The following is a 288,358-nucleotide window of genomic DNA, read 5'->3' as shown; positions in this document are numbered from 1 at the left end:
AGATGAAACCTCAAAGAATGATAAACACTGGTCTCCAAATCAAAATGCTCTCTTGGAAGAATTCAAAAAGGATCTTAAAAGAGAGTTAGAAGAAAATACGTATAGGATAGAAAGTTTTGCAGGACAGTTTGGAAAAAGAAATACAGAAATTTTCTGAAGAAAAACACTCCTTAAAATAGGTTTTGGAAAATGGAAAAAAAAAAGAAAAAGAAAACAACTCCTTAAAAACCAGAACTGATGAAATGAAAAAAAGGGAACAATTCTCTAAAAAATTAGAACTTGTGAAATGGAAAAAAATCCAATGGCCAAACAAATCATTTAGAGCTTCAGTTGGTCAAATTCAAAAGAAAGATAAAAAAGGTACCTGAAGAAAGAAAATCTCTAAAAATTAGAATTAAACAAATGAAAGTGAAGGATTCAATAAAATATTAAGAATGCAACAACCCACCCACCCCCCAAAAAAGTGAAAAAATAGAACATGTAAAATGTCTCATTAGAAAAACAACTGATCTGAAAAATAGATCCAGGTAAGTAAATCTAAAAAATTATTGGACTATCTGAAAACCATGATTAAAAAAAAGAGAGACCAGAAATTACTTTGGGTAACCTGGTTTGAAGATAGAAAGGGCAGTTATGTGTTTTCTCTTTACTAACTTGTCTTTTTTAACAATCTGCTAGTTATAGCTCTGCTCTTTCTCTGGATAAGAATGGCATTTTTCATATCATTCTGTTTAATCATCTTATACATAGCATTGTAGCTAAAACAAAACAAAAGCTGAAAATCATTTTGGTTGTCAACTTCCCTCTCAAATTTAATTCAATTTTGAGTTTTATCAGTTCTTCCACTATTTGAGGTTAATGAGACATATACTTTCATGCTTCTGTGTTCATATTCTTTTAAAAAAATTCTTGTTTTTATGCTTTGATGCTTGTCTTTAAAATCTAAGTGACTAATGAATTACTTGGCCTTCCATCCTCTTCCATCCTTCTTGTCTCTCCTAAATGGAATTGCCTCTATATTGTATAAAAAACTAAATTCTATGGGGTCCTATCCCTCTCAAGAAGATTTCCTCTTTAGAAATTTGTTTTCATGGTATCATTTTTATCTTCTTTGTGAAACTTTTGTGATATTATCTCACATAATTGTTGGATGTCAGATTTTTTCATATTTCTCCTAATTTTTAAATTCCCATCATTTATATCCTAGCAACAGTTCTTTGCTCTTGATAAAAGAAACATCCAAGACAAAATTTTCTATTATTGGTTGTTTTCCCTCTTTGAATAATGAAATTATAATTTAGGCATTTTGAGAAATTATTAACTTCTCTGATTTTGACTTGAGTACAGAGGTCAATATAAAGTCCCCAATAACTAGTAGGATGACTTCTATGACAGATTTGTGCTCTTTCTTCCCAGCTCTCTACTTACTTTTTTATTTTTGAACCAGTGGTTGATATTGTATTTTTAGGACTAAGGTCGATTCTTAGTTCTGATTCAATTGGTCTTTATCCAATTTTTTTTCTTTCCATCATGTTTTTCTACTCTGGTTATTATTTTCCCTTGATGACATTTTTTTTTTAATACTCAAAGCTACCTAATTCTTCACTATATGTATACTTTTACTTTTTACATAGTATTGCTTTTTGCAATCCATACTCAAAGTAAAAGTCTTATTGAAGTAGTTTTAAATATTAAGAAGCTTCAACCAAGTGAGATAATCCAGGAAACAAAATACATATTGGCTTTATTACTAGTTGTTAGAATACATAAATCTATACATACAAACAATAGATGGATAGAGGTAAATACTTATATGTTTATATGTTCATTATATATACATATACATATATATGTATATGTATATATAATGAACATATTATTACATGTTTTTGTTTTGTTTTATTTATAGGTCACTCTTGTACTCCATGACAGAGTTTTTGGTGATGTTTAGGATATGTTTCTTAAAACATCCTTGGGGTCAGGAAATAATGTATTTTTTCTCACATTACAAATGAAGGAATTACATGATTATTGTTACATATCTTGTTTGTACATAATTGTGTTTATATTAAACTTTATCATGCTCAATTATTTATATGATGAATCCACCTTTATAATTCATTAATTTCTTGAAAGTAGGAATTTATATTTCTATGGTGTCTGACAGATAATAAATGCTTAATAAATGTTTTGTGTCTGTAGTGTTTGAAATTTGTCCCTATTATGCCCAGCACATTTATTTATTTATTTTTACTTCTCTTCACCTAATGATACACCTTTCTGAACTTACTGTTTATCTTAATTATCAATCTTACTGGAATCACAATGCCCTGTTTTTGAGGAGCTCTGGTATTCTACACTGACCTTTGATTTTTTAGGGAATGGGAGCTATTCTTTATTTTAAAAAGCTATAATATAACAAGACCAAAAACCATATTCGTTCTGAAGGTCTGTGTGGAATCAACAAATATTTATGTGTGTGTGTATGTGTATACGTATATATATATATATATATATATATATATATATATATATATATTTTTTTTTTTTTTTTCTTTGCTGAGGCAATTGGGGTTGTGACTTGTCCAAGGTCACACAGCTAGGAAGTGTTAAGTGTCTGAGGTCAGATTTGAACTCAGGTCCTTCTGTCTTCAGCGTTGGTACCTATCCACTGTGTTACCTAGCTGCCCCAATCAACAAAACTATTAGCAAAAACATATTTATGTCCTTCTGTTTGATTAGTATGACATATGGCATGAAATCTAAAATGACCCTTCTATTTCTGACATTGATGATGACTAGGTAAGATGAAGTAACAGAAAAATGTGATTTGACAGAAGCAAAATACAAAAATTTAAAAAATCAATTTTTGTCTTTTTTCTATCTTTTTCTTGTTTAACATCTTCTCCCTCATTCTCTTTCTCATACTGTCTATATCTATCCATTATCTATCCATGCATATGTTAATATAAAAATGGTTTGAAGCCATCCAGATACTGTGCTTGGCAACATCTAGCTCAAATATGTAATCTACATGATATATTTTTTAAAACCTGAATTTCTTGATCAATTAAACATTTTAGAATTGCTTTGAGGCAGTTAGCAGATTTTGACTTTATCTTTCAGGAAATAAATATAAAAAAAGGAAAGAGCCCATCTCTGCCCTAAAATTATTTTTTGAAGTAAGCCTAATCTTAAACAATTTAGCATTTGAATGATTGCTTTACTAGTATAATATTTGGATAGAACACTTGGACTTAGGGTCAGGAAGATTTACCTTCATGATTTCAAATCTGATCTCAGATACTAATTTTGTGACCCTGAACATGTTACTTAACCCTTATTGCCTCAATTCCTTACCTGTAAAGTGACCTGCAGAAGAAAATTGTATGCCATTCCAAATGTGGCCACAAAGAATTGGACATAACTGAAAAATGACTGAACTGAACATATCAGAAGTGAACTAGATCTTACTATCAACATTTTTCTTATGAAGGCTTCAGAAAAAAGGTTAACACCTATAAACATCTTTCTATTAACCTTGTGAAGTTATGATTCTTCCTATTTAATAGGGAAGGTAGTGCATCTTAGAAACAGTCAAGGTGAAACAGCTGATATGTGTAAGATGTTGGACTCAAACCACTGATGTTAAAACTTCAAATATTGTTTTCTTTCCACTTTATAACACTATGTTTCTAAAGTTACATTATGTAATAACAAAATAAATTATATTTTCTTTCTGGTGCTAAGTTTCAAAAAAAAAATCTTACTGAACCATGGGCCATTATTTTTAAAGTACAAAGAAACTTCCATATTTTTATTTATTTTTGAAAGTATTTTTCTAGGTAAAATAGGCAAAAATGGTTAGTGATTTCCAGACTGAATTTTTTGGTCCTTACTTTTAGTCTTTCAATCACTGCATTTCCTATTCCTTCCCTCACTTATACTTAAAGTTCTTATCACATTTTAATCTCTAATTTATCAGATGAAAATCTATGCTAGAGCACTGTTCTTCTTGCCTCTCTCCAAATTTCAAGGCTGAGAAACTAGTGACAATTGAATAGAGTTGTAACTAGGAATTCAAGTGTCTGGAAGAAAATCAATTGGAAAGAGGAGTAGAGATGATAATCCTCTGCATAATTGTATTAAAAACAAGAGGTAGACTGTTCTAGAGAGAATTGGGGATGAATTTCTGTAGCACCACTGTTAATTAACGATTCTCCAACCAAATGAGATAATCCAGGAAACAAAATACATATTGGCTTTATTACTAGTTGTTAGAATACATAAATCTGTACATATAAACAATAGATGGATAGAGGGATAGAGGTAAATACTTATATGTTCAGAGATCTGAGGAGATCAAAAAGAGAATGCACATCCAAATCTGGCATTGTGACTTGATTCTGGAAATGATAGTACAGGGTTAGATGAGAGAATTGGAGGAAAAGCTTACAATTACTTCAAACTAAATATACTTTGGAAAGGTACACTCAGAAAAAAAAAACCTCAGTTATGCCATATTAGTTTTAACATTAGTAATTATTAGAACTTAGAATGAGAAATGTTCAAGCAATAAATTTTTATGAAGAGCCTACTATAAACCAGGTACTATGCTTAGTTCTGGTGATACAAAAGAGGCTTAAAAATCCTAAAATCAGGGAGTTTATAATCCTAATGTAATGCACAATCTAAATGTATTGATGACATTGATTTCTTTGTTTTTAGTTTTTAGTTTTACATATTAAAAAAAAGAACAGTAGTGAATGGAAATTTTTTATCACGTTTTACTTTTCTTGGATAGTGAACATTTTTGCTTTATTATTTAAGGTTTGAAGGGCCTTTAAAGGTCATTACAATCCAACCCTTTAATTTACAAGTGAAAAAACAGGAGCTGAGAGGCTTGGCATGACTTCTTCAAAGTCACAGTTTCAGTCAATGTTATATTAACATTGTAACCTAAATTCTAAGTTCAGAACTAGTGCCCTTTCCTCCCCTGAAATATATTGCCTTCTCCCCCTCCCCTATACACTCCAATTCTACCCATGAGTGTCTTAGTGTAATACTCTTACCTCCATGCCTAAGCAGTCTCTGAAATAATAGTTAGTGATTTAAATTGCATCTGGAGGAAGCTGTCACTAGCCAAAAATGATGCCTTGATAACACTATGGATTTAATTATAGCTTATTTCAAAAGTGGATTTTAATTAGTTCTTATACACAGAGAAACCCATTATTAGCCAATATTATGATTTCAGAAATTGTATTTTCATTTGTTTTTGAACAATAACAAATAGTCTCAACTTACAGCATTTTTATATTAAAAATTCACTGTGAAATATCTTTTAGATAAACAAATGGAAAAATATTATCTTTAGTATTAATACATTATACATAATTCAATCTATATCTTCCAGGTACACAAACTAATGCTACTCCAAATATCAAGCATTATTGCTTTTAGTCTTCTATCATTGTATTCCTTTTGTCCTTGGTGGCTGGTAATGCATGACAAAATGTTTGGTTGGAAAGACCAGAGCAATAGACATTAAGGAAAATTATATTATATAAAATAAAATGAGAGAACTAATATAACCTAAAATCTGTCCAACAATCTATTCTAGAACATGCCATTTATATTATTAATTTAACAATGTGGTGACAAAACTGTCTCAAAAAGAGCAATGTTACAGAGTACTAAAAAAGAAATAAAAACATTCAAAACCAAATATTTCTTATTGCTGATAACAGAGCAATTAATAACAAGTGGGCCTCTCACCTTGATTTGAAACTGCTCATAATTAACCTCTCATTTTGATATGATAGTTACTAATTGTTGTGATTGTAGTTGTAGTTGTACGGAATAATTGAAAGGGAGCAAGTGCTTGCACATGATTTTTTTGTGTCAATAGTCATTGTTGAGTGAAAGGAAACCAGAGTAACATTTGGAATGTTCATGAACTGAGCAGAACAGTGACTATAGTGGGTTTGAGCATGGGTCACTCTTGACAGCACTTTTCATATGATTATTATTTCAAGGAAATGATATTGTCTAGGTTCACCTTCAAAATCTTCAATACTCTTTCTAATTTACCATTTTCGTCAAATACTGAAACTTCAGAAAGGGTGGTGGAACTGATGGAAAAATATTCTTTGGGAGAACTGAGATTTGTTTATATGAGTCCTTACTGTAATTCATTCAAAGTTCAGAGAAACAAGGAAGATTATACTAAAAGGTTAGAAATTAGAAAGAGATTTAGGGAGACAGTCATAGTCATTGCTGGGTAAAGCCTGAGATAAAGTTTTGGACCTGGACTTAGGAAAATACAAATACAAATTGGCTTCAGACACCATGTTATATGACCCTAGGCAAGTCACTTATAATCTGTCAGTACAATTCTTTATCTGTAAAAAGGTGATAATAATAAAACACTGTCCAGGGTTTTATTATCCCACACCTGATATAAAGTTGAATTGTTTTGAGGATCAAAATAACAAAAAGGTTTGTAAAGTGCTTTGCAAATCTTCAAGTGCTATTCAGGATGTTCCAAAATTATTAGTTTTAAATCTGGATATTTTAAAATAGTACTGACAATGAAGGAAGTGGGAGGGGAATAGATATAAGAAAGGGGAAGATATAAGAAGAGAAACCAGAAGTAGTTGGAGAAATGGGGAGGGGCTTGTGGGAAGTAGTGATCAGAAGCAAAATGCTGGGGAGGAGGGAAGAGGGAAAGGAAAGTGTAAAAGTATAACTTATGGTAAATAAGATGTCAGGAAATATAGAAATACAGAAAACAGAGAATGAAAATTATAGACCAATTTTCCTAATGAATGTTATTTTTACTGTAAATGTAAATGGGATGAATTCTCCCATAAAATAGAAGAAGATTGCAGACTAGTTTAAAAATTTTGTTGCTTACTAAAAAAACATATTTAAAGCAGAGTGGTGATACATATAGAGTGAAGGTAAAAGGCTGAAACAGAATCTATTAGACTTCAGGTGAAGTAAAAATAAAAAGCTGGAGTAGTGATCCTGATATCAGATCAAATAAAAGCAAACATAAATAAAATTAAAAGAAATATGTAAGAAAAGTGTATCTTGCTGAAGGGTATCATAGAGAAGGAAGCAATATCAGTACTAAACATATATGAACCAAGTGGTATAGCATCCAGATTCCTAGAGGAGAAGTTAAGAGAAATTCAAGAAGAAATTGATAGCAAAACTATAATAATGGGGATCTCAACCTTACTCTCTCCGAACTAAATAAATTGAACCACAGAATAAAAAAGAAAAAAAAAAGTTAAGGAGGTAAACAAAACATCAGAAAAGTTAGGTATGCAAAGAAGTAGACATCATTATTGATCACAAAATAGAAAAATTTGATTATATCAAATTGAAAACATTTTATACAAACAAAACTAATTCAGACAACATTAGAAGGGAAACAATAAACTGGGAAAACATTTTTATAGTCAAAGATTCTCGAGGCCTCATTTCCAAAATATATAGAGAATTGATTCTAATTTATAAGGAATCAAGCCATTCTCTGATTGATAAATAGTCAAAGGATATGAACAGACAATTCTCAGATGAAGAAATTGAAACTATTTCTGGACATATGAAAAGATGCTTCAAGTCATTATTAATCAGAGAAAGGCAAATTAAGACAATTCTGAGATACCACTACACACCTCTCAGATTGCCTAGGATGACAGGAAAAGATAATGGTGAATGTTGGAGAGGATGTGGGAAAACTGGGACACTGATATGTTGTTGGTGGAATTGTGAATACATCAACTCATTCTGAGGAACAATTTGGAAATATGCTCAAAAAGTTATCAAACTGTGCATACCCTTTGATCCAGCATTGTTTCTACTGGGCTTATATCCCAAAGAGATATTAAAGAATGTAAAGGGACCATATGTGCGAAAATGTTTGTGGCAGCCCTCTTTGTAGTGGCTAGAAACTGGAAACTGAGTGGATGCCCAACAATTGGAGAATGACTGAATAAATTGTGGTATATGAATGTTATGGAATATTATTGTTCTGTAAGAAATGACCAGCAGGAGGATTTCAGAAAGGCCTGGAGAGACTCAAATGAACTGATGCTGAGTGAAATGAACAGGACCAGGAAACCATTATATACTTCAACAACAATATCATATGATAATCAATTCTGATGAATATGGCTCTCTTTAACAATGAGATGAACCAAATCAGTTCCATTTGTTCAGTAATGAATGGAACCAGCTATACCCAGTGAAAGAATTCTGGGAAATGAGTGTGAACTACTACATAGCATTTCCAATCCCTCTGTTTTTGTCAGCTTACATTTTTGATTTCCTTCTCAGGTTAATTGTACATTATTTAGAGTCAGATTCTTTTTGTGAAGCAAAATAACTGTATGGATATGTATACATATATTGTTTTTCACATATACTTTAACATATTTCACATGTATTGGTCTACCTGCCCTCTGGGGTAGGGGATGGGAGGAAGGAGGGGAAAAGTTGGAACAGAAGGTTTTGCAAGGATCAATGCTGAAAAATTACCCTTACATATATCTTGTAAATAAAAAGGTATAATAAAAAAGTTAGGTATGATAGATCTTTTGAGAAAATTAAATTGAGACAGAAAACAGTTTACTTTTTTCCCAGTGGTTCCTGCAACTTATAAAAAAAATATTCATATATTAGTTCACAATAACCTCAAAATCAAATGCAGAAAAGCAGAAAGAATAAATGTATTTTTTCAGATCATGAAGTAATCAAAATTTCATGTAATAAAAGGCCAAGGGAAAATAGACTAAAAATTAATTGGAAACTAAATAATCTAATCCTAAAGAATTCATAGGTGAAACAACAAATCATAGACACAAAAAAACTTCATCCAAGAGAATGACAATAATGAGACAACATGTCAGAATCTGTGGGATGTAGCCAAAGCGGTTATTAGGAGAAATTTTATATCTTTAGATGCTTACTTACATAAAACAGAAAAAGAGAAAATCAATGAATTGGGCTTACAACTAAAAAAGCTAGAAAAAAGACAATATAAACCCTTAATTAAATACCAACTTTGAAATTCTGAAAATAAAAGGTAAGATTCATAAAATTGAAAATGAGAAAACTATTGAATCAATAAAACTGAGTTGGTTATATGAAAAAAAAACATAAAACTTTAGTTAATTTGATTAGAGAAAGGAAAGAAGAATCAAATTCATAGTCTCAAAAATGAAAAGGGAGAACTTTCTACCAATGAAAAGGAAATTGAGCAATAATTAGGAGTTATTGTGTGCAAGTATATGTCAATAAATTTGATAATCTAAGTAAATGGAGGACTATCTAAATTTTCCCATTTTAGAAAAAGAAATAGAACAAGCAATTAATCAATGCTGTATGAAAAAATCTCCAGAATCAGATGGATTTATATGTGAATTCTACCAAATGCTTAAATAATAATTAATTCCAATATTATATAAACTATTTGAAAGAATAGGGAAGCAAGGAGTCCACCAATTTTCTTTCATGACCCACATATGGTATTGATTGCTAAAACAGGTAAGGTAAAAACAGAAAATGAAAATTATAGACCAATTTCCCTAATGAATATTGATGCAAAAATCTAAATACAGTATTAGCAATGAGTTACAGAAAATCATCTACAGGATAATACACTCTGACTAAGTAGGAGTTACACCAGGAATTCGAGACTGGTTCAATATTAGGAAAAGCATTAGCATAATTCACTACATCAATAACCAAACTAACTAAAATCATATGATTATCTCAATTGATGCAGAAAAAAACATTTGATAAAATCTAACACCCATTCCTATTAAAACACTAGAGAGTATAGGAATAAATGAAATTTTACTTAAAATAATCAGTAGCATCTATTTAAAACCATCAGCAAGCATCATATATAATAGGCACAAATGAAAAACATTCCCAATAAGATGAAACAAAATTGCCCACGGTCACCATTACTATTCAATATTGTATTAGAAATGTTATTTTTGGCAATAAGAGAAGAAAAGGTGATTAAAGGTATGAGAGTATTTAATGTGGAAACCAAATTAGCATTCTTTGCAGATAATAGGATGGTATTCTAAGAGAACCATAGAAAATCAACTAAAAGCTACTAGAAACAATTCAGAACTTTAGCAAAGTTGCAAGATACAAAATAGATCCCCAAAAATCATCAGCATTTTTATATATTATCAACAAAGTCTAGCAGAAAGAAATACAAGAGAATTTCCTTTCAAAATAACTACCCAGAGTACAAAATATTTGGGGATCTATGTGCCAAGAGAAAGTCAGGAATTCTATGAATACAACTTCAAAACATTTTACAGAAATAAAGTCAGATCTAATAAGTTGGAAAAATATCACATGCTCATGGGTAGGTTGAGCAAATATAATAAATATGACAATACTTAACTAAATTAATCTACTTATTTAGTCCCATAGAATTGGGTAAGAATTGATTCAAATTTATAAGTTTCAAGCAATTCTCCAATTAATAAATGGTCAAAGGATATGAACAGACAATTAAATTAAAACCATTTGTAGTCATATGAAAAGATGCTCTAAATCACTATTGATCAGAGAAATGCAAATTAAAACAACTCTGATGTACCATTACACACCTCCTAGACTAGCTGGGATGAGAGGAAAAGATAATGATAAGTGTTGGAAGAAATGTAGGAAAACTGGTAAACTTTGTTGTTATAATTGTGAATGGATCCTGTCATTCTAAAGAATAATTTGTAATTTTACCCCCAAACTCATCAAACTGTGTATACCCTTGATCCAGCACTATTTCTACTGGGCTTATATGCTAAAGATATCTTAAAGGAAAGAAAGGGATTCACATGTGTGAAAATATTTTTGGCAGCCCTTTTTGTAGTGGCAAGAAACTGGGTGAATGCCCCTCCGTTGGAGAATGGCCAAATAAATTATGGTATATGAATGTTATTGTTCTTTAAGAAATAATCAGAAAGATGATTTCAGAGAGGCCTGGAGAGACCTACATGAACTGATGCTAAGTGAAATGAGCAGAACTAAGAGATCATTGTTCACAACAACAACAATATTACACGACAATCAATTCTGATGGATCTGACTCTTTCCAACAATGAGATGATTGAGTCTAGTTCCAATAATCTTGTGATGAAGAGAGCCATCTACACCCAGAGAGAGGACTATTGGAACTGAGTGTGGATCACAACATAACATTCTTATTCTTTTGTTGTTGTTCACTTGCATTTTGTTTTCTTACTCATTTTCTTTCCTTTTTGATCTGATTTTCCTATTCAGCAAGATAATTGTATAAATATATTTACACATATTTCATTTAACATATATAACATATATTGGATTGTTTGCCATCTAGGGGAGAGGATAGTGGGAGGGAGGGGAAAATTTGTAACACAAGACTAGCAAAGGCCAATGTTGAAAAATTATCCATCCATATGTTTTAAAAATAAAAATCTTTAATAAAAAAAGAAAAAAAGGATTAAGGTTTTTAAGGAGAAAGCATCATATAGACTGTGAAGAGATTTCATTCTTCTAGGTAGAAAGTATATCATCTAACTATTACTTTCAAGATAAATTAATTAGTTTTAACCAAATTTTTCTCTTTTCTTGCTAAGGTTTTATTCTTCTATCTAATATAGTCTACAAAAATGAATGCATCTTTGCCAACGAACCATTTGTCTTTTTAAAATAATATCACATATGTTTAGTTCTCTATCTTAGTTTATTTTATAAATGACATTTTAATATCAATAAGGCTTGTGCTGATAAGATTATATATTTGTCTTTTTTAAGTGAAGCTAAATAAATGACTTTTTGATAGAATGTTTTAGTTATCATATATTTTAAATCTATTCTTTCTATTGACTCCTTCCCTATTTCCTACAACCAGGTTGATGTCACCTCTTTCCTCAGAAAATCCTCACATTATCATTCCATATCAACTAATTATATCCTCTATTTCACCTACTGTCTGGCACTAAATTATTTGAAAATATCATAATTATATTTCCTCCTTGTTTACTTCTCTTATTCTCTTCTGAAATCCTCAAAAATGTGGCTTCTAATATCACTACTCCTTCAAAATTTACTCACTGTCTTTTCCTTTCACTCTGTTCATAACCTTCTTCTGTTCAATGATCTCTTTTCTCTATGATTTCAGGACACTGCTTCCCTGCTCTTGGTTTATTTATCTGACCAATTTCTCCCAATTTTCTTGGCAAAATCCATATCCAAGTCATGCCATCTAACTATAGCTGTCTTACAAGTATGCCAAGTATTCTTACTGACATGACATTCAGTGATCTCATCAGCTTCAAAAGATTTAATTACCTTCTTTTTGTTGATGATTCTCAAGCTTAATGATTTTGCCCTAGATAGAAAGATAGATAAAAAGAAAGATAAACACATTGAACAGCAAGTCCAGGAGATACTTAAATTCCATATCTATAAAGCAGAACTATCATTTATTTTATTTATTTATTATTTTATTTTCCCTCAGTTACATATAAAAACAATTGTTAATATACAAAACTCACTTTCAGTTCCATATTTGCTCCCTCTGCACCTCATTGAGAAGATAAGAAATTCTGTATAAGTTATACATCTGAACTCAGACACCATCTGTTTTCTTTCAGTAGAGGTAGCCCTTCAGAGTTGTCTTGTATTTTTATTGCTGAGTTCATTGTATTGTTGAGATTAGCTATGCCATAAACTGTTGGGCATTATTTGTAACTTTCACTTCGCATCAGCTGATGAAAGTCTTTTCAGTTTATTTTTTTCTTAGAGCACTGCTCATCAATTCTCATAGCACAATAGGATTTCGTTGAAATTTCTTATTAAAATTCATCCAGCCCTTGCCCAATTGATGGATGAACTAGATAAGATATAAGATAATAAGGTTCTTTTTTTTTAAAACTGGCAAACATTCCTCTCTACTGCAGAGAGCACAGCTCCATTGGGTTAGCCACATTGTTTGAATATAAAATGTTCTCTTGCCAAAACGATTATTAGAGAACTTAAACAAGGTAAGCAATACAAGAACATTCTCAAGGTCTCTCTTTAGAACTTTAGAATTCATTATATGACATGTCAGATATTGGTGCAGGACCACCTAGCAAGGCATGCTTTCATTTGAGAAGGTACTGTGCACTATGAGAAAAGCAGAATTGAATTAGCTCAAAAGAAATGCAAGATGAACAAAGTCAGAAAAGTCGCCCCAAATGTTCATAGATACTATTTGTGTTTGACCTGTGTGAGAGCATTCCAACCTTATATTGTTCTGATCAACCAAGGTCAGACATACTGTAACCCAGATTCTCTTCAAAAATGAAGGGCAACAATTAGACAGGGAATTCCCTGAATTTTCAATTTTTTTGTCCCAAAAAGAGCGGCTACAACTTTTAGTACATAGTAGTCCTTTTTCTTTTTTTTTAAATCTCTTACAAGATACAAACCTAATAGTGATATTGCTAGGTTAAGGGTATGTATGATTTTACTCCCCTTTTGACATAATTCTAAATTTGTCTACACAGCCACTACTCCTGTTAAAGGCCTCATTTCTAAAATATATAAAAAACTGAGTCAAATTTGTAAGAATAAAAGCTATTCCCAATTCATAAATGATTAAAGGATATCTACAGACAATTTTTGGATTAAGAAATTAAAGCATTCATTTTCCATGGGATGTGGCATTTGTCCCTTGCTCTGGATATGTTCTTCTGGGACTGAGGAAAACAGAGATGGGCCTAAGTAGGAGATTCTAGCTAAGGAAACAGTCTCTTTGATATGGTGCCATCCCACAACAATGTAAATACTGGGAAACCCAGTAGTAAAGTGATGTGCTCCAAGCTTTCTAACACAGATGATGGCTACATTGATCTTCAGTTTAAGAAGAGCCCTCCCAAAATCCCTTACAAGCCAATAACACTTATCATAGTGCTATTTATGATTGGCAACTTTCTTGTTGTTATAGGTGCTCTGCTATTAGCCGGATATATCAGCAAAGGCGAGGGGGCCCAGACTGAGCCATTCTTGTTTTGATATTTGGGATTCTGACCTTCCTGCCAGAATTCTACCACTTGCACATTGCCTACCATGCTTCCAAAGGCTACAGGGGCTATTCTTATGATGACATTCTGGATTTTGATGACTAGAGTCTACTTTGTTCTGAAAAAATTGATTCCTGCTGGAAATGAGCTTAGCGTTGAAGAGCTGAACCCATGGAAATTTAATTATCTGTGGGTCAGAGAATTCTATAGTTCTATAGTTATTATAACCAGGTCACTGGTAGGCTCTCTAGGATCATCACAAAGATGCAACTGAGCTTACAATTAGAGAAATGTGACATATTTTTCTTTACCTCCTGCTCTGAGCTAAGGTTTTTGAAGAGGCAGCATTTATGCAAACACATAGACAGACACACACACACACACACACACACACACACACAAAACTTGAAGCAGTTGTGGAAATAGCAATAGAATTATCACTCTAGTAATCATTTTTGTAAGATATAACCTTTTTATTCTGAACTTCATAACCAGGTTGATTTTGTGCTGATGAATTTTTCTACTACAGCTGCTTTCAGAGACCATCAGTAGAGTTATAGAGAAATAATTATATCATCTGAATATATATGTGTATATATCAATATGTGAATATATACATATATGTGTATATGTTTGCATACACACACATACAAAATGTATACAGTAGTAGGAATTTGGTGAGGAAGTGGCCAAATAATGGTCTGATTGAATTTCCTAACTTTTAGCTGAATATTTTTATGTTTTAGCTTTTATTTTTGGAAATAGTTTAATATTACCTATATGATTTGTATCAAATAGAATATGAAGTATGTCCTAGCTTCATTTTGTTAAGATATATTATTTGAAGAACGCCAAATAACTCAAACCATTAACCTGTTTCTTCAACTGTTTTCCAGTAGAACATTTGTTGGTAGAACTAAGTGTAATCAAATTGGCAAAAATTCATAATGATTCTAACTTGCTTTTTGAAGTGACACAAAAATTAGGAATGCTGGAAGTCTCAGAATAGATTATGCAGTTTTTCATCTTACTGATACTTAATCAGGCCTTATCTGTTTCATAGATTTGATAACTACACTACGGGTAACTTTGTCCTATGAAAATCAGGATGCTACATGCTTTTCTCATTTTTTTTAAGGGCTGATTTCTTACCTGCTGTCAAGACTGCTTATTTCCTATGAAAAATAAGAATTGATTGTTGATATATTTAGTTGTGTTTTTTGAAAATTGCTTTATTAGAAAAAAACAAAAGAAATTAAAGTAATCTATAATCATATGAAAAAACAACTCTGAGGTGCTACCTCAAACCTCTCAGATTGGCCAAGATGACAGTAAATGACAATAATAAATGTTAGAGGACATATGGCAAAACTGAGACACTAATTCATTGTTGGTAGAATTGTGAAATGATTCAACCATTCTGGAGAGCAATTTGAAACTATTCCCAAAAGACTATCAAACTGTGTATACCTTTTGATCCATCAGTGCCATTACAGGGTCTGTATCCCAAAGACTTTGTAAAAGATAGAAAAGGACTCACATAAGTAACAATATTTGTAGAAGCTCTTTCTGTGTTGCCCAAGAATTGGAAAATGAGTAGATGACCAATAGTTGAGGAATGGATGAATACATTATCATATTTGAAAGTAATGGAATATTATTGTTCTATATAAAATGATGAATAATTTTAGAAAACCCCAAAAAGCTTTACATGAGCTAATGCTGTATAAAACAAGAAGAACCAGGAAAACAATAGCAACACAGATTTGGTTCTTCTCTTTGGTTCAATGATCCAACGCAATCCCAATAAACTTTGAATGGACAATACTATCTAAATCCAGAGAGAGAATTATTGAGACTGAATGCAAATCAACATGTGCTATGTTTGCTTTTTTCTTTTTCTTCTATTTTTTTTCCTCTCTTTGTTTTTCCACTTTCATTCTGATTTTTCTGTCCCCACATGATTCATAAGGAAATATGTAAAAACATGTACCACACACACACACACACACAATTTTTGTACATGTAACTGGAAAAAATAAAAATTAAAAAATGGATTGTTATTGACATGAAAAAGAAGAGAAATTTTAATTTAAAGAAGTATATAATTTCAAAATAAAAACCGCCACTAGTTTACCATATATGAATTTTTCACTGAGAAAATAAAAATAACTTTGGGACATTAAAAAAAATTCTAGAATGGTAGAATTCATTCACAATCCCACCATCAGTGTATTAGTGTCTCATTTCCCCCCACATTTCTTATAACATTTGTGAAATAGGTATGAGATAATACTTCAGCATTGTTTTAATTTACATTTTTCCAAAATTAAAGCATTTTTAAAAATGTGGCTATAAATGGCTTTGATTACTTCATTTGAAAACTCTTCATACCTTTTTATCATTTATTAGTGAATTTGACGAAGATTTCTATATGTTTGAGAAATGATTCCTTTACCAGACAAATTAACATTTTTTTCAGTCCCATAATCCAGTGTTCATAACTATTCCATGAACAAGACACTTCATACCTTGGCTTTGAACATTTTCTTTGACTACTCTTCATTGACTCCCTTCTCTTTTCTGCCTACTTGCCAATCATTTATAGAAAACCTGATTTCTTATTCTCCCTTCAATTCCAGTGCCTTCCTATGTTTCTTATGTTCTTTGCCTCCCTATACATACCTTGTTTGTATATATTTGTTTCCTTTATTGCCTACATTAGAATGTAAATTCTGAGGACAGAGATTAGTTCTTCAGTAATTAGCACAGCGCATAACACATATCAAACATTTAATAAATATTTTTTGACCAACTAACAGAAATTCAACAGGAATTACTATATTGGTAATTTTAAAGTGTTGTTATTTTTCCTAAAGCGTTGCCTAATATATTAAGTCTGCAAGATTTTCTTAGTATATATTCCTAGCAAAATCTTAAATCATGCTACAACTAGTATTTTGTTCATGAACACCAATTTTAATCTTATAAATTTGGGATGTCTTTTAGCTAATGTGCAATATACATATATCCAGTTAGTCGCTGGATTTATAAAGAGCCTAGGGTCCATTTGTTATTTTGAATTCATTTGTCAGTAGAGACAATGTGACATGTTATAATCAGACTCCTTTGCCAGATAATAAACTAATGATATATCTGAAGTATCATATTGTTAATGCTAATGAAATAATATCTTAATCTATCCATTGGTGCATATAGGAAGTCTTTCCAGGTTTTTAAGAACTGCCATAATTCATATTCTATTAGCTCAGATATTAAGAGAACAGGGTCACCAGGGTGAAGCTTTGGAGCAGGAGGGAATAAAATAAAATCTCAGGAAAGAAGCATATTCTCATTTTTATGCCAACAAAAATAAATAAATCTGTTTAATATATATTGAATGATTGTGCTAATTTCAAAGTATATTTCAAATATCATTAGATTTATAAACTATGTAGATATGATTTTATTTTTTCCCAAAAAGAATATGCTCAGTAATTATTGGTGACCTTTCAATTTTACTTCCCAGCTAAACGGAAACCATGGCAACCTGTGGATAAGTAATTACATTTTTTCTATGTTAAAAAGGAATGTGGATTTTCTTGAAAATTCCTTCTTTGGAATATAAATCACTTTCTTATCAATATACAATGAATAATTAGCAATATTTTTCTGCATCATGCAAATGATCCTAGAAATATACTAATTTTTAAATAAATTACATATTTAATTTACAAAAAAACCCAATTTTGATATATATTTGGTGACATGTTACTTATGTTTGATCATTTCTTGTTTACATTTTGCAAAAGTAGCATGGTGCCTGAGAGTCAAGATTTGTGTTTGCTTTTGCTTAATAGTTTCTGAACAATAAAGACGTTTTTTCTCTCAGATTGTTTCTCTATTCAGCAGTGGAAAGAAACAGAGTAGAATAGGTATGGATTATATATATCAATCCAGGCGGAAGCTTGTCATTTTTGTTCAAACATAAAAATTGTTTTATTTTCTGAGGTGTCAATGAAATATATTTAGAAAAAATTAGTGATATTTACATTAAAATAAAAACAATAAAAGTAACTATTCTTCCTTCCTCTATTCTATTTTTCTTTCATTCATCCTACCTACTATTTTAAGTCATAGGATCATTGGATGATAGATTTAAAGCCACAAGGAAACTTAGAGAACATCTAACCTCTCTATGATTTCTAACCTCTCCTTTTCAGACAAAACTGGGACCAAAGAATTAAACAAACTTGTCTAAATACATGTAGTTAGTAAGTAATAAGAGTTAGATTGAGATCTGCTTTCTTTGACCCCAAATCCATTTTACTTTCCAATGCAAATAACAATAGACTAATATTCTTAAAGAATAATTCTGATAATGTCCCTTACTTTTAATTTTCAAATAGGATAATTGACTTCTATTTGCCTGAGAAGTTCAAAATAAAGCCTAAATATCTGTTCTCAATTTGCAAATTTTGTATAGTTTGGCATCAACCTACCTTTCTCACTTTATTTCCTACTACTCCACTTCACAGAGCCTGAGCAATTGCATTGGAAAGCTTCAATATGTTGTTATTTCTTTTTTTCCCTCCTTTATTAAAGCTTTTTATTTTTCCAAAACATATGTGTGAACAGTTATTCAATAGTAGCCTGGCAAAACCTTATCTTTAATTTTCGCCCTTTCCCTCACTCCCTAGGTGGCAAGTAGTACAATATATGTTAAACATAGTACAACTCTATGTTAATACAATATGTGTTAAATACAATTATCTTACCACACAATCGCATATTTATTATTATTATTATATTTATACATATACATGCAATAAAATATATTCAATAATGGCCTAAGGAAAGATAGACTAAAAATCAATTGGAAATTTAAAAATACAATTCTAAAAAATGAGTGGGTCAAACAACAAGTTACAAAAAAATCCATAATTTCATCCAAGAGAATGACAATAATGATACAACATATCAAAATCTATGGGAAGCTGCCAAAGCAGTTCTTAGGGGAAATTTTATATCTCTCAATAGTTAAATGAATAAAATAGAGAAAGAGAAGTTCAATGAATCCAGCATTCAACTAAATAGCTAGAAAAAGAAAGAATTAAAAACCCCAATTTAAATACCAAATTAGAAATTCTGATACTCAAAGGAGAGATTAATGAAATTAAAATTAAGGAAACCGTTGAATTGATTATTAAAACTACCATTTGGTTTTATGAAAAAAAAAGATAAACTTTTGGTTAATTTAATTAGCTATATCAGAAGCTTTATCAGCTATATATAGCTATATAGCTAATTAAAGCTTCTGAACTGGCATAATGTAGCAAATGCTGCTGTATTTTGGCTACAAGCTTCCCAGTCAGTAGGTTCCCCCAAAGTCTCTGTTGCACCATGTAGCACTGCACCTGTACTGGCATGCCAACAAACCCCTCCCCCATTGCCCAATTAAGTCAGATCTTTGCTAAAGTTTTTACAAAATATCTTCTGCTGGAAATCTGTTACACTCCAACAATTTGGAGTTTTCTCACTCCAAAACCCATTCAGAGGCTTGATTTAATGTTGATCTGAAGGAAGCTAGGAAGAGCTTAGACAAAGACCTGGCTACCTTCTGCCATCTTGGCTTCCTGTGCAGCTTTTTTAAGAGATCTGTCTAGTGTCCTGTAACTTTATTTTTCATGTCCTACAAGTTGCTATTATTTATATAGAAGTTTACTACTTTCCTAGCCTATGGTCTTGTCTTTGACTGACCCAAGGCACTGTGGGGACAGGGTATTACTGTTCTACTGTGGCTGTTAGTTTGGTGTACTAGTGCTATTTCACACCATAGGACTGCTAGCTTGGACTGAAACACTGATCTAAGTATAGGAAATACAACAGACCCTTGCGTCAGTACTGGATAAAAGACCTCTTTCTTTTTCTTCTGGCCATTGTTCAATTCTTTTACATTCTGTGAGATGAGAGTTTAGGAAGCAGCTGCTGCCACTACTGATTCAATGGCTTCCAAGGCCTGCTCAACTTTGTTAGATCCTGGGCTGTGCTGGTATATCCTGTAATATATTATGTTATACTCTCACCCAATTCCTGTCAACCTTCTAAATTGTCTTTGATATCTGTGAACTGAAAGATCTGGAAACCCCCACTGCTGCCACTGATACATTCACCCTAAGTCTGCTCCTGGTTTGTGGAATGTGGTCATGCTGGTACATCCTGTGATGGACAGTGCTCTACTCTCAACCTAGTGTGACCAATTCTTCCTGCTAGCCTTCTACATTATCTTGGGCTGGAAAATTTATTCCAATTTTTGTGGAATCTGGCTGCTTTAGAATTTGTTTAGAGTCATTATTTAAGGGTATGTGGAGGAGTTTAGGAATTCATTTGAATTGTGATCTGCTCTTTTCAATCAATTGTTGCATAACTTTTTCCCATTTGGACTATTCTGCTTTTTAATGTATTCTTTTGTCTCATGCCATTTGATCTATTATGGTTTTTTAAGTGTGATTTTCTTCAGTATTTTGCCTCCTTTTTCAAGCTATTGAGTTTTTTGAAAAAAAAAAAAAAGATTTTCTCACCTCATTGTTATTTTTCTCTTTATGCATTCTTTTCCATATAACTCTCTCAATTTGATTTTTACTGTCTTTTCTGAATTCCTCACTGGTATGGGGGCAATTCATGTTTTTCCTGGAGCTCCTGAATATAGGAGTTTTGTATTTGTTTTCTTCTTCTGTATTTGCGTTTAATCTTTCCTTTTGGTATATTAACTTTTTATAAGGATTCTTTTCTGCTGTTTGTTTATTTTGCAGTCTATTTCTAGTTTGTTAATTCATGTTAAATTTGGGCTCTGCTTCCAGAGTGGATGGGAAAAATGTATCATGTTTCAGGTTTTTCTGTGCAACTTTTTGCAGAGGTAATTCTGGATATCTATAGGATTTTAGTTCTTCCAAGGAGTTATGATCTAGGAGTGTGTTTCCTCCTTTCCTTTACTGTGCTGTTGTCTGATTGATCACAAGCACTTTTTTCCTCCAAGGAATTGTGAGTAATGTCATTATTCTCTTGAGATCATAAGCTCTAGTCTATTAGGAGTGCAACTTGACCTCACAATGAGACCCAGGATTTTAGTCCTGATCTAATTATGGACAATGAAACAGAATCCTGTTCCAAGTGCTAGCCAAGGGTTGCCTATAAATTTCTTTCTAACCAACTGTCCAACTCCCTTAATTTTTGTGCATTTATAGTTTCAGAAACTGCCACTGCTTCTATTGATGCAATTGTTCCCAAGATTTTTTCCTTGTTTTGGATGCTTCCTATTCACTGGTGCACCCTGTATTAGGCTTTCCCCTTTCTGTAACAGACCTTTGCTGCTGAATTTCCAAATTGCCTTGGGCTGGAAAGTTGTTTCACTTTGTCATTTTGTGAATTCTCCTCCTTTAGAATTTGAAGTATTATTTAAAGTTACTTAGCGGGTCTTGGCAAAGAATTCAGGCAAGTTGCTACTTTTTCTTTGCCTTTGACTCATGCCTCACTGATTAATCTTTCATTGTAAGATTTGAGACAAAGCTGTTCCCTATCAAATATTGCTAAATTCATAGTGTTATCAGTACTGAGCTCAAGAGAACTCAGGCTTTTTAAATTCACTTATTTTACAAACTAACCACATTCCAGTATAGTTAAATGAATTGTTCATTATCACACAAGTTCTAAAATACAAAAGTCATATCTGGACCAAAAGTCTTTCTGAAGTTGATAAGATTGGGAGATTAATATTGTAATTAGTGAAAGAAGATGAATAGTTAAGGGAATTATTATAGAATTTCTTAGGTAAATAATTTATGCAACCACACTAGAAACTTAAATGTGTAATTCCAATTGCTATTTTATAGAACACATGAACTACCCTTGTTATAAATTTCAAGATGGCTTCTTAAATGACAAATCCTCTGTTTTATTCACAAGCATCTATTTTGATTATATGTTTCAGAGGTATTTTTAGATGTCTAACTTTCAATATACACTTATACAGACAATTTATCAGCAAGTTGTGATCCATTTAAAGATTGAGATTAAGAGATCTCATTTCACTTTGCCACTCCACACCTCCTTATAGCTGACATTCCTTCTATATAGCTAGAATTATTTTTAAAAGTGTTAACTTCAAAGCCCCATCTGAACATGAGGTTGAATGTTGAGCATAGATTTCTGATTTTTGTATAATATGATCTTGTGTAGTACAAAATACAGGTGCAAATATTATGCTTCTCTGTGTATGTTTCTCTGTGTTTGTCTCCATGTCTCTGTCTCTATTTGTCTCCTTTGCTATTTTTTCTTCCCTATTATTCCCCTATTAATTTTCTTACAATTTACTATTGTATTAATAATTTTCTTACAATGAATTGACACCTTCCAAAAAGGAAAATTTTGGGGGTATTACCTAAGTGTTCAATTTAATTCATTATTATTGCCATTTATGCAATAACTAAACCACTTTAAAAGTATGTTATTATTATCACTATAAAGTATGTAAAGATCTATTTTTAATCATTATATTTGGATTCCTCTTTAGATGTTGAAATTTTTGTGGATTACTTTGCATGAAATATTCTATATTGGGCACATCGAATCTCATATGACAAAAAGGAACTCCAGAAAATATGCTAAGTTTATAAGAAGACTAACAAACTTAAAATAAAGCAAAACAAAACAGCATTCCCATGACTAAAGAACAAGCTATGCTGTCCATCAGATGAACATGTGAATATAGTTGTTCAAGTATGAAACAGAATACTAAAACAAGCATTTCTTAGAAAAAATAAATATATATGCAGTTTCACAATGTTTTATTAATGAAACTCAGGCATCAGAGAGTCTTGAAAAAAAATCTCCTTTTCAGTGATCACTCAGTAATAATTCCTTCAAGCAAAACATTTCCACAGTACACAATCTATGTGAAGAAAAAATATTCAAGACTTCTGAAGGGAAGAAGTTGAACTGTAAGGCTTTCCCTATAAGGTTGTTTTAAATTAAGCTACTAAGTAATCTTCATTGTATGGTACTTTTCACTTTTCCTGTGAATCCGTAATACATATAAAATAAATAAAACAAAACTTGTTAAAACAATTGACATAATACATCATAGTTACTTTTAAGCCTTGTGAATTCTTCCCAGCACTAAAAACATTACCCTGTCTTTGACAGATTTGTCTCTTCACTGTTTTGTCTTTCCTTTCTCCTTCCTCTCTTCTTATCTCATCTCTATAAGAAACGTCAAAACTTTTGAAAAAAAGAAGAAAATAGCAATTGCTACTGAAATCATTATTTCTAGCACAAGATCATTTGACTGAATGATAAACAGTCTCCTGAAGTAATTTATGCTCATTTCATCAAAGCATGGTAGAATTCAAAGACATCAAAATCTATAAAAAGGTAAACATGAATATCAAAATGGAAAAAAAATCATCAGTAAAACACCTGACGTTATCATTATGACAATGACTATCAGGGTATTTGCAGACAGATGTAATTGTGATTGAACTTTTTGGTCATCCAGATGTTTGTGAATCTAGCCTTTCTTCCCTCTTTAGGAAACTCACACATTTTCTGACAAAAAATGCTGTTAAAAAGTTGCTTCTTTTTTATTCAGTAAGTGAATTCATTTAAAGGAAGATTTGTAGATAATATCTTGAGAGGCCTGTTGTCCCCTTAAATACTGAATATTGTGTAATGGCCTTTTTGGAAAATGCTTCATTATTTTTATTATTAGCATCTATCATTAAGAGAATAATAAGACTCAAAGAAGACCATTAACTAACTGATGAGAATCCCTAATAGTAAAGGTAAAAGGCTGGAGCAAAATCTGTTATGTCTCAGCTATTGTAAAATAGCTCCTTACCCCTTCTCTCAGTGAATTCTTCCTTCTTACTGCTTAGTTTTTTAAAAGATATTTTCCATGATCATGAAATAAGTAAATGTTCCCTCTGTGTATAGGTACTTATAATAGCTGTAAGAAAGAAAAAAAATTCTTAGGAGTTGCTAGTATTATTTTCCCATGTAAAATGTAAAGAGTTTAACCCTTTAAAAAACCTTATAATTTCTCTTTCCTGCTAATTCAGTCACCTCTCAAGGCCTATGTTTGGCTTCTTAGGGGATACCCTGGATTGAACTGCATTTCACTTTCAGTTCAGTGGGGTTGAATAAACCAAAGACTGCACATATATTGAGGAAACTCATATCAGGGAAAAATAAAAACCACTTTCTTAAACCCACAGAATCACTGAAATGCTCTGGTAACATCACTCCTTTTTAGCCACTGACTTGATATTTGCTGTTGCTGTTTTCAAAACTTTTTCTTTTCTTTTCTTTTTTTTTTTAATTTAATAGCTTTTTATTTGCAGGTTATATGTATGGATAACTTTACAGCATTAACAATTGTCAAACCTCTTGTTCCAATTTTTCACCTCTTACCCCCCACCCCCTCCCCCAGATGGCAGGATGACCAATAGATGTTAAATATATTTAAATATAAATTACATACACAATAAGTATACATGACCAAACCGTTATTTTGCTATACAAAAAGAATCAGACTCTGAAATATTGTACAATTAGCTTGTGAAGGAAATCAAAAATGCAGGTGGGCATAAATATGGGGATTGGGAATTCAATGTAATGGATTTTAGTCCTCTCCCAGAGTTCTTTCTCTGGGCGTAGCGTTTCAGTTCATTACTGCTCCATTGGAAATGATTTGGTTGATCTCGTTGCTGAGGATGGCCAGGTCCATCAGAACTAGTCATCATATAGTATTGTTGTTGAAGTATATAATGATCTCCTGGTCCTGCTCGTTTCACTCAGCATCAGTTCGTGTAAGTCTCTCCAGGCCTTTCTGAAATCATCCTGTTGGTCATTTCTTACAGAACAATAATATTCCATAATATTCATATACCACAATTTATTCAGCCATTCTCCAACTGATGGGCATCCACTCAGTTTCCAGTTTCTAGCCACTACAAAGAGGGCTGCCACAAACATTCATGCAATATAGGTCCCTTTCCCTTCTTTATGATCTCTTTGGGATATAATCCCAGTAGTAACACTGCTGGATCAAAGGGTATGCACAGTTTGATAACTTTTTGAGCATAGTTCCAAACTACTCTCCAGAATGGTTGGATTCGTTCACCACTCCACCAACAATGCATCAATGTCCCAGTTTTCCCACATCCCCTCCAACAATCATTATTATTTTTTCCTGTCATCTTAGCCAATCTGACAGGTATCTTAGAGTTGTCTTAATTTGCATTTCTCTGATTAATAATGACTTGGAGCATCTTTTCATATGACTAGAAATAGTTTCAATTTCTTCATTTGAGAATTGTCTGTTCATATCCTTTGATCATTTTTCAATTGGAGAATGGCTTGATTTTTTATAAATTAGAGTTAATTCTCTATATATTTTGGAAATGAGGCCTTTATCAGAACCTTTGACTGTAAAAATATTTTCCCAGTATATTGCTTCCCTTCTAATCTTGTCTGCATTAGTTTTGTCAAAACTTTTTCAAAAGCTATCAAACTGAACATTCCCTTTGATTCAGCACTGTTACTACTGGGCTTATATCCCAAAGAGGTCTTAAAGGAGTGAAAGGGACCCACATATGCAAAAATATTTGTGGCAGCCCTTTTACTAGTGACAAGGAACTGGAAACAGTGGATGACCTTTCATTGCAGAATAGCTGAATAAATTATGGAATATGTATATTATGGAATATTATTGACAAAAAAGCACTAATTTTTGTTAAAAACACAAGAGAATATTTGAATAAATAGATTTTTTCTGAAAATCATAAGCTGTATCTATGTAAAACTATCATCAAGCACTATATGTAATACAGGAAAACTAGATTCCTTCCCAATAAAACCAAGAGGGAAGCAAGGATACCCTTATCACTAATATTATTCCACATAGTAATAGAAATGTTTCTTAGCTTTAGCAATAATAAGAAAAAAAAATGTAACAGAATTAGAGTTGGAATTAAGAAATAATGTGAGCAGTTTTGTAGACAATCTGATGTACACTTAGAGAATCCTAGGGAATTAAGTAAAAAAAAAAAACTACTTAAACAATTGACAAATTTAGGAAAGTTCACAATATAAAATAAAACCACATAAATCATCAGCAAACATATTACTAATAAAACAAAGCAGCAAGTGATAGAGAAATTTCATTTGAAATAACTATAGGCAATATTAATATATGAGAGTCCAACCTGCCAAGATAGACCCAGAAACTATGTGAGGTAGGTAAAAGTAGGTAATATATTTTAAGAAGTGACTATTTTACCTAAATAAATATACTTGTTCAGTGTCATCTGAATCAAACTGCAAACAATTATTTTATAGTGCTAGAAAAATAACAAAACTCATCTGGAAGAACAAAAGGTGAAGAATACCATGAGTTGTAATTTTTAATATGCAAAGAAAGGTCTAGTTGTACAGATATAAAACTGTTTTTCTTATAATGATAGATTTTCATTTTTCAAAATACTTAAAAAGATAGTTTTCAACATTCAACCTTGCAAAACCTTGTTTAAAATTTTTCTCCTTTACCATCTCCCCTCTTCTCTATACCATAAATAATCCAATATAGGCTAAATATGTGCAATTCTTCTAAATATATTTCCACATTTATTATGCTGCACAAAAAATAGATCAAAAGGTGAAAAAATGAGAAAAATAACAAGCAAACAAACAGCAACAACAAAAGAGATGCTATTTTTGGTATACATTCAGTTTTTATATATAGCTCTCTGGATGCAGAAGACTCTATCATAAGTTTATTGAAATTGCCATGAACGACCTCATTGTTGAAAAAAGTGAAGTTCTTTAGAATTGATCACCACGACAATATTCCCTAAACAAATCTATTTACTTAGTGCTATATCAATCAGACTCCCAAGAAACTATTTTAATAACCTAGAAATATAACAACAAAATTCATATGGTAGAACAAAAGATCGAGAATTTCAAGGGAATTATGAAAAAAAATCAAATGAAGGTGGCCTGGCTGTACCTGATCTAAAACTATATTACAAAGCAGCCGTCACCAAAACCATTTGGTATTGGTTAAGAAATAGATTAGTTGATCAGTGGAATAGGTTAGGTTCACAGGACAAATAGTTAATAACTATAGCAATCTTGTGTTTGACAAAACCAAAGATCCCAACTTTTGGGATAAGAATTCATTATTTGACAAAAACTGCTGGGAAAACTGGAAATTAGTATGACACAAATTAGGCATGAACCCACACTTAACACCGTACACCAAGGTAAGATAAAAATGGGTCCATAATTTAGGCATAAAGAACGAGATTATAAATAAATTAGAGGAACATAGGATAGTTTATCTTTGAGACTTGTGGAGGAGGAAGGAATTTGTGACCAAAGACAAAGTAGAGAACATTATTGATCACAAAATATAAAATTTTGATTACATCAAATTAAAAAGCTTTTGTACAAACAAAACTAATGCAAACAAGATTAGATGGGAAGCAACAAACTGGGAAAATATTTTTTACAGTTAAAGTTTCTGATAAAGGCCTCATTTCCAAAATATATAGAGAATTAACTCTAATTTATAAGAAATCAAGCCATTCTCCAATTGATAAATGGTCAAAGGATATGAACAATTTTCAGCTGATGAAATTGAAACTATTTCCACTCATATGAAACAGTGTTCCAAATCACTATTGATCAGAGAAATGCAAATTAAGACAACTCCAAGATACCACTACACACCTGTCAGATTGGCTAAGATGACAGGAAGCAATAATGATGAATGTTGGAGGGGACGCGGGAAAACTGAGACACTGATGCATTGTTGGTGGAGTTGTGAACGAATACAACCATTCTGGAGAGCAATCTGGAATTATGCCCCAAAAGTTATCAAACTGTGCATTCCCTTTGATCCAGCAGTGTTTCTACTGGGCTTATATCCCAAAGACATCATAAAGAAGGGAAAAGGGCCTGCATGTGCCAAAATGTTTTTGGTGGCCCTTTTTGTCGTGCCTAGAAACTGGAAAATGAATAGATGCCCATCAATTGGAGAATGGTTGGGTAAATTGTGGTATATGAATGTTATGGAATATTATTGTTCTGTAAGAAATGACCAGCAGGATTCTTTTTGTACAGCAAAATAATGTTTTGGTCATGTATACTTATTGTATATCTAAGTTATATTTTAATATATTTAACATCTACTGGTCATCCTGCCATCTAGAGGAGGGGGTGAGGGGGGTAAGAGGTGAAAAATTGGAACAAGAGGTTTGGCAATTGTTAATCCTGTAAAGTTACCCATGTATAAATCCTGTAAATAAAAGGCTATTAAATTAAAAAAAAAAAACAATATTATATGATGATCAATTCTGATGGACGTGGCCATATCCAGCAATGAGATGAACCAAATCAGTTCCAATTGAGCAGTAATGAACTGAACCAGCTACACCCAGTGAAAGAACTCTGAGAGATGACTATGAACCATTACGTAGAATTCCCAATCCCTCTATTTTTGTCTGCCTGCATTTTTGATTTCTTTCACAGGCTAATTATGCTCTGTTTCAGAGTCCAATGTATACTTATTTTGTATTTACTTTGTACTTTAATATATTTAACATGTGTTGTTATCCTGCCATCTGGGGGAGGGGTGGAGGGAAGGAGGGGAAAAGTTGGTACAAAAGATTTGGCAATTGTCAATGCTGTAAAATTACCCATGCATATAACTTGTAAATAAAAAGCTATTTTAAAAAAGAAAAAAAAATGACCAGCAGGATGAATACAGAGAGACTTGGAAAGACTTAGATGAACTGATGCAAAGTGAAATGAGCAGAACCAGATCATTATATACTTCAACAACAATACTATATGAGGATGTATTCTGATCGAAGTGGATATCTTCAACAAAGAGAAGATATAATATAGTTCCAATTCATCAATGATGGATAAAATCAGCTACACCTAGAGAAGGAACACTGGGAAATTAGTGTGAACTGTTTGCATTTTTGTTTTTCTTCCCAGGTTATTTTTACCTTCTGAATCCAATTCTTCCTGTGCAACAAGAGAACTGTTAGGTTCTGCAAACATAAATTGTATCTAGGATGTACTAAAACATATTTAACATGTATAAGACTGCCTGCTATCTAGGGGAGGGTGGTTGAGGGAGGTAAGGGAAAAGTCGGAACAGAAGTGAGTGCAAAGGATAATGTTGTAAAAAATTATTGAGGCCTCGGTTCTGTCAATAAAAAGTTATTAAAAAAAGAATTGATCATCACATAATCTTGTTGCTGTGTACAATTTTCTCTTGGTTCTACTCACTTTACTTGGCATAAATTCATGTAAATCTTTCAAAGTTTTCTGAATTATGTTAATTTATGTCTAAATCATGAACTCATTTTGATCTTATATTTATACCAGGTGTTAGGTGTTGGTCAATGTCTAGTTTCTGCCATATTTTTTTTCCTAGTTTTCCTAGCAATTTATTTCAAACAATGAGTTTTTAACCTAGCTTATCCATCACAAGATGACTATTCTCAATGACTATGTCTTGTGAATCTAACCAATTCCATTGTTCTCTATTTCTTACTCAGTATCAAAATTGTTATGATGATCTCCATTTTATACTATAATTTTAGGTCTGTTATACTACTTCCTTTGCATTTTTCATCAATTCCCTTAACATTCTTGAACTTTTGTTCCTCCAGATAAATATTATTATTATTTTTCTATCTCTTTAATTTCTTGGAAATTTGAATAGTATGGCACTGAAAAAGGTGATTAATTTGGGCAGAGTTTTCATTTCTATTATATTAGCTCAGACCACCCTATGAGTACTTGATGTTCTTACAGAAGTTCAGATCTAACTATTTGTGTAAAATGTGTTTTGTAATTATGTTCATATAGTTCCTTTGTCTTAGCAGGTAGACAGTCAAATTTTGTATATTATCTACAATTATTTTAAATAGTATTTATCTTTGTATCTCTTGCTGCTGGACTTTGTTGGTAACATGCAGAAATGATGATGATATATGTGGGTTTATTTTATAACCCGCAACTTGGCTAAATATATTTCTAGTAGAGTTTTTGTTTATTCTCTGGGATTCCCAATTGTACTATCATATAAATTGCATAATTTTGTTTTCTTGTTACCTACTCTAATTCTTTCCATTTCTTTTTCTTCTTTTATTCTTAAAGATAACATTTCTGGTCCAACATTGAATAGTAGTGATGATAATGAGCAGCCTTGTTTCCCCCTGATCTTATTGGGAATTCTTCTAATTCATTCCTATTACATATGATGCTTGCTGATGATATTAATTATATGTTAGTGATCATTTTAAGGAAAATTCCAGTTATTCCTATATTCTCTAGTGTTTTAAATAGGAATGAATGCTGTATTTAGTCAAATATTTTTCTGCATCAATTGAGATAATAATAAAATTTCTGTTAGTTTGATTTATAATACAGTCAATTATGCTGATAGTTTTCCTGATATTGAACTAGACTTGGATTGCTGAGTATAAATCCTTCCTCATCATGTGTAATGTCTTTGCTCATGTTTTAAGATTTTTGCATCAATATTCCTTTGGGAAGTTTTTTTCTTCTTTTCTTTTTTTTTCTGATTTGGCACTTCCTGATTTAGATATTAGCACTAAAGGCAATTTCTAGCACCTATATTTTAGGATTTTTACAAGGTGCTAAGTAAGTGGAATTGAGGACACAGTGGTTAAATCTAGTTTAGCATTGATTTAATCCTACAACAAATATTGGTTTCCTAGTGATATAATGATTGGTGTATACTCAGTGTGGAACATATAAGGAGGAGCTATCAGGGCCAGAAAGGACAGGCACACCAGAAGCTCTCAGAGGCTGAGACAGATTCATTCCATCATTCATCTTTGTAGTGACTAGAGGCTGAAGCACAAACCCTTGAAAATCGGAAAGATTCAGAAGCCAGAGAAGGCAGTTGGGCAGAACTAAGAAAGGCAGAGAAATGGTTGCAGGCTGTCCTGTGGATAATACTGAAACCAAGATTCGGAAGGCCTCCAGAAAACTAGTTGAGCCCCAAGTGAAGGAGACAAGACATGGAAGGTGATAATAAAGGAGATAATTAATGGACTTTAATACCTGGCTGCATTTGGGGTTATTACTCTGAACAGAAAGAAAGGCTGACTCCAGAAGTCCCCCAAGAAACCTGCACCCAGAGAATATTACATTTTAGAGAAGATTATTACACCTCTACTTCCCCCTTTTTTCTATTAGTTTATAGATTATTGGAATTAATTTTTTTCTTGAAATGTTTGGAATAACTCATTTATAAATACATCTGACCTTGGAAATTTTTTCTTAGGGGATGGCTCTTCAATTTCTTTTTTTTTTTTCTAAAATGTGCTTATTTAAATAAATTATTTATTTTATCTCTGTTAATATAACAAGCTATCCATCTCCAGACAGAGAGTTAATAAACTCACAAAACAAATAGAAACTATTTATTTCTAGTACATGAATTATGTGGGAATTTGTTTTACTTGACTCTCCTTCTGCCTCTGTACTTGTAACAGGTTGTGTTTTTCTTTATTTATCAACTGATAAGAAGTGTTGGAGAGAATTAGGATTGAAAATTAAGTGAAATAGAATTTTCAAAGTGAATGTTAGTGAGAGAAAAAGAACAGCATACTGGTGCATTTCTATGTGATACCAAGAATGCAAATGAAATCAGTGATAACTAATTTTTGGTTGCTTTTACACAGATGATTAGCATTGTATAACATTCTGTACTCATATTTGAAGACTCATTCATAATTTATGAAAAGGAAATGGACTGTTTAATCTCCTGAAATTTCTAACTATTTTTTTGTAAATTGTCTCAGGGTAGTACATGATGGATTTAAATTCCTAGGAAATAAATTGCTTTCAAAGTGAGTTGCTTAGCTATAAAAAGAGCAATATTTTAATCATCACTGGGTTCACTATTATTGTTCTTATAAATAGAAATAAAAGAGAGTACAAACCATCTCTTTTGAATCAAAGAGCAAAATATATTAAACTTTTCATTAAATTACAATAGTCATTCAAATTCATACTACCACTTGGTAAATATTGAATTATCATTGGGTTAGACAAGAAAAAAATTCATAAATTAGAAATATTGTAGAAAAGAAAATATTTATCATTTCTAAGACACATTTTTTTGATAATTAATAGTCCAGTTCTGACTTTCTGAAACAAGTCAGTGGATTTCATTCTACACTGAGAAATAACAATTAACTTTTCTTTGCTAACTTACTTATTTTACATCTGTGCAATACCTCTCTTCCTTACTCCACCCCTATCATTATCCCCTGGATTACTTTATCAGATTAGTATTTTGGCATTATTACTTTATTGATTTATTTGAGTTAGAATAATTTCTAGAAAGGTGAAGACTTAGTCATGGCTTACATATTTCTCTTCTGTTGCAAGAGGCAATGTTCATTAACCTAAATTGCATCAATAATTAAATATTACATACTTCAATTAAATTCATTAGCCCAGAATAACTTTGTTTAATAAAAGTTTCAAATTCATTGGTACTATATTTTCAAGTTTCCAAGATGAAATGTGTTCACATATATAACTTTACAGGATTAGAGAACATCTACAGTTGGAAGGGACATCAGAGACAATTGATTGAAAACCTTCATATTACTGTTGAGTTAACAGACCCCAAGGGTACTTAGTAACTTACTACAAGAATAGTTTAATTCTAATTTGCTGTATTTTAATAGTTTTATAGAATTTTATATATTTATTATGAAAAATTCACAAGCATATATATTTCAAATTAATTTGGACTAGTCCTTTATTTATTCTATTGTCATATATTTCATTTGGTTCTCCCATTTTGCTTTTAAGAATATTTAGTGTGGGGGCGGAGCCAAGATGGCAGAGAAGGCACATTCGACTTTCTAAGCTCCTCTCTTACCCTCACTATCAATATTATATTCAGCCTCAAAAATAGCACTTGACTGCTACAACTCATAAAATTAGAAGTACAACAACTCACCAGCTGAAGATAATCTGGAATCTCACCAGAAAAGGTTTGTCTTTGGGTTGGGGACAAGATCAGCACAGGCAGGGAGAGAACTAGAAGCTCTAAGTGGAGCCCCAAATTGGAAGTAAGAGCACAGATTGCAGCACAAGCTTACAGCCCCAACCGGCAGTATGGGGTTTTTCCTTGGGGCAGATGCCAACCTTCATGGCAGGGGGCCCAGCCCAGGGCAGCCTCTAATCTGCACAGTGAGGGGCTTGGCTTGGGGCAATAGAGCTTTCACAGGGTGATTTGCTTCTGGGCAGAGCCTTCGGAGCAGAAACTTCCGGTCTGAGCCCTGCTATTTGCTGTTCACCTGCTAATAATCACAGCCCCATAAGGGGCTCTGTGCTGGGGCAGTGAAACTTTCACCTGCATAGTCTCTAGCCTTAGGGCAGTTGCTAAACCCAGCTAAGCTGAGCATTTTTTTCCATGAAAGAAGATGGACATTTAATGAAACAGAAGAATTCCATTTGTTTCTAAGGAAAAAAAACAGACTTAAACAAAAATTTGATCTTCAACAATAGGACTCAAGAGAAGTAGAAAAAGGTAAAAGGAACTCTTGAGAACTGTATTTCTGTTGTGGATATACATAAAAACCACATGTATAATTTGATTTTACTGATTTAACATAAAAAAGGGAAGTGGAAATGGAAAGGGGATAGTGTAAGAAAAAGGGAAAAGAGGAGATAAAAAGAGGGAAACTATATGCGACAATGAGGCAAGGTAAACCTATCATATGTGAGGGAAGTTAGAGAGGGGGAGGAACATTGTGTGAATCTGACTCTCATCAGAGTTGGCTCAAAGAGGAAATAATTGACATATTTGTTTTACAGAGAATCTTCTCTCACCTCATTAAAAAGTGGGAGAGGAAAAGGGAAAAGGAAAAAGCATAATAAGGGAAGGGTCCAAGAAAGGGGAAGGGATTCAAAGGAAGGAGGGAGGGATACTAAAGAGGGAGAGCTGTGTCACACAAGTGGGACCAATAAGTTTAACACTAGGGAAAGGGGGAAAGGAGGGGAAGAAAAAGAAATGCATAATCTGGGGATATTAGGATGGCAGGAAATACAGAATTATAATTTTAACATAAATGTGAATGGCATGAACTCTCCCATAAAGAGGAGGCGGATAGCAGACTACATCAAAAGTCAGAACCCTACAATATGTTGTTTATAGGAAACACATTTAAAACAGGTAGATATATACAGAGTAAAGGTAAAAGGCTGGAGCAGAATCTATTATGCTTCAGGTGAAGTCAAAAAAGCAGGGGTAGCTATCCTTATCTCAGATCAAGCAAAAGCAAAAATTGATCTAATCAAGAGATAAGGAAGGAAACTATCTTGCTAAAGGGTACTATAGACAATGAAGCAAAATAAGCATTAAACATATATGCACCAAGTGGTATAGCATCTAACTTCCTAAAGGAGAAGTTAAAAGAGTTGCAAGAAGAAATAGACAGCAAAACTATACTAGCAGGAGATCTCAATCTTGCACTCTCAGATTTAGATAAATCAAATCACAAAACAAATAAAAAAAAATTAAAGGGGTAAATAGAATATTAGAAAAATTAGGTATGATAGATCTGTGGAGAAAACTGAATGGAGACAGAAAGGAATACACTCTCTTCTCAGCAGTTCATGGAACCTATTCAAAAATTGACCGTATATTAGGACATAAAGACCCCAAAATTAAATGCAGGAAGGCAGAAATAGTAAATGCTTTCTTTTCAGATCACAATTTGCAATAAAAACTACATTCAACAAAAAAGTTACGTGTAAATAGACCAAAAAGTAATTGGAAACTAAATAATCTCATCTTAAAAAATGATTGGGCGAAACAGCAAATTATAGACACAATTAATAATTTTACTCAAGATAATGACAATGGTGAGACATCATACCAAAATTTGTAGGATGCAGCCAAAGCGGTAATAAGGGGAAATTTTATATCCTTAGAGGCTTACTTGAATTAAATAGAGAACGAGAAGATCAATGAATTGGGTTTGCAACTTAAAAAGCTAGAAAAAGACCAAATTAAAAACCCCCAATCAATTACTAAACTTGACAGTCTAAAATTAAAAGGAGAAATAATAATATTGAAAGTAAAAAAAAAAAAAAAAACTATTGAACTAATAAATAAAACAGAGTTGGTTTTATGAAAAAAACCAATAAAATCAATAAACCTTTGGTAAATCTGATTAGAAAAAGGAGAAAGGAAAATCAAATTAGTAGTCTTAAAAATGAAAAGGGAGAACTTTCCACCAATGAAGAGGATATTAAAGAAATAATAAGGGGTTACTTTGCCCAACTTTATGCCAATAAATTTGATAATCTAAGTGAAACGGATGACTACTTCCAAAAATATAGGCTTCCCAGATTATCAGAGGAGAAAGTAAATTGCTTAAATACTCCCATTTCAGAAAAATAAATAGAACAAGCTATTAATCAACTCCCTAAAAAAATCCCCAGGACCAAATGGATTTACATGTGAATTCTACCAAACATTCAAAGAACAATTAGTCCCAATGCTTTGTAAACTATTTGAAAAAATAGGGAATGAAGTAGTCCTACCAAATTCCTTTTATGACACAGACATAGTACTGATACTTAAACCAGATAGTTTGAAAACAGAGAAAGAAAATTATAGACCAATCTCCTTAATGAATATTGATGCTAAAATCTATAATAAGATAATAGCAAAAAGACTACAGAAAATCATCCCCAGGATAATACACCACAATCAAGTAGGATTTACACCAGGAATGCAGTGCGAGCTCAATATTAGGAAAACTATCAATATAATTGGCCATATTAATAACCAAATTAACAAAAACCATATGATCATCTCAATAGATGCAGAAAAAGCATTTGATAAAATCCAACATCCATTCCTATTAAAAACACTTGAGAGTATAGGAATAAATTGACTTTTCCTTAAAATAATCACTAGCATCTATTTAAAACCAGCAGAAAGGATCATATGTAATGGGGACAAACTGCAACCATCCCTAATAAGATCAGGAGTGAAACAAGGTTGCCCACAATAACCATTAGTATTTAACATTGTATTAGAAATGTTAGCTTTGGCAATAAGAGTTGAGAAAGAGATTAAAGGAATAAGAATGAACAATCAGGAAACCAAATTTTCACTCTTTGCTGATGATATGATGGTATACTTAGAGAACCCCAGAGATTCTACTAAAAAGTTATTAGAAAATACCTTTTTAGAAATTGGGGAAAAAAAAACTCACAAAATAAAACACTTTTTCATAAAAAATACAACCAATTAAAAAGAAATCCAAAAGGAAAATTATAATAAAAAATCCCAAATCCTTTAAGGGGAAAATCAGAAACTTTATAAAAAACTACAAACATTTTAAAAAAAAGTCGATCTAAAATTGAAAAAAATGAAATGCCTTGGTAACAATAAAATAAATAAGACAATACTAAACAACTTTAATTGTTAAAATGAATCCCAAAAAAATTTTTTAAAAGAAAAAAACCAAAAATTATATGGAAAACAAAAGCCCAAAATTTTTAAAAGGGAAATGAAAAAATCAAATGAAAGGTGGGCTAGCTTACCCAATCTAAAAATTATTATAAAGGCAGTTACTAAAAAATTAAAATATTAAGAAAAGATATTATCAATGGAAAAGGTTAAAGGACAAAAAGAAAAAAATTATGTTTACAAACCCAAAGACCCATTTTGGGATAAAAGTTTTTTACAAAAAGGGGAAAAAAAAAAAAACCAACCCAAAACAATCAGCAAGATAAGGGAAAAAATGTGTTTACTAAACATAAAAGAATTTAAAAAATTGAGAATACCAATTTTAAGATCTGTAAAGGGAAAATTTAATCAAAGAAGCAGAGATCTTAGACAAAAAAGAACAATTTCAATATGAAATGAAAGTTTTTTTAAAAAAAGAAAAACAAAAAAAAAACAACCAAAAAAAAAAAAAAAAACAAATGCGCAAATTGGGGAAAAAAACCAAAATAAAGTAAAAGTTTGTTGGAATTTAAAAAAGGGGACCAATTATGGTTTTTGGAAAATTGGGTTTTAAAAAATTAAACATTTTCCAAAAACCCGTTTTTCTTTGAAAAGGAAAAAGAATTTTAAAAACTTTATTTGGGGTTCCAAAAAGTTAATCCAAAGGGGAAAACTGTTGCAAAAACCCTTTGATCCAGAATTGTTACTACTGGGCTTATATTCCAAAGAGATCATAAAGAAAGGAAAGGGACCTGTATGTGCACAACTGTTTGTGGCAACCCTCTTTGCAGTGCCCAGAAATTGGAAACTGAGTAGATGCCCATCAATTGGAGAATGGCTGAATAAATGGTAATATATGAATAATATGGAATATTATTGTTCAGTAAGAAATGACTAACAGGATGGTTTCAGAAAGGCCTGGAGAGACTTACATGAACTGATGTTGAGTGAAACGAGCAGGGCCAGGAGATCATTATATACTTTAACAACAATACTATATGATTCTGATGGACCTGGCCATCTTCAGCAATGGGATGAACCAAATAAGTTCCAATGGAGCAGTAATGAACTGAACCAGCTATGCCCAGTGAAAGAACTCTGGGAGATGACTAAGAACCATTACATTGAATCCCCAATCCCTATATTTTTGACTGCCTGCATTTTGGATTTCCTTCACAGGCTAATTGTACAATATTTCAGAGTCCAATTCTTTTTGTACAGCAAAATAACAGCTTCGTCATATATACTTATGGTGTATCTAATTTATACTTTAATATATTTAACATTTACTGGTCATCCTGCCACCTAGGGGAGGAGGTGGGGGAAAGGAGGGGAAAAATTGGAACAAAAGTTTTGGCAATTGTCAATGCTGTAAAATTACCCATATATATAACTTGTAAATAAAAAAGGTATTATTAAAATAAAAAAAAATAAATAAGAAGCTCACAGAAGATTCCCAGCTACATGGAAGCTGCAGTGCTCTAACTCTTCGAACCAGCTTCTTGCACCAATCTCCCTTGCTGTGTTCTGAGCTTGGCAGACTGTACTCCTGCCTTTTTGAAACAGACCTGTTTTGAAGTTCTTTTAAGATATCTTCTTCTGGAAATGCATTGTACTTCAAATATCTGTGGCTTCTTTGACTCTGAAACAAGTTTAGAGGCTTAATCTGCTTTTGGTTTGAGATAAGGTGAGAAGCAGTCATAGAAAATCCTGTCTGCTCTCGTTCATCTTGCCTCCACCCCCACTAATAGAGTATTGGTGAAGTTGTGAACTTATCCATTCATTCTGGAGAACTATTTGGAGTAATATCCATAACCCAATAAAGCTATGCATACTCTTTGATCCTGCAATAATACTACGAGTTCTTCATCCCAAATAGATTTTTTAAAAAGGAAAACCACCCAATTGTAAAAAAAATACTTCAACAAATTTTTTATTGAAGCAAAAAATTGAAAATTGAGAAAATGCTCAACAATTTATGAAAGATTGAATACATTATTTTATATGTTTGCAATGAACTAGTATTGAATTCAAAGACATGATAAGCAGGATGACTTCTGAAAGACCTGGGAAATGTACATGATCTGATTTAAAATGAAGTAACCCGAAGCAGAACTTTACATGTAGTAAAAGCAATATTGTATTATGATCAATTGTGGAAGACTTTGCTGCTTTTACTAATACAATATTCCAAGACAACTCCAAAGAATTCATTATGACAATGGTATCCATCTCCAGAAGAAGAACCTATGGAACTTAAATGCACTTTAAAACATACTACTTTTCACTTCTTTGTGGGTGTGCACACATGTGTGTGTATGTGTATGTGTGAGTATTTGTGTGTGTGTTTTTGTTTGGGTTTTCTTTCATATCATGAACCAATATGAAAAATGTTTTTAATGATAATATATTTATAAGATACATGTAATTGTTTTCTATATCAGGCATGGAAAAGGTGAGGAATGAAGAGAATTCGAAAGTTAAAGTGTTTTATAAGATGTTATCAGTTATTTCAATGTATAATTGGGAACAATAAAATATTATTAAAAATAATTGGATGCTATATGTGTTTAGTACTGATATAGTTGCATTATTTATAACTTCTTTTAGGAAAACAATTTCCCTTTTATCTATTTTAATTAGACCAATTTTTACTTTTTCTTTGTCTGAGATCATGATTAACCCTTGATGTGTGTGTGTGTGTGTGTATGTGTGTTTGTGTGGTTTTACTTCATCTGATGCTAAAAATTCTGCTCCATCTTTTTACTTTTGCTCTGTGTGTATATATTTGTTCAAGCGGGTTTCTTGTAAGCAACATATAGTTGGATTCTGGCTTTTAATCCACTTTATTAACTACTTTTGTTTTCTGGATGAATTCATCTTGTTCATATTCACAACCATGATTGCTGACTTTATGTTTTTTCCATCCTGCTTTCCTTGCTTATTTATCCTCCTCTTCCTCCTTTCATCTTGTCCATCTCAAACATGTTTTACTTCCAAATAATGTCTCCCCCAATTTTCCTTCCATTCCATTAATCCTGCACCTTCTTTTATTCCCTTTCTCTTCTACTACTATATAGAGAAAGAGATTCCTACACCCAACTGAGCAGGTGTCTTTGAGCCAATTCTAATAAGAGTAATGTTTATGTAATTGACTGCCTCTAATGAAAAAGCTTTTATGACTCTTCTAGTTGAGATAATTTACCGTTTTCTCTTTCTACCTTCACCTTTTCCACAATGCACACCTTTTTCTAATCCCATGATTTTATTTTTTGGATATCATCCCATCATAATAAACTTACACTCATGTTCTCTATGTACACTACTTTTAACTGCAGTAATAATGATAAAGTTCTGAGGAGTTATAATTATCATTTTGTTTTGTAGGAATGTAAATTTATTTAGCTTTACTGAATTCTTTTTCATTTTTCTTTCCTGTTTACTTTTTTATTCTTTTCTTGAGTCTTGCATTTGGTAGTCAAATTTTCTACTTAATTCTCTTTTCTTATTTTCATCAAAATGCTTCAAAGTACTGTTTTTCATTAATCTATTATTTTCCAGAAGGATATTTATAAGATATATGTATATATTTTTTGTATTTTATACCACAGACATATCAAGGCATGTGTCTATATGTACTTATACATACAAACATGTATATCCATACCCACATATTCACCCATATGTGTGTATATATGTGTATGTATGCACACACACACAGAAAGATTGTGAGGGAGACAGAAAATCTATATCATCCAAACTTAATATATGAATATTTTATTTTATTTCTGTATAAATGCATGTGTTTATGTATGTTTGTGTATGACACTTATAGTTATAAATCCTAAGGAAGTTAGTGAGTCAAAAAATCTTCCTATATATAAAATATAGTTATAGCAGAATTCTCTATAGTAGTAAAGAGTAAGAAAAAAAATAGATGCCCTTCTTTTGGATAATAGTTAAGGAAAATGTGGTACATTAAATTTTTGCAAGATTACTACGCTAGGGGCAACTAGGTGGCACAATAGATAGAGTACACGTTCTGAAGTCAGGAGGACCTAAGTTCAAAATTGCCCTCAGACACTTAACACTTCCTTGCTGTGTGACCCTGGGCAAGTTACTTAACCCCAATTGCCTCAAAAATAAAAGATTACTGCACTATAAGATTTAAAGTAAAGTAAAAAGAATGAGATAATAATAAACATTACAACTTTAATAATGTAATGGGAGGGAGGTAAGCTAAAATAAAATTTTGCCTCTAGTAACAAAAATAAACTTTGCTTTCAGAGATCTTTCCAGCATCTGACATCTTTCAAAATTTAATAGTCCAACCAAACTGACTTTCATCTTATTCTCTATACAAAACAGTCCAAGTTCTATTATAATGCATTTTCATAGAGTTTTTCAGTTCCAGGCATGAGTTCACTCCTGCTGCCTTCACATTTGTCTTATAGGATTCCTGATTTTCTTTAAAATTTTATTCGAGTCTACATTTCATATGTGGATTTTCCTGATTCACCTAGCTTCTAGGACTCTCTTCCACCAAATTATCTTGCATTTATTTTATGTACTTTTATTTATGCATATATTATTTCTCCTGATAAAATATAAAATCATTGGAGGCTTTCCTTGTAACTTAATGCCTAGTACATTAAAATGCTTTAATATCTAATTACATATTAATTGTTTATTAAAGTGGTTTCATTCTTTCCCATACTATGAAGATTAGAAGTGTTAATTCTGTACTCATTTGATTTTGTTGATGGAAAATTTCTGGGATGATTTGATTATTTTAATGAATTAACAATGAATCCTTAGTCAGGTCTGCAATTGATCAATTTACCGTGGTGACATTTGATTCTGCTGGTAACAATTTGTCTTTGAAATATCTTCTAAGGATTCCTTCCTCAAACTAGAGAGACAGGAGGTTGGCAAGGCATTACCTTATTTTTCCCCCCTAAAATTGGGTAATAATGAAGAATTTTTGTTACTTTTAATATTTAGAAAAATTATATAGAATAATAAAATGCAAGTTTTGCTAGATGTTTGCTGCTTTATACCTACACATGATCTTTCTAATTGGTAATGTTTAATGTTCATTTTTTCACAATATAGCGAATTCTACTTGTTAATTATTTTATTTTGAAAAAGGTAGAAAGAATTAAATTTTAAGACAAACGTCTTTATCTTTCTAGAACATCTAACATCCAATGAACTAGTTACCATTTAATTTAAAGAGCATATTTATTGAACAAACTATTTGTCCAAACACTCATTTCCAAAGTAAACTAACGATTTTCAACATAAGTAATTATCATCAATAAAAATTTTCTAATCCAACAGGCAAAACCTACAGATTAATATATGAAAGAAAACATTCATATAATTTTATCCATTCTGCATTGCATAGAACCAAAGAGAATAGATTCAGAATGATGAAAATGCATTTCAAAATGTGTGTGTGTGTGTGTGTGTGTGTGTGTGTGTGTGTGTTTGTGTGTATGTAATATATGTGTGTATTCCTTTTAGGGTTATGTTTAACCATCTGGACTTCCTCAGGACAAATGAATTTGATGAAATGCTGCAATTAAAAATCTGCATTCTTTAAAAAAGATTCTCAGGAATTTTAGTTAAACTTTTTTTTTAATGAGGTTCTATTGAAAATGGGTTTTTAATTAGATAATTACATAAAACTGTATATGTTGAAGTAAAAATAATGAGTCCACAATAATAATCTAGGGGAGGTATTGTTCATCTGAGGCACATTTGAGACTATTTTAAGTTGAAGAATAAACTTAGAAAATTTTCCCATTAATTGTTATACATATATAGATATGGTATGTATGCACATATATTTACAGAGTTTAAATATATTAATAGAAGAAAATATTTTGTACAAATGCTGAAGTTTCCTATTTTATAACCAAAATATTACAGAGTCTTCTGTATAGCAACAATCACATTACTTACAATACCATACTGGAGGCAAAGTGTCTACTGCCTAGGTGACGATTTTATTTTATAATGAGCCAGCTGAAAAGTGGCATGGGGATTCCAGAGCTCTGGCCTTTCTTTGGGGAAAGTTTAATTTTGCTTGGAGAGATTGTTAGTTACTAGTTGGGATCAAAGGTTGAACTGCTTCTCTGTACTGAATGCCAGAGGAGATTTATCAGTTTGAATTAGTCTCTAGAGTCTTCAGGGGGATTTTGAGGACTTGGCTATTACTTTGTTATTAGCAACATTTCCCAAATGCCAAGTGGAGAAGACTCCAGTGGATAATGTCTCAAGGGGGACAATATACCAAGAAGTTTCAAATTCAAAGGTGAATATGCCCTTAGGGAGGATACTATCAGCAAATCTATAGTTGGGGAGAAACTGAAGAAAAGAGTGCAAGAGGAAGGAAACTTATAATTTTTCAAAATAATTCTAGAAAGAAAAAAAAGTTTCTCAGTGCTTTTTACGGTATTGCATTCCAAGTAATATTGTAAAAAAAAAACCCCACAATTTTGGATATATTGATTGTTATAATGATTGCACTAATTATTACTAAGTAATGAGAAAAGAGTAAAGAAAAAAAGAACTTAAATATAAAGTCCACTCTTGTATCACCCACTACTATGGTCAAGACCAATGTCTCACATGATATTTCAAAATAAATTTAAAATTGATAAATAATTGAGACATAAAGCATGATATCACAGGGAAATTAGGAGAGCATGGAAAAATGTACATCTCATATCCTCAGACAAATAAGAAGTTTATGAATAAAGTACAGATATAGGGAATTACAGAAAGTAAAATAGATCATTTTGATTGCATGAAATTAAATAATTTTTATTTTGCACAAAGGAAATTAATGTAGCTAAGATTTTAAGGAAAACAGAAAATTTGGAATTTTTTGCAAGAATTTCTCTGATAAATTCATCATTTTTCAACTATATAGGGAACTGAGATAATTTTATAAAAATAAGAACAGTTTCCCAGTTGATAAGTGCCTATGCACAGGCAATTTTCAGAAAAAAAAATAATGAAAGCCATCAATAGTCAAATAAAAACATTGTTCTTAATCACTAGTAAACTGTTATTGCTGCAGCTGTTTAATCATTTCAGTAATGTATAACTCTTCATGACATGATTTGGGTTTTTTTTTTCCTGGCAAAGGTTATACAATGGTATAGTGGTTTGACATTTTCTTCTCTAGTGTATTTCATAGATGTGGAAACTGAAACAAAAAGGGATATGTGTTTTGCGCAGAATGATACAACCAGTAGGAGTCTGAGGCTTGATTTTAATTCAGAAAATTTATTCTTCTTGACTAAATTCCTAGGATACTCTCCATTAAGCTACCTAGCTGCTTCTGATTGTTAAAGAAATGCTAAAAGCAACTTTTAGCTTATGAAATGTTAAAGCAACTTGGTGACACAATTTCATATCTATCAAATTGACAAATATTACAGGGAAGCAAAAGACAAATGCTAAAAGGGATTTCAAAAAATTGGAACATCAATGCACTTTTGTTGGAGCTGTGAAATATTCCAAAGCATCTGGAGGGCAATTTTCTACATCCCCAAAATACTACTACTTGCTTTGCATCCTAATGATACTAGAAAAAAAATATAGCAGTTCTTTTTTTTGGTTGCTGGCAGAGAATTAAAATTTGAGATGACTATCAATTGGGGAATGGCTGAACAAGTTGTGGTATATGATTATGATGCAATATAAGTGTACCAAAAAAAGTGAACAAGGTGTATTCAGAACAATAAATAACATCAAAACAAAAATGGGAAAAAAGTTAGATCAGATTGATCTAACACACAGTTTTCGCAGTTAATGATCATTATAACGTTGTTTCTGTGCATACTGTTCTTCTGGTTTTGTTCACTTCACTTTGTACAAGTTCATAATAATCTTTTCATTTTTGTTTTGATGTTATTACTCTGACCAATAGAATGATCCAAGATAATTCCAAAGTAATCATGATGAAAAATGCTATGCCTCTTTAGAGAGAAAAAGGATGAACTCTGCTCATAGATGGAAGCATACTTATTTGACTTTCTTTTTTTTGTCCCTTTTAAATATCATAATATTTAAATATGTTTTGTGGGACCTCACTTGTTAACAAAAAAAAAATCTTTCAAATTCATTACTTTGGAAGAACTCACCCTAAATAAAATAAAGCTATCTATAATCAGAATTTTAAAGGGCTCTTAATCACTACTGATTAGAGAAATACAAATTCAAATAATTCTGAAGTACTACCTCAGATCTATATATACAAAAATAAAAAAAAAAAGGAAAACTATAAATGTTGGTTATGTGCTAAAACACTAATGCATTGCTTGTGGAGTTGTGAACTAATTCAATTTGTGGGGCAATTTAGAACTATACCAAAAGGGCTATAAAACAGTGCATTCCTTTTGATCCAAACATACCACAACCAAATCAATATCCCAAAGAAATTACAAAAAGTAAAACAATATTCGTATAAAAATATTTGTAGCAACTCTTTTTGTGATGGCAAGGAATTGGAAAATGAAAAATCCAAAATTCTACTTAAATTAAATTCATTTGCATGTCATTGCATCATGTCCCTGATCTTATGATCTTTTAGAGTGAAGGACAAACTCTGTGAATGGTACTAGGACTGCCCCAGTGGGGACATAACTGAAATTGGTCACTTGGGTAACACAGCTTTTCTTTGTTCTCTTTGTCCTTCCTTCCCTTCTTCCCTTTCTTTATCCATCTCTTCCTTCTTCCCTTCCTTCTTCCCTTCCTCCATCCCTCTTTTCTTCTTTCTTTCCTCCCTCCCTCCTTTTCTTCCTTTCATTCCCCTTTCCTCCCTTCCTTTCTCTCTTTTTTCCTCCCTCTCCCTGTCCCTGTCATTCCCTCTCTCCCTCCCTTCCTCTCTCTCTCTCTCTCTCTCTCTCTCTCTCTCTCTCTCTCTCTTTCTCTCTCTATCCCTCCCTCCCCTTCTCTTTTCCCCCTTTATCCACATAGGTTATAATACCCTTGTTTAAACATGCTTTGCAATAAAGATAAATTTTAACCTCCGAAACCTCACAAAATATCTTGAACTTTAGGGACTAAATTTCTTTTTTATGAACCACACCTTAAAACTAAATCACTCTAGCATTCATTTATTTGCCACCAAGAAGTCCAAAACCAAGTCCAACTTGTTTTTTTAGATTCTGATTAACTCAGCGTGAATGTACATAGAAAACAGCTCTGTTTTGTTTTGTTTTTTTTTTTTACTAGATGAGGGTCTTTTACTCCCAGAAAGAGTCCATTCTCTGCCTCATTGCCCTCCTAACTAGTGGCCTCCATCAAATTAAGTCATGTTAAAGACTAGAAAGAACAATGTTCCCCATACCATCTTCAATGTTCCTGATCTTTATCTTTTGCTGGTCCCTGATGCCTCTTCAAGAGAATGACATTAGTAACTTCTTATATTCCTGCCTCACTTAAATCCAACTCGCTTGAAAGTCAAGATCTCACCTTCCTCTTCCAGAATGTAGGACAAATCACAATGTGTTAATGCTCACTATATTTCTTTTACTTTAGAAATATCACCACTAAATAAAATTTTTAAAAAAGAAATATCACCACTATAATGCAAGTCCAGATTCTTTCTCTTGTACTATAGCAATAATTTCCCATAATCTAATTTACCCCTCCTAAACTCATGCTAAAAAAAAAAAAAAACTGAGAAAGCAATTATCCCTTTTAATCTGTTTAAAAGATTTTAATTATTAATCTATTTAAAAAAATTCAAAGAGCTTCTATTGTCTTATGGGATTTTTTTTATCTATTCATTGAAGGTCCTCCACACTACAGTCCTAAAAATTATGGACTTATCTCTTATTCTTTTTCACTTAAACCTTAAAGTGTCATATAAACATGAATTATACACTTGTTCTTGAACTCCCTACACTCTTTCCAACTTAACTACCTCTAAGACCAAGGCAAGTCATTTTTTCTTCCTGATTAGTTTTCTTATCAGTGAAATAAGGGATGGTGGAAAAATAGTTGACTTGAGATCACATTGACTTGTATCACAAGATTTATGATACATTCCCCTAATTCCTGGAGACACCATTGCTATTTGTATTCATTCTGAGCCAGTCTGAGCCCAAATAATGATCATGTGGGGTTTGGTTTGGGAACTGTTGTTGATGATTCAAGGTGAGCCATAGTGATTTATATATTAGGTTACTAGTTCCCTTAGGTGAGAAATTTTGTCATGTTTATCTTTTTTTAATCCTCTTCATTTCTTTACTTACCATAGTATGTATGTATATATATATATATAGAGAGAGAGAGAGAGAGAGAGAGAGAGAGAGAGAGAAAGAGAGAGAGAGAGAGAGAGAGAGAGAGAGAGAGAGAGAGAGAGAGAAGTAAATATTTATTGGACTGAATTGAAGGAATTCAATTAAACTGAACAATGTGTCCTTGAATATCTGTTTATCAATTAAAACTTTATATATATCAATAAACCAATAGGAATACAATGCTTAATATTTATTTTTGGCGTGGGAGATTTGATCTCAAAAGACCTTTTGAATTCTATGATTCTATTTACAAAGCATCAGAATAATTTATGATTCTATTCTTACTGCACATGTCAGATTTAAATAGTGTTAATATATTTATCATTTTGGTGCAATATTCACTATAGAATATTTCTAGCTAGGTTTTATTACATTTATTTGGTTGAAAATTTCAATGCCATTGATGTGAATGTTTTGACATTTTATAAATCCTGCCTGAATCTGAGTACAACTGTCTCCACTATTTCTTCAATTATTATTTTTTTTTCCTGGCATCTCAGAATAAACCACTTTTCTGTCTGACTCTCCCAGGATTATTTTTATAAAACTAACCATGTACTCAATTAACCCACATCATTGGTCCCAGGACAGACTTTAATTGTTGTTGTTGTTGTTGTTAAACCAGCAGGAGCAAACCACTACCCTTCAAAAGATATCTCTCAGACAAAGTCTTTCATTCTCAAGAGATTAGATATTTCTTGGAATTGTCTCTGATGAACCAAGGTTAATTAATCTCAGGATGCTGTTAAAACAAAAGACATTGAAAAACTAACCCCATCTCAGGAATCATACACAGAGCAAGGCACGAAGAGCTTGGCAGTCTGCCTAAGAATCACAATAATTACCAGTCGACAAACTATCTATTTACAACAATTGAGACTTGGAGTGGGTGGTTCTCAGCAGACGTACAACCATCAAAGGCAAATATAATTAATACTGAATTATATATATATATATATATTATATATATATTACTTAATAGTATTTGACTTTTTCCAATTACATGCAAATAAAGTCTTCAACAATCATTATTGTAAGATTTTGAACTCCAAGTTTCTCTGTTTCTCTATTGCTTCCTTTCCCCCTCCCCAAGACAGCAAGCAATCTAATATATGAAAATATACAATTATGTTAAACATATTTCTTTTACTCATGTTGTGAAAAAAGAATCAAAACAAAATGTAAAAAGAGAAAAAAAACAAAAACAAAATTGTGAAATGGAATGCATGGAGTCTGACCCCATAGATTTTTCTTCAGAAGTGGTCAACATTTTTCATCTCAAGATTCTTGGAATTGTCTTGGATCATTATATTGTTGATAAGAGCTAAATCTATCAAAGGTGATCATCACATAATCTTGCTGTTACTGTGTAAAATGTTCTTCTGATTTGACTCATTTCATTCCATATCAGGTTTTTCTGATATGCATCTGCTCATCATTTGAAATAGAACAATACTATGCCATTACATTTATATACCACAAGTTGTTCAGCCATTGCCTAACTGATAAGCATCCCTTCATTTTCCAGTTCCTTGCCACCACAAAATAACTGGTATAAATATTTTTATACAGAAAGTCCTTTCACTTTTTTATGATTTCTCTGGGATATTGATTTAGTAGTGGTATGTTTGGATCAAAAGGAATGCATTGTTTTATAGCCCTTTTTGGCATAGTTCTATATTGCTCTACAAATTGAATCAGTTCACAACTCCACAAACAATGCACTACTGTTCCAATTTTACCACATACCCAACATTTATAGTTTTCCTTTATTTTCATATAAACCTGAGGTATTTGAATTTCTATTTCTATAATCAGTAGTGATTAAGAGCATTTTAAAAATATGACTATAGGAATTTTTATTTTTAAAATTAATTTCTTCATTTGAAAACTGCCTATTTATATATCCTTTGACAATTAATTGGGGAACAACATATATCCTTATAAATTTGATCCAACTCTCTATATATTTGAGAAATTAAATGTTTATCAGAAACATTAATTTAAAAACTGATTTCTCACTTTTCCAATTTCTTTTAGTATTGGTTGCATGAATTTGTGCATTTTTGCAATAATGTGATCAAAGTTATTTATTTTGCATTTCCTAATATTATGCTAATAATTTTCCTAATATTGAATCAACCCTGCATTCCTGCTTTAAATCCCATGAGGTAATAATGTATCATACAATTATTTATTATTTATTTTAATTTATTATTATTTGAATTCTTATTATATATTACGATTTAGTGTCTATTTATTATAATAAATAATCCTTCATTTTAAGGAAAATCTTTAAATAAATGTAAAATGATTTAAATTCAGGAAATACAAAACATTTTTTAAAAGGACTTGATATTCACCTTAATCTGTTTCTTAGAATTAAAAAGGAATAGTGACACCATTCAAGACTTTCTACTATAGAAAAGTCTCATCAATTTAATTCCAATTCAACTCTAAATTTAATCTCATACAATAAACCAAGTCAATTGAGTTGGCAACTTGACAGCACGCATTTCCCATGTTCATTTTCCTTCTGAGACAAATATCTGAAAATATTTCAACCTAGAGGGGCAAAAAGAAGTTTTACGTACTCAAACTGGTTGCCTGTTTTTTTTTTTTTTTAATTTCCAAATCATGAGTGAAAGCAATTCAGATCAATCAGGAATTTAAATATTATTTGAAATAATGTATAGTTAAAATGACTTAAAATGACTCATATATAGTTATCTTCATAAGTTCAAGTTATCACATCGTGTCTATTTGTTCAAAAAATATTCTATGGAACCCATGAACAACCAAAGGAATATATAGGATTTAAAGGAGGATAATGAGATTCCATTTCTTTTTTTTATTATTATTCTCTAATTTTAAGATATAATATGCTTCATTTGGTGCAGGTATGTATGGTAGTGGATAGAATACTATGTCTGGAGTCGGAAAGATGTATTCAAATCCAGTCTCAGACATTTTATGTCTGTATGGCCTTAGGCAAATCACCTAGTATAGGTGGAAGTAGGAGAGGAAAGGGAAAAAAAAGGGCAAGGGGAAGCCTGATAGAAGGGAAAACAGAAGGGAAAAGGGGTAAGAAATGAGATTGATAGAAGATAGGCCAGATGGAGACAGGTGAGAGTCAGAAGCAAAATCCTAATACAGACAGAAGTGGTGAAAGGTGAGAGAAAAGTATAATTGGAGAACAATAGGATTGTAAGGAAATACAGAATTAGTAATCATAGCTATGAATGTGAATGGGATGAAATCTCCCATAAAATGCAATTGGATAGCAGAATGAATTAAAAACATGAGTCCTATATACTATTTACAAGAACCACATTTGAAGCAAAGAAATATACAGAGAATAAAGGTAAGCGATGGGAGCAGAATATATTATGCTTCAACTAATAAAAAAGTAATCAGGGATAGTAATCTGGATCTCAAACGAAGTAAATATAAAAATAGATCCAATTAGAAGAGATAAGGAAGGAAATAACATTTTGCTAAAGTGTACCATAGAATACAAAGTGACATTAATACCAATCATCATATGTGCACCACTTAATATAGCATACAAATGCTTAGAGGAAAAGTTAAGGGGAATTACAGTAAGAAATACATAGCAAAAGCATCCTAGTGAGAGATCTCAACCTCTTTTTCTCAAACTATAACACAAAATAAACAATAAAGAGGCAAATAGAATTTTAGAAAAGTTAAGTAGGATAGGCCTCAGTAGGAACCTTAATGGGGATAGTAAGGAATATCTCTTTTTTTAGCAGGTTAGGACACCTATACTTCTCAGCAATGTAATGTTGCAAGGTAATCCAAATATACTTGGGATGAGAAATGGCATCTGTATCCAAAGAAGAGAACTATGGAGACTGAACGTGTATTAGAAGTATAATATTTTAAATTTTTTTATTTGTTTGCTTTTTATTTCTCATTGTTTCACTTTCTTTTGTTTTTTATTTTACAACATGATGAATATTTAAGTACATTTGAAAAATTGTACATTTATAATCTATATCAAATTGCTTGTTATCTTGGGGAAAGGGGAGTTAAGAAAGAGAAGAAGGGAATAATGATTTGAAATTCAAAATTTCATAAAAATGGATGTTGAAAACTCTCTAAATGAAAAAACAAAAAATACTATTGAGGAAGAAACATAAGCATTTTTTGATATTTTGAAGACGAACTTTAAAAAATTTTATATTTAAACTTTGATTGTTAAACTAAATAAAATCTTCCAGATGTTGCATGGTCTGAAGGGATTTTGAAGTTCAAGTCCTGTCTTTGATATATACTAACTGTATGATCCTTAGCAGGTGGCTTAACTTCTCCATTGCTTATCTAATTTCCTAGCCAAAAGAGAAAGAAAAAGGAAAGAATGAAGGAAAGAAGGAAGGAATGAAGGAAGGAGGGAGAGAGGAAAGGAAGGAAATAAGTCTTTATCAAACACAAATTATATGCCAAACACTCTACAAATATTATATCATTTCATTTTCACAAAAAGCCTTGGAGGTAGGTGCTATCATTAGCCCCATTTTACATTAAATATATAAAGATAGACTGAGGTTAATTGGTTTGATCATGGCTAGTAAACATTTGAAACTGGATTTAAAATTATGTTTTTTGACTCCTGGTCTATCACTCTATCTAGGCTTTATCCAATATTCTTCAAATAACAGCTGTTAATCAGCATTGGTAAATGGGGTTTTCTAACAGTAGTCTCTACACTCCTGAGATCTCATGATACCTTCAATGCAAAGCCAAACAACAGAAAAATAAGTGATAAAACAACGTTAACTATAGTGCTTCCTGGACACAGGGAAATATACATATAATTTTGTAGTTCTGCCAGGAAAAAAAAAAAGAATGTTCATATTTGGCATAATCTATGGGAAGTAGACAGCTCATTATGAGTACACAGTGAGATTTTGCAACCATAAAAGCTCATATTTGTGGGTGCTTTATGGATATTATTATAGCAAAAGAGAGGCTATACCTTTCTTACCATTTTGTGCTCTATGATTCAGTATCACTACCCTCCTTGATATCTCTAGTACATGATTTCTTATCTACACATTCTGGGCATTTATACTAGCTGTCATCCTAAGCTTGTGATAAATGTAAAGAAATAGGCATTAAATAGAGTCAGAATAGAGTAATCAATGAAGAACTAGCTGAAAAGTCAGGAAAATGGGGTTTGAAATATAGCTTCAGACAATTTTTATAACATCCTGAACAAATTACTTGGCATCAGTTTTTTTTTAATCCATTAAATGAGAGGATTACATTTGATTTACCCTAACATCCTTCTGAAATTTAAACTTCTGGTATTACAAATACAAAAGAAGCATATTGTATATTGTGATTCAAGGTAGACCTGGAACTGGATAGACATGTGTTCAAATACAGTATTAGACTTTTACAAGCTCTGATTCTTTAAGCAAGGCTATTGACCATAAGTATCTCATCTAATAATTACTTTAGCATTTATCCTATCGATTTCTGCAAGGAAACAACCTGAATATTAGGATACACACACATATGTGACAGAGAGGAAGAAAGAGAGAGAGAGAGAGAGAGAGAGAGAGAGAGAGAGAAGGAAGGATGAAGAAGGGAGGGAAGAAGAAAAGGGAGGGGGGGATGGAAAGATAAAGAGAGACAGAAATACACCTAGAGAAAAACGTCTCTGAAACTGTTCAAAGTTTAAGTGATGAGTCTATGCTGTATGAGCATATATACCATTTAAAATATATCATGTGAGTGGATGAAATATTTTACATTTTTTTTAAAATTCACCTCTGTTCAGGAAGGCCATAATATCAAATGTGAGAAAGTTAAATATATATATATATATATATATATATATATATATATATATATATATATATATATATATATTTATTTATTTATATACATGAAATATTATAAAACAATGACAAATATATAAAATAAAGCCACAATATATTGAATGAAATTAATGGCAAATAGTGGAATTTTCACATTGTAGTACAGATATATAAGATTAGATCCTATTTATATAACAGGAAAAATCAAACACTATCTACTAAGTCATAGTAATGTTGTAGGACAGGTTGTGGACTTCTTATTATAATTTTAATTAACAGAGAAAGAAAATGAGACTCAGAAATTGAAAGTGAGTATTCCCAGAGACATATAAAAAGCTTTAGAATTGGGACCTGGATAGAAGTATTTATTCCCCAAATCCAGAAACATAATATGATGCATGTCTTTAAATATTAAGTAAACATTTTACACATGCTCTTGCATCAATATGAATTCAAAATCACAACACTTTAATTTTTGGTTAAGAAGTCTAGAGAAAAATGGCTGGTGAGATGTCTTTGCATGTAATACTGAGAGAATTTGACAAAGTTATTCCAGGACTTCATAAATTTTTATTAGTTATGTCATAATTTTATGTATTATCAGTAAGGTCTTGTCTTTTTCTGAACATAAAAGAAGTCGTCTGTAAAGGATATATGATTTGTCATACAATTGGCAAATTTCAAGTTCTTTTATGATATTAAGTACCTGTGAAAGACACTCTCCCCATACTCCTATTCTTATTTTCTTTTGGATTGGAGATCATAATAAGTATTGAAATCATATAGCATGTCAACTATTGCTCTCCACGTTATTTCTTTTCTTTTCTAACATATGATGTTCACATCATATTGTTTCTTTGAGCAATAAAGAAAACAGAAGAATAAAAGACTGATAGCAAATGAAGTTCACAAACTTGTTAGTGCTAGAATAGAATTAAAATAACTGCTTCCCAATTCTATCATCCTTCACAAGGCCTTTCTCTGAGTCTAAAATATAATATTGCTTACGGCCATCTAAGAGGAAAAAACAACAATAATACTGTATTAAAGAGTATATTAATAAACATTCATCTCTGTAATTCAAGGAATATGAAATAGCATTTCCCTTTATGATTTAATTAATGCAAAGCCATATGATGTTCCCCCTTTCCCAGTTAAAAGGATAAAACTGTCCACTTAACTCTGCAGAGGAATTGATATTAATGAGTCACTATCTACTTTGACACTTTTAGGGAAAAGGTGTTAGAAAAGTACAATCCAGCTTATGCCTATTGCTTGGAATTTCCATTTGCAATCAACTCTAAAGTCTCATAATTAAGTGGAGAAACAGAGATAAAAGGACAGAAGACAAAAAAATGAAATATTTGAAAACTTGCTAGAGAGTGCTTTCATCATGGGAAATACATTATTGCATTTTAGAGATTTGATTTTTTTCCTTCACTCTCATCTTTTTAAATAAAGTTAGTTAGATAACATGATAAGATGTTATTATCTAAATATACATGCGTGTGTGTATGTGTGTGTGTGTATGTGTGTGTGTGATTGCCTGTAAGAGACTCAAGCAGACAGAAAGTCAGAGAAAAATAGACAAATAAAGATAAAAAGAAAGAGATAGAGAGATAAAGACAGAGGACAAAAAAGAAAAAAAAGACTACCATGTCTCCCAAATGTCATTGGAATTAAAATAAAATTTTAAAAAATTGCCTTTTGCAAAGCAACCAACACTAAGTTCAGGTATCTGGAAAGTTGCAAAATGCTTTTAATGCTTTTAGGGTCTAAAAAATACTTTCTTCATAAAATACATATATTTAGTATACATGTGCTAATTAAAATACACATATAACCTTACCGAGGATGTGTCTCCACACACAAATATTCAAATGGATCCATGATTTATTTGCATAGATATTCTTTCCAATTGTGAATATTGTCATCCTTGCCTAACTGAATGATATAACTCTTGCTCATGTTCTTATATAAAATTTTCACAAGGAGTTGAGCAAGTGGACAAATTTATTTAATAAGTTAAATAAGATTTTACAAGTTCTTTTAACATCTCAAACATAATAATGAATCATATAGATTGCCAATCAATTATATTTCACTCTCACTAAGCAACCATACATTAACTAACCATTTATTTCTCCTCCATAAATTTTAATTTTTCCACCTACACACATTTAGAATAAGCTCTTTTAATGAAATTTGATCCTCAAATTCTTTTGATTCTGCAATATTTTTGATTACTAATCAATTAATACAACATCACTACAAAGATTCTAGCATTATAAAAATGATATTTTGTTTCAGGGAGATGCATCTGATTGATACTCATATCTGTAATCTCAATCAATGATATGGGATTTTCTCACATGACTAGACTGCAGTTGTTGTGCATTTTAATGGAGTTGTCAAGTCCTGTTTGGACTTTCTCTTATTTTCAAGTCTTCTGTTTATGGGTTCTACTTTTTTTGGTTGAGTCTATGCTAAAAGTTCTTAAAGGTTTCAAGATCCTTGAAGAGTCCAGGGTAAGAATGCTCTGTTCTTTCTGTTTCATTGAAGAACTTATTCAGAATGCTGTGCGCCTCTCCTTTTCCTCTATCGGTAGTATAAAATATCTAGGAATCTATCTGCCAAGGGAAAATCAGAAACTTTATGAGCAAAACTACAAAACACTTTCCACACAAATCAAGTCAGATCTATCCAATTGGAAAAATATTAAATGCTCTTGGATAGGGTGAGCAAATACAATAAAGATGACAATACTACCTAAACTAATTTATTTATTTAGCGCTATACCAATCAGATTCCCAAAAAAAATATTTTAGTTACCTAGAAAAAATAACAACAAAGTTCATGCAGAAAAAGAAAAGGTCAAGCATTTCAAGGGAATTAATTGAAAAAAAAATGAAAGTGGCCTAGCTGTACCAAATCTAAAATTATATTATAAAGCAATGGTTACCAAAACCATCTGGTACATAGTGACATTTTGCTCATTATTAAGTTGGTTTTCAATAATGTTAATCTAGTCTTTATTGTCTAAAATTGTCATAGACCACTAACTAATAGCTTGTTGGCTTTCTATTTGCAACCCAATATGGGAAAACATAGAATACATATACATGACCTTAGTCTGAATATTTTCTCTGTAATATTTTTCTTCTTGTTGTTCTTCTTGTTGTTCTTGTTCTTGTTCTTCTTCTTCTTCTTCTTTTTTTTTTTTTTTTTTTGATGTTGCCCAGCTAGTGAACTTTCTCAAGTAAATTCCCAGGAAAAAAAAAACACTTCCAAACAATGGCTTTTTCATTTATACATAAATTACATATGATACATGTATGACTTTATAAAAGCATACACACCCATGCACATATGTCTCTGTTTATTTGTTACTGGATATATGCATAATGCTTCTGCTTATAAAAATGTTATACACACATAGATTATATATATATATATATATATATATACATATATATATATATATAAATATATATACACACACACACATGTACAGAGAGAGAGAGAAGAGAGAGACAGAGACAGAGAGAGAAAGAGATAGAGAGAGAGTGTGTGTGTAACAGTGAGAATTCTATTTATGGAGCAGATGGTAAAGCATTTTGCCTTCCCCTAGATCTACCTTCTTTAATTATGGTTTGGTAGCTGCAGTCACGGACTAAAAACAATGTCAAATAAATCTTTTCAGGAAGATGGATCAATTTGACTTTACTTTATTTACCTGGGTAAGGGTGGGGTTGAGGGGATGAGACTAATGTGTGCTGTAAGTAATTACCCAAACCTAATACTTAGTTAGGCTTAGCTCTTAACTCATATAACCATGATTTCTGTACTGGAAAGTATAAAAAGAACTTTAAGTAATCAAAAAAGTTTATAATACTAACAGGGAATGTGGGAAAAAGGAGTAGAATAAAATAATCTCCATGAAGGTAGTATGGTCCTCAATATTTGAATATTTGCTTTCACTTCAACTAGCATCAATATTTTGACTCATTTTTCAACATTAAATTAAGAAAGGCAAAACACAAATATTAATAAATATTATGTTATAAGAAATTGGATAGTGATAAAAATCTTAAATTAATACTGAGAAAGGTCACAGGAAAATAAAATATTAGAAGGGACCTTAATCAATTTCATTGTCATTGTTCTTCAAACTTTTTATTGATAATATGCTTTATTTAACTAAAAGAAATTAGTACTCCCCCCAAAATCTATGTATTTATGAATTATATAGATAAATTTTATACTAAACAAATATATGTTTTATAAAACTTGAAAATATAATTTTTAAAAAGAAGAAAGAAATGTGAAGTAACATATGATCATGAAGATAGTATTGAGACACTTAAGGTTATCCAATAGGGCAATAGTCATGGGTAAATCTGCTTTTTAGCAAAAATATGTTGGCAGTTTTATTTTCAATGAAAGACAAGAAAAGAGTATTAACAGTGCAATATCAATGTAAAATCCAAATAAGAACTGTGAAAAGTGTGAAACATAGGGGATGTCTATGTGTTTATAATCACACACACACGCAAAAAATGTTGCTTAAAATTTCTCTTACTTTGCTCATATGTAATGTAAGAATAATTTTGGTTTGTGCTATTTTACAGGGATAGTAAAAGTAATTTTTCATTAAACCTTAAAACCTTCTATAAATTAATTATTGTTCAGGAAAAATTATATCCATTCATGGAAAGGATACATCTTTCAAGTTTTTTTTTTTCTGTAAAGAAGATATTATAATGGTAGATATTATATAAAGAAGATTTTTGTAAAGAAAATATTATAATGGTAGTTATTTCCTCCACTGATGGAGACTGAAGATTATTCTTCACTTCTTAATCAGGGTGAAACTTGACTGAAAAATGGTCATTTATTTGCAAAGTTCCTCATTACTCTACCATTGTCTCAATTTTCCATAGAAAATCCACACACTGGCCTAGAGGTCACTGTATCTTTCAATTTTTGAGAATTATTTGAATATATTTCCTTAATTTTTATTTCTTATTACTACTATATCATAATGTTATTATGATATTTTTATGATATTATTGAAGTTAAAATGATAAAATTTTGTGAGTGAGCTATGTGAACTAATAGAATGCTTTGTGAAATTTTACAAATACAATTGCTCAAACACACTCTTATTATTTTACTTTGGATTGAATTCATGGTCCATATGTAATGACTCTAAGGTGACTTAAGGTGGGGTAGTGAAAAGAGTGTCAAGATGGAGGCAGATGACATGGGCTTAAATTCTGCATATTAGACGTAGACATAGATGTATATAATTTTAGACAAATGATTTACCCTCTCTATAACTGTTTTTGCATATGTAAAATAATAAGATTGCATTGCATAATGTCTACAGTAACTTTTAAAACCAAATTCGATATAAGCATTGTCTAAATAGTCCAGACCCATTGTTCAAACACACAAAAAATAAGTTTTTGTTTTCTTTTCATTGATCTTCATCCAATTTGCTGGATTTATTCATGTCAGCCAGCATGCCTTCTCCATATATGAAGAATAATTTTCCATTCTCTTACTCTTTTAACTGTGCTTTCTTTTTTCCTTTCTTATAACTATATTTTAATGATCTGTATCAAAAAAATTTAACCAAAGAATCAGAGATTAAGAATATTGAAGTTAAAAAGGAAACTGAGCTCATCTGATGGATTTTCCCAAAAAACTTAATCTATTTCCATCCACTCCAGTATTGAATACTTTCTATTTCATTATATTCTTTACTCTCATTTTTTTTTCCTTAGGATTCTTTTTCTTTTTTCTTTATCTATTTCTTTGATTTTCTTTTTCTTAATCTCCTTTTTCCTAGATTCTCACACGTATCTTCCCCCTTAATTCCAGAACATTCCCCAAATTTGTCCTGGTCTTTGCTTTTTTTTTTTTTGCTGTGACATAAGCTAAGTATGCTTATTGAAATAAGATTATGTATTTTAAAACTATGTTAATGCCTTTGAAAGTTGACATATCTTTAAAAGTTGCTTTGAGGAGCATATATTTAAAAATATTCTTGCTTTCAAACAGAATGATGACTGTATTTTTATTGATAAAAATGAAAGGGAGTCATTTCACACATGTGCAAATCTTCCTGTCCTCACTGATTTTCTTTTTTTTTTGGTAAAAATATTTGAGTGACTTGTCAATTCATTTTCCAGTTCATTTAACAAATGAGGAAACTGAGACAAACAGAATTAAATAACTCCAAGGTGAAAGAGCCAGCAAGTGTCTGAGGCAAGATTGTACTCAGGTATATTTGACACTAGATTAGCAGCTCTATTCACTGCACAACGTAGTTGTACTGAATTAATGCTTCAGAAAATTAAATCTGCAATAGAGAGTCTCTGTATGTGTCATTTCTTTGTGGTCACATTTTTATCAATATTTTCTAAATTTAATATTTGTTAATGTTTCCACCAATTGTACATTTTTACTGAATGCATGTGATAATACAAACCTGGTAAGTCATGCTTTCTGGGATTCTGAGAATAGTGTATCTCTTGAGATTAATAATACTGGGCAGAATTGGGGAAAGCTAATTCTGTAATTCAGTGCTTGACCCACCAATAAATAAACTCTTATGCTGAATATTAGCAAACTTAAAATATGTGAATTATATGTGTATATAGTATCAACAATGACCACATCACTTAGGCTGGTAGCACACCTCTAAATGCACTCTCATGGAGAAATATAAAAGGAGCATGGCTTTTGGCAGTGGAAATATAACTAGTCTTATAAAATTGATATTTTATTTAAATATTATAAAAAGAAAAAAGGAAAATCAGTTGACTTATCAATTAAAAAGTATTTGTTAAGCATCACTGTCCACCAAGCAAAAAAAAAAAAAAAAAAAAAGAAAAAAAAAAGTATAGCTCACTGAGAATAAGGAAAAAGCAAAAATATTCTCTGACCTCAAAGAATTTATACTTAAGATCATGATGATGTTGTTATAAAGTTAATTTCCTAATTCTGAACCAGATATCCATTATCTAGCAACCTCTCAAGAAAATCTCCTTCTTTAATTATTTCAGAGCCTGGTCCAGAGTCTTTCTACTTCAGTCCTTATCCTTATATGATAGGATGTCACATATATGAATGCTCCCTCAAATATCTTAAGTAGTCAGTTCTACTTATTCCCATTCTTATAATTACAAGGGTTTCCTAAATAAGTGAGGATAAAGACAATCTCTGCATGTTGAAAACTGTATACTAATCAGATTAATCACTCATAAGAGGTTAAGGAGAGAAAATCAGGAAGACAGTCCATAATCAAGCATACCGATATTTAGTACAACAGCTCATAGATAACAGTTTTTAATTGATAATAACTGGTTCATACTACTGAATGTATGAGAGTATGTGAGAGGTGTGTGTTGATACCTCAGAGTTGGCTTAACTTGCAATTCTCTGATCAATATGCTTTAGAGCGCCTTTTCATATGATTATAAATGGTTTCAATTTCTTCATCTGAAAATTGTCTGTTTATAACTTTTGAGCATTTATCAACTGAAAAATGGCCTGAATTCTTTTTAAAAAATTTTTGTATGACTTTAATTCTTATAAATTTGATTCAATTCTCTAAATATTTTAGGCATGAGGCCTTTATCAGAACCCTTGAATAAAACATGTTTTCCCAGTTTATTGATTCCCTCATCTTGTCTACATCTGTTATATTTGTGAAATATAACATATATATAACATAAATATATATATGACAGATATAAGTATATTTAACTTAATATAATCAAATGATCCATTTTGTATACAATAATGTACTGCACTTCTTCTTTGATCACAAATTACTTTTTTTCCCCCACACATCTGAAAGATAAACCATACTTTGTTCTTCTGATTTGCTTATGATATCATTCTTTATGTCTAAGTCATGAACCCATTTCGACCTTATCTTGGTATGCTGGGGTCCTCAAACTAGGGTCTGTGGGTCAGATGCGGCAGCTGAGGCCTTTTATCCCCCTCACCCAGGGCTATGAAGTTTCTTTATTTAAAGGCCCACAAAACAAAGTTTTTGTTTTTACTATAGTCTGGCCCTCCAACAGTCTGAGGGACAGTGAACTGGCCCCCTATTTAAAAAGTTTGAGGACCCCTGGATGTAAGGTGTGGGTCAGTGCCTAAGTTCTACCATATTGATTTCCAATTTTCCCAGCAATTTTTGTCAAATAGTGATTTTTATCCCAGAAACTGGGGTCTTTGGGTTTGTTAAGCAGTAGATTACTATAGTCATTGAATATTTTGTCTTGTGAACTTAACCTATTCCACTGATTGAATCCTTTGTTGTGTAGCCAGTACCATATATATGATTTTGATGACTGTTGAATTTTAATATACTTTTACTTCTGGTATAGCTAAGCTGTGTTCATTTGCATTTTTTTCATTAATTCCCTTGAAATTCTTGACCTTTTGTTCTTCCAGATGAAGTTTGTTATTATTTTTTCCAGATCTGTAAAATAATTTCTTGGGAGTTTGATTAGTAGGATTATTGATTAGTATGATACTGAATAAGTAGATTAATTTAGGTAGTATTGTTCTTTTTACTATATTTGCTCAATTTATCCATGAGCACTTGATATTTTTCCAATGGATTAAATCTGACTTTATATGTGTGGAAATCATTTTGCATTTGTGTTCGATAGTTCCCAATTTTGCTGTAGCAGGTAGACTCCCCAATACTTTATTTTATTTACAGGTATTTTAAATAAAATTCCTCTTTGTATCTTTGCTATTAGACTATGTTGGTAACATATAAAAATGCTGATTACTTATGTGGATTTATTTTATGTCCTGCAATTTTTGTGAAGTTGTGAATTGTTTCTAGTAGTTATTTGATTCTCTAGAATGTTCTAAATCTACCATCATATCATCTGTAAAGAGTGATAATTTTGTTTCCTTATTACCTACTCTAATTTCTTTAATTTCTCTTTCTTCTCTTATTCCTAAAGCTAATATTTCTAATACAATATTGAATAGGAATCATGATAGTTGGTAACCTTCAATCTTATTGGACGTGGTTCTAGTTTTTCCCTATTCCATATAATGCTTGCTGATGGTTTTAAATAGGTGCTACTGATAATTTTAAGAAAAACTCCACTTATTCCTATACTCCTCAGTATTTTTAATAGGAATGAGTGTTGCCTTTTGAAAAATGCTTTTTCTGCATTTGTTGAAATAATCATATGATTTCTGTTAATTTGGGCATTGATATAACCAATTATGCTAATAGTTTTCCTAATATTGAATCATCTTTGCTTTCCTGGTATAAATTCTACTTGGTCATGATGCATTATTTTGGGGATAACTTGTTGTAATCTTTTTGCTAATATTATGGTTTAAGATTTTACCATCAATATTCACTACAGACATTGGGCTAAATTTTTCCCTTTGTTTTTTCTCTGTTGCTATGTAGGTTAGGTATGAGCATCATATCTGTGTCATAGAAGGCATTTGGCAGAACTCCTTTCCCTATTTTTCCAAATAGTTTGCACCATATTTGAATTAATTTTTTAAAAATGTTTGGTACAATTCACATATAAATCCACCTGGCCCTGGAGATTTTTTCTTAGAGAATTTATTAATACCTTGTTCTTTTTCTTTTTATAAAATGGGACTATTTAAGTCTTCTAGTTCCTCTGTTAATCTGGGCAATCAATATTTTTGGAAGTATTCATCCATTTCATTTAAATTTTCAGATTTATTGGCATATAGTTGGATAAAATAACTACTAATTATTGCTCTTATTTCCTCTTTATTGGTAGAAAGTTTACTCTTCTAATTTGATACAATTTCATTTTTTTCTTTCTTTTTTTCTAATGAAAATAGGTGAAGGTTTAACTATTTTGTTGTGTTTTATAAAAAAACAACTCAGGTTTTTTTATTAGGTCAATAGTTTTCTTACTTTCAGTTTTATTAATCTTCCCTTTTATTTTCAGAATTTCATTGGTATTTAATTGTGGGTTTTTTCATTTCTTCTTTTCCTAATTTTTTAGTTGCTTGTCCAACTCATTGATCTTCTCTTTCTCTATTTTATGCAAGTAATCATTTAGGGATATAAAGTTTTCCTTTAGAACTGGTTTGGCTGCATCCCATAAATTTTGGTGTATTGTCTCATTATTTTCATACTCTTGGATGAAATTTTTGATTCTGCCAATGATTTCTTGTTTTCCCCACTCATTCTTTAGGATTAGATGATTTCATTTCCAAATAATGTTTGTCTATTTTTTCCTGGTCCTTTATTACATGTAAATTTTTAATTGCATCATGATCTGAAAAAAATGCATTTCTATTTCTGTCTTTCTATGTTTGATTTTGAAGGTTTTTTGACCAAATACATGGACACTTTGGATTAGTTCCATGTACAACCAAGAAAAAATACACTCCTTTTTGCCTCCTTTAAATGTCCCCAAAGGTCTACCATAGCTAACTTTTCTAAAATGCTATTTATCTCCTTAACTTTTTTCTTATTTATTTTTTGATTCAATTTACTTAGTTCTGAGGGAGCAAGGTTGAAATTCCCAACTAGTATAGTTTTGTTGTCAAATTCTTCCTAAATATCTCTTGGATTTGGATGCTTTTCTTGGAATTTGGATGCTTCTCTTGGAATTTGGATGCTATAGTACTTGGTGCATATATGTTTATTATTGATGTTGCTTCATTATTTCTGGTATCCTTTTTCAAAATGTAGTTTCCTTCCTTATCTCTTTTAATTAGATCTATTTTTTTTTCTTTTACTTCATCTGAGATCAGGCTTGATACCCTTGCTTTTTTTCTTCTGCTGAAACATAATAGATTATGCTTCAGACTTCTATATTTACTCTGCATGTATCATCCTGTTTAAATGTATTTATTGTAAACCACATATTGTAGGATTCTGGATTTTAAATCAGTTAGCCACTTCTATTTTACAGGAACATTCATCTCTTTCACTTTTACAGTTAAAATTACTATTTCCCACCATCTCATTTTTCCTAAACTATATTTTTTCCTTTCCTTTTCCCCTTTCCCTCCTCCTCATTATTTTGCTTCTGAAGCAGCATTTTCCTTTTTTTATAAGTTAATGTATTATTTATTTTTTAAATAACTTTTTATTGCCAGAACCCATGCCAGAGTAAATTTTTTTACAACATTATCCCTTGCACTCACTTCTGTTCGATTTTTCCCGTCCCTCCCTTTACCCCCTCCCCCAGATGGCAAGCAGTCCTATACATGTTAAAGAGGTTATAGTATATCTTAGATACCATATAAGTGTGCAGAACCAAACAGTTCTCTCGTTGCTCAGGGAGAATTGGATTCAGAAGGTATAAATAACCCGGGAGGAAAAACAAACATGCAAGCAGTTTACATTCATTCTCCTAGTGTTCTTTCTTTGGGTGTAGCTGCTTCTGTCCATCCTTGCTCAATTGAAACTGAGTCAAAGACATCCACTTCCATCAGAATACATCCTCATACAATATCATTGTTGAAGTTTATAATGATTTTCTGGTTCTGCTCATTCCACTCAGCATCAGTTCATGTAAGTCTCGCCAATCCTCTCTGTATTCATCCTGCTGGTCATTTCTTACAGAACAATAATATTCCATAACATTCATATACCACAATTTACTCAACCATTCTCCAACTGATGGGCATCCATTCATTTTCCAGCTTTTAGCCACCACAAACCAGGCTGCCACAAACGTTTTGGCACATACAGGTCCCTTTCCCTTCCTTAGTATCTCTTTGGGGTATAAAATAAGCCCAATAGAAACACTGCTGGATCAAAGGGTATGCACAGTTTGATAACTTTATGGGCATAGTTTCAAATTGCTCTCCAGAATGGCTGGATGTGTTCACAATTCCACCAACAATGTATCAGTATCCCTGTTTTCCCCCACATCCCCTCCAACATTCTGCTGAACCAAATTTTCCTAAAACAGCCCTCCTCTTTTACAAACCACCCCCTTTTCTTTTACATTTCTCCTTTTACTTCTGTTCTCTCATCTTTAGTCTCTCCCTTACTTTCACCTTTCCTCTCATATTTCCCTATAGGGTGATAAAAGATTCTCTGTGAATCTAAATATGTCTGTTATTCTCTCTTTGAATCAAATCTGATGAGAGTAAGATTCACAGAATATTTATCTCCTTCTCTCCTTTCTCTCAATTGTAATAGATCTTTTTTGCCTCTTCATGAGATGTAATTTACCCCTAATTTACCCCATTTAACCTCTGTTTTACTCTTCTTCCACTGCAATCTGCTATTCACCTCTACTTTCATTTTTATGTCATCATAATAAAATTAAACTATACCTGCATCCTCTAAGTATACCGATAACAGAGATACAGTTCTCAAGAGTTAAACATATCATCTTCCCCTATAGGGATGTAAACTTTTTAACTTTTAATTGAAACAATTACTTTTTCTTTCCTTTTTACCTTCTTATGCTTCTCTTGATTTCTATGTTTGAAGATCATATTTTCTCTTCTTTTCATCTGAAATAAATGAAATTAATGTTTTTGGTTGAATGTACATATTTTTCCCTGAAAGAAGAGCTCTATTAATTCTCTTAGTTATACAGAAATGAATTAGGCTAAGGTCCTTAAAATGATAGAACATTAATGGTGGAAAAAGATATTGCACAACTAATCACAATATAAAGTCAACTATGCAAAAGAAAAAAGGGAGGGAGGAAGAAAAAGGAGAAAAACAGAGAAAAAGGACATAACGGCTTAAACAAAGAGTCAGTGTTAGAGTATTAAAGGGGAAAATGCTTATAAGCATTTACCCTATGATGAATTTAGGTAGATCATATACTTATTAGTTGACTATAACTTATCTATTCACTTGGCATAATGAAAAATATGATTGTGGCCCAAACTTGTAAATCATGTATATTCAATGTCTATGTATGAATGTGTGTGGCTATTTCCAATTCTTTTTGAGTTGTTGCCTTCTTCATATTCTAAAAGTACTATGACATTTATTTGATATATTAACATTTATTTAAATTAATTTTAATTCATTTCAGTTTATTAGATTTTGATGATATAGTTTCAGATAACTCAATACATTCTGTGTTTCAGAAAATCAAATTTAATATTTGACTGTGTAGACAAAGCTGTGGAGATCCAAGGAAGACTGGAAAATTCTTATGATTAATTTTTTTCACCCATGGCTGAGAAAATACTGGTTTCTAGTTCTTATATGTATGGTCTAAATTCTTTCCAAAACATTTTGAACACATGTATTTTCTTCCAACTTGTGAATACTAGCTAAATATATTTGCTTCTTGGTTGCCAGTTTACAGCCAACAAAGAACTAGTTCCATCTGTTTTGGGCATGTGTAGCATTATGGATATCATTCAGTGACAGCTTAATTCTGCATGTTGATTATTTTAGACCTGTGCTTTATAGCAATGGAGATTCACTCTTCCATTTACCGTTATATGCCTGATAGGAAGGATAATTACTGATGGAGTCATACTAATCTATTCTCTACTTAATGAGCTGAATGAATATTAAAACTAAAAATTGAAAGGAATCCAGCATATTCCTAATTCCTTTTAACTTTACTATAATTCTACAGATTTCACTAGTCTTTGATGCTTTTTGTTTTATGAACTTTTGCGGGTGGAATTGTTGAAACTAATAACATCTGAGTCTAGATGACCTGAGATGCCAAAATCAACTTTGTTTGACTCAGCAAGGAAAATGGTGTCATTATTAAATGATCAGAAGACAATTGGGGATTTGAATTTCAGTGACTGGTTTAAGATGCACACACACACAGAAAACAATGTGCTCAGCTGCAGCTGCAGTATCTTTTGATAAATAAGTTTTCCAAAAGAAGAGAAAATTCATTTAGAAAAGCCACAGATTCATCTTGTCAGAGATTAAAATATTATATTTCCATGTTTGTAGGGAGAACTTTTTTTTGCTCAAAATGTTTTTGTAATAAAAATGGGAAAAGAGAACTTAGTATAGATATCTCTCTTAAAAATTAGTCAGTGATAAACAAAAATTGTATTGAGTGCCTTCTATGCTGCTGAGTTTTGAAAGTTGCAAAGTACAAAAAAGTGATCTAGTATATATAAAGCAATATGAAATTCCCCTTTTCTGCTATAATTAATTTGGGTTTTGTGTCATTGAATAACAGTGACTTTTTAAATTTGTTGCTAAAGAATATTTATCATATTAAAGTCTAAACTGATTATTTGGTTATTAATAATATTGAATATATATTTCTTCTGTGCTATGGAATTTCATGAGAACATTACAATGTTTGAATTGACGTTACAATGAATTACTGTGCTAAAAACTGAGGAGACATAAGAGATAATCTAGTTAGTAAGTAGGAAAACATATATGGTGAGGTATACTAAGGTGGAGGTGGGAAGTAATAAGGTATGCTGGAACTATATGATGCAAAGATAAGGATAAAGTTTCTTAATTTTTTCAGGAGTGTCAGTTAGAGAGACCTATATATGTGTACTGATGTATAAATGCATATAGGCATATACATATATGTTCACATACACACATGACTGTGTATGTGCACATTCATTTATATACACATGCATACATACATACAGGGGTTTGTGTGTGTGTGTGTGTGTGTGTGTGTGTGTGTGTGTATGTATGTATGTACGGATGTGTATCAAAGGCTTTCTTGGGGTCTCTGCATGTTTCAAAGGAATAGAGAAGAAACATTTCTGGCCTTGACTCCAACTCTCTTATACAAACGAGGATTTAATTTCTGTCAGGAAGAGAGAAGAAACAATGAGAAGTTTGAGCCAGAAGCCACTCCTCAGAGAGATTGAGTAATAGGTAGAGAGAAATGGGAGAGTTGAAGACAAGGGAGAGGGAAAAGTAGAGAAAGGAGGATTATATTTGTGTGTGTGTGTGTGTGTGTGTGTGTGTGTGTTTGTGACAAAGAGATTATGGAGAGAGAATGAAATAGAAAGACAGACACACAGAGAGATATTACCAATGGGAAATTCCTTTTAAGTCTCTAGCATAGTAATCTGAGTATAGGGACATGATGGAGCCTCTTAGCTCCTCTCACGTTAGTTTCTTCCAAGATAATTTTCAAAATTGACTCATGTTTTAAGCCTAGAAAAATTAGAAATTAGAAGCAAGGTGGGTAAGGATTTCAAGAAGAGCTCAGTCTTAGAGGAGTGGTTGTGATGAGCTCAAGAGGAGAACTACAGTAGTTTTTTAAAAAATAAGAGAATCAACTGCACCTTAGTGCTCCAAAATAAGAAAGGACTTAGAAATCAGATATTTTGTCAGTCTGTCACAGCATAGGCTAAAATCTCTGTAAAATGGGAGAATCAGAAAACTCACTCATATCAGCATTCCATTGCTCTTCCTGAGAAAGAACTGCAGCTGTTTAAGATCAGGAGTCACACTACTATAGATCTTAGTTCCTACCCAGTTGATGCCAGAGGTAAACTTTCTATGGTTTATTTGAGTGCATAATAAAATTATCCATCTCTTGATTAGTAAATTTCCTCTTTCACTTTTCAGAACATCTGTGATTCAGAATTCTAATCTGCTAATACTGCTTTATGCTTTCTTCCTTTTCCTGACTCTCTGGAACCTGTCCTGTTAAACAGTGTAAAACATCTGTCCATCATGGCTCTTTTCAACAGCAAGGTAATTCAGGCCAGTTCCAATGATCTTGAGATAGAGCATCTGCACTCAAAAAGAGCACTGTGGGGACTGAGTGTGGATCACAACATAATATTTTCACCTTTTATTGTTGTTTGCTTGCATTTTGTTTTCTTTCTCATTTTTTTCTTTTTTTAATCTGATTTTTCTTGTGCACCATGATAATTGTTGAAATATGTATAGAAGAATTGCATATGTTTAACATATTGTATTCCTTTCCTTCTAGGGGAAGGGGTGAAGGATCAGAAGGAAAAGAAATTGGGAACACAAGATTTTGCAAAGGCGAATGTTGAAAATTATCTGTGCCTATGCTTTGAAAATGAAAAGGTTTAATTTTTATAAATCAATTAAAAAAAAAAACTAGGAAAAAAGGTTATCCTCCCAAGAAAGTGTTTCCTATGCATATGTCATATTAGAGGTATGGGACAATTAATAATAAAAAATCTTTTTATTAAAAAAAAAATCTGTCTATGTTTGACACCTGTCCATAGTAAAAATGATAATGATTATAGTGATGACAAAGAATAATATAATATGAAATATTTATAGAATATTTTAAGTTTTTATTTTATATTTTATAGGTGTTTTCATATTTAAACATCTCACCAAGCCTGAAAGTTGGATGTAATTATTATCTCCTTCCCTCATTATATTGTTTTCAAACTATCCATCAGGTTAGAATTCTTCCTCTTGTGTTATCTTTCATCTTTTTGCAGTCATTGGAGTCACTTGACTCTTTTCAAATGTTAATGCATCTTTAGTCATCTCTGATTGGAGGCATCTGGGTGTCTCAGTGGATAGTGGACTTTGCTTATAGTCAGGAGGACCTGAGTTCATCTCTGGTTTCAGACAGTAATTCTGTCTCTGAGCAAGTCACTTAAGCCATTTGCTTTAATTCACTGGAGAAGGAAATGGCAAATCACTCCAGTATTTTTGCCAAGAAAATCCTGTGGGCAGTATTACCATGGTATGTTCCAAAGAGTCAGACATAACTGAATAAAGTATCTCTAATGATATTTTACCCAATTTTGCCCTTCAACCCCCAAAATGCTAATATAGGAGAAGGAATGAGAACTATTCCTTGTTCTACATTGCCTCTGTAAGGTATCAATTATCCCTCCAATACACAGCAACCTCACTTCTTTTGAGAGTCACTATATCCACTAAATGATGTGCTCAGATTTTATTACAACTCTGAGGTACCACTACAGACCTCTCAGATTGGCTAAAATGTCAGGGAAAGATAATGATGAATGTTGGAAGGGATGTGGGAAAACTGGGACACTAATACATCATTGGTGGAGTTGGGAACTTAAGAGCAATGTGGAACTATGCCCAAAGGGCTATCAAAATATATTAATATTATTAATATTTATTAAATAAAATATATTTTATTATTATATTAAAATTATTATTTTATTATTATTATTGCCTTTCTCAGGCAAGTTTAATTTTTTTTTCAATCTTCTCTAGAGCAAATCCTGTTCTTTTACTTTTGGACACTATAGTGGTCTCACAAGTTGAGAACATTTTAAATTTTCATGATCTGTCCCTTTGCTCCATCAAAGTTACACATAGAAATGGTTAATCAATTAAAGGTCATTAACCAGGAGGAGGCACTAAAAGCTGAGATCTGGAAATGTAGATAGATGAAATTCTTTAAACTGAATCATCAAAAAACTCAGTGATTTTTAAAAGGTTGAGAGAGCAGGTAATTGCTTTGGATTCAATGTGATGCTTAACATGTTATGCTCCATAATTTTTAACTCTGATTTTCTCTCACCAAATATAACATTTTCCCCCTTGCATCTCTTAATATACATCCTCATAATACAATTTTTAACTTAATAAGTAATTTCAGTTGTTCTACTCTTCTTTAACATCTTGGACCCTCACTACTTCCTTCAGCTCTACTTATTCCCTACTTATAAAATTTTAAGATGTTCTTTCATCAAGGATACTCTTTATTTTGGAAAACTAATTGATTTTGAATTAGCCCTTTACTTTTGTAAAATTGATAGCTTTAGATTGATGATGCCTTTATCCAAAGTGACAACTTTCTAATGCTAAAAATTTAGTAACTGTGTTAGAATGTCAAAGAAGACAGGCTGCCAAGTGCAGGCACAGAGCAGGGAGCCAGGGTATTGCAATATCTATGCACGGGGGTAATTTCTGGGAGAAGCTTAGGATATTCTGTCCTGAATCCAAGCCAGTGGATCAGAAGATTAGCTATGAGAAATCCAAACCAAATATGACAGACAAATAGTGAGCCTGTGAACCCCAGAAAAATGAAGGATCTAGTCATGCCTGCCCGTACCAGAAGTCAGTGACCAGCAATGGCCCCAGGGCAAACTAAAGCATATGTCACTTTTTGACCTAATAACAGACCTCAACTTTTAAAAAATGAGCATTAAAAAAAACTTTCACTATAAAAAGCATTTATGGAGAAAGAGGAGACCTTAAACCCTAAAGATTCTAAAGGAAAATCAAAAACAAAAAATGAAAAAAAAACTGAAAAAATGTAAAATACCTCATTGGAAAAACAAGTGACTTGCAAAATAGACCTAGGAGAAACAATCTAAAGTTCATTTACTGAAAACTATGATGAACAAAAGAGCATAGATAATATCTTTCAGGAAATCAGCAAGGAAAACTGCTCTGATTAATAGGACTAGAAAATAAAATAGCCATTGAACAAATTCACTGATCACCTTTTGAAAGACTTCAAGGAAACTTCAAGGAACTAATATAGCTAAATGTCAGAATTATCAAATCAAGGATAAAATATTGCAAGCAGCCAGAAGGAAACAATTAAAATATCAAAGTGTCACAATCATAATTACCCAGGAATTAAGAGCTTCCACTTTGAAAGATCAAAGGGCATGGCATTTGATATTCTGAAAGGCAAGGAACTTGGATTGAAACCAAGAATTAACTATCCAGCAAAACTGAGCATTACTTATCTTTCAATATTATTAATTTCTCCTTTAAATTTTAGAATTTCAAATTTATTAATTTATTGGGGGTTTTTAATTTGGTCTTTTTTTTAGCTTTTTTAAGTTGAGCATTGCTTTTCAAGGAAAAAGATGGATATTCAATGAGACAAATGAATTTCATTTATTTCTGATAAATAAAACAGAGAAATTAATAGTATAAAGAGCTAAATTTAAAAATTCTCTAGGGTTACCTGTGGCTCCCCCTTTTTTGTTTTTGGAGGAGCATCTTGATGTCTCTGTTTCTTCTCTTTACTATTGCCTGACCTTGAGAATTAAAAGGTATGCTAGTGGAGTGTAAAATTTGATACTGTGCACAAAAGTGTGCAAAATGTTTAGAAATATATGCAGGTTTATTATATGTTTTTATTGCTTATAGCACACACATAATTACAAAATCTTATATAAGGAATTTAGTGACCACCCAGGCAGTCTATTTTGCTGCTGGCATATCAAAAGTAAATCCTGAAAAGTTGTCTACTACAACTTGGATGAAAGACAGAATACCAAAAGGTTTATAATGGGTCACATCCATTTGCCAAATTTCATTGGGTCTCAAACCACAAGAATTTTTCCCTGGAGGGAGCATAGGAGCATGGAAAGGAAAGCAAGCTGTACAGTCTTTTACTATGCTCCTAGCTTCCTCTTTGTATCCAAAATTGCAAATGTAAAGCTTGAGCAGCCTGATGATGTTTAGGATGAGATTCTTGAGCTGCCTGAAATAAAGTATTGCTTGACGTGGTTAGAAGGCTATGTGCCTTTTAATTTCCATTAAAAAAATAGGACCTGGAAGTCCACTATGAGAGTAGATGTGCAAGATATAAATTTTTCCTTGAGCTTTCTCACTTGCTCTTGAAGTTCCTTAAAGAGCTGATATATATATATATATATATATATATATATATATATATATATATATATATATATGTGTGTGTGTGTGTATTTATATATGTATACACACACACTATATATATATATATATGTATATATATATATATATATATATATATTTGCATATACATATATTAGAAGCTACAAATTTTATTTCGGCTATGGCAATTCTTTGTACCACATCTGCTGAATGGGCTGAAGTAGATATTATATTTACATATTTATTTACATACTATTTACATATATACATTTATTTACATATATTCATTATATTTATAATAAGTAAGAGCCAGCATGATTGTATACAATTCTTTCTGCTGAGTGGACTGAAAAGAAGTTCTGACTACTCTCTTTCATTCCCTGTGGGAAAATTGTTTATTCATATGTCCTATAAGGCTCAGCCAAATTGACACTCGGAACTGAAAAGGCAAATCTTTTCCTATATCCTTATCCAGAGAAATAGAATAGAAAGAATCTTATTGTCTATAACCCAAAGAGGCCATTCTCTAGGCAACTGAGTAGGAGATGGAATTCCAGGCTGAAGAGTTCCCATGGTTTCCATCTGTTCATTTACTTTTCTTAAATCAGTCAACATCCTCCATTTTTCAGACTTCTTTTTTACAACAGATACAGGGAAATTCCAAGGACTTAGAGAAGGTTGTAAGTGTCCTTGGTCAAGTTGCTCTTGTACTATATCTAATAAGGCCTGGAGTTTTTCACTTGTCAAAGACCAATGTTCTACCCACACTGATGTATCATATTTCCATTGAATAGGAACAAGTGAGAGTATAGGTAGGTCTTTAAAAGCAGCCCTGCCTAAAAAGCTGAAGTACTCATTTGTCATCCTAACTGTTGTAAGATGGGGATTTTTTCTACAAAAGGAGTAAAAACTCCTGTTTCATTTTCAAATATCCATCTCAAATCTCAGCTGCTATTGATCCTCTTATGCCACTTGGCCAGTGACTGGGCCAACTGGACCCTCTAATGACTGTACTATCTGCATCAGTGTCCACCAACCTTTTCAATGTTATGCCCTTTACATAGATAGTGAGTATAGGACTATCAGCTGTAACAGCTGCAGTCCAGAAAATTCTCTGAATTCTGTTGTTGGGAGGCAAAATCTAGATAAATACTACCAAATTGCCTATTAGGAATGTGTATCAGTAAACCTTATGTAACTACTTCTCCTGGGTGATGTCACACTTTGTCTAACTATATTAGTGACTATGATATTAGCTACACATTCCCCAGCTTCCCAAATCAGTGTATGGATGGACACTGTTTTGTAAGCACTCTCAGGAGGTGAAATGATCAAGCCTACTATGTGTGGAGGCAAGGGATATATAGACCAAACAGGGATAGATTTCACCTCTCCAGGGGATATCTCAATAGTCCCAGCTGCCTACAAATCTATTCTCCCCAATGTAATCTTTTCCCTCCATTAGGTTGCTTCTCGGCTTATTGATTATGTTGGAGTACTGAGTTTCTAAAGACTCTCTAAACCACAAAAAGGTATTTGTGCCCACTGTGGCACAGCATTTCTTATAATCTCTTCTAAAGGAGCATCCTTGTGTAGTCCTAGTATAATTCTTCTACAAACCTCATTAGCATTTTCTGTAGCAAGTTGTTTTATCATAATTTCTGTTGCTGCATTTTCACCAATAGTTTGTATGTTACCTGTCTGCAGATATCCCACAATATCAGCAAAGGGTTCATTTGGACCTTGTACTATTTTAAGGTTTGCTTCCCCTTTATCTTGTGTTCCTAGGAGGGTGCCCCATGCTTTGATAGCAACAGAAGCAATTTGTTCATATGCAGTCAAATGGTAATTATTTTGTGCTAATGGGTCTGCATAAGGACCTACACCTCTTAGTTGGTCAGAGGTGACTGGTATATTAATTCCAGGTTGCCTATTTGGGGCTTGTATTCTACAGAGTTCACTATACTCAGAAAAGCCACAACAAGTTTTTTTCCAGGTTATAAACATGGCTTTGCTATAGACTTACCATCACTAGGAGTTAAAATTTCATAAGCTAAATTTACTAATACCATCTGAACATAAGATGATATAAACCATAAAGAGCACAAATCTTTTTCAGATCTTTGATAATTTCCAGATTAAATGTATCTTCTTCTGGCTTGACCTAGGGAGTTAAACTCTTCAATCCCAGGGTATACTTCTATTTTCAAATCAGATGTATCCTGTTCTTTCTCTTTAACTAATGCCTTTTTAATAGTGTCATAGGGAGTGGAAGAAACTGCTGCATGGATGGTGCTGATGGTTTCACTGTCCCTCCCACTCCTCCTCCTCCTGCACATGAAGGAGGAATATGGTAGGAGGGTCAAGAGATGGGGAATGCCCTAAGGGAACCTGCTTGGGTGTAGACAGAGGTGAAACTGAGCTGTGAAAGTGAGAAGCATTACAATTTTTTAAGGTCATCAGCACTGTACTTAACACCTTTCTTGTCCAACTCTCCATGCCTTTCAGTTGCTGTGTTAATAACATCTCCCTCCTGCTCTTTCTCCTCATACTTCCTTGTCTGGCTGTATACATTAAAATCTTTCCTTGTTTTACAACTTGTGGGATTCTTTAAAGCCACTTGTATTATATTGTATACAAGGAATGTTTCCTCAGGAATTGAATCAGGACCTGTAGATTCATTATCTTCAATTAGTTACTCTCCCACTATTTTCCACATATATAGTTCTAATTTTTCTTCATTAGAGAGCCAAGGAGACATACACTATAATTTATTTAAGAGTGCAGTGATATGCTTCCAATTTACCAACAAACCATGCTTCCTTATTAGCCTAACTATGCATGCTACACACTCCTCTCAGGGGGGCTCTTTTCTTAGTATTTGTCCCATTTTAGCTGAAAAACAAAAGTGAGTAGTTTAGCTCTTATCAAAGTTTTCCTGCTTGTCTGTTTTTGTGCTCACCCTATTTCCAGGTCACAGGGACTTCTCCACTGAACTTATGATTGCAGCAGTCAAACTGCTGAGTGTAGGTCCTTACATTCAGAGCCTCACATCTAATGCCCCATGTTTGGATGCCAAAATGTAATATCTGGACTAGCTTTCTGAAGGATCTCTGGACAAGCCTTAGTATTAGCAGAATCACCATGACTGTGGTCAGGGATAGAATCTGGAGTTTGGAGTCAGAGCTGGAGCTCACACCCACCCAGGTCTGCTTATTGTAAATCTTCTCAGCCCTTAAATACCTTAGTACAATTACATCACTACAGCACACTGGGCATGTGCCAATTGTAGAACCATTACATCACACTAAATACTAAGTATATGTGAACTAGAGAACCATTATCTCATCAATCATACCGAGTAAACACCCTACTTCAAGTATACTTTTCTCAGTGTACCCCAACATCTAATGTCCTCTACACTCAACCAACCCTAAAGTTGTTAAGTATTCCAATATGTGTTAAACATGTTAAAATATATATTAAATTTGATAAATGTTTATATAGCAATACAATTATTGTGCTGCACAAGAAAAATCAGACCAAAAAAGGAAAACAAAATGAGAAAAAACAAAATGCAAGTAAACATCAATCAAAAGTGTGAAAATGTTATGTTGTGGTCCATTCTCAGTTCCCATAGTCTTCTCTGTGGGTGTTGATGACTCTTCATTACAAGATCATCAGAACTGGTGCCAAACAACTCATTGTTAAAAAAAGAGTTATATCCATCAGAATTGGTCTTCATATAATCTTGTTGTTTTTACTCAAAGGGTATGCGTAGTTTGATAACTTTTTGTGTATAATTCCAAATTGCTCATTTTCTTTCCTTTCTTCTGTCTCACCTCCCCAGTATTTTTCTTATATTTTAAGTATTCTTTTGATCACCATCTCACTCAAATTGTCCTTCTCCTTTAGAGCCTCTTTTCCTTTCTTACATCTTTCCCCTACTATTTCTTTTTTCCCTTCTATTACCCTTCCCCTCCCATTTACCTATAAGGTGAGACAAGATTTTCTGTGAAAACAAATATTCTGATAATCTCTTTTTCAACCAAAACTGATGAGAGTAAAATCCACACAATGCTCATTCTTCTCCATTTTCCCCTCAATTATAATAGGTCTCCTTTGCCCCTTTGTAAGATGTCATTTCACTTATTTTACTTTTTTTTTTTTTACTTATTTTACTTTTATTTTCTTCTTGTTACACTACTATCACTTTTTGAATTCTAGTGTCTTTTTCTTATTATCATAATAAAATAAAATTATTCCCACATTATGTAAGTGTACACATAATAGAAGCATAGTTCTCAAGAAGTCTTTCGTTTTTAACCTTTTTATGCTTTTCTTGAATTCTGTGTTTGGAGATCAAATTTTTTGTTCATTTCTGGTATTTTCATTAGAAAGAGGAGAAATTCATCTGTTTTGTTGAATATCAATCTTCTTCCCTGAGAGATAATGCTCATTTTAAGTGGATGGCTTATTCTTGGCTGTAATCCAAGTTCCTTTGACTTTCAGAATATCAGATTCCAGGCCCTTAGATATTTTAAGTTGGAAGCTGCTAGGTCCTGAGTAATCCTGATTGTTTCTCCTTAGTATTTACATTGTTTCTTTTTGGCTGCTTGCTATGTCTTTTCCTTGGTGCAATAGTACTGAAATTTACCCATGATATTCCTTGGAGTTTTAATTTTGGGGTCTCTTTCAGGAGATGATCAGTGAATTATTTTTAATGGCTTTTTTTACTTTTTGATTCAAAAACATCAGAGTTGTTTTCCTTTATGATTTCCTGTAAGATAATGTCTAGGTTCTTTTATTCATCACGGCTTTCAGGAAGTCCCATAATACTTAGACTGTCTTTTCTAGATTTATTTTCCAGATCAGTTGTTTTTACTTGGAGATATTTCATATTTTTTTTCATTTTTGGTTTTGTTTGATTGTTGTAATATTATTGCGTTATCCGCTTCTTTGTTTCATTCTAATTTTTAGTATATCATTTTCTTCAGTCACCTTTTTTTAAACTCCTTTCATATTTGGCCAATTGAATTGTTTTCTTCAATGCTTTTTTCCATTTCACAAATTCTGTTTTTCAGTGAATTGTTATTATTTTCATATCTATTTTGTAGAGTTATATTCCCCATCCATTCTTTCAAAGATCTCATTTCCTTTTCTCATTTCTCTTCTAATTCTCTTTTAATATTCTTTCTGAAATCTTCCAGGAAAGTCTTGTAAAATGGGAACCAGTTCATGTCTCCCTTTTGGGCTTCATCTGGAGTTGATTTCTCTTTAGGAACCTTAGGATCTGAGGATCTGAGGTCTGTTCTCTCTTGCTCTCTATAAGAGTTATATATGGTAAGAATTCTTTTTTTTTTTTTTTTTTTTTGGCCCAATTTTTAAGGCTCAGTTTCTCTTCTTAATACAAAGGAGCAATAGCTATTTTAGTTTGCCCTTGGGTAGTTCTGCTGAATAACTTCCAGTGCTGGGTAATTGTGGATAGGTACCTCATTCTTCTATGGCTCAGTCATTTACAATTTGCCTTTTGTATCAAATCTGCTAGATTGCAGATTTACAATCAGGACTGAGTAGCCTTTGATGCTCACAGAAGATTCCCAGATGTGTGGGAGCTGTAATGCTCTGACTCTCTGTCCCAGATCCTTGCCCTACGCTCCCTGTGTCTGGGTTCAGTAGACTGTCCCCCTGCCTGTTTGAAACAGACCTGTTCTGAAGTTCTTCCAAGGTATAGTCTTCTCTAAGTGTATTGCTCTCAAAATATTTGTGAATTCTATAACTCCAAAAATAGTTTAGAGGTTTAAACTACTGTTGGTTTGAGAGAAGGTCAGAGGAGGTCACAAAAAAGCATATCTGCTCTTTACCATCACTCTCCAAGAAAATCAAATAGTCTCTAAGAAAGTACCTAAGAAAGATACGATTCACAAGAGTTAAACATATCAACTTTCCATATAGGGATGTAAACTTTTTTTAAATATATATATATTTTGGGAGATAGCTAGGTGGCACAGTGGATAGAGCACCAGCCTTGAAGACAGAAAGACCTCAGTTCACATCTGGTATCAGACACTGAACACTTCCTAGCTGTATGAACCTGGACAAGTCACTTAACCCCAATCACCTTAGGAAAAAAAAAATTTTTTTTCTTCCTTTTTTCCTTTTTTTAATATTTCTCTTGAGGTCTGTATTTGAAGATCAAATTTTCTGTTCAGCTTCAGTCTTTTCATGAAAAATAAATGAAATTCACCTATTTTATTAAATGTCCATGTTTTCCTTTGAAAGATAATACTTGAAGGGGGAGGAGCCAAGATGGCAGAGAAGGCACAAGCAACTTTCTAAGCTCCTCTCATTCCCTCACAAACAATTATTAAATTTAGCTTCAAAAATAGTGCTTGACTGGTAAAATATATGAAGATTAGAAGTTCAACAATTTTCCAGCTGAAGATAATCTGGAAAATCTTCAGAAAAATTTTGTCCTCAGCGGTCAGAGCAGATCAGTGCAAGCAGGGATAGAACCAAAAGTTTAGGTCCTGAGCAAACCAGGAGAGAGGGTGGCCTTTGTGGTTAGAAAAGTTATACAGAGATAAAGTTAGCCCTTGAGGACTTCTGGCCAAGATGGCGGAGAGGACACACACATCTACTTAAGCTCCGCATTTTCTCTCAGAATTTATTTCATAACAAGCCTTGGAATCAGTGCTTGACTGAAAAAAAAAAAAAACCCACAGATAATTACCAAGAGAAGACATCCTTGAAATTCACCAGAAAAGGTCTGTTTTTGCTCCAGGGAGGGATGGTTTTAGAGCTGGTGCAGGCTGAGCACAGGCAGCAGCAGTGAGAGCACAGCAGGCAGTTCACAGCTGAGCAAACCAGAGCGGGATGGGAGGTGATCTAAGCTGTCTCTGCAGGGAGAGGTTTACTACAATATTGGATACTTTGCTCTGGCAGCAAGCCAGTAAAGAAGCAGAGAAGCTAAAAACACAGGGGGTAAAGACAATAACCCCAAAAAGCTAGAGTCTCTGGGGACCTGGCCACACCCACCCACAGTGTCTCAGTACTCTCTCAGAGTCTCAGAGTGCAGGCGCAGTACAGCCAATGCTGTCCTGCTAGTGCCTTGCTGTTGCCCCCTGCAGTCTGTAGAGGAAGCTCGGTAATACCATCTAGCCCCACTCCCCCAAAAAACCCAGCAGACCATTTGTTTTTCTTGTTAATTTGTTTTCTTTAATTCTTCTTTGACAAAATGAGCAAAACATTTAAACAGACCCTAACCATTAATCGCTTCTATATGAATAGAGAGCAGAGTTTAAACCTTGAAGAGACTAAAAACAGACTGTCTCCCATTGAATACCCAAAGCAGATATGATCTGGTCCTCAACACAGATGACTCTCATAGAAGAAATTAAAAAGGCTCTCACAAAAGAGCTAGAAGAAAAATGGGAAAAAGAAAGGGGAGTTTGGCAAAGAGTTTGAAAAAGTTATCCCACTCATTTAGATAGAGTGGATAAAGAAATCAAATCCTCGAAAAACAGAATTAGTGAATTGGAAAAAGAAAATAGCTCCCTAAAAAGTAAAACAGGCGAAATGGAAAAAAAATTCCATAGAACAAAGCAACTCACTTAAAAACTCAATTGGACAATTAGAAAAATATATAAAAAAAGTGAGTGAAGAAAATACTTTATTGAAAATCAGAATTGAACAAATGGAGTTGAATGACTCAAGGAAACACCAAGAATCAGTCAAGCAAAACCAAAAAAAAAATGAAACAATGGGAAAAATGTGTCAAATATCTTCTTGGGAAAACAACAGACCTGGAAAATAGATCTAGGAGAGACAATCTGAGAATTATTGGACTCCCTGAAAAACATGATGAAAAAAAGAGCCTAGACACTATTTTCCAGGAAATTATTAAAGAGAACTTCCCAGAAGTTATAGAAACAGAGGGTAAAATAAAAATTGAAAGAATTCATCAATCACCTAGTGAAAGGGACCCTTGGTAAAAATACCAAGAAATATAGTGGCCAAAGTCCAGAACTATCAGACAAAGGAAAAAATACTGCAAGTGGGTAGAAAAAATCAATTCAAATATAGAGGAGCCACAATAAGGATTACTGAAGCCCTAACAGCATCCACATTAAAGGATCAAAGGGCCTAGAATATGATATTCTGAAAGGCTAAGGAACTTGATATGCAACCAAAAATAACTTACCCAGTCAAAATGATCATCTTTTTCCAGGGAGGAAGATGGACCTTCAACAAAATAAGCGAATTTCACCTATTTTTGATGAAAAAACTGGAATCAAACAAAAAGTTTGATCTACAAATATAGAACTCAAGAGAAACCTAAAAAAGGTAAAAAGATATCTTGGGAACTATATTTCTGCTATAAAGCTATATAAAAAATGCATGTATACCTTGTTCTAGAAACTAGAGGTGGAAAGGAAATTGTACCCAGAAAAGGGTTAAATGGGGGTACTAAGTCTCACAAAGAGGCAAAGGAAACCTATTGTATCTGAGAGAAAGAATGGAGAGGATGAACATAGTGTTCACCTTACTGCCATCAGAATTGGCTTAAAGAGAAAAACTTTAGACATATTTGATTTATGGTGAAACTTCTCCCACCTCATTGAAAAGTGAGAAGGGAAAAGTGAAAAGGGAAGGAATAAACTAAGTGGAAGGGAATAGAGAAATTGTGAGGAAAAGGAGTAAGATGGGGCAGGAACTCTAAGGTGGGGGGAGGGATACTAAAAAGGTGAGAAGCAAGTGGTGCTCACAAGTTTAATACTGGGGATGGTGGTAAGGGGGAATGAAGGAAGAAAAATATAAACAGGGGTTAACAAGATGGCAAGTAACATAGAATTAGTAATTTTAACCATAAATGTGAATGGGGTAAACTTCCCCATAAAGAGGAAGCGGTTAGCAGAATGGATTAAAAGCCAGAATCCTACAATATGTTGTTTACAGGAAACACACCTGAAGCAGGGAGATACATACAGAGTAAAGGTAAAATGTTGGAGCAGAATTTACTATGCTTCAGTGAAGTCAAAAAAGCAGGGGTAGCCATCCTGATCTCAGATCAAGCAAAAGCAAAAATTGATCTAATTAAAAGAGATAAGGAAGGGCTTGATATCTTGCTAAAGGTAGCATAGATAATGAAGCAATATCAATATTAAACATATATGCACCAAGTGGTATAGAATTTAAATTCTTAAAAGAGAAATTAAGAGAGCTGCAAGAAGAAATAGACAGCAAAACTATAATAGTGGGAGATCTTAACCTTGCACTCTCACAATTAGATAAATCAAACCACAAAATAAATAAGAAAGAAGTCAAAGAGGTAAATAGAATACTAGAAAAATTAGATATGATAGATCTTTGGGGATAACTAAATGGAAACAGAAAGAGTACACGTTCTCAGCAGTTCATGGAACCTATACAAAAATAGACCATATATTAGGACATAAAAACCTCAAACTCAAATGCAGTAAGGCAGAAATAGTAAATGCATCCTTCTCAGACCACAATGCAATGAAAATTACATTCAATAAAAAGCCAGGGGAAAACAGACCAAAAAAATCAGAAACTAAATAATCTCATACTAAAGAACGATTGGGTGAAACAGCAAATCATAAACATAATTAATAGCTTCACCCAAGAAAATGACAATAATGAGACATCATAACAAAATGTGTGGGATGCATCCAAAGTGGTAATAAGAGGAAATTTCATATCTCTAGAGGCCTACTTGCATGAAATAGAGAAAGAGGTCAATGAATTGGCCTTGCAACTACAAATGCAAGAGCAGTGTTACTAATGGTATTATATACCAAAGACATCGTAAGGAAAGGAAAGAGACCTGTATGTGCAAGAATGATTGTGGAAGCCCTCTTTGTAGTGGTCAGAAACTGGAAACTGAGTGGATGCCCATCAATTGGAGAATGGCTGAATAAATTGTGGTATATGAATATTATGGAATATTATTGTTCTGTAAGAAATGAGCAGCAGGATGATTTCAAAAAGGCCTGGAAAGACTCACATTAACTTAGTCTGAGTGAAATGAGCAGGACCATTATATACTTCAACAACAATATTATATGAGATCAATTCTGATGGATGTAGCCCTCTTCAACAATGAGATGAACCAAATCAGTTCCAATAGAGCCATAATAAATTGAACCAGCTATACTCAGCAAAAGAACTCTGGGAAATGAGTATGAACTACTTCATAGAATTCCCAATCCCTCTATTTTTGTCTGCCTGCATTTTTTATTTCCTTCACAGGTTAATTGTATACTATTTCAAAGTCTGGTTCTTTTTGTACAGCAAAATATCTATATGGACATGTATACATATATTGTATTTAACTTATACTTTAACATATTTAACATATAATATCTGGGAGAGTGGGAGGGGGGAAGAAGGGGAAAAATTGGAACAAAAGGTTTTGCAATTGTCAAAGCTGGAAAATTACCCATGCATAAATCTTGTAAATAAAAAAGTATAATAAAATAAGTAAATAAATAAATAAAATTAAAAAAGGTTACATGATGATCAATCCTGATATGGCTCTATTTTCATCAGATTAAAGTGATTCAGACCATTTCCAATAGTCTTATGATGAAGAAAGCTGTCTGCACACACAGAAAGAATAATGGGAAATGAATATGGAACACACTATGCTATTTTCTTTCTTTTTGTTGTTGTTTACTTGCATTTTATTTTCTTTGTCATTTTTTTTTTCTTTTTTGATCAGATTTTCTTCTGCCTCATGATATTTGTGGATATATGTATAGAATAATTGCACATGGTTAGAATATATTTGTTTTCTTGCCGACTGATGGAGGGGGCAGTAAGAGGGAGGGAAGTTAGAACCAGGGTTTTATAGGCGTGATGTCAAAAGTTATCCATACATATATTTTGAAAATAAAAAGCAACAAATTATTTTAAAAGAAGAAAAAAATTAAAATAGAGTAGGCAATGAGAAAAACCAATTATTACTCTTTGCTGATGATATAGTGATATACTTAGAGAATTCTAGAGAATCAAATAAAACTGCTAGAAACAATTGAGAATTTTAGCAAAGTTAAAAGATACAAAATTAATCCACTTAAATCATCAGCATTTTTATACATTACCAACAAAGTCAAGCAAAAACAGATACAAAGAGAAATTTCATTTAAAATAACTGTAAATAATATGAAATATTTGGGAGTCTATCTGCCAAGACAAAGTCAGGAAACATATGATCACAATTATAAAAAGCTTTCTATACAAATAAAGTCAGATCTAAACAACTGGAAAAAATTTCACGGGCTCATGGGTAGGCTGAGAAACTATATTAAAAATTATAATAATACTTAAATTAATCTAGTTATTCAGTGTCATACCAATCAAAATCCTAAGAAATAATTACAGGGCTAGAAAAATAATAGCAAAGCTCATCTAGAAGAACAAAAGGTCCAAAATTTTCAGGGACTTAATGAAAAATGCAAATGAAGGTGGCCTGGCTATATCAGACCTAAAATTTATTATAAAGCAGCAGTCATCAAAACCATTTAGCATTGGCTAAGAAATATAATAGTTGATCAGTCTAATATGTTAGTTTCACAAGACATAATTGTCAATGAGTACAGCAACTTAGCTTTTGATAAACTTAAAGACCCTAGCTTCTGGCATAATAATTTACTGTTCCACAATAATTGTTGGGAAAATTTGAAATTACTATGGCAGTACTTCATAGATAACATTCTAAACTAACATAAGCAACCTATTACTTGATATTACTAAGATAAGACTGAAATGCATTCCTGATTTGGATATAAATAGTCATATTATAAAAAATTAGAAGAACAAAAGATAATCTATTTCTCATATCTGTGGAAAAGAAATAAATTGGTAGGCAAAATGAACTGTAGTACATTATTAAATGCAAAATGGATATTAATTATTATACTAAGTTAAAATTTGTATAAAAACACAATTCAGTGCAGGCAAGATTAGAAAGGAAAAAAAATAAACTGGGAAAAATTTTTTGCATTCAAGAGTTTTGATAAAGGGTTCTCCTTTCTAAAATATATATAGAGAATTGACTCAAATTATAATCATTCCAGCCATTTTATAGCAGATAAATGATCAAAGGATATGAATAGACAGTTTTCAGATAAGGAACTTGAAACAATTTCTAATCATATAAAAATGTGCTCTAAATCACTATTGATAACAGAAATGCAAATTAGGGCAACTCTGAGGTACAATTACACACATCTCAGATTGATTAATATTTCAGGAAAACATAACTGAATATTGGAAAGGATATTGGAAAACTTAGACACTAATCCATTGTTGGTGGAGTTGTGAAGTGATTCAACCATTATGAGGAGTACTTTGGAACTATGCCCAAAGGACTTTCAAAATGTGTAAACCATTTGATCTAGGGAGCCTACATTCCAAAGAAATCATAAAAGAGGAAAGGGACACACATATGCAAAAATGTTTGTGGCAGCCCTTTTATAATGGCAAGAAACTGGAAATTGAGTACATGTCCATTAATTGGAGAATAACTGAACAAGTTATAGTATATGGATATTATAAAACATTACTGTTCAATAGAAACGATTTCAGAGAGGCCTGGAATAAATTACATGAATTGATGCTAAGTGAAGTGAGCAAAACTAGGAGATTATTGTACATGGCAACTGCAAAATTATATGATAATTTTGATTGATGTGGCTGTTTTCAACAATGAGATGATTCAGACCAGTTCCAATGATCTTGTGATGAAGAGAGCCATCTGCATTCAGAGAGAGGCCTGTGGGGACTGATCACAGTGTGGGGGCCTGTGGATCACAACATAGCATTTTCACTATTTTTATTGCTGTTTGCTTGCATTTTGTTTTATTTCTTTTTTCTTCTTTTTTTGATGTGATTATTCTTGTGTAGCATGATAAATGTGGAAATATGCATAGAAGAATTGTTCACATTTAATATATACTGAATTACTTGCCATCTAGAAAAGGGATAGTGGGGAAAGGAAGAAAGAAATATATAATACAAGGTTTTGCAAAGGTGGATTTTGAGAATTATCTATCTAAATAAAAAGTTCAATAGAAAAGAATACTTAAAGAGATAAAATATGTAAAATTTATCTGTTCTGGCACTTACAAAATATAAAGAACGACTAAATTACTGATGGTATCAATATTGTATTGAGACCTCATTAACCATAAAAGGATGTATTTTTTTCAAAATTTAATTATATCTACTCATCTTATTTATAAAAGTCTATTTAACTGATTAGTCAGATCATGATGAATAATGAATAATATGGTTTAGTCATTAGGTTAACAAGCGTTTATTAACTCCTCTCTATGTGTCAGGCACTACAATAAGCTTTCCTGATAGAAATAAAGGAAAATAAGACAAAATAAGGTACTGCAGTAGAATGTATTATTTTGGATTCTTTTGTAATATCCAAATATAGTTATAGGTTACTAGCCAAGTAGAAGATGAACATGAGGGCATTAGGATTTGTGGCCTCCATGAAGTAGAGATCCTGATGGATCCAAGATGGAAGAGAATAGACAGGTCTTTTTCTAAGCTTTTTCTGGCATCACTCAGATTAAAAACAGTTCAAGCCTTTGAATAATATTTGGAGTGATAGAACTCACAAATATTTGGAGTGTAACAAATTCCCAGCAGAAGATATTGTGGTAAAACTTCAGAAAATGTCTGTTTCAATTGGGTGTGGAGGAGATGGCTCAGCAGGTGCAGTGCAGTGATTCAGGGTGGTATGGTATTGAAGCTGGTGAATCTACCGAGAGGCTCTGAGTCAAAACACAGCAGTGTTGGCTACTCTCATTGAATAATTTATTCTTGAGGATGTCATAATATTTATTATTATTATACTCATTATTGTTGTTGCTTTACCTTTGAAATATGCATTTTTCCATTTTCATTTCTTTATGTTTATGTTTAGATCAGTTCTGCTATTTCTTTACTTCCTTATATTTTCAGAATTAGTATACAATTATTTTGATTATTTTTTTAAAGTGCACTTGGTTAATTCAGTTAATTATATATTCTGATGCTACTTACTTGTATAAAAAGTGGGCTTGAGTGTTAGAAATCTTTACTGAGCCTTCACACATTAAGACAGCATTTATTTTCCTCAATAGCATCAGCTTTAAAAAAAAAAAAAAAAAGAGTGAGGAATGTTTCTTTTCTTCCTTATTTAAGCAGAGATTGTTTTGCTCTCCTCTACCTATGAGTCAATTAAATCCAAAGCAACTGACATAAGGCTGCAGTGAGCAATGCTCCAAGTGATTCCTCCAACTCTCCACTGCATTTTGTGTCTTTCACAAAGGTAGATATTAGGTTGTTAATGATGCATGAAAATGAATCCCAGCAGTTTGTGCGTAAGACATTCAGAATATTTTTAGGGAACAAATAATTAGGGTCTTAGAAATGTGTGCTTATTTCACATAGCAATCTGGTTCCTTATCTTCTCCTCCTCCTTCCTGTTTTGAAGGCAATAAGCTGTTACGTGAGCCATCTGCAGTTTCACAGACAGGTGCAGGGTCACTGTTGCCATTCTGAACATAGAATTTTGAGCAAGCTGAAAATTTTGCTAGGCAATTTGAAAAAAAAAATTGAAACCAACAGCCTGGAATGCCAAATGAAATTAATATTTAGCGAAAAGTGTTATAATTGCTTTATGGGTCCAGCAAATTTATAGGTCTACGTGTTTGTTAATCTATTTTTAAAAAGACTTTTTATGAGAACATTTGAAACTGCAATCTTAAAAATAAAACATTTTTCTTGTCTTTATCTTTATAATTCTAATAAATCATCTTTAGCACTGGCAATGTTTTAAATCAATGTTGTTTTATTTTTTACATGTAATCATTTCTAAATCAGCTTCTTATGTAATATCAATAATTATTCATGATTGTCTAAGGGTTATTTTGTTGGTAGATGATAATGTAATCTTGGAAATAAACTTGTGTCTTCTGTCTAAAATAAAACAAAATGAGCTTAAAAGAAACCACGCCAAACGATTAACGGAATTTGAGTTTACAGTCTTCTATTTACAATAAAATCATAGAATCCTCAGAGAATGTCTGATTTATTAATGTTCCTTATGTATAAATTGCTCTTTTTCTTCACTTTATTCCTCCCTCAGACTCTGACTCAAATTATTGCTTTGCCCAGCATAGTTACAAAATTCTCTGTCTTCCTCATTATTATGCTAGTGTGTCCCTTTTCATCCAATTTTTCACTATATTTAATCTAGCCAATGGTCCTATTGTTGCCAACAGTAAATCACAGATACTACATATAAAATCTAATCAACAAACCCTATTTTTGCATAAAAGACACATTCTCTTTTGATATTCCCATAAGATCTAGGGATACTTTTACTCAGAATGTACTATAGTCTGGTCTTAATAAAAGTGACCTTGGGTTTGTAAATGAAGATGAGATAGGCAGGGTTAGGCTGTTTGATGGCATCAGTTACTAGTCAGTTATATAACCAAGAAAAAAGTATAAGGGTTCAAGCCCTGTGATAGTTGCTTATGTAATTTCTCATTAATATATTTGAAAATTTAAACTAGACATTGATACTGGAGAGATTATTCTGGATTAGATGGACACATGTCCAACATTAAGAGAAATTTAATAATTGATGGCATGGTAAAATGGAAGCTATGGTACAATGAAAAAAGTTTTTCTGAATGTTAGGGCTGACAAGGGTGGGCATGAAGGAACAGTGAGGATTTTGACTGAATTTCAATAAAATTAAGCCCTAGGTGGTGCAGTGAGTAGAGCACCAGCCTTGAAGTCAGGAAGGCTTGAGTTTAAATCTGGCCCCAGAAACTTAACACTTAATGCTTTTTATCTGTGTTACTCTGGGCAAGTCACTTCATCCCAATTGCCTCAGCAAAATATATTTATATCTATCTATCTAGATTTGAGTATGGTTTGAATTTTGCTTTTTTTTTTTTTTTTTGCACTAAGTATTTCTTAAAGTTATCCTTGCAACTATGATTTCCATTAATACTTTTATATTACTAATTGTAATACTATTGTATTACTAATAATTTTGTGGTAGAAACAATGCTAATTTTATAGCATTAATATTTTGTTACAATTGTTTATGCTATGTAAATTCATTAAATGCCAATGCCTTTAGCCTATTATGTCAATTCTTAATGTTTCACACTTCAGTCAGGGATCATTAGCTATAATTTTAAGAGTGCAAAGACACCCAGTATTTTTAACCTAGAACAATGGAGAAAGACAAATTATTATATATATATATGTGTATGTGTGTGTGTTTATATATGTTCTACATATATGTGTGTGTGTGTACATGCAACATTAGTAGCTATCTTTAATTCCTCTAGTGATTCACATAGAAATTAATCAGGATAAATACAAGCTACAGGCTATAAAAAAACCCAAAATTAAATCTTTCCTTGCCTTTTCTACCAAATAAGGAGATAGAAGAAAGAAAGAAAGACAAGACATAAGATGAAATTAGATGGAAGAGTATTTGAAATATGGATATCTAGGATGTGATCTTCATGAAAAGTACATATATAGATGAGCTCTAATCATAGGGGCTGCCAAATCAATTTAAATGATGAGAAAAATTCCCTCAGGGAATATGGCAGGTATCTGGGTATTGAAAAAAAAAGTCATATTAAATTTTAAAGGAGAGAACTTATGTATTATCATTTCTTTGCCTACTCACTTTTCCAAAACAATAAGCTTATTGGAAATGAATACAAATGAGAGAAATAAAAAACTACTTAAAATTTGTTGTTGGAATATTTTTCACTTTATGTATTTTCTAAGTATATGTGTACCATTACTAGGTTAGCAAAACTCAAAGGGATTTAACATGGAATAATTAGATCTTAAAATTCAAATAAACATAAAGATCAATTTCCCTTACATGTTAATTGATATCAGGTGAAAGGTTCGCATAGCAGTTGGAATACATTTCTTCACATAGAAAAGATTGACTCTGTTAACCTTTATAATTTTAAATACAATTAGACTTTGGCCAATCATTCTAGTCAGGCTTAGTCTAGTCTTGATGTTCTGTGTTAGCAGACAGTCTATTAATTATACATCACTTATAAAACACCTACACGTGTTTAGAAACTAGAATGACAAAGATAATCTAGGATTTTCATCTTTAAATAGTTGCATCCTATCTAAAATTTAAAGCATAAACAATAGTATTCTTCTGTATGTGTTCCTGGTTTAAATCTTTTTTGAACCATGAATATTTAGAACCAAAATTAAGTTTTGTAATTAATTTATCTTATACTTTGTCCACTAAAGTAGGATATTAGTGTAAGTTCTGATAAAAAACTAAAGTGCATGGCAAATACATATGTAAAGCCTCAATCTATCCTTGGCAGCATTTCCTTTTTAGCTTAATCATCGTTATGGAAAAATTGAACTTTCCAGAAAAATATGTACTAGTTAGAAATTATGAAAACTAACTCCTAAAATAAATAAACTTGGTAAAATTATAGGTCTTATTACTTGAATATAACCTTATTTCTAAGAAGAGCTTAGATATAGCTTTTCATGATTTGTCATCATCCTAACTCAACCCAAATATAACATGTGAAGTACATAAAGCTGTGCCCACTTTACAGATTAGGAAAGTCACATAGAATATACAACTCTGCCAAGAATCGATTATAACAAGATGGTATAGCATTGAATAGGAGCTTATAGTATCATATACATACTCACACACACAGTATTATTATTATTATGTTTTTATCCTCATTCTGTCTGCCTACATATTGATCTCAATTTCATTGGGGTTTAGGCTTAAATCTGTCTAGAATTTTGAAAGCTGTTCATGATGTCAGTTGAATTCTCCAGTATTTTAGAGGACATTAGATACTATGGTTAAACATCAAATAGGATTTAGGAATAAGAGGGGAAAAAAAAGATCAATGAGATGGATTATGGAGCTCAAAAGTCAAAAGGTGAATCAGTGTTTGAAATGGAAACAGAGTCAAAACAAGAATTATAAAAATTTAATCAAGAAACTACTGGGAGAAGAAATGTGGGAATCAGAAAGCAAAGGGATATTACAATAGAGGTAAAGTGTTGAATATGAAATGATGTGTCTTATTTGTGAAACAGCCAGAGTCCAGCATATATTGAATTGATGAGCATATATTTTGGTGGATATGTATCCACTAAAATATATGCTCATCAATTTTTTGTTGGTCAGTCGAGTGTGTGTGTGTGTGTGTGTATTATATGTATGTGTATATAAAATTTAGATATAACAGACCTTTGGAGAAAACTGAATAGGAAAAGAAAGGAATATATCTTTTCTCAATAGTAAAGAACATCTACATAACAATAGACCATGGCATAGGTCATAAAAACTTCAAAATGAAATGTAAAAAATCAGAAATACTAAATTTATTTTTCTTATATAAACATTAAATAAAATTACATTTTAAAAATTAGTGGTAAAATAGATTAAATTTTAATTTGGAAATAAATATCTTAATCCTAAAAATAGTTGGTTCAAATGAAAAATGACAAAAGTAATAAAAAAATTAATTAAAAAGAATAACTGCAATGAGAAAACACACCAAAACTTATGGAATGAAAAAAAAAAACTTATAGAATGCAGCAAAATAGTACTTAGGGGAAAATTTATTTCTCTAAATTATTACATCCATAAAACAGAGGGGGGAGGATACACCAATAAATTAGACATATAACTAACAAAAACCTTGAAAAAAAATCTCAATTGAGTACAAAATGGGAAATCTTGAAAATCTAAAGTGAGATTTATAAGAGTGAATGAAAACAGATTACTATTTGTTATGAGTGAATGAAAACAAATTACTATTCAAAAACTATTTTGAGCTGAAAAGTAAATCTAGCAAGTGGTTTTATGGGAGGGAAAAACACCAGCTAGACAGATAGATCAATTGTTATTTTGATTAAAAAAAGAGAACCTAATATCCAATATGAAAATTAAAAAGATTAGAAATGCCACCAGTAAAAAAAAAAAAATTAAAGCAAATATGGGGGAATATTTTAACTAACTGTCTGTCAATGTATCTGACAATCTGAATGAAATCAATAAAATTTTTAAAATATAATTTATTACATTAAGAAATCAAGAAATATAATGCATAAATGTAATGTCCATCTTTGGAAAAGAAATGGAACAAGTCATTAATGATTCTGGCGAAAAAAAAATTTCAAGGTTTGGATGGGGTTTGCAAGTGATTTATAACAAACATTTAATTCCCACACTGCATTAGTTATTGAAAAATCCTGGTTTTTGTTTTGCTTAGCACAAGCTTTTGTGAATCTTTCCAGGCTTCTCTAAAATCAGCTTGTTCATCATTTTTATAGAAAAATTATATTCCACTATCTTTATATATCACATCTTGTTCAGCCATTCCCAAATTGATGCATAACTGCTGATTTTCCAATTCTTTGGTTTCACAAAAAGAGGTGCCACAAACATTTTTGCACATGTGAGTACTTTTATCTCCTTTATCATTTCCTTGGGATACTGACTAAGTAATACTCAAAAGGTATGCACAATTTTATTACCCCATGGAAATAGTTCAAGATTGCTCTCCAGAATGATTGATCATTACACAACTCTACCAACAATGCATTAATATCCCAGTTTTCCCAGTTTTATCTTTTCCTGTCATCTTAGCCAATCTGAAAGGTGTGAGGTGGGACTGGAGAATTGTTTTAATTTGCATTTCTCTAATCAATAATGATTTGAAGCAACTTTTTCACATGATTAAAGATGGCCTTAATTTTGTCTTCTAAAAACTGTCTGTTCATATCCTTGGACCATTTATCGATTGGAGAATGATTTGTATTCTTATAAATTTGATACAGTTCTTCAATATTTTAAAGATGAGTCCGTTAGCAGAAACACTAGCTACAAATTTTTTCCCAGCTTTGTATTCTTCTTTCAATCATGTTTCTGTTGGTTTTGTTAATGCAAAAACGTTTTAATTTAATATAATCAAAATTGTTCATTTTTCTTTGCAAAATGTTCTCTAGTTCTTCTTTGGTCATAAATTCATCCCTTCTCCAAAGATCTGATAGGTAAATTATCCCTAAGTTGTTGAGAGTATCATCCTTTATGTCCAAATCATGTAAACATTTTGATCTTATTTTGATATGGGGTGTGAAATGTAGGTCTATGCCAATTTCCTGATATTGTTTTCAAGTTTTTCCAGCAATTTTGTTAAACAATGAGTTCTTACCCCAGAAGCTGAAGTTTTGGGGTTTTTCAAATAGTGGGTTATTTTAAATCTTGATTATTGTTCTTTGTATAACTAATCTATAACATGGATTCACTATTCCATTTATTAGCTAAGAGTATATGGGTTTTTTTCATTTTTATTATAATAACTTTTATTGACATGGATGTCAATAAACCCATGCCAGGATAATTTTTTACAAATTTATCCCTTGTTGTAATATATATGTTGCAATATTGTAATGTTGTAATATCCCCTCACTTCTGTTCCGATTTTTCCCCTCTCTCCCTCCACCCCCCCTAGATGGCAAGCAGTCCTATATATGTTGAATATATCACAGTATATCCTAGATACAATATATGTGTGCAGAACCAAACAGTTCTCTTGTTGCACAGGAAGAATTGGATTCAGAAGGTAAAAATAACCTGGGAAGAAAGCCAAAAATGCAAACAGTTTACATTCATTTCCCAGTGTTCTTTCTTTGGATGTAGTTGTTTCTGTCCATCATTGATCAATTGAAACTGAATTAGGTCTCTTTGTTAAAGAAATCCACTTCCATCAGAATACATCCTCATGCAGTATTGTTGTTAAAGTATATAATGATCTCCTGGTTCTGCTCATTTCACTTAGCATCAGTTCATGTAAGTCTCTCCAAGTCTCTCTGTATTCATCCTGCTGGTCATTTCTTACAGAACAATAATATTCTGTGAAGATCGTGTATTTTTAAACCGACAGGAGTCAGGAATTCAGGTTAGGGGAAAATCGTCAGTCTTTATTCTCAGTGAAGAAGGATCGGAGGTGTAAGAGAATTGGCGATAGCAATGTGTGCAGCTGAGTCAAGAAGCTAGCTCGACCAGCAGCCACACAACCAGCAGCTTGGTGTCTCAAACCCAGGCCCAATCTCTCCCAGCTTCTCTTCCTCTCTCTCTCTGCCTCCACCCACCAAAATCATCATTTCCTATACAACACATCAGGACTTGCACGGAGAGTGGGCAGGGACCATTCTTTATCCAATCATGTATATTAATAGAGTATAGCCCAATTACTATTTAGCCTCACGTACTTGGGACCTCAGTGCATCAACTCAAACCTTAGCCCATTACAATATTCCATAACATTCATATACCACAATTTACCCAACCATTCTCCAATTGAAGGGCATCCATTCATTTTCCAGTTTCTAGCCACTACAAACAGGGCCAATTGAGTTTTTAAGTGAGTTGTTTTGTTCTATGGAATTTTTTTTTCCATTTTGCCAATTTTATTTTTTAGAGAGCTATTTTCTTTTTCCAGTTCACTAATTCTATTTTTCAAGGATTTGATTTCTTTATCTACTCTCTCTTTAAATGAGTGGGATGACTTATCCAGACTCTCTTGCCAAGCTTCCCTTTCCTCTTCCCATTTTTCTTCTAGCTCTCTTGTGAGAGCCTTTTTAATTTTTTGTATGAGAGTCATCTGTGTTGAGGACCAGATGATATCCTCCTTTGGGGATTCATTTGGAGACAGTCTGTTTTTAGTCTCCTCAGGGTTTAAAGTCTGCTCTCTATCCATATAGAAGCTATCAATGGTTAAGGTCCATTTAAATTTTTTGCTCATTTTGTCAGAGAAGAATCAAAGAAGACAAACTATCAAAATGACAAAAAAAATGGAATCTGCTTTTTATTTTTTTGGGGGGGTGATTGGGTGGTGTTACCAAGTTTCCACTACAGACTGTGGGGGGATATAGGGGGGAGGAGGGGCTGCGGGAGGGGTGGGGAAGAAGGGCAGCAGCAAAGGCTGTGCTGTGCCTGGTCTCTGAGACTCTGAGAGTGTGCTGAGACACTGTGGTGGGTGTGGCCAGGTCCTGAGAGATCCTGGCTTTTCAAGGTTGTGTTCTTCACCCCCTGAGTTTTTAGCTTCTCTGCTTGTCTACTGGCTTGCTGCCAGGGCAAAGTATCCAATCCTGTAGTAAAGCTTTCCCCGCAGAAGGCTGAGATCACACCTCACCCCTCTCAGGTCTGCTCAGTATGAGCTGCCTATTCTGCTCTCCCTGTAGCTGCCTGCCCTCAGACTGAGCCCTCCTCTAAAACCGTCCCTGCCCTAGAGCAAAAACAGACCTTTGCTGGTGAATTTCAAGGATGTCTCCTCTTGGTAATTATTTTTTGTTTTTTGTTTTTGTTTTTTTCATACAAGCACTAATTCTGAGGCTTGTCATGAATTAAATTGTGAGAGAAAACGTGGAGCTTAAGCAGAATTGTGCATCCTCTCCACCATCTTGGCCGGAAGTAGCTTGTGCTTGCCTTTTAATGTTGCTTGTGTTGGTTTTTCTTGTGCAAAACTTTTTTAACTTTATGTCATCAAAATTCACCATTTTTCATTTCATGATGTTCTCTATTTCTTTGGCCATAAATTCCTCCTTTCTTTAAAAATAAAAATAGGATATGATAACTATTCCTTGGTCTTCTAATTTCTTATGGTATTACCCTTTATACCCAAATCATGTACCCCATTTTGACCTTATTTGATATGTCCTATATTGAGTTTCTGACATATTATTTACCAGTTTTTCTACCAATGTTTGCAAAACAGTAAGTTCATATCCTAGAAGTTGGAGTTTGGGGTTTATAAAATATTAGATAAATATTCAATCATTAAATTATTCATTATCTTTATCATTCAATATTATCCATATAATTAGATAACCAATTCATTGAATATTGTTTCATTCATCCAACCTATTCTGCTGTTTCAACACTCCATTTTGTTGTCATATTGCAATGACTTCTGCTTAATAGTAGAGTTTTATTTAGGTCTGGCATTGCTAGGCCACAATTCTTTGTAATAGCATAGTATTCTTAGCAAACCCATCAGAATGATATAGATATTGGTCTTTCATAATACCATTCAATTAGGAAATATAAGCTATTTCATTTTAATGTTTTATTGAAAGTTTTATAAATCCAATTTCTGTTCAAGGGAAATAGAACTAATTTCAACAAAATTTTGACCATATATCACAAAATAATGAGCAATAATGACATTAAAAATGACATTAAAAAAGAAATTAATAATCTATTAAATGGAATATTGGAGACTGAAATTCTCTTTTTAATTTGATTTCCTGACTGTTTATTTAATGGAGAAATTTTAGTGTTGTTACTGTTGTTGATTTTATATTCTATGGCCAATTTGTGGCAAGATTAACTCCAATTCCCTTGGACTGATTTTTAAAAATAGCCTTTTATTTACAAGATATATGCATGAGTAATTTTTCATCACTGACTCTTGCAAAACCTTCTGTTCTAACTTTTCCCCTCCTTTCCCCCATAACCCTTAGACTGCAGTAGACCACTACATGTTAAATATGTTAAAGTTTATGTTAAACACAATATATGTGTACATATCCATACAGTTATTTTGTTGCACAAGAAAAATCGGACTTAAAAATATGGTAAAAATAACTTGAGAAAAAAATCAAAGATGCAAGTGGACAAAAACAGGATTGGAAATGTGTTGTGGTTCACACTCATTTCCCATTGTTCTTTTGCTGGTTGGAGCTGGTTCTCTTCATTATTGAACAAATGGACCAGATTTGTTTCATCTCATTGTTGAAGAGAGACATATTCATCAGAATCAATCATCATGTAGTATTGTTGTTGAAATATATAATGATCTCCTGGTTCTGCTCATTTCACTCAGCATCAGTTCATGTAACTCTCTCCAGGCCTTTCTGAAATCATCCTGCTGGTCATTTCTTATAGAACAATAATATTGGACTGAATTTTTTTATGGATCCCTTTCTTTTCTTTAAGATCTCTTCAGGATATAAACCCAATAGAAACACTGCAGAATGAAATAGATTGTAGTTTGATAGCCCTTTGGTCAAGATTCCAAACTGCTCTCCAGAATGTTTGGATCAGTGCAAAATTTCCCCAACAATGCCTTAGTGCCCCAATTTTCTCTCATCCCTTCCAATATTTATCATTATCATTTCCTATAATCTTAGCCAATCTGACAAATGTGCAGTGATATCTTAATTTGCATTTCTCTGATCAATAGTGATTTAGAGCATGTTTTCATATGACTAAAAATGGTTTTAATTTCTTCATCTGAAAATTGTTTGCTCATACATTTTGCCCATTTCTCAATTGGAGAATGGTTTGAGTTCTTGTAAATTTAAATTAATTCTGTAGATATTGTGGAGATGAGGTCTTTATCAGAAGTAAAAAATGTAAAAATGTTTCTCCCTCTTTATTGCTTCCCTTCTGATCTTGTCTGCATTAGTTTTTGTTTGTTTGTTTTGTACAAGAACTTTTTCACTTAATAAAATCAAAATTATCTATTTGGTTTTCAATTATGAGTCCCAATTCTTCTTTAAACACAAATTCCTTCCTTGTCCACACATCTGAGAGGTAAAGTATTCTCTGTTCTTCCAAATTGCTTATAATATCACTCTTTATGTCTAAATCATGAATTCATATCTAATCTACTTTATCTTGGTATATGGTGTAAGGTGTGGGTCAATGCCTAGTTTTCTGCCATACTAGTTACCAATTTTACAGTACTTTTTATGTAAATAGAGAGTTCTTATCCCACAATCTGGGGTCCTTTGGTTTGTCAAACACTAGATTATTATAGTCATTGACTATTTTGTCCTGTGAACCTCACGTATTCCACTGATCGACCACTTTACTTCTTAGATATTACCAAAGGGTTTTCATGTTTTCTGCTTTATAATATAATTTTAAGTCTGGCACAGGCTAGGCCACTTTCCTTAGCATTTTTTTCATTGATTCCCTTAAAATTCTTGACCTTTTGTTCTTCCAGATGAATTTTGTGACAATTTTTTTTTTATAAATCTGTAAAATAATTTCTTGGGAGTTAGACTATTAAGGCACTAAGTAAGTAGAATAATTTAGGTAGCATTGTCATTTTTATTATATTTGTTAGCCTACCATGAGCATTTGATATTTTTACAATTGATTATTTTATTTGGTGTGAAAAGTGTTTTGTAATTGTGTTAATATAGTCCCTGACTTAGCCTTGGCAGGTAAGCTTTGGAATATTTTATATTATTGAGTTATTTTAAATCGAATTTCTCTTTGCATCTCTTGCTTCTGGACTTTGTTGATAATATATAAAAATGCTGATGATTTATGTGGATTTATTTTGTATCGTGCAACTTCGCCAGAGTTATGAATTGATTCTAGTACTTTTTTATTTGATTTCTGGGCTTTCCTAAGTATAACATCAAATTATCTGCAAAGAATGATAATTTAGTTTCCTCATGACCTACTCTAATTCTTTAATATCTTTTTCTTCTCTTATTCTCAAAGTTAACATTTCTAATACAATACTGAATAGTAATGGTGATAGTTGGCAACCTTGTTACACCCTTGATCTTATTGGAACTGGTTCTAGTTTGTCCCCATTTCATATGATGCTTGCTTTTAATTATTGATAAAACTACTCATCATTTTAAGGAAAAATCAGTTTATTCCCATACTCTCTGATGTTTTGTGTTTTTGATTTTATTAAATGTACTTTCTGCATCTATTGAGATAATCATGTGATTTTTTGTTTTGTTTTGTTTTGTTAGTTTGGTTATTGATAAAGTCAACTGTGCTAATAGTTTTCCTAACATTGAACCATCCCTCCATCCCTGGTATAAAGCCTAACTGGTCATAGTATATTATTCTGGGGATGATTTTCTGTAATCTCTTTGATAATATTTTATTTAAAGTTTTTCCATCATTATTCATTAGGGAAATGGGTCTATAATTTTCTTTCTCTATTTTCAACCTATCTTGTTTGGGAATCAACACCATATCTGTCTCATAAAAAAGTATTTGTTAGTACTCTTTTCCCTATTTTTAAAATAGCTTGTATAGTGTTGGAAGTGTTTTTTAAAGGTTTGGTAGAATTCATATGTAAATCCATCTAGCCCGGAGCATTATTTCTTAGGAAATTGATTAATAATTAATTAATAATTGATTATATATAATTGATAATAATATTTTTCTAAAATGGTACTTTGAACATAATTTATTTCTTCTATTAATCTGTATATTCTTCCATTTCACTTAGATTATCAAATTTACTGACATAGTTGGACAAAATGACTCCTAATTATTGTTCTAATTTCCTCTATTTGGTATAAAAGTCTTTTTACTTTTGAGACTAACGATTTGATTTTCTTCTTTACATTTTCTAATCAAATTAACTAAAGGCTTATTCATTTTGTTGTTCATTCCTAAAACTAAATCTTTGTTTTATTTGTTAATTCAACAGTTTTATTACTTTCAGTTTTATTAATCTCCCCTTTTATTTTTAAAATGTCAAATTTGGTATTTGATTGGAGGTTTTTATTTTATTCCTTTTCTAGCTTTTTAAGTTGCAAGAACAATTCATTGATCTTTTGTTTCTTTATTTTATTCAAGTAAGCATTTAGAGGTATAAAATTTCCACCAATTTCTGCTTAGGCTGAATTCCACAAATTTTGGTATGTTGTCTCATTATTGTCATTCTCTTGGATGAAATTCTTATTGTGTCTATGATTTGTTGTTTCACCCATTCACTATTTAGCATATAATTATTTAGTTTCTAATTAATTTTTGTCTATTTTCCCCTAGCTTTTTATTGCATGTAATTTTTTTGCATTGTGGTTTGAAAAAATGCATAATAGTTTCTTTTTCAGGCTTTACCTTTACTCTATCTGTATCACTCTGCTTTAAATGTATTTCTTATAAACAACATTGTAGGATTCTGACTTTTAATATCATATGCTATTCACTTTTATTTTGTGGTGTTCATCCCATTCATATTTACTACTAAAATGATTAATTCTGTATTTTCTTCCATCTTATTTACATCAAATTATGATTTTCTTTCTTTCCTCTTTCCCTCCTTCCCAGTATTTTGCTTCTGACAACCACCTCCCTCAAACAGCCCTCCCCCAATTCATCAACTCCCTTTCTTATATGTTTCTCTTACTATTTTTGTTTTCCCTTCTATTAGTCTCCCCTTTGCCTTTTCACTTTCATTTCCCACTTCCCTATAAGGTAAGACAAGTTTCTCTGTGAAAACAAATATGTCTAATATTCTATCTTTGAGCCAAATTTGATGTAAGATTCACACAATCAATATTCATGCCCCTCCCTTCTTTTCCTCAATTATAATAGGTCTTCTTTACATCTTTATGAGATGGATTTTCCCTCATTTTACCTCCAGTTCCCTCTTTTTTCAGTAGAATTCTCTTTTAATACTTATCTTTATTTCTGTATTTGGAGATCAAATTTTTTGTTTAGTTCTAATCTTTTCATCAGAAATAAATGAAACTCACTGGTATCATTGAATATCCATCTTCTTCCCTGTAAGATAATAGCTAGACAGTTCTTGGCTGCAATCAAAGTTCCTTTGCCTTTTGGAATATCAGATTCCAGCCCTTTCCAATATTGAAGGTGGAAGCTGCAAGGTTCTGTTTAATCCTAATTGTGGCTCTTTGATATTTAATTTGTTTCTTTTTGGCTGCTTGCAATATTTTTTCCTTGTTCTGATAATTCTTCAAAATTTCTTTTTGTTTTTATTTTGGGGTTTCTTTCAGGAAGTTATTGGTAAATACTTTCAATGGTTATTTTACCTTCTGATTCTAGGTTATCAGGAAAGTTTTCCTTGATGATTTCCTGGAAGATGATGTTTAGACTCTTGTTTTCATCATTGTTTTCAGGTAGTCCAATAATCCTTGGACTGCCTCTCTTAGATCTCATTTCCAAGTCATTTGTTTTTCCAATGAGGTCTTTACTTTTTCTTTTATTTTTTCATTTTTTGTTTTGTTTGACTTATTCTTGATCTCTCATGAAATCATGCATTTTCATTTGTTCAGTTCTAATTTTTATTGAATTATTTTCTTCAGTTACCTTTTCTAACACCTTTTGTATTTCACCAATTGAAATTTTAAAAGAGTTGTTTTGTTTTTTGGATTTTTTCCAATTCACCAATTCTGTTTTTAAAGAAGTTATCATTTTATAAATTCTGTTTTTTCAAGGAATTGTTTACTTTTTCCATTTTGTTAAATCTATTTTGTAAGTATTTATGTAATTTTTCCATTTCAATAAATCTATTTTGAAAGGAGTTTTCTTCAGATAATTTCTGTTTCCATTTCCAAACCCTCTTGCAAATTTTTCATTTACTTTCTCCATTTCTCTTCCTACTCTCTTTTAAGATTCTTTACCTTCATAAGAAATAAGAAAGCAGCTGTGTTCCAAGACTTTTTCAACTTCCCTATGAATTTTAAGGAAAGTTAAATTAAGAACTTATTTCTATGATTGAACATAGATGTAATCAAGCTTAAAAGAAAGGAGAACAATTGTGCATATTGTTTCTATGAAGAGACATAAATCCAAAGATCTTTATTGAGGAATGAATTTCTGTTATGCCACCAAAACAAAGTAAAGAGAATATGGATGATCAATCAATTCACAATTTTCATCAGTGACTTTAGGCAAAATGAAACAGAAAATTCTAGTGGATAGTGGATAGGTTTTAAGGTTCCCTTGGTAGAGCAAGGATGCCTCCAGGGATGAAGGGGAGGCCAAATCAGAGGTATTCAGGCTGCCAAGAACCACCAAGTACTTTTACTTGATTTGTGTTTCCAGAGAGTTTTACAGTCATTGACTTAAGATAATTCACAAAGTAGATCAATGTTACTTTCTTCTTCAAAATAGTAGACTTCAGTGCATCTATAGATCTATAGAAAAATAGATTCCTTAGGCTGCATGTATATAAAACTGACTGGCCAATCTCTCAGACTGACTGATTCATCAATTGAATTTTAAAATTATTAACTTATTTAAAAAAATTTTAGTGGTTTCACTGAACATACTTGTAAATTCACTTGGGATAAATTATTATTTTACTATTATATATTATAAAATTAGGATCCAGGCTTTTGTTTATTCATTTATTTTTATTTAAGGCCCGACCCCTGCAAAAAGTCAATATTTGAAAGACAAGCCTGATTGATGACATTTCCTAATCCTAGGACAATTTGATTCTCAATCTTAGCAAGAATTATATCCAATTAGGAGACCTTCCTTCTATTTAGAGTATAAACAGATTCTAGTCTGTTTTTATATCATATATATACATATAATATCCTATATTATTTTTATGTCCTGTGTTTATGTTCTATCATTAGAATTTAGGGTGTTCCAGCTCATGAAGGAGAAAATCAATTTGAGTTATCTGGATGGAGATGGTTTCCCTCTTCCAGATTTCTGGTGCAATTAAGTCTCATGATCCAACCAAGTTTTCAACAGCAGGATCAGAAGACTTCTAACCCACATCCTCATTAAATGTCCACAAAACAGAATTGATTTTCACTTGTCATGGGACATTTCCTTTCAAAAAATATTTAAAATTTCAAGTTCTCCATGTCCTGCAAGAGAAGGTATTAACCATCAATGTATTTATTATTAGCTAGCCTAATCAGTAAATGGATCTTAATTACATAGAAACTGGCTCTTAGGAAATTTCATTTGTCTTACACTAAAATATAAATAGAGCAATCAATTCCAAAGTCAGAGTTAGTTATGAGTTGGCAAGCATAAAATAATAATTTGAAAGCTGGAAGGCACCTCAAAGGTCATATATTACAAAACTTTCTTTCATAGTTGAGGCAACTGAAGTTTTAAGAGCTTAAATGACCTGTCCAATATAAAAGTCCTCTAACTCTAACATTCTTTCAACTGTATCACACTGAACACTTAACTGTACTGGAATCAAAGGATCATATTGATTTATGCTTCTGCCTACATTTATATATAGATCAGAATCTTATATCTTTTATGAATTATCTTTAATAGAGATTCAAATATGATCTTCTGATAAAGCCAGGAACTACTTGGTCCAATAATAAAGAGTGGAATGGGGGATGTTTTTATTACTTTGCCACTGGATATTTCTTTCCCTTTTGAAATTAAGTTAGATACCTTGAACATACAGACATTTGAATTGTGAATCTTATATTCTGAATTTCATATGCAAATTGTGACTATTTAAGGAATCATTTAAAATGATTGAGTGATAATTTACAAAAGGGTTTTTTTTTCTCTATCTTTAAAGTCTATAATTAATCCAAATATGTTAACAATTTTGGTCTATATTCAGAAACTGAGGGACATATTATATTACTTCCTTCCCATAAAACTTAAATTTAGCATTTTTCTTGCAAATATAGTGCACCAAGAAATAGCAGCAGACAGCAATACTTCATAAGAACTTGAAAAATACCCCGAAAAAAGTCACATTTTCTGACTAAGAGATTTAAAGTGTTTGTTTTCATATATTGATGTATGATCTTCACTTGTAGGACCTGAAAATGATAGAGATAATGCAGCCACCTCTCCATTTTCTTTCTCTGGTTATTCTTTACAATTCTCAAATTATTCTCTACAAGATTAAGAAATATATATATGTATATAATGTTGGAATTTCTACAATTACCAGTTTTAATTTTGTTATTTTAGATAGGGGAGCAATCTGATTTTTTTCAATGATGTTATACAATACCAAGAATGGCCAAAATATTATGAAGAGGATTCAAGTATTATTTGTCTTCTTCACCTCTTAATAAGAAGTTTTGTATTTTGATAATGAAAATTGAGTTGTTTACAAACTTTCTATAGGAAAATAAAATTGAGAGATAAGTGAATGCTGTGACATTTTGTTTTATTGTTCTATATCAGAATGAGAAACAAAGTATGAAAGCCAAGAAAAATAATTGGAATAATGTCATAAATAGATGAAATTGAAGCATGCTTATATCTTTTTTTAAATGAGTTTAAGATCCCAATTAATTTCATCTTGAAGAAAAGAAGAATTAAGGTAGAAGGAAATTTAGAGGTCATCTAGTACAATTTCTTTATTTTAGAATTGAGGAAATTGATGACCAAAGATATTTAAACAATTTGTTTTAGGTCATAGGGTAAATTGATTAGGGCCAATGAACTGAAAGTTGTTAACACATTAAGCATTCCAATTAATTAGTATGGGTTTTGAATTGCAGGATTAAATTTATTAATTTAATTAATTAAATAATTTTTCAACCACTTATGAGTATTTAAGAAAGATTACTAAAAATTAAATAATTTTCAAACAATCATCAGTATTTAAGAAAGATTAATTACCAAATTCTGAGAATTCATATTTTTATTACTTCTCTGATATATTAACCATCCTCTGTTTATATATATGCTGGAATAAAAATTGATTCCGAAAATTTGCTATTATGTTTTATTTTTTCACAGATAAAATTATTGTCACATATTCACATAGCCATATATGTATTCAATTCAGGTCTGTTATTTATTTGGTTAACCTATATATAAGAAGTATGATATTAATAATAGAACTGGCTTAATTTGTTTTAATTTTAAAAATTAGTCCAATCCAGTTCAAGTTCTGGATTTGCTACATATTGGCTAAGTCACTCTGCAGATATCATTCAATGTCTCAGTGTCCTAAAAAACTCTAGGACAATTGCCCAACTACTTTCATAGCTAGAGTTCTTACATTGGGGAGCTTATCTCAAGGAAATTTTTTAGTTTTTGTTTTTGTTTTTTTCTGATCTAAATGTATACCTGCATAATACCTTATTAATGGAAGGATTCTTCCAGAAAAAAAAAATAATGCATTCATATATGTATAAGGACACATATCTACAATACATGTATAAACCTTCAAATCTATACATGTAGTATGTATGTATATTCATTTCTATCAATTGTCTGTCTATATTTATTCTTTCAGCTTGTTTGCATAGAATAAAGTACTAGATTCTGATTCAGAAAGATAGGTTTGTATCGTATCTCAAGCTTTTACTAGTTTTGTGATCATAGGCCACTCATCTAATCTGTCTGTGACTCAATTTTCTCATCTGTAGGATGATAACACTTTCCTTAGAGGACTAATGTAAGGAATAACTGAGTTAACTTTTAAAGTATCACAAAAAATATTAGCTAGCTCTCTTATTAGTTATTACTGAATATATGTGTACTTAATCCTCTTTTCTGGAAATTCATTCTATTAATTTATATCAGCAAATTGCACAAAATTTACATTCTTCAAGAATCTATTGCAATACTGAAATGGTTTGCCCAGGTTTACAAATTTATTATGTCCAAGGTAAGAATACAACCCATTAGGTTCCTCAACCCATTAGGACAGTTTGGAAGGCATAATGCTACCTTATCTTTCTAGGGAAAAAATGTAGTGAAGCCTAAGCCAATATAGATCTTAAATCTGAAATCTGCTTGTATATGGATCCTGATAAACCAAAAATATAGTTCATATATCATTATAGAGAAGAACCATATACAGCTTTTCAGATATAGTTGTGCAACAAAATCAGCAACAAGAAAATAACTGTGTTCTGTAGTCTTTATTTCAAAGATATTAAAATGAGTAGTGTTTCTTGACAATAAATGTTAGTGCTATATTAAAGTCAGTAAATTAATGAAAGTTGATTCAAAAGTACAATTGAGTTGGCAAGAATATTAATATGCAAACTGATGCTGAAATGATAGTGAATAATTTATGTATTTTTGAAAATTCAAATATCAATACAAAGGCAATACAATGAAAGTTTTGCTTTGAATTCAATTTTTTTTATAAAATAAAAGAAAAAATGAGAGGGGTATTTTTCTCTTTTAATTTAATCACTTTCTGTTTTTGCTTTTTCCCTGTCTAGATAGCTGTTATGTTTATTCTACTTAGGAAAAAAATGATGGAAAATGCAAATACCTGGCAGCACTGTATTTTTCAAATGTAATAAAAAATGTTTCATAGTATACATTCAGATTTAGCACTTTATATATAATTTATATTTCTAATTAATACACCATTTTTGAAAAACTTTTTGAGATCTGGATCACTTTAATTGTGTGTGTGTGTGTGTGTGTGTGTGTGTGTGTGTTGGTTTATACACCTAGCATAATGCCTTACATAAAATAGGACTTTTCAGAAATGTAGATATTGTGGCTTAAATATTTTAGTCATTTATTGAAAATAAGTCAAATTGGGGGGTCATAGTCTGATTTCATTTAATGACTCATTACGTACTTATAAAATATATTTTACAAAGATTTCCATCAAGAAAAGGGTTAAGACAAGCAAAGAGAAAAAAAAATAATACATCTGGTCAAGCAAATATGCAGTTATCTAGGATTTAGAATTCATTGACTCATTCTTGGTGATAGTTACTTAGAATATGTGTTTGAAATCTGACAGAATATGTCAGAATATGTGTTTGAGACTGTCAATAATGCATTGTTGGTGGAATTGTGAATTGATTCAACCTCTGGAGAACAATTTGAAACTATGCTCAAAAAGTTATCAAATTGCACATACCCTTTGATCCAACAGAATTTCTACTAGGTTTATATCCCAAAGAGATCTTAAAGGAGGGAAAGGGATCTATATGTGCAAAAATGTTCATGACAGCCCTTTTTGTAGTGGCAAGAAACTGGAAACTGAATGTATACCAATCAGTTGGAGAATGGCCGAACAAGTTATGTTAAATAAATGTTATGGAATATTATTGTTCTTTTTTATGCAATAGTTTTTTATTTATGAGTTATATGCATGGATAGTTTTACAGCATTGACAATTGTGAAACCTTTTGTTCCAATTTTTCCCCTCCTTCCCCCGACTCCCTCCCCTAGATGGCAGGATGATCAATACATGTTAAATATATTAAAGTATGAATTAAATACAAAATAAGTATTCATGTCCAAACCATTATTTTGCTGTACAGAAAGAACCGGACTCTGAAATATTGTACAGTTAGCCTGTGAAGGAAATAAAAAAAATGCAGGCAGGCAAAAATATAGGGATTGGGAATTCAATCTAATGGTTCTTAGTCATCTCCCAGAGTTTTTTTGCTGGTTGTAGCTGGTTCAGTTCATTACTGCTCCATTGGAACTGATTTGGTTCATCTCATTGCTGAGGATGGCCAGGTCCACCAGGACCATCAATTCATCAGAACTGATCATCATATAGTATTGTTGTTGAAGTATATAATGATCTCCTGGTCTTACTCATTTCACTCAGCATGAGTTCGTGTAAATCTCCCCAGGCCTTTCTGAAATCATCCTGTTGGTAATTTCTTATAGAACAATAATGTAATATTATTGTTCTATGAGAAACATTCAGCAGGATGATTTTAAAGAGGCCTTGGGAGACTTTCATGAACTGATGCTAAGTGAACTGAGGAAAACCAGGTGATCATTGTACATTACAACAACAAGATTATATGATGACCAATTATTATGGACATGCATCTTTCCAACAATGAGGTGTTTCAAAACAGTTCCAAGAATCTTGTGATGAAGAGAATCATCTACACTCCACATCTACAGAGTCTTTTGGAACTGAATGTGGACCACAATATAGCATTGTCACTCTTTCTGTTGTACTTTGCTTGCAGTTTGTTTACTTTATTGTTTTCTTTCCCTCCTTGATCCTATTTTTTCTTATGTAGCAAGATAACAGTATAAATATGCATACATATATTAGATTTAACATATTTTAACATATTTAACATATATTAGATTACTTGCTATCCAGGGGAGGACATGGGGGGAAGGAAGGGAAAATTTGGGCCAGAACTTTTTTTGTTTTTAATAATAGCTTTTTATTTACAAGTTATATGAATGGATAATTTTACAGCATTGATAATTGCCAAACTTTTTGTTCCAATTTTTCCCCTTCTTCCCCTCACCCCCGCCCCTAGATGGCAGGATTACCAGTAAATGTTAAATATATTAAAGTATAAATTAAATACAAAATAAGTATACATGACCAAACTGTTATTTTGCTGTACAAAAAGAATCAGACTCTGAAATATTGTACAATTAGCCTGTGAAGGAAATCCAAAATGCAGGCAGGCAAAAATGGAGGGATTGGGAATTCAATCTAATGGTTCTTAGTCATCTCCCAGAGTTCTTTCGCTGGTTGTAGCTGGTTCAGTTCATTACTGCTCCATTGAAACTGATTTGGTTCATCTCATTGCTGAAGATGGCCAGGTCCATCAGAATTGATCATCATATAGTATTGTTGTTGAAGTATATAATGATCTCCTGGCTCTGCTTGAAACAAAGATTCTTACAAGGTGTTGTCAATAGAATTGATGGGACAATGGTTATTTAGTTTAGCATAGTGGTTAATAGTTCTCCAAGTTCCATATGCTTGATTTAATCTTACAACAAATAATGGTTTCCTAGTGATATAATGTTTAGTTTATATTCAGTATGGAGCATATAACCAGGGACTGAGAGCCACAGGGAACAAGCTCTCAGAACTAAGGAAAGAGATTCATTTGATCAGAGATTCATTTGATTTTCACTCATGCTCCTGGTGACTCTCCTGGGGGATTGAGAGGCTTGGGGAGAGGACAGAGAAGATAGGCAGGAGCTCTAGCTCTCAGAACCAAAGAGAGAAATTCAAGTCCATCTTTGGTCTGGCTCCAGGTGGCTGGCCTGGCTTCCTGCACTTCTCCACTGAAACCAAGACTTTGAAAGGTCTTTAAGAAAGCTAACCAGGCACCAGGAAAGGAGACAAAACTTTGAAAGAGATAATAAAGGATTTGGACTTTAACCCCTGGCTACTCTTTTGGTAATTACTGAACTAAAACGAATGCTTCTCCCAAAGATCTTCAGAGACCTCCAGAAAACCAAATCAAAAACATTACATTGTGGAACTAGGACTTTACAAGGTTTTGCAAAGGTCAATGTTGAAAAATTACTCATGCATATACTTGTAAATAAAAAGCTTTAATAAAAAATAAAATAATTTTGGAAGGTGATAAAAATTAAAACAAAACAAAATAAACATCAACATAAGGATAAAAATTTAAAAAGAGAGAGAAAATAATATTAAATAAGTTGAAATTAATTGTATAAAGTCAATATGGAGAAATCTTAGCTAAATTTTAAACTCAAAGGCAGTACACTTACCATTTTTTCCAACATATAATTATGTATTGTTCTTCACATTTGATGGTACATTAAATTCCTTGTGGGCTTTTCAAGAAAATTAAATTTCATAAAATATATTCGAGGGAAGCAGTGGTACCTTAAAAGTTAATCAAATCACAAGGAAAACAATATGAAAGACCTACTATGGAAAAATTTGTTAATTTTTTTCTTTTATTCTTACAGTAAAATGTTTTAAGAACTTGTCAAATTCCCTGAGTATTTCTGTTATAAAATGGACTGCAAACTGGGGCTGAATTTCTGAAAATTTTTTTCCCCTCAAAATTTGTAATAGCTGTGAATTATTTTTGATGTCTGCTTTCTTTTATGATTTTGGTAACTATATTTTAATATATATTTTGATAATCATAAATATTTTATTTTCTGTATCTAATAGTGTTATTCTGAGGAGTCTATAAAAGGACTTAGAAAATTGTCAAAGATGTCCATGATCAAGGTTAATAGCTCCTCACTTACTTGTGAATTCCATGCACAAATATATAACATCATTATGATAATAGCATAGAGAGGAAAAAAGGTCAGTTGCCATCATCTTTTTTTGTAATCTTTATCAAAGAAATATTTTCCATCTAAATTCAACACAATAGAAGACTGTATATTCTTTTATTAAAGCTTTTTTATTTTTCAAAACATATGCATGGACATCATATCATATCATATCAAATCATATCAAATCAGAAAAAATGAGAAAAAATAAAAAGCTAGCAAGTAACAACAAAAAGAGTGAAAATGCTATGTTGTGAACCACACTCAATTCCCATAGTCCTCTCTTTGGGTGTAGATGGCTCTCTTCATCACTAAACCATTGGGAATTGGTCTGAATCATTTCTTTGTGGAAGAAAGGCACGTCCATAAGAATTGATCATCATATAATCTTGCTGTTGCCATATATAATGATATTTTGGTTCTGCTCTTTTCACTTAGCATCAGTTCATGTAAGTCTCTCCAGGCCTCTCTGAAATCATCCTGCTGATGATAAGTCCAGTAGAAACATTGCTGGGTCAAAGGGTATGCAGAGTTTGATAATTTTTTTGAGCATAGTTCCAATTGCTGTCCAGAATAATTGAATTTGTTCACAGTTCCGGCAACAATGTATCAGTGTCCCAGTTTTCCCCTCCAACATTCATCATTATTTTTCCTGTCATCTTAGCCAATCTGAGAAATGTATAGTGGCATCTCAAAGTTGCTTTAATTTGCATTTCTCTGATCAATAGTGTTTTGGAGCAAGTTTTCATATAACTACAAATACTTTCAATTACTTCACCTGAAAATTGTCTGTTCATATCCTTTGACCATTTATCAATTGAGGAATGGCTTGAATTATTATAATTTTAATCAATTTTGTATATATTTTAGAAAGGAGTCCTTTATTAGAAGCTTTGAATGTAAAAATGTTTCCCCATTTTATTGCTTCCCTTCTAATTTTATCTGCATTAGTTTTATTTGTAGAAATGATTTTTTAACTTAATATAATCAAAATTACCTCTTTTGTGATCAATAATAATCTCTAGATCTTTTTTGGTCTCAAATTTCCTCCTCTTCTACATATGTGAGAGGCAAACTATCTTATGTTCTTCTAATTTGTTTATAATATAATTATCTATGTCTAGATCATGAACTCTATTCGACCATATCTTGATATAGCATGTTAGGTGTGGTTCAATGCCTAGTTTCTCCCATACTGTTTTCCAATTTTCCCAGCAGTTTTGTCAAATAGTGACCTTTTATCCCAAAAGCTGTGGTCTTTTTATTTGTCAAACACTTGTTTACTATACTCATTGACTATTATGGCTTGTAAACCTAACCTGTTCTACTGGTTGACTACTCTGTTTTTTAGCCAATACCAAATGTTTTTGATGTCTGCTGCATTATGATATAATTTTAGATCTGGTACACCTAGGCTATCTTCATTTGCTTTTTTTCCCCATTATTTCCCTTGAAATTCTTGACCTTTTGTCCTTCTAAGTGAATTTTGTTGTTATTTTTTCTAGGTCAGTAAAATAGTTTCTTGGGAGTTTGATTGATATAGCATTAGATTAGTTTAAGTAGTATTGTCATTTTTATTATATTAGCTCTATTTATCCAAGAGCATTTTATATTTTTTCTATTTGTTTAGATCCTACTTTTTTTCTGTGGAAAGTGTTTTGTATCTCTGTTCATATAGTTCCTGACTTTCCCTTGGCATATAGATAACTGGATATTTTATACTATCAAAAGTTATTTGTATTATAATTTTTCTTTGTAACTCTTGCTGTTGGATTTTGTTACTGATGGAAAAAAATGCTGATGATTTATGTGGATTTATTTTGCATCCTGCAACTTTGCTAAAGTTGTGAATTGTTTCTTGTAGCTTGTTAGTTGAGTCTCTAAGGTTCCCTAAGAATACCATCATATCATCTGCAAAGAGTGATAATTTGATTTCCTCCTTTCCTATTCTAATTTCTTTAATCTCTTTTTCTTCTTTTATTGCTAAAGGTAAAGGTAGCATTTCTTATACATTATTGAATAGTAATGGTGATAGTGGACCACCTTGTTTCACCCCTGATCTTATATGGAATGGTTCTATTTTGTTGACATTACATATGATGCTTATGATGGTTTTATTTTAAGGAAAAATCCATTTATTCTTATACTCTCTAGTGTTTTCAATAGGAAAGGATATTGGATTTGGATTTTATCAAATGATTTTTCTGCATCTATTAAATAATTATATGTTTTTATTAATTTAGTTATTGATATAGTCAATTATGGTAATAGTTTTCCTAATATTGAACCAGCCCTGCATTTCTAGTATAAATCCTACTTGATAATGCTGTATTGTCCAGGGGATGACTTTGTGTAATCTCTTTGCTAATATTTTATTTAAGATTTTTACATCTATATTCATTAGGGAAATTTGTCTGTAATATTCTCTATTTTCATCCTACCTGGTTTAGGTATCAATACCATCCTGTGTCATAAAAGGAATTTGGTAGGACTCTTTCTTTCCCTGTATTTTCAAATAGTGCATATAGTATTGGAATTAAGTGATCTTTAAATGTTTGGTAGAAGTTCCAATGGTCTTATGATCAAGGAGCCATTTACACTAGGGAGAAAATTGTGGGAAGTGAGTGTGGTTCATAGCATGGCATTCTTACTCTTTGTTTGTTTGTTTGTTTTGTTTTGTTTTGCTTTTTATTTTCTTCATCATATCCTTTTCAGGTTTGATTTAATTTTTCTTGTACAGCAAGATAATTATATACATACGAATGCATATGTTGGATTTAACATATGTTTAATATATATTGAACTGCTTGAAATCTAGGGAATTGGGATGACAGAAAGGCGATGGAAAACTGGAACATAAGGTTTCATAAAGGGCTAAAGTTGCAGAACTATTTATGCATATGTTTTGAAAAAATTTTAAAAAGATTTAATAATAATAATAAAAGAATGTGCAATGGTCAAATAAAAATAATGTGTTGTAAGATTTGCATATAAATCCTTATGGCCTTGTGTAGAGGGCCAAGTGTACTTGAAACAAGTAATCTTACAACAAGATGTTAACTTAGTGGGATTGAAACAATGATTCTCTAATTTGCATGTATTTAGTACTTAATATAGTCTATAAGTTGACACCTATGATGATGTACTTATAATAGAGTATATTAGAGCTAAGAGATCTGGGAGTGAAGATGGACTCTAAGATAGATAGAGAAGACAGTGGCCAGGAGACTCAGACCTTCATGGTGGTTATCCTGTCTCTTTCACTTCTCCACTAAAACCAAGGCCCATCAGAAGGGCCTCCAGAGAGCTAACCCAAGCATTACATTTTGGTTCCCAAACATGGACATAAGGATTTACAATCATCAGTTCACCTGACATGATGGTGAGTTCAATGGAGAAGTCCCTGTTACCTGGAAATAGGGTGAGCACAAAGTAGAAAAGCAGGAAACTTTGCTAAGGACTAAACTAATGTTTCAGCTGAAATGGGACAAATGCTTAGAAAAGAACTTTCCCCACCCCCAAGAGAAATGTATAGAGTGTATAGTTAAGCTAATAAAAATCCAAGTTTGATTGTAAATTGGAAGCAGATCATTGGACTCTTAGAAACATTAGAGCACATGTCTCCTTTTTAAGTTTTTTTTTTTTATGTTTGGCCAATTGGAAATTTAAATGTATTATTTTGTTCTGTGTTTTTTTCCCATTTCACAAATTTCTGTTTTTTAAGGAGTGTTTTCTTTTTCAGTTTCACAAATTCAGTTTTTCAATGGGTTGTTTTCTTTATCCATTTCACAAATTCTGTTTTTCAGGGATTTGTCTTTTTTTCATTGTGTCAGATCTATTTTGTAAGGAGTTATTTGCATTTTCTATTTCACTAAATCTATTTTATTAGTTTTCTTTGGATGATTTCTGTGTTTCCTTTTCCAATCCCTCTAGCAAATTTCTCATTTCCTTTCTCCATTTTTTCTTCTAGCTCTTTTAAGATCCTTTTTAATTTATTCCAGGAGAAGTTTGGGTATCAATTTATTTCACCCCTTGGAGCTTCATCTAGAGACAATTTACTTTGAGTGATTTGGAGGTATGAAATTTGTTCTTCTCTTTCACCATAAAACCTATTTATAGTCAGAGTACTTTTTGCTTTTTTTGCTCATTTTTTAAAAATTGAGTTCTGCTTTAAGGGAAAAAGAGATTGTCCAACCTTCATCTTCAAGTGGCAGTAGCTGTGCTGAGTCTGTGTTAACTGACTTTAGGTGCTGGGTGGGCATGGCCAAGTCCTGTAAAATTCTGGCATTTTGGGGTTCAACATTTAACTTTTGTGTTTGTGTTGGATGTTTTATAACTTCTCTGCTGATCTATTGGCTTGAAACCTGGGCAGAGTAGCCAACACTGCTATAAAGTCCTTCCTTTAGATTCTCTGGTATGTGTAGCCCACACAGTTTCTCTCCTCCAGGATTGTGATTTGTCTGCACTTACATTTGTGCTAAGCCTGCTTATGCTTGGCCCATTTCCCTCCTTGCCCAATTGAAACATTTTTTTTTTGGAGATCTTCAAAATTATCTTCTGCTGGTAATTTGTTACACTTACAATATTCGTGAGTTCTGTTACTCCAAAACTAATTCAGAGACTGGATTTTCTGTTCTTCTGAGAGTTGTGGAAAAAGCTCAGGGGAAAAAACAAACAAACAAAAAAATATATTCTCTCTTCTCCATCTTGGCTCTGCCCACAACTGTGGGTAATTTTGGTTCTGCCAAAAGTAATGACTGAACTGAAATCATCAAAAGTAACTTTAGTAAAATGACCAGAGTTCTTTGAATTATTGTTCCCTGGAAAACAGTTGCACATTTAAGGCATTGTTGCAGTCACTATTTTATGTCATTTTATCAATCACCAATGTTTGCTAAATCAACATTTTTTTCCAAAACAGTTTGAATTGATACTTTAAGAAAGCAATCTTTAAGTAGATTTGTCTTTCAAACTGATGTTTTTCTGTGATTAGAAAATTCAGCTCTGCTCTGCAGTGTCATGTCATATTAGCTTACATAATCTACTTAATGGTACCCTGTTTGACAATATATAGCTACACAGCATTGAAAACATGCAACATTGAAAATGAATTCTTTTTAGGGAATGAATAAACTATCATTTTATTAGAAATAGGGTACATATTTGCTGTTTTTAAATATCTCAGTACATTGTTCTTAATATATATATCCTAAAGAGATTAACACTGGTGAATGAATATCCCAAATTAACTTATTAGAAAATATCCAGTCTTATGCAATAATATTTGGTCTACCTCAGACCATGCAAGTAAGTTCTGCTATATATTTAAATTTGATGCTGACAAGTGTGCTACTATCACCTCAAATCATAGACTCCTATCCCACTGCTATCAATCTCTCTTCAACGTTTCACTTGCATGTTTCATTATCTCTTTTTATTCAGTTTTCATTCCCATTCCACTCTACTTCATATAGCTGTAGAAATCATACTTTGGAAATACATATTTCAATGAAATATATCTATATATATAGATATATTTCATTGAAATATGTATATATCTATATATGTGTGTGTGTGTGTGTGTGTGTGTAAGTGTGAAATCTTCATGACACTTCACTTGGTGCTATACTAAACAAATTAAATACATAGAATTCTTCCATATTAAGCTTTAAAAAATCAACAAATATTGTGAACTAAAATAACACAAAATCCTGTCATATCAGCTATTTAATATTCCCTTTAACAATAAATTCTTTCACAAATAGAGTTGGAGCTAAAAAGACAGTATAGAAATCACTCAGCTGAACTCTTAAAATTTCCTTCCAAACAAATTTAAATGATGCCTCAAATAGAAAGTTTCAGTGGCAAAGTCAAGAGAAGGTTAGGAGGTAACATTCTTATAGTCCAAGAAAACTTAGGGAATTTTGTGGATGAAATACCAGTGGTGGGACTAGGTCATGGCAACAGAAGGAAGAGCAGCTTTGAGTTTCTCAAAGCAGAAATAATAAAGGGACTTTAAAATGGTCAGAGGGAGGACAGATAAAAGAAGGTAATGGTCAAAAGTAAAATAGACTTCAGAGTAGTAAAAGTACAAAAGGAATAGAAAAATAGAAGTAAAATAAAATGCGGGTGGAAAGAAATACAGTTATTGATCATAACTGTGAATGTGAATGGAATGAATACAGCTATAAAATTGGAACAGAGAGCAGAACAGAATAGAAACCAAAATCCCACAATAGAAAATAATTTTATGAGAAAGACACTTGAAAGAGACAGACGTAGAGTTGAAATGAAACATTGAACCAAAATCTATTATGGTACAGGCAATGTAAGAAAGGCAGGGTAATCATAATTTCAGACAAAGACATAGCTAATTAAAAGTCCTAACTATGAAAATTACATCTGCTAAAAGGGAAAACACACATTGAAAGAATATGAATACTAAACATATCTTCATCAAGTGGTATAACATCAAACAATTTAAACAAAAAGCTAATGAATTATGGGAGGAAATAGTAAAACTATACTAGTAGAACATTCAAATCAAAGGCTTAATTGTGTTAAAAAATAAAGAAGTTAATCTGTTTCTATTCAAACCATGATGTTTAAATAAGCATCTAATAGTAAACAAATCTATAAAAGAAAGATCAGTACCCCCACACACATCAAAACTAATGAGACAGAAAGCAGGTGATGGCTACTAGCATACTCTCTCTCTCTCTCTCTTTCTCTCTCTCTCTCTCTCTCTCTCTCTCTCTCTTTATTATACCTTTTTATTTACAAATATATGCATAGGTAATTTTTCAGCATTGACAGTTGCAAATCCTTTTGTTCCAACTTTTTTTCCCTCCTTCCCCCCCCCTTCTCCCAGATGGCAGGTTGACCAATACATGTTAAATATGTTAAAGTATATGTTAAATAAAATATATGTATATATGTCCAAACAGTTATTTTGCTATATAAAAAGAGATGGACTTTGAAATAGTGTACAATTAGCCTGTAACAGAAATCAAAAATGCAGGCGGACAAAAATAGAGAAATTGGGAATTCTATCAAGTTGTTCATAGTGATCTCCCAGAGTTCTTTCCCTGGGTATAGTTGGTTCAGTTTATTATTGCTCTAATGGAACTGATTTGGTTCATCTCATTGTTGAAGTGGGCCACATCCATCAGAAATGATCATCATATAGTATTGTTGTTGAATGGTCCTGTTCATTTCACTCAGCATCAGTTCATGTAAATCTCTCCAGGCCTTTCTGAAATCAGCGTGCTGGTAATTTCTTTCAGAACAATAATAATCCATAATATTCATAAACCACAATTTATTCAGCCATTCTCCAATTGATAGGCATCCACTCAGTTTCCAGTTTCTGGCCACTATGAAGAGGGTTACCACGAACATTCTTGCACATACAGGTCCCTTTCCCTCTTTAAAAAGTTTTGGGATATAAGCCCAGTAGTCACACTGCTGGGTCAAAGGGTATGCACAATTTGATAGTTTATTGAGCATAATAAACTAATGAAAATGCATTGGTAAGAATAGTACACGATTGGCAGAAAAGGTTGTTAAAATCTGAATCATTCAAGGGAGCACCATATTAATGAGGTCACATATCCACTTGAATATTTGATAGATCGCACCACTATGCATAAGATGTATTGGTAACTTGACATTTTAAAGTTATTTTGGCTATGAGTAATGCTACTATGAATAAAATCTTTTCATGATTACTATAGTAAGAATATGTTTTGTGTTGTTCAAATATGATTATAAATGCCTTTGCATAAAGAGAAGTATGAATATGTAACACTAATGATAATATCTGACTTTTCCCCATATATAGTTTTGATGAGGAAAAGATTTAATATCCAATAAGATCTATTATCCCTAATAGTGTGTCATTTCTACCAAAATACTGATTTTGTGCTGCTGCAAGGGGGCTGTTACATTCAATATTGAATAAATTAATTTTTTAATGAAAATTAAGATTTCCACAAGGGTCATTTTTCATTCTTCATAAATCTTTGTAGTTACTGAGTTGTATGAATTGATATATTATGATTTTACTCTCATCTTCTCATTATTGATGAAAATTTAACATTATATAAATACTGAAAAATATTTTCTATTCACAGGGTATGTGTTGTATTCTCTCAAATTTGATCAATAAATGTTAATTGGAATGTTCTAATTCATGTGAGTCTTATTTATAACTATTTTTGTCAGGCTTCCTTTTCTTGACATATTTCAGTCCTCATCCTTGTCCTCCTTCTCTGTCTCCTCCTTCTCCTTTTTCCATTCTCGTCTTCCTCCTTCCATTCTTCTTATTGTTCTTGAGCTCCTCCTCCTCCTCCTCTTCCTTCTCTTCCTCCTCTTCATTTCTTCCTTTTCCTCCTCCTCTTCCTCCTCCTCCTTCTTCTTCTTCTTCTTCTTCTTCTTCTTCTTCTTCTTCTTCTTCTTCTTCTTCTTCTTCTCCTCCTCTTCCTCCTCCTCCTCCTCTTACTCCTCTTCCTTCTTCTTCTCCTCCTTCTTTCTCATCACAAATTCAACTGCAATCAATCAAATCACATATCTAGCTTTCATCTATCTCCTATATTCCATTCCCATATCTCTAACTGTCTGCTTGAATATTTCCTAGAAAACTCATGGTCATGCTAAATATAATTTACCTAAATCCAATGGAAAATTTACTATATTTTCCCTAAAACTCATTATGTTTCCTTAGCAGTCCATTTCTTTTCAAGTCACTACCATTATTCAGGTGCCTATTTTTTCATCTTAGGTATTATACTCAATAGATGGCCATAAGTTTGAGAATGGCTGAACAAGTGGTATATGAAGATCATAGGATATTGTTCTAGAAAAATGATGAATAATCTGATTTCAGAAAGACCTGGAAAGATTTACACAAACTGAAGCTGTGTGAAACAAGCAGAATCAGGAATACATTGTATACAATAACAGCAAGAATTTCTGATGATTATCTATAAAAGACTGATTTATTCTCCTTGTTCAGTGTTCTAGGGCAATCCCACTAGTCTTTGGTTAGAAAATGCTATCTCAGATAGGAAAAGAACTATGGAGATTGAATGTAAATTAACACATCCTTTGTTCCCTTCTTTTGTCTGGTTTTTTTTCTCTACCATGATTTTTCCCTTTTTTGTGATTTTTCTCTTCTGCCATGATTCATAAAGCGATGTATACTTAAAATACATCACTAATTAATTTTTAAAAGAATCATACTCAAGTCTTCCATTTCATTCACTCTTCTTCCTTAATCAGTTGTCTTTTGTGTTACCTCTGCAAACTCTGGTAAAAGTTCACCCTACTTTAAGGTCTCTTCACTTTTCCTCTGGACTACTATTACATTTGTTTAATTTCTGCCCCTGCATCATTTTCTTTCAGGTCTATGTTCCACGCACTGTTAAACTGATATTTCTAAAATATAGATGTTGTTTGAAATGTTATGGTAAGAAACAAAAGAGTCGTAGAATTGAAAAAGTACACAATCTTCTTATCAATCATCAATTCACAAATCAAGGCATTTTATAAAAGAATATTTAAATATGCTTTAGTGAAGTTGAGAAATAGCTAAAGACACTGGACCAAAGTATTTCTTCAGTTTCTTATCATGTTGATAGAAGTCTTGCTGGGGATTGACTTAGATATGCACTGAAACCATGGGGACAAGAAATGGAGGCCATGCACATATCAGAAGTGTAATGAAAAGTGCAGATTCTGTTAAGCACTCAGATGGATCCCTATCAATGCTTACAGCAAATGTCACTTTCTGACATCAAGGACTGCTTATTTTTTCAAGAAATTCTATTAATATAACATGTGCATAATCTCTCTGTATGAAAATACATTTAACTAGTTTTGGATAATGTTGTGCCCAAAGCACTAGTTTTTGTGTTGAAATCACAAGGCACAATAATATACTTCTGCATCTAGTAATAGACAGAATTAAGTGGAGAATGAATACAGAATTGGAGCAGGAATTAGGAAGATATAATTTTAAATCCAGTCTAAAGCCATTTTTAGTTATGCAACCTAAGTTTCATTTAACCTCTCTATACCTCAATTTCTTCATCATTAAAAAGATTTAATAATAGTGTTTATAAATTAGTTTTGTTATGTGAATCAAATAAGATAATATTGTAAAGTGCAAAATGTAAAGCTGTTATTGTCATCATCATCATAATCTTCTTCCTCTATTATGCTCTCTCTTAAAAAGTATAACTAGAAATTAACCATGTTTGTCAAAATTAACTATGAATCATGTGGCTACAAATAAATCCAGAACACAAATTTGAGATAGAAAAGTTAAGTCTGGAAACTTTAAGACCCAACTTTAAAGACCAAACTTTAAGACCAAACTTCTTTCATCTTACACTTAATTATAGTGATACTATGCTTATGACTTCTTCCATACCATTGGTGCCCTATTTGCCTCTATAACCCAATGTTTAGTTTGAATTCTGACAACTTTTAAATAAAGGTGTGATGACTGTGCTAGCACCCAGGATACTCTAGAACCAAACAGAGTCAGTATAAGTGAAAGTCCTTAATCTTTATTGTCTTTAGAGGCAGGATTAAACAGGATGGAGGCAGAATCTCCGCGACCACCTTCTTCCTCTTCTACGGCAAAAGTGACTCTGGTTTGTCTTACTCCACTCCCTAGTCCTTCCTACAATCCTCCGTATACACCTGATCATTGAGCCAGCACAGGATAGTGGGAAGGGCCATTTTCCAAGCATATGCTCATAGAGTATTGTCCAATCAGTAATTATCCCCAAGTACTTGAACCAGTCTCAGTGCAAGGACTCAAGAGTTTCAGCCCTCTACACAAAGGTTTTTTTTTTTTTTTTTTTTTTTTAAATCTGGTGTCATGGAAAGCACAACAATATGGGAGAGTCCTTTAATAATGTTGGAAACACTCTAAGAGTTAATATATTACCCAATGTTTTTGAACTTAATGCTCCCTTCTTGGCTACAAATGAAGACCTGTCATGTCTCATTGGAGTTACAATCATATTTGTTCATTCAGTTTTTGTCTCAGAAATGTCCTAGCATCTCAGGCAGCATTTAGCAAGCAATATGTTGTTATTTGTCATCCACAACTTGTAATATAGTTTTCAGATGAAATCTTCAAAGCCTGTGATGCCATTAAGGAGAAGAAAATCATTTTTCATCCAGGGCATGTCAGAAAAAATGAGAAATAACTGCTGTCTAATCAGTTTCCCAAGTAGAACATTTGCCTGATAACCTACTCTTCTTAGTGATTCAGTCTTTTACTTGACCTGGTTAAAATCCAAGTGATGAAGATTGTGAAGGACCTTTAGAAATGTCTGGGATATTTTTGTAGTGTGAAAGAAGTTTAGATTGACTTGGTATATTCAGAGCACAATGAAGTTGGTCTTCAGATCTTAGCCATTCTCCATGGTCTGGGTCTCCATGTAGTGTTCTCAAGGAGTCTAAGCATTCAGAACTATAATTATCAATTTTCTTCAACAGCATCCCCAAGTTCACATTCATCTGCTCACAAAGTTCCACATCATCCTTCTTGCAAGATGATACTAACAAAATGTTGAGGTCCAGAGATGTGGCCAGAACTAGGATAGTATATGCTTATGGCAGCCAAAGCTCATGATATTATGTCCATAGAAACAAGCATAATGCATATTTCAATCCTATTAATTTTAGGAGCAACATTATTTTGGTTTTGTAATATCATGAATTATAGGGTATTTATAATCTTGAAGAACCATAGTGAGCTTATTCAAACTGCACGGTAATATAGGTGACCAGATAGCAAAATAGTTGGCAAAATGAGGCCATCAAATCTTCATTTTTAAAATATATAATGAATTAACTCAAATGTATAAGAATGCAAGCCATTCCCTAATTGATAGTCAAAGAATATGAAGAGAAAATTTTCAGACAAAAAAAAAATTAAAACTCTTTCTAGTCATATAAAAATGCTTTAAATTACTATTGCTTAAAGAAATATACATTAATACAAGTCTGAGGTACCACTTCCCACCTCCCAGATTGGCTAAGATGACAGGAAAAAATAATGATAAATGTTGAAGGGTATATGGGAAAACTGAGGTACTAATGCATTGTTGGTAGAGTTGTGAAATGATCTAAACATTCTGGAGAAAAAAATTTAAAACTATGAACAAAGACCTATAAAACTGTGTATACCATGTATACCCTTTGATTTGGCAATGTCGCTACTAGGTGTCTATCCCAAAGATATCTAAAGAGGGGAAAAGGTTCACATGTGCAAAATGTTTGTAGAAGCTATTTTTTGTAATATCAAGGTATTTAAAATTGAGTGGATGCCCTTCAATTGGGGAATGGCTGAATAAGTAATGGTATATGAAAATAATAGAATGGTACTGTCCTATAAGAACTGAGAAACGGATTGATTTCAGAAAATCCTGGAAAGACTTAAATGAACTAATGCTAGTGAACAGAACCAAAAGAATATTGTATACAGCAACATCAAGATTATGCAATAATCAACTGGGATGTCTGTGGCTCTTTTTAACAATGAGACAATTCAAAGCAATTGCAATAGCTTTAAGGTAGAAAGAGCCACATGCATCAAGAGAGAGAACTATGGATACTGAATGTGAATTAAAACATAGTATTTTCATGGTTTGTTGTTATTTTGATTATTTTTTCTTGTATTTTTTAAAATTTTAATCTGATTTTTCTTGTGTTGCATAACAAATAAGGAAATATGTTAGAATATTGGATATATTTAACCTATAAAGAGTTGCTTGATGTCTAGGGGACAATAAAGGGGTGAATAGAGAAAAAAATTGGAACCAAAGGTGAATGCTGAAAACAATCTTTGCATGTATTTGGAAAAATAAAATACTGTTAATTTTGAACAAAAATAAGGATGATACTTTTTATAAATATGAAATTAGACAATCAACCCTCTCTAAACTCTCTAAACTTTGAGGAATATATGATTAGGAAAATAAAATGTCCTGATAACATATTAAGAGGAAGAAATTAAAAGTCAAGAACTCATGGATTCAATCAAGACCTTCTTAATATCTTCTTAACACTTAAGACTCGATGAAAATCCTATCCTTAATTTAAAAGACAGACACAAATTATACACATGAATATAGATATATGATAGTCCATATACATGAAGGAGATCAAAAATATATTGGAAATATGTCTTCCATTGAATTTTTTGCTTAAAATGAAAATAATACTTAAAATTATGTGTACCATTTTCTTTGATTAATAATAAATGTTATTATATTTAATTCAAATACACATCCATAAACACATTGTTTTTCTCAACAGCATGGATAGACATAAAAATATCAGGTATGAACGTCTACCTTGAACACTTAGAATTATATTTATTTTAAGTTAATTGAATATTGAACATTAAAACTTTGACCATTAAAATAAGAACCATAGAAACTAAATTCAACAAAATTGCTTATTTGTATAACAACCAAAAATAGATCAAAGCATCCACTCAATCCATCATTCCAAATAATTCAGAAAATCTTATTGCAGAAAAGGATTTGTTCATTTGACAAAAACTTAATCTTCTTATAAGAGCATATTATATACAAATATTAAAAGGTTAAAAAAAGTGTATCTATATATAAATATGACATAATGTATACTCTAGGCTGAATATATCTTTCCAAAGATATTTTTTCCTATTTTGACATTATAAAACATTTTGTTTCCAAAATACAGACCATTTCAGAATTTAGGATATTGCTCTAATTCTGCAAGGAATACAAGGATGCAAGGAATAATGGAAACATGTAATTTCATGAAAGATGAGTAGTTTTAACAGAATATTTCTCCTTGAGGAAATTCCCACTTCAATGTAAATCGCAATCCAACTATGATTTAAGAGATAAATCCTATGATATTTTAAGAGACATTAGGAGGTTAAATTAAATATCCAGGATCACACAATTTGCAGCTATTAAGGATACAATTTCAATCAAGATTTAAAGCACACACACATACACACATACATATCTCTCTACCAGCCCTCCTTGCCATGGCGCACTGCCTCCTTATGATATTTTCACTTTTTTCTCTCTCACTCTATTCGAATTTTCCTGTTTTTCTCTTTGTCTTTCTTTCTCCCTTCCACTTTCCTTGCCCCCTCTCTTTCTCTATTCCTCTCTCTCTGTATATATGATCAACATTTTTCATAACACGTTTCCTACATTGCTTTACATATTTTATCTCATTTGATTTTCAAATATTCCTAAAAATTTTGTGATATAATCCCCATTTAACAAATGAGGAAACTGAGACTTCCAAAAATTAAATAACTTGCACTAATTAATATTTCTTAAGATTTGAATTTAGATCTTTCTGACTAAAATTCTAATAAAGAATAAGTGCACTAGTTTCTTTATGTTCTCCTTATGAGATATTTTCTTTTGATGTTTCATTGGTCTATAGTACCACAGATGCAGGCTAACCTTTTGGTTCAAAAATAGAATATCCACACTTTAGTTTATACCTTCTTTCTTCATGTTGTCCTTCAATAACAATGAGAATCTGATCACTTATTTGCTTCTTTTTCTGTCCTCCTCTGTGTTATTCCTTTGCCCTGTACTAGACTGATTTTATAGAATTTGAAGAACTGTGAAAATATAATTATACCCAGACACAGAGACACATATGCTTATATGTGTGTTTATACATAAACATATGTAATCTTAGAATTAAATTTTCCTTCAGATAATTTACAAATGAGAAAAGTAAAATGCATAATCATTTTGATTTTCTCAAGATTGAATAGCAAATTAATAAGAGAACTAGTATTTCAATCAAACTAACAAAACAAATTTCTGGAATCTGTTTTGTCTAATTTTCCTTCCCATATTTAACAGTCTCTAGTTGCTACATTTCTGTAATAAAACATTAGAAACAAGAGATTTAGTAGGAACATTATATTGAGTTGTCTCAGCATTTATGTTTCTTGTATTGTATTAAACAGATAATAATATAGATATTTCCTCTTGGTGGCACTGGATGGTTTTATTCTCAGGGAATTTAGCCAACCAGATTGATTTACTTTTGTTAAGACAGTTGCATCTTCTATTCTGGCTCTCCTTTACTCTGCCAAAAGTGATATAATTATCACTTGGCTTCTTAATTTAAGCCCAAGGAATGCTTCCCTTAAGTGAAAAATCACTGAATACAATTATTGCTCACAACCTGAGAATGGAAAATATACTAGATACCATGCAGACCAAAGGGACAGACTTGGTCCTTAAGAAAACTACAATTTTATTTAAACTCCATTCATCCATTTCAAAGAATATCATGGTAAATTGTAGTGCAAAGAGTTCTTTTCTGACACATAGAACTTAATCTAGTATGCACTTAGTCGCTAAATAAATCTGATCCTAGGCAATTTACTCATGTTCAATGATTCTGAATATTTCCTATGCAAAATTTAATTCCTTAAGCATTTATTAAGCACAAACAGGTGGAATGCACTCTGCTAGACTAAGATCTGAATATGCAAAGAGGAAGATAAATTTCTCCTGCCTAGAAGTGACATAAATTCTACTGATAAATGAGGCATTTGGATTAAGTAATCTTTATGGTACTTTCTAACTCTAAAATTCAGTGAAACTAAATTTTGTAATGATTTCTGAAGCCTTGTAGAGAAGTCTTTCCCTTCATATACTATAAAAGAAGAGAAGCCATACTTTATCACTGTTACATAATATTCCTTCTAGTTTATTTACATAGCAAGAGAAATCTCTTTCTCTTCATCCTCACTCTTCCTTTTGCCTAAAGATTCCTTTATTTATTTTATAAACGGTTTCATGTTGGAAGCATGCAGTATCCATTTCAGAAAAGCCAATCATCTAGCTCTCACATCTCTCATTTATATGCTGGCCAATCTGTTTATCCAGTCTCAATTCTTCATTTTATTGACACTTGAACACATCTATATATTTGACCATTGGTCATTCTTGTTCCTTTCTATGTTCCTGGAATTTTAGATTCTGGGTTGACAGTCCAATAACAGTCCAAAAATTAAAAGAAAATCTCATATAAGAAGAACATAAAGGAACTATTAGATTTTTTGACTGCCAGCATTTGCTTCCTACCTTAGGAGAAAACAAACTGAAAATATTTAATTAAAAGTTAATTTTACAAAAATACAAAGGCTTTTGTATTCATATATTTATATCTGCAAGATATTTACATACATATATTTATGTATATGTTGGTGTCTAAGTTCATCATGCTACCATAAATTCATTAGTCATCTTACTTTGACCTTCACTGAGTTGCAACATCTTGGATCCTTATTGTGTGCCTGGTAAAGATGCATAGTCATCATTTAACATGTAATATTAATATCATAAATATTTTGAACTTTAATATAGCTACTGTACTATCTCTAACCCATTCTTGAACTTATTTTTTCTTCTTTGCAACTTAATATAGTTTCCTTGCTTCTGATTTCTCATATTGCCATTGTGATCTTGGGCATAGCAAATATTTAATAGACACCTTTTAAAAATAAATCAAATGGAACTTGCATGGAATTATAGAATATATAGTTAAATAAATATTATTTTTAAATTTTTAACTAAAACTTTTCTTTTTAAAAATACATGCATGGATAATTTTCAATATTATCCCTTGTAAAGTCTTGTGTTCCAATTTCCCCCCTTCCTCCACCCACTACCTTAGATGGCAAGCAACCCAATATATGTTATATATGTAAAATATATGTCAAATCCAGTATATGCAAACCATATTTATACAATTATCTACTGAATGAGAAAAATCAGATCAAAAAAAGAGAGAAAATGGGTAAAAACCACACACTACAAGTAAACAGTAATATAAACAGTGAGAATGTTATGCTATGATCCACACTCACTTCCCACAGTTCTCTCTCTCTAGTTATAGAGAGCTGTCTTCATCACTAGATTACTCGAACTGTCCTTAATCATCTTGTTGTTGGAAAGAGTCACAACCATCAGAATTGATCATCATAAAATCTTGTTGGTGCCATGTACAATGATCTCCTGGTTCTGCTCAATTCACTTAGCTTTAGTTCATGTAACTCTCTCCAGGCCTCCTTCAAGTCATCCTGCTCATAATATTTTACAGAAAAAAATATTCCATACCATTCATATACCATAACTTTTTTATCCATTCTCCACCTGATGGGTATCCAGTCAGTTTCCAGTTTCTTGTCACTACAAAAAGGGCTGCCACAAAAATGTTTGCACATGTAAGTCCCTTGACTTGCTTTAAGATCTTTTTGGAATATAAGACCAGAAGAAACACTACTAAATCAAAAGGTATGTACATTTTGATAACTCTTTGGAAGTAGTTCTAAATTGATCTACAGAATGTTTGGATCTATTCACAATTCCACCAACAGTGAAAACCCGGTTTTCCCACATCCTCTCTGACACTTATCATTATCTTTTTCCTGTCATCTTAGCCTATTTAAGAAGTATGTATGTAGTGTATCTCTGCATTTCTCTGATCAATAAAGATTTGGAGCACCTTTGCATATGACTGGTTTCAATTTCTTCATCTGAAAATTGTATTTTCATATCCTTTGACCATTTTTAAATTGGAGAAGAATTTGAATTATTATAAATTTGAGTCAATTCTCTATTTATTTTAAAAATGAGGCATTTATCCGAACCTTTGAATGTGAAAAATTTTTTTTTCAGAGTTTATTGCTTCCCTTCTAATCCTCTCTGCATTAATTTTGTTTGGATAAAAACTTTTTAACTTAATAGAATCAAAATTATATATTTTGTGATCAATAATAACCTCTAGTTCTTTGGTCACAAATTATGTCATCTTCCACAAACCTGTGGATATCATCTGTTATTCTAATTTGCTTATAATGTCACTCTTTATGTCTAGATCATAAATCCATTTAGATCTCATTTTGGTATATGGTGTTAGATGTGAATCAAGTCCTAATATCTCCCATGCTAGTTTCCAATTTTCCCAGCAGTTTTTGTGAACTAGTGAGTTCTTATCCCAAAAGCTGGGTTCTTTGGGTTTACCAAACACTAGATTGCTATAGTTATTGACTATTTTGTCCTGTTAACCTAACCTATTCCAGTGATTGACTACTCTATTTCTTAATCCAGCAGCAAATGGTTTTGATGACCACTGCTTCATAATATAGTTTTAGATCTTGCACAGCTAGGTCACCTTCATTGCCAATTTTTTGCATTAATTCCCTTGAAATCCTTGATATTTTCTTCTTCCAGATGAGCTTTTTAATTATTTTTTTAGGTCTATAAAATAATTTCTTGGAAGTTTGATTAGTAAGGCACTAAATAAGAAGATTAATTTAGGTAGCATTGTCATTTTTATTATATTTGCTTGGCCTAACCATGGGCACTTGTTATTGTTCCAATTGATTAGAACTGATTTTATTTGTATGGAAAGTGTTTTGTTGTAGTGTTCATATAGTTCCTGACTTTCCCTTGGCACATAGATTTCCAAATATTTTATACCATCAACATTTATTTTGAATGAAATTTCTTTTTGTACCTCTTGCTGCTGAAATTTGTTGATAATGTATAAAAATGCTGATTATTTTATTTTGTATTCTGCAACATTGCTAAGTTTTTAATTGATTCTCTAGGGTTCTCTAAGTATGCCAGTTTATCATGTACAAAGAGTTATAATTTAGTTTCCTCATGACCTACTCTAATTCCTTTAATCTCTTTTTCTTCTCTTATTGCCAAAGCTAACATATCTGATGCAATATTGAATAGTAATGGTGATAGTGGACAGCTTTGTTTCACACCTGATCTTATTGGGAATGGATCTAGTTTATTCCCATTATATAAGACATTTGCTGATGGTTTTAAATAGATACTACTGATCATTTTAAGGAAAACTATTCCTGTACTTGTTAGGATTTTTAATATGAATGGGTTTTGGCTTTTATGAAATGTTTTTGTGCATCTGTTGAGATAATCATGTGATTTTTTGTTAGGCTGGTTAGTTTAATTATTGATATAATCAATTATGATAATGGTTTTCCTAATATTGAACCAGCTCTACATTCCTGGTATAAATCCTACTTCATCAAAGTGTATTATCCTGGGGATGACTTTCTATAATCTCATTGATGAAGTTTTATTAAAATTTTTGCATCAATATTCATTAGGAAGATTGGTCCATAATATTTATTCTTTGTTTTCATCCTACCTGCTTTAGATATCAATATCATGTCTCTGTCATAAAAAGAATTTGGTAGGACTCCTTTCCCTATTTTTCAAATACTTTGTATAGTATTGGAGTTAATTGTTCTTTAAATGTTCAGTAGAATTAACAGGTAAATCCATTTGATCCTGGAAATTTTTTCTTAGAGAGTTGATTAATAGCTTCTTCTATTTCCTTTTTTTTTCTAAAATGGGACTATTTAAGTAATCTATTCCCTCTCCTGTCAATATGGGCAATCTCTATTTTTGTAGATATTCCTACATTTCACTTTGGTTACTAAATATGTTGACATAAATTTCGGCAAAATAACTCCTACTTATTGTCCTAATTTCCTCTTCATGGGTGGAAATTTTTCCTTTTTCAGTTTTGAGACTAACATTCCATTTTCCTCTTTCCTTTATTCTAATTAAAATACTAAAAGCTTATCTATTTTTCGTATTTCACAAAAAACCCTCAGTTTTATGGATTAATTTGATAGTTTTTTACTTTAAATTTAATTAATCTCTCCTTTTATTTTTAATTTTTGTATTTGATTAGGGGGTTTTAATTTGTTTATTTTCCCCAGCTTTTTTAATTGCAGTCCCAAATCCATTGATTTTTTCTTTCTCTATTTTATGCAAGTAAGTATCTAGAGATGCAAAATTTCCTTTTTGGCTGTATCCCACATTGTTGTCTCATTGTTGTCATTCTCTTGGATGAAATTGTTGATTGTGTCTATGATTTGCTGTTACACATCCCATTCATTCTTTTTTAAATTAAAGCTTTTTTATTTATAAAATATATGCATGGGTAATTTTTCAACATTGACACTTGCAAAGCTTTCTGTTCCAACTTATCCCCTGTCTCTCCCCACCCTTTCCCCTAAATGGTAGGTAGTTCAATACATGGATATATGTTAAAATATATATTAAATCTAATATATGTAGACATATGTATACAGTTATCTTGGCTGCACAAGAAAAATTGGTTCAAGAAGGAAAAAAAAACAGAATGCAAGCAAACAACAACAGAAAGAGTGAGAATGTTATGTTGTGGTCCACATTCAGCTCCCAGGATCCTCTCTTTGGATGTAGATGGATCGCTTCATCATTGAAAAATTGAAATTGATTTGAATCATCTCATTATTGAAGAGAGCCATGTCCATCAGGATTGATCATCATATAGTCTTGTTGTCATGTATAATGATCTCCTGTTTTTCTTATTCTACTTAGCATCAGTGCATGTAATTATCTCCAGAACTCTTTGAAATCATCCTATTGGTCATTTCTTACAGAACAATAATATTCTACAACATTCATATATCATAATTTATCCAGCCATTCTCCAGTTGATAGGCATCCATTCAGTTTTCAGTTTCTTGCCACTATAAAAAGGGCTGCCACAAACACATTCATTGTTTAGAATTAGATTATTTAATTTCCAATAATTTTTTTGTCTATTTTTGCCTGGCCTTTTATTGAATGTAATTTTTATTGCATTGTGATCTGAAAAAATGCATTTAATATTTCTGCCTTTCTGCATTTGATTTTGAGGGCTTTGTGCTCTAATATATAGTCAATTTTTGAATAGGTTCCATGAATTGTTAAGAAAAAAGTGTAATCCTTTCTGTCTCCTTTCAATTTTATGAAAAGTTCTATCCTAACTAATTTTTTTAGTATTCTATTTACCTCCTTAACTTCTTTTTTATTTATTTTGTGGTTAGATTTATCTTGCTCTGAGCAAGCAAGGTTGAAATCACCCACTATTATAGTTTTGCTGTCTATTTGTTCTTACAGTTCTCTTAACTTCTCCTTTAAAAATTTAAATGCTATACCACTTGATGCATATATGTTTAGTATTGATATTTCTTCATTATCTATGGTCCCCTTTAGCAAGATATAGTTTCCTTCCTTATCACTTTTAATTAGATCTATTTTTGCTTTTGCTTGATATGAGATCAGGATGGCTAACACTGCACTTTTTAGTTCAGTAGAAGCATAATAGATTCTGCTCTAGCTTTTTACCTTTACCCTATATGTATCACTATGCTTTAAACATGTTTTTTGCAAACAATATATTGTAGGATTCTGGCTTTTAATCCATTCTGTTATCTGCCTCCCTTTTATGGGAGAGTTCACCCTGCTCAATTCAGTTAAAATAAATAATTCTGTGTTTCCTGCCATTTTATATACAGCAAATTATATTTTTTTTCTTTCCTTTCCCCCTTTCCCTTCTCCCCAGTGTTTTGCTTCTGACCACTACTTTCCTCAGGCAGCCCTCTCCTTTTACAGTCCCTCCCACTTTCTTGTACCTTTCCCCTACTATTTCTGTTTTTCCTTCTATTAGCCTTCCTCTTTCTTTTCCTCTTTCTCCTCTCACTTCTCTATAATGTGAGTCACCTACTTCTATGAATTTAAATATGTCTAATATACTCTCTTTGAGCCAAATCTGATGAGAATAGGATTCACAAAATGTTCATCCCCCTCCCTTATTTCCCTCAAATATAATGTTTTTTTATGTCTCTTAATGTCATGTAATTTCCTTCATTTTACCAGCATTTTCCTCTTTTTCCCGTATAATCCCCTTTCTACCTTTAGTTTTTTTTTTTTTTTTTAACATTATGACAGCAAAATCAAAGTATACATGCACTCCCTATGTATACCCATAACAGAGATATAGTTCTCAAGATTTCTTTACTTTTTACCTTTTAATGATTCTCTTGCATTCTATAAAGAGATCATTTTTGTTGTTGTTGTTCAACTGTGGTCTTTTTATTAGAAATATGTGAAATTTACCTATATCATTGAATGCCCACCTTCTTCATTGAAAGAAAATGCTCTTTGTAGCTGGGAAGTTGATTCTTGCCTGCATTCCAAGTTCCTTTATCTTTTGGGATATCAGATCCCAGGCCCTTTGATACTTTAAGAGGGAACCACCTAGGTGCTGGTTAATTCTGATTGTGACTCCTCTGTATTTGAATTCCTGCTTACAATATTTTTTTTCCTTGATCCAATAGTTCTCAAATTTAGTCACAATATTCCTTGAGGTTTTCATTTTAGGGTCTCTTTCAGGAAGTGATCAGTGAATTCTTCCAATGGCTATTCTACCTTTTGATTCCATGATATCAGGACAGTTTTCTTTCATGATATAATGAAAGATAATATCTAGGTTCATTTTTTAATCATGGTTTTCAGGAAGTCTAATAATCCTTGGATTGTCTCTGTTTGATGTACTTTCCAGGTCAGTTGTTTTTTTCTAAGTAGACATATTAAATTTTCTTCTATTTTTTTCATTTCTTTTTGTTTTCTTTGAGTATTTCTTGATGTCTTTTCCATTTCTTCTGTTCTCATTTTTAGTGAATTGTGTCATCTTTATTATATTCACTTGAACTATCCAAAAGCACTTAATATTTTTCCAGTTGTTTAGATCTACTTTATTTGTTGGAAATAGTTTCAGTTTATCAGCATTACCTATGATGTTTACTAATGGTTTTAAATAAATGCTACTATTTTAAGGAAAAGTCCATTTATTCCTATATTCTCTAGTGATTTTAATAGGAATGGATATTTGATTTTATAATGCCTGGCCTAGCTTTCTGGAGCTTCTCACAATGGACTTTGGACTCAGCAGGATACTCATCATGAGAATAGTCAGGAATAGTCTAAATTCTTTATTGTTTTTTCACGGCCTCTCTCCTTTAAACTCTGTGTCTGTCACATTCTGTGTCTGCTATAGTCTGTGTCTGCCACAGTCAGTCTCCCTAACAGTCTGTCCCAGTCTGACTGACTCTGTCCCCAGTTCTCTCAGTCCTTAAATACCCTATTACAATTACATCATTACAGCATACTGAGTATATGCCAACTAGAGTGATTATATAATTATATCAAACTAGAGTGATTATATCATTATATCTTACTAAATATATGTAAACTAGAGGACCATTATCTCGTCAATTCTACTGAGTTAACACCTTGTTGTAAGTATCCTTGTTTCAAGTATACTTCTCCAAAGTTTTAGTCATCTGAATCTACCACTTTCTTTTGCTTTGGAACATAAGTCATGAGGCCCTCCCTGACTTCTCTAGAAGAGAGGTGAAAACACCAAAAAGGAAGTGATCACACCCTCCCTGACATCTCAGGGGATGAGAACACCAAACCAGATATTATTAGCAGGTTTCCTCTGGACTGAAGGGTCTTACTTTAAACTGGTATACATAAATCCATCAGCATGGAAGGTATTATGCAAGCACCTAGTAATATAACACAGGCTAGTATGATGTAACAAACAATATGAATCAATATGAGGAATTATATATATCCATAAATCCTAGAGATAGTGAAAAACCAATCTTCTTTCCATCACTACATATGCCAGGAAATCAAATGATTACTGCCAGTTTTGAAGTCCTGCAATAGGCTTATTATGTGTTAAAGAATACAATGATTCCTGCAGATTTTGAAGTCCTACAGCATGATCATTAATGCTTTTTGATGTTCATGAGTCAATAACCATATTAATAGTGTTAACAATCATGCCTTTTCAGTGGCAATGTAGTCAGAGATGGAAACATCTGATGTTTCTTGGGTCTTCTCCTTTATTTCAAGGGTGTTCTCTTTTTCTGTTTCTATCCAATGGACAAGATAAATATGGCTCATTGGCACCCATCTGATTCCTTCTTCATCTGAAGAGATACAAGCAAACCATCTCCCTCAAGCAGTTAACCTATCTGGTCTGTCCATTCACCACTTTCTGGATCTCTCCACATCCCCTGGTTATTATCTAAAGGTAGTGGAGCTGCTTGCATTGGAACTACCCTTCTGTTGGGTGATAAAACCTGTCTGCCAGAGCCAGTGCATCTTTATCAAAAAATCAAAAAAAAATAATAGTTTAAAGAGCTAAATTTAAAAGTACTCTAGGGTTACCTGTGGCTCCACCTTTCTTTTGTTTTTGGAGGAGTGTCTTGATGTCTCTGTTCCATCTCTCTACTATTGCCTCAAGAATTAAAAGATATGCCAGTGGTATGTAAAATCTGATACTGTGCACAACAATGTGCAAAATGTTTAGAAGTAAATGCGGGTAGATTATCTATTTTTATTCCTTATAGCACACCCATAATTACAAAATCTTGTATAATGAATTTAGTGACTATTCAGCCAGTCTATTTTGCTTCTGGTATTGCAAAAGTAAATCCTGAAAAGATGTCTACTACAACATGGATAAAAGATGACCAAAAGATTTATAATGGGTCACATTTGTGTATCAATTTTCACTGGGTCTCAAACTACAAGGGTTCTTCCCTGGAGGGAGTATAGGAGCGTGGGAAGGAAGGCAAACTACAGTTTTTTACTATGCTGCTAGCTTCCTCTTTTGTTATCCCAAATTGCAAACCTAAACCTTGAGCATTGTGATGATAATTAGAATGAGATTCTTAAGATGCCTGAAGTAAAGGAATATTGGCTAAGATGGTTAGAAGGCTATCTGCCTTTGAATTTCCATAAAAATAGGACTTTGAAGTCCACTATGAGAGTGGACATGCAAGATATAAATCTTACCTGGATGCTTTCTCACTTGCTCTTGAAGTTCTTTGAAGAGCTGATATATATATATATATTAGATATATTAGATTAGATTAGATATATTAGATATAATGTGTATATATATATATATATATATATATATATATATTAGAAGCTATAAACTTTATATAGGCTATGACAATTCTTTGTACCACACCTATTGAATAGGCTGAAACAGATATTATGTTTACAATTCCTGGATAATATTTAAGAGGATTGCATTCATTGTGCTGAGTGGACTGAAAAGGAGTTCTGAATATTGGCTTTATAGATAAAGGATGAGAGTATACACCACAAATGCTACGTTTGGATGCATCTATAAACATAGTTGGTCCTTTAAGAGGAAACTTAGAAATTTTTTCTTCAAAAATCCATTGCCAATTATGTAATGGCCATGTTATCTTTCATAGAGACTTGTTTGTAAAATTTAGTGCTATGGCCATTAAAATTTTCCACTCTGGGATGTTTTCTCAGCATGCATTAATTTGTGCATTGTTATAAAAGATGTATATCTTGTCAGATCTTATCCCAGATAATTGTACTACTCGGTTGATGGTTTTTAATAAAATTCTAGCCACAAGCATGGCATAAGGAGTAAGGCTTTGGTCTGTTTGTGCTGGGCAGAGATATAGTCACTTACTATATCACACTGTGTCCTTGATGGAGGATAAGGGTGCTTCTTTTGTAACAAAAACTGATATTTCCAAGGGTTTTTGAGTGACTCTTTCAATCACCTTTAATAAAGCCAGTTCAACTTCCCTCAAAGCCTCTTGAGCTTCTTGTGTAAGCTAGTGTGGTGAGTTTAAAGCACTGTCTCCCCTTAAAATGCCATATAATGGTTACAAATGATAGGTAATTAAGCCAAACACTGCATGCTTTCATTGGTTAAAGAAAACTGTTATACTGTCAGCACCATAGACATATCCTATCCCATCCTATCCTATTCTATCCTATCTGTATTAATATCCTAAATATTGAAAAGGAACATGGCTTTGATTTTTTTTCTGAAGTTACATGCAATTTGTAATTCCTCAGAGTTTCTATGATCCTTGTAGACATGCTTCTAACATTTGCTCTTCAAGTGCACAGCTCAAGATATTATCCATGTAATGTAACAACATAACTTTTGGAAATATTTTTCTTATTGAAATAAGAGCAACAGCCACATATATTTGACACAATATTGGGCTATTTTTCATTCCCTGTGGCAAAACTGTCCATTCAAATCTTTTTTAAGGCTCAGCTAAATTAATGCTGGGAACTGAAAAGGCAAATCTTTTCATATCCTCCTTATCCAGAGTGATAGAATAGAAACAATCAGCAATGTGTATAACCAAAAGAGGCCATTCTCTAGGCAATTGAGTAGAAGATGAAAGTCCAGGCTGTTTTCCATCTGTTCATTTACTTTTCTTAAATCAGTGAAAATCCTCTTTTTTCCAGATTTCTTTTTTTCAACAAATACAGGAAAATTCCAAGGACTTAGAGACGGTTGTAAGTGTCCTTGGTCAAGTTGCTCTTGTACTATATCTAATAAGGCTTGATTTTTTTCACTTGCTAAGGGCCACTGTTCCACCCACACTGGTGTATTAGTTTTTCATTGAATGGGAACAGGTGAGAGTGCAGGCAGGACTTCAAAAGCAGCCCTGCCTAAAAAGCCAAAATAATCATTTGTAATCCTAAGTGTTGTAAAATGTCTCTTCCCTGCAGATTGATGGGAATTTCATTTTCTACCAAAGGAGTAAAAACTCCTGTTTCACCTTAAAATATCCATCTCAAATTTCTGCTGCTATTGATCCTCATATGCCAGATATATGGGTGTCTGCCTCAATGTTTGGTAAATGACTGGATCAATTGGTACATCTAATGAGTGTACAATCTGCACTCATACCTACCAACCCTTTCAATGATAGGCTATTTACATGGATAGTGAACATATGACAATCAGCTGTAACAGTGTCAGTCCAGAAAATTCCTGGATTCTGTTGTTGGGAGTCAAAATCTGGATAAATATCACCAAATTGCCTATCAGGAATGTGATAAGTAATCGTGATGCTTTTCCTGGGTGACAAGTCACATACTCTCTATCTGTATTAGTGACTGCGGTATTAGCTATACATTCCCTAGTTTTCCAAATCAGTGTATGGATAGACAATGTTTTGTAAGCACTCTCAGGAAATGAAATGGTCAAGCCTACTATATGTGGAGGAAAAGGACCTATAGGCCAGACAGAAACAGATTTCACCTCTCCAGGAGATATCTCAGTAGTCCCAGATGCATACAACTCTATTCTTCCCAATTTTAATCCCTTTCTCCCCTCAGGTTGCTTCTCAGCTGATTGATCATATCAGAGTACTGAATTTCTAAAGACTCTCTGCATAACATTAGCTGCAGTTATGTTGCAAGTGTTTTCATGCCTGAGGCTCTGGAGCTGAGATTCACTTCCCATTTACCTAAATCAATCTACATTCTGATGCCCAATGGAAACCTTTGTTGCATTTTGGACATGGGGTTTTGGGTCTTGTTCTCCCACCCTGTTTTTTCACTCTATCTTTCCTATTTAGCTTTAAGTAATGCCTTTTTTAATCATGCCATGGGGGTGGACAAAGCTGCTGCATGAGTGGTACTGATGGTATCAATGCCCCTTACACTCCTCCTCCCTTCATCCATGAAGGTGAAATTCAGAGCAGGGGGTCATGAGATAAGGAGTACCCTAAGGGCTCCTGCTGAGAGTCACCACACTCCTTAATTTCATCAGCAATGTACTTAACTCCTATCTTGTCCAATTCTTCATGCTTTTCAGTTGGTTTGTCAGTACCATTCCCCTCCTACTGGTTCTCCTTTTTCCTTATTTTAAAATTTGTGGAATTCATTAAATTCAATTGTATTAGGTTGCATATATAGAATGTTTCCTTAGGAAGTAAATCAGGACCATTGTCTTGGAAATATTCAGAAAGTTGCTCTCCCACTAGTTTCTACTTATCTCACTCTAATTTTTCTTCCTTAGAGAACCAAGGAAAAGTACACTCTCAAATTTCTACGAGTCCAATGATCTGCTCCAAAGTTACCAACAAACCTTGCATTTTTATTAACTTAACTATGCTTGCTACACACATCCCTTAGGGTGGGGAAGGTCCCTTTCTTAGTATTTGCCTAATTTCACCTGAGAAGAAAACAAAAGTGACTAGTTTAGCCCTTAACAAAGTTTCTTGCTTGCCTATTTTTGTACCCACCCTATTTCCTGGTCATAGGGACTTCTGCACTGAGTTTATGACAATGATAATTGAACTGTTGAATGCAGGTCCTTAAGTCCAGAGGTTCAAAATATGATGTGCTTCTTTCATTGCCCCATGTTCAGGATGACAAAATGTAATGTCCAGGTTAGCTTTCTGGAGGTCCTCAGGATGGGCATTGGACTCAGCAGCATAGTCACCAAAAGGATAGTCAAAAAAAAAAAAAAAAAAAAAAAAAAAAAAAAGGATATTTAAACTCTTTATGGTTTTCTTCACAGGAGCATATATTTAAAATCATTAGAAAGCATCATATGTAACTGGGATAAACTGAAAGCATTCCCAATAAGATCAGGACTGAAACAAGGTTGCCCACTATGACCATTACTTCTCAATATTGTATTAGAAAAGCTAGCTTTGGCGATAAGAGTTAAGAAAGAGATAAAAGGAATGAGAGTAGGTAATGAGGAAACCAAATTATCACTCTTTGCTGATGATATGATGGCATACTTAGAGAACATTGGGAAATCTACTAAAAAGCTATTAGAAATAATCCACATTCCCTTGACAGATAGATTCCCAAATATTTTGTACTATCAGCAGCTATTTTAAATAGGATTTCTCTTTGTATCTCTTGCTGTTGGATTTGATAGTGATGTATAAAAATGCTGATGATTTATGTGGATTTATTTTCTATGCTGCAACTTTGCTAAAGTTGTGGATTATTTCTAATAGCTTTTTAATAGATTTCCCAGTGTTCTCTAAGTATACTATCATATCACCTGCAAAGAATGATAATTTAATTTCCTCATTACCTACTGTAATTCCTTCAATTTCTTTCTCAATTCTTATTGCCGAAGCTAACATTTCTAATACGATATTGAATAGTAATGGTGATAGTGGCAACCTTGTTTCACTCCTGATCATATTGGGAATGCTTCCAATTTATCCCCATTATATATGATGCTTTCTGATTGTTTTAAATATATGTTCCTGACTATTTTAAGGAAAAGTCCATTCATTTCTATACTCTCAAGTGTTTTAAATAGGAATAGATGTTGGACTTTATCAAATCCTTTTTCTGCATCTATTGAGATGATCATATGGTTTTTGTTAATTTGGTTATTGATATAGTTAATTATGCTACTAGTTTTCCTAATATTGAACTGGCTCTACATTCCTGGTATGAATCCTATTTGGTCATGGTGTATTATCCTGGGGATGATTTTTTGTAATTTCTTTCCTAATATTTTATTTAAGATCTTTGCATCAATATTCATTAGGGAGATTGGTCTATAATTTTCTTTCTCTGTTTTCAACCTACCTGGTTTAGGTATCAGTACCATATGTCTGTGTCATAAAAAGAATTTGGTAGGAGCCCTTCATTCCCTATTTTTTTCAAATAGTTTGTATAGCATTGGAATTAATTGTTCTTTAAATACTTGGTAGAATTCACATATAAATCTATCTGTTCCTGGGGATTTTTTCTTAGGGAGTTAGTTAATAGCTTGTTCTATTTCTTTTTTCTAAAATGGGACTACTTAAACAATTTACTTCCTCATCTGTTAATCTGGGCACCCTATATTTTTGTAGGTATCCAACCATTTCATTTAAGTAATCAAATTAATTGGCATAAAGATGGGCAAAGTTACTCTTAATTATTGCTTTAATTTCCTCTTAATTGGTGGAAAGTTTTCCCTTTTCACTTTTAAGACTAACAATTTGATTTTCCTCTTTCCTTTTTCTAATCAAATTTACCAAAGATTTATCTATTTTGTTTGTTTTCTCATAAAACCACCTCTTAATTTTATTTATTAATTCAATAGTTTTATTTTACTTTCAATTTTATTAATCTCTCATTTTATTTTTAGAATTTCAAGTTTAGTATTTGATTGGGGGTTTTTAATTTGTTATTTTTCTAGTTTTTTTTAGTTGTAATCCCAATAAATTTATCTTTTCTATCTATATTTTATGCAAGTGAAGATCTCGATATATAAAATTTCTCCTTATTGCCACTTTGGCTGCATCCCACAAATTTGGGGATGTTGTCTCATTATTGTCATTCTCTTGGATGAAATCACTGACTGTGTATATGATTTGGTATTTCACCCATTCATTCTTTAGAATGAGATTACTTAGTTTCCAATTACTTTTTGGTCTATTTTCCTCTGGCTTTTTATTAAATGTAGTTTTTAATTGAATTATGATCTGAAAAGAATGCATTTATTATTTCTCCTTTCTTCATTTTATATTGAGGTCTTTATGTCTTAATATATGGTCAATTTTTGCATAGGTTCCATGAAGAAAGTGTACTCCGTTCTTTCTCCATTCAGTTTTCTCCAAAGATCTATCATACCTAATTATTCTAATATTCTATTTACCTCTTCAACTTCTTTCTTATTTATTTTATGGTTTGATTTATCTCATTCTGAAAGTTCAAGTTTGAGATCTCCCACTATTATAGATTTGCTGTCTATTTCTTCTTTCATCTCTCTTAACATCTCCTTTAGCAATTTCCATACTATATCACTTGCTGCATATATGTTTAATATTGATTTTGTTTCATTATATATAGTAGCCTTTACCAAGATATATTTTCTTCCTTATGTCTTTTAATTAGATTTTTTTTTTTTTTATTTTGCTTGATCTGAGATCAGTATGGCTATCCCTGCTTTTTTTTTTTTTTTTTTTTTTTTTACTTCACTTGAAGCATAACAGATTCTGCTTCAGCCTTTTACCTATTTAGTCTGTAAGCACACCCTGTTTTAAATATGTTGCCTTTAAATAACCTATGTAGGATTCTAGTATCTGCCTCCACTTCATGGGAGAGTTCACCACATTCACATTTATGGTTAAAACTACTAATTTTGCTACACACCTGTCAGATTGGCTAAGATGACAGGAAAAAATAATGATGATTGTTGGAGGGGATGCGGGAAAACTGGGACATTGATGAGGTAAATGTCCATGAATAACATACACCAATACTAGACCATCTTCTATTCCATTGGAAACTTTGTAAGTTAGGGAGATATGATGTTTCATTCTCCATGAACTTCTTTGATCAATAGGAGGGGCATTTTCTGCCCACCTTGCTTAATACAGTAAGTGGTGTCAGAATTCCCTGGAACTTTCTTTTTTTATGAAAAGGGTGAAAGTTCTATGTATTCTTTTTTTTCCTTTTTAATTTATTTTTTATTATAGCTTCTTATTTACAAAACATATGCATAGATAATTTTTCAACACTGACCCTTGCAAAACCTTATGTTCCAATTTTTGCCCCTCTTTCCTCCCACCTCCTCCCTTAGATGATGGGTATTTCAATACATGTTAAAATATATGTTACATTCAATATATTATACATATCCATACAGTTATCTTGCTGCACAAGAAAATAGGATCTAGAAAGTAAAGAAAAAAAAAACCTGAGAAGGAAAACAAAAATGCAAGCAAACAACAACAGAAAGAATGGAAATGCTATGCTGTGGTTCATGTTCAGTTCCCACAGTCCTCTTCTTGGATGTAGATGGTGCTCCACTACTGAACAAGTGGAACTGGTCTGAATCAATTCATTACTGAAGAAAACCACATCCATCAGAATTGATCATCATATAGTTTTGTAGTTGCCATATACAATTATCTCCTGCTTCTGCTTATTTCACTTGGCATTTATTCATGTAAGTCTCTCCAGGCCTCTCTGAAATCATCCTCTTGATCATTTCCTACAGAACAATAATATTCCATCACATTCATATACCATCATTTATTCAGCCATTTTCCAATTAATGGGTATCCATTCAGTTAGAATTTTTTTTAGGGAATTGTGTGGTTAGGTAGATAGGGGAATTCTTTTTCTATCCTAGGATTTCCACAGTAAGGGTTTTGGACCTCTTTCATCAATGTGGAATTTTCAGTTCACTCTGAAACTTCCACAGTAAGGGTATTGGATGTTATTTTGCCATCTTTGAAATTTCTTTGATTAGGGAACTGGTTGATTTTCTTTTACTTTTGTTGTATTTCTCAGACAAGGAATTGTAGTTTTTCTCTTCTTCCTTCTCACAGTACAATATGTATTCTGCGTTTATTTCCTGGGTCTTTTGTTCTGAAATTTCTGTTCCAGTCTATTAGCCCATATTCCTGCTGGATTTTCTGTGTATTTTCTGTACCACTGTCCACATCTTGTAGCAGTATTTTGAAGTTCTTGGATGGATGAAGCTTAATGAAATTGTTCTTTTGATATTTTAATTATTGCTCAAACATATTTTTAAGAAAATTATTAACACAAAATGGAAGAATTGGATTATTTTATGATTTACTACAGTTTATTTTGCTAGAAACTACACTTTAAAGAAGTATTAATTGAAATTTTTACAATCAAATGGGATTAAATATTTGAAAGTCCATTTATGAATGAAATATATGTCATTGTTAATGGCTCTCTCAACAAGTCATCAAACTGTAAGGAAAATCTCATTTTCTCAAATATATCTCTAGTCAACTCATGACACCATTTAAAATAACTTGTAAAAAACTTACTATATTATGTTCAATATTATTATAGAATCTTTCTCTTTTCCAGGTAAAATGTAAATGAAATATTTCAAAAGAAAGATGGCATGGAAAATTATTGCATTCTATTCCTAGGCTTAAAAATTATATTCACCAGGATATCTGAAAAGAAAATTTGTAATGATGAAATGTAACTAGCATACTTTTCAGTCTCTCTTTCTCTCCTGTGTAATGGGTATTGCTAACATTAATTCTAAGTGGAAATCAGGGAAAGCAATAATTTCCTCAACTTTTTTTTCTCTCTCAAATGTCTAAACAGGGAAGGGGTGTATTCTAGATGCTCAATAGTTGACACAAATGCTTTCTTTCCTGAATGTTATTTCCTTATAAGAAATTATCATATCTTTAATACTAGAAAGCTCCTTGAGTAGGAAAATAATTCTTAATTGAGTGTTCCATTCCCATTGATACTGTAAAGAGATCATTGAAGATCATTGAAGTATTCAGTACATTGAATTTTGTCTGGATTAGTTTTTTTTTTTTTTACACCTACCCACTTAGCACATTTGATTTAACAATGATTTGCCTCTGATGGGGTGTGCCAGCTTCAATTTTATTTAACTCAATTAAAAAAACCCATATCTCAGATTGAATCAGTTGTGTACATCTGTTTCTTATAGACTAAGGATATTAAATATCACAATGTCACTACTCCTATAAAATAGAAGACATATAAATTTCAGTGCAGCTGTGCACTGCATTTGTCATCCATTGTACAGATGGGGGAAGGGTTGAGAATCCAAAAATATCCAGGACCTATTATTTATTCTTAATCATCATAATTAGCATTAATCATTACTCATCAACTCTTCACACATATTTTTCCATCCTCTTGGGCATGTAATGTGGCATTTGTGTCAGATTGATTTTCAATTACTGACTGAACTGAACTGGATCATATATAAAGCTGATGCAGATTTTCAGCACAAATATTTATTCTCATTATCAGATAGGGTGAAATCCATAGTCATATAAAATGCAGAGTACTCCATATATTTTGTTCCATATTTTAATAGTTTGAAATCAATTGTACAACTATCATTTACTATTATGATATCCAAATATCAGACCAAGAAGCACAATGAAAATAGGAAAATTTAAATTCATATTTTGCATCAAATACAGCTATTAGCTATATGATCATGATCAAGAGACTTAACTAAGAGCTACTATAGACAACTAACAACAAATTAGTATCAGAATAGTTATTTATTATGAGGAAACATTCCAAACCATAAGTTCCCTACATGAATGATATCACAGGTCCTGATTGTATATGTGTGCATAATGTATGTGTGTACACAATATATATGTACATTAATGCATATACAACTATATGTATATAAAATGATTTATGACTATATACACATATATCTTCACATTTCATTGTGATCATATATAATATATCTGTATACAAATGATAATTATTTAATTCTATGTATTTCAATACATATTCTCCTATTATAAAATTACAATATATGTAAATAAGTATGTTTATGTGAGTAAAAATAGGGTAGAATTTACATAGATTCTCTATTTTTCTTAAGTAGTTCCTGATAAAATATATTAAACATAAAGAATGCTCTGAAATTCTTCATCATTATGTTGGCCATTATAAATGGACTTATGAACTGTACATTGCATGATGTTTGACATTTCAAGATGAGTCATTTTTACATTGAACAATTCATTCTGCAATTCACATACAGGCTTTGTAACTTATTTCAAAAAACAGTGAATTTAAAAGGTCAATATTCTTCAATAGAATCTTAACAGATCCAGACAAAAGGAGATGCCATAGCCATCTTTAGCTGCAGACACAAATCATCATTCCCTAGGTCACTTTCCAGGCCAAGTGGCAGTTACTACCAATCACTACTTCTATTCACCTTGGCCTGGACAAGAAAATATGGTATTGCAATGTCTACAAAGTCTATACAGCTGGAAAGGTCAGAGTAGAATAGTAATTGCTATAATATTCTTGAGAAATTGATGCTAGAAGTAAAGTGATCAATATTTAATTCTTTCTGGATAGATTAAGTCAGTTTCTCCTTTCCTATACTATACTCTTCTGACTACTAGACTCAACGATTACTGGAAAGCAGCCATTGATATTTGTCTACTTGAAAATGAGGTTCTTGGACTAAATATCTCCAAGTTCCCTCGAGTTTTAAGATGATATATTTCTAGGATATCACCAGGATAACAAGGTATTTCTCTGAAATATTATACTTCTCTTCTATAGACATGGATTATTTCATTTTAAAAAGTGAATGTCAAAATAGTCATGAGTGGACTTCTGGGGTAAGACACCAGAGTAGCAAAAGCACTCAGCAAAATTCTCCCAACATTTCTTTCAAAACAATTGTAAAATGATTACTCAAATAAAATTTTGGAATAGCAAAGCCAATAAAAGTTCAGAGTGAGACATTTGTGTAATCCAGGAACTCTTAAAAAATACAAAAAAAGAGTTATGTGATATGCAGGTAGAGACTGACTTGACTTGACATTTGGATAAAACACCACTGGTAATACCAGGTATTGGTGATTAAAAAAAAAAAAAAAAAAAAAAAAAAAAAAAGCATATACTGTGGGAGCTCATAAGAAAAGTTCCATGCTAAAAAGTAACTGAAAAATAGTAGTATGAAAAAGCATGTCTTGAAATAGTGTACCAAACCCAACTCCATACCAGAAACAGAGTTCAACTTTTTAAAAATTATAATAGCTTTTTAAATCTTTTATTATATTTTCATTTATTTTGTTAAATATTTCCTATTTTTTAAAAATTTATTATTAAACGTTTTCATTTACAAACCGTAGGCATGGGTAATTTTTCCAACATTGACCTTTGCATAATCTTTTGTTGCAAATTTTCCCCTTCTTCACCTAGCTCCCTCCCCTATCTGGCAGGTAATTCAATACATGTAAAGCATGTAGAAATACATTTTAGCAACAATAGGTTTACATATTTAAACAGTTCTTTTGTTGTGCAAGAAAAATCAAATTAAGAAGGAAGAAAAAGAAAAACCGAGAAAAACAAAACAAAACAAAATGCAAGAAAATAACAACAGAGAGAATGAGAATGCTGTGTTGTGTTCCACACTCAATTCCCATGGAATTTGCTCCCTTGCTCTATTCATTTCTCTTAGCATTAGTTCATGTAGGTCTCTCCAAGCCTCTCTGAAATCATCCTGCTGGTCTTACAGAACAATAGTATTTCATAGCATTCATGTACCATAATTTATTTAGCCATTCTCCAATTGATGGGCATTCACTCAGTTTCCAGTATCTTGCCACTACAAAGTGCGCTGCCACAAATATTTTTGCACACGTGGGTCCCTTTCCCTCCTTTAAGATCTTTCTGGGATATAATACCAGTAGGAATACTGCTGAATGAAAGGTTACCAATCTTCCTTAGATTGCAAGTATAATTTTTCTAAACATATTTACATATTTATCATGCTATAACAAAAAAAAATCAGATCAAAAGAAGAAAAATGAGAAACGGGAAAATAAAACAAGCAAGAAAACAACAAGAACAACAAATAAAGGTGAAAATACAATACTATCTATTCAGTCCATAATTCTCTTTCTGTATGCAGATGCCTCTCTCCATTACAAGTCTATTGGAATTGGCTTGAAACATCTCATTATTGAAAAGAGTTAAGTCCATCACATTTGATCAACATATAATCTTGGTGTGGGGTAAAATGTTTTATTGGTTCTACAAACTTCATTTAGCATCAGTTTATGTAAATCTCATAAGGCCTCTTGAAAATCATACTGCTGACCATTTCATATATAAAATTATATCCCATTATATTCATGTACCATAACTTATTCAGCCATTCCCTAACTCAATTTCCAGCCCCAGAAGGTCTGCTACAAACATTTTTGCACAAATGGGCTCTTTCGTTCCTTTGACTATTTCTTTGGGATACAGGCTGACTGAAGACACTGCTGGATCAAAGAGGATACACAGTTTCATAATGCTTTAGGCATAGCTCCAAATTGCTCTCCAGAATGGTTGAATCAGTTGACAACTCCACCAAGAATGTATGTGTCCCATTTTCACACACCCTCTCAACATTTATCATTATCTTTTTCTGTCATCTTAGCTAATCTGAGAAGTAGGAAGTAGTACCTCAGAGTCATTTTAATTTGCATTTCTATAATCAACAGTAATTTAGAGCACTTATCATATGACTAGAAATGGTTTCAATTTCTTCATATGAAAATTCTTCATATGTTCACATCATTTGACCATTTATCTGACCATTTATCAACTGGGGAATGGCTTTTATTCATATATTTTTGAGTCAATTTTCTTTATATGTTAGAAATGAGACATTTATCAGAACCCTTGGGTATAAAATCTTCTCCCAATTTTTTGCTTCCCTTTTAATTCTGGTTGTATTGATTTTATGTGTAAACACACTTTAAAATTGAATAGAATTTAAAATATGCATTTTGCACGTTATAATATCCTTTAGTGTTTTGGCCCATAAATGTCTTCCTTATTCACTGATATGAGGCAGAATACACTTGTTCTCCAAATTTTTTATAAAGTCCCTATATGCATCTAATCTATGAACTAATTTCAGCTTTATATGGTGTTCAATGTTGGTCAATCCTAGTTCTTATGGTGCTGTTTTCAAATTTTCTCAGCAATTTTTATGAATTATTGAGTTCTTCTTCCAGAAGCTAGGGTCTTTGCGTTTATCAAATACTTGATTACTATAATCATTGATTATCATGTTTTGTGAACCAAACTTATTTGACTGATATACTACTCTATTTCTTAGCCAATATATCAGTAGCTAGTAGTCATATTTTTATGACTTATGACTGCTTCTTTTTTTAAATTTTAAAATATTTTAATACATATTGCTTTATGAATTATGTTGGGAGAAAAAAAGAAGTGAATACAGCATGTGTTGATTTGAGTTCAATCTCCATAATTGTTGGGTTTTTTTTGTTTGTTTGTTTGTTTTTTTGAGACAGGTGAAATTCTCTATCCAAAGTCTCCTGGGATTGCTTTGGAGCACTGAACCACTGAGAAGAACCAAGGTTTTCATATTTTATCACTGTACATTCTTGTTGTTACAATGAAAAATGCATTCCTGGTTCCTCTTGGATCACTCAGGATCAGTTTATGTATATCTTTCCAGGCGTTTATAAAATTAGCTTCTTCATCATTTTTATAGAACAATGATATTCCATTATCTTCAGAAGTGTTACTGCTGGGTCAAAGAGTATTTATAGTTTGATAGCCCTTTAGTCATAGTTTCAGATTACTGTTCAGAATGGTTGAATCATTTCATAACTCCAGCAAAAATGCATTAGTGTCCCAGTTTTACCACATGCCCTCCAACATTTGTTATTATATGTTCTTGTCATCTTGGCCAAGCTGAGATGTGTAAAGTAATATCTCAGAGTGGTATTAATTTGTATTTCTCTAATTAAGAGTGATTTAGAGAATTTTTTAGCTATTTTTAGATTTTTATATTTTTAGATAGTTTTAATTTCATCATCTGAAACTGTCTATTCACATCCGTTGACCATTTAGTAATTAGTAAAGGATCTTGCATTCTTATAAATTTGTAACAGTTCTCTATATATTTTAGAAATGAGACCTTTGTCAGAAACATTTGCTGTAAAGATTTTTTCCCAACTTTATATTTCCCTTTTATTCATGTTTCTTTTGGTTTTATTTATGCAAAAAATTAATTTTATATAATCAAAATTGTCCATTTTGACTTTCTTATGTCCTTTTATTGCTTGGATACAAATTCCTTCCTTCTACAAAGATTTAATAGGTAAATTACCCCTTGCTTTCTGAATTTGTTTATTGTATCATTCTCTATGCCCAAGTCACATACAGTTTTTTTTTAATTATAGCTTTTTATTTAAAGTTATATGCATGGGTAATTTTATAGCATTGACAATTGCCAAAACTTTTGCTCCAATTTTTTCCCCTCCTTCTCCCCATACTCTCCCCCAGATGGCAGGTTGACCAATACATGTTAAATATGTTAAAGTATATGTTAAATACAATATAAGTATACATGTCCAAACAATTATTTTGCTGAACAAAAAGAATCATGTGTACTATTAGCCTGTGAAGGAAATAAAAAATGCAGGCGGACAAAAATAGTGGGATTGGGAATTCTATCTAATGGTTCATAATCATCTCCCAGAGTTCTTTTGCTGAATATAGCTGGTTCAATTCATTACTGCTATCTTGGAACTGATTTGGTTCATCTCATTGCTGGAGATGGTCACGTCCATCAGAATTGATCATCATATAGTACTGTTGTTGAAGTATATAATGATTGCCTGATCCTGCTCATTTAACTCATCATCAGTTTACAAATCACACACACTTTAAAAAAATTTTTTTATTAAAGCTTTTTATTTACAAAACATACGCATAGATAATTTCTCAGCTTTGACACTTGTAAAACTTTCTGTTCCAAAGTTTTTCCTCCATCCTCCTACTCCATCCCCTAGATGGCAGGTAGTCTGGTACATATTAAATATGTTAAGATTTATGTTAAATCCAACATCTATCTATATCTATCTATCTATCTATCTATGTATATATATATATATATATATATAGATAGATAGATAGATAGATACACATATCTATACAGTTATCTTGCTGAACAAGAAAATTTGGATAAGGAAGGAAAAAAAAATCTGAGAAAGAAAACAAAATGCAAGCAAACATCAACAGGAAAAGTGAAGATGCTATGTTGTGATCCACACTTGGTTCCCACAGTCCTTACTCTGAAAGTATATGGCTCTCTTCATTACTGAACAATTAGAATTGGTTTGAATCATCTCATGGTTGAAAAGATTCCTGTGCATCAAAATTGATCATCATGTAGTCTTATTGTTGCCGTGTATAATGACCTTCTGGTTCTGTTCTTTTCACTGAGTATCAGTCCATGTAAGTCTTTCCAGGCTTCTCTGAAATCATCCTGCTGAACATTTCTTACAGAAAAATTAAATTCCATAACATTCATATACCATAATTTATTCAGCCATTCTCCAGTTGATGTGCATCCATTCAGTTTCTAGTTTCTAGCCACAAAAAGGGCTGTCACAAACATTTTTACACTCGTGGGTCACTTTCCCTCCTTTAAGATCTCTTTGAGAAATAAGCCCAGTAGAAATACTGCTGGGTCAAAGAATATACTATCTGACAACTTTTCAAGCATAGTTCCAAATTTCTCTCCAGAATCATTGGATTAATTCCCAGTTGCACCAACAATGAATCAGTGTTCCAGTTTTCCCAAATCCCCCCCCCCCAACATTCGTCACTATTTTTCCTGTCATCTTAACCAGTTTGACGGGTGTGTATAAGTATCTCAGAGTTGTATTACTGTGCATTTCTCTGATCAAAAGTGGTTTGGAGTGCCATTTCTTATGATTAGAAATAGTTTCAATTTCTCCATCTGAAAATTTTTGGTCATAAGCTTTTACCATTTATCAAATAAAGAATGGCTTATATTCTTACAAATTTTAGCCATTTCTCTATGTATTTTAGAAATGAGCTCTTAATCTGAATCTTTGAATGCAAAAATATTTTCCCAGTTTATTGCTTCCTTTCTAGTCTTGTGTGCATTAGTTTTCTTTTTACAAAAACTTTTAGCTTAATAGAATCAAATTTATCTATTTTGTGATCAATAATGATCTGTAGTTCTTCTTGGGGTACAAATTCTTTCCTCCTCCACAGATCTGAGAGGTAAACTATCCTGTGTTCTTGCATTTTGTATATAATATAATTTTTTATGTCTAGATCATGAGCCCATTTCAATCCTTATCTTGGTGTATGGTGTTAGTGTGGGTCAATGCCCAGTTTCTGCTATACTAATTTCTAATTTTCTCAGAAGTTTTTGTCAAATAGTGAATTCTTATGCCCAAAGCTGGCAGACTTGGGTTTGTCAAACACCAAATTATTATAGTCTTTGTCTATTTTGTTCTGTAAACCTAACCTTTTTAACTGATCAACTAGTCTGTTTCTTAGCCAGTACCAAATGTTTTTAATGACCACTGATTTATAATATAGTTTTAAATCTGGCACTGCTAGGCCACGTTCATTTGCTTTTTTTTTGCCTGTTAAGTCCTTGAAATTCTTGACCTTTTGTTCTTCCAGATGAATTTTGTTATTTTTTTTCTAGTTCAGTAAAATTGTTTCTTAAGAGTTTCATTGGCATAGCGCTAAATAAATAGATTAAATCAGGTTGTATTAGTCATCTTTATTATATTCACTCAACATATCCAGGAGCACTTGATATTTTTTCAATTGTTTAGATCTGACTTTATTTGTGTGGAAAGCATTTTGTAGTTTTGCTTTTATACTTCCTGACTTTCCCTTGGCAGATACATTGCCAGATATTTTATAGCATTGAAAATTATTTTAAATGGAATCTCTCTTTGTATCTCTTGCTGCTGGATTTTTTTAGTGATATATAAAAATGGTGATGATTTATGTGGGTTTATTTTGTATCCTGCAACTTCAGTAAAGTTGTGAATTGTTTCTAGTAGTTTTTTAGATGATACTCTAGAGTTCTCTAGGGTTCTCTGAGTATAGCATCATATCATCTGCAAAGAGAAATAATTTGGTTTCCTCATGACCTATTCTAATTCCTTTAATCTCTTTTTTTCCTCTCTAATTGCCAAAGCTAGCAATTCTAATACAATATTTAATAGCAATTGTGATAGTAGGCAACATTGTTTCACCCCAGTCTTATTGGGGATGATTTTCGTTTATCTTCATTACATATAATGCTTGCTAATGGATTTAAATAAATGCTACTAACTATTTTAGGGAAAAGTCCATTTATTCCTATACATTCCAGTGTTTTTTAAATAGGAATGGGTGTTGGATTTTATCAAATGCTTTTTCTGTATCTATTGAAATAATCATATGATTTTTGTTTGGTTATTGATGTACATGATTATGCTGTTAATTTTCCTTATATTGAACCAGCCCTACATTCCTGGTATAAATCCTACTTGGTCACAGTTTATTATCCTTGGAATGAAATTCTGTTATCTTGTTGCTAATGTTTTGTTTAATATTTTTCAAATTGTAATTTTATTTACAGAACATAAGCCTAGGTAATTTTTTACAACATTATCCCTTGCACTCACTTCTGTTCCAACTTCTCCTTTCCCGCCATCCACTCTCTCCCCTAGATGGCAAACAGTTTTATATATGTTAAATATGTCACAATATTTTCTAGATATAATATATGTGTGCTGAACCAAACAGTTCTCTTGTTGTATAGGAAAAGTTGGATTCAGAAGGTAAAAACAACCCGGGAAGAAAAACAAAAGTGCAAACAATTTACACTCATTTCCCAATGTTCTTTCTTTGGGGGTACCTGCTTCTATCCATCATTGATCAATTGAAACTGAGTTAGGTCTTTTTGTCAAAGAAATCTACTTCCATCAGAATACATCTTCATACAGTACCATTGTTGAGGTATATAATGATCTCCTAGTTCTGCTCATTTCACTTAGCATCAGTTCTTGTAAGTCTCTCCAAGTCCCTCTGTATTCATCCTGCTTGTCATTTCTTACAGAACAATAATATTCTATAACCTTCATATACCACAATTTACCCAACCATTCTCAAATTGAGGGCATCCATTCATTTTCCATTTTCTAGCCACAACAAACAGGGCCACCAATACAGCCACCTGTATTTTGGCATATACAGGACACTTTCCCTTCTTTAGTATTTCTTTGGGATATAAGCGCAATAGTAGCACTGCTAGATCAAAGGGTATGCAGAGTTTGATAACTTTTGGGGCATAATTCCAGATTGTTCTCCAGAATGATTGGATTCATTCACAACTCCACCAACAATGCAACAATGTCTCAGGTTTTCTCCATCCCCTCCAACATTCATCATTATTTTTCCCCTGTCATATTACTCAATCTGACAGGTGTGTAGTAGTATCTCAGTTGGCCTTCTTGCATTTCTCTGATCAATACTGATTTGGAACAATCTTTCATATGAGTGGAAATAGTTTCAATTTCATCATCTAAAATTTGTCTGTCCATATCCTTTGACCATTTATCAATGGGAGAATATCTTGATTTCTTATAAATTAAGGACAATTCTCTATATATTTTGGAAATGAGGCCTTTATCAGAACCTTTAACTGCCAAAAAGTTTTCCCAGTTTGTTGCTTCCCTTCTAATTTTGTTTGCATTAGTTTTGTTTATACAAAGGCTTTTTAATTTGATGTAACCAAAATTTTCTATTTTGTGATCAATAATGATCTTTAGTTCATCTTTGGTCACAAATTCCTTCGTTCTCCACAAATCTGAGAGGTATACAACCCTATGTTCCTCGAATTTATTTATGATCTCATTCTTATTGCCTAAATTATGGACCCATTTTGATCTTATCTTAGTATATGGTGTTAAGTGTGGGTCCATGCCTAATTTTTGCCATACTAATTTCCATTTTTCCCAACAGTTTTTGTCAAATAATGAATCCTTTTTTAAAAATACTTTTTTATTTACAAGTTATATGCATGGGTAATTTTACAGCATTGACAATTGCTAAACCTTTTGTTCCAAATTTTCCCCTCTTTACCCCTACCCCCTCCCCTAGATGGCAGGATGACCAATACATGTTAAATATATTAAAGTATAAATGAAATACACAATAAGTATACATGACCAAATTGTTATTTTGCTGTACAAAAAGAATTGGACTCTGAAATATTGTACAATTAGCCTGGGAAGAAAACGTTAAAATGTTTATATCCCTGCATGACAGAATGAAATGTGTAACTTGAGAACTATCTTTAGAGGATGTATTTATAAGATGAGTTTAATGTGATGATATAAAAAAGAAAGTAGGGTACTGGAAGAAGAAAAAAGGGGGTGGCAAAATGAAATAAAATACATCATATGAAAAGTGAAAAAAAGCATATTTCAGTTTGTTTAGAATCATTATTTATAGAGCAAAATTACAGACCACTTTTCACACAAATTAAGTCTGATCTAACCAATTGGAAAAATATTAAATACTCTTGGATAGGGCAAGCAAATATAATAAAGATGACAATATTACCTAAACTAATCTATTTATTTAGCGCCATACCAATCAGACTCCCAAAAAACTATTTTAATGACCTAGAAAATATAACAACAAAATTCATATGGAAAAACAAAAGGTCAAGAATTTCAAGGGAATTAATGAAAAAAAAAATCAAATGAAGGTGGCTTAGCTATATACTAGATCTAAAACTATATTATAGAGCAGCAGTTACCAAAACCATTTGGTATTGGCTAAGGAATAGATTAGTTGATCAGTGGAATAGGTTAGGTTCAAGGGATAAAACAGTCAACAAATATAGCAACCTAGTCTTTGACAAACCCAAAGACCCCAGCTTTTGGGATAAGAACTTACTGTTTGATAATAATTGCTGGGAAAATTGGAAACTAATATGGCAGAAACTAGGCATTGATCCATACTTAACACCGTACACCAAGATAAGGTCAAAATGGGTTCATGACCTAGGCATAAAGAATGAAATTATTAATAAATTAGAGGAACACAGGGCAGTTTACCTCTCAGACCTGTGGAAAGGGAAGGTCTTTATGACCAAAGAAGAACTAGAGATCATTACTGATCACAAAATAGAAAATTTCGATTATACCAAACTGAAAAGTTTTTGTACAAACAAAACTAATGCAGACAAGATTAGAAGGGAAGCAATAAACTGGGAAAATATTTTTACAGTCAAAGGTTCTGATAAAGGCCTCATTTCCAAAATATATAGAGAATTAACTCTAATTTATAAAAAATCAAGCCATTCTCCAATTGAAAAATGGTCAAAGGATATGAACAGACAATTCTCAGATGAAGAAATTGAAACTATTTCTAGTCATATGAAAAGATGCTCCAAGTCATTATTAATCAGAGAAATGCAAATTAAGACAACTCTAAGATACCACTACACACCTGTCAGATTGGCTAAGATGACAGGAAAAAATAATGATGATTGTTGGAGGGGATGTGGGAAAACTGGGACATTGATTCATTGTTGGTGGAGTTGTGAACGAATCCAACCATTCTGGAGAGTAGTTTGGAACTATGCTCAAAAAGTTATCAAACTGTGCATACCCTTTGATCCAGCAGTGTTACTACTGGGCTTATATCCCAAAGAGATTAAAAAGAAGGGAAAGGGACCTGTATGTGCACGAATGTTTGTGGCAGCCCTCTTTGTAGTGGCTAGAAACTGGAAACTGAATGGATGCACATCAGTTGGAGAATGGCTGAATAAATTGTGGTATATGAATATTATGAAATATTATTGTACTGTAAGAAATGACCAACAGGATGATTTCAGAAAGGCCTGGAGAGACTTACACGAACTGATGCTGAGTGAAATGAGCAGGACCAGGAGATAATTATATACTTCAACAACAATACTATATGATGACCAGTTCTGATGGACCTGGTCATCCTCAGCAACGAGATCAACCAAATCATTTCCAATGGAGCAGTAATGAACTCAACCAGCTATGCCCAGAGAAAGAACTCTGGGTGATGACTAAAAACCATTACATTGAACTCCCAATCCCTATGTTTATGCCCACCTGCATTTTTGATTTCCTTCACAAGCTAATTGTACAATATTTCAGAGTCTGATTCTTTTTGTACAGCAAAATAATGGTTTGGTCATGTATACTTATTGTGTATCTAATTTATATTTTAATATATTTAACATCTACTGGTCATCCTGTCATCTGGGGGAGGGGGTGGGGGGTAAGAGGTGAAAAATTGGAACAAGAGGTTTGGCAATTGTTAATGCTGTAAAGTTACCCATGCATATAACTTGTAAATAAAAGGCTATTAAAAAAAGGAATCATTATTTATAGGCTTTTGGAGGAGTTTGGAGAAGCATTCAGGCAAGTCTCTCCCTTTACTCTGACATCTTGACTCCACTTCAAATAGCAATTTAATTTTCTAAGCCTTCATCCTACTTCACTTGGTTACTATAACCTGCATCCCTTTTTTTATTATCATATCTTTTTATTTACAAAATATATGCATGGGTAATTTTTAACCATTGATAATTCCAAAACCTTTTCTTCCAAATTTTCCCCTCCTTCCCCCCAGCCCTTCCCTCAGATGGCAGGCTGACCAATACATGTTAAATATGTTTAAGTATAAATTAAATACAATATATGTATACATGTCCAAACAGTTATTTTGCTGAACAAAAAGAATCAGACTTTGAAATATTGTACAATTAGCCTGTGAAGGAAATCAAAAATGACCTGCATCCCTGTTTAAAGGAATTGAATTAAACTGAATATTTAAGGATCACCAAAATTACATTCACAACTTTGTCTATACTATTCTGCCAAAACTAGCTATCTCTAAAAGTTTCATCAGAATTGCACTTTTCCTACCAATTCAACAATAACCAAATTATTATTAAGAGTCTACCATGTGAAAGACAAACTGCCAAAATCTAGAAAAACAAATGCAAGATTAAAGCTTATATCTCTGAATATACACAATTTCTTTAGTAGTCTACTATAGGGCAATTTGAAGGCAAGGAAGCAAGAATAAATTTCTCAGCAAATATGGATATTGCTGAGTTTCCCTTTTTGTTTTTTTTTTTGTTTGTTTGTTTTTGCCAGAATACCTTTGGAATCTGTTTTTTTTTTTTTTTTTTTTAATGGAACAGTCTGTAGTTGGAATTCAATCAGAATTTAAGATTATATTACTCTCCCAATTAGCAGTTTTATTTAGATAGATAGATGTGTGTATCTATGTGTATATACACATGTAAAATATGAATGCTGTTTGGATAAATTTAAGCATATAATATTTTGCCTCTCTCCATTAAGGGAGCTATAGAAAAGTGAACACTAGATCATAGATTTAGACATTAGAAATTAAATAGACTGATTCCAAATAATAGAAATAAGGCAATTTAGGCTTAAATGTTTTAAATAAATTGTTCAAGATCACATATGTAGTGCTGGAGAGACTATTTAAATCTGTTTTTGAATTCTAATCTATTAAGCTTTCTACTGCATCAGCACATATTAATTCAACTTTTTGGTATAGTTGCAATTGTGTTTGTATATATGTATGCGTGTGTAATACACATTTATCTCTAATTTTTTACAATATGACTTTGCAATTTATCTACTACCATTTCACTTTTTTTTTTAAAGATGAGGAACATGAGATACAAACCATAACCTAGATAATCAATTGTTTTATAAAACAAAATTTGAACACCACCACTTTGTATCTTTTAAAGAATTTTAATTCAATTAAATGATTTAATTTAAAAAGCATTATGGAGAGATAGAGCCAAGATGGCAGAGAGGACACATGATTTTTTTCTGAGCTCTCTTCACTACCTTCACACTAACAACAAATCCAGCCTCTGAATTAGTTTTCGATTAACAGCACCCACAAATATTGAGAGTGTAACAAATTACCACAAAGATCTCCAGAAAAGATATCTTTCAATTGGACACAGAGGTGAAACAAGCACAGGCAGGTGGGCACAGACACCTAGTGTAGGCAGCACACAGTCCCGGGTTGGTGTGGACTTTACATGTCAGAGAATATATTGGGAAGAATCTACAGCAGTACTGGCTACTCTGCCCTGGTTGCAAGCCAGTAAAAAATTGGCAGACTAGTTAAAAGAAATCCAACGCAAATTAAACTGTTTGCACTTGTGTTTTTCTTCCTGGGTTATTTTTACCTTCTCAATCCAATTCTTCCTGTACAACAAGAGAACTGTTCAGTTCTGCACACATATATTATATCTAGAAAATATTGTGACAAATATTTAACATATAAAACTGCTTGCCATATAGGGTTGAGAGTGGAAGGTGGGAAAGGAAAAGTTGGAATAGAAGTGAGTGCAAGGGATAATGTTGTAAAAAATAACCCTGGCATGGGTTCTGTCAATAAAAAGTTATTATAAAAAATAAAAAAATAAAATATCTTTGGGACAACCAAAAAAAAAAAAAAAGTCAGGGTTGAACAAAGAGAAATGAATGATTTGTTGTCACATCAAGAATCAGTCAAGGAATACAAAAAAAAATGAAAAAAATGTTAAATATCTACTGGGAAAAACAAGATGCATGGGGAATAGATATAGGAGAGAAAATCTGAGGTTTATTGCATTTCCTGAAAATTATGATAAAAAAGAGCCTAGTTACTATTTTACAGGAAATCATCAAAGAGAAATGGTCAAATGTAATAGATTCAAAAGGTAAAATAGGCATTGAAAGAATTCATCAAACAACTTCTGAAAAAGACCCTATAATAAAAACTCCAAGGAATATTGTGGCTAAATTTCAGAACTATCAGAGTAAGGAAAAAAAAATATTACAAGCAGCCAGAAAAAGAGATTCAAATACTGAGGACCCACAATAAGGATCACTCAGGATCTAGCTACTTCCACATCAAACGATTGAAGGGCGTGGAATCAGACATTCTGAAAGGCAAAAGAACTTGGAATGCAGCCAAGAATAAAGTACCCAGCTAAGCTGAGCATTTTCTTCCTGAGAAGAAGATGGGCATTTAATGAAACAGGTGAATTCCATTTATTTCTATTAAAAAAACAAACAAACCCAGAGCTAAACAAAAAATTGTCCTCCAACTATAGGATAGAAGAGAAGAGGAAAAAGGTAAAAGGAACTCTTGAGAACTGTATTTCTGTTATGGATATACATAAAGAGTACATGTATAATTTGATTTTACTGATATAATATAAAAAGTGAAGTGGAAACAGAAAGGAGATAGTATCAGAAAAAGGGGAAAGGAGAGATAAAAAGACATAAATTATATCCCATAAAGAGGCAAGGAAAAATATCATATCTGAGGGAATGTAGAGAGGGGGAGGAACATTTTGTGAATCTTACTCTCATCAGAGTTGGCTCAAAGAGGAAATAATTGACATATTTGGTTTACAGAGAAACTTTTCTCACCTCATTAAAGATTGGGAAAGAAAAAGGGAAAAGGAAAAGTGTAATAAGGGAAAGATAGAGAAAGGGGAAGAGATTCATTGAGGGTGGGAGAGATTCTAAAGAGAGCTGCATGAAGTAAGTGGTGTCCATAAGTTTAATACTGGGGAGGGGGGGAAATGGGGAAATAAAAAGAAAAGAATAATCTGGGGATAATAAGATGACAGAAAATACAGAATTAGTCATTTTAACCATAAATGTGAATGGGATAAACTCTCCCATAAAGCAAAGGTGGATGGCAGACTGGGTCAAAAGCCAGAACCCTACATTATGTTGTTTACAGGAAAAACATTTAAAGCAGGGAGATACATACAGAGTAAATGTAAAAGCCTAGAGCAGAATCTGTTATGCTTTAGGTGAAGTCCAAAAAGCAGGGGTAGCCATCTTTATCTCAAATGAAGCAAAAGCAAAAATTGATCTAATTAAAAGAGATAAAGAAGGAAACTATATCTTGCTAAAGGGTAGCATAGACAATGAAACAATATCAATACTAAACACATATGCACCAAGTTGTGTAGCATCTAACTTCCTAAAGAAAAGTTAAGAGATTTGCAAGAAGAAACAGACAGCAAAACTATAATAGTGGCAGATCTCAACTTTGCATTCTCAGAATTAGATAAACCAAACCACAAAACAAATAAGAAAGAAGTTAAAGAGGTAAAAAGAATATTAAGAAAGTTAGGTATGATAGACTTTTGGAGAAAACAGAATGGAGACAGAAAGTAATACTTTCTTCTCAGTAGTTCATGGAATCTATACAGAAATTGACCATATATTAAGACATAAAGAACTCAAAATTAAATGCAGGAAGGTAGAAATAATGCTTTCTTTTCAGATCATGATGCAATAAAAACTACACTCAATAAAAAGTTAGGGGTAAATAGACCAAAAAGTCATTGGAAATTAAATAAGTTCATCCTAAAGAACGATTGGATGAAACAACAAATCATAGACACAATTAATAATTTCACCCAAGAAAATGACAACAATGAAATATCATACCAAAATTTGTGGGATAAAGCCAAAATGGTAATAAGGGGAAACTTTATATCTTTAGAGCCTTACTTTAATAAAATAGAGAAAGAGAGAAGATCAATGAATTGGGGTTGCAACTTAAAAAAAGAAAAAGCTAGAAAAAGACCAAATTAAAAACCCCACATCAAATACTAAACTTGAAAATTTAAAATTAAAAGGAGATATTAATAAAAACAAAACTATTGAATTAAGAAATAAAACTGAGTTGCTTTTATGAAAAAATAAAAAAAAATATATAAAACTTTGGTAAATCTAATTAGAAAAAGGAAAGAGGTTAATCAAATTGTTGGTATTAAAAATGAAAAGGGAGGAATTTCCATCAATGAAGAAGACATTAGTGCAATGATAAGGAGTTCCTTTGCTCAACTTTATGCCAATAAATTTAATAACCTAAGGGAAATGGATGATTACTTTCAAAAACTTGGGTTCCCAGATTAACAGAGGATGAAGTAAATTGCTTAAATAATCCCATTTTAGAAAAAGAAACAGACAAGCTATTAATAAATTTCCTTAAAAAAAATCCCCACAACCAGATGGATTTACATGTGAATTCTACCAAACATTTAAAGAGCAATTAATTCCAATGCTATATAAGCTATTTGGGAAAAATAGGGAATGGAGGACTCCTCTTTGATACAGACATGGTACTGATACCTAAATCAGGTAGGCTGGAAACAGAGAAAAGAAATATAGACCAATCTCCCTAATGAATATTGATGCAAAAATTTTAAATGTAACATTAGGAAATAGATTACAGAAAATCATCTCCAGGATAATACACCATGACCATGTAGGATTTATACCAGGAATACAGAGTTTGTTCAATATTATGAAAACTATTGTTGACTATATCAATAACCAAGTTACCAAAAACCATCTCAATAGATGCATAAAAAGCATTTCATACAATCCAACATCCATTCCTATCAAAAACACTAGAGAATAGAGGAATAAATGGACTTTTCCTTAAAATAATCAGTCACATCTATTTAAAACCATCTATCTTATGTAATGGTTATAAATTGGAATCATTCCCAAAAAGATCAGGAGTGAAACAAGGTTGCCCACTATCACCATTACTATTCAATATTGTATTAGAAATGCTAGAGTCGGCAATCAGAGTTGGGAAAAGGATTAAAGGAATTAGAGTAGGTAATGAGGAAACCAAATTATCCCTCTTTGCTGATGATCTAATGGTATACTTAGAGAATCCCAAAGATTCAACTCAGAAGCTATTAGAAATAATCCACACATTTAGCAAAGTTGCAAGATACAAAATAAACCCACATAAGTCATAAGCATTCTTATATTTCTCTAACAAAATCCAACAGTTAAAGTTGTAAAGAGAACTTCCATTACACAATAGTGAAAAATATTTGGGAATCTATCTGCCAAGGAAAAATCAAGTCCATTACTTCTCAGATTTGTGGATGAGGAAGAAATTTGTGATCATATGAGAACTGAAGTTCATTATTGAACATAAAATAGATCATTTTGATTATATTAAGTTAAAAAAGTTTTTTCCCAAAAAATAACCTATTGCAGACAAGATTAGAAAGGAAGTAATAAACTTGGAAGTATTTTTACATCCAAGGGTTTTGATAATGGCCTCATTTTAAAAATATATAGAATTGACTAAAATTTATAAGAATCCAAGATATTCTCCAATTGATAAATGATAAAAGGGTATGAATAATCAATTATCCGATGAAGAAATTTCAACCTTTTCTAGTCATATAAAAAAGGTGCTCTAAGACATTACTGAGCAGAGAAATGCAAATTAAGACAATTCTGAGACACCACTGCACACCTCTCAGATATTCTAATATGACAGGAAATGATACTGATGAATGTTGGAGGGAATTTGGGAAAACTGGGACACTGATACATTTTTGGTTCACATTATTGTGAACTTATGCAACCATTCTGGAGAGCAATCTGTGCCTAAGCCCAAAGAGTTACCAAAATGTGCATACACTTTGATCCAGCTTTATTACTACTAGGCTTATATCTCAAAGATATCTTAAGGGAGGAAAAGGGACACACATGTGCAAAAATGTTTGTGACAGCCCTTTTTGTAGTGGCAAGATAATATAAACTGAATGGATGCCCATCAGTTGGAGAATGGCTGAATTAAGTTATGGTATATGAATATTATGGAATATTATTGTTCCATAAGAAAGGACTAGCAGGATGATTTAAGAGAAGTCTGGAGAGATCTTGATGAACTAATGCTAAGTGAAATCAGTAGAACCTGGAGATAATTTTACATGGCAATATCAATATTATATGATTATCAATTCTGATGGGTATGACTCTTTACAACGATGAGATTACTGATGCCATTTCCAATTTTTTTTGATAAAGAGAGAAATTTACATATAGAGAGAAGATTGTGGGAGCTGAAGGTGGATCACAACATAATATTCCCACTCTTTTTGTTGTTGTTCATTTGCATTGGGTTTTCTTACTCATGTACTTTCCTTTTTCATCTGATTTTTCTTTTGCAGCATTTGAATTATATAAATATCTTTACACAAATTTGATATAAAATATATTTTAACATGTATAACATATATTGGATTGCTTGCCTTCTAGGCAAGGGGGTAGGGTTAACTAGGGGAATATCTGAAACATAAGGCTATGCAAGGGTTAGGGTTGAAAATTATCCATGCTTATGTTGTGAAAATAAAAAGCTTTAAAAATTAAAAAAAATATTCTGATGGAGCAGGCTTTGTTTAGCAGTGAGATGATATAGATCACTTCCAATGGTCTTGTGATGGAGAGTGCCATCTACATCCAGGGAGCGGATTGTGTGAGGTGCACAACATAGCATTTTCACTTTTTTGTTTGTTTGTTTGTTTCCTTAAATTTTATTTTCTTTCTTATTTTTTTCTGGTTTGCTTTGATTTTTTCTTGTGCAGAAAGATAATTGTATAAATATGTATGATCATATTAGATCATATTAGATTTAATATATTTCTACCATGTTTGACATATATTGGACTACTTGACATCTAATAGTGAGGGTATGGGAAGGGGGGAAATTGGAGCACAAGGTTTCACAATAGTTAATGTTAAATCATATCCATGCATATGTTTTGAACAATAAAAACTTTAATAAAGAAAAAAGCATTATTTATTTTGTCAAGAAATTATAATATAAATCTTGTAAATTGGCATAAAATAGTTTCTGTGAAAAGTTGAGTTATTTCTGATTTAATAAAATTCTGGTCAATTGAAGATAAATATATCAATTTCATCCACCCATAAGCACATAGCTTTTTGACGTGAAAGCATATTTACTATCAATTTGATTATGGATAACAAAAGTAAGTTGTCAGTCAAAAAGAGAGACATTGTCTTAATTGTATTTGATAGTGTCATTTGGAACATAGAAATGAAATTGTTTCTAACTTTAAAAATGTCTGTGTCCTAGGGGAGCCATATAATTTATTATGCTATGCCATCTTGATTTCCTTCTTATTCACATAGAATCGTTTTTTTTTAATAACCCTGAAATTTGGGCAAGCCTCATTCTTTGGGTCTCAGTTTTCTCATGAATAATTAAAAATGGCTTAGATATTACCTAATGTATCTTCCAGTTATAAATCTATAAGCCTAAAGTCCAATAAACTTCAGTTAATCCTGATCCTTCCAGACATAACTGCATTTGTTATGGTTGGATAAAAATTTAATTTCTCAGGTTTCTATGATATTTCACAATTCTATTTTTCTCCCTGAACACTATGGTTCTTTTACTGTATTCTGTTTTACATTTTTTAAAATAGCTTTTTATTTACAAGTTATATGCATGGGTAATTTTACAGCATTGACAATTGCCAAACCTTTTGTTCCAATTTTTCCCTTCTTTCCCCCCACCCCCTTCCCCAGATGGCAGGTTGACCAATACATGTTAAATATGTTTAAGTAAAAATTAAATACAATGTGAGTATACATTATTTTGCTGTACAAAAAGAATTGGACTTTTAAATAGTGTACAATTAGCCTGTGAAGGAAATAAAAAATGAAGGCGGACAAAAATAGAGGGATTGGGAATTCTGTGTTGTGATTTATAGTCATCTCCCAGAATTCTTTCACTGAGTGTAGCTGGTTCATTACTGCTCTATTGGAACTGATTTGGTTCATCTAATTATTGAAGATGGCCATGTCCATCAGAATTGATCATCTTATAGAATTGTTATTGAAGTATATAATGATCTCCTGGTCCTGCTCATTTCACTCAGCATTAGTTCATGTAAGTCTCTCCAGGCCTTTCTTATTATTTCTCTAATTTCCTCTTCATTGGTGGAAAGTTCTCCCTTTTCATTTTTAAGACTAATAATTTGCTTTTCCTCTCTCATTTTTCTAATCAGATTTACCAAAAGTTTATCTATTTTATTGGTATTTTCATCAAATCAACTCTTAGTTTTATTTATTAGTTCAATTTTTTTAACTTTCAATATTATTAATTTCTCCTTTTAATTTTAGAATTTCAAATTTAGTATTTGATTGGGGGTTTTTAATTTGTTTTTTTCTAGCTTTTTAAATTTCAAGCCCAATTCATTGATCTTCTCTTTCTCCATTTTATTCAAGTAAGCCTCTAAGGATATAAAATTTCCCCTTATTACCACTTTGGCTGCATCCCACAAATTTTGGTATGATGTCTCATCATTGTCATTATTTTGAGTGAAATTATTAATTGTGTCTATAATTTGCTATTTCACCCAATCATTCTTTAGGATGAGATTATTTAGTTTCCAATGACTTTTTGATCTATTTACACCTAACTTTTTGTTGAATGTAGTTGTTATTGCATTGCAATCTGAAAAGAAAGCATTTACTATTTCTACCTTCCTGCATTTAATTTTGAGGTCTTTATATCCTAAAATATGGTCATTTTTTATAGGTTCCATGAACTGCTGAGAAGAAAGTATACTTCTTTTTGTCACCATTCAGTTTTCTCCAAAGATCTATCATAACTAATTTTTCTAACATTCTATTTACCTCTTTAATTTCTTTCTTAATTTGTTTTGTGGTTTGATTATCTAATTCTGAGAGTGCAAGATTGAGATCTCCCACTATTATAGTTTTGCTGTCTATTTCTTTTTGCAGCTCTCTTAATTTCTCCTTTAGGAAGTTAGATCTATACCACTTGGTGCATATGTTTAGCAGTGATATTACTTCATTATCTATAACAAGATATAGTTCAACAAGATATAGTTTCCTTCCTTATCTCTTTTAATTAGATCAATTTTTGCTTTTGCTTGATCTGAGATAAGGATGGCTACCCCTGCTTTTTTGACTTCACCTGAAGCATGATAGATTCTGCTCCAGCCTTTTACCTTTACTCTGTATGTATCTCCCTGCTTTAAATGTGTTTCCTGTAAACAAATATTGTAGGGTTCTGACTTTTGATCCAATCTGCTATACACCTCTGTTTAATGGGAGAGTTCATTCCATTCAGATTTATGGTTAAAAATGACTAATTCTGTATTTCCTGCCATCTTATCATCCCCAGATTATGTTTTCTTTTTCTTGCCCCCCCAACCCTCTTTTCCAGTTTTAAACTTATGGGCCCCACTTGTGTCCTATTGCTCACCCTCTTTAGGATCCCTCCCTCCCCACTTTGATTCTCTTCCCCTTTCTTGTAACCTTCCCTTATCACTCTTTTCCTTTTCCCTTTTTCTCTTCCCCTTTTTAATGAGGTGAGAGAAGTTTCTCTGTAAACTAAATATGTCAGTTATTTTCTCTTTGAGCCAATTCTGATGAGAGTAAGATTCACAAAATGTTCCTACCCCTCTCTAAATTCCCTCAGATATGAGGGGTTTCCTTTGCCTCTTTGTGGGATGTAGTTTCCCTTTTTTATACCCCTCTTGTTCCCCTTTTTCTGACACTATCCCTTTTCCATTTCTAGTTCCCTTTTTATGTTATATCAGTAAAATGAAATTATATATGTAGTATTTATGTATATCCACAACAGAAATACAGTTCTCAAGAGTTCCTTTTACCTTTTTCTGCTTCTCTTGAGTCTTATGGTTGGAGATCAAACTTTTAGTTTAGATCTGGTTTTTTCCTTAGAAACAGATGGAATTCTTCTGTTTCATTAAATGTCCATCTTCTTCCATGGAAGAAAATGTTCAGCTTAGCTGGGTAATTTATTCTTGGCTGCATTCCAAGTTCTTTTGCCTCTCAGAATATCAGATTCCAGGCCCTTTGATCCTTTAATATGGAGGCAGCCAGATCTTTGGTGATCCTTATTGTGGTACCTTGACATTTGAATTGTTTTTTTCTAGCTGCTTGTAATATTTTTTCCCTAGTCTGATAGTTCTGAAATTTGGCCAAAATATTCCTTGGAGTTCTTATTTTAGGGTGTCTTTCAGGTGTTCATACACAAACATACTTTATATCTATACAATATACTTGCATAGCTGATACTCATTCATGCTATTTATATTCTTAAAAGTGACAATAAACATTGACTTAGCAAATACTGAACTATTGCTCCTAAAGAAAATATAGTACTGGTTAGAGGTTTCTGTGTACATATTTCACTGTTTTAAATAGTTTGGAAATCAATGTTTTTGTTTCTTTATAAATGACAGTCACATAAGTTTGTACACATACAAATACACACATATGTGGGTATAAGCATATATGTATGTGTGTGTGTGATATTTTATGTGGTAATTGGAAACTGTCCTTACCACAAGATGGAAAAGAAGTTATCTCTGAAGTATATATAAATTTCAAGAATGAGTTAGTTCCTTTCTAGAGATTTTTTTTTCCATGCTGTGTTAAGGACAGTTTCCAATTCCATTTACTTTATTCTCATGAAAATTAGATTAGAAGTGTATACTAGTCAAGAATGTGGAAATCTTTGGAAGCTTTTAGTGTTTTCAGTGACTTTTCTGATGTATGATTGAGCTGTGGCACATGTAATTCTTAAACATCAGAATTTAGATTGATCCTTTTTTCAGAATAGAGGCTCAGGGGGTGAAAATCACTAAAATTGTAGAATAGCTGAAACAACTTCAATCCATCATGCAGCAAAATGTCATCAGTAATCTGAAAGGGATACAAAATCATATTTACTGGCTTATTTGAAGTTCAAAAGTTTCAGGGGGAAAAAAACACTAAATAGCTGAAGTTCCTTATGTGACATCTTTCTTTCCAACTTTGTTTTTTTCTTTTTTTTCTGCTTTTCAAGAGTTATGGACCTCTAAGCCTAGAATGAGAGTTTAATAAACCTCTTTGTATAAATTAATTATGTGTCTGTAAATATTAAACTATAATATGCATGTATATGAATATAGATAATTTCATGTGCAGGTATATATATTCAAGCTATAGTATCTGTTTCATTAATATTCACTTATTAGTCATTGATGAAGAAATTTTTCCTCATGTGTTCATGAAAGATTAATTGCTTCTACTTTATATTTGAGGATTTTGAGATATCCGTGGGACATTCTATGCATTTTCAAAATAGAATAATGCAAACTTTGAAAAATTAATCTATGAAACTTTACCACTCATTTTATACTTGAAAAAAATGAGACATTAAAATATTTATAGGATAACTGGAATCAAAATCCATTTTTATTTAGCAAAGCAATAATCAATATATCAAATAACTTAGTATATTGATGGTCAAATACTTAACAAATGATGAGTCAAAATTTTTGTTCTCCCTATTATTACATTCTGACAGTTTTTCACTTGCATAGTATCACAGCTATAATTAAAGCTGTATGGAACCATGAAGATTATCTAGTCCCAAACCCTCATTTTACAGATAATAAAATTGAGATTCAGAAAAATTGAAATTTGCCCAAGGTTACACCAGTATTAAGATCCATTAGCTCCAAATCCAGCATTCTTTTCATGAGTTTGTTGTATGATGAGCAATGACTTATCTCTGAAAGTTTTTATTATTATTTTAATTGAGTATGAATTTGTATGTACATTAAAAATGTTATTTTTGAAAGGTTTCCCACATTCAATAAGTTTAAATAATTTCTCTTCAATGTGATCTATTACATGTACAAGAAAATATCTTTGCAAATAAAGGATGTTTTAATTTCCTTGTATTCAAAGGGCTTTCAGTAGGTACAGATTGTTTTATTTTAGAAAGGTATCTAAAATAGTCTGTTTCTTCACATTAATTACATTTGATTTAGATGGTGAAGAGATGACTTAGAAGATGCAACATAGATGTTATTTGAGTACTTGAAATGTTTTCTTATATAAGGAAGAAGAGTTAGTCTTTTTCTTCTTTCAGAAAGATGAACTATGAAAACATGAATAGATGTTGCAGATGCAAGTTTTAATCCCATATAAGGAAAAAAAAATCATCATAAAAGCAGTTCTCCAAAATTGAATTGTTTTGTTTCAAGAGATCTTCAAGAAAAAACAACTACTTCTCAGGTATTCTACAGGAGAGATTCTTGTTTAGGTACATGTGGAACTAAATTAAAAGTGTAAAAGTCTGCAGGTTATATGCAGCCCACAATACTTGAGTATGGTCCAACCCAGATTAAAATATTATGGGGAAAATAGTAAACACAATTAATAAAAATATGATTACATATACAAATATAATTTAAGTAGTGTATATATTTGTATTTGAGTTTGACACCAATGTATTGAATGATTATTGAAGATTTTTTAAAGTCTGGTTTTGTATATTAAATAATATCTCCTAAAGAATCCAGTATTTCTGATACCATCCCCTTATGATTTTCATAACAGATAAATTCTCTGATGTTTCATAAGCCATGAGTCATGCTTTTACAATAAGTTTTAATAAAACTTCTGAATATTATTATGGGAATTTCTATAAAAAATTTCCCCAGGTTTGAATTGTGACTAAAGGCTATTTCACATTAAATACATTCAGAAAAAAATCACTCCAGAGTGAATTTTCTTACAGCAATATGAGTTACTTCATTTAGAATTGCTTTCTCACACTCATTGCAAACAAAATATTTCTCTCCTATATGAATTATCACATAATTACTAAGTGAAGTTTCTGCTGAAGACCTTCAAACATTCATTATCTTCTTGTAGATTCTAACAAATTTTATGATGGCTCATAAGGCACAAATTGTTGACAGGATGTTTCCAACTTCATTACACTCATTGGTATTACTTCTACATGAGAAATATATGTAATGTGCTTTGCAAGTGATAAAGGACAATATAAATGTCACCCATCATTAACATCATCATAGTTATTTAGTTTGACATTTCTTATGATTTTTAAAGATTGATTTGCTGATGCATGCTTTTCTACATAAATTACAATCAAATACTTCTTTCTTTTATAATTTTTTTTTTTTGTGTGTGTTTAGGGATTACACTTTTTCTCTGAAATGCTTTTCCACACATATGCAAAATGTTTCTCTCCAATATAAGATTTCTGGTGTCACCTGTTTGAGCTGTTGTTGAAGGCTTTCTCAGATTAATTACATTTAAAGAGCTTTTATTTTATAGGAATTCCCTCAGTAAGAATTGCTCAGTAAGTCTTCTCTTCTATAAGAATGGTTTCTTATGCTCATTACACAAAAAGTTTTCTCTCCTGTATGAATTTACTGATATTTTCTAAGTCATAAGCTTTTCCTAAAGGATTTTTCATATTCATTACATTCCCACAATTTCTATCCAGTATGAAATTTGCAGCGAATAACAAGGGATGAACTGTTGGTGAAGACTTTCACAAAAGTCATTGAATTCAAAGGATCTTACTCCTATATGAATTTGATTTATGTGTAATATGTCTTTTATGCCCTATGAAGTTTTTTTTTCCACATACATTGCATGCAAAATGTTTCTTTCCAGTATGAGTTACATGTTGTCTCCTAAAGCATGAGATTTTGAAGCAGAGTTCCTCCCATTCAATAGATTCAATTTTTTTTTTGTTCACCGAGACTAGCTATGTAGTTGAAGATTTTTTGCACATTATATTCAAAATGTTTCTCCCCAGTATTAATTCTCTCATGTTCAGCAAGTCTTAAAATATTTTCCACACTCATTGATTGAAATGTGTTTCTCACTAGAATGAATTCTCTGATACTTTTTCAGTGACAAGCTTCTGCTCAAGAATTTATCACATGCATTACATTCACATTGTTTATATTGAATGTGAAGTCTTAATGAATCCTAAGAAATGAGCCATATCTAAAGGTTATTGAATATTTATTATTTTCAAAGGTTTCTCTCCTCTAAAAATGATTGTATGTTCTATGAATCTTACTTTCTCTGAAAATGACATTCTATTTTCACTGCCTGTAAAAAGTTTTCTTCAAGTATGAATTTTGATTACCTTTAAGTAATAAGCTTTTAATAAAATGTTACCCACATTGATTACATTCATTATTTATTTCTCCAGTATTAAGATTTCCATGAGCACTGAGTTCCATGAACTGTAGCTGACAGCTTTCCCACATTAAATACATTTAAAAGTTCTCTCCCCTGTATGAAAACTCTTGAGTCCTATAACTTTTCCACTTTCTTTGAAGAATTTCACACATTAATCACATACAAAAAATTTCTCTTTTGTGTGAAATATTTAATGCCTCTTACATGATGAACTTTGCCTAAAATCTGTTCCATATTATTATTATTATTATATTATACTTTTTATTAACAAAACATATACATGGATAAGTTTTCAACATTGACCAATGAAAACCTGTTCCAACTTTTCCCCTTCTTTCACCCAACCTCTCTCCTAGAAGGCAAGTAGTCCAATACATGTTAAATATGTTAAAGTATATGTTAAATCCAATATATGTATACATATCTATACAATTATCTTGCTGCATACACACACAAAAACCTGGATCTAAAAAGAAAGAAAAAAACTGAGAAGGAAAACAAAAAAGCAAGCAAAAAATAACAGAAAGAGTCAAAATAATGTTGTGGTCCACACTCATTTCCCATAGTTCTCTCTTTGGGTGTAAATGATTCTTATCATTACTGAACAATTGGAACTGATTTGAATCATCTCACTGTTGAAGAGAGCCACATCTATCAGAGTGGATCATCACATAATCTTGTTGTTGGCATGTATATTGATCTCCTGGTTCTGCTTGTTTCAATTAGCATCAGTTCATGTAGGTCTTTCCAAGTCTCTATGGAGTCATCCTGCTGGTCATTTCTTACAGAAAAATAATATTCCATAACATTCCTATACCACAATTTATTCAGCCATTCTCCAATTGATGGACATCCATTCAGTTTCCAATTTTTAGCCACCCCAAAAAGGGCTGCCACAAACATTTTTGCAAATGTGGGTTCCTTTCACTTCTTTCAGATCTCTTCAGGATATAAGCACAATAGCAACACTGCTGGGGGAAAAGGGTATGCACAGTTAGATAACTTTTGGAGCATAGTTTTAAATTGCTGTCTAGAATGGTTGGATTCATTCACAAATTCACCAACAATGAATGTATCAGTGACTCAGTTTCCCCATATTCCCTCCAACATTAGTCATTATCTTTTTATGCCATCTTAGCCAATCTGACAGGTGTGTAGTGGCATCTCAGAGATGTCTTTATTTGCATTTCTCTGAGGAATAATAATTTGGAGCACATTTTCATATGACTAGAAATAGTTTCAATTTATTCATTTATAAATATCTTTTCATATCTTTTGACCATTTATCAATTGGAGAATGACTTGAATTCTTATAAATTTGAATCAATTAACTTCCCTTCTAATCTTGTCTGCATTAGTTTTGTTTGTACAAAATATTTTTAGCTTAATATGATCAAAATTTTCTATTTTTTGATCAATAATGATCTCTAGTTTTGTTTGGTCACAAATTCCTTCCTCTTCCATAGGTCTGAGAGGTAAACAATTTTATGTTCTTTTTATTTATTTATTTATAATCTCATTCTTTTCGTTTATAACATGCTGGTGTTTTTGTTCTTTAAAATAATAATATAAGATGGTTCTCTCTCAGAGACCAGGTTTCTCAGGGAGGTTTTCTGGAGGCAGCCTTAGTTTCAGTTGAAAGTAAATAATTACTCCAAAATCACAGCCAGCTGATGAAAGTTCAGATCTTTTATTGTGTCCTTCAATATAGCCCGGTTAGCTCAGAGGCCTATCTCTCTGCTTGGTTCCAAAAGCTCCCTCCAAATGTCTCCAAATCCAAAGGTTTGTCCTTCAGACTCTAGCCAGCACCAAGACAGAAGATGCAAAGAATCTCTCTTGCCTTGAGAGAGGGCTTGTAGGCTTCCTCCCAGAGTGCTCTTCTCCGATGCCTGGGAATGTTCCCAAGTCACTCTTTCCAGCTCTAAGAGCTTCCTGTATATATATGATCTCCCAAAGGTTAACTCCTACTTCTGGAGAGAGAGGGATTCTGGGTTATCTCCCAGAATGCTCTCTGGCCCTAAGAACTTCAAGGAAGGTGTGAATTGGAATATCTCATACTAAGCCCTGAAATCTCCCAAACGTGTGAACTCCACTGAGTACTTAGATACTTAAGAGCTCTCTAAAGGTGTGAACACAAGCATCGTTTCTATCAGTTGTACTTAGTACCTTGTTTCAAGTTCTGGCCCAAAATATCTCCTTCTAAGATCAAACCAATCATATTGAACCATGCCAAATTAGATAATTATTGTCTCTATCAACTCTAATGGCTTAACACTTCTCTGTAAAACAAATGACTAGTTTATATTCTGGTTCTAGGACATCAGGGCAGTTTTCCTTGATGATTTCCTGAAAGATAATACCTAGGTTCTTTTTTTTTTTTATCCCAGGTTTTCAGGAAGTCCAATAATCTTTAGTTTGTCTCTCCTAGATCTATTTTTTGGTTAGTTGTTTTTTTCAAGGGGATATTTTACATTTTCCTGTATTTTTTATCATTTTTTTGGTTTTGCTTGACTGATTCTTGATGTCTTATTGAGTCATTAATTTTCATTTGTTCTGTTTTAATTCTTCATGAATTATTTCCTTCAGTTACCTTTTTAGTTCTTTTTTTAAATATATATTTGGCTACTTGAATTTTTAAATGAGTTATTTTGCTTTATAGATTTTTTTCCATTTCACAAATTCTGTGTTTTAAGGATTTGTTTTCTTTTTCAATTTTGTCAAATCCATTTTGTAAGAAGTTATATGCTTCCACATCACTAAATCTATTTTGTAAGGACTTTTCTTAAGATGATATCTGTGGTTCCTTTTCCAAACCCTCTTGCCAAGTTCTCATTTCCTTTCCCCATTTTTTCTTCTACCTTTCATTTAAGATCCTTTTTGAATTCTTCCAAGAGAGCCTTGTGAGATGGGGACCAATTAAATCACTTTTTGGGGCTTCATCCTGAGACAATCTGCTTTTAATGTCTTCAAGGTTTGAAATCTGTTCTTCTCCTTCTACATAAAAACTATCCATGGCTCATATTTTTTAAAATGTTGAAGTCTGCTTTTTAGGGCAAAGGGAAAATTGTCCAAACTTCCTCTACAAGAGACAGTGGCTGCACTGGGTCACTTCTGGTGCTAGTAGGTATGGCCAGGTCCCATGAAATTCTGCCATTTGTGGGTTTGTTATATGCCTTTTGTATTTGTATTGAATGTCTTATAACTAGTCTGCTGATATACTCAGTTGCAACTAGGACACAGTAGCCAATATTGCTGTAGATTTATCCTGGTAGATTCTCTGGTGCATAGGGATTGTGCACTTCCTATGGTTGGCACCTGTACTCAGATCTCTTGTGCTCAGCTTGCCTCCCTCCATGCCTGATTGAAACAGACTTTTTTTTGAGATCTTTGAAATTATTTTCTCCTGGTAATTTGTTATACTTCTAATATTCGTGAGTTTTGTCACTCTAAAACAAGTTCAGGGGCTGAATTTACTTTGTGTGAGAGTCAGGGGAACAAACATGTCTCCTCTCCACCATCTTGGCTCCACCCCTGCCCCACTACTTCTGTAGTCACTTGGTGTTATGGTTCCATTTCACCAAAGACAAAGACTCAGTATCACAGCTGGGCCTAGAGTTCCAAATCAGTACATATTCCCTTTAGATTCCTGGACTCAGACCTGAGACTCCCCATGTTATTCTAAATGTTTTAAATTTTTTTTGTGATTCAGGCTTCAGCTTCAGGCAAACCCAATTAACACCAGGACTCCCCATTTGCTGTTTTTATGGTGCTCCTGAAAGTATATATATATATATATATATATATATACACTTCACACCAGTTAACCTATCCTATACTGGGGTATTTCTTTGCTTTTCAAGTTCTCTCAGGATGACCCTTGTTCTTCCTGAAGTTTTATTTGTTTGTTTTTGTTTTGTTTTGTTTTGTTTGTTTTGTTTTTTTACTGGTCATTAGTTCACCTTGCTATACACATTTGTTCTTATTTGTGGGGAAAATCTGAAGAGCTCGAAATTTTCTGACCTATTCTGCCATCTTTCCAGAATCCTCCTAATACTACTTTTACTAGCTAGCATTTATATAAAAAGTTTAGGTTTAAAATGTTTTATATGTGTTCCCATTTGAGCCACATGATAAACATTAGTGTTATGTACTATTGTCCTCATTTCAAAGATTATAAAATTGAAACAGAGAGTTTGAGTGACTTATCCAGGTTGACTTAGCTAGAATCTGAGGAGTAATTGTGTAAAACTCAAGTTTTCCTAACATCAGTCAACTATTATATGAACTCCACTACCTTCCTTTTTGAAGTGAATGAATCCATGCACTTTTAATGCATTTTTATGATAACAAGTTATTTTTGTTGTTCTCCACTTTAGTATTGCTTGATTTTTGTTTTGCATTGCTTTTTTACTGGTTCTCCAATTCACATTTGCAAATGTGTTTAGATGTAGTATCTTAGATATTTATATTCTCTTCTCTCACTCTCTTTCAGCCAGTGGCAAAAGGTATCAGTAACTAGGTTGCTGTAAACCAAAAAAACATAATCTCATTGCTGTAGATTTGTATCAGATTCCTGATATTGAAATTCCAAGTTTCTAGGATATAAACAGAAATCTCTATTTATATGTATTTTCTGCCTGAATCCATGGCAACCTTCTCTATAATTTGAATTCCAGTAAAAAATACTGTTGGAAGTATGTAGCTAGTATATGACTAAAACTATCTTATCTTATGCTTATTCACATTAAAAAAAATAGTTCTTATACTTCTCATGTAAAGTCCACTTTCCCCAGAATTTCATTCTGTTTTTATAGAAGGCGTCACAGAATGGTATAAAGAATATTGCTTTCAGATCCAAAGTCTAAGTTTTTGATGAGTATGAAAATTTCTTGGCTTGTCTGAAAACTGACCCACTTTATTTAGACTTTGATGTAGTTTAATAGCTGCTCCTCACCACACAATGGACTTGGTACCAAAATTATACTATTATTTCAAAAACACCACCACATCTCCTACCTATCAATGTACTCTTGACCATCATTTCTGCAGCCCTTGGTTTTCGATTCAAATTTACTTTCTGAAGAATCACTGTAACTTTTGACTAATTCCATTTATGCAATCATAAGGGAACTTCCAGAAAGGCTTCCCTGCCTAGGAAACTGAGATCACTTGCATACAATATCATTTTTTGTTCTCATTAATGTGCATTTTGGCCACAATACCTTTTGTATCTAACAAATCACAATTTGAGATTTGATTTAGCCTGTATAGGTTCCAAATACACATATAATAGATAAGAATAATAAAATGAAGAATTGTGTTTCCTCTACCACATTACTCATGTAGACTGATAAATTTAGTAATAACTAAATAGAAATAGTTAGAATGACTATAGCAAAATTTAACTGTTTTATTTATATAGATATGATAGATATGTAATTGTAATTAAATAAACAATATTTATTTTGGGTTTTGAGATATTATTTAACTCAAAGATTTATTTTAATATGAAGCAAGAGAACTTCTTTTTTAATTATGCTCCATAAAAAATAGTTTGAAAAAGTCTAAATCTTCATGGCTAATGAAGGCTATTAAACCATTTTAAATATTTTTGCTACTATAAATTCAAACAATACCATGTTCCCAGTAGGTTACAAAATCCAATTTAAATTAGAGTGTACCAGCGACAACATTTTAAATGATGCTTAAATTCATAGGCTTAACATAAAAGCTAATACTCATTTGTCTAATGACTAATAAGGAAATATATGCCCATTGTATGTACAATCACTAGAAACAACTAAGGCTTATTAGATTATACATGATGAAAAATATATATTTCTCAGTGACCACTTTGTTTCAATTCAAATTTGAGGTGAAAAACATTGCATACATGCAAGGAAGGATATTTCTTTACTCATTGAATATATTGAATATGAACTCTATGAATATGAAATGAAAAGATACCTACAGCTCCTACCCATTATAAAATATTACCATTATCATATCCAGAATGGTCCCAAATTATCTTTTTTAGTCTTATTGACTTTGTGGCATTACCGACTTGAAAGTTTTGGCTGCTAGGATTTCTTGGGAAGATTAATGAAAGTAATTATGCATCTATTTTCTTGATAGACAAGTATTTCCTTGATATCAACACTTCTTTTTTCTATTTTAATGTTTTTATTTTTCCATTACATGTAAAACGATTTTCGCATTTGTTTTTACAATTTTGAGTTCTAGATTCTCCCCTTTCTTCACTTCCTCATTGAGAAGGTACATGTGAGGTCATGCAAAATATTTCTATAAAAGCCACATTAAAAAAGAAAACATATACCTCACCTCCCTCAAAAAAAAAAAAACTCTCAGAATACATACAAAAAGAAAATCATTTCACTCTGTATTCATATGTAATCAATACTTTGTCTGGGTGTAAAGATCATCTTTCATCAGAAATCTTTTAGAGTAGTCTTGGATCATTGTTTGCTGAAACATAGTATATTCCATTTGCTTGAGCTTATGGAGGATATTCCAGGTTTTTATGATAGAATGCTACTATTTCTTAGAGAATAATAATGTTCCTTCATAATCATGTCAAAATTTATTCAACCATTCCCCAATTGATGGACATTTCTTCAATTTCCAATTCTTTGCCCTGAGAAAATAGTTTCTATAAATATTATATACATATATAGGTTCTTTTCCTTTTTAAAAAAATCCCTTTAAGATTCATTTCTAGTAGTGGTATTGTTAGGTCAAAGGATATATGTGATTTTATAACTCTTTGGACTTAATATGTCAAAACGTTTAATAAATATGAGATTGTAGGCTAGAAAACTAAAAACTCATAGAATTATAGAACTAAAAGGGAATTTTGAGGTCATCTAATTTGAAATTCTATTTTTACAAATGACATAACTTGTGCCGGACCGTCCTTGCACACTATTCTAGACTGCCAGGGCTATGCATACCTGTCTTTGGGATATCCCCGAATACACATGAAGAGGAGCTGATCTTGAGATGGTAAACAGCCTTTCTTTATTGGTAATCTCATCAGGGGTTAGTAAGGAGCAAGAGCAAGAGAGTGCAAAGCTAGCTATTTATATTTATTCTCTTCTGGGATTACACCATGCCTAGCCTGCTCAGTACTGCATAAGTGAATTTAAAGAAGAGGACTTTTGGAGTTACTGCTGCATCCTAGGTGGAGATCTAGCAAGAGGGAGATCACCATCTCAAGGAACCTATTTGCAGTTTCTTTAATACCTGCAAGATACAACCCCCTGCCTCAGAGCACAAGCTCCTTTTTACTTCCTGAGCCTCCTGCCCTATCAACTGACATGGCAAACATGGCAGTTCTCATTTTTGCAATTCAGGTCCCTTTTCCTTCTTTAATATCTCTTTGGGATATAAGCCCAGAAGTAACACTGCTGGATCAGGGGGTGTGCAAAGCTTGATAACTTTTTGAGAATAGTTCTAAATTACTCTCCAGAATGGTTAGATCTGTTCACAACTCCAACAACAATTCATCAGTGTCCCAGTTTTTTCCACATCCCCTTCAATATTTGTCATTATCTTTTCCTGTCAGCCAATCAGACAGGTGTGTATTTGTATCTCAGGGTTGTCTTAATTTGCATTTTTCTGATCAATAATGATTTGGAACATCTTTTTATATGAGTACAAATAGTTTCAATTTCATCATATGAAAATTGTCTATTTATATCACTTGACCATTTATCTATTGGAGAATGGCTGGATTCATTATAAATTTGAGTAAATTCATTGTATATTTTGGAAATGAGGCCTTTATCTGAACCTTTAATTGTAAATATGTTTTTCCAGTTTGTTGCTTCAACTTCTAATCTTGGCTGCATTAGCTTTGTTTGTACAAAAGCTTTTTTTATTTGATATAATCAAAATTTTCTATATTGTGATCAATAATGACCACTAGTTCTTCTCTAGTCACAAATTCCTTCTTCCACAGGTCTGAGAGGTAAACTATCCTATGCTCTTCTATGTTCTTTCACTGCTTGCACTAGTCTGCTCCTGACCCCTCAGGACAAACCTTTCCTGGTGATCTTCCAGATTATCTTGTCTAGTAAGTTGTAGTGCTTCTAATCTTCATGAATTTTAGCAATGAAGAGCTATTTTTTAGGCTGAATTTAATAGTTGGTTGTGAGGGGATGAGAGGAGCTTAGAAAGTCACGTCTGCTTTCTCCACCATCTTGACTCCACCTCCCCCAGCTTTCATTTTTTCAAGTTTTTGTTCAATGTTTCTCATTTCATTTTTAAATTCTATTTTGATTCTATAAATTTTTTCTGAGCAGTGAGCCATTTAACTTTAAAATGTAAGTAAAATGTAGTGTTCTCTTCTTTTCTAGAATATAAGGGTTCTCTGAGAGCAGGTTCCTTGGGGAGCTTCTGGAGGCAGCCTTAGTTTCAGTTCCGAGTAATAATCATCTTAAATGCAACCATCTATTAAAAGTTCAGTTCCTTTATTGTCTCTTCCTAAGTAGACCAGTTAGCTTTCTTTGGTTCTGAGAGCTCTTGTTGCTAGTCTTTTGCCTCTGCCAGCTTCAGCCTCTCCTCTTCCAAAGCCTTTGTTCTGAATCTTCTCCTGACTGAATTCTTGCTCTGTCAATCCCCCAACTGACTTACTTCTGACTCCTCCACTGACTCATTCCTGACTAAGGCTCTAAGAGCTTCTTATATATGATCTCTTAAAGGTATAAACCCAAAGGTTGACTCCTCCTCTGAGAGAGTGGGATTGTGGGAGATGTAACTTTGTGAATCTACTGGACTTGTGAATTCTAATGTGTGAACTCTCAAAGGTGTAAACTTAAGCATTGTTTCTATCAATTCCAGTGAGTTTACACTTTGTAAGGATTCTAACATAAAAAAAGCTTTTTTACTTTAGTATTCTCCTTTGAAGATGAACCTTAGTCTTATCTATTTCCATGCTATGTTTCTATGGTTGGATTCTTTTTTCTTTGTTGGTTCATTTTTTAAATGAGGGGTATTAGTGTATTTCTAATTGTGGAGTGGGGTGATGCCTCTAGCTTCACTTGAGCTCTCCCCTCCAATCTGGAACCACAAAGCAATAGCTCCACCCTTTTGCAAGTACTTGCTGTCAGCAGCATCCTGCAGCAAATCACTGCATTTGCACACCCAATATGCTGGTTCCTTCTCACTCAAGGCTGTGTTTCAATAGTGTGGCTGGACCTAATGTGCCTAATCAGCAGAAGTTCAATTAAGATTCCTGAACTCAGACCCCAAACTCTATACACACTTGGGGAGGTGAAAGCTTAACTCAAAAGGCCTCACTTGATGTCTCAGTGGACCTAGCCTGGAGGTGTTAACACTTTACACTGGCCTGGGTCTTTCTTCTTACCTTTTGTTGTGTGAGAAAGACCTCTGTTCTGACCCAGGTGTGTTTGATTTTCACCATGTTCTGCCTCATGAAAATTTGTTCTGCATGTAAGGGAAATCTGGAGAACTTAAAATTTACTGAGTGATTGTGACATCTTCCCAGAATCTTCTGGTTTCATTATATACTAAGAGGGTAAATGCATATCGTGAAATTTAGGTAATAGCAGTTGAAAAATAAGACAGAAATTATTTGGTTATAGATAATTGGGGTGAAAATGGAAAATGAAAGGAGTACTGTCACCGAACTAAAGATTATTTTGACAAGAAAATTTAGATGGAAAATTTTGGAAAAAGTTCACAAGTCTGATATATAGCCATAATGCAATAAAGGTGAAAGTTTTCAATTATTTAGTTATGTTTTGAAAGTTTATATTTTTTGCAAAAGACAGAAAAGGCAATGACTCCTAGATATGTCATGGTAATCATTCTATTCTCTAAAAGACTGAGAAAATTATAAAAGGGAATTCCATTTTGAATGTGATACATACTTACAAGGAAAAGCTTATTATTAGAGTATAAATGTAATCCTTGGGAGAAACAACCAATAGTTCCTGCAATTTATGACAGATGAGAGATAAATCAAGAGCTTACCTGATATATATCAATATTTTAGAAAATCATCAACACAGAAAACAGAGGATGACAGTGATTATTAAGATTATAAAAAAGAGTAGATATACAACAAACAGAATTTCATTAGTGCATACAAGCACATATTTGTGCCTTTTGCATACCTTGTGATTCTTTATTTCCATCTAAATAATATTCCTTTTTTATTTATTCAGGGACTAATATTCCCTGACTCAAAACTACAACACAATACACTATTAGTTTTCTAAAAGTGACCTTTTACTCTGGAAGAGAGCCAAGGTCATTAGAAGAATTTTGAAATTTCCCAAAAAAATGCAACCCTTTGCTTTCCTCTTCCTATTTAATTCTGGACCCTATTCATAACTCATGCCTTCATATATGTCTTTAAGCAAGCATATTTGGATAGAAAACTGAGTATCATTTTACATAAGTGAAAAATGACTTTGGCCCAGAATAAATCAAAGTAGAGGCTAGTGTTACTTTTGGCTTGCTGTAAAGCTCATCAAATATTCCAAAAACCTCAAGAAAAAGCCTGTTTTACATAATAAAATTTTGTTATTTTAATGCTTATCTGTCAATAAAACAAAATATCCTCTGAAAAATTGAAAATGCATATAACTCAAATCAAACTGTAGGAAATAAATGACTTTGAAACAGATTTGGAATAAAGGATATTTTCAGGATGATGATTTAAAATAAGATGAACTAGTTCATAGAGTGAAGGATGAATATTTTACAATCCATGTACTCACCCTCAATATTAAAGCAATACCTGAAAGGATCCTAGCATATGTGATAATCATATCACAGTTCCGCAGATTGATCAAGAATAGGATACATATTTGCATAGAGGAGATTTCAGATCCATTTGAGTTGAATAGCATAAACAATATTAAAACCTGAACTTCAACTTTCTAGGTTAGCTTTACATTTTACTGAGTCAAATATGATTTTCTTTATGCTTAATAGGGGGAGTAGTGTTGAATTGATCAAAAGATGGCACAATGAATTTTCAATTAGATAGGGAAAAAATAGCACCTGCTTTAGTTATTTTGGCAGAGAAATTTAGCCCAGGAAATACTTTTATTATATTATAGCTTTTTATTTACAAGATATATGCATAGGTATTTTTTCAGCATTGATAAATGCTGAAGGAACCTTCTGTTCCTCCGCCCCCCATCCCTTCCCCGGATGGACAGGTTGACCAATACATGTTAAATATGTTGAAGCACAAGTTAAATTACAATATATGTATAAATTGTCCAAACAGTTGTTTTGCTGTACAAAAAGAATCAGACTTTGAAATAGTGTACAATTAGCTTGTGAAGGAAATAAAAAATGCAGTCAGCCAAAAATAGAGGGATTTGGAATTCTATGTAGTGGTTCATGGTCATCTCCCAGATTTCTTTCATTGGGTGTAGCTGGTTCAGTTCATTACTACTCTATTGGAACTGATTTGGTTCATCTCATTGTTGAAGAGGGCCACGTTCATCAGACTTGATCATCATATAATATTGTTGTTGAAGTATATAGAGATCTCCTGGTCCCGCCTCATTTCACTCAGCATCAGTTCATGTAAATCTCTCCAGATCTTTCTGAAATCATCCTCCTAGTCATTTCTTACAGAACAACAATATTCCATAATATTCATAAACCACAATTTATTCAGTCATTCTTCAATTGATGGGCATCCACTCTGTTTCCAGTTTCTGGCCATTACAAAGAGGGCTGCCATAAACATTCTTGCACATACTGGTCACTTTCCCTTCTTTAAAATCTCCAGTAGTAACACTGCTGGATCAAAGGGTATGCACAGTTTGATAACTTTTTGAGCATAGTGAGGAAAATACTTTTTGTTCAGTTTCAGTTTATCTGCTAATCATTTTCCATAGGCTGTCTTCCTCTTCAAATGGGTCTTTCTGATGTTTGTGATTACCATATAACCCTGCATAAAATTTGTCACTAATAAGACAACATAAACACTATCATTTAGAGTTTTATATTTGTGCAGAACTTTGCAATCACATATTAATTAGTAAATAATACAGTAGCTATAGAGGAATAGACTTTTATCCATATTATAGAGCTTTAGAAGAGATACTCATTTTCCTTGATTTTCCTCCCAGCTGAACCATATGCAAATTTATATGTTTTTGTCCCCAGAAGAAATCTAATATTTCAAAGGCTGACTAACTTTTTTCTTAGTATTTCCTTTAAATAGATTTATATTCAAAAAAGGAATATTTCATTTTGCCAAAGCATTAGATTTTAGAGGTAAAACTTGTAAATGCAATGAGTAAATAAAATAGCATTCTTTTTTAGAAAATGTCAGAAAACATCCTATATTGGGGGTTCAATATTATAAACATTACTACAGATTTGGAGAAATCATATATTCAGTTTAATTATTCTTCTTGAAACCCTCTTTTTTTTAATGCATTCATTCATGGCAATTAAAACTTTGAGGCTGTGATATTGATACATTTCTCTTTGTTAGGTGATTTTAATGTTTAACCTATCATTTTGCGGCCTCAAATCATTTCAAAATATTATAATATGCAAAGGTATAAATTCAAACAGGTGGTGATTATTTTCTACAAGCCTTATAATATTTTCCTTACAATTAAAGGTCTTCTATTTTTGAGTGAGTAGACCCATGACAGTAATCACAAAAAAGCCAGTGAATGAGTTTCTAATATTGACTAAATCTGAAAATATGACATGGCCTGAACTAAGGTCTTAATACTCAGGTCTTATGTAAAGTGCTGGAGCAACATACCACAGGGTACATTTTTCATGCATGTGGGTTGTCCGGAAAAAAAAAAAAAAAAAAACTGCTAGTTCCTGAGTATCTAAATTTGTGACAATTTGTGAATGAATCACTGAACCCTCCTTGGAATTTGGCAACTGGCTAAGTGCTTGTGCATCTGTTATCGTACATAATCTGCATATTAAGGAAGTGAAATACTTTGCAATTTCTGAAGCCCAACTCTTTATTGAGCAATGAGCTCATAATCATGTGCTTTCCATCTATAGTTCTAATTTTAAGACAGCTTGAGCTAAAACCCAGAGTTGCATATACATACCTTATGGATAATAATGCAGCATGTTGGATCAAACCTTTCCCAAAGAAATACTTCTCAGGATGCTAAATTGAGGGCAAAAGGGCATTTTGATGAGGTACAGTCTTGCTTATTTTTCCCCTCTTTATTGTAAAATTATAATAAATATAATTAAGATATTTTTAAAAGACTCAATTGCTAAGAAACTTTAAACAAGTATTTTCTAACATTTATACTATCTACATTTTTAAAATGTAGTATTTATAAAGGTTTTTCTTAAAAATTAATATTTTGGCAAATATCTGCTTATCAAAATTTACAACATCTCTATTTTATCATCTTGGTGTATTTTGATTTCAGAATTGTACAGAAAATACTGCAAATAAATGAATTAGTGGTCATGTTTGGTTGTTAATTCATTGGACAAAGAGAACAAGTTATAACAGAACAAATATTATTCAGACAGATGTAGCACACTATATTATATACAAATAAAAGAAATAAAAATGATGGCTAACAAAACACATTCTTTGATTTGTATTTATCTTTTTACATGCTTGATTTTCAGCTATCTTCATTGAATATAAAAATTATAGAAATATTGATTAGATTCTCTTTCCAATTCATCGATAGATGTTCTTTCATTTCATCAAATAAGAAAACAACATTACAATTAACTACTTGATTTGAATTATATAGATAAATTCTGAGGTAGTTTTTGATAAGAAATAAGGCTTACAGAAAACAGCATTAGAGTTAGAGCCAGAAAGGTTTGGTTAAGATCTGTAGCATAGAAGATTTTTACTCCTGGGTAGTCATATTCTATGAACCCCAGTTCCATCAACTCTAGATAAAGTATTAGAAAACATAGGTTCTAAGGTTCTTTCCAGATACATAAATACAAATATATATTATCTCCACACAAAACTTCTAAAGAAAAATAAGTTTCAGTGTCAGTATTTCTTAAAATGGGAAAGAGAAATTGTACAGCCTCAGACAAAATAATTCACCAGTCTTGCTATAGTTTCCTTATTCTTCAAACAAGGGAGATGCACCAGCTGATTTCTAATATCACTTAGATCTCTAAATTCTAAAATCTTGTATAAAATGAGAGCAATATGCTATCTTTTGAAAGATTAAGAGAATGCTAAATAGGAAGAAATTGCTAAGCTTCACTTAAACAATATCTATATAGATCTATCTTTTTGTTCCCCCCATGGAGTTGATTTATTTTGATGCTATTATATTCTCCTCATATTCACATCTGTGAATATTAAAAGTGAAAAATTAGCTTTGGGTAACAAAAATCATATAATTATCATAACAGATAAAGCATTGATACAAGCCAACACCCATTCATATTAAAAACACCAGAGAATATAAGAATAAATAGACTTTTCCTTAAAATTATTGATAGCATCTATTTAAAACCATCAGCATCCATCATATGTAATAAAGACAAACTGGAACCATTCCCAATAAGAACAGGAATGAAATAAGGCTGCCCAATATCACCATTATTACTTAATATCATATTAGAAATGCTAGCTTTGGCAATAAGAGATGAAAAAGAGATTAAAGGAATTAGAGTAGGTAATGAGGAAACCAAATTATTTGGTTTTTGCAGATTTTTTTGCAGATGATATGATGGCAGACTTGGAGAACCCCAAAGAATCTACTAAAAAGCTATTAGAAATAATCCATGATTTTAGCAAAGTTGCAGGATATAAAATAAATCAACATAAATCATCAGCATTTTTATATATTACCAACAAAGTCCAGCAGCAAGAAATAGAAAAAGAAATTGCATTTAAAATAACTGTCGATAGATAATATAAAATATTTGGGAATCTATCTGCCAAGGGAAAGTGAGTAATTATATGAACACAATTACAAAACACTTTCCACACAAATGAAGTCTGATCAAATCAGTTGGAAAAATATCTAGTGCTTTTAGTTAGGCCGAGTGAATATAATACAAATGGCAATACTACCGAAATTAATCTACTTATTTAGTGCCATAAGAAACTATTTTACAGACCTAGAAAATATAATAACAAAGTTCATCTGGGAAAAGGGGGGAATTCCAAGGGAATTAATAAAAACTTCTAATGAAGGTGGACTAGTTGTGCCAGACCTAAAACTATATTATAAAGCAGCAGTCATCAAAACCATTTGGTACTGTCTAAGAAATAAATTAATCCATCAATTCAATAGATTAGGATCACAGTACAAAATTGTCAATAACTATAGCAAACTAGTGTTTGACAAACCCAATGATCCCAGCTTTTGGGATAAGAATTCACTATTTAACAAAAAACTGCTGGGCAAATTGGAAATGAGTATGGGACAAACTAGTGTTTGATCCACATCTAACATCAAATACTTAGATAAGGTCAAAATGGGTTCATGATTTAGACATAAATAAACAATTTCAAAGAACATAGTATAGTTTACTTCTCATATCTGTGGAGAAGGAAGGAATTTGTGACCAAGGAGAATTGGAATTCCTAATTAAACACCAAATAGACTATTTTGATTATATTAAATGAAAAGTTTTTTTTTTTTTTTTTTTTTGTAAACAAAACTAATGCAGAAAAGATCAGGAGGGAAGCAATAATTGGAAAAGCATTTTTACATTCAATGATTCTGATAAAGGCCTTATTTCTAAAATATATAAAGAATTGACTCAAATTTATAAGAATTCAAGCCATTCTCCAAATGATAAATGTTCAATGGATATGAACAGACATTTTTTAAGATGAAGAGATTAAAACCATTTCTAATCATATGGAAAGGTGCTCTAAATATTGTGCAGATAAATGCAAATTATAATAACTCTAAGATACCATTACATACCTTTATGGTTGGGTAAGATGCTAGGAAGCGATAATGATGAATGTTGGAGAGGATGGGTGAAAACTGGGACACTAATACATTGTCTGTGGAAATGAGAATGGATTCAGGCATTCTGGACAACAATTTGGAACTATGCTCAAAAAGTTATCAAACTGTACATTCCCTTTGATCGAGCAGTGTTTCTATATCACAAAGAAATCTTAAAGGAAGGAAAGGGACATACATGTACAAAGATGTTAGTAGCAGCACTTTTTGTAGTGACAAGAAAGTGGAAATTGAATGAATGTCCACCAGTTGGAGAATGACTGAATAAGTTATGGTATATGAATGTTATGGACTATAATTGTTCTATAAAAATGATCAGGAGGATGATTTTAGAGAGACCTGGAGAGACTTACATGAATTGATGCTTGTGAAATGAACCAGGAGATCATTATACATGGCAACATCAATATTATTCGATGACCAATTCTGATGAATGTGACTCTTTCCAACAATGGGATGATTGATGCCAGTTCCAGTGATCTTGTGATGAAGAAAGGATTGTGGAAACTAACTGTGGATCACAACACAACATTCTTACTCGTTTTCTTGTTTTTTTGCTTGCATTTTGTTTTCTTATTTACTTTCCTTTTTTGATTTGATTTTTCTTGTGCAGCAAGAGAATTGTACAAATATAGTTACACATATTGGATTTAACATATATTTTAACATGTGTAACATATATTGAATTGCTTGCCATCTAGGGGAACTGATGGAGAAAGGAGTGGAATATCTGAAACACAAGTCTATTCAAGGTTCATTGCTGAAAAATCATCCTTTCATATGTATTGAAAATAAAAAGCTTTAAAAAAATGAGGCCTTTATCAGAAATACTGGCTGTAAATATTTCCCCAGTTTTATGATTCCCTTTTAATCTGGTTTCTATTAATTTTGTTTGTGCAAAAGCTTTTCAATTTAATGTAAACAAAGTTGTCCCTTTTGCCTTTCATAATGTTCTGTAGTTCTTTTTGGTCACAAATTCCTCCATTATCCAAAGATTGATAGATAAGTTGTCCCTTGTTCTTCCAATTTGTTTATGGTATCTTCTTTTATGCCCAAATCATGTATCCATTTTGACTTTACTTCTCTATGGTTTATGCGATGTAGGTCTATGCCAAGTTTTTGACATACTGTTTTCCATTTTTCCCAACAATTTTTGTCAAAAAGTGAGTTTTTGTGCCAGAAGTTGGAGTTGTAGGGTTTATTACATACTATATCGCAATAGGCTTCATTATTGTGTTATGTGTATCAAATCCATTCTAGTGATCTACCACTCTATTTCTAAGCCAGTACCAAATGGTTTTGAATAGTGCTGTTTATAGTATAGTTTTATATTTGGTACTGCGAGCCACCATTCCTTGTAATTTTTTTTCATTAATTTCCTTGATATTTTTGTCCTTTTAGGCAATCTAATTCCTTTAATTTCTTCTTTTTCTTTTTCTTATTGCTAAAACCAACATTTCTAATACAATTTTTTTTAATGAGAAATTTGAGAAAACAGTTTATTTTCAACTTGAGAATAAATTAAGACTAAATGAAGGAGATAAGATCTAAGCCAGGTTTATTATTATTGTTATTATTATTATTATTATTATCATCATAGCTTTTTATTGACAAAACATATGCATGGGTAATTTTTTCAGCATTGACTCATGCAGACACTTCTGTTCCAACTTTTCCCCTACTTCCCTTCACCTCCTCCCCTAGATGGCAGGCAGTCCCATATGTGTTAAAGATGTTAAATACAATATATGTATACATATTTATAGAGTTAATTGATTCAATGCAATTTGTTCTGCAAATTAGAAATAATGATTTCTATATCATTATTAAAAATAATGATTTCTATAGATTTTAGATAAATACTGCTTATTATTTTAAGGAAAATTCCCTTTATCCCTATGTTCTCTAGTGTTTCTAATAGCAATGGGTGCTGCCAATCATCAAAAGATTTTTCTGCATCTATTAAAATTATGATATGATTTCTATTGATTTTGTAATTGATATGGTCCATGATGGTAATAGTTTGCCTGATATTGAATCAGCCCAGCATTTCTTATGTAAATCCTATTTTGGCCAGAGTATTTTATCCTGCTGATAACTTGCTGTAATTTCTTTGGTAATATGTAATTTAAATTTTTTTGCATCTGGTCCTGGAGGTTTTTTTTTTAGGGAGTTCATTAATGACTTGTTCAATTTCTTTTTTTTTTAATGGGGCTATTTATGTATTTTGTTTCCTCTTTGGTTAATCTGGGCAATTTATATTTTTGTAAATATCCATCCATTTTGGTTAGATTGCCAGATTTGCTGCTATAGAGCAATAGCCTAATTATTTCTTTAATTTATTTTTCATTGATTCTCTACTTTTATTTTTGATGCTGATGATTTGGTTTCTTTATTTTTTTCTGATCAAATTGACCAAAGTTTTATCTGTTTTGTTAGTTTTTTTTTCATAAAACCAGCTTTCAGTTTTATTTATTAATTCAATAGTTTTCTTAGCTTCTATTTTATTAATCTTTCCTTTGAGGTTCTAATTTTCTAATTTGGTATTTAATTGAGGGTTTTTAATTTATTCTTTTTACTAGCTTTATACTTGTATGCTTAATTCATTGAACTCCTCTTTTTCTATTTTATTTATTTTGGTATTTAGAGACATTAAATTTCCCATAAGAATTGGTTTGGCTGCATCCTACAGTTTTGCTATGTTGTCTCATTATTGTCATTTTCTTGATGAAAATGTGGATTGTATCTGTGATTTCTTGTTTGACGCACTCATTCTTTTGAAGTAGATAATTTAACATCCAATTGGTTTTTAGTCTATCTTTCCCTGGCCCTTTATTGAATATAATTTTATTTTATTTTGGTCTGGAATGGGAAGAATTTACCATTTTTCCCTTTTTGCATTTGATTGTGAGGTTTTTAATGGCCTAACATTTTGTGTGGGTGTCTTGTATTGCTGAGGAAAATATGTATTCCTTCTGTCTGTATTCCCTTTTCTACATTCTACATTGGTCTATTCTATCTAGATTTTTCGAGGATGCTATTAAAATTCCTAGTTTCTTGCTTGTTTATTTGGTGATGAAATTTGTCTGATTCTGAAGGAGAAGGGTTGAGTTCTTCCACTACAATGGTTTTGCTCTCTATTTCTTCCTGGTATGGGCTTAAATTTTTCTGTAGAAAATTGCTCCTTCACTTGGTGCATACACATTTAATATTATTACTACTTCATTATTTAAGGGTACCTTTATCAAAAAGTGCTTTCCATCATCTTTTTAATAAGATCTATTTTTACTTTTGTTTTATCTGAAATAGAATTTCTATACCTTCTTTTTTTTGCTTCAACTAATGCATAATAAATTCTGTTCCAGTCTTTCACCTTTATTCTGCATGTGTCTCTCTGTGTTAAATGTGTTTCTTGTAAAAAAACATATTATAGCTCTCTTTTTTATCTACTCTACTATTTGCTTCTTTTTTATGGAAGACTTCATCTCATTCACATTCACATTCTCAATTATGATTACAACCTTTGTATTTCCCTCCTTTCTATTTTCTCCCTTGTATATACTTTTGTTTTGTTGTTCCATCCTTTCCACAGTGCTGTGTTGTTTTTATTACCCACAATGATCATCTCCCTATCTTTAGTCCCTTTTATTGCAATTTTGTACCATTTGTGTGAATTAATTGTTCCATTATAACTCCTCTTTCCTCTTTTTCCTGTACACACCTTTTCCCCCCTTAATATTTTTTTTCTTTTAGTATCATCACCGAATATTCCATTAACAACCATACCTTCAAACCTTGTGATGTCCCCCTCTGTCTGCCCTATTGACAGATATAGTAATCAAGAATTAGATGTATTTTTTTCCATGGAGGGATATAAATAATTTAACTATATATATATATATATATATATATATATATATATATATATATATATATATATATTCTCCTGTTTATCTTTCTATGGTTCTCTTGAGTCCTACTTTTGTAGATTTAATTTTTTGTTTAGTTCTGTTTTTTTTAATAGAAATGATTGAATATCTCTTACTTCATTGAAGCTCTTCCTCTTCCATGAAAGGTGACACTGAGTCTTGCTGGTTATTTAATTCTTAATTGATAGTATTTCAGGCCCTTTGATTTTTCTTTTTATTGTTGAAGATGCCAGATCTTGGGTATTTCTGATTTTTGGTCCTAGATATTTGAATTGTTTTTGTCTGGCAGCTTGCAGTTTACTTAAGATTAGGGTTCTGAAGTTTTTCAGAAATGTTCCTTGTGGTTTTCCTTGTGGTATCTCTTTCCAGAAGTGATTGAAGTAGTCTTTTAAACAGTCTTTCCCACCTCTTTTTGCAGAATATTGGGACAGTTCCTTAATGACCCTTTGTAGAATGCTATCCAGTCTCTTTCTTGAGTCATGGGTTTCATGTAAGTTAGTAACTTTAAAATTGTCTCTTTGAGGTCTCTTTTCAGGTTAGGTGTTTCACTAATGAGGTATTACACATTTCTTCCATTTTTTTTCATTCTTTTTAGTTTGTTTGACTGATTATTGCTGTTTCACAAAGTCATTAGCATCCATTTGCCATGCTCTAGTTTTTAATATATGCTTTTCTTCAGTTAGCTTTTGAATATCTTTTTTCATTTGGTTTCTTCTACTATTTAAGGAGTTGTTTTCTTCTGACAATTTTTTTCTTCTTTTTTCAAACTGTTGACACTCTCATGCATATCTTTCATTTCCTTTCTCATTTTTCCTTCTACTGTGTTTATTTGTTTTTTGCAGTCTTTTATTAAAATTTCCAAGAAGCGTCTTTGGGCTTTAAAAAATTTAAACCATTCTTTGAGATTTATTCTGTTGAAGTTTTGTTCCCATCTGAGTTTATATTCTGGTCTATTCTGTCACCACAGTAGCTTTCTATGATCAAGGTTCTTTTCTGTTTCTTCCTCATTTTCATTGGTATTTCCTGTTTTTTTTTATCTTTATGGTTGAGCTCTGCTCCTGGGGTAAACAGAGCGTTTCCCCAGGCTTTCTGTGCATCTCTGAGCCTTGTATTTGATTACAAGAATCACTTATATTTGCAAGGGTTAGCTTTGTCTGCTCTATGCAGGAAACAATCTGGTTTCCCACGATTTGCCTTCTCAGCTGGGGCCTGAAGCTGCCCTACTGATTTGATCCACTACTGAACTGGGAATAAGGCTCCTCGTTATTGATTTCTTGTGATTAAAATGTTCTCAATACCTTTCCCTGAGTTTATCCAACCTGGTCTTTTTATCATTTTTATCCCAGTGAAACTGACTTTTCTCAAAGTTTTTCCAGTGTATCTTGAGCTGGAGAGTACATTAAATTCCCTCATACTCTGTTTATAGGCTTGGTTTCATGTGGTTTTTGAGGGAAAATGTGAGTGCTCTAGCAGCTTTCTGCCATCTTGCCTCCAACACCATATCCTGTTCATTCTCAGAAGTGCTTTGCATATGCCTTTGCTTGCCCCTACACTTTCCTTCCTTCTATTAGCCCAGCTTTCTTTATCTGATCCTCTCCCCCTCAAAATTTACTACATAGTAAGATTGCTTTCTGTAGCACATTAAGTGTGTAGGTTATTCCAGTCATCCTGATTTATGTGCCATCACTGGACCCATATGACTGGAGGAGACAGTGATGCTGGAACACGGTACAGTACATTCTCAATTAAATCTAACTCGCTTGTTATGAAATCACCTCCCTGATGTCATGGTCCTCTTTGAGAGTAAAGGACAAACAAAAGAAGTTTTTATACCCAAATGATTGTGTATGTTACTTTCTATTTGAATTAATATCTATGAAAATAAGATTTAAGTGCTTCCTCTCAAGTCCTCCATTTTCTCCTCCACTGTGAAAACTTATTTGTGCCTCTTTTGCATCAAATAAATTTACCATTTCTACCTCTTTTTTCCAACTTTTTCCCAGTGAAATGTTGAGAACAACAAATATTTGGAGGATACCATTTTCAGCAGAAGATATTTTGGAAGCATTTCAAGAAAAGTCTGTCACAATTGAGCCCTAGGAGAATAGTCATACTACCATAGATGCAGCACAGAGAACCAGAGTGGAGAGGTCTCTGTATACAGGAAGAATTGGGAAGCTCTTAGTTAAAATACAGCAACATTGGCTACTCTATGCTGGTTCACAAACCAATCAATCAGCAGATAAGCTGAGAAACCTGCCATATAAGTATATAATGGAAAGAGTGAGCCCCTGAAAACTAGTACAATGCTGGACTTGGTCACACCCACCCAGCCCAGCAAGGAAGGTAGCATCAGCCCTAAGGCAATGTGACATCACTGTTGTCTGAAGAGCAAGCTAGGAAAAACTTCCTCTTTGCTGTAAGACCAGATCTCAACTTTTTAAAATGAGCAAAATGGCAAAAAGAGCTCTGACCATAGCTAGCTACTATGGAGAAAGAGAAGAACAGACTTCAAACACTGAGGAGAATAAAGACAAAACACCTCCAGGATATGAGTTGGGCTCTAGCACAAAAAGTTCTTTTGGAAGAATTTAAAAAGGATATTAAAAGAGATTTATAAGAAAAATTAGGAAAGAAAATGAGAGCTTTGCAGGAGAATTTGGAAAAGGAAACAAAGAAATGATCTGAAAAAAAAAAAACCTCAGATAAAAATAGAAAACTCCTTCAAAAAAAGTTGTGATGAAATAGAAAAAGAAAACAATTTCTTGAAAAACATGATAAAATGGAAAAAGGGAACAACTCTCTAAAAATAGAAATGGGAACATGGAAAAAATCCACTGAACAAAACAAGTCATTTAAAATTGTAATTGGCCAAATGCAAAAGTAGATTAAAAAACTAACTGTAGAAAATACTTCATGAAAAAAATAAAGTGAACTAATTAAAGCAAATAACTCACGGAGACATCAAGAATCATTAAAAAAAAAAAACCCACAACAAAACAAACCCCAAAATACAAGTGAACGTAAAATACCTCATTGGAAAAACAATAATCATGAAAAATAGATGCAGAAAAGACAGTCTGAGAATTACTGGACTTCTTGAAAATTGCAATGAAAAAAAAAGAGTCTAAATGACATCATTCAAGAAATCATCAAGGAAAACTTCCCTGATGTCCTAGAATGAGAACGTAAATTAGCCATTGAATGAATCTATCGATTACCCCTGGAAAGAGATGCCAAAATGAAAACTTCAAGAAATATCATAGCTAAATTGCAGAATTATTGAATCAAGAAGAAAATACTAGAAGCAGCCAGAAAGAAACAATTCAATTACCAAGGAGCCTCAATCAGGATTACCAAAGACCTAGCAACTTCCTTTGAAGGATGGAGGGGCCTAAAGTGAAGTGAGTAGAGCAAAGAAAACATTCTACACAGTAAGGTGATATATATATATATATATATATATATATATATATATATAGAGAGAGAGAGAGAGAGAGAGAGAGAGAGAGAGTGTGCATGTGTTATCTGATGAACAATTCTGATTGACATAGATCTCTTCAACAATGAGATTATTCACACCAGTTCCAATGCTCTTGTGATTAAGTAAGCCATCTTCATTGAGAGAGAGGACTGTGGAAACTGAGTGTAGATCACAACATAATCATTTTCTCTCATTATTTGCTTGCAGTTTGTTTTTGCTGTAATTTTTTCCATTTTTTGATCTGATTTTTCTTTTTTATTATAGCTTTTTATTTACAAGAAATATGCATGGGTATTTTTCAGTTTTGACAATTGCAAAACTTTTTGTTCCAATTTTTCCCCTCCTTCCTCCCACCCCCTCCCCCAGATGGCAGATTGACTCATACATGTTAAATATGTTAAATAATAACTTAAATACAATATATGTATACGTGTCCATACAGTTATTTTGCTATACAAAAAAAATCAGACTTTGAAATAGTGTACAATTAACCTGTGAAGGAAATCAAAAATGCAGGCGGACAAAGATAGAGGGATTAAGAATTCTATTAGTGGTTCATAGTCATCTCCCAGAGTACTTTCCTTGGGTGAGCTGGTTCAATTCTTTACTGCTCTATTGGAACTGATTTGGTTCATCTCATTGTTGAAGAGTGCCATGTCCATCAGAATTGATCATCATACGGTATTGTTGAAGTATGTAATGATCTCCTTGTCCTCCTCATTTCACTCAGTATCAGATCATGTAAGTCTCTCCAGGCCTTTCTGAAACCATCTGCTGATAATTTCTTACAGAACAATACTATTCCATAATATTCATAGAAGCAATTTATTCAGCCATTCTCCAATTGATGGGCATCCACTCAGGTTCCAGTTTCTGGCTACTAAAAAGAAGACTGCCACAAACATTCTTGCACATACAGGTCCTATTCTTTAAGATCTCTTTGGCATATAAGCCCAGTAGTAACACTGCTGGATCAAAGGGTATGTACAGTTTAATATCTTTTTGAGCATAGTTCCAAATTGCTCTCCAGAATGGCTAGATGTATTCACAATTCCACCAACAATGTATCAGTGTCCCAGTTCTCCCATATCCCCTCAAGCATTTGGTATTATCTTTCCTTGTCATTCTAGCCAATCTGACAGGTGTGTAGTGGTATCTCAGAGTTGGCTTAATTTGCATTTCTCTGGTTATTAATGACATGGAGCATCTTTTCTTATGGCTAGAAATAATTTCAATTTCTTCATCTGAAAATTGTCTGTTCATATCCTTTGATCATCTATCAATTGGAGAATGACTTGAATTCTTATAAATTAGAGTCAAATCTCTATATATTTTGGAAATAAGGCTTTTATCAGAACCTGGATGGTAAAAATGTTTTCCCAGTTTATTGTTTCCCTTCTAATCTTGTCCACATTAGTTGTGTCTGTGCAAATTTTTTTTTTCAATTTGATATAATCAAAATATTCTATTCTGTCATCAATAAAAACTCTAGTTTTTCTTTGGTCATAAATGCCTTCCTCTTCCACAGGTCTGAGAAGTAAATTATCCTATGTTCTTCTAATTTATTTATATTCTCATTCTTTGTGCCTAGGTCATGAACACATTTTGACCTTATCTTGGTGTAGGGTGTTATGTGTGGGTGAATGCCTAGTTTCTGCCATACTAATTTTTAATTTTCCCAGCAGTTTTTGTCAAACAGTAAGTTTTTTTTCCCAAAAGCTGGGGTCATTGGATTTCTCAAACACTAGATTATTAAAATTATTGACTGTTTTGTCCTTTGAATCTAACATATTGCACTGATGAACTAGTCTATTTCTTAGCCAATACCAAATAGTTTTGTTAACCACTACTTTACAATGTAATTTTAGATCTGGTACAAATAGGCCACCTTCATTTGATTTTATTTTCAATAGTTCCCTGGAAATTCTTGACCTTTTGTTTTTCCATATAAACTTTGTTGCAATTTTTTCTAGGTCACTAAAATTGTTTTTTTGGGAGTCTGATTGGTATAGCACTAAATAAATACATTAATATAGGTAGTATTATCATCTTTATTATATTCCCTCAACCTGTCTAAGAGCACTTAATATTTTTCCAATTGGTTAGATATGATTTTATTTGTGTGGAAAGTGTTTTGTAGTACTCCCTGACTTTCATTTGGCAGATAGATTCCCAAATATTTTATAGTACCGGCAGTTACTTTAAATGGAATTTCTCTTTGTAACTCTAACTGTTGGATTTTATTAGTGATATATAAGAATGTTGATGGTTCATGTGGGTTTATTTTGTATCCTGCAACTTTGCTAAAGTTGTGGATTATTTCTCACAGCTTTTTAGTAGAATTTCTGGTGTTTTTTAAGTATACCATCATGTCATCTGCAAAGATTGATAATTTGGTTTCCTCTTTATTTATTCTAATTGCTTTAATCTCTTTCTCAACTCTTATTGCTAAAGCTAGCATTTCTAATATAATATTGAATAGTAATGGTGATAGTAGGCAACCTTGTTTCACTCCTAATCTTATTGGGAATTGTTGCAGTTTATGCCCATTACATATCATGCTTATTGGGTTTTTAATAGATGCTAATGATTATTTTAAGGAAAAGTCCATTTATTCCTCTACACTCAAGTGTTTTTAAAAGGAATGGATGTTGGATTTTATCAAATGCTTTTTCTGCATCTATTGAGATGATCAGATGGTTTTTGTTAATTTGGTTATTAATATGGTCAATTATACTAATAGTTTTCCTAGTATTGAAGCAGCCCTGCATACCTGGTATAAATCCTACTTGATCATTTTGTATTATCTTGGGGATGATTTTCTGTAGTCTTTTTGCTATTATCTTATTTAATATTTTAGTATAAATATTGATCAGGGAGATTGCCCTGCAATTTTCTTTCTCTGTGTTCAACCTACTTGGTCTCAGTATCAGTACCATGTCTGTGTCATAAAAGGAATTTGGTAGAACTCCTTCATTTCCTATTTTTAAAAATAATTTATTTAGCATCAGGGCTAATAGTTCTTTAAATATTTGGTAGAATTCACATGTAAATTCACCTGGTCCTGGGGATTTTTTTCTTAGGGAATTGATTAATAGCTTGTTCTATTTCTTTTTTCTGAAATGGGAGTATTTAAGCAATTTACTTCCTCCTCTGTTAATCTGGGAAGCCTATATTTTTTGAAGTAGTTATCCATTTCACTTAGGCTATTGAAATTATTGGCATAAATTTGGATAAAATGACTCCTTATTATTGCTCTAATTTACTCCTCATTGGTGGAAAGTTCTCCCTTTTTGTTTTTAAGACTAACAATTTGATTTTATTCTTTGCAATTTCTAATCAGATTTACCAAAAGTTTATGTATTTTATTGTTTTCTTTTTCATAAAACCAACTCTTAGTTTTATTTAATAATTCAATAGTTTTCTTTTACTTTCAATATTATTAATTTCTCCTTTAAATTTTAGAATTTATAGTTTAGTATTTGATTGGAGGTTTTTAATTTGGTCTGTTTCTAGCTTTTTAAAATGCAAGCCCAATTCATTGATCTTCTCTTTCTCTATTTTATTCAAGTAAGCCTCTAAAGATATAAAATTTCCCCTTTTTACTGCTTTGGCTGCATCCCACAGATTCTGGCATGATGTCTCATCATTGTCATTATCTTAAGTGAAATTATTAATTGTATCTATAATTTGATGTTTCACCCAATCGTTCTGTAAGATGAGATTATTTAGTTTTTGGTCTATTTACCCCTAACTTTTTGTTAAATGTAGTTTTTATTGCATCATGATCTGAAAAGAACTTGGATTTACCATTTCTGCATTCCTGCATTTAATTTTGAGGTCTTTATGTTCTACTATATGGTCAATTTTTATAAAGGTTCCATGATCGGCAGTAAAGAAAATACGCTTCTTTCTGTCACCATTCAGTTTTCTCCAAAGATCTGTCATACCTAATTTTTCTAATATTCTATTTACCACTTTAATTTCTTTCTTATCTGTTTTGTGATTTGAGTTATCTAATTCTGAGAGTGCAAGGTTGAGATCTCCTACTATTATAGTTTTGCTGTCTATTTCTTCTTGCTACTCTCTTAACTTCTCCTTTAGGAAGTTAGATGCTATACCCCATGGACATATATGTTTTGCATTGATATTGCTTCATTGTCTATGCTACCATTTAGCAAGATACAGCTTTCCTTATCTCTTTTTATTTGATCAATTTTTGCTTTTGCTTGATCTGAGATAAAAATGGCTAGCCCTGTTTTTTTAACTTTATCTGAAGTATAATAGATTCTGCTCCAACCTTTTACCTTACTCTCTATGTATCTCCCTGATTTAAATGTGTTTCCTGTAAACAAATATTGTATTATTCGGACTTTTGATCCAGTCTGCTATCTGCCTCCACTTTATGGGAGAGTTCATCCCATTCCCATTTACAGTTAAAATTACTACTTCTGTATTTCCTGCCATCTTATTATCCCCAGATTATGCTTTTCTTTTTCTTGCCCCACTTACCCCCCCCTTCCCAATATTAAACTTATGGGTACCACTCACATCACATAGCTCTCCCTCTTTAGAATCCCTCCCATCCCTTCTGAATCCATTTCCCTTTCTTGTACCCTTCTCTTATTTCTCTTTTCCTTTTGCCTTTTCCTCTCCCACTTTTTTAATGAGGTGAGAGAAGTTTTTTTCTGTAAACCAAATATGTCAATTATTTTCTCTTTGAGCCAACTCTGATGAGAGTAAGATTCAAACAATGTTCCTCCCCCTCTCTAAATTCCCTCAAATATCATAGGTTCTTTTGCCTTTTTATGGGATGGAGTTTCCTTTTTTTAATCTCCCCTTTTCCCTTTCTCTGCCATTATCCCCTTTCTATTTCTACTTCCCATTTTTATGTTATATCAGTAATATCAAATTATACATGTACTTTTTATTTATGCACACAGAAATACAGTTCTCTAGAGATCGTTTTACCTTTTTCTGCATCGCTTGATTCTTATGATTGGAGATCAAATTTTTGGATTAGTTCTGTTTTTTCCTTAGAAACAAGTGGAATTCATCTTTTTAGTTAAATGACCATCTTCTTCCATGGAAGAAAATGCTCAATTTAGCTGGGTAACTTATTCTTGACTGCATTCCAAGTTCTTTTGCCTTTCAAAATATCAGATTCCAGGCCCTTAGATTTTTTTTTTAATATGAATGTAGCTAGATCTTGAGTAATCCTTATTGTGGTTCCTCAGTACTTGAATAGTTTTGTTTTGTTTTGTTTTTTCTGCCTGCTTGTAATATTTTTTCCTTAGTCTGATAGTTGTGAAATTTAACCAAAATATTCCTTGGAGTTTTTATTTTAGGGTCTTTTTCAGAAGGTGATCTATGAATTCTTTCAATGCCTATTTTACCTTCTGATACTATTACATCTGGGAATTCTCTTTGATGATTTTATATAAAAAAGTATATAGGCTCTTTTTTTCATCATAATTTTCACCAAGTCCAATAATTTTCAAATTATCTCTCCTAGATCTATTTTCCAGGTCTGCTATTTTTCTAAATAGATATTTAACTTTTTTTTCTAATTTTTCATTTTTTTGGTTTTGCTTGACTAATTCTTGATGTCTCAATGAATCAGCCATTTATATTTGTTCAGCTCTAATTTTTAATGAGTTATTTTCTTCATTAGCTTTTTTCTACTTCTTTTTGTATACGTCCAATTGAGTTTTTAAATGAGTTGTTTTGCTCTATGGAATTTTTTTCCATTTCACTATATTTATATTTTTTTACTGAGTTATTTTCTTTTTCCAATTCACAAATCCTTATTTCTTGGGAGTTCTTTATCTTTTCCTATTCACAAATACTACTGTCCTGGGAGTTCTTTACCTTTTTCAGTTCACAAATTCTGTTTCCCTGCACTTCCTGGGAGTTGTTTAAATTTTCCAAATCACATTTCAGGAAGTTGTTACCTCTTGCATAACTTCTCTTTCTTTTCCCCATTTTATTTCTAGCTTGCTTTTAAGATTTTTTATAGTTTCTTCTAGGAGAGTCTTGTGTGATGGGGACCAGTTTACATCTCCCTTTGTGGTACTGTCTGGAGAGTGTCTACTATTAGTCTTCTTGGTGTTGAGTACCTGCTCTCTTTCTTCATAGAAGCTATTGATGGTCCTTTAAATTTTTTTTTACTCAGTTTTTTAAAGCTTTTAGGGTCTGCCTTCAGAGCAAAGAGGTTACCAGCTTTCTCTGAAGAGCAGGGATAGTTATATGGACAGTTGCTGTCCTGTAAGTGGGCTGCAAAGAGTAGTTTAGCTGTCAAAGTGCTCTGGAAAAAGCTCCACAATGGGAGTGACTGAAGCCAGGCTGAGCTGCAAAAATACCCTGTGAATAACCCTGCTGTGCAGATTAGTGATTGCCCTGGGGCTAGAGGCTGAGTAGTGAAAATATCACTACCCCAAGCAAAAGCCTGCTGGGGGAATAAGCAGTTGCCCTGCCCCTCACAGCACCAGAAGTGTCTCTGGCCTGAGGAGCACAGTTATGCTGTAGAAGTTCTATTGTCCCAGGCCAAGCTTTCCACTGTGCAGAGTCGAGGCTGCCCCAGGCTGTGCCCCACTGACATGCATATTTGTGACTGCCCCAAGCAAGCCTTGTGCTGCAGAATGCAGCTCCATAGCTGTGCTGTGGTCTGTGTTGATTCAGTCATTTCTGGTTTTGGGTGGGTATAGCCAGATCTTGTAAAGTTCTGGCAATTTTGATAGTTCCTTCTATCTTTGGCTTTAATTTCTCTCCTGGCCTACTGCTTTGCTACCAAAGCAGAGCAGTCAACCTATGGTAGATTTCACTCTGTAAATTTTCCAGCCACAAAGACCACCTCCACCCTCCATTTGTAGCCTCTGGTTCTATCCCTTCTTGGGCTTGTCTGCTCCTGCCACTCAGGACAAACCTTTTCTGGCGATCTTTCAGATTACCTTCAGCTGGTAAGTTGTTGCACTTCCAATCTTCATGAATTTTACCAGTCAAGTGCTATTTTTGAGGCTGAATTTAATAATTAGTAGTGAGGGTATGAGAGAAGCTCAGAAAGTCACATGTTCCTTCTCTGCCATCTTGGCTCTGCCCACCGATCTGATTTTTCTTGTGCAGAATGATAATTGTGAAAATAGGTGTAAAAGAACTGAACATGTTTAACATAGTGGTTTACTTGTTTAAGTGAAGGGGTCAGAGAAGGGAGGCTTTCGGAACATAACATTTCCAAGAGTGACTGTTGAACACTATCCATGCATATATTTTGAAAATAAAATGCTAAAAACATTAATTTCATAAAAGATGATGTCAATGTTCTTTTGATCATGGTTTAAAAATAAACCACTAATTTTTAAGTTGTTTCGCCTATATATATTTTCCAAGACTGTTGTTTTGTTCTGTGAAATATTTTACATTATTTAAAATATTTTTGTTCTTTTTTGTTGTTATATTGTAGTTTTGATATCTCATAAAGTCATTAGCTTCCATTTAATCAATTCTAATTTTGAGGGAATTATTTTCCTCAGGAATTTTTGTACCTCCTTTCTCATTTGGTCAATCTTCACCTCATTAGATCTTAGTATTTCCTTTTACATCACTTTAATTTCTCTTCCCAGTGTTTCTTCTACCTCTCTCACTTCATTTTCAGTCCCTGTCCCTATGGGCTAAGTTTTTGGGAAACTGCCACTGCTCCTCTTGGATTCCATGACCATAGCACTGTTACTTCTCTTGATTCACTGGCTTCAAAAGCCTGTTCATCGTTTGCCAGGGTTCTCTATTTTTGTCTGCCTGTATTTTTTATTTCCTTCACAGGTTAATTGTACACTATTTCAAAGTCCAATTCTTTTTGTACAGCAAAATAACTGTATGGACCTGTATAAATATATTGTATCTAACTTACACTTTAACATATTTAACATGTATTGTTTAATCTGCTATCTGGAGGAGGGGGTTGGGAAGGACGGGAAAAGTTGGAACAAAAGATTTTGCAATTGTCAATGCTGAAAAATTACCCATATGCACATATCTTATAAATAAAAAGTTATAATAATAAAAAGTAAAAAATTTTTTGAAATTGCTATTATATGTTTTTTTTGGTCAGTTGACGTGAATCTTTCCTTTTAAAAAACTAAGTATTTTATTTTTCAAAATACATGTCAACATAATTTTCACGAGTTATTTTTTCAAAACCTTGTGTTCCAAATTATTCTTCATCTCTCCCCCTTTTCCCTAGACAGCAAGCAATCTGATATAAGTTAAACATGTGCAATTCTTCTAAAAAATTTACCATATTTGTCATGCTTTGTGAAGAAAATCATATAAAAAAGGAAAAAGTTTCAGGGGGAATGTGTGAATGGCATAGCAGTGGAAGGAAGGTAAAAAAGCCATCAAACAAAGAAAAATAAATATAAATATAGGGAAAAAGAATAAAAGGTGAAATTTCTAATTTTAAATAGATAATACCTACAGTAATACATACATACATACATACATATATGTAATGAAAAAAAAGTAGAGGTTTTTTTGAAGACCATAACACCAAATAAATGTTATATTTTTGAAATACAACTTATTGGGTTGGTGCAGTAGGTAAAGTACCAGGCCAGGAATGAAGATGACCTGAGTTCAAATCTGGTCTCATACATCCTGGGAAGGGCATTTAACCTCACTTTGTCTCCCCAAAGTATACACATCTTTTATAATGGAAAATATATTGTTACTTACCAGTCCAACTTCTACTTCTGCTTCTCCAACTTTAATAAAGGAAGTAATTAGCTGAGAAATAAACTTTATATCAGGTTTGCTGGTAGAAGCCTAATATTTAAGATATCAATTTCAGAGTAACAATAACATACAGAAAGGAAAGATATAAAAACTAATTCAAACTAAATTTAGTGAAATTTCAAAAAAACTACAAATGTGCAATGTCATTTAAAAATAACATTAAATGAAAGTGCAGTGCTGAAGTACATTGATTATGTTTTTCCCCAAAGAAATGATATAAGAACTTATTTCCATTCCCTAATTTGAAGAAGTAAGATACTGGGATTGAGTTATACCATGTAAATATTTGTATTTTCTAATGTGTTCTTTAGTGCTGTGGAATATCTTTCTCTAAAATTAAGAAAAAGAAATACTTTTGTGGGTAACTGCTGGGAGAAAGGCATTTAGTGTATATGTGTATACATATATGGATACACTAATATAGATCTAGATATAGATATATGTTGGAATCCTTACAAAGTGTTAACTCATTAGAGTTGATAGAGACAATAATTATCTAATTTAGCATGGTTTAGTATGATTGATCTGATCCTATGAGGAGATGTTATGGGCCAGAACTTGAAACATGGTACTAAGTGGAATTGAGGAGACAATGTTTAAATCTAGTTTAGCATTGATTTAATCATACAACAAATAATGGTTTCCCAGTGATATAATGATTGGTGTGTACTCAGTGAACAGCATATAAGCAAAAAGCTCTCAGGGCCACAGAGCACTCTGGAAGATACAGAAGCCCACAAGCCCACTCTCGAAGGGGGAGTCAGATTCATTCCATCTTCCACCTTTGTGCTGGCTGGAGGCTGAAAAAAGCAGAGGCAAAGGACAAGCTTCAAGAACTCTTGGAACCAAGCAGAGAGATAGGCCTCTAAGAAAACTAACTAGGCCCAAGGGAGAAAATAAACATTTGGATTTTATCACCTGGCTGCATTTGAAGTGATTATTACTTTTAACTGAAACTAAGGCTGCCTCCAGAAAACCTCCCCAAGAAACCTGCTCCCAGAGAGAACCATCATATATTATAAAAAAGAAGAGATCACAGATATATCTTCATATGTATACATAAACATATGTATATTTATGTATAAATTATATACATATTAATGAGGTATATATATGTATCTGAATATGTATATATATATATATTTATGAGTATATACCTATAACAAAAGGGAAATATTTATTCACATTATCAAAATATTAGACAAATATATTCCCGATATATAAAACACAATACAATTTAATGATTAAGCTTCTGTATACAGGACTAACCAAGAAAATCAATTTTCATTTTCTGTAATACACACACAAACACACACACACACACACACATACTAACATATACATATACAAATATGTGGGGCACTAAGAAATTGAGTTAATATAAAAGACCTACCTAGCAATGGGAAAATGAAGAAGAATTTAGAATTAAAACTCCCCCACTCTAATAAATTAATAAATAAAATTTTATTGAGAAAGTAACAGTGGTAAATTATTTAGTTTTGATGATAGGAGGCAGGAGGGAATGGGAAAATAGAACTTAACCTGTATCTCATTTTCAAAGGAAGAAAATTCATAGCAAGCTATTTTGACTAGCAATACACTTAGAAAATAAAATTATAAAACTCTTTGCTCTCCCCTACAATATACATATGCATTCAGACATAGACATGCACATATATGTATGCATGAAAAAAAATTAAAAACTGAAATAAGCTCAAAGAGCACAGATTAAGGCAGGCAAATGGCAACAGAGTTGCTAAGGAGAGTATTTGGTTATATACTGATATCTTAATATTGTAAGCAAAACAATACTAGGCACAATTTGCTGACTTTAAAGAGAAAAGGGGTAAAATCAATATGAAATAAATAAACAGAGGAAATATCGAATGTGAAAATCATAACATTAAATGTGAATTGATTAAAAAGTCCAATAAAATAGCAGAGTAATATTAGAAATCAAATAAAACCCAAATCCATTCAAGAGCATATATATTTGTAAAAGTACATATAAAAATAAAGGACTAGAGCAAAGTATTTTTATATGGCATACAAAAGCATAAATTATAAATACAAGCTCAGAAAAAATAAGAATATAAATGTTAAGAAAAAATGAACAGAGAATGTATTTATTGAAATATATCTATGTGTAAAAGGTACAGTGGGGAAGGCACTATTTCAATGTCTATATCAAATGAAATGAAACCTAAAAGAAATGTTAACATAATTGGAAAATCATGAATTATACCTTATAGCCTATTATATATATATATATATATATATATATATATATATGAATTAAAAATGGAATTAAAACAGAAATGCAACATTACATTTATTGAACATATATACATAGATACATGCAATGTTTTATTAGTAATTGCATGCATTTGTGAGTATGTATGTAGGAATTATTAAATGTATTATACCACACAAAATCTTTAACAATGATAGAAGGGATAGGGGAAAAAAAAACAAAGAAAAAACAAGATGACATTATTGGTGAATCTAAAAGCTAGTTATTGCAAAAAACATAGGTAAATTGATAATCCTTTATCTAATTTTAAAAATAAGTACAATAAATTACCAAAATCATAATAAAAGGGCAAGAATTTGAATTTATAATATAAAGAGAAGACATAAAAAGAATTTCCCTGAATCTATAATTCATGACTGCAGGCTAGAAAAATTGAAAATTAAAGTGATCATTATGTAGTAAATATGCAATATTCAAATTAACAAAAAATGAATTACAGATCTTAATCAACCCAGTGTAAAATAGTAAAATAAATAAATATAAATGTCAAATGGGCAAAGCTGAATAAAACAAAGGAAAAACAAAAGGGTGAAGAGGCTTTTTGAGTGAAATCTGGCAGTATCTGAAACTATTGCTTACAATTTTCAACTATTCTTGTATATTTTTCTCTTATTACTATAACTGGAATTTTTGCATTTTTAATTATTATAGAGGCAAATGGGGCATTTTTGTTATTTTCCTTAATTTATTAGGAAAACTTCTAATATATTACTGCTGTAAATAATGCCAACTTTGCACTTTTGATATAGATTTTGATCATATGGTGATTCTATTATTCTTCCTTTTAAAAAAAAACATAAATGACTGCTATAATTTGTCAAAGACTTTTCTGAATATATATATATAAATATATTTGCTATTTGTTGATACTATGATTGTGATTATTTTTATTATTAGCATAATGTTGAACTTTATTCTCGTTCCTAGAATAAATTTTAGTTGATCTTAGGGAACTATGTGAATGAAGTTTTACATTGCTTTATTCTTTTTGCTAAGATTATCTATCTTCCTATCTATAAAACTAAATTTAATTTTGCATAAACATTCATTCATTATATCAGTCTACAATTCTTTTTTCCTTATTTCCCTACCTGCTTTAGACACTAGATCACATCTTTTTCTGTTAAAAATTGTTAGAATGGTTTTATTTCTAAATTATTAAAAATATTCTGAATTGTGATTGAGAATGTTGTTCTTATACTGTATCTTCAAGAAAAAGACATATACTGAAAAATGGAAGTAGTGAATGGATATAATGTTGAACAAATAAATCATTTAGGTACATATATACTAAGGTATGGATCTGTAGAGATAGATAGAGATAACTACAGGAAATCGAGAAAAGTCATCTCTTTGTTAGTACAGGTACAGGTTCCAAATTAAAATGAATTGCATGTTTGCATTCAAGACAGATTGTAAAGTGGAACATTCATTAGGTTTTTTAATTCCTCTATTTTTTAGTAATTGTCTTTTTGCCAATTATAGGAACAAAGAAGTTACACAAGACAATTAGCTATTAGAGTTCATTCTAAAGTTCATTTATAAGATAATTCAGAGCAAAATGAAATAATTTATATCCTCATGGAGGAAAACAAATCACTTCAAACATAGTTAAAAGTGCTAAACAGGATCAGGAAGAGCTAAGTCAATTCTACTCTTAAGTGGGTAGGGAGAATATTTGGAACCTGTAGTGTTATAAAAACAAATAACATTCACAAAGTTTAAATAAAACAAACCAAAGGGTCTTATCAGATTAACTCTAAGGATTCTTCATATTTTAGAGTTTTGCTATTATTTCTTTTTTCCTAGTATATCTTATTCTGAAAATTGGAAATTAATTTCAGAAATGTCACTAATTTTTTCATGTGATACTTATTCAACCTTAAAAATTTAATGTAAATTTAATGTTATATAATAATGAAATCATGTTATGTGTGAGAATAATACATTGCAAGGAAAAAGAATTGATTAATGACTCCTCTGCTAATTTTTTATCCTACACTGGACTATAAAGAGAAAATGAAGTTCTTCAACAATTTGAGTCACACTCCCTTCCCCACTATCCTCTGCCCCCTTATTCCAATGACAAATCTATGAGAGGAAATGAATGATATTTACATATGTTGAGTAGTCATATATAAGTAGTGTTCTGTATTGTTGAAATAAATAATTAAAACAAAGATGCAAAAAATTCATGGGGACATTTATTGAGGAAGAAGATGAAGAAAAGGAAAGAATAAAGAGTAGTAGCAGCAGCAGGAATACAGAAAAGGAGCAGAAGCAAAAGATACTATATCAATAGAAGGGGTATTCTGTTTTTCCACTTATGTAGATAATATTTCTGTACCTTATTTGGCAATTTTCATGATTTTTTATCATCACAAAAATATGGTTAACCGGTACCAAACTTCTGAAGGGTAGACTTCCTATATTAAACCACACTGGGCATCAGATCTTCAGTCAGTGACTACAATTTTCTCTATTGATAGGACACAACAGAGCTTTTCTGCAACTAATAAGTAAAATACTCAGATACTGAGATTTATTTCTATATAATAAAATATTAGAGTAGGATAATGTTGGATTATTATTATTTTTGTTGTTGTTGTTACAATTTGTTATAATTTTTTATTCCTGAGATTCTGGGATTCACTTCCATGCTAGGCACATAGAAGATGCTTAATAAATGTTTATTGACTAACTATTGCGACTATCCTTGAGAAACTTCCAGTCTAATGACTGAAAATTCAATTCCTAAAACTGCATGCATGGAAGTTTAAATACCAAGAAGTTAAGAGCAAATTTAGATAGTAGTCAAAATAATGAAAATAGTAATAAAATCATTTGAATTATTAAATTATTTTATGATTATTTCATTAGTCCCCTCCAAATGTAAACAGAGAAATCACTATTAGTTTTTTGACAATTAACTGAGGATTTTTTTTGTTGGGATTTAATTTTTTTTATATAAAACCAATTTATTATTCTAACAAGTCAGCAGGAGAGAAAGAATATATCAACTTGAGTGAATTGCTGAGAATTTACATCAATGCTACTTCCTTTATTGGCCTCTACTGCTTACTCATAATTATTTTCCTTGAGTGGGGACTTGCAACTCCATCATTAATAAAGACTCACGAATATTAATTTCCTGTGATTTACCTAGAACTGATTTATTGTGTGGATTTTTAAGATATAAAGTACAATGAAAGATCAAATTGGGCATACATCTTGTTTGTACAATTTTGCTTAAAATACTTTATTCTTTTCGATTGGAAATCCTTTCTACATAGAAATAGTATTCCTAATAATTTTATGGTTTTAGCACTGAAACTGTCTAGTATTATTCTATTACACTTGGATATGTGCAATTCAGTAAAATTAATTTAACTATTGTCATCAATTACTTTCATTTTTAAAAGGAAATTGCACATTTAAAGAAGTTGCTGAGCACAGGCTTTTGCCAGGAAAAGCCTTGAGTCTGTGAGCTGTTCTTCTTATGGATATATGAAATGGCATTGATTTTAACCCTATTATTGTCCCACTGTATTTCTCAGGATGTTAATGTTAAGTAGGGGAAGTATTGCATAGTGGATAGAGTAGTAGGCTTTGAATCAGGAAAACATGTGGCTCAGATTCAATTTTCAATGGCAGTAATGAAACCTGGAAGAAGTCATTTGATTTTATATGCTCTGAGAAGAAGCCAGGGTCTATCTACTAGATCAGATACATATTATTTTCACTGGTGGAGGGGAGTTTCTAAATTTACTCCACTGAAAATATCATAATGCTTCATGTTTGTGCTATTTTCATGGGATCACATATATACAATGGAAAGGAAGAAACTTAAAACTTTTCTCATTCAAATTTTAAATTTAGAATTGAAGAAACTTTGATTCTTATATAAAAGAAGTGTTTTCCACAAAATCAGAAATATTAGTAGAAAAAAAGTAGTATTTGAACACAGATTATGCCTGATTCCAAAACAAATATTTCTTCCTGGTATATCTGTAACAGATAATCTATTATGTTGGAATTTAATTATTCGATACCAGATTAAGAATTGTAAATCTAAATTGTGATGCCTTCTCTGAATGTTATATATTAATATTATGGAAACCCACCCTGATTTTATTTCATGAAGCTGTTATGATTATATCTAGTGGTTAGCACATGCAAAATTATTAAACACACAACATAGTCTTGTGTGAAACAATTATGCTGAGACAATGTAGCATTTATATTTGCCACAGAAAATGACATTTCAATGCATCAAAAATAAACCCTAAACTCTCTTAGGGCACAATATATTGTAACTAGGCCACTATCTGGAGCACAATGGATTATCATAAAAACTACTATTGGGCTTGAAAAATTATAGGTTATTTACAACTGTTAATTGTAGGGTTAGTGCCTTTTGTTTTAACTTCAAAGATGTGCAGAAGTAGAACCCTTTATTAAGCTCATCCAATATCAATCCATGAACACCCAGATTACATGGTATTTGTTGGTAGGAAGTCAGGTTGAACTAAGTAAGGAATACTCACCAGCAAAATATGTCACGAAACATAAAAAGGAGGTGGATATCCCATGCACACCCCCCTTGTGGGTTGTGACTTATTTATTTATTTTTAAATTTTTCTTTCGGTAAGAAAGCAGTTATCTTGTTCATATCATAATGATAAATACATTTTTATATTTATATAGACTGGATGATTTCTTCACAGTTTTACCAAAAAAAAAAAAATAAGATAGACTTTGTTCATATGGCATCCTCTCTCCCCAGTAAAATTTAGGGAACCTATGGAATATTCCAAAGTCATTTGAATCACAAGATTTTAAGAGTCATTAAGTGCTATCTAATTGGTAATCCAGAATTTGGATAAATTTAACCCTAGGGATCACAATTTTGGGAAAAAATACAGTTTATGTTTTCCTAACCATATGTGGCCTTTATAAGCTGCCAGACTGCTAGCCTTTTTTAATGTGTAAATCTGCTGTACTTTAAGGCATAAACATCATTAGCTATGGAGATTGTCCTTTTCCCCCAAAAGGCAATGCTAGTGTGTTTATAGATTTAAAGAATAATGACAATGTTTATGAGAAATTTAAGTGGAATAAATTAAAGTTCACTTAATATTTTTGCTCAGGAAACAATCTTGCCAAACCTATTCAGGATAAGTATTAAAATAGTTAATTTGTCAAAATCAACATGGACTTGCTTGAAAATCAGAGAGATGGACATAAAACCACAGTGTCTTCCTCTCCCTCTCCCAAATGCCTCTGGACAGATTATTATCTTCTATAATTAATAAAATTATTCTCTGCTTTTTCTCCCTCACCTCACCCTTTATTTTTTTCTCTCCCCCTCCCTTTCTGCAATTACCATCAGGAAATTTTGCCATTGTATGTAGGGCATTTTAGCTCTGTTTGGAGGCATTTAATTGCCTTATTTCAGGACTTCATTGAACAAATTATGTTTGTGTAAGGCAGATTCATTACTGGAAATGCTATCCCTAGGGGGTTGGAAAGTTCATATTCTTAGCATAAATACAAAATGTGGTGTAGGTGTTCTGTTGGCATTATTTTTCACTTCTCTCCTCCTAGAAATGTGACATTTTCTCAGTTTTCCAGGCTCTATTTGACTTCCACTAAGCCCAAAACAAGAAGTGACTTAAATCTGTGCCTAAAGAGAAACTTTCAAAAATTATGAAAAACTATTATATATCAAAAGATGTCTAAGTTATAAACATCTACATGAAGTGTACAAATTTATAAGGACTACAAGAACCTCAGTGAGAAAAATGGTTTGTTCCTAAAGACTACAGGAGTATCTGTTGAAAGAAAAAAAATTGTGAGATTAAGAGCTCTGGATTGAAGAATTAGCAGTAAAATATATTATATTAAAAATATGCAACCTTATCCAAATAATGGATCCCTTAACAATCTGAAGAGAACAAATAGAAACCAATGACTCCATGAAGCAACAGATATTAAAACACAAAATGAAAAGAAAATGGACCATACAGAAGAAAGCATAAGATATATTTTATATAAATGACGATTGACCTGCTGTGTTAAAAATAGTATCTATAGTTTCTTCTGTGGGCTGTTAGCTGTTAGAAAGATTCTATCTCATGAACATTAGATTTTTTTTTTAAAAATAGTATTGAAATTTTCTTCAAGACTTAATTGGCTCAGACAATTAAAGTTCAGTCTATTAAAGTAGAATTGAAAATCCATTGAATGATGAGTTGGGAGTTATTTTCCTTGATATCTGGATCAGCAGACAAACATTATCACCAACACAAAAAACTTCTAGTCAACTGAATCAATGTAATTTACTCCTTTGATATCCTTTCACCACTTGGAATATATTCCATCTGCTATGGGTAATTAAGCTCTCATAACTGTTGCATTTAGCACAAGTATATCATTCCCATCTAAATTTTGAGATATCAGACTAGACTATATCACCTATATTCAAGAGGGAATAATTTAACAATCAGCAGATTTTGAATACCATGAGCAAACAAACAAAAAAGTCTTACTGCTACATTTCAAGACATAATAAATAAAAACTGCTAAAATGTATTACAACATAAAGCAAAAATCAGCTTAGAGGAAGATATTCCCTGAAGAAAATCAGATAGGGCCATAAAGAAACCTCTTTCTAATGATAAAGACTTGTGATGGGAAGAAATCAGCTCTTCATAAAACTGATAAAAGAAGAGACTGCCCCTCAAAGATAAAATACCTCCTGGAACTTCTCTGATTAAAGAGAGATAATTTCCAGATCTGCAGCACCAGGAACTTTTTGCTACATGCTTCCCCCAAACAGAGACCTCACCGCCAGGAAACTCATCTTCATGACAATTCTTTCAACTTTGGTGCTCACATTTCTTTTGTGGTTTCAGCTGACTCTGTCCCTAAGATTAGAAGGCTGGAATGTAGTGTATAAAACTCTACCCTAAACTTCAATTTAAAGAGGACCCAGATCCTCAATCAATTCTTTATTTCCTAAGGGTGTACATTTTGAATTCAAAATAAATATTATCATGCCTCAAAAGGGAGCTTCTTTCTTTTTTTGTTCCCATTTTCCACTTTAATTTTGTGTGCCATCTTCCCCCATTAGATTATAAGCTCTTTAAGGATTGTTTTATTATTTTATCCTAATTACTTAGCATAGTTTCTGTCACATTCTAGGTCCTTAATAAGTGTATATTCTATTCTATTATCCATGTATATATTTAATATGTGCCCCAATACTTTCTTACTCTTGTGTTTGGATTAACTCATAGTGTAAGTTTTTATGGGATTGTACATGGTAAAAATTTTATAGCTTCTATTTTTACCATGATGTCTTAATACATAATAATAATAAAGAGGAAACATGGGTTGGGTCTCATGAACTATTAGGATAACTATAAGATTAAAGTAAGCTGATACATTGGTAGAATTTTAATGATTCTTTATAAAAGAACTATATAAATACTATTTTAGTACAATCTTATTACTATAATTGGCACAAATTTTTTTTGGTATATTGATGTTTTTATACACATGCATATCTATATCTACAAATGAAGATCTCTCTCTCTCTCTCTATATATATATATATATATATATATGTACACATGTATATGTATATATGATATGAAATGAAGGCTACAAAGAGCCTTTGCACTAACATTGACCCAGTCAAAATTCTTTTAAATTTTTTAGTTTTTTTTTATTTTCAAAATATAAGCAAGGATAAATTTTCAACATTGACCCTTGAAAAACCTTGTGTTCCAATTTTCCCTCCCTTTCCTCTACCCTCTCCCTATTGGCATGTTATCCAATATATGTTAAACACTGTAAAAATATATGTTAAATCCAATATAGGCATACGTATCTATGAAATTTTTTGCTGCACAAAAAAAATAAGATAAAAAAACAAAATTTGAGAAAGAAAATAAAATTCAAGCAAACTTCAATAGAGTGAAAATGATACATTGTGATTTACCCTCAGTTCCCAGTCAACATTTTTAAAGCTTAGAAAGAAATAGCAATGACAATTATGATTCACTATTAATAAAATGAAATATAGCAGGAAGCAATAGTTTTAGATGTTTGTTTAAAAAATCAACTTTCATGGTGTAAATTGAGGCAAACCAGGATCTATAATAGTTTATATCCAAGGATTTAATGATTTAAGCAATTTAATAAATTGATGAGCAATAGTTGAAGAAAACAGTTACAATTTAACTATAAAGAAGAAATATATACCATTTGTGTGTGTGTATGTGTGTGTGTGTGTGTGTGTGTGTGTTTGTATAATAGCCAGAGAATTATATGAACTTGTAAGGGGTAGTGAACCTTTGTCAGTTGGTATTATTTAAAGACTTCAAATTAAATGTATTTTCTTTTTAAAGTTCATATATAAATTTAATATGAGTAATCACTGAGTTTAATGACAGGTTTGGATTTTCACATGTTCTAGGAGTTCACAATTAAGTCTATCATCAAATAATTAATCTAGTTTGAAATTGTTATAAAATTTACTTACAGGACTCTACTTATAAACTGGTTGGCCTGCAATAATTTGAGATTTAAGTTTTTCTAAGATGTTACTATAGTTCATACTCATTCCCACATACCACAATGCCAAGAATTCTAACATTTTATATTCATTCCTTTATATCTTAAGGGGTTTTGATTTCCACAAGTCACCTATTAATATCCAACTATGTAATGAAATAATGCCAAAATGCTTTATAAATATTAATGTAAAATAATATTTAAAATTTTAAAAATCTACATCTCAGATTGAAAAATTCCTAAGTCTTGCTCAGATAAGTTTCTAGAGATTTCTACTTCTAATATCAGAAGATGGCAGTGGCACACTTAAGACTGTATACCAAGATCAGGTTGAAATGGGTTCATGATCTAGACATAAAGAATGATATTACAAACAAATGAGAAGAACTTAGGATGGTTTACCCCTCTGAACTGTGGAGGAGTCAGGAATTTGTGACCAAAAAAGAAGTAGAGATCATCACTGATCACAAAACAGATAATGATTATATTAAGTTAAAAAAGGTTTTGTACAAACAAAGCTAATGCAGACAAGATTAGAAGGGAAACAATAAACTGGGAAAACATTTGTTTCCATTCAAAGTTTCTGATAAAGGCCTCATTTCTAAAATATAGAGAAAATTACCTCAAATTTATAAGAATTCAAGTCATTCTCCAACTTACAATGGTCAAAGGATATGAACAGACAATTTTCAGATTAAGAAATTGAAACTATTTGTAGTCATATGAAAAGAGGCTCCAAATCATTATTCAAATGCAAATTAAAACAACTCTGAGCTATACTACACACTTCTCAGATTGGCTAAGATGACAGGAAAAAATAACGAGCAATATGGGAGGGGATGTGGGAAAACTGGGACACTGATACATTGTTGGTGGAACTGTGAATGGAACCAACCATTCTGGAAAGCAATTTGGAACTATGATCAAAAAGTTATCAAACTGTGCATATCCTTTGATTCAGCAGTGTTACTACTGGGCTGATATCTCAAAGAGATCTTAAAGGAGGGAGAGGGACCCACATGTACAAAAATATTTGTAACAGCCCTTTTTGTAGTGGCTCGAAACTGGAGACTGAGTGGATGCTCATCAATTAGAGAATAAATTATGGGATATGATTATTATGGAATATTATTTTTCTGTAAGAAACGACCAACAGGATGATTTCAGAGAGTACTGGTGAGACTTACATGAACTGATGCTAAACAAAATGAGCAGGACCAGGATATCAACAACAAGATTATATAATAATCAGTTCTGATGGGCATGGCTCTCTTCAACAATGAGATGATTGAAACCAGTTCCAATTGTTCAGTGATGAAGAAAGAACCCAGAGAGCGGCTTGTAAGAACTGAGTGTGGACCACAATATAGCATTTTCATGCTTTCTGTTAATGCTTGCTTGCATTTTCTTCTCCTTCTCAGGTGTTTTTCTGTAATGGACTGAAGCTCAAGTTGATGCACTGAGGTTCCAAGCATGTGAGGCTAAATAGTAATTGGACCATACTCTATTAATATATATATGCTTGGAGAAAGAATGGCCCCCACCCACTCTTTGTGCAAGTCCTGATGTGTTGTATAGGAAATGACGATTTTGGTGGGTGGAGGCAGGGGGCAGAGAGAGGAGCTAAGAGAGACTGCTGGCTTGAGTTTTGTTGCAGCTGCTCACATTGCTATTGCAATCCCCCTTTCACCTCTGATCCCCCTTCACCTCCGATCCTTCTTCACTTCCACAGAGAATGAAGGTCAAAGATTTTCCCTTAACCAGAATTCCTGACTCTGGATGATTTTAAATACACGGTCATCACATTTTTCTTTGTAGAACTGATTTTTCTTGTGCAACAAGATAACTGTATAACTGTGTGTGTGTGTGTGTATGTGTATGTGTGTGTCTGTGTATTTAACATGTATTATTAACAAGTATTAACATACCTGCCATATAGAGAAAGGGGTGGGGGAAGGAGGAAAAAAAAAATTGGAACAGAATGTTTTGAAAGGATCAGTGTTGAAAAACTACCCATGCATATTTTTTGTAAATAAAAAAAAAACTTTAATAAAAAAAATAAAAGATGAGGGTGGGAGTTGCAAGTAGATAAATCAGTAAGATTGAGATTCAGAAAAGTTTATGGATGAAATTAAGAAAATTGAAAGAAAAATGAGAAAAGAAAAAGAACATAAAATTCCCCATTTTTCCAATATTTTGTTCAAGTTATATCCAAGCAGAGGTATTGAAGAATGGCACTCATGATACTTAGATTTTGTACAGCACTGTTTTTCTTTATCCTTCATTTTCATAGATGACTAATGACATCACAGGCAACTCTTTGACTTGCAAATGAATTGGATTTCAATGAGGTATAGTTGTACAAAGTTCTCAGTTTCATTTTTCCAAAGTTATCAGAGTCTGGTGGCAAGATGAAGTCAGGATGACTTGTGAGAGTCTAAAAGGCAGTAAATAATGTTGGTGTCTGTGATGTCTGTCCAAAGTCTATGTGCTCCAGAATACTTCCTTCAGTTACCTTCAAGATTATTGTGATAAATTGTTTCATCTGTCTATTCTATCAGAGAAAGTTCCCACATGCTTGGGGTAGAAATTCTCCACACTGGTCAATAGCCTGATAGTTATGCTCAACTTGATGTAGCCCATCTATCAAGACAGTTTACTATAGTGTGGCTACTCTGCATTCCACAGCTTTTTCTGAGCCACAGGTGAAAATTTGGGGAGCAATAGCCACCAAAGGTGTTTAGCTAGCCTTGAAAAAATTAGGCAAGCTCTCACACTAAAGGTTGTCAGTCCTCCCTGAAAACTTCATACACCCTGTATATATTTGCATTTAGGAAACTGTAGCACCATATATGTCTTAGATCCCTTAGTTAAGATAAGTTATCTATTCTGCATTCACTGCTACCTTTTGATGCTGGATGCCTCTGATTTGATGTAAAAAGAGAAACGATAGTGTAGTTGAAATCACACTTAGTTTTAACTTTACCATTAAATTGCTGTGTGTTCTTTAGTCAGTCACTTCCCATCTCTGGGATTAATGTTCTTCATATTTAACATTTCAGAATGAGATTAAATCACTGGTATGATTCCTTGCAAATTCTGGTTTTGATGATTCTATCCTTCTATGGTCATATAATAAATGCTGCAACTTTTTGTCAAACCAACTGGAAAATGGGATTGGTATGTGGCATTGGGTTTGGATTGATTTTAATTCTCTTTCTTGGTAGGCCTAAGATATAGTTAAGGTACAGATGAGATTAGGCTGACATCAATGAGAGTTATTAATGATAGGTAGGACATAGACAGGAGTGAGTATCTGGCATCATAAGCAGGATAATATCAGGAGGACAAATTCAAAGCATCCAGAAAGGATAATCTGAAATCAGAAATAATGGAATATTGTTATTGAATTAGGAAGAATTTTAGGCAGACCAAAGTTATGTGGGGAAATTGCTGCACATGGAGTCATAAGTAAACTGGATTTAAATCTTAGCTGACAATAAAACAAAAGCACTGTGAAAAGAATATTTTAGACCACCAACTTTACTTTAAATCAAACCCCCTCCCTACCAAATAGCCATCATCCAGGGAAACAGGGACCCTGTAGAGCAGAGTTTTGGTCCCAAATGACACCAACATGAATGCCAATCAATCACCACCTGTGGTGAGGCAAAGGTCCAGACCCTGAAAACACACAGCCCTCTAGTCCAGCCTTTCTCCCAGTTTACCTCATTCAGTTACTAATCAGTGAATCAATCACTGTAGTGATAATATCTGACAACTGTTTCTTGACGTACTGAATATGCCTATCTTTTCCTCAGCATCCACATCAAAGTATCTACCAGAAAAAAAATCACAATTGAAATTCTTGGTTCTATCAAATGATGCAATCATTATAAATGATAATAAAATTAATTTCTATTTTGTCATTCTCAAAGGATTAGGGTGCCTTTATATCTGACTTACAGCTAAACCTTACATTTGAAAGAGAGTTCCTTAAGAACAGAGATTTCAGTGTTCTATTTGTATCCCTAGAAAAGTTCTTTTCATGTATTAAATAGTAAATCATTTTAAATTCATTATTTTTTTCTCCTTTATATGAGACACATCTCATTCTTTTGTCTCATCTGCCAAAGTGAATTGATCGTACCTGGAATACTTAGTTCACTTATGTAAACTCAAATTAGATGACATTTCAAAGTGTTTATAAACTTCATAGCACCATAATGGTATTATCTTAATAGATAATTTGGGGATCAAAAGATTCCTTTTGAATTAAGAGTCGGAAACCTTTTCAGTTTATCCTACCATTAAGATGGAGTTTTCTGCTTTTTAAAGGAATTTTAGAACATGCCTAATTTTTATGGATTTTGGAAAGTTATCTACCCAAAATTTTCATATTAACTTGGAGATGAAAACTATTTCCTTGGCATCTCAGGACTTTAAAATTTTATTAGATCATGGAATTATCACCATAGGATAGAGCTGGTAGACATTTTGAGATCATTTTGTCTGATATCCTCATTTTAGATATAGGGAAACTGAGGAGACTCAAAAAGCTTAAATTGATTTATCCACTGCCTCACAGTTAGTACATGACAGAAGGAGGAAGTGAGCCCAAGTATTGTAATAACAAAGCCAGCAATAACAATTGATTGTTATATCTTATGTACATAATATATTTCATTGATCCACTACTCTATTTCTTAGTAAGTATTATATATTTTTGATGACTCAGCTTTATAATAGTTTTAAATCTGGTACCGCTAGGTTATCAGAAACATAGCATTTTCACTTATTTGTTTTTTGTTTTTTTTTTCTTTCTCATATTAATCCCCTTTTGGTCTTATTCTTCTCAAACAATAAAACAACTATTAAAATATGTTTAAAGAAATTATACACTTTCAACTTTTATCAGATCATTTGCTGTTTTGGAGAAGTGAGGGGTAAAAGAGGGAATGAGAAAAAATTGGAAAACAAGATTTTACAAAAATGAATATTGAAAACTATATTTGCATTTAGGAAAATAAAATATTATTGAAAAGAAAAAATTAAAAACACTATTTAAAAGGTCAGATCTGAGAGACACCTGGAATGTTATTTAGAACTGATGTTTTTCATATAAATAAATTTGAGTCAAGTAACTTTTTATGACTGAATTTCAAAAGTTACAATATGCAATAAACGAGGCAGTTTCCTCAATGACAATTTTCTATGTTAATGAAATCCTTGGTCTAAATTCCTCCCCTAACTTCACCTAATATATAGGCATACAAAAAAAATGCAGTCAGTCAGTAGACATTACTTGTTTTAGAATTTTGTTAGTGAAAAGGAGGAGAAAGAATGTTCATTTGTGGAAGTGGAAGGTGCGTGATTTTGTTTGTTGATTTTTAGTGCTACAAAAAATCCAGACAAATTTCTTGACTGGCAAAAATAAAAAGATCTTATTAGGGAGGGAGAGACTGAAAATGCATGAGGAAATGGGGGATGAATAAGGGAGAAATATTATAGATGGAACTGAAAGAAACATTACTGATGCTAAAGTACATGAGATTATATTTCAAGATGGAAGCCAACCTGATCCCATAAAAGAAAGCAGGAGGAGAGGCTGGGTGAAAATACAAAGAAGAATAAAATAATGAAGCTCAGGCAGTTCATATCAGCTGACCTTTACTTTTTAAGAATAGGGAACAGCACATCTTCTGTGACTGATCAGGGCAGGGACAGAAAGAAGAATTGAGGAGAGAAGAGAGATTTGGAACAGTTACTGTAGGGAATATTCTATAGAATTAAAACATGGTTTATAAAAGCATTTCTATGCAGCAATGTGGACCCAACTGAGGATGGATAGTAGTAATTTGCAGTGGACCAGGTCCAATGTGATTTTCTGCTTTCCTCCAGCAGTATTCAGAAACTTGCTTGTAGTAACATCTGTTAGTTGGAAGACATTCTCCTGTGATACTGCAAGGTCACTGTTGAACAGACATTATTCAGAGGAGGGAAGAGGGCATAACAAAGCTAGGGAAAAGCTCCCACAGGGTGATCCTGAAGTTAAGGAGTTTTAGTGCTCCAAGGAGCTTGTCATCTATTAAATTTTAATTTATTATTCTTCCCAACTAATTGGAAATATGGTTATTTCTTCTTGCTGTCCTATTCTATCATGGCCATATAAGCAGACATCCTACCTGTACTCCCTAACAGTCAATGTCCTTGGGAAAGGATTCTGCTCCTTATTCAAGTGAGAACTCTAAACTGAGGAAAGAATATTACTCAACAAAATCAATTTTTTATTCCCTTAGAGAGGAGATGGTACATGAAGTAAATTATTTAAGACTAGAGTCTGGCACTACTTAAAGAAGATTCACGCAAATTATCATTTAAAAATGTTTTAAATTTGTCAATATAATCAGAGAAATGCAAATTAAGACAACTCTGAGATACCATTACATACCTGTCAAATTGGCTAGAATGACAGGAAAAGATAATATGGAATGTTGAAGGGGATGTGGGAAAACAGGGACACTAATACATTGTTGGTGGAATTGTGAATACTTCCAACCATTCTGAAGAGCAATTTGGAACTATGCTCAAAAAGTTATCAAACTATGCATACCTTTTGATCCAGCAGTGTTTCTACTGGGCTTATATCCCAAAGAAATCTTAAAGAAGGGAAAGGGACCTGTATGTGCACGAATGTTTGTGGCAGGTCTCTTTGTAGTGGCCAGAAACTGGAAACTGAGTGGATGCCCATAAATTGAAAAATGGCTGAATAAATTGTGGTATATGAATATTATGGAATATTATTATTTGGAAAGAAATGACAAGCAGCATGATTTCAGAAAGGCCTGGAGAGACTTATATGAACTGATGCTGAGTGAAATGAGCAGGATCAGGAGATCATTATATACTTCAACAACAATACTATATAATGATCAATTCTGATGGACGTGGCCATCTCCAGCAATGAGATGAACCAAATCAGTTCCAATAGAGCAGTAATGAATTGAACCAGCAACACTCAGTGAAAGAACTCTGGGAGATGACTATGTACCATTACATAGAATTCCCAATCCCTCTATCTTTTTCCTCCTGTATTTTTGATTTCCTTCACAGGCCGATAGTACACTATTTCAAAGTCTGTTTCTTTTTGTACAGCAAATAACTGTTAGGACATGTATACTTACATTGTATTTAATTTAGACTTTAAGATATTTAACATGTATTGGTCAACCTGCCATGAAGGGGGATGGAGGGAAGGAGAGGAAAAATTGGAACAAAAGGTTTGGCAATTGTCAATGCTGTAAAATTACCCATGCATATAACTTGTAAATAAAAAGCCATAATAATAAAAATAAATGAATAAAGGAGGAACCAAGGATGTTAACTATCAGCAAACAATCAAGTCAAAAAGTTTGAAGGAATAACCTTAGGGAAAGGAGAAATGAAATTTTTGCTTTTTGCACATAATATAATAATTTATCTAGACCCTTCTAGAAAATCAACAAAAATTAATTTTAAAAATAACTTCATTATCAACATTTCTATATATTACCAATAAAACCCAATAAGAAATAAAATAAGAACTTTCACTTAAATTTAATGTAAAATATATAAAATTCTTGACAGTATATTAAAAACCACCCCAGAACTATATAAATATATAAAATTCTTCTTATAGAAATAAAGAAGGTTAATAAAGAAGGTTTTATAGCACTCAACTCTAAAATATATGATAAAAAGTGATTATCAAAAACATCAGCATGTATGTGTATCTGATTATATATATATGTATGTATATATATATATGTATATATATGTGTATATATATATATATATATATATATATATATATATAGAGAGAGAGAGAGAGAGATACAGAGATAGAGAGAGAAACAGAGACAGAGACAGAGAGAGAATCATATCTTTCTAGGCACATAAGTTGTTTTTCTCTAATAGAATATAACCTTCAGAAGTATTTTAATTATTTCATTTTTATTTTGTTTTGGATCTCTATTGCCTAGAATGCAATAAGTATTTAATAAATTAACTTTTCATTAAAATGAAATTACTTTATCAGCTTGTCATTTCTTGCATATTTGAGGGCCATGTATGCTTCCTTCAATAAAATTTGGCTCTAAGTAAAAAAAAAAAAATTGTCAATATTAACAATGAAGAAGAGCTGAGAAAATGTGATTGTCCCTTTCTTTAAAAAAAAAATTAAATTTATTTATTTAATATATTTCCAGTTACATTCAAAACAAGTTTTTTTACATTTTGTTTTCTAAGATTTTTGAGGTCTAGGCTCTCTCCCTTATTCCCACCCCATAATTAAGAAACCATATGTGAAATTATGCAAAACATTTCAATAAAAGTCAAGTTGTGAAAGAAAACATACTTCTTCTACACTAATGAAAAAAACCCTCAAGAAAAATTAATTTAAAAAGAAAGAGGTGAATAAAGAAAGAGAGAATGTTTCTATCTGTAATTAGATATGATCAGCTCCTTATCTGGGTATGGATAGCATTTTTCATCAAGTCATTGAGTGGATGATTGCACTACTGAGAATAGCAAAGACATTTAAAGTTGATCACCTCAAAAAGACTGATATGACTTTGTATGTGGTATATTTCACTTGCTTCATAAAGAATTTTAGTTCTTTATGATAATTACTTTTCCACTAAGAACATCCTTCTCATCATCATTTCCCAGAGAACAATAATATTCCATCACAAACACATAATACAGTTTGTTGAGTCATTTCTAAATTGAAGGTGCATCTTTAATTTCCATTTTTTGGCCCTGAAAAAGAGCTGTTGTCAATATTTTTTGTGTATGCAGCTCATTTTCTTTCTATTTTTCCTGGATCACTTTTGGTATTCATGCCTAGTAGTAGCGCTGTTAGGTCAAAGGATATGCATGATTTATAGCCCTTTGGACACATCATATCTTTTGATCATTTATCAATTGTCGCATGGCTGTTATTTTTTTAATAATTGTGACTCAGTCCCCTGTATGTTTGAGAAATGAGATCTTTTCAAAAATACTTGCTTTAAAAATTATTTTTGGAATTAATATTGCTAATTGCATTTTCCCCAATTTATTCCCTTATTCACCCTTTCCCTTTTCAAATGTTTTGCTGCTGTTGCTCCAATATGTCTTTCTTTTATCACCCTCCCCACTTCCCAAATTCCATTCTCCTTTAATTTTCCTGCAAGGTAAGATAGATTTCTATACCCTTATTGAGTGTGTATGTTATTTGCTACTTGAGTCAATTGTTAAGAATAAGGTTCAACTACTCCTCCTCTCCTTCCCCCTTTCCCTTCACTATAAAAGCTTTTTCTTGCCTCTTTTTTATGGCAGATAATTTGCACCATTCCACTTCTCCCTTCCACTTTATACCAATACATTCCTTTGTCACACCTTAATTTCATCATTTTGAAAAAAAATATATTATCCCTTCATATTCAAGTCACACCTGTGCCCCCTGTTTATATAATTCCTCAAACTGTCATAATAATGAGAAAATTCTAATGAATTACAAGTATTCAATGTAGGAATGTAAACAGATAAATCTTATTAAGTGTATGATATCACTTTCCTGATTATCTTTTTATGCTTCTGCAGAATAGTGTATTTGAAAATCAAATTTTCCATTCAGAACTGCTTTGCTTTCATCAAGAATACTTAAAAGTACTCTTTTTTCATTTAATGACCACCTTTTCCTCTGAAACATTGTACTCAATTTTGCTAACTAGGTCATTATTAGTTGTAATCCTAGCTCCATAGATCTCCAGAATATCATATTCTAAGCCCTCTGGTTCTTTAATGGAGAAGCTATAAAAACATGTCTTTTTTTCTGACTGTGACTACATTGGAATTGAATTGCTTGCTAGATGCTTGCAATATTTTCTCCTTGATTTGGTAGTTGCAGGATTTAGCTTTAATATTCTTGGGAATTTTCATTTTAGTATCTCTTTCAGGAGATTATATGGGGATTCTTTCAATTTCTATTTTACCCTTGGGTTCTAGAATGTCAGGGCAGTTCTTTGATAATTTCTTGAAAGATGATGTCCAGATCAATTTTTTATCATGAATTTCATGTATGCCAGAAAATTTTAAATTATCTGTCCTGGATCTATTTTCCAATCAGTTGTCTTTTCAATGAGGTATTTCACACTTTTTTTTTTCCTAATTTTTTTTTTCATTTCTTAGTTTTTCTTTATTGTATCCTTATTTCTCATGAACACTTTAGCTTCCATTTTCTCAATTCTAATTTTGAAATAATTATTTTCCTCAGTGAACTTCCTTTCCCAATTAACAAATTTTGTTTTTAAGGCATTTTTCTCTTCATTAGCTTTTTGTATTTCCTTTTTCCCCATTCTCAATTTTTCCTCCAATTTTTCCTTTGTCTCTGTCCTGCTTGATTTTCATAGTCTCTTTTGAGCTCTTACATGGCCTGAGCCCTATTTTTATTTTTCTTGGAGCCTTTGGATGCAGACCTTTGATATTGTTTTCATCTTTTCAGTATTTATTTTGATCTTCCTTATTACCATAATAACTTTCTATGATCAGAAACATTTTCTTTATTTTCTGCTCATTATCCTAACCTATTACTTGGCTTTTAACTCTATTAAAGATGGGCTCTATTTCCAGGATGGACAGTGCATTGTCTCAAGCTTCAGGAGTTTTGTGCAGCTGTTTTCAGAGATCCTTGTAGGAATCTGACCATAAATAAGCACTCTTTTCTGCCTGGAGTTATTGGACGTCTTCAAGCCCCATACTAGCTTTAAGATCTATTGTGTTAAAACAATACTGCAGGGGTTGGGTTTGGCCTGTGCTGATACAACCTGCACTGGGATTGTGCTGGGCTCCCATCCTGGTTCTACAGACCTTTTCTGCTGACCTTCTAAGTCCCCTTTGGTGTCTCTGAGCTGAGAGGTCTGGGAGCCACCAGTACTATCATTGATTCAGAGGTTGGACTGGAGCTGGAGCTGGGACTGTATCCAGCCCTGAATCAAGGGCTGCCCTGTTATGGCCTGCACAGGGACTGCATACTGAATTCTCTTTCTGATGTCACACATCTTTACTGCTGACCTTCTAAGTTGTCTTCATCTGGAAAATGTTCTACTCTGTGTTTTGGAATTCTCTAAATGCTCTAAAATGTGTTTGGAGTCTTTATTTAAAGAAATATGGAGCCATTTGGGGGAGAGGTTGGGTAAGTTCCTTCCTTTACTCCACCATCTTGTCTCCATCTCCTGATTCTCCCTTTCTTTTGCAAAAGTTGAACACTATGTATTTGTATTACTTCATGTATTAACAATCAAAGCTGATACTTGATCTTCACTCAACTATGTTCTTGGTGGTTATTGGAGTGTACTAATTAGTTTTTTTTTTTCATCTTTGTTACTAGAGAAGGTCTGTTGGGTAAAGAAGAGAACAAGATATGTTCAGATATAAACATGATATAAAATAAATTATATCAATAAAAAAGAATAAAGCAACAAAATAATTCATATTTAATATACTAATTTTTCAACTTTCTTAGTCAATCAAGTACTGTTAAGAGCCAATTTTGAATTATATTTTATCAAGGTTATTTCTTTAAAAAAAGCTTTTTAATTTCAAAATATATGCTTAAATAATTTTCAACATTGCCCTTGCAAAACCTTATGTTCCACATTTTTTTTAATCTACCTCACTTTGTTCTATCTATTCCCCTAGACTGCAAGCAATCCAATGTATATTAAACATGTAAAATTCTTCTATACATATTTCCACAATTCTCATTCTACACAAGAAATATCAGAACAGAAAGGAAAAAATGCAAGTAAACAACAACAGAAAAAGTGAAAATATTATGTTATAATGCACACTCATTCCCACGATCTTCTCTCTGGGTACAGACGACTCAGCCCATCACAAAACAATTTGAAACAAGTCTGAATCACCTCACTGTTGAACAGATCCACATACATCAAAATTGATAATTGTATAAGCTTATTATTGCTGTGTAAAAAGTTCTCATGGTTCTTTTCACTTTACATAGCATCAATTCATGTAAGTCTCCCCAGACCATTCTGAAATTATCCTGCTGATCATTTCTTATAGAACAATAAAATCCCATAATATTCATATATGAGAGTTCTATATCGCTCTCCAGAAATGCTGGATAAGTTCACAACTCCATCAACAATGTATTAGTTTGCCACTTTTTGCACCTTTCCAACCTCAGTATTCATCATTAACTTTACCTGTTATCTTAGCCAATAAAGAAGTCTGTAATGGTACCTCAGAGTTGTCTTAATCTGCATTTCTCCTGCCAATAGCTATTTGGAGCATTTTTCATATGACTAGAAATGTTTTTAATTTCTTAATCTGAAAATTTAACCATTTATGAATTGGAGAATGGCTTGTATCCTTATAAATTTTAGTCAATGCCTTATAAATTTTAGAAATGAGGCATTTATCAGAACACTTCTATGTAAATCCCCCTCCTAGTTTATTGCTTCACTTTTAATTTTGTCTGCTTTAGCTTTGTTTGAACAAAACATGTTTTACTTAATAAAATCAAAAGTATACATTTTGCATTCTATAAGGTATTCTCATTCTTCTTTGGCCACAAATTACTTCCTTCTCTATAGATCTGAATAGGCTGCCATTTTTTCTTTTAATTTGTTTATAGTATTACTCTTTATGTCTAAATCATGAAAACATATCAACCTTAACTTGGATATATGATGTTAAATGTAGGACAATGCTTAATTTCTGCCATACTAACTTCAAATTTTCCCAGAAATTTTGGTCAAATATTGAGTTCTTAACCCAAAACTTAGAGTGTTTGGGTTTATCAAATACTAAATCACTATAGCCATTGGCACTATTGGGTCTTTTGAATCCAACTTATTACACTGATCAACCACTGCATTTCTTAGACAGTACCAAATGGTTTTGGTGACTGCTGCTTTATAATATACTTTTTAGGTCTGATATAGCTAGTCCACCTTCATTTGAAATTTTTCTTTAATTCCCTTGAAATTTTTGACCTTTTGTTTTTCCAGAAGAACTTTGTTACTATAATTTTTTAGCTCTGTAAAATAATTTCTTGGGAATCTGATTGACATGGCACTGAATAAGTATATTGATTTAGGCAGTATGGTCATTTTAATTATATTAGCTTGACCTACCCATGAGCACTTCAATTGATTAGATCTGATTTTATTTGTGTGGAAAGTGTTTTGTTGTGTGTTCTTATAGTTCCTGACTTGTCTTCAGCAGGTAGACTCTTAAATATATTTATATTATCTACAGTCATTTTAAGTGGGATTTCTTTTTGTTTCTTTTGCTGTGGTATTTTGTTGTTAACATAAAGAAATGCTGATGATTTATGGGGATTTATTTTGTATCCTGCATCTTTGCTAAAGTTGTGAATTCTTTCTAATAGATTTTTAGTTGATTTTATAGGATTTTTTATGTATACCATCATATCTTCAAAGAGTGATAATTTGGTTTCTTCATTACCTAATCTAATTCGTTAAAAGTAATTTCTAATTTAAATACTTAACATATGTTTTTATCACATTTAAAATAAAAATGCTGCCAAATATTGCTTCTCAATTTTTATTTAAGTTTTCACATTAGTAATTCTTAATCTTATTTCTTTTTGCAAAATATTTCATGTCAATAGATTGTGAATTTCCCTCAGCCAAGATCAAGGTGCCTTGAAGTAACAAGTATTACTTATTATGCTGTGTTGATTTGTAAAATATAGAGTTTTTTCCCCAAAAAATCATATAATCTAATAGTAATGATAAAACATGTACTCATACACATACATGCTATACACACAGATACACAAAATGGAATGTGACAACAGCTGTTTAAGAGAAAAACAAAATGTTGTAGGATTGGTTGTAAATACGTTATATATTCACATCATTGTTCTGGCACCCAATATTCATAATCAATGCTTTTCTTTTTATATCATTCACAAATTAATTAAAATACCATTTTTTCACATGCATGTTGACATTTTTGATTTACCTTATTTATTTTTGTAGGAAGCATCTTCTTTGGCTTCTCAGATGAAAAGACATCTATGTTGAAGTTCTCATTCTGCTCCCTGATTTATTTTGATTGAGAATTTCTGGTGTTGTACAGTACGGGATCTACATTTGTGTTTATCTCTCCCCTCTCTAATTGGTTTATAGCTCAAGACTTTCAATACTTCCTCCTAAATTTTCACAAAACTGTTGATGCTAGTATGTATTTGTGTATATATATATATATATATATATATGATGTGTATAACTTTATACTTGAGAATAACTTAAACTAGAAAGTGCCACAATTCAGTACTAATTTGCAAAGTAGATTAGCTGGCTAAAATGAGCATTTTTGTTGTATTTATTAAGTTCTGACAATTAGGCAGGTTACTTTAATTTTCTACTAACTGTATAGTATTTATTTGAATCATCTAAAACTTAGTAAATATATTTGAGAGAATTTCCTAAGAATTATCAACTGACAAATTTTCACACAGTTAAAATGTATTTCAGATGGTATTTGAATTCAGGACTTCTTAAAGCCCAAATTAGCATTTTATATAAGACCATTGATACATGTTTGCTATGGTTTTTAAAACAGAGTTTAGAAGATTCCTACACAAAATAAATTGAGAATTTTGGCAATTTTCTATATAACTTAACATCACTTAAACTTCTAAATTTCAGATTCTTCAAATACAAAATGAGGCAATTGTATTTATTCTGTCTTTTTCCTCTTCCTACCTATCTCTAGTCTATATATCCATTTATATAACATAACTGATTTGTCAAAAACAAGCTTTTTCAAACTATCGATATTTTTGTTTCCACCCCCTATATTGTTGGTTTAAAAGCAAGTCTCATTTTCTTGTTAGTTTTAAATTTTGTTTTTCATCAGAGCAGCAGTTTTTTTAATGTTTATGTATATGATGTGGAATCCTTTGGCAGTAATGTGAAAACTGTTGATTCTCAAAATAATATTTTTAAATTCAGAAATTAATGTAAATGGAATTTAGAAAGGTAAATCAATGCTATTGGCATAATTATTAAATTTTTAAAAGCTCATAAACTCCAAGTTAAGAATTTTTTTGCCTTAGGGTACAGAAAACTCACCTCATGATACTACAGGCAGATATTGTTAATCAAAGCTAAAAGAAGGCAGAAATTATTACTGAGACTGCCTCTCAAGTATAAATAATGCTGCATAGAAATATAACAATGATGCTATTATGCAATAAACTTTTGGTTCAATGTCCATATAATAGAGTATCCAATTATTTAGCTATACATTATGCAATTTCCTCTTCTAAGATTACTGTCACAAATACAATTAGTAGAAGTTACAACTGAAACATTACATCTCTAATATAAACCTGACGTTCTTTCTATTATACAGCTGCCTCTTTTGGGAAATGGTATTGTGAAAATGTAGATGGAACAAGCTAACAATTTTTATGGAACTAGCTTTCATCAAACTTTCCTTGGTTGCTAAGAATTTTTCATGTATCTTGCCCCATTTTGTATTTATGGATTAATTTCTTCCTTTGTACAATCAAAATGTTCCTTCCCATCAAGTCTGATTCACCTATTGGGAAAGACTTACCCAAGATAGGCCTTAATGCTTACCCAAGATAGGCCAAGATACAGAGTTTGTTTCCCATTGGATCAGACTTTGATCCTATGAGATAAACTAATTATTAGTTTAAGTGTTTGGCCAGAGGAAGGGGTGGGAGAAGATTTTATATTAAGATACATTGCTGCATAAAAATTTCACTGCAGTAAACACACTTTCAGTCATTTCACAGTCTCAAAGATCAAATTCCAATGATATTTACATGGCCATATTTTAGAAATCCAGGAGCAGGAAACATTTTGGATCATTCAAGTACTTAATTACATTACTTGATCTACTTACAAATCAATTATTTGATTCTACTTAGCCCAAGTTACAAATATTTATAATAATGATAAATAATAAATTTATTTTTCTCAATTTATAAATAACTAGATTTGACCTTTTAATTTTGATTTGTCTATATTTCTTTGCTCAGTGTGGCCCCATGATAGGCATTCACTTACAGAAAAGAGTGGAAAAAATTATAGTTCATGTTCTCACAGTTTTATTGCAGTATAAAACATTGTCCTTTGCATTGAATATATAATGCAGAAAATAGACAACGAGATTCCAAGATTTTAAACATAGATTCTAATCCCGTTTCTGCTACTGGGTAACTATATATCATTGAACAAGTTATCTTCCCTGGGCATAAGATACCTATCCAACAAACAAAAAATCACTGGAAAATAAGTGCTATTATTTTTACCATTTGTAATTGAGGAAACTGAATTAAGCACATGACAAGCAAGAGAAATATGGGAATTGTGTGAACTAAACTGAACTGGATCCAAAATTAAGTCACAATGTTGAGTTAGTGAGCTTTATTGAATTCCCACAATTCCCACCCAAATGACTTACTTGTCCTGGGTCATACAACTAGTTTCTGAGGTTAGATTTCAACTCAGTTCTTTCTGACTTCAGGACCAATACTTTTTCTTCTCTAAGTACCCATTTATTAAATACATAATATCTGGAGACATTATTCATGATGTGCTTTCACAGGATAGATGTAAAGCTAATTGCATTATCCTATTTCTGATATGAAAATTAAAATTAATTGTAGAGAATGTAATACATCCACAAAAAACAAGGAGTCATAATTACGAAATAAATATTTATAATGAAGGATACAATATGTAACAAAGGTAAGGGCAAATTGTTAGTGGAGGGAAATTTTAAAAATAATAATTATTATTTTTTCCTAGGATGATGATCAGGGAAGACTTTTTTTTTTTTTTTTTTTTTTTTTTTTTTTTTTGCAAAAGTGATATTTTCATTGGTCTTTTGAGAATTGAAAGCATTTAAAATACAGATTTTTTTTTTACATTATTCTTTAATGAGGAAGAGCCCAAACCATGTTTTCCTAGCTAGGGCTAAATATGAATGCTAGTAATATGTTTTAGTAACCTAATTATTTCCAGTGTCTCCAAATAAAAGTTCCCTAGTTAAAAGGAAATTATTTAATAATAAATAATATTTTGAAAAAGTTATTTTTAAAAATAAGCAATGAAATTCTCTTAAGTGAATTTAGTAATCATTCAGCATTTTGATTCCCTTGCTTTTATTTCCGCATTTTAATTATTCTTTATTCTTTTGATAAGTGAATAATTTATTCTGTACTTACATTTTATGAAAATATTATTATATCAAGATATTACAATAAGTTAAATACAAGATAACTTTGGAAGTGAGGATACTGGTAGTTTAAGGACAGTGATCAACATAGAAAAGTAAGATAAAGCCTGATTTGCATCTTGAAGAGAAGAAAAAATAGTCTAAATAGAGAAGTAAGCGTAAAGATAGAAGATAGAATGTGAGTTTTGCTGAACTGCAAAGTATGGAAAGCAAATAATTTCCAAAGAAACTGGAAAGTTATATTGGGCCAAGGTTCTGTAGGTCTTTAAAAACAGGAGGATTCCTAGCTGTGTGACTCTAGGCAAGTCACTTAACCCCAATTGCCTCAGCAAAAAAAAAAATGCTTTATATCATATCATTTAATTCTCAACACCCTGAAATATTATTAAGGTTGTTATTATCCCCTTTCTACAAAAAAGGCAAATAAAGTTAAATTTCTTGCCCACTGTCACAAAGCTAGTGTCTGGGACCAGGTCTCAAATAACCTGATGTGAGACCCAGCTTTCTATTCATTGATCCATTGATCTGTTTCAAATGCTCAAATGCTATATATATAACATTCCATACTTAACTTTAATCTTTATAACCAAAGGAAAGATGTCTTAATTTGCTTTAAATCTTCTCAATGAGAGAGAGCACATAGTGCATAGTATCTAGCACAGAGTACTAATAATGGTAGTACTTAACATTTAAATAGTATTTTAATAGTTTTAAAAAGTTATTTAAAGATAATTTCTCATTTGGTTCTCACAAAAAAAACCTAGAAGGTAAGTACTGTCTTTCCCCTATTTTACAGATGAAATCATTAAGACAAGCAGAGATTAAATGTCTTGCCCAGACTCACATAGCTAATAAGTGAGACTAGATTCAAATTCAGGGGTTTCTTACTTTGAGACCAGCTCTCTATCCACAGTCCCACCTAGCTGCCTCATATGAGAAAATGAATGAAAACTCAATAATAATAGTGAAGTTGTACACGTTAGACATTGGAATTGTAGCTGTCAATTCAACCATTTTTCTGTTTTGTCCAATGGGATCCATGGCCCCATATGGGATTTCTGGCAGAGATACTGAAGAGATTTGTCATGTCCTTTTTCAGCTCATTGTCCTGATGTGGAAACTGAAATAAGCAGGGTTAATTGACTTGCTCAGAGTCACATAGTAAGTGTCTGAGACTGGTTTTGAACTCATAAAGAAAAATTTTCTTTACTCCAGTTCTAGCGTCCCAGTAATCTGTCCATTGTGCTACCTAGATGCCCCTGATGGTACCTTAGGAACAGAGAATCTTGGAAAAGAAAAAAAAAGATTGAGTAGAAGTAAAGAATGAAGATAATGAATTCATCTGTGGGCATGTTGCATTGAGCATATATCTGGGATATCTAGTTTAAAATGTCTCATTTATTGATATAGGATTAAGGTTAATGGAAGAGACTGGGGTGGAACAACATATAAAACATAAAGAGAAAGAAGTCTGCATTGAAAGAAATGATTCCATAAGAACTAGTGAAGTTACAAAGTGTTCCAGAGATAAAGTGGGGGCATGGAACATAATACTTGTAAAAAGAATACTGGATACAAAACATGAAGTAGCCTTATCCCTTCCATATTGCAACTTTCCCTACAACGGTTTCAATATTTCACAGGTTGCATAAGAAATCAAATGGGAATTTTGGAAAATTTATGGGAACTTCAGATGATACATAAATCCCAGCAGATGACACAAAAAAGTTTGGAAAATCAGAAAATGAATAAAATATATTATACAATTGTATACTATAAACAAAATTTATCTTTTAATATCACAATGATTCAGACATCTTCTCTGGTATGAAAGAAGTGCCAAAAAATAAGGCAGATTTTTCAGATTGAGTGGAAAGAACAATTATAGTGCATAAAAGGACTTACTCTTACAGTCAGGATATCATCAATTCAATTTCTCCCTTTTATGTACTCTGGCTTCCTAATCTAGGGAAAATCATTTAATCTTACCTTACTTAAGGTTATTCTGTAAAACTATGAGTTGAAGAAAAAATATGGGATGAATGAGAGTTGCTTGATGAGAAACTTCATAGTATAGTTAAATCACAGATCTATGTTTGAAGGGAAATAATGTTTATATACCCTGCCTAGGGACCTATATACAAATCTTAGTTTTGTTACTTATTACCAATTTCATCTTGGGCAAAACAGAAGCTTTTGAGGGTTTAATTGGTGCTTATAGAAAAAAGAAGGGATTTGAATAAATCAAATCTGAGGTCATTTTCCACTTTCACTATGAGAACTTATGATCCCAGAACTCTTGACATTGTTACTAACATTTCAATTTTATCTAGGTTTATTTTTGTAATTTACATAGCACTTTTCTCATAGCACTACGAAATGTGGTTAAGTGAATGGAAGCATGAATTCAGAGTCTTATTTTTTCCTAGGGACACAGCAAATAAGTGAATAAACCAAGTATAAAATCTAAATTTTCTAATTCTAAGCCTGATAGTCATTTTATTACACCACAGTATTGTAATCAATTAATTTTCTTATAATTCAAAAATTAATACAAATAAATGTAAACACCAACTAAAAATTTATCAACCAATGCACTGCCTATTAAACCTGAAAGGGACTTGAAATTAGTCAATATATTTAAAGGCAGTCTGCAAATGTGATCTTATAAATATTGGTAGCAACCTAAATACATGGTGTTTTTTTTTTTTTTTTGTGTGTGTGTGTGTGTGTGTGTGTGTGTTATTACAGCTGTAATACTACAATCATATGTTCACTTTTAACTGTCAACATTATATTTTAAATGAATAAATTATGCTACTCCCAGACAATATTCTTTTCCTCACTGAGGTCATTGAGAAACTCTTATCTTTTGTGTATGAAAATAGTAAGGAAAAAAAAAACTTACAACACTAGCAAAGAACCATCCAACATTAGCTAAGTATCTTTCACTACCATTTGATATGTGAATATTGTTTGCTCACTTAGTAATGAATATTAGCAAAGAACTGAGGCTTGATTTAAAAAAAAAGGGTCTGTATTGCTTTTTGAATTTAGAAGCATCTGACTTCAGGCTCTTTTCAGACAATTAAATCTCTTTCTTTGTATTTTTGTCACTAATGTAATTTGTTCAACCTGCTACCTTATCTATTCAGTGCTTATTCAAGATTAGTATTGAAATGAGAGGAGGATTTCTTGAGTTTCATGACTTACACTTTTAAATATAGCAGGGAAGAATCTGAGAGTGGGTTAGACATTTTGTGACTGAATGTCTAAAAAAGTGCTATCTAATGTGATATAAATAAAATTTGTATTTTAAAAAAGATGGGCTGATCTTATCTATGTAAATACAAGGACAAATCAGAGTATATGAAATTAAATTTAAAAAAATTAAAGTAGCTGAAGCTAAGCTTGTTCATTATAAAAGGGGAATTAATTTTTCTTACAAAGAAAAATAAAAATAAGGTTTAATGCCGCTCACAACCTCTATATTGAGTCTTTAGCCTGGCACATGCTTCTTGGATATTGTGATCTTACCACCCAGGGTTGTTGGAAAGACTTATATGAACTGACTAGTTTTCCTTTGTTCTGAGCTCTATTTATCTCCTCAGGCTCTATTCTCTCCTCCCTTTACAAAAGGCTGAAATTAAGTAATGCTGTACTCTCTAATTTTAGTCATAGCATTCTTCTTGGGAAACTAGGGTGGAAACACTATATTGTAACAAATATTTTACCCACTTCCTCAATCTAAGGATGATAATCTCAGTGTCATTTTTAATAGATTTGGGAGGTACCAAAGGACTTTTTTTTTGCTACAGCTGCAAAATAGTTATAATCAAGTGGCAAATTTTAAGCAATTTAATATTGTTCCTTTAGAAACACAAAGTGAAGGTGCATTAATAAAAAACCTATGAGAATCCTTTAATTCTTTTAATTCTTAATTTTAGGATTAATATGGTCCTGTACAGAAAACATGCCCACTGTACAATATGATTTTTACGAGTGATTCCCTACTTCTGGGAGTAAGAACATGAATTATCTTAGAATTTCAAAAGGTACTGTTGTTTTAATAGGTAAAAACGAATAATATTAAAATAAACTGTTGAAGATAAACATGTAGTATCTGTACATTAATTAAAGGATTCAAAGATATGATTTCAAAGTAATTTTATAATTTTGTATAAGTCAAATTGAAAAAAGAAATATGTTAGTAATTTATGATGTAGACACATGCTAATAATGTTCAAATGTCCTAAACTGTTTTAAGAAAATTTCTGATATGATCCAATAAAATTGTCCTTTCTTTTTGGGAACATTTTTCATGTGATTATGAATTTTAAAAATACCTTGAAGAAGCTATGTGATATTGTTGTTTTTTCTTCTTTCCTGAAAAGGACCATGACAACTGAAACAAGATGCCATAAAATGCAAATGACTTGGATTTAAGTGAGGAGGTCTGTGTAGTCATCTGCCTCACTTTCTCCTTCAGAGTCATTTAGGTCCAATGACAAGATATAGATCAGGATGAATGGAAATGACTCTGGATATAGTGAGAGACCTTGACCCTTTTAAGCTAAGGTGTTTAACAGGTCTCAGTTTGACTAAAGAAACTCCCAAACAATTGATAACAATAGATATGAAATAAGAAAGTGAAGGGCCTCTTTTATCTAATCAAGAAATTATATATCAATGTGATAGGAGCAAAACATCAGGGTTTCTGTACCAAACAGAAACAATTGTTATTTACATTTACTCTGTGCCAGTTAAGGTCCAAACAATGACCGATTGGGCTTGGTCTATGATTTGTTATTGAAAATGAAAGCCATATTAATTTAGGTTTAAAGCATATTTCTAATCTGTATACTGAAAGATATCTTGTAGGTTTTGGCAATCAAAATTTATATTCCTTTGGGCAGAGCACTGACAGCTTATGATAACCTATGACAGGTATGATAACCTATGTGTACAGAGGGAATTGAAAGGAAAGGAAAGAAAAGGAGACAACAAGAGGGGATAAAATACAGGAGAGAAGTGAGAAGACAGAAAAGAGGGGAAAAGGAAAGGAAAGCAAAGGAAAGACAAGAAATGACAAGAAAAGAAAACAAGAATTGTATTTTCCAACTGGTCAATTTCATTGGATTTCCAATGGGGCATTTACAAGGCAAACAAGACATTCTCTGCCTCATTTCTTTTATGGCTTTAATCACTAATGGAATATCACCTCAGCCAAACTAACACCTGTTAAAGACCTTCAATTAAAAAGTCCAAGGTCTTCCATTGCATTCAGGCGCATCTCTAGTTTTCTTACTCCATATTTTGTTCAGGAGCAGAAAGTGAAATATCTTTGCACAGCTGTCCTTTAATTATATACAATTATATTTCATGTAATAATCTGCCTGATGTTATGGTCCTCTTTGAGAATGAAGACGAAACAATAATATAAATAAAGAAATATACAGATAGGAGTGTAAAGATAGATAAATCACTAAATATATTATCTGGTCAATGTCATACTTCTATATTTTAATAGATCCATGGTTTTGTGGATAATTCACAATGTACAAATGAATAGCAATTAAAGGTTCCTTGTCATGTGTTATTCTTATTTATATATCTCAATTAATAATGTATTCCTATAGAGAGCTTCTCTAATTTTTTTTGAATATTATATCTGAAGAACTTGGGTTGTCAATCTGTTGTCTTTTAATTTAGCAATGCTACTGACTCAGCTCTTTAGAAATATTCTTAATGATGTCTTTTATATCATTTTGTGAGTGCACATCATCATTGTTAGACTTCTGGAATATGCATGAACCCTTTTTCATTTGAGTACTCTGAAATTTTAATTCATCAAAAATATAGTGTTATATATTTTTCAAATATAGCATTCCTGGATTAAATTTGTTGTTCTGAAGATGAGCATTTGCTGCAAGAAGCAACTGCAAACATTAAAATATTATACTATTTCCCCAACATGGTCTTTCCTGACCTACATTTGAATCAAAAGATCAATGGCTCCGTCTATCAACCATACGTATGAAAGTCCTCTTAAAGAAATGACACACAGGATGATTTCAGAAAGGCCTGGAGAGACTTACACGAACTGATGCTGAGTGAAATGAGCAGGACCAGGAGATCATTATATACTTCAACAACAATACTATATGATGACCAGTTCTGATGGACCTGGCCATCCTCAGCAACAAGATCAACCAAATTATTTCCAATGGAGCAGTAATGAACTGAACCAGCTATGCCCAGAGAAAGAACTCTGGGTGATGACTAAAAACCATTGCATTGAATTCCCAATCCCTGTATTTATGCCCACCTGCATTTTTGATTTCCTTCACAAGCTAATTGTACAATATTTCAGAGTCTCATTCTTTTTGTACAGCAAAATAATGGTTTGGTCATGTATACTTATTGTGTATCTAATTTATATTTTAATATATTTAACATCTACTGGTCATCCTGCCATCTGGGGGAGGGGGTGGGGGGTAAGAGGTGAAAAATTGGAACAAGAGGTTTGGCAATGGTTAATGCTGTAAAGTTACCTATGCATATAACCTGTAAATAAAAGGCTATTAAATAAAAATTTTAAAAAAAGAAAGTCCTCTTAAAGTAATTATTTAAAAATAAACATATCATGTAAAGTCAAAACCTATATATGCTCATCAGTGCATCTAATTATGCATATGTTCATATATGTTTGAATGCATATGCTTATTGCACATATTCACATATATTTAATAAACATCATTTATATAGAAACATATATACATGTATGTATATACACATATGTGCATGTGTATACACACACATACACACACACAAAGAGTAATGGATGTTATTGTTTGTTCTTCAGGTCTAAAGAAGAACAAAATCTCATTATGATTTTGAGGCCAATGTAGAATTTGTTTGATTGTGTCTGATCATGCTAATTCAAGCTTGGAAAGTTCTACCACATGAGGGGCACAAATAATTTGTATGACCATTTGGGAGATACATGTCCCAAAATTTGTATATCTCATATTTATTTAAACTACCACTATTCTCATTTGCTCACAATAACTTCTTTTTTGATGTAGGAATGTGATGCTAAACAATCCTTTGCCAGTGTTTCCTGTCTCACAATTGGTATCAAAATTTCTCAAAAAGACCTTAAAGGTATCAAAAATAAAATGATGGACAAAGTTAAATTTTATTTACATATATATAGATAATAATATGCATTCTTTCTAAATGCATTTTTCCTTTTTTTTAGTGACTTGCCAACTGATCTTCATAGAAAAGTAGTATATTTTTATGAGCAAGTAATTGACAGATAAAAAAGAAAAGAAATTACATTAGACTAGTTTTCACTATTTGAACAAAAAAGGGAAACATTTTCCTGCTCATTATAATTTATCACCTAAAACACTTTTTTTGTTCCTAATGAAATAAGAGAAACAAATTTTGAGATGCTATACATTCAATTTCACTTCAGCCACAGGTACTAAGAAACAATTGCATATCTCATCTTTGAAACAAATATCTATTTAAAAATTTATTCTACTATTAATACTAGTACTATAATGAATTCACACTCCTATATATGAAAAACACTTCATATTTTCAGACTACCAAAGAGAGTATCCTTGTAAGACATATGTTCTAATATAGCAAAGACATACATTTTGACTCTTATATACATTATATGTATGTTTAATAGAGTTGTTAAGTTGAATAAAATTCAACCAAATTAACTTTTAAAGTGGTTTCAGCAAAATCATTTAATCCAAAGATATCAACAATTTTTTTTCCATAAATAATAAGTAGCCTGCAAAATTCCTGAAAACCATTTGAAAGAAATTAAAATGTAATTGGGAATTATTTGACCAAAAAAATTCAATAAAATATAAAGAATGTAAATATACAGTTTTCTAAGTCAAAAAGGATTTTCAGAGATCCTTATATATCGTTTAATATACTTTGTTGCTCTTTCATTCCCACTCCAACTTTTATAGATGAGGAAACTAAAGAAGCAAATGGCAGAGCAACCATTTAAATACAGGCCCTCTGACTGTATGTAAACATAGAAGTGTTCCTTTTATTTCATACTACATACATACATGCATGCATGTATATCTATGCATTGATATATATATATACATACATACATATATATAGAGAGAGAGACAAAAAGACAGACAGACAGAAACAGAGACAAAAGACATCTGAAATAACTGCAATGAGGAAGTATTTGCCAAATATATATCTTGCTTTTGTTTTTACTTTTTTATCCCTAATGTTTACATACATCCACTTGCAGCTTTCACAAAACCAGGCTTTCAACTGTAACCTTCAATACTTCCCTAGCCCCAAGGTCTTATAGCCTTAGATTGTTGTTTGTTGTCATTAGATCTTGAATAGGACCATGCCATCAGGGAGGTGATGCTTTGATATTGAAATAAATTGAATTTAAGCTAAGGAGAACTGTGAAAGGTTACCTGCTACACTTTCACTTCCAGAGCCATATGTTTGCAATAGTAAGATATAGATCAAGATGACAGTATTTGGTCTTGGATGAAATAGGAGATCTTGCCCTTTTTTAAGCTCAGGTTTTCAAAAGGTCACACTTTGACTGAGGCTGCACCCTTGCAATGATTAAGGGTAGGTAACAATAGAGGTAAATAGTCTCTTTTACCTTCTCCAAAAAGATCTGAATGAATGAGTGAATGAATCTAGGATGGGGGGGAATCCTCAGAGTTTCTGATCAAAGCAGAAATGACTTCTATTTGCATTCTATTTACATTAATTTACATACAATTAGGACCCAAACAATGATTAAATGGAGCTTGACCTAGGACCTATTAGTGGCCAAAGAGAATTAGATTGGTTTTAGTTTAAGGCCTGATCCTGCCTAAGAAAGCAACCTAGCCAGCAAATTCCAAGATATCTTAAAAGGCTTCAAAGGTGCAAAACAGGAAAATAAAAGACTTGGATATTGTCTCCATAGTGGAGATCACAGTCATCCTCACTTTTTTATCCTAGAAGTTTCTTGTGCACACTGTCCCATAAATGCCTCATTCGGTAGCTATCTATGCTGCTGGACACTTTAAACTAGATGTTTTATATTTTATAGAAACCAGCAAAATAGGTGGGTTGTCAGGATTGACAAGTGGGTTATATAATTGCTCTCTATATAAATATTGACATGAACAATAATATAATCAAATTTGGAAATGATGAAATGTTTAACTGTCTAATTCATGGATAAGGGGAAAATCTATGACCAAGCAGAAGTCAGTGAAGACATATTAGACATAACATGAATATATGTGGTTACATTAAATTTAATATTTTTTGGCTTAAATAAAGCCAATGCATCCAAGATTTGAAGGGAAAATAAGGAATAATGGATAGTAAAAGCAAATTTCTCTCAAAAAAGCCTCGTAAAGGGCTGAAACTCCAAAAAGGTATGCTTGAATCAGACAACCAAGCACTTAAGACTAATTACCTATTCAATATGAGATAATGGATTTATTAGCATATATTTGGATAAATGGCTCTTTTCACTATTAGTGCTTGGTGAATGTTTGGTGTTAAGATAGGCAAGGATTGGAGGGGAGAGGAGAGAGGGGCCAGAGAGTCACTTGGTGGCAGGACAAGGAGACTAGAAGTTGATGACCCCGGATTCTGCTTGCGTACCTCTTTTACTTCTCCCCCTAAAGACCAAGGACTTTAATTTATCCTGACACTGCGTTATCCTGGGCCCTCCAGGGAACTAGCCCATACTCTACATTTGGCACCCAATGTGGACCAAGGACCCTAATTTCCCTGAAGAAGTCAGTATGACCAGGCAAATAGGGTAAGTATTTTAATAGACAAACAGGGAACTTACTTTGTTAAGATCTAAACTAGTAACTTTCCTTTTCAAGCTGAAATAGGACAAATATTGGGAAAAGACTGCCCCCACACACACACACCCACCCACCCCCACCCCAAGGAAGCTCTATAGAAAAAATACTTAGACTAATAAAGAGGCAAGGTTTGCCTGTAACTTGGGAGCAGATTGATGGACTTTTGGATACATAAAATTCACGTCCTCTTGGTTCATCAAAAAAGAAGAAATAGAGTCAGATAATTGGAAACTAGTAGAGCAACTGTGTGAATATTATGATAAAGGCCCTTATTCAATTTCTAAGGAAATATTTTATATATACAACATAACACAACTGGCCTTAAAGAATCCCACAAGTTCTAGAAAAAAGAAAAGTTTTAAGAAAAGCCAAATAAGAAAATGTGAGCAGAAAGAAGAAGAGAAAGGAAAGGGTAATAAAAATATCACTGAAAGGCAGGGGGAGTTAAGTAAACTTGAAGGGCATGGTGATGGTCACACTCATGAGAGTGTGCTTCAAATCCACCTACACCCGAGTAGGCTCTCTCTCTCTCTCTCTCTCTCTCTCTCTCTCTCTCTCTCACTCTCTCATACCTTTTTATTTACAAGATATATGCATGGGTAATTTTTCAACATTCATAATTGAAAAACCTTTTGTTCCAATTTTTCCCCTCCTTCCCCTAACATCCTCCACAGATGGCAGTTTGACCAATACATGTAAAATATGTAAAACTATAAGTTAAATACAATATATGTATACATGAACATACAGTTATTTTGCTGTACAAAAAGAATTGGACTTTGAAAAAGTGTACAATTTACCTGTGAGGGAAATAAAAAATGCAGGTGGAAAAAAATAGAGGGATTGGGAATTCTATGTAGTGGTTCATAGTCATCTCCCAGAGTTCTTTTACTGGTATAGCTGGTTGAATACATTAATGCTCTATTGTAACTGATTTGGTTTATCACATTGTTGAAGAGGGCCACGTCCATCAAAATAGATCATCATATAGTATTGTTGTTGAAGTATATAATGATCTCCTGGTCCCCCTGCTCATTTCACTCAACATCAGTTCATGCAAGTTTCTCCAGGATTTTCTGAAATAATCCTGCTAGTCCTTTCTTACAGAACAATAATATTCTTAAATATTCATATTCCACAATTTATTCAGCCATTCTCCAATTGATGGGCATCCACTCAGTTTCCAGTTTCTGACCACTACAAAGAGGGCTGCCACAAATATTCTTGCACATACATGGCCCTTTCCCTTCTTTAGTATCTCTTTGGGATATAAGCCCAGTAGTAACACTCCTGGACCAAAGGATATGCACAGTTTGTTAGCTTTTTGAGCATAGTTTCAAATCACTCTCCAGAATGGCTGGATGTAGTCACAATTCCACCAACAATGCATCAGTGTCCCAGTTTTCTCACATAACCTCCAACATTCTGCATTATCTTTCCTGTCATTCTGGACAATCTGACAAGTGTGTAGTGAGTGGTATCTCAGAGTTGTTTTAATTTGCATGTCTCTGATTAATAATGACTTGGAGCACCTTTTCATATGGCTAGAAATAATTTCAATTTCTTCATTTGAGAATTGTCTGTTGTAAGCTGGCATGGTGAATTTAAAGCACTGTCTCCTCTTAAAATGTCATATAATGGTTGTAATTGATAGGTAGTCAAGCCTAACACTGTTCGCCTCCTTTGGATATCTCCTATCAATTTCTGAAAGTCATTTAAGGTATTTAGCTTTTCTGTTCTTAAGGAAAGTTTTTGTACTGTAAGCACCTTAAGATATACTTCATATTCCAAATATTGAATAGGAGCATGTCTTTGAATTTTTTCTGGTGCTATGTGCAATCTGTAGTATCTTAGTGTTTCCATAGTCTTTTGTAGACATGCTTCTAATATTTGTTCCTCAGGTTCACATCCCAATATATCATCCATATAATGTAATAACATTACTTTTGGAAATGCTTTTCTTACTGGAATAAGACCTGCAGCAACATGCATTTGACATGTAGTAGGGCTGTTTTTCATTCCCTGTGCCAAAACTGTCCATTCATATCTTTTATAAAGCTCAGGTAAGTTAATGCTGGGCACTGAAAAAGCAAATCTTTTCATATCCTCCTTTTGTATCTAGAAGAATACAACAGAAACAATCCTTAATGTCTATAACCCAAAGAGGACATTCTCTAGATAATTGAGTAGGAGATGAAAGCCCAGGCTGAAGAGTTCCCATGGTTTCCATCTGTTCATTTACCTTTCTTAAATCAGTCAACATCTTCCTTTTTCCAGATTTCTTTCTTACAATAAATACTGGGGAATTTCAAGGACTTAGAGAAGGTTGTAAGTGTCCGTGGTCAATTTGCTCCTATACTATATCTAATAAGGCCTGAATTTTATCGTTACCTAAGGGCCACTGTTCTATCCACACTGGTGTATCAGTTTTCCATTGGATAGGAACAGGTGAAAGTGTTGGCAGGCCTTCAACAACAGCCCTGCCTAAAAATCTGAGGTAGTCATTTTTAATCCTAATTGTTGTAAAATGTCTCTTCTCCACAGATTGATGGGGATTTTTTCAACTATAAAAGGAGTAAAACCTCCTATTTCACTTTCAAAAGTCCATATCAAAGGGAAAACACTAACTTCAGCTGCTATTGATACTCCTACGCCAGATATGTAGGTGTCTGCCTTAATCTTTGTCCAGTGACTGGGCCAGTTGGCACCTCTAATGACTGTATGATCTGCACCTGTGTATACCAATCCTTCTAATGGTATGCCAGTCATATAGATAGTGAGCAAAAGTCGGTCAGCTGTCACAGCTGCTGTCCAGTATATTCCTGGATTTTGTTGCTTGGAGGCAGAATCTGGGTGACTATCACCAGATTGCTTAGGAGTCTGTATCAATAAACCTGATGCTACTACTTCTCCTGGGTGATAAGTCACACATTGTCTACCTGTATTAGCGCCTGGGATATTATTTACACATTCCCCAGTTTCCCACATCAGTGTATGGATGGACACTGTTTTGTAAGTGCTCTCAGGAGGTGAAATGGTCAAGCCTACTGTGCCTGCCGGCAAGGAATCCATAGGCGGGAGAGGAACAGATTTCACCTCTCCAAGGGGTATCTCAGTTGTCCCAGCTGCACACAATTCTATTCTCCCCTATTGTAATCCCTTTCTTCCACCAGGTTGCTTCCTGGCTGGTTGATTTTGTAATCCCCTTCTCCCATCAGATGTCTTTTTGGCTGATTGGTCATGTCTGTGTACTGAATTTCTAGGCAATCTCTGGGTATATCATCAGCTTCCTTCATGCCCCAAGTATTTTTTTGCCTTGAGCCCTGGGACTGGGCCCCTCATCCCATTTCCCTGAATCTGTCTACGTTCTGAGGCCCAATGGAAGCCTCTGTTGCATTTTGGACATGGGATATTGGTCTTGTTCTCCTACCCTGTTTTCTCACTCTGTCTCTATGCCAACATTGAGCTTTCAGATGCCCTATTTTACCACACTGAAAGCATTGACAAGCCTCTCTAGATGTTCCTTGACAAAGGGGACCCTGTCTTCCAATGTTGGGATCTTGTGGAGTCTGCATCATAGCCTGGCTATAAAAGGTATTTGTGCCCACTGTGGCACAGCATCTTATGATCTCCTCTAAAGGAGCATCCTTGTGTATTACTAGTACAATTATTCTACAAACCTCATTAGCATTTTCTTTAGCAAGTTGCCTTATCAAAATGTCTGTTACTGTATTTTCACCATTAGTTTATATGATAGCTGTCTGCAAATGTCCTACAAAATCAGCAAAGGGTTTTTTGGCCCTTGTGTTATTTTTGTGAAGGCTTCATTCTTGTCTTTCTTATTGAGGAGAGAAGGTCATGCTTTGATAGTAGCAGCAGCAATTTGCTCATATGCTGCTAAGGGGTAATTAATCTGTACTGAAATTTCTGCATAAGAACCTATACCAGTTAGTTGGTCATAGGTGATTGGAGCATTAACTCCACTATGACTATTTTGTTGGGCTTGTATCCTACAGAGCTCACTATATTCAGAAAGCCACAAGTTTTGTCCAGATTCTAAGCATACCCTTGCTATAGATTTCCAGTCCTTAGGGGTTAAGACTTCATAAGCCAAATTCTGTAATAACATCTTAACATAAGCTGATGTAGCCCCATAAAAAGTGCAAGCCTTATTCAGGTCTTTGAGGATTTCTATATCAAAAGGAGTGTATCTTCTACTTTCTTGACCTGAGGAGTTAAACTGTTGAATCATAGGATACATTTCCAGTTTCAAATCACCTAAATTTTGCTCTTCTTCTGTGGCTTTAAGTACTGCCTTTTGCAATCTAGTCATAGGAGGGGGATGATTTCGAGGGGGTAGGTACTGCTGATGTCACTTCCCCTCCCACTACTCCTCCCCACTCCATCCTGGAAGGTGAGGTTGATGGGGTCATGTCAAGAACCAGTTCCAGTTTAGGTGGGGTTGAAGCTGCTTTCAGAGAGGGAGAATCACCACATCCTTCACCATGCCCTTCATCCTCATTTAACTCCTCATGCCCTCTGGAGATAAGGCTTTTAATCCCTCCTTTGTCCTCTTCATTTTCATCACACTTCCTTATCTGGGTGTTCTGAAAACTTTTTTTTTTTTCTATTACTTGTAGGATTTTTTTAAAGATCAATTGTATTATGCTGTGTGTGTGTGTGTGTGTGTGTGTGTATAGTGTTTCTTTGGAAATTGACTCAGAACCATTATCATTATAATATTCACATAGTTGATCTCCTACAAGTTTCCAATTATTTAGGCTTATCTCTTCTTCCTCTAAGAACCAAGGGCAGGTACATTCTAATGTATCCAGAAATCTATTAATCTGTTCCCAAGTCATAATTAAGCCCTGTCTCTTTATCAGTCTGAGTATGCTTCCTGCAGATCTCCTTTGGGGTGGGACTGGGGGTGGGGTAGAATCTTTTCCCAATATCTGCCCCATTGCAGCTAGAAAAAGTTATTAGTTTAGCCCTTAACAAAGTAAGTTCCCTGTTTGTCTATTAAAATACTCACCCAATTTCCTGGTCACTGGAGACTTCTTCAGTGAAAGTAGGGTCCTTGGTCCACATGTTGGGTACCAAATATGATGACCATGTTAGCACCCTGGATACCTTAGAATCAGCCAGAGTCAGGATAAGCAAAAGTCCTTAGTCTTTATTCTTAGTCTTTAGGGGTAGAAGTGAACAGGATGGAAGCAGAATCTTCTCAATTTTCCTTCTCCCTTGTCTACTGCTAAAGTGACTCTGGCTTGTCTTACTCCAGCCCCTAGTCCCTCCTACAAGACCAATTATCAAGCCAGCACAGGATAGTGAGAAGAGCCATTCCCCAAGCACATGCCTATAGAGTATTGTCCAATTGGTAATTAGCCTTAAGTGTTAGAACCCACCTCAGTGCATCAACTCAAGAGTTTCAGCCCTCTACAGTCTTACATCAAATCAAATAATAAAATTATACAAAAATATAAAATAATGCCACTCTTCCTGTCATTTTTGCAAAGGGTCATTATTCTCTATAAAATATATTATTTACATTAATAAATAAAAGTATTATTGCCACTTTACAGTACTAGACATTTAAAATATTATTTTGAACAAGCCTTCTTTATGATACAATGAGGTGCCTATCTTTTTAAATACAAGCTTTCATGAGTATGAAATTCAGATATAGACAGTCTGATAATAATGAAAAATAAAGAATCCCTAAATTGCAATTATTTTTTTAGTTTATGATGTTGATTAATACAACTGAATAGTTACTAAATATCTCTATATTTTTGTGCTATATAGATTCAAATTTTAAGTATATGCTCAATGGATTTCATCACTAATGAATCAAATTAAGAATAAAAGATAGAATTTGTTACATATGTATATAAAGACAGCATTTTAAGCATCTGATTTAGATGCAAAGTGAGCTAGGAAAAGATTCTTTGTGATTATTAATATCTGATCAAGGTTAGAACAAAGTGAAGAACAAAATAGAACTTATTAACCTTCAGAAGCTTTTATCTACTCCTTTATGCTAAATAAATTGGAATTTCTTAGAAAGATATTTAATAAAGGATTAAATGCTATTTCAGTAGTGCAAGTGTGTCAAATGTAGTCAGAATATTATATTGCGGTTTGAAATATATTTGTGTTTCTCATTCAAAATTCTTTTTAAATGTATAAGTACTTGACTAATCTCCATAGCAACCAAAGAACAGATTAAGGGAAAGTCATTCAGAATATATAACATCTTTCACCTGAGAAAATAGAAATGCCTTGGAAATACTGATCATACATGAGAATTTCACCAGAATTATATGGGAAATAATGTGTCCTTTTAACAGTAGGCTTCACCTAGTGAATTGCTTTTTTATTTAAAAAGATATGTCCTTTTTCAGTTGGATATCTTTTTTCTTTTAAAGCTCAAAAGTTTTCCCATCAAATTAATAAAAAAGTAATTTGGACCCAAATTTTGGAGAAAGCTAATATTAGAATTTGTTTCTCCTGGCTATGCATAATTGATATGAGTTTCTGTATTTGTTTGTTTTTAATTGATATATGTCAAGATGAGAAAATAAGAAATTATTTAATTACAATTTATAAGGAAAAAATAAGAAATGTAAACTTAGACTATGTTTCTGAAACCCTTTCTCTCAATATAAGCTATGAGATTATGGAGCTTGACAAATGTTTTGATATGTTTTTTAGGCACATACAGAAAAAGAGTGCATGTTTAGAAGATCCCAAGCAAAAACAAGAGAGCTTTACAAATCTGAATATTTTTTGAAAGATATTTTTGATAATATATAGTTTTCTTGTAAGCATTCCTCCAGGTCACAATTGAGATTTTAATAGCAAATTACTTAGTAACTGCTAGTTTTAGCAAAAATCCAGAAGTCCAGAACTATACTTGAAGGTCTTAAAAGGTATTCAAAAGGAGACAGCCAAGATGGCAGAGTAAAGGTAGGAGATTGCCTAATCTCTCCACCAAAAGTTTCCCAATTCCTTTAAATAATAACTGTAAACAAAATTTAGATCACCAGAACATACCAAAAGATGGAGTAGAACATTTTTCAGCCCAATGCAACTTAGAAGCTCAGCAGTAAAGGTCTGTTAAACTAGGATGTCAGTCCACCTTGCAGTCCTGGTAAAGACCATGCTGGGACAGACCTAGCCCTAACAGCAGCCTTAGCAAAACTCTGAATCAGCAGCAGTAATGGTGCCCCTCTCAGTCCAGAAACATCAAAAGATACTTGAAAGCAAACAGAAAAGATCTGCTGAGCCAGAGTGGAAACCCCCAAGCAATACCAACACAGGCTGTGTTAGTGCAGCCCCAGACCCAGGCCTGACCCCAATCCCCAAAACAGCAACAGCAAGGTGGGAACTCTGAATCAATGGCAACCTCTGAATCAGTGCTAGTGTTATTGGCTTTTAGACCTCTTGGCCCAGAAACACCACGGAAAACTTGGAAAATCAGCAAAGGGAGTATGTGATAATAGGATAGAAATCCAGCATAAACTCCTAGTATAGACTACATCAACAGCCCCAGGCCCAGCCTTGGTCCCAGGATCAGCAAAACAGGAATCTGTTACTTTAGCATACTAGGTCTTACAACTATATTGGGGCAAAAACACTCCTTTTTTATTAAAACTTTTCATTTCCAAAACATATGTATAGATAATTTTTAGCATTCACTCTTACAAAATCTTGTGTTCCAAATTTTTTTTCTTCCCTTTTCTTCCACCCTACAAGGCAAGTAATCCAATATATATGTTAGTCATGTGTAATTATTCTATACACATTTCCACAATTATCATGATGCATAAGAAAAATCAGATCAAAAAGGGAAAAATGAGAAATAAAACAAAATGGAAGCAACCAACAACAAAAAAGTTAAAAAACTATATTGTGATCCAGACTCAATCCTCAAAGTACTCTCTTTGGGTGTAGATGGCACTCCATCACAAAACCATTAGAACTGGCCTGATTCACCTAGCTGTTAAAAAGAGCCATGGCCATCAGAATTGAGCATCACATGATCTTGCTGTTGCTGTGTGTAAAGTTTTCTTCACTAATTTAATATCTGTTCATGTAAGTCTCTCCAGGCCTTTTTGAAATCATAGTGCTGACCATGTCTTACAGAACAATATTGCATAACACTCACATATCATAACTTATTCATCCATTCTCCAACTGAACACCATCTACTCAGTTTTCCATTTTCCTGCCACTACAAAAAAGGGCTGCTATAAACATTTTTGCTCCAGTGGGTCTTTTTTCCCTTTTTATGATATTTTTTGGAATATAGGCTCAGAAAAGATACAGGGGAAGCAAAGTTACACACAGTTTGATAGCTGCTTAAGCATAGTTCCATATTGTTCTGCAAAATAGTTACATCAGTTTAGAACACCACCAACAATGCATTAATGTCAGTTTTCCAACATCCCCTCCAATCTTCATTGTTACTGTTTCCTGTCATAGTAGTTAGTGTCAGTGGTATATAATAGTACCTCAGTTATCTTAATTTGCAATCCTCTGATCAATAGTGATTTAGAACATTTTTCATATGACTAGAATTGGATTTAATTTCTTTATCTAAAATTTGTCATTATATCATTTGACAATTTATCAATTGGAGAATGGCTTGAATTCTTTTAAATTTGAGTCAAAACTATATTTTAGAAATGAGGCCTTTATCAGAAATCTTGTATATTAGATTTTTCTCAGTTTATTGCTTACTTCTAATCTTGGCTATGTTCATTTTGTTTGTGGAAAACCTTTTTAACTTCATATGATTAAAATTATCCATTTTACAATCCATAATGTATTCTACTTTCACCAAAAATTCCTTCCTTCTGCTCAGATGTCAAAGGTCCTTTGTTTTTCAGATTTGTTCATAATATCACTCTTTATGTCTAACTAACAAACACATTTTGCTCTTATCTTGATATAGGATGTTAGGTGTGGGACAATGGCTAGTTTCTGACATACTTATTTCCAATTACCAAACAATTGTTGTCAAATAGTGTCTTATCCTCAAAGCTTGGATCTTGGGTTTATGAAACACTAAATTACTGTAGTCATTGAATATTGTGTTTTGTGAAACTAACCTATTCCAATGATTGACTACTCTATTTCTTAGTCAATACTAAATGATATGGATGACCATTCTGTTATAAGTTAGTTTTAAGTCTGGTACAACTAGGAAAGCTTCACTTGGATTTTTTCATTAATTTCCTTAAAATTCTTGAGCGTTTTTTCTTCCACATGAACTTTGTTATTACTTTTTTCTGGCTCTGTATAATAATTTCTTGGGAGTTTGATTGATATGTCACTGAATAAGTAGATTAATTTAGGTTGTATTCTCATTGTTATTATATTAGCTTGGCCTACTCATTATCACGTTACATTTTTTTTTTCCAGTTGATTAGATCTGTCTTTATTTGTGTGGAAACTGTTTTGTAATTATGTTTGTATAGTTCCTGACTTTGTGGTCTTAGACTCCCAAAGGCTTATATTATTTACAGTTATTTTAAATGAAATTTTTCTTGATATCTTTTGCTGCTGGATTTTGTTGGTAACATATAAAAATATTAAAGACTTATGGGGATTTATTTTGTATCCTACAACTTTGCTGAAGTTTTGAATTGTTTCTAGCAGTTTTTTAGTTGATTTTCTAGGATTCTGTAAGTATATCATTATATCATCTGCAAAGTGATAACTTGGTTTCATCATTACTTTTTCTTATTCCTTAAACTACTTTCCCCCCCTCTTATTGTGAAAGTTAACATTTCTAATAGAATAATGAATAATATTGATGAGAGTGGGTAAACTTGTATCACTGCTGATCATAATGGGAATGATTCTAATTTATCCACATTATATATAATGCTTGCTGATGATTTTAAATAGATGTTACCAATTATTTTAATGAAAACTCCATTTATTCCTATGTTCTCCAGTGTTTTTAATGGGAATGGGTATTGATTGTTACATACTTTTTCTGCATTTATTGAGATACTCATATTTTTTTAATTTTTTTTATTGATCTAGTCAATTATATTAATAGTTTCTTTAATATTGAACTATCCTTACATTCCTGATATAAATGCTACTTGGCTATGAAGCATTATCCTGAGGATAACTTCCTATAATATTTTTGTTAATATTTTAATTAAGATTTTTGCTTTAATACACATTAGGGAAATCAGTCTATAATTTTTTGCTCTGTTTTGACCCTACCTTGTTTAGGTATCAGCAATGTATCGATGTCATAAAATGAATTAGGTAGGCTTATTTTTTCCCTATTTTTCCAAATTTGCTTAGTATTAGAATTAATTGTTTTCTTAAATATTTGGTAAAATTTACATGTAATCTGGATGTAAATCCAGATGATCCTGGAGATATTTTAGCGAGTTGATTAATAGCTTTTTATTTTCTTTTTCTACAATAAGACTATTTAAATAATTTATTTTCTCCTCTATTAATCTGGGCAATCTATAGTTTTGCAAGTTTTTATCCATTTACATTGTTTATCAGATTTATAAGAACACAGGCAAAATAGCTTATAATTATTGCCCTAACTTTCTCTTCCTTGACGTTTTTTAACTTTTTTTAAAATTTTTGATATTAACAATTTCATTTTCTTTCTGTTTTATGATCACATTAGCTAAAGGTTTATCTATTGTGTTGTTGTTTTTATAAAACAAAATGTTCCTTAGTTCAATAATTTTTTTGTTTTGAATTTTATTAATCCCCCCTTTTACTTTAGGATTTTCAAATTTGTCATTTATTTGTTTTTTTTTAAGTTTGTTCTTTTTCTAGCTTTTTAGTTTTATGGCAAATTCATTGATTTTCTCTTCCTTTATTTTATGCATGTAAGTTTCCAGAGATACAAAACTTCCCCTAAGAACTGCTTTCTCTGTATCCCATAAATTTTGGTATGTTGTCACATTATTATCATTCTCTTTGATGAAATTGAAGATAGTGTCTATGATTTGTTATCTCACCCATTCATTCTTTAGGATTGCATTATTTAGTTATCAAATAATTTTTGATCTATTTTTCCCTTGTCCTTTATTACACATAATTGTTATTGAATCATTATCTGAAAAAGATGCATTTACTATTTCTGACTTTCTTCTTCATTTGATTTTAAGGTGTTTATGCCCTAATCCATGGTCAATTTTTGTGTAGATTCCATATATCATAGAGGAAAAAAAATGTATATTCCTTTCTGTTTACATTCAATTTTCTCCTAAGTCTTATTATACCTAACTTTTTTAATAGAATCTATCTTCATAACTTTTTCTTATTTATTTTGTCATTTGAATTTTTTAGTTTTGAGAGAGCAAGGTTAATATCCCCCACTAGTATAGTTTTGCTGTCTAATTCTTCTTGCAGATCTCTTAATTTCTCAATTAAAGAACAAGAGGGGGTGGAATATGATATTCCAGGAGTGATGGAGCTAGGATTACAACCAAAACTCACTTACCCAGAAAAATGTAGTATAATTCTTTAGAGGATAAGGTGTTCATTCAGTGAAACAGAGAGTTTTCAAACATTTGTAATGAAAAGACAACAGCTGGATGAAAAATTTGATATTCAGAAACAGAACTTACAAAAAGTATAGAAGTTAATCAGAAAAGTGAGATCATAATGGACATAACAAGATTTATCTTTTTACATTCCTACATTGTAGAATGATACTTGTAACTCATTAGAACCTTCTCATTATTTGGCAATTTGAAGGAATACCTATACATCTATATCTCTATATATAGATGGAGGACACAGGTATGAGTTGAATAAGAAGGGATGATATATATTTTAATGATGAAATTAAGGAGTGAGAGAGAAATATACTGGGTGAAAAGGAAAGCAAAAAGTGTAATGGTATAAATAAGCAGCCATAAAAGATGCAAGGAAAAGCTTTTATAGTGGAGGGGAAGAGGAGAGGAGAGAATAAGTAAATGAATCTTAGTCTCATCAGAATTGGCTCAAAGAGAAAATAACACACACACTCATTACAAATATAGAAATATATCTTGCCCTGCAGGAAAATACGAAGGAAGGGCAATATGAGGGTTTGGTGTTCAATAATGAGTTTCATTTATTCTTTGAGGACAAATTCCTTCCTTCTCCACAGATCTGAGAAGTAAACTATCCTATATTCTTCTAGTTTGCTTATAATATCACTCTTTACACCTAAATCATGAACCCATTTCAATCTTATCTTGATATATTGTTAGATATGGGTCAGTGCCTAATTTCTGCCATACTAATTTCCAATTTTCCCAATAGTTTTTGTCAAATAGTGAATTCTTATACCAAAAGTATGGGACTTTGTTTAATAGTCTCTTTAAAATATAATATTCTCTGTTGCAGTTTTCTTGGAGTCTCTGGGAGTTATATTCATTTCAGTTCAGTCATCACCACATGTGCAACCAGGGGTTAAAGTCCAAATCCTTTATTGTCTCCTTCAAAGTCTTGTCTCCTTTCTTTGGGCCCAGTTAGCTTTCTTAGAGGCCTATCTCTCTCTCCTTGGTTCCAAAAGCTTGAGCTCCTGCCTGCCTTCTCTGGCTTCTGAATCTCCCAGACTTTGTGCTTCAGCCTCTAGCCACAACAAAGGTGGATTGATGGAATGAATTTGTCTCAGCCTCTGAGAGCTTCTAGTGTGCTTGTCCCTTCTGGCCCTGAGAGCTTCTAGCTTATATTCCCTACACTGAGTACAAAATCATTATATCACTAGGAAACCATTTTTTGTTGTAGTATTAAATCAATGCAAAATTAGATTTAACCATTATCTCCTCAATTCCACTTACTACCTTATTTCAAATTCTGGCCCATAACATCTCCTTGTAAGATTAAATCAATCATACTGAACCATGCTAAATTAGATAACTATTGTCTCTATAAATTCCACCGACTTAGTGCCTTGTAAGAATCCTTTGTTTCAAGCTCAGAATTCTGGCCTATAACATCTTTGGGTTTGTTAAACACTAGATGCTATAATTAATGACAATTTTGTCCTGTAAACCTAATATATTTTACTGATCGACTACTCTATTTCTTAATGAGTACCAAATGATTTTGATGGCCACTGCTATATAATATAAGAAAAAAAATAGGTCTGGCACAAGTAGGCCATTTTCATTTGCATTATTTTCATTAATGTCCTTGAAATTGTGGGCCTTTTGTTCTTCAAGATGAATTTTGCTATTATTTTTTCTAGATGTGTAAAATAATTTCTTGGGAGTTTCATTGGTATGGCACTAAATGAATAGATGAATTGATGGAGTATTATTATTATTTTTATTATATTTGCTTGGCTTAACCAGGAATACTTGATATTTTTCCAACTAATTAGATTTCACTTTATTTGTATGGAAAGTGTTTTGTAGTTGTATTCATATAGCCCCTGAGTTTCTCATGACAGATATATTCTGAAGTATTTTATACTATGTATAGTTATTAGAAGTGGAATTTCTCTTTGTATCTCATTGCTGGACTTTGTTGATAATGTATAAAAATGCAAATGATTTATGTGGATTTATTTTGTATCCTGCAATTAATTTTGCTGAAGTTGTGAATTGTTTATAGTAGTTTTTAGTTGATTCTCTAGGTTTCTCTAAGTATACCATCATATCATCTACAGAATGACAATTTGGTTTCCTCATTACTTACTCTAATTTCTTTAATCTCTTTTACTTCTCTTATTGCCAAAGCTAACATTTTCTAGATAGGTTTATTAAATACATTAATGGAAGACAGAAACATTAACAGCTGGTAGTTCTGATGGTACCAATATGATAAAGAACGATTTGTTTAGTCTGCTCATTCCTAAAGAGCTGGTTCTCAACATAATCTTTAAAAATATCTGGAACTTCCAAGAGAAAGGAAGAGAAAACAGCGATTAAGAAGACCAAATGTATGGCTTGCAAAGGAAAAATAAATTTGAATTAATAGTACAAATAACAACTAATATTTATTAGAATTTTAAGGTTTGCAGAATGATTTACATATAATATTGCATCTGAAATCTGTGGAGTATGTGCTGTTACTTACATTTTACAGATGGGAATTCTGAGACCTAAACAGATTGAGTCATCTAGCTAGCAAATTTCTGCAATAGGAATACAAACCTCATGTTTGTTTGTTTGTTTGTTTGTTTGTTTTTTGCTTTTTTTTTCCCTTATTTCCAGTCCAGTACTTTATGCTGTTTCCAAAAGTAGTGAGGATATCTATCCTTGTCTTCAGCTGTATTGTCTGGGCATGCTATAACTGTCATAAATAGCACACTGAACAACTTAGTTAATGTTATCAGTAATTCATATTTTAGTGCTTTAAATATCTCTGACACATATTTGGAGAGGAACTTCTACTGACATCAACCACAACTCCTCAGTGATGAATAGATATTATTTAAGAGTTGTTTGGGGGAAACAATCACCTTGCCATCAAATGGATGATAAGTAGGTAAGAGTCTTTTAAAGAGAAGGATAAAGAAGGAAAGAGAAATGCTAGACCTTTGATTTTATTGTTACAAGGATCTAATGATGATGTAATTACCTCTCCCTCTATTACTGTGAAACTTATATTTGGTATCTGATAATTAAAGAAGGAATAAAGGAGAAAGAAAAAAAAGAAAAAAACTGAAAAAATGTGTGCACATGCATACATACATGTGTATTCATATATAAATATATATACCATATATATGGATTATATATATCATATACACATCTATCACCTGTCTGTCTCTTTATCTACCTATCTATTGCTTAGTTCATGCCAGACACTGTGTTAAGGACTTTTAAAGTTTTGATTCTTACAAAAACCCAATAAGTAAAATGCTGGTATTACTCTAGTTTTACAATTGCAGAAACTGAGTCAAACAAAGGGTAAATTACTTACTCAGAAACACACAATTTGGTATTATCTGAAGCCACATTTGAAATATTCTTGAATCCAGATTCTGTGCTTTATCCTGTGTTGCATCAATTTGCTTCGTAGAATTATCTCTATAACATTGAGAAATTATATGAATTGCCTAAGTTCATGTAATCATTATGTGTCAGACTTTGTGGCCAACTCTGTCTCCACTATGTCTCATCATATCTTGAACATATAAATAATTTTCTTCCAATGTAAAACTAAGTGCGTTGTATAGATAAATAATGTGAATCATATATGGTAAAAGTTAAAGTGATATGAGATCTAGCTTGCTATTATGAACAGGTAGAGAGGCGATTAATTCTGAATTGCCAGCACAATAAGTAGGGAAAGGTAGACAGGTTCCAGGAGTACTATTTCAATCTGGATAATTTTTCCTCCACTTTGTGTGAATTATATCCATCCATCACACTCAAAAGTGAATGAAATGATAGAATGAGAATAAAATTTAGAATAAAAACAAAATAAAACAAACTTCTTTCCCTAATCACATTTAAATGGGTAGAATAATCCAACATTTGTACCCTCCCTCCAGCTTGACCTTTTTCCACCAAATTTTCAGAAGAGATCACAAATAGCAGTGTTACTAAACAAGAAAGCAAACAACAAATAGAAGCCAGATAGACTATATATATTGTATAAAATATGCCAAATTATACAAAAGAATGAATGAGCTGAAATATCATCACATTGAGAGAACAATTTCTTCTAAATGAAGTATATTTTTTATCAATCTCTGGAACTTCAAACAAGTTTGGAAACATAATGCAGTGAGATTCTCCATGGATGTCTGCCTTCCATTTTTTTCTTTTTGTTATCATTGTTGTAAACCCTCTTGATATGTCTCTCAAAATTTGCCTATGAAACTTACTTTGGCAATCCTTTGGCATCTTTCCATTAATTAAGAACTACATATTCCTCTACAGAGATGCATGCATAATGCCTCACATTTGGGAGGAATCTGGGTTACATTCATAAACATACTTAAATATTTCCATAATCAAAGATCATTTACTTTAATAATTCACATTGTTCACTTTGTATTAATAGTAGAAAGACTACAAAGAAGTAGTACATTCAAAATCACACTAGGAGATGAGTGAAGGAACTAAATTATTAAATGATAATTTAAACAAACTCAAATGTGATAAAAATATAAAACTTGCATGGATTCTTCCACAGGCAGAGGAAATTGTCAAAACCCACAGTCTTTCAGAGAAAGGACAAATTCTTTGTGGATGATCGTACCAGGATGCATGATGCTTTTTTGTTGTTGTTGATGAAAATTCTCAAAGACTATTTACAAAAACATATAGGAACACCAATGAAAAAGTAAATTTTCATTTTGGTGCAGCAAAGTTTGATGCAACACAACTTTTGGAATAGACCATATGTAGAGAATGGATGACAGGAGGAGCACCAAACAGATGCTATGTGTTGAGCAGCCATAAGCTGAGTAGGCAGGAGAGAGCTCTTAAGGACTCACTGAAGTACAACATTCCAATAATGTGGCATAGCTGTGGATGGTTGGGAAGCAACAGTGACAAAGATGGATTGTGATGGCTCTTTTCTAGCCTAAGTGATATACAGTCAGGGAACAATTAGCAACATGGTAAAAAAAAAATTAGTCACAAAACTGTGCATGCATGTCATTAAGGATGTACAAATTATAATATTGGTTTGGGTCACCAAGATATTAAGTCCATTCCTACTCTTGAAATTAGTGCCAAAATCTTTGATTGCATGTTTATTTATGTTTAAGCTATTTATTAGGCTCTGTTAGCAAGTCAAGAAATTTTATTAACCATTGAAAAGAGTTACCAAAACCCTATCAGAATCCCCACACCTAAGTTGAGAGAAAGCTCTTCCTAAGAAAAACCTGAATTCTCAAGTGAACTGGTTCCTATGTACCAGAGGGACTTAATCCTTGCTTGCTAGAGGTAGTTAAGTGGCACAATGGATAGAATACTAGTCTTGCAATCAAGAAGACCTAAACTCTAAATCCATTCTCATACATTTTCAATATAAGTAAAGCTGGACAAGTCATGTAATGTTTATTTGTCCCAGTTTTTGCAATTGTAAAATGGGAATAGAGTTAACATTTACTTCCTAGCATTGTTATGAGGATCAAATGAGAACTTTTACAAAAGCACTTGGAATGTTGTAAATAATTAACAAAGACTTATTTCTTTCCTTTCTACCCTCAAGGCTTACATTGTCCTAAGTGAATAAAAACTCCTATTTGATATTCTTCTTAGTATCAAGGAGACAAAGCTAACTTGGGTTACTATTTGGCTTCTGGACTCATAGGGCCAAATATTTAGAACTATTCATATCCTTTAGAGACATCTAATCCAACTTTTTCACTTTATAGGTTAATAAGTTATTTTTTTTAATGTCAAACACACAATTAGTAACAGAGACAATATTTGAACCCCCATTCAATGACTCCAAGTTTAATGTTTTTTTCTCTTACACCAAAGAATTCATTTTATTTCTATCAGATATATTTAAGAACTGCACTTTGGATTCAAATTTGGTGCATTCTGTTGACGGCTTTCTGTTCCAATTGGCTTAGGAAAACATGTTTTCTTTTGTGTTCTCCCAGTCTTCTAAGTCTGGCCTGCTTCCTGACCCCATAGATCCGTAATATTTTCCGGTATGTCCCCGATGGTTATTATTGCCTGAATTTCAAAGTGGGCATATCAAAGAATATAAAGTCAACATGTTCCAAACTAACTTTTTTTCCCTTTCCTCTCTCTCTTCTACCCCAACCTTCCCTTTTCCAAAATTCTCTGTTTCTATTAATGTGACCACTTCCTTTCTAGTCTTGTATCTTCATACACTTGACATGATATTAAATTTCACTGCCTCATACTCTACATATTAAATCAATTTGTAACCCATATGTTTCTACCTATTCCTCACATGTGACATTTTATTCCTACTTATAAATAGTTCATCCTCTCATTATCTTACTCCTAGATCACGGAAAAAAACTTCATAAAAGATTGCCCTGCCTCGAGTCTCTTAACCATTACAAGTCATACTATTCAGTGATTTAAAAGAAATTAGTCTTGAAAGTACATTCAGTCATATCAATTCCTTACCCAACCTTTGCTAATGGTTCTTACTGCTTCTAATTTCAAGTATGACTTTTTAAGCTTTTATAATGTAATTCTAGACAATATGACATTATTCTCCTAATATACTACAATAAAGCTAAATGCTTATAATTATCCCTTACTCAGACTATTCCATCTTCAATCTAGATATGCTTCATTGGCCACATCATATATTCAGAGATCATTCTTGTCTTAATTCTTCTTTCCTCTGCCTCTTTGAAACACACCTGAAACACTCTCTTTTACATAAAGTATTTCATGTATTCTCCTAAATCTAGTGGTTTAATTAGGAAACCCCTGCTTCTAGGGATGGAGTCAAGATCGTGGAGTAAAACCAAGAAGGAAGCTGCTTGAGCTCTCCCAGTTTCCCTAGAAAACCACATGAAACCAAGCCTCTGAATAGCTTCTACAATAAAGGATAAGAGGGCCTGGAATACCAAATTCCAGAGGGCAAAGAATCTAGGATGATTAAATACCCAGTGAGATTCAGCATTATCTTTCAGGGGAGGAGATGGAGCTTCAATGAAGTAAGAGACTTTCAACTATGTCTATTGAAAAATAAAAACAGACCTAAAAGGAAATTTTTATCTAGAAATTCAGGACTCAAGAGAAACATAGAAAACTAAATGGGAAAACTAGATATTATTAAAAGGTTAAACTATTTACATCCCTACATGGGAAAATAATGTGTGTTATTCTTGAGAACTGTATCTGTCACAGGGGCAGAAAAAGAGAGCCATCTCATAGATAGAGGGTGTGGCTGTGAATAGACTCTGAGGTAATGATATTAAAGAAAAAGACATTAAGAGATGGAGAAGGTTTTTTACTGGAAAAAGAAAAAAGTAGAAGTATAACAGGACAGATTTGATCATATGATAAGCTGCAAAGGATCCATTACAAACATGGAAAGAGAGAAGAAGATGAGCATTGTCTGAATATTCATCTTATCAATTTTAGCTTAAAGAGGGCATATCTTAATCATTCAATTGGGTATGGAACTTTACCTGACCCTATAAAGAAGTAGAAGGAGAAAGAGGAAAGACAAGGAAAGGGCAGGATAGAAGAAAGGGCATTAGGAAAAAAGGTAAGAGAAAGGGGGATAGGGTGATAGAAGATACAATATTGAGTGATGTGGGTTAAAAAGCACTATTAAGAGAGGGGAAGAAGCCTTATATGAGAAAATATAGTAGGTGGGATGCGTAAAAACACAGTACTAAGGACAGTGTGGAAAGAGAGAAGTATATATAGAGGGTAAAATAGGTAAAAAGCTTGGAACAGAATTTATTATCCTTCATTTGGAGAAAAAAAGCAGAGGGTAGCAATTCTGATCTCAGATAAAGCAAAAGTAAAAATAGATATTAACAAAAGATATAAGGAAGGAAAGTAGATCTTGATAAAGCAAACCATAAACAATGAAGTAGGCTAATTTCTTTTAGAATTCAGGCTGCTCGTAATGGCCTTACTATTACTAGAAATTTTGCCCCTAGATTAGGAAATGGGTTGACACCTGCAAGTTCTTTTGAGATATCTTGTGACACTAGTCTGTTACCACAAACTTTTGGTGTACCCTTCTCAGCTTCAGCATTTGGTGGCCCATTTGGGGAAGAGTCTAGATTCTCCTGGTTTGATTCTATTCTTGTCAAGGTAAGCCCCCTCTCCCATTTTTCTCCCACAATCCTAGAACAGGATACCTCAAGCCACTGGAAGAAGGCTTGTCTTTGTCATAGTGAGTTCCATGTTTGGCAAGTTTTTCTTGACTAGAGATTCCCAGAGTTGGAAATTTTTTGCAATTTTTGGGAAAGTTCTTAGGGAACCTTTGCTACCTTTTCACCTTCTCTGCGACAACAGAGAAGATGGAAGCACTATAGGATAGATTTGGGCAAAATTTCATGGTTTTTGGCAAAGATGTGATACTCCTCTTTCATGTCATTTTGTTTGAGTCTGAATTTCTGTGCAGAACATCTGTGCCATGTTTGTTCTGTGAGCCAGATTTTACCTGGAAACATTTAAAACACAACTTGAAAAAAACCCTCTATGCTGTAGTTAGAATCCTGGGAAAATGTCTCTAAAAGCATAAATTTTGGTGGGGGAAAGGAGGGGAAAAGTTGGAAAAGAAGGTTTTGCAAGGGTAAATGCTGAAAAACTACCCATCCATGTTTTGTAAATAAAAAGCTTCATTTTAAATAAACTCAACTGGATCTTCAAAAAGAAAAGAAAAAAAAAAAGAAAGAAAAACAAGACACCTATCCTGTCAGAAAGCTCACATTTTAATAATGTGAGATACCTTATATAGGATGTTTCAGATGCAAGTCTATTGGATTCCCACTTAAGAAGTGAGAGTACAGTGATGGAATGCTGCTTCTCATAAAATAAAACAATTCTACACATTAAAGTCATGTGCATGCTAAAAGATGAAATCCTAGTCCTAAAAATAATTTGGACCATCTGAAAGAAGATGATCAAGAGTTTTGTATACAAATGTCCTCTCAGTGTAGCAGTACAACTATTTTGATGAGATATTTGCCTTAAATATATTGATAATAACTTCAGAACAAAATAAAAAAGAACATTAGAATTTATCTGGTGTCATTCCTCTCCTTGTTATTGTACAAGTGAGGAAAATAAGGCACAGGGAAACTTAGGATATGGCTAAGGTCACGCTAGTCTTCGTGACTGATCCAGGATTCTAATTATGGCCAGCTCATACCAAATTCAGTGTTCTTATCACTGTACCACATTGTTTTTCATGGATTTTTCCATCAACAAAGTGTCAATTATATATATATATATATAAATATATATATATATTCCTACACATATACACACACACATACATACATACACTGATTTCTTTCTTGAAAGATTATTATTTCTACTCTTTTTGACCACTTCTGGCCAAAAAGTCCACCTGTATGGCATTTTTCTTACCCTAACTTATACTGCCTTAAAATCAAAATTGCGAGGCAAGAAATATAATGACTTTGGAATTAATAATGAACAACAGCTGCTAAATGACAGATGATCAGAGATAGCAAGCTGTCATGGTGCATACATCTTGTTTTCCTGGATTCTGATGAACAAGAGTGGAAATCTATACAAAGGAAAAAAAAAAAAAAAACAAACAAACTCAATGACCTCTCTCTTGTGGGTTTACTTTCTATTGATGTTTGAAACCAGTAAATATAAAGGGGTGTGTGTGTGTGTGTGTGTGTGTGTGTGTGTGTATGTGTGTGTGTACTTGCACACACGCATGCGCTTTAATCTGGGTCATGCTCCAAGACTTTCAAAGGAGTTAGCTACCGTGTTGTCACAATATATGGCTATATGGTTGTATTGCCTACTATTCAAAAATCACCAGTGCTTTCCCAGCTCTCTAAAAGATGTTTGAGACTTTAACCAGATGAGTTTTCCTTTCCCATTTTAGCAAAAATATTACAAATAATAAAACCTAGATTTAAAGCAAAAAAAAAAAAAAAAGTCTAACTTTTTTTTGTGTGTGTGGCCAAACTGAGGGCTACACAAAAAGTTAGATAATTAAAATTAAAGCATCTTTATACATTCTCAAAAGTTTTGAGAGCAAAACATCTCAGCAAATTCTCAAAATTTTGAGAGCAATGATTAAGAAGATTAAGAAGTCATTTTAAGTTTGTAAGAAAAATCCCTAAAACATTTTTATACTTGACATATTTATGAGTAATTTTTCATTGTTAAATTTTATTTATTTATTTATTTGTTGTAGCATTTTATTGATAGAATATATGCATGGGTAAATTTTGCAACATTGTTCCTTGCACTCACTTCTGTTCCAACTTTTCCCTTCCCTCCCTCCACCCCTCTCCTAGATAGCAGGCAGTCTCATACATGTTAAACATGTTAAAGTATACCTTAGATAAATATATATGTGTGTGTGCAGATCCATATAGTTCTCTTGTAGCCCAAGAAAAAATTGGATTCAGAAGGTAAAAATAACCTAGGAAGAAAGACAAAAATGCAAGTAGCCCATATTCATTTTCCAGTGTTCCTTCTCTGGATGTAGCTGATTTATCCATCACTGATCAATTGGAACTCAATCGGATCTTCTCTTTGTCAAAGATATCCACTTCCATCAGAACGCATCTTCATACAATATTGTTGTTGAAGTGTATAATGATGTCCTGGTTCTGCTCATTTCACTTAGCATCAGTTCATCGAAGTCTCTTCAAGCCTCTCTGTATTCATCCTGCTGGTCATTTCTTACAGAACAATAATATTCCATAATATTCATATAAAACAATTTATTCAATCATTCTCCAATTGGAGAATGGGTATCCATTGAATTCCAGTTTCTAGTCACTACAAAAAGGGCTGCTACAAACATTTGGGCCCATAGAGGTCCCTTTTGCTTCTTTAATATCTCTTTGGGATATAAGCCCAGTAGTAACACTGCTAGGTCAAAGGGGATACACAGTTTGATAAGTTTTTGAGCATAATTTTAAAAATTGCTCTCCAGAATGGATGGATCCATTCACAATGCCCTCAACAAAGCATCAGTGTCCCAGTTTTCCCACATCCCCTCCAACATTTGTCACTCTCATTCTGATAGGTGTGTAGTGGTTTCTCAGATTTGTCTTAATTTGAATTTATCTGATCAGTGGTGATTTGAACACCCTTTCATATGAGTAGAAATAGTTTCAATTTCATGATCTGAAAATTGTCTGTTCATATCCTTTGACCATTTATCAATTGGAGAATGGCTTGATTTCTTATAAATTTGAGTCAATTCTCTATATATTTTGGAAATGAAGCCTTTATCAGAACCTTTGACTGTGAAAATGGTTTCCCAGTTTATTGCTTCCGTTCTAATCTTGTTTCCATTAGTTTTGTTTGTACATAAGCTTTTTAATTTGATTTAATCAAAATTTTCTATTTTGTGATCAATAATGATCTCTAGTTTTTCATTGGTCACAATTTCCTTTCTCTTCCAAAAGTTTGAGAGGTAAACTATCTTATGTTCCTCTAATTTATTTATAATCTCATTTTTTATGCCTAAATCATGAATACATTTTGATTTTATCTTAGTGTACAGTGATAATTGTGTGCCCATGCCTAGTTTACGCCATGCTAATTTACAATTTTCCCAACAGTTTTTTCAAATAGTGAATTCTTATCCCAAAAGTTGGGAACTTTGGTTTTCTCAAACACTAGATTACTATAGTTATCAACTATTTTGTCCTGTGAACCTACCTATTCCACTGATAAACTAGTCTATTTCTTAGCCAATACCAAATGTTTTTGATGACCACTGCTTTATAATATAGTTTTAGATCAGGTACAACTAGGACACCTTTATTTGATTTTTTTTTCCATTAGTTCCCTTGAAATTCTTGACCTTTTGTTCTTCCATATGAATTTGTTGTTATTTTTTCTAGGTTATTAAAATAGTTTCTTGGGAGTTTGATTAGTATACCAATAAATAAATAGATTAGTTTAGGGACTATTGTCATCTTTATTATATTTGCTTGGCCTATCCAAGAGCACTTAATATTTTTCCAATTGTTTAAATCTGACTTTGCATGGAAAGTTCTTTGTAGTTTTCCTAAACTATATAAATATTATATATATATATATATATATATATATATATAATATTTATATAAAATTTCCCCTGATTACCACTTTGGCTGCATCCCATACATTTTGATATGACTTCTCATTATTGTCATTTTCTTTGATGAAATTATTCATTGTGTCTATGATTTGCTGTTTCACTCAATTATTATTTGGGATGAGATTATTTAGTTTCCAATTATTTTTTGATCTATTTTCCCCTGACTTTTATTGAATGTAATTTTCATTGAATCATGATCTGAAAAGGATGGATTTACTATTTCTGCCTTTCTGCATTATAATTTGAAGTTTTTATGTCCTGATATATGGTTAATTTTTGTATAGTTTCCATGAATTGCTGAGAAGAAGGTATACTCCTTTCTGTCTCCATTTAGTTTTCTTCAAAGCCCTATCATACCTAACTTTTCTAGTATTCTATTTACCTCTTTGATTTCTTTCTTATTTATTTTGTGGTTTGATTTATCTAATTCTGAAAGTTCAAGTTTGAGATCTCCTACTATTATAATTTTGCTGTCTATTTCTCCTTGCAGCTCTCTTAACTTCTCTTTTATGAATTTAAATGCTACACCAGTTGCTTAATATCAATATTAAATATATATGCAGGTGATGTAGCATCTAAATTCTTCATTATTGCTTCATTATCTATGCCATCCTTTATTAAGATATAGTGCTCTTCCTTATCTCTTTTAATTAGATCAATTTTTCCTTTTGCTTGATGTGAGATCAGGATGGCTACTCCTGCTTTTTTGACTCTACCTGAAGCATAGTAGATTCTGCTCCAGCCTTTTACCTTTACTCTGTATGTATCACCCTGCTTCAAGTGTGTTTCCTGTAAACAACATATTATAGGATCCTGGCTTTTAATCCAGTCTGCTATCCACTTCTGCTTTATGGGGGTGTTTACTTCATTCACATTTATGGTTAAAATTATTAATTCTGTACTTCTTGCCATCTTCTAAATCCCTGCTTATGCTTTTCTCCTTTCCTTCCCCTTTTCCCCCCTCCCCAGTATAAAACTTGTTAGTACCACTTGCCTCTCACAGGCTGCCCTTTTTAGGATCCCTCCCCCTACCTTAGAGTTCCTCCCCTTTTCTTACCCCCTTTCCTCACAATTTCTGTAATTAGCTTACTCCTTCCCTTTTCACTTTTCCCCTCCCACTTTTCAATGAGGTAGCAGAAGTTTCTCTGTAAATTGAATATGTCTAATATTTTTCTCTTTAAGCAAACTCTGATGAAAGTAAGATAGAAACTATGTTAATCCCCCTCTCTTCTTTCTCTCAGATATAATAGGTTTCCTTTGCCTTTTCATAAGATGTAGTACCCCCACTTTACCTTTTTTTCTGGTATAATTTCCTTTCTACCTCTAGTTTCTAGAACAAGATGCATATGTATTCTTTATACATCTTTACATTTTTTATTTTTGGTTGCATACCGAGTTCCTTAGCCTTTTGGAATATCATATTCCAGGCCCTTCAATCTTTTAATGTGGATGCTGCTAGACCCTGGGTGATCCTTATTGTGACTCCTCTATATTTGAATTGGGTTTTTCTAGCCGCTTGCAGTATTTTTTCCTTCATTTGAGGGCTCTGGCATTTGGCCACTATATTTCTTGGTATTTTGATTTTAGGATCCCTTTCAGTAGGTGATCGATGAATTCATTCAATGTCTATTTTACCCTGTGTTTCTATGACTTCTGGACAGTTCTCTTTGATAATTTCCTGGAAAATAGTGTCCAGGCTCTTTTTTTCATCATATTTTTCTGAGAGTCCAATAATTCTCAGAATGTCTCTCCTAGACCTATTTTCCAGGTCTGTTGTTTTCCCAAGAAGATATTTCACATTTTTCTCTATTGTTTGATATTTTTGGTTTTCCTTGACTGATTCTTGTTGCCTCCTTGAGTCATTCAATTCCATTTGTTTGATTCTGATTTTCAATGAAGTATTTTCTTCACTCAATTTTTAAATATCTTTTTCTAATTGTCCAATTGAGTTGTTTTGTTCTCTGGAATTTTTTTGCATTTTGCCAATTTTCTTTTTTAGAGAGTTATTTTCTGTTTCCAGTTCACTAATCCTGTTTTTCAAGGATTTGGTTTCTTTATCCACTGTCTTTAAATGTGTGAGATGACTTCTCCAGACTCTCTTGCCAAGCCTCCCTCTCCTTTTCCAATTTTTCTTCTAGCTCTCTTGTGAGAGCCTTTTTAATTTCTTCTATGAGATTCATCTGTGCTGAGGAACAGATGATCTCCTCCTTTGGGTATTCACCTGAATACAGTCTGTTTTTAGTCTCCTCAGGGTTTAGAGTCTGCTCTCTATCCATATAGAAGCTGTCAATGGTTAAGGTCCTTTTCAATTTTTTGCTCATTTTGTCAGAGAAGAATCAGAGACAAACTAGCAAAGAAAAAAAAAAAAACAAATGGAATCTGCTTTTGGGGGGGGAGGGGTTGGGTGGTGTTATCTAGCTTCCTCTACAGACTGTGAGGGGCAGCAGTGAGGTACTAATAGGACAGCGATGGCTATGCTGAGCCTGTCCTCCGAGACTCTGAGAGTGTGCTGAGACACTGTGGGGGAGGTGTGAGCAGGTCCCAAGAGACTCCAGTTGTTTGGAGTTGTATTCTTCACACCCAGTGTTTTTAGCTTCTCTGCTGGGTTACTGACTTGCTGCCAGGGCAAAGTATCCAATCCTGTAGCAAAGCTCTCCATGCAGAGATGGTTGAAATCACACCCCATCCTCCTCTGGTCTGCTTGGCTGTTAGCTGTCTCCCCTGCCACTGCCTGCCCTCAGCCTATGCCCAATCTAAAACCGTCCCGGTCCTTGAGCAAAAACAGACTTTTCCTGGTGAATTTCAAGGGTGTCTTCTCTTGGTAACTATATGTGCTTTTTTTTCATTCAAGCATTAATTCAGAGGCTTGTAATGAGATGGATTCTGAGAGAAAATGTGGAACTTACACCGCTGTGTGCCTCCTCTCCACCATCTTGGCCAGAAGTCCTCTAAGAGACTATTAAAAAACCTTAAAAGAGAACTAGAAGAAAAATGGGGAAGGAAAGAGAAGCTATTGAAGAGAGCAACAACTTCCTGAAATGTGAATTGGAAAAGGTAAACAATTCCCAAGAAATGCAGGGAAACAGAATTTTTGAATTGGAAAAAGAATAACTCACTTAAAAAAAATAGTGAAATGGGAAAAAATTCCACAGAACAAAACAACTCATTTAAAAACTCAATTGGACATATACAAAAAAGAAGTAAAAAAAGGTATTGAAGAAAATAACTCACTAAAAATCCGAACTGAACAAATAGAAATGACTGATTCATTGAAACATCAAGAATCAGTCAAGCAAAACCAAAAAAAAAAAAAAAAAAAAAAAAAAAAAAAAAAAAAAAAAAAAAAAAAAGATTGGAAAAAAATGTCAAATATTTACTTGGAAAAAAAACAGAACTAGAAAATAGATCAAGGAGAGATAACCTGAGGATCATTTGGCTACCCAAAAATTTTGATGAAAAAAAGACCCTAGAATCAGGGGACCTCAAACTTTTTGAATAGGGGGCCAGTTCACTGTCCCTCAGACTGTTGGAAGGTCCGACTATAGTAAAAACAAAAACTTTTTTTTTTTTTTTTTGTGGGCGTTTAAATAAAGAAACTTCATAGCCTTGGGTGAGGGAATAAATGTCCTCAGCTGCCGCATCTGGCCTCAGGGCCATAGTTTGAGGACCCCTGTCCTAGATACTATTTTACAGGAAATCATCAAAGAGAACTTCCCAGAAGTAATAGAACCAGAAAATAAGATAGGCATTAAAAGAATTCATAGAACACCTTCTGAAAAAGACCCTAAAATAAAAACTCCAAGGAATATTGTGGCCAAATTTCAGAATTTTCAGACTAAAGAAAAAATATACAAGTAGCCAGGGAAAAAACAGTTCAAATACCGAGATGCCAAAATAAGGGACACTCAAGATCTGGCTGCCTCAACATTAAAGAATCAAAGGGCCTGCAATCTGATATTCCGAAAGGAAAAGAACTTGGATTGCAGCCAAGAATAAACTACCCAGCTAAGTTGAGCATTTTTTTCCATGGAAGCAGATGGACATTTAATGAAACAGAGGAAATCCATTTGTTTCTAAGGAAAAAGCCAGAGTTAAATAAAAAATTTGATCTCCAATCATAGGACTCGAGAGAAGTAGAAAAAGGTAAAGTAACTCTTGAGAACTGTATTTCTGTTGTGGATATACATACAAATCACATGTATAATTTGATTTTACTGATATAACATAAAAAAGGAAGCAGAAATGGAAAGGGGATAGTGTCAGAAAAAGGGAAAAAGGGAGATAAAAAGAGGGAAACTATATCTCATGAAGAGGCAAAGGAAACATATCATATCTGAGGGAACTTAGAGAGGGGGAGGAACACTGTGCGAATCTTACTCTCATCAGAGTTGGCTCAAATAGGAAATAATTGACATATTTGTTTTACAGAGAATCTTCTCTCACCTCATTAAAAAGTGGGAGAGGAAAAGGGAAAAGCAAAAAGAGTAATAAAGGAAGAGCACTATAAAGGTAAAGAGATTCAAAGGGAGGAGGGAGGGATCCTAAAGAGGGAGAGCTGCATGATGCAAGTGGGACCCATAAGTTTAATACTAGGGAAGGGGGTAAGGAGGGCAAGAAAAAGAAAAGCACAATCTGAGGATATTAGGATGGCAGGAAATACAGAAGTAGTAATTTTAACTGGAAATGTGAATGGGATGAATTCTCCCAAAAAGCAGAGGCAGATAGCAAACTGGATCAAAAGCCAGACCCCTACAATGTGTTGTTTACAGGAAACACATTTAAAGTAGGGAGATACATACAAAATAAATGTAAAAGGCTGGAGCAGAATCTATTATGCTTTAGGTGATGTAAAAAAAAAGCAGGGGTAGCTATCCTTAACTCAGATCAAGCAAAAGCAAAAATTGATCTAATCAAAAGAGATAAGGAAGGAATGGAGGGGAAAGAATATAGTGGGTATCTTACTGCTATCAGAATTGGCTTTAAGAAAAAATATTTAGACATATTCAATTTATGGTGAAACTTCTCTCACCGCATTGAAAAGTGAGAAGGGAAAAGTAAAAAGAGAAGGAATAAGCTAAGCTTAAGGGAATACAGAAACTGTGAGAAAAAGGAGTAAGATAGGTGGAGGAATTCTAAGGCGGGGGGGGGGGAGGGAGGAGGGAGGGGAAGAATACTAAAAAGGGAGGGCTGTGAGAAGCAAGTGGTACTCACAAATTGAATACTGGGAAGGGGGGTAAAGGGGAAAGAAGGGAGAAAAGTATAAACAGGGGTTAACAAGATGCCAAGTAATATAGAATTGGTTATTTTAACCACAAATGTGAATGGGGTAAACTCCCCCATAAAGAGGAAGTGGTTAGCAGAATGGATTAAAAGCCAGAATCCTATAATATGTTGTTTACAGGAAACACACCTGAAGCAGGGAGATACATGCAGAGTAAAGGTAAAAGGTTGGAACAGAATCTACTATGCTTCAGGTGAAGTAAAAAAAGCAGGGGTAGCCATCCTTATCTCAGGCCAAGCAAAAGCACATTTGATCTAATTAAAAGAGTTAAGGAAGGGCACTATATCTTGCTAAAGGGTAGCATAGATAATGAAGCAATATCAATATTAAACATATATGCACCAAGTGGTATAGCATCTAAATTCTTAAAAGAGAAATTAAGAGAGCTACAAGAAGAAATAGACAGCAAAACTATAATAGTGGGAGATCTCTATTCAACCTTGCAGTCTCAGAATTAGATAAATCAAACCACAAAATAAATAAGAAAGAAGTCAAAGAGGTAAATAGAATACTAAAAAAGTTAGATATGATAGATCTCTGGAGAACACAAAATGGAGACAGAAAGGAGTACACTTTCTTTTCAGCAGTTTATGGAACCTATACAAAAATTGACCATATATTAGGACATAAAAACCTCAAACTCAAATGCAGTAAGGCAGAAATAGTAAATGCATCCTTTTCAGACCATGATGCAATAAAATTTACATTCAACAAAAAGCCAAGGGAAAGTAGACCAAAAATAATTGGAAACTAAATAATCTCATGCTAAAGAATGATTGAGTGAAACAGTAAATCATGGACATAATTAATAACTTCACCCAAGAAAATGACAATAATGAGACATCACACCAAAATGTGTGGGATGAAGCCAAAGTGGTAATAAGGGGAAATTTCATATCTCTAGTGGCCTACTTGCATAAAATAGAGAAAGAGAAGGTCAATGAATTGGGCTTGCAACTAAAAATGCTAGAAAAGGAATAAATTAAAAACCCCCAGTCAAACACTAAACTTGAAATTAAAAAAATAAAAGGAGAGATCAATAAAATTGAAAGTTAAAACAATTGATTGAATTAATAAATTAATTATGTATTAACTTATTAATAAATAAATTTAATAAATTTATTAATAAATCAATAATTAATTAATAAAACTAAGAGTTGGTTCTATGAAAAAAACAACAAAATAGACAAATACTTAGTAAATCTGATTTAAAAAAGGAAAGAGGAAAATCAAATTGTTAGTCTTAAAAATGAAAAGGGAGAATTTGCCACTAACAAAGAGGAAATTAGAGTAATAATCAGGAGCTACTTTGCCCAACTTTATGCCAATAAATTCAAGAACTTAAATGAAATGGAAGAATACCTTCAAAAATATAGCTTGCCCAGATTAACAGGGGAAGAAGTAAATATCCTAAACAGTCCCATCCTAGGAAAATAAATAGAACAAGCTATTAACCAACTCCCTAAGAAAAAATCCCCAGGACCAGATGGATTTATATGTGAATTCTACCAAACATTTAAAGAACAATTAACTCCAATGCTATATAAACTATCTGAAAAAATAGGGATTGAAGGAGTCCTACCAAACTCCTTTTATGACACAGACATGGTACTGATACCTAAACCAGGTAGGCTGTAAACAGAGAAAGAAAATTGTAGACCAATCTCCTTAATGAATATCGATGCTAAAATCTTAAATAAAATATTAGCAAAAAGATTACAGAAAATTATCCCTAGGATAATATACTATGACCAAGTAGGATTTATACCAGGAATGCAGGGCTGGTTCAATATGAGGAAAACTATTAGCATAATCGACTATATTAATAACCAAACTAACAAAAAAAAATGATCAGCTCAATAGATGCAGAAAAAGCATTTGATAAAATCCAACATCCATTCCTAATAAAAACACTTGACAGTATAGGAATAAATGGACTTTTCCTTAAAGTAGTCAGGAGTATATATTTAAAACCTGTCAGTAAGCATCATATGCAATGGGGAAAAACTTGAACCTTTCCCAATAAGATCTGGAGTGAAGTAAGGATGCCCACTATCACCATTATGATTCAATATTGTATTGCAAACACACTGTTTGCAGTTTTGTTTTTCTTCCTGGTTTATTTCTACCTTCTGAATCCAATTCTCCCTATGCAACAAGAGAACTGTTCAGTTCTACACACATATATTGCATGTAGGATATACTGCAACATATTTAACTTATATTGGACTGCTTGCCATCTGTGGGAGGGGGTGAAGGGAGAGAGGGGGAAAATCAGAACAGAAGTGAGTGTGAGGGATAATGTTGTAAAAAATTACCCTAGCATGGGTTCTGTCAATAAAAAAGTTATAATAATTAAAAAAAAACAAATAAATGAAAAAAAATAGTCTCTTCTAGGAGAGCCTTTTTTTGTTGGGGATCAACAATTGTCTGGAGACTGTTTGCTGTTAGTCTCCTCTAGTTGAAAACTGCTCTCTTTCTGTATAGAATCTATTATAATCAATAGATTTTGATATTTTTACTCATTTTTAAAGCCTGTAGGGTCTGCCTTCAGGGCCAGGTGGTTACCAGCTTTCTCTGTAGAGCAGTGATAGGTGTACCAAAGGGTAGCTGTCCTGCCAAACAGCTACAAAGAGCAGCGAGGTCCTAAGAGTGCTCTGGGAAAGAGTTTTGCAAGTACCTCAGGAAGTAACTCAGGCCTACAGGGCTGAGCTGAGAAAATGCCCTGCAAAGAAACCTGCAATGTGGGTTAACGACTGCCCTGGGGCTAGATGCTGAGCAGTGAAAGTTTCACTACTCCTAGCCAAATCCTGCCCTGGGGCTGTGGGTATTAGCAGCTGAGCGGTGAATAGCCCTGCAGCAACTGAAGTGTCTCTGTCCCAGAAGCACAGTCTTGCTGGGGAACTTCTATTGCCCCAGGTTGAGCCACTCACTGTGCAGATCAAAGGCTGCCCCTGGCTGTGCCTCTCTGTTGTGCAGATTTGTAACTTCCCCCTCAAAAGCCTCATATTGCAGGATGTGGTTGTGGGGCTATGTTACGGGTGTGCCTGAATCACTTCCGGTTTTGAGTGGTTACAGCCAGATCTTGTTCTGGTCTGGTGGTTTTTAGAGAGTACTGTCTGTTTTAGGCTTTAATTTCTCTGACAGTTTACTACTTTTTAATCAATGCAGAGCAATTAGCCTATAGCAGAGTTGTCTCTATAACTTCTCTAGCCACAGATATCACCCCCCCCCCCCGGTCTGCTCCCCACATTAATCTCTCCCTGCCTGCTCTGGTCTGTTCTTGGCCCCTCAGGACAAACCTTTCCTGGTGATCTTCCAGAGTAACTGTGGCTGATGAGTTGTTGTGCTTCTAATCTTCATGGGTTTTACCAGTCAAGGGCTATTTTTGAAGCTGAATTTAATAATTGGTTGTGAGGGGATGAGAGGAGCTTAGAAAGTCATGTATGCCTTCTCTGCCATCTTGGCTTTGCTCTCAATTTTTATAAATTTGAATTAATGCTCAATATATTTTAGAAATGAGGCCTTTATCAGAACCTTTGAAAGTAAAAAATGTTTTCCCAGTTTGTTGTTTCCCTTCTAATCTAGTCAGAATTACTTTAGTTTGTACAAAAAAAATTAACATAATATAATCAAAATTATCTATTTTGTGAAAATAAGTATTTCTAGTTCTGCTTTGATCATAAATTTTTTCCTCCTTTACAAGTCTGAGAGGTAAACTATCCTATGTTCTTCTAATTTGTTTATAATATCATTCTTTATGTCTAGAGCATGAACCATTTCGATTTTATCTTGGTACATGGTGTTATGTGAGAGTAAATGTCTAGTATCTGCCATACTAGTTGTCAATTTTCCCAGCTCTATTGTCATCACATAGTGAATTCTTATCCCAAAAGCTGTGGTCTTTCAGTATCTCAAACACAAGATTGCTATAGTCATTGTCTATTTTGTTCTGTAACCTAACCTATTTGACTTACTAACTATTCTATTTCTTAGCAAGTACTAAATGGTTTTAATGACTGCTAGATCTGGTACAGCTAAGCCAACATCATTTGCATGCTTTTCCATTAATTTCCTGGAAATATTTGACTTTTGTTCTTCCAGATGAATTTTGTTATTTTTTCTAGGTCAGTAAAATAGTTTCTTTGGTGTCTGATTGATATACAACTAAATAAATAAATTAGTTTAGGTAGTATTGTCATCTTTATTCTATTCACTCAACCTATCCATGAGCACTTGATATTGTTCCAATTGTTTATTTCTGCTTTAGATCATAGATTTTCTTTGGAAAGTTTTTGTTAGTTTAGTTCATATAGTTCCTGACATTCCTTTAGCAGATAGATTCCCAAATATTTTATGACATCAATTGTTATTTTAAATGAAATTTCTCTTTGTATCTCTTCCTGTTAGATTTTGTTAGTGACATATAAAAATGCTGATGATTTATGTGGATTTCATTCATATCCTGCAATTTTGTTAAAGTTGTGGATTATTACTAATAGTTTTTAGTTGACTTTCCAGGTTTCTCCAAGTGTACCATGATATCATCTGCAAAGAGTGATAATATGCCTTCCTCATTACCTACTCTAATTACTTTAATCTTTTTTCTTTTCTTCTCTTATTGCAAAGCTATCATTACTATTACAAAATTGAATAGTAATGGTTATAGTGGACAACCTTGCTTCACCCCTGATCTTATTGGGAATGGTTCTAGTTTATCCCCATTACATACTATGCTTGCTGATTATTTTAAATAGATGCTATTGGATATTTTAAGGAAAACTCCATTTATTTCTATACTTTCCAGTGTTTTTAATATGAAAGGATATTGGATTTTATCAAATACTTTTTCTGCATCTATTGAAATAATCCTATTTTTTTTGTTAATTTGGTTATTGATAAAGTCAGTTATGTTAATAGTTTTCCTAACATTGAACTATCCCCTAATTCCTGTTATAAATCCAACTTGGTCATGGTATATTATGCTGGGGATGATTTTCTTTAATCTGTTTGTAAATATTTTATTTAAGATTTCTGGATCAATATTCAATAGGGAGATTTGTATGTAATTTTTTTTCTCTTTTCATTCTACCTGTTTAGGTATCAGTGCTATGTCTATGTCATAAAATGAATTTGATAGGAGTCTTTCATTTCCAATTTTTAAAAATAATTTATATATTATTGGAGTTAATTGTTCTTTAAATGTTTGGTAGAATTTACATGTAAATCCATCTGATCCCGGGGATTTTTTTCTTAGGGAGTTTATTATAGTTTGTTCTATTTCTTTTTTCTAAAATGGGACTATTTAAGTAATTTATTTCCTCTTCTATTAATCTGGGCAATCTACATCTTTGTAAGTATTCCCCCATTTCACTTAGGTAATCAAATTTACTGGCATAAAGTTGGGCAAAATAACTCCAACTTATTGTTCTAATTTCCTCTTCATTAGTGGAAAGTTTTCCCTTTTCATTTTTGAGACTAACAATTTGATTTTCCTCTTTCCTTTTACTAGTTAAATTAACTAATGGTCTATTTATTTTGTTGGTTTTTCCATAAAATCAAACCTTAGTTTTATTTATTAAAAATCTACTTTTTTATTCCTTTCAATTGTGTTTATCCCTCTTTTTAATTTCAGGATTTCAAGTTTAGTGTTTGATTGTGCTATTTTCATTTTTTCTAGATATTTTAGTTGCAAGCCCAATTCATTAATCTTCTCTTTTCTACTATTTGCATGTAAGCTCCTAAAGATATAAAATTTCCCCTTCCACTTTGGCTGTATCCCACAAGTTTTTCTATGTTGTCTCATTATTGTCATTCTCTTGGATGAAATTACTGACTGATTGTGTCTAGGATTTTCTGTTTCACCCATTCATTCCTTAGGATGAAGTTAGTTTTCAATGACTTTTCATTTATTTTCCCTTGTCCTTTTATTGGATGTAATTTTTATTGTACTGTGATATGAAAAAAAAATTCATTTACTATTTCTGCCTTTCTGTTTGTAATTTTGAGGTCTTTATGCCTTAATATATACTATACTTAATATATACTATTTTACTAACATTACTGGGAAAACTGGAGAACTATATTACACTCAGGATTGACCTACATCTCACAACCCATGCAAAAATAAAGTCAAAATGAGAACCTTCTTTGGGCATAAACAATGATAGTATAAACAAATTAGGAGAGCCAGGGGTAATTTACTTATCAGATAGTTGGAGAAGTGAAAGATTTATGATCAAAGAAGAAGTAGAAAACATTATGAAAAACAAAATGAATAACTTTGCTTATATTAAATTTTAAAAAAAGTTAGTTTTGAAAGAAAACTAACAGAAACAACATTAAAAGTGTTTTTGATAAAGATCTCATTTCTAAAATATATAAAAAATTATGTCAAATTTATAAAAATACAAGTCAATACACAATTGATAAATGGTCAAAGGATATAAAGATAATTTTCAGATAATGAAATTAAAGCCATCTATAATCATATGAAAAAATGTTCTAAGTAACAATTGATTAGAAAAATGCAAATTACAACAACTCTGAGATACTACCTCACACCCCTCTGATTGGCTAAGATGACAAAGAGATAATGCTAACTGTTGGAGGGGATGTAGGAAAACTGGGACATTAGTACATAGGTGGTGAAATTGTGAAATAATCTAACAATTGAAGAGCAATTTGGAAACTATGTCAAAAGAGCTATCAATCTGTGCATACCTTTTGTTCCAACAATAGTACTACTGAGTCTTTCCCCCCAAAATCATAAAAGAGTGAAAAAAGACTCATATGCAAAAATGTTTATAGTAGTTCTTTTTGTGGCAACAAAGAATTAGAAAGGAATTGGGGAGTGGCTGAATAAGGTGTGGTACATGAAAGTGATAAAATATTGTTTGTCTATAAAAATGATGAACAAGAAGATTTTAGAAATGCCTAGAAAGATTTACATGACTTGAGTTGCATGAAAGAAACAGTACCAGGAATACATTATAAATAATAACTGCAAGAATGTGCAATGATCAACTCTGAAAGATTTGGTTCTTCTCAGTGGTTCAGTGATCCAAAGAAATTCCAATACACTTTGGACAGAAAATGTCATCTGCATACAGAAAAGGAACTATGGAGATTGAATGTAAATCAACATATGTCATATTCACTTCTTTTTTTTTTTCTCTCTCTCTCTCCCATGGTTTTCCCCTTTATTCCATTTTTTTCTCTCCCAACATGATTCATAAAGCAATGTGTATTAAAAAGAAATTTAAAAAGAAATAAACACTTCATTTTACTACTTTATACACATGAATTCATTTATTTTTCAGTTTTCTTTAATTAAATATAATTATTTATGTATATTTCTTCCCCATTAGAGAACAAATGTCGTTTAAATGTGGATTATTTTATTCTTTGCATGTATATCCCAGAACTTATTATAGTGCCTGAAACATAGAAAGTACTTAATGAAAAATTCTTAGTCAATTGATATTAAGCATTATTTCATTCATTGTATTTGCAATCGCTGCTGATACAACTTGGTAGATAATATGCATTTCATAAATACTTATTGATTGATCAAGTTTTGGAATGATCCTTACATGAATAACTATGACAGTACTTGAATTTAGGAAGCTTTAACTAGAATACTCTCAACCTTCTAACTTGGTACTAAGAAGCAAACACTACCAAAATAAATAATTATGCTGATATTTCCTTTTTTGTCCTGAAAATTAATTTAAGAGAAAAAAAGCTTGTAGAAGAGATATACTTAGGATCAAATTAGGTGATATGTGTAAAAAGTGTTTAGTGTATTTCCTGGCATATAGCAGATGCTATCAAAAATAAAATGTATTTCTAAATTCCTCCTGAGTTCAAAGATTTAAAAAATTGGATTTATTCAATAATTTTATTTATTATTCTTGCATATGCTTGTAATGACCTATAAAACTCACCTTTTCTTAATCTTTAGAAGCACATGATATATTTTTTTTCTATTCCTGGGCTGCAAGCAAGGATGATATGAAATATCCTAAGAATGCCACCCATTTGGTGTCATAATCAAACTGACCTCAAAATATAGCTCTAATAGTAGACCATGGATAGTTTGGAGAATGAATATTCTTCCTACTTAGTAATGTAATAATGTAAGCATACTCTGTACATTTTTATAGGGTACTACTTTATCTTCTGAAGAGATAACTCAGGTGATTCTTTTTTTTTTAATTAGATAATATCACAGAATCCTAGAAATTAAGATATTAGTAATTTTATCAAAGTAGTAAAGCACCATGTACTATGTATGCTCTGTTTTTTTTTAATAAAATATACTTTGTTTTGAATTACCTCATGTCATTTGAAAGAGAAATATAAAAACACAACTTTATCGTATTTTTGTTTTTAATCTAAATATAGTCAGAAAAATGTCTTTTCTTTCTGTCCTTTGGAAAAATATAACTCTTCTAGCTTTAGAACATTCAGAGAAGATACTTGCAACTGTAGACCATATCTCTGAGAACATTCTGAACACTGTAGGTTTACTTTATGGGGAAGCGCATTTAATCTTTAACACTCATCAGACAAGGGATTTGTGACTGGGAATACTGTCTCTGAAAACAAATATTTGGTGCAATCATTTTTTGAAATGGAAATTTCCTTTTACATATTTGGAACATTCCCTTATATTATGAAACATGACAATGTTTTATTTCCTTTCTAAAAAATTTCCTTTTCTGTCTTTCTTTTTCTTTGGTTTTTTCTTATTTTGTATTTTGTTTTAAAATGTTTTAAAAATAAAATTTGAAAAAGGAAAAAAAGAAATAAAGCTATACTTAAAGTATAGTGGGATGCATAATTATCTATATAACCTGGAGGAATTTTGAATCTTGCACCAAATATTTATTAATTTTAGGAACTTGGACAAATCACTTAACCTCTCTAAACCTCAGTCTCTTCATCCATAAAACAGAGAGTTTGGGATTGATGATTTTTATAATCTCTTCCAACTTCGAATTTATGACTTTGAGAGACATTTAAAAGTAAAAATAATGAAATTTATGTATCCAAATATTTTTGTCCTTTTAAGTTGGAGGCTATTAACTTATTTCAATAATACTAACCATTTTTGAAATATCTTTGCTATTCCTTTCTGAAAATGCCTGTAGAGATAGTTTACAAGGTAGCAGAAAAAAAAAGTCTCATTACTTCCTAGACAAGTGCCTCATTTTTTAGCTGAAACAAGATTTCCCAGATTGATCACCCACATTATTCACTAGAATTGGCTTTAGATGACTTTCAGCTGCTTTCAAAAATCAAATCTTCCTTAAAGGATGGAGATTTGCCACTATTGAAGATATCCATGATAAAGTACTGTAGTTATTAATAATGGTCAAAAGGCAATTTCAAAGGAAGAGTCAGCACCAGCTGAATAAGGATACTGTCTCCCCATTTGAATATTTTGAAGGATAAGTCTTATATGAAAATGTAAGCTCTGGTGTAGTTAGTTACAATGAAAATCCTTCTAATACATTGTCACATTTCATATACTAAAACTTTAAAGATAGATGTGGTGCTACCCTTCCATGTTTTGAAAGACAAATTTGCACATTCTTTTAAGTATTAATCCTGCAATAATGATCTTGAGGATTCCTTTGTCTTTGCAAATATTTATTCCAACTTCTATTCAATGATAAATGCTAACAGTTGGATTTTCTTTTCTCTATCTTTCTTTTTTAAATCACAAGCCAACAGTAAAGCTCTCAGCCCTGAAACAATGATTATTGGGCTGAGGTTTCTGGAAAGTTGGTGTAATATGTCAGAAAATTTTAAGCTCACTAGATTTCTCCACAAACAAGACAAAATTGTGTATCAGGATGAATATTGACTGTTGAAAAACAAATAAGATTTGGGACAGAATGGTGTTCCTCCTAGGACAATCCAAGAAGACCAGAATACCCCAGCAATGGGGTTTAACCCATGTGAAGTGTAAAGACCTTCAGTTTAGATTCTCAGAAACAGTTAGTAGTGAGGTCTGGGACTTTCTGGGTTGAGTAGTCTTTGTAGTAGAACTAGCACATCTGGTAAGTATAGAAGCAGTGGATCAAGGAGGCTACTGAATGCAGGCACTTAAAAGAGGGTAGAGTTAGTGATTTGGGATTTCAGACCAGAAGGGAAAACTGAAGTCAGAGGTGAGAGCTAAAGGAACCATCTTCCCCACCCCAGGTTTAGACATGGTTACACTAGTAAGTTCTCATGAAGAAAAGGCAGGCAAATGAGGAAGAAATGAACCATATAAACTTTTTATGGAAATAGAGATGATCAGAGCTCATTTTCAGAGAACAGTGAAGTAAAAAGCAAAAAAGCTTCTTCTACCTTTAATGAGTTTAAAGGCTACCTGCCCAGAAAGAATTTATAAAAGAACTTTTAAAAAGATTTGAAAAATCAAGTTATGGAAATTGAGGAAAAACAAACTAGCTAAATAAATATATAAATACTATTAAAGAAAAATAAAATTAAGAAAAGAAAGTTAAATAACTAGAAAATGAGAACCAGAGTCTTAAATAAGAAGACAATTCTTTGAAAATTAGAATTGGTCAAGAGGATGCCAGTGAAGACATGAGACTAAGATACATCAAAACAAAAAATTAAGAATGAAAGAATATGAAAATGTGAAATATGATAAAGTTACAGATATGAACATATCAAGAGATTTCATAAGATGATTAGACTACTTGAAAAGTGTGACCAAATATAAAGAAGTTTGACATAATAATAATAAAATAAGTAAACAAAGAAAATTGTCCTGAATAGAACAAGAGAGAAAATAACAAATAGGAAAAACCCATCAATTACTACCTCAAAATGATGCTACAAGGAAAACACATAAAAATATTATGAAATTTCAAAGTCCCCAGATCAGAGAGAAATTTTTACAAAAAAACAAATAAAAACTCAAAGGAAAAAAAATATGCCAGAGCTACAGTTAGAATTATACAGAATTTTTCAGCAACAACAGTAAAAGAACATAAGTCCTGTAATATTATATATATATATATATATATATATATATATATATATTATATATATACATATATGTGTGTGTGTGTGTGTGTGTGTGTGTGTATGTGTGTGTGTGTGTGTGTATATATTAAGAAGAACTATGCTTGTGGTCAAAAATATTATATTCAGCAAAATTAAGTATAATATGGAACAAAAAAAAAGGATATTCAATGAACTCTCATTTTCAGGATTTTGTTTCAAATAAACCCAAACTCATCATACAAGAGTCAACAGCAAAGTCTAATTTCAAAGGACTCAATAAAAGCAAGCTATTTATGTTTTATATTTGGAAATGTAAACCATGTCTAAGATTGACATCAGTACCTGGGTAGTCCAAAAGAAAATTTAGGCCAGAGGTGAGTATGAGCTGCCTCTGAAAAGCAAAACTCTCTACCAAAAGGTAAAGATAGTAATTATTTTATATTAATGAGGTATAAAGGAAAAACAGATACAGAGGTATTAGATGGAAGGGGGTGGGACTGATGGATAGTTCTGAAAACTCATTTCCATTGGGAATGCATTAAATAGGGAGCAATACAAACAAACACGTTAGGGGGAAGTGAAGTAATGCAAAGCAAGTTAAGGAGTAGACCTAAAGTCGAAGAATTAGCAGGGAATGGAAATAAGAATTATATACAAACATATTAAAAATGATCAGTAGTAGAATTTATTAGAAAAAAAAAAGTAGGTCTGGTAATCATTGATTGCAAAGACAAACTTAAACGTTCAATCGAGAAAAATCTGTTATATATCAGCCATATAATATTGTTTTAGAGGAAGGTTTATATATGTACTTATGCATATGTGTGTGTACAAGGGTGTGCCTGTGCTCACACTCGTATGTGCATTGTGTGTATGTACATAAATGTATTCCTGCTTAACTGTAACCTGCTAAAACGGGCAATGAAAAGGGAAAAAAATAATAAAGTAAAAATTCATAGGAGAGAACAAAGAATTATCTACAAGAAAGCAAAGAAAAAATGCATAGTCATGAACATTATCTCTTCTATTATAATATATGCTTTTTTGAAATGGAAATTTATTGTTATATATTTTGAATCCTCCTTGATGTTATGCTATGCTCAAGACACTTTTCTGTCATTATTTCATTTTTTTTCTTATTTTGTATTTAAATTTAAAATATATAAATTAAAATAAATACATAAATATTAGGCTCTACCTTAATATCAGGAATAATTCTAGGAATAAGAGTAGATTCTGAACCAGTTCAAAAATAGCTGTCTCATCAGATACTCATCAGACCTCTTATAACTTAGAACAACATGAAACTTATCAAAAAATGATTTTTTTAAATTCAATCATCTATTAACATTGGAGAAGAAAATGGTTTTATCTTTCCTTATTCATCATACCATAGGAGTTTTTCTAAAAAGAATTTTTATGAAATGAATATGAAGTATTATTAAATTTTGTATGATGCTGATATTTAACAAGATAATTTATGCTTTCAAATTAATGGTGTTTGCTTCAGAGTGATAATTTAGAGAAATTAGGCTTTTATGATGCTTTCTTTGCTTAAAATGCACATTTCCTCCATCAGCATTTTCTTCAGAGAAGCCTATTTTCTTGACAATCCTCTCTGGTGGTCAAATGTCATCATTTGAAATTTGATCTGTGTTTTCATGAGACCCATACTGTAAACAAAAATTAGTAAGGAAAGTATGAAATCAAGCAAAGCAAAAGTCTTGCATATTTGGAAAAAATAGAAGGAAAGGAAGAAATATAGTTATAAATTATTAAATTACTAATGCTTTAAATTTTATATATGCCTTTGAATTCAGTTTTTGAAAGGCTACCAAACATTTACAGAAAATGTAAAAAAATGCATAGAGATCAAAAGTGAGTTCACTGAGGTAGACTACTTATTCATTAACAGGATTTTGAATCAGACCCCACTGAGGGCAGAAAGATGTCATTTGGGACAGATTTGGTGGGTTTGCAGAATATGATGTCAGGAACAACTTGCATTTTTCTTCTTATTCTGGGATGACATGAGAATACCTTAATGTTTGAGATTAGTTTAGTTGTAGAAATCTGAGCAGATTAATCTTTGTTTTTCTTTTCTTTTCTTTTTTCTTAAAGGGCATATACTATATTTTTATTTCATTTCTCCCAATAACATAATATCTCTTTGGGGTATAAGCCCAGTAATAACACTGCTGGATCAAAGAATATGCACAGTTTGATAACTTTTTGGGCATAATTCCAGATTTCTCTTCAGAATGGTTGGATTCGTTCACAACTTCACCAACAATGCATCAGTGTCCCAGTTTTCCCACATCCCCTCCAACATTCATCATTATTTTTTCTTGTCATCTTAGCCAATCTGACAGATGTATAGTGGTATCTCAGAGTTGTCTTAATTTGCATTTCTCTGATCAATACTGATTTGGAACACTTTCATATGAGTGGAAATAGTTTCAATTTCATCTGAAAATTGGCTGTTAACGGTATATTTCATAATGGTCATAGAGGATTTTTCAAATTTTTTTTCTGGTCAGCATCTTGTTCATCATATCCTAGAGAACCATAATTTTTCATCAGAGAAACTTGCTTCAATTTTTTTTTTTTTACAATTACTATTACTAATTGTATTTACCCACTTTATTCTCTCTCTTTTTGCCTTGTTATTCCTTAAAAGTTTTTTGCTAATGAGCACTTCCTCCCCCTATATGTCCTCTCTTTTATCACTCTTCTCCCTTCTCATATCTCATTCCCATCCTATTTTCCTAAGTAAGATAGATTTTTGTCCCCCTATTGAGTATGTATGCTATTTTCTATTTGAGTCAATTTTGATGACAATAAGTTTCACACACCTTCTCCTCCCCCTCTTTTTTTCCACTGTAAAAACTTTTTCTTGTTTCTTTTTTATGGTAAACAATGTTCACTATTCCACTTCTCCCTTTCTCCCAGTATATTTCTCTCTCACCCCTTAATTTCATCATTATTTTGAAATGATGAAATTATCTCTTTTTAATATCATTTTGAAATGATATTATCTCTTCATATTCAACTCACACCCACGTCCTCTGTTTAGATATACTTCTTTTAACTGCCAGAATAATAAGAAAGTACTGATGAGTTACAAGTTATCATCGTTCTATGTAGAAATGTAAACCTTTTTCATATAATATTACTTTCCTGATTACCTCCTTATGTTTTTCCAGGGTCCTGTATTTGAAAATCAAAATTTCTATTCAACTGTGATCTTTTAATCAAGAATGCTTATAAATCCTGTTTCATTTAATGACTACCTTTTCCTCTGAAGGATTATATTCAGTTTTGCCAGGTAGGTGATTCTTTTATACAATCCTGGCTCCATTGCTCTCTGGAATATTACATTCTAAGCCCTCCAGTCTTTTAAGGTAGAATGTGCTAAATCTTGTGTTATCTTGATTGTTTCTCCACAATACTTTAATTGTTCCAATCTGGATACTTGAAATATTTTCCCCTTGACCTGGGTGTGTCTTGATCCTCCTTGTCATCATAATGACTTTCAATGGTCAGAAATTTTTTTTCTGCTCATTCCCCTAGCTTATTATTCTACTTTTAATTGTTTGTTAAAGTAGGGCTTTCCAGAATTGAGTGTGCATTGTCCCAAGCTCCAGCAGTTTTGTGCAACTTTTTTCAGAAATCCTTCTAGGAATTTGACCTCAAGCACTCCTTTCTGCCCTGTAACTGTTAGGTATGTCATATCCCCAATGTAGTTTTTTTTTTTTTTTTTTTTTTAATAGCCTTTTATTTACAGGATATATATATGGGTAACTTTACAGCATTAACAATTGCCAAACCTCTTGTTCCAATTTTTCACCTCTTACCCCCCCCACCCCCTCCCCTAAATGGCAGGATGACCATTAGATGTTAAATATATTAAAATATAACTTAGATACACAATAAGTATACATGACCAAAACATTATTTTGCTGTACAAAAAGAATCAGACTCTGAATTATTGTCACTGATTCAAAGGTTGGCCTGGGCCAAGGATGGGGCTGGGTCCAGAGCTGTACCAGTGTGCTCTGCACCCAGATTGCATGCTGATTTCCTATCACAAACACTTTCTGCTGGGCTTCCAAGTTGTCTTCAGCTGGAAAAGGTTCTATTCCATCTTTTGGTGTATTCTGATGCTTTAAAGGCTTTCCTAATCAACTGAGTTTTATTCAGTCTTTCCTGACTGGATAAATAATTAGGCAGGTAAAAGTTTCTATGGTTCCCACTGAGGTTCTAGTCACACCCAGCTGGCACAGAGCTCCCCACTAGGTGTTTGTGTGGACTAACCCCAAAGTGTTTGCACTTCACAGGTCCAGGGTCTTTCTTCAGATCTTATCAGGTTGAGACAAGAGGACTCCCCAAGTCTTCTTGACTTTTCACCCTCTCTGTTTGCCCTGAAGCAGAAATTTGTTCTGTTTGTTGGAATATCAGGAAGGTTTGAAATTTATGAACCACTCCTCTTTCTTCCCAGAATCCACCCCCTGGCTGACTTTTTAAAAGATGTCTTTGAATATAGTAATACCTAGGGTGTGTGTGTGTGTGTGTGTGTGTGTGTGTGTGTGTGTGTAGCAGAGTGGTACTTAAGAAATTCAATCATTCTTTTTTTATCCTCAGTTTTATAATTTAGTTGTATTTTGTTTTTCTGAGAGATAACCTTTATTTTCTTTTATTTTCAGTATTTTAATTGTTTTAACATTCCTTTTTTGCTTCATGCAGTGATTGCTTTCTACTTTCTCTGTACTAATTTTAGAGAGATTGTTGTTTAGGAAATGTTTCTTTTCTTTTTGTACAAAGCTATAAATTCCCTTTTGAATACTTTTCATTATCATTCTCATTTTCCCCATTTTTTTTCCTTTGAGGACTGATTTCACCCACATACAGTAACATATTTTAATTTTTAAATAATATTTTATTTTTCTCCAGTTACTTGTAAAGAAAACTTTAGTCTTTATTTTTACAACGTTTTGAGTTTAAATTTTTCCCTCCCAACACCTCTCCCCTAAAGGCATTTTGTTATATTAAATGCATGTGCTATGATGTAAAACATATTTCCATATTAATCACAGGTGAAAAAGAAAAAAAAAACCAGATCAGAGGTTAGGGGAAAAAATGTAAATAAAAATGTGCTTTGATATGTCTTCTATGTTTATTAGGTTTTTATATATTTAGGGATAGATTTTCCTTTATCAGAGAGATTCTTATAAAAAAAATGTTTCCCAGCTTTCTGCTTTCCTCCTAATGTTGGTTGCATTGATTTTGCTTTTATAAAATCTTTTAAATATAATATAGTCAAATATATCTATTTTGCATTTTGTTATTCTATCACTTGTTTGACTGTTTTTTCCCCCTCTTCCTATAGATATAACAGGAAAATGGTTCCTTATTCTCCTAATTTGCTTAGGGCTGTGCAATATTCTATTTACCTCTTTTGTTTCTTTCTTGTTTTTGTTGTTAGTGTTGTTGTTGTTGTTGTTGTTGTTGTTGTTGTTAGATTTATCAAGTTTAAAGAGGCAATGGTTATGGTCCCTCACTAAATATTGTCTTGCTATCTATTTCTTCCCATGATTCATTTAATTTCTCCTTTAAGAATTTGTATACTATGTCCCTTGGTGCATAATGTTTTGCTTTGATATCGCACCATTGTGTATGGCATCTTTAAGCAAAATGTAGTTTCCATTCTTTTTTCTTCTATTTAGGTCTATTTTTGCTTTTACTTTGGGATTAGGATTGCTATTGCTGTTTATTTTATTTTTTTTAATTCAGCTGAAGTATACTATATTCTGCTCTGGCACTTTACCTTTACTCTGGATGTGTCTATCTGCTTCAAGAATGTTTCCTGCAAACAATATATTTTAAGATTCTGTCTTTTTGATCCACTCTGCTATCTACTTCCATTTAATAGAATTGATGATAATATTCACATTCACAGTTATGATTACTGCCTATTTGTCTTCATTCTATTCTTCCTCTTCTTTATTCATTCTTTTTAAAAACTGTTTTGCTTCTGGGCAGCACCTTCCCAAATCTGCCTTCTCTTCTGTTAGCACTTGTCCTTTATGTAATTTCTAATCTTCCTACTTCCTTGTTTCTTAAGATAAATTTCAATTTTCCTTCTTCAAGTCAATAGTAATGAGAAAAAGGAATGCTCATGACCCAGAATCTCATCTCTCCCTCCACAGTAATAGATCTTTCATGTCTCTTCATGTAAAACAACATACTCTATTTTGCCTTTTCCTTTCTTCTTCATCCAGTGTACTGTTCATTCCCATCCTTTAGTTTTTGCATGTCATTGTCTCAAATTCATCTTATACATGTTCATCTTATAACTATACTCTCTGCCTTTGTATATACCTTTTCACTATACTTTGTATTAGTGATAGATTTATTTATTTATCTGTTTGTTTGTCTATTTACTTATTTTTATTATAGCTTTTTATTTATAAGACATATGCATGGGTAATTTTTCAGCATTGACCCTTGAAAAATCTTCTGTTCCAATTTTTCCCCTCTTCCCCTCACACCCTCCCCTAGATGGCAGGTAGACCAATATATGTTAAATATGTTAAAGTATGTATATGTTAAATACAATATATGTATACATATTTGTATAGTTATCTTGCTGCACAAGAAAAAATCGGATTTAGAAATAAGGTAAAAATTACCTGAGAAGGAAAACAAAAATGCAAGCAAACGAAACAGAAGGAGTGGAAATGCTATGTTGTGGTCCACACTCATTTCCCATAGTTCTTTTGCTGGGTGAAGCTGGTTTTCTTCATTATTGAACAATTGGAACTGATTTGGCTCATCTCATTAGTGATAGTTTTTTTTTTAATATTAATATCATCTTCCTTGTGTGTATATAAATAGTTAAAGTTGATTCAATACCTTATGATTTCTTTTTTTTTTTCTTTTTAATGTTTTGTTTTATGCTTTTTTAAGATTCTTTTTTAGTTCATCCATGAGTTTTTGATGTGTGTGGCACCACTTCCCATTTTGTTTAGATTTTAGACCATAGGTGTTTTGACATTATACTCCTCTTTGGGCTTTGTGTGTTTGTTTTCCCTATGTCTGTAATAACTTTCTATATTCTGCTTCCTTTTTCCTTGTTTTTTTCTCATCTTTTTGGGGAATGGAGTGGGAAATGCTTTTTTTTTTTTTTTATTTGTTTGTTTGTTTCCCTTTCTTTTAAATTTGAGTTCTGCTTCCAGGGTGGAAGGAGTACTGTCTCAGACTTCTTGTGTCAATGGCTTCAGGACTGCTTGTTTACCTGGTGTTATTTTAAAGTTGCCATAAGTACCATAATGGATTCACATATCTGGTGCTGTGCTCAACAGTTGAGGGGAGCTTGACTAGCACTGTGGGAGGCTATAGGGTTTTGACATTTTATGGTGTGAACTAAACTGGAATTCTAGAGTCCTAGCACTGATGACTGGGAAGTTCTGAGGCCTGGTCAGGTATTTCTGCACTTCCCCTGGGTACACTAAAGCATGTGGTGGTCTGGCAGCTGTAAGTTGCTTTCTCCCCAGCAGTTATACTGATTCCTAGAGCTGTAGTCTGCTGGATCACCTGGGTATATGTTGGTATTGATTTTTACCAATTCCATCACACTGATGCTCAGAATCTACTTCTAGTTTGTAGAGGTGGAGCTTACTGTTGTATTATTGGGAAGCTTTCTGTCTTAGAATATGCCCCTTCTTACTAGAAAGTACCTTGTTGGTTGCACTACTTCAGGTCCTGTCTTGTGGTGTTATTTTATAGTGGCCTTGAGGTAACACATGAGAGATTTACAGCAATTTACTCATAACAACTTTTTAAACTTTAAAAAAAAATTCTTATCTCTTCCAGGAGGTCTGGTTTAGTTTCTGCTCAATTTGCATGTTTCTTTGAGGTACCCTACTATCATAGTAGTTCATTACCTCAGGGATATTTTTTAGTTTGCCCATTCTTCCTCCCTCCTTTCTGGCTTTGCACATACTAGAGCTAAACTTGTCACGTTTATGTAAGGAAAATACTGGGTGGTGATGTTGCTGCGGACACTGATTGTTACTATGTATGAAAATCCCAGAGAAAATCTGATTACCTCCAAGCTTTCCACTTTACCCAAATGGTCTGATCCAGGGCAATGTATGCTTACTATGTACAGGACCTGAACTCTTCAAGTTCCTGGTTTGGGTTCTGGTCTACAAACAATATATTATTTTATAAGTAAATTGGTTGTATGTAGTTTTTTTTAATTTTTATATAATTTTAATTTAATGTAAAATTAAATTTTATCACTTTATATGAAATCCATATATTTATAGACCTTATAGTGTTGATAACACTGCAGTTTTATCTACATTTTCTTTGATTGTATATGACAGAATAGATGAATCTGTTACATATTTCACCTCTATAAATGTGCTAATGCTTCAGATGTCAAATATGTTTCACTGAGATATAATAAAACTACATTAAGCAGAAAACAGGAGAAAAAAGAAAAGAAAAATAAAACAAGCATTCAAAGTGTAAAGATAATTGTCATTGAGTTTTAAGTTGAGAATGAATTCAGCAGAAATTCTAAAATTTAAAATTCCTGAAAGATTTTGTATACACACATTCTCAATCTACCCACAGAAAGAATAAATGTAGAGCAAGTGTACACTTCAGTACAGTATTATTTTA

At 32.3% G+C, this 288,358-nt stretch overlaps 1 pseudogene; it reads left to right on the top strand.

Annotated features, from left to right (window-relative positions):
• The first annotated feature begins 13,827 nt into the window (after positions 1–13,827).
• LOC100927678 lies at positions 13,828–14,195 on the top strand (annotated as a pseudogene).
• The last annotated feature ends 274,163 nt before the right edge of the window (positions 14,196–288,358 follow it).

Source organism: Sarcophilus harrisii, chromosome 3 (genome assembly GCF_902635505.1).
Source record: "Sarcophilus harrisii chromosome 3, mSarHar1.11, whole genome shotgun sequence".
In the NCBI taxonomy this organism is placed as follows: domain Eukaryota; kingdom Metazoa; phylum Chordata; class Mammalia; order Dasyuromorphia; family Dasyuridae; genus Sarcophilus; species Sarcophilus harrisii.
This window is presented reverse-complemented; position numbering and strand designations above follow the sequence as displayed.